Source organism: Cynocephalus volans, chromosome 3 (genome assembly GCF_027409185.1).
Source record: "Cynocephalus volans isolate mCynVol1 chromosome 3, mCynVol1.pri, whole genome shotgun sequence".
In the NCBI taxonomy this organism is placed as follows: Eukaryota; Metazoa; Chordata; class Mammalia; order Dermoptera; family Cynocephalidae; genus Cynocephalus; species Cynocephalus volans.
The window spans coordinates 56,625,194-56,899,434 of record NC_084462.1 but is presented as its reverse complement, the minus strand read 5'-3'; the positions used below and the strand labels follow the sequence as shown (position 1 = coordinate 56,899,434).

Genomic DNA, 274,241 nt, shown 5'->3' with positions numbered 1-274,241 from the left:
AGCCAAAGACAGGTGTGGTGACAGCAAAGCTGCTCTGGGCTGTGTCCCCCATCAGGGCCCTCCGTGAGCACAGAAATCCCCACCACCTGGGTAGGAGATGGGACAACCCCACCAGGGAGTTCTAGCCTACAGTCCATCACTGCCTACCTCTGCAGGTACAGGTAGGCCCAACTCTCCCACCTTCACTATCCCCTCTGGAGGGCACAGGAGAGATTGGAATCTGATTTTCCAGCGGTATACACACCCTCCTGAGGCCCTCACACCCTGGAGAGCTGACAGGTCCTTGCTCACCTCCCGGGGCAGGGAACCCGCTACCTATCAGGAAGAGAACAAACATCAAGAGCCCACTCTGTGCCAAGAACTTCACATAATTTTTTTTTTTTTTTTTTTTTTTTAAAGATGACCGGTAAGGGGATCTTCACCCTTGACTTGGTGTTGTCAGCACCACACTCACCCAGTGAACGAACCGGCCATCCCTATATGGGATCCGAACCCGTGGCCTTGGTGCTATCAGCACCGCACTCTCCTGAGTGAGCCACAAGCCGGCCCCACATAATTCACTTTTAATCCCAATGGCCTGGGAAGCAGGCACATGAAATTAACCTTTTCTGGGCAGAAGCCAGAATTCAGAGAGCTTATGTAACTTGCCTAAATCCACGCAGCTAGGAAGTGGTAGTAAATAGGGTAACACATTTCAGTTTTCCCTGAAGACACCCAGTTTACAAATGTCCTTGTGTGATAATTAACACAGCTCTCTTTCATTCTAAAAAGTGCTCAATTTGGACAATAAATTATGTGGAATTGAGGTCTGTGCTCTCAAGAATCTGTGCTCTTTCCATGGACAATTCACCCTCTCCCAGCCCATTGTTGCATCAAAAGTCTCAGGGGCCACCTGCTATCATCCTGCTACAGTCTCCAGGGACAGAGGCTGCAGAATTATCAGCAAGCACAGCTGAGCTGCAGTTTTTCTCTAGAAGAGGAAGCGGAGGCTGTGGTCCAGGCCCCTCGCTCTTCTTGAGAAACAGCTTCCTCTCCCCATCTTACAGTCTGGAGTTGCTCCAAGCCCTCAAGGCCCGCCCTGTCCTTGGGAGGTTCCCAGAGTCCCAGCTCTGGCTCTTTCTCTAGCTCTGAGCAGCTGCCTGGGTGGGGGAGCAGGCAGCAGCCATGGACCTTACCCAGCCCTGAGCTCCCACCCTGGCAGAAGCCTCTGGGCAGAGAAACAATGGCCTATGGGTCCTCTGTAGTGGCTAGAGTGGGATCCCCAAGGGGCTCCAGCAGCCTCTTCTCCCTCGGCGTAGCTGCCACATCCCCTGCACAGCCTCCTTGCAGCCAGGGTTTGGAACAGCAGCCTGGTGGGGTGCAACAGGGGACCCCAGCCCTGCCCAAACCCTGCGAGGTGCTCCAGTCTGTGAACTCAGTTCCTGGTTGCTGAGTCAGGGCTCAACTTCTGCAGCTGTACAGGGCAGTCCCAAAGCTGCAAGGACTAGCACCTTTGGCCTTCAGAAAACTGCTTTCTGAAAAGCACTCACTCTCCTCTTCTTCCCAACCCCAGAAAGGCTTTCCTCAGCCAGACCCGCATTCCCCGCTGGCAGGAGCAGAAAGAGGGAAGCAGAAAGCCCCACAGTGGTTGGGGTGGGTTGCGGGTCCTGTTCTGGTGACTGCTGGGAAGACAGAGACCAGGACAAGAGGGTAGACAGGAACCGGAACTTGAGTCCGCAGTGCCCCATGTAGGTCGAGGGACCCCCGAGCAGGGCCTGAAGCTGGCTTCCTGCAGCCAGCCAGGTGTGAAGGACAGGGCCTTGTCATCACAGCTCCACTGCATGGTTCCATAACTCCACAGAGGGTTCGGTGACCGTTGGGAGGGTGCCAGGATGGCACTCACAGCCCCTATACTTAGGTCTACTCAGGATGTGGGAGTCACCCCAGAGTGCCTCTGTCCCCTTGGGTCCCAAACAGGGCCCATCACACACGCCACAGGCGTCAGCCTGTCCTGGCTGCATCTACTCAGTCCCTGCCAGGAGCCACCAGGCCTGGTGAAGGGCAGGCCTTGGCCCTCCTCCCAGGCCTGGCGTGGAGCAGAGCACGCAAGTGGGGCAGAACCCAAGCAGTGACCCTTGGCGTGGGAGGCAGGGGTGGTGCACTGGGAACTCCTGACCCAGGGGCTGCTCACTGCGTTTGGGAAGGGTCTGAAGAGCCTCTATTAACAGAGTGTCAAATCCCAGACCGGAAGGACACCGAGAAGCACAGAAACTTATGGCCACAGTCCTGCTCAGCCCCACGCCCTTGGGCCTCTCCCCCCAGGAGGGCCTTGAGCCTGCAATGACTCAGGGAGGCAGGAACCCGGCTAACCTCAAAGACGAGCCTCAGTGTCTGTGGCAGCCTTGGTAAACAGCTGGAGGTTACAGTCAGCACCAGAGAGAAGTCTGCCCCTGCAAGCCCCAGTATAGACACCTCTCCTGCATGGCTCTATGTGCACAAGGTCGGGGACCTGGATGTCCATCTTCACTTTGTGGCCAGCTGAGGGCCAGCACAAAGTCAGCATGACCCTGCCCCTTCCTCAGCAGCCGAGCAGCCTCTCTGAGCCTCAGTGTCTCATCTGCACAATAAACATAACACCTGATCCCTGCCTCTCAAGGCAGTCGTGGGCATACTTTCAGTCAAATATTCTACGAACATTTGTTGGTCAGAGCACAGAGCTCCAAGAATGGCCCTGGCCCTTGGCAAGGTCACAGGCAGTGAGGGAAAGCACCCTTGGAGAAGAAGGAGGACAGAAACAGTGTTGGAGTGTGAGGGGATGGGGGGTGGGGGCAGCGACACTGCTCCAGGGCCTCCCAGGCTGGCTGGGGAGGACGCAGGCATGGGGGAGGGTGCAAGGAGGCTAGAGCACAGAAGGGACACAGAGCCCACCAGCCAGGAGCCCACTTCCTGAGCACATAGCAACCCTTCCCAGCTCAGCCACCCTCCTCACTTTAAGGAGACAAATGCCCTGGGCTGGGTCACCTGCCTGGGTGACCACCAGGGGAGCAAGGCAGGGGCTCCAGCCCAGGGAAAGGGTACTAACAGGGAGGGGGAACCAGGCCCACCTGTAAGACCCCTCACCCCACGGGTCCTGCCATTCCCCCATAGTCCTCAGCTTAGGTCTATACCTTTGTGCCAGATCTGGGTTCTGGCCTGGGGGACCTGGCACACAGCAGGTGCCTAATAATGGATTGTTGCATGGATGGGTAGATGGATGGATGGATGAGTGGGTGAAGGGGGCTGCTGTGAAGGTATCTACCCAGACTACCCTCCTATGGGAGGATAAAATAGGAGGATGGGGACAGGGGCTTCTGGTCCCCTAGACCTCAGATACCTCCAGCCTGACTGGCCATGTCAGGCCTGTGGGGGACAGTGACACAGGTCACGGAAGGCTTCCTCCCTCACCACTTCTGCCGGCTTCACCAAGACAAGTGAAAGTTGCAGTTGGCCTGAGTGTTCACTTAGATTTTCTTTTTTTGTGTGCGTTGATATTTTTGGCTAGTTGGTGTTTTATTTGTTTTTAAATAGCAAGCCAGCTCCCCCATTTATTGATTTGAAGCTCTATGGTGTATCATGTGCTAAGAGTTTTACAATCACCAGCACATGCTGTCAGCTCCCTTTTCTATCCTATGCGTCTGGACTCACTTGCATGTGGGGAAGGCTTTTATGAGGAGCAAGAGGCATGCAGGGATTGGGAGTTTAAAGTCACTGGATCTTACTTGTGCAGGCTTCAACCCAGCTGAGAGGGCAGGGTCCTAGGGCAGTGGTTCTCAAACTTGCTTTAGCACCAGTCACCTGGAGGGCTGGTTAAAACACAGTTTCTGATTCTGCAAGTCTAAGGTGGGGTCTGGGGTCTGCATTTCTGACAAGCTTCCTCATGTTGCTGATGTTGCTAGTCCCAGGGCCATATTTTGGGAACCACTGCCCTCAGGCAGAGGAAAGGATACCAGGGGTCAGTCCTCAGGGTGAATACAAATCTCAGCTGCTGGTAATTTTAGCTTTGTGGCTGTGGGCAAGGCATTCTCTTTTCATCCTGGGTTTCCCATCTGTAAAAATGGGAGTGTGTACCACCTACCTCTACGTGTGAACCCAGTCACCGCCACCTGTGTCCCAGGTGTGGCTCCCCAGGGTGAAAACTTCTCCAACTCTTCATCACCAGGCTGGCTAGCTGGACCCCAGGGCCTGAAACCCCACAGGACAGTTCTGGAGGTCACAAGTCCAAACCGAGTCTCAGTAGGCTAAAATCAAGGTGTTGACTTCCGGTCAAGATGGCGGAATAGATGGTCCCTAGCATCACTCTCTCCCACAAATCAACCAATTTTTAACTATAAAAACATAACATCAAGTGCATATGGAATGGGGAGATGTCCTGCGGGGGAGGCAGAAGCTCCGCGGAGACCACATGCCCTGCGGGGCCGCTGTTGCACGATCCGCAGATAGGCTTCACCGCCTCCACCCGGCTCCATTCCCAGCCCAGCCCAGTGCCCACAGAGTGGGGAGACGTCTGGCAAGGGAGGAGGAGGCTCCGCAGAAACCACACACCCTGTGGGGCCGCCAGTGCGTGATACAGCAGGTAGGCTTCATCGCAGGCACCAGGCTCCATTCCCAGCCTGGCCTAGTGTGGTCAGAGAAGGGAGACGTCCGGCAGGGGAGGCGGGAAATCCACGGGGACCACACTGCTGCCATGCGATCCAGCAGCCTGGCCCAATGCATATGGAGCACAGAGACGTCCAGCAAGGGAGTTAGAAGCTCCATAGAGTCCACACACCCTGTGGGGGGGCCGCCACTGCATGATCCAGCAGCAGGTAGGCGTCACCACCACCACCCAGCTCCATCCCAAGCCCAGCCTAGAGAGCACAGAGCAGGGAGACATCCTGCAGGGGAATGGGAAGCTCTGCAGAGATCACACGTTCTGCAGTGCCTTGGTGCATCCCAGCAGCCCGGGCCAGAGTGCACAGAACAGGGAGAAGTCCAGCACAGGAGGTGGAAGCTCAGCAGAGACCACACACCCTGCAGTACTGCCCCATGATCCAGCAGCCCAGCAGAGTCCAAGCTGACCAGAGAGGTGGCTCCCCAGAGAGGCCCAAGACCCGAGGCAACCACACACGCAAGGCACTAGTGGCCAACTGAGCAGTCACTGAGGTAGCCATACCAAATTGGCAACCACAGCAACATCTTAGTCTGTCGATAGTGTCAAACCTGTGGACTGTGAAACCCCCTGCCACAATGAATAAACATCAAAGAAAAGATACCAGAAATACGAAAAATCAAGAAAGTACACCACCAAAGGATAATAACTCTCAAGCTCAGATCCTATAGAACAAGAAGCCCTTGAAATGACTGACAAGGAATTTTGAGTGATAATTCTAAGGAAACTGAATGAGATACAAGAAAACTCAGCTAGACATCATGATGAAACGAGGAAAAGTATACAGGACCTGAAAGAGGAAATGTACAAGGAAATCAATGCCCTGAAAAAAAATGTAGCAGAACTTGCCGAACTGAAGAAGTTATTCAGCGAAATAAAAAACACAACGGAGAGTTTAACCAGCAGGCTTGCGGAAGTTGAAGAGAGAACCTCTGAACTTGAAGATGGGCTGTTTGAAATAACAAAAGCAGACAAAGGGCCAAGCCCGTGGCGCACTGGGAGAGTGCAGCGCTGGGAGCCCAGTGAAGCTCCCGCCGCGGGTTCGGATCCTATGTAGGACTGGCCAGTGCACTCACTGGCTGAGTGCCGGTCACGAAAAAGACAAAAAAAAAAAAAAAAAAACTTTGGGCCGGGCCGTGGCTCACTCGGGTGAGTGCGGTGCTGATAACACTAAGGCCACGGGTTCGGATCCCATATAGGGATGGCCGGTTCGCTCACTGGGTGAGCGTGGTGCTGACAACACCAAGTCAAGGGTTAAGATCCCCTTACCGGTCATCTTTAAAAAAAAAAAAAAAAGCAGACAAAAAGAAAAGAAAAGAAAGAAAAAGGAATCAAAGGCATTGAAGAAAATCTGAGAGAGATATCAGACAACTTTAAGCGCTCAAATATCTGAGTCATGGGTATTCCAGAAGGGGAGGAAAATGGAGATTCCATTGAAAACATATTCAACAAAATAGTGGCAGAAAACTTCCCAGGTATAGGAAAAATCACAGATCTTCAGATCCAGGAAGCTCAACAATCTCCAAACGTATTCAACCCAAAAGGTCTTCTCCAAGACATGTTATAGTCAAATTGGCAAAACTCAAAGACAAAGAGAGAATCTTAAAAGCTGCAAGAGAGAAGCGTCAAATCACCTATAAGGGAGTCCCAATCAGGCTAACATCAGACTTTTCATCACAAACCCTAAAAGCCAGAAAGGAATGGGATGATATATTCAAAATACTAAAAGACAGAGATTGCCAGCCAAGAATACTCTACCCTGCAAGGCTATCCTTCCGAAATGAATGGCAAATAGTATATTTCTCAGACAAACAAACACTGCAGGAGTTCATCACCACATGACGACCCTTACAAGAAATTCTCAAGGGAGTACTGGGTTTGGTTCCTGAAAAATAACTACCACTGCCATAAAAACCCAAGAAAAATCAAAACCCACTAGTATAATAAAAATGGCACTCATGAAGAGAAAACAAACAAACAAAAAGGCTATCTACAACCTAAGGAACCAACAAACACAGAAAACAAACAATAAATCAGAAAGCAAGGAACAAAAGACACCTAAGACAACCAAACAATAATCAATAAAATGCTAGGAATAAATCAACACCTTTCAATAACAACTCTTAATGTAAAAGGCTTAAATTCCCCAATCAAAAGACACAGACTGGCTGACTGGATTAAAAGGGAGGACCCAACTATATGCTGCCTTCAAGAGACCCACCTCACCCATAAAGACTCATAGACTAAGAGTGAAAGGATGGAAAAGATTTACCATGCAATATCCCATGTATTTTCTCAGACCACAATGGATTAAAACCAGAAATCAATAACAAATGAAATTCTGGAAACTATACAAACACATGGAAATTAAACAGCATTCTACTTAATGACATATGGGTCCAAGAAGAAATCAAGCAGGAAATCAAAAATTTATTGAAACTAATGAAAATAATGATACATCATACCAAAACCTGTGGGATACTGCAAAAGCAGTATTAAGGGGGAAATTTATTGCATTAAATGCTAACCTCAGAAGAATGGAAAGATGGCAAGTGAACAACCTAACACTTCACCTTAAAGAACTAGAAAAGCAAGAACAATCCAAACCTAAAGTTAGCAGACAGAAAGAAATCATTAAGATCAGAGCAGAACTTAATGAAATTGAAACCCAAAAGATGGGCCAGCCCGTGGCTCACTCGGGAGAGTGTGGTGCTGATAACACCAAGGCCACGGGTTCAGATCCTATATAAGGATGGCTGGTTAGCTCACTGGCTGAGCATGGTGCTGACAGCACCAAGCCAAGGGTTGAGATCCCCTTACTGGTCATCTTTAAAAAAAAAAAAAGAAAGAAACCCAAAAAACAATACAAAAGATCAATGAATCAAAAAATTGGTTTTTTGAAAAGATAAATAAAATTGACAAACCATTAGCATGGCTAACAAAAAAAAGAAGAGAGAAGATTCAAATAACAAAAATTAGAAATGAAAAAGGTAATATTACAACTGATTTATCTCAAATACAAGGAATCATTCGAGACTACTATAAACGACTATACACCAACAAATTTGAAAATCTGGAGGAAATGGATAAATTTCTGGACACAAACAAGCTCCCAAAACTGAGCCATGAAGACGTAGAAAATCTGAACAGACCAATAACAATAAAGGAGATTGAAGCTGTTATCAGAAGGCTCCCAACAAAGAAAAGTCCAGGACCAGATGGATTCATAGCAGAATTTTACCAAACATTCAAAGAGGAATTGACACCGATTCTTTACAAACTATTCCAAAAGATTGAAACAGACGCAAGTCTTCCGAACTCTTTCTATGAAGCAAACGTCATTCTGATACCAAAGCCAGGTAAAGATATAACCAAAAAAGAAAACTACAGGCCGATATCCTTGATGAATATAGATGCAAAAATCCTCACTAAAATACTAGCAAACAGAATACAGCAACACATACGTAAAATTATTCATCACAATCAAGTGGGATTCATCCCAGGGATGCAAGGTTGGTTCAACATACACAAATCAATAAATGTGATACACCATATAAATAAAGTCAAACACAAGGACCATATGATCATCTCTATAGATGCTGAAAAAGCATTTGATAAAATTCAACACTCATTCATGACAAAGACCCTCTATAAGTTAGGTATAGAGGGAAAGTATCTCAACATAATTAAAGCCATATATGATAAACCCACTGCCAATATCATCCTGAATGGGCAAAAGCTGAAAGCTTTTCCTTTAAGAACAGGCACTAGACAAGGATGCCCACTCTCACCACTCCTATTCAACATAGTGTTGGAAGTACTAGCCAGAGCAATCAGAGAAGAGAAGGAAATAAAGGGCATCCAGATTGGAAAAGATGAAGTCAAACTGTCCCTGTTTGCAGATGACATGATCCTATATATCAAACAGCCTAAAGCCTCTACAAAAAAACTCTTGGAGTTGATAAGTGATTTCAGCACAGTAGCAGGATACAAAATCAACACACAAAAATCAGTAGCATTTTTATTCTCCAATAGTGAACATGCAGAACGAGAAATCAAGAAAGCCTGCCCATTTACAATAGCCACCAAAAAATAAAATACTTAGGAATTGAGTTAACCAAGGATGTGAAAAATCTCTATAATAACTACAAACCATTGCTGAGAGAAATTAGAGAGGATACAAGAAGATGGAAAGATATCCCATGCTCTTGGATTGGAAGAATCGACATAGTGAAAATGTCCATACTACCCAAAGTGATATACAAATTCAATGCAATCCCCATCAAAATTCCAATGACATTTTTCTCAGAAATGGAAAGAACTATCCAGACTATATGGAATAACAAAAGACCATGCATAGCCAAAGCAACACTGAGCAAAAAAAATAAAGCTGGAGGCATAACACTGCCTGACTTTAAACTATACTACAAAGCTATAATAACCAAAACAGTATGGTACTGGCATAAAAACAGACACACTGATCAATGGAATAGAATAGAGAATCCAGAAATCAACCCACACACCTACAGCCATCTGATCTTTGACAAAGGCACCAAGCCTATACACTGGGGAAGAGACTGCCTCTTTAGCAAATGGTGCTGGGAGAACTGGATATCAATATGCAGGAGAATGAAACTAGACCCATACCTTTCACCATACACTAAAGTCAACTCAAAATGGATTAAAGAATTAAATATACACCCTGAAACAATAAAACTTCTTAAAGAAAACATGGGAGAAACACTTCAGGAAGTAGGACTGGACACAGACTTCATGAATAGGACCCCAAAAGCATGGGCAACTGAAGGAAAAATAAACAAATGGGATTATATCAAACTAAAGAGCTTCTGCACAGCAAAAGAAACAATTAACAGAGTTAAAAGACAACCAACAGAGTGGGAGAAAATATTTGCAAAATATACATCTGACAAAGGATTAATATCCAGAATATACAAGGAACTCAAACAACTTTACAAGAAGAAAACAAGCAACCCAATTAAAAAATGGGCAAAAGAGCTAAGTAGGCATTTCTCTAAGGAAGATATACAAATGGCCAACAGACATATGAAAAAATGCTCAACATCACTCAGCATCCGGGAAATGCAAATCAAAACTACACTGAGATACCATCTAACCCCAGTTAGGATGGCTAAAATCCAAAAGACTCTGAACGACAAATGCTGGCGAGGTTGCAGAGAAAAAGGAACTCTCATACATTGTTGGTGGGACTGCAAAATGGTGCAGCCTCTATGGAAAATGGTATGGAGTTTCCTCAAACAATTGCAGATAGATCTACCATATGACCCAGCTATCCCACTGCTGGGAATATACCCAGAGGAATGGAAATCATCAAGTCGAAGGTATACCTGTTCCCCAGTGTTCATCGCAGCACTCTTTACAATAGCCAAGAGTTGGAACCAGCCCAAATGTCCATCATCGGATGAGTGGATACAGAAAATGTGGTATATCTACACAATGGAATACTACTCAACTATAAAAAAGAATGAAATACTGCCATTTGCAACAACATGGATGGACCTTGAGAGAATTATATTAAGTGAAACAAGTCAGGCACAGAAAGAGAAATACCACATGTTCTCACTTATTGGTGGGAGCTAAAAATAAATAAATTAATTAACACACACACACACACACACACACACACACACACACACACCAAAAAAAAAAAAAAAAACCAGGGGTGGGGGAAGAAGATATAACAACTACAGTTCCTTGAAGTTGATACGACAAGCAAACAGAAAGGACATTGTTGGGTGGGAGGGAGGAGAGAGAAGAGGGAGGGAGGTTTTGGTAATGGGCCACAATAATCAACCACATTGTATATCGACAAAATAAAATTTAAAATAATAATAATAATAATAAAATAAATAAATAAAATTTTTAAAAAAAAAATGGGAGTGTGCAACTCCACAATGTCTATTACCACCATCATCAACATGGGACAAGCCTGTAAAGCAAGGTGGGCTGGGACCCCTCGGAGGATGTTAAGAATGTGGAGCAGAACAGTGGAACAGCCTTGCACAGGGCGGGGGCGGGCTGGTAGCCATTTCAGGAAAGGGACTTGTCTTAGGAGAGAGCCAGGGCTCTAAAGTCCCTCCCAGCACCAAAGTCTATCTTCAAGAGAGGCTCAGAACTTAGAGCCTCAGAACTTAGAGGCTCAGAACTTAGAGGCTCAGCAACAGGGAAGCAAGAAGCAGAAACACCATTCGCAGAAGGCATTTTGCAAAATGTACTGGAGGCAAAGGAAACCTCCTTAAAAACGGTGGAAATGAGCGTAAGCTGACATTTCCCAGGCCTTGCCAGCCTGTGGGGTCAAATGAGGTCACATTACCACCCAAATCTGCCTGAACTCAGAGTTCTGTCTCCCTCTGGGGCCAGGCAAATGCCACTTCATGATACGGTCTGTTGAGGACTCCTAGACAGGGGCCTTTGGCACTAATGTGATGGAATCTTTCTAGAAAAATGGGATTTCTTTCTTTTTTTTTAAAGATGACCAATAAGGGGATCTTAACTCTTGACTTGGTGGTGTCAGCACCACGCTCTCCCAAGTGAGCCGCGGGCCAGCCCTATGTAGGATCCGAACCCACAGCCTTGGTGCTATCAGCACCACACTCTCCCAAGTGAGCCACGGGCCGGCCTGGAAAATGGGATTTCAGTGTTTGCTTACAGCCCACTTTCTTGCCTAGGCCCCCACAGGATCCAGCTGCCTGAGCCAGGAACACACTCAAGTCTCAGAACAGGACAGGGACCAGCCTCTCCTACCAATTTCAAATGGCTCTGGAGTCAGATTGCTGGGGAGTAAAGCCAATTTTACCACTTACTGTGTGACCTTGAGTAGGTTACTTAACTTCTCTGTGCCTCAGAGATATCATAACAGCTTTGGCCTGTGGGACTGACTGTGACGAGGACTAACAAGACAGGGCATGCTCAGCACACAAGGTGGTGCCCAGCACTCACTGAACTTGAGCTGTGGTGATCACCACACAGTATATACCCACATGGTATGTATTTGTTGTTTGTTGTCTACATTTGTGCAGAAGTTGACTGGCAAATAAACTGGAGATAGTTCTCACTCAATGGGTTCAGCCATTCTCAACTTAATCCTTTCATGAAATCACTCTCAAGAAAAGAAGCCTCCTTCAGTCATGGCCACACCCAGCTGTCCAACCATCAGAAGAGTCCAGATTCTGGAATTCTGGAGATTGGCAGAACAGGTAGACAGCATCCCATAACATAGGAGATCTCAATCCAGATTCTAGAAACCTCTGGAAGATCCAGGATGAACGTCAGAGGGTATATAAACCCCTCAATTGTATGTACTATTCTTGTGTACCTGCAGATTTCTGGGAGAGGGACCATGACTTTTATGAAATTGTCAAAGGGGCCAGAGCACCCAAAAGGTTAAGAGACCCTGCCTCAGAGAAGCTCAGAAAGGCTCCAACAAGTGTCCTGGACATTCCCAGGGACACATGGGTCCTCCCTGAGTACAGGATGGTTGCTATAAAGAGATGAGAAACCCATGAATATGGGTGACACGTTCAAGGTCTGTTTGGGAAGCAGCTGGCGGCTGGGCACTGCGCCTCCGGCCCTGGTGCTCTTGTGTCTAGTGGGGTCATAACAGTGGCTGCCACAGGGCTGCTGAGAGCCTGCAACACACAAGCAGGCTTCACTTACCTCCCGCGTGCGGCGAGCACTGCCCAGGCTGCGGCTGCAGCCACGATTCACACACTCCCTCGACACCCAGGGGACCAAGGGAGGGCCACTGTCACCTCCTCCTTTGGTAAGTGCTGTGCAAACAGAAGGCTGGGACTGAACAACAGAGGGGACTCTGGGGACAGGTGGAGGGTGGGAGAGGAGAAAGAGGGAAAATTTAGCAAGGAAAGATCAGAAATGTCCCAGAGAGAAATTAAATCGCAGCTCCATGGTGAACAGTGAGATTCCTTTCCCCTATCTCCTCACAAGAAAAGTCCCATAAAAACATTTGTTACCTGTGGAACAGATCTATTTTGAGCTCAACAGCTCTGTTACTGAGTTCCTGTGCTTACCAAGAGTCTGGCCCTGTTCCAGCCCTTCACATGAGTTAATCCTCACGACAACCATGCAGGGAGGGTCCTATAAGCTTCCCCTTCTCACCCTGAGGCAGCTGAATCACCAGGGCCAAGAAACGAGTGAGGGATGAGCCTGGGATTCTACTCAGGCTGCCTGATATCCACAGGCTGACCCCACCGGGTCACTTCAAGGTGGGCAGGATAAAAACAGAGCAGGCTGCCTCATCCCAACTGCTTTTAAGGGTCCCAGCTGGAGAGTCAAGGTTTGCCACCCAGTCATGGCCCAAATTGCTCTGGCAGCTCCTTCCCCTGGTAGATGAGGCTTCCTCCCAGGAAAGCCTGACTCAACCCCATCTCCAGCCCTAACCCCAGATCTCCCCACTTTTCCAATGCTGCTTCCTCACCGGGATCACTCAACCAGCTGCCTGGCCCAAGGTCATCGCCAGGCCTTCAGCTCCTGCTTGGAGCACTGCTGCCAGGGCGGTGGTTGAGGGGTGGGGACAGGGATGAGAGGAGGTGGGTCACTCCTCCTGGGAGGGCTGGGATTAATAGTGGGCCTCCTGGACTGGACACCCTCCCCTCATTGCCAAGTGCCTCAGGGGAAGGCCACAACCATTGCCTCTGTGAGGCCCAGAAATGGGAATGGAGCTCCTCATGCCATGGACAAAGGCCTTCCTGTTCTCAGCGGTAGGTCACTCTGATCTCAGGCCCCAGATCTGAAATCAGGTTCTTCAAACCTGCCTGTTGCTGACTTGCTGTGTGACCGTGGGCAAGTCACTTCCCCTGTCTGGGCCTCAGAGGCCTCACCAATTGAATGGAGGCTGATGATCAAATTTGCTCCCCACTTGGAAATTCCAAGACTGTCCAGTGCTCAGTGCCACGTGGATTTCCATAAGCAGAGCTACATTCCTTTCATTTGACTAAAATGCCAGCACTCCTGGTAGGTGACTCTGCAGTTTGCCACCCCAGGCCTGCACACTCACATCACCTTGGGTGGGGAGGGAGAGATCCTGCCCAGACCCACAGAATCCATTCACTGGGTGGGCAGGCCCTGGAGACTTGCACTTTGAAGAGGCTGCTGAGGAGGGGAGTTCTGACTTCAGAAGGCAGGGTGAGGGGAGAAGCAAACTCCCTACCCCAGTATCTGACAAAATGAGTAACAATGACAAATTGTTTGCAAAAGGAACAAGCCCACAAACCAAGACAGACAACCTCCAGAGAAAAGGCCTCCAGGGCCCTCTGTGTTTACCATACCTGGGCTGCTTCCAGTGAGGGAATAGGACACACTCCTGGCTGGGCAGAAGGGGCTGGAGGGACGGGGTGTTTAAGGGATGGCAGGAAAGAGAAGACCCGCAGCCAGCAAGGGTGGCCGCAGTGGGGGCACGCTCCCCTCCCCACCTCTGCCTGCTCAGGCTATGGAAAACAACACAGCCCTCAAAACTGTCCTTCCAAGGAGAAGACAGACTGGCTCCTGGTTGCTGGGTGAGAACAAGTAACAGCGAGCGAGATGAAGAGAACTCGCCAGGCGACCCACACGCAACTGCCAGGAAAGGGAAGGAAACAACATGAGGCCCCGGCTGAAAGGCCGAGGATCACGAGCAGCTTCCTGAAACCTGTAGCTTGGTGCTAGAGAAAAGTTGATGAGAAGATGAACTGGCTGTAAAAAGAGCACCAAGACTAACACCAAGGTCAAGGCTTCTGGATCCCTGTACTGGCCAGCCGCAAAAAAAAAAAAGGAGCGCAAAGAAGAGATGACAGCCACGAACCACTAACACCAGGAGATGCCAAGAGCTTGCAAGGGGAGTGGGGGGCCGGCCTGTGGCTCACTCGGGAGAGTGCGGTGCTGATAACACCAAGGCCACGGGTTCGGATCCCATATAGGGATGGCCGGTTAGTTCATTGGCTGAGCGTGGTGCTGACAACACCAAGTCAAGGGTTAAGATCCCCTTACCGGTCATCTTTTAAGAAAAAAAAAAAAAAAAAAAGGGAAGCGGACACAGTGAGGACGAAAACAGCGCCACTGCGCCACTGCGTGTCCCGACACCAAGTTAGGACGTGGTTCACAAGTCTGAAAAGCAAGTGAGTAGCATGGGAGAGAAAGTTGATGTAATTGCAAAGAGTTCAAAGAAAAGGGGCAAATAAAACAATTAGAGAAGAGCTGGCCAGTTAGCTCAGTTGGTTAGTTGTCATAACAAGGTTATAACACGGAGTTCAAGGGTTTGGATCCCTTGTACAGGCCCAGCCGCCAAAGCAAAGCAAGCAAAAGAACCATTAGAGAGACAGTGATCATTATGGAACCCAGATCTTGTAACTGGAGTCCCTGAAGTAGATTATCCAACAGCTAAAACCAAAGAATATTTGGAGAAATTCTCCCTGAAATGGAGGAAAAACCAACTGTACAGATTAAGAGGGCACAGTGACAGCAGGGGAAGGGACCGCGAATGATCAACATCAGAACATACTGGCTGAGTTATGAACTTTAAGGATAAAGAAGAAAACTCTTCAGGGACCCAGGAGAAAAAAAAATCATGTCAACAGCAAGGGGACAAAAAAATCAATCTGGCCTCAAATTTTTCCACAGCAACATTCAATGCCAGAAAATAAGTTGTGTGGAAAAGGGGAGCCCAAGAATATTACACTCAGGGAAGTTGTTCAGATTTACAGAAAACAAGGAAAAGGTCAGAGAAAATAGTACCCATGAGCCCTTCTTGGAAAAAAGACTAAAACTGCTCAGCACTGAAACCTAGCTAACTGTTTAAAAGGATTCATTTTCTTAAAAGTAAAATCATGACTCTCACACCAATATAAAATGAACACGTCAAAATTTTTGTTTAACTCATTAAATAATTAGGGAATCAATAATATGTTACAACGGGTTCAAAAGAAAATTGGAACCACACACCCATATACAGGCAAATAAGGAATGTAGAAATGGATTTACATATATATGCAAAACTGATCAATACCCACCCAGCAACAATCATTGCATTCCACTGGACATAGTTCATTTGCATTTCTATGGACAAGAAAATCATCTGCATTGCTATGTTTTCTACAACTTAGATTTGCTGAAAGATACAGGTACCCTAAAAAAGCAGATAACCCAGAAAGGTGTATTACAGGACATCCTAGTAATATTTGACTAGGGAGAGGGACCCATTTCAAAGTCTTTTTACAATTTTCTCTGATACAACCAAGAGATGACTCAACATGTAAAACTCAGAGACAAAATTGTGGTTTAAAATAAAAAATGGAATGGAATCTATTTAAATAAAGGACTCAGACTAAATACTGGGAGAATTAAGGTTGCAAAACAGAAGAATATAAGTGTTATAAACTTTGATAAAGTAAAAATGTTAGCATCAAAACCAGGAGCTGTTAAAAAAAGAGAAAAAAAAGATTTTTTAAAGAAACAAACAAAAAAGAGAAAAGAAACTCAGGAGCAGAGGTGGGCGAGGGAAGGAGGAGGAAGTGAAGGAAGCAGTCATCTCTCTCGCCCCAAGAAATGACCAGCCCTGCTCAGAGTGAAAATTTTGTTCTTTCCCAAGACTCCAATCTCTTAATGGATTTCATAATCTTTTTTCATTTTTTTAAAATTTTTTTTGTCGTTTTTTCGTGACCGGCACTCAGCCAGTGAGTGCACTGGTCAGTCCTATATAGGATCCGAACCCGCGGCGGGAGCGTTGCCGCGCTCCCAGCGCAGCACTCTACCAAGTGCGCCACGGGCTCGGCCCCATAATCTTTTTTCTTACCCTTAGAGAAATCCATTATGAACTAATATCTCTTGTGGAAAGTAGAAGATTAAGCAATTTTTCTGTTGTTGTTGTTAAACTCAAGTAAAATGAAATACTTTTAGTTTAAAATAGAACGGGTATAGTACAAGTTCATCTTTTAAAATTATTTGGACCCATATTATCTTTCTCTCTACCTGTTACTCTTTTCTTTTTATTTATTTATTTATTTATTTATTTAAAAAGATGACCGGTAAGGGGATCTTAACCCTTGACTTGGTGTTGTCAGCACCACGCTCTCCCAAGTGAGCTAACCGGCCATCCCTATATGGGATCCGAACCTGGGGCCTTGGTGTTATCAGCACCGCACTCTCCCAAGTGAGCCACGGGCTGGCCCTTTTCTTTTTTTTTTATAATTATTTCTTTTTTTCTTTTTCTTTTTTCCTTCTTATCCCCCTTTATTTCTCCAAACTTCTTTGTGTACATGTGACATTCACCAAACATTAACACGCAGTGGTGAGCTGTATTAAGCATCTACTCTGTGCCAGGAAGTTCTAGTTGCTGAGAATACAGAGAACAGAATAGATAAAACTCTTGCCCTCATGAAGCTGGTATTCTAGTGAGAGGAATTTATTTCCTTCTTTGTACTTTTCTGTACTGCTTGTTTTGTTTTGTTGAGAATGAGCAAATGTCATTTTTATGAAAACAATAGCCATCACCTTGTCTCTCACTCACACAAACACACACACACACACACACACTCCCAGAAGATTCTTCTGAATAGCAACATTAAGAATCACTACATTTTAAGCTGCATGCGTCATTGACATTTTAGTGTAAATAAGGTTCTCAGGAAGACAATAGGAGGACCCAGAGTCTCTGGAGGTTCCAGCTACAGATAAGATTCCCTGCCCACGCAGCCGAATTCTGGGAAGAGCTGAAAAGGGAAGCTGATTCCCCAGGGCATTCAGCCCTCTTGGAAGGAAGAACCATCTAGCTGCTGAACTCCTCTTGCCAGACGTGCTTGTCTCAGTCCTGGGATCCTAAGCCCCTGAGGCAGGTCCCCACTCTCCCTGGATGTGCCTGGCCAAGGCTCTCCCTGCCACAGCCGTGCTGAGCTTCCCCCCACCTCCATCACCTCATCAGCCGCCCCCTCCTGAGCGGAGCCCCAACTCCTGCCCCCGTCTATTGCAGCCTGAGCTGCCCTTCCCCACACCACCTGGCCTTTGCACATGCTTTTTCCTCTTCCAGAGCCCCCTTCCTCCGCCCCTTCCTCATCCCCAGGTTCTGAGGCCCCCTCCTCTGGAAGCCTTCCCTGATACACCTCCCATCCACAGGTCAGACCCCTCCTTGCTGCTCCCACAGTCCCCTCCCTCGGCTGTGGCCCTGCATGGCTATTCCTCATCCCAGAGACCCAGAGCCCAGCGGGGCCTCATGCCCAGGAGGCCTCTACCCACTGGGCACCTCAGCCAAGTTCCTGGCCCTCGATGACTCTGTTTCCTCATCTGAAAAAGAGAGACACGTGAAATGTTAGCTATTTTTAGTGTAAGGTTTGTCGAAAGAATGATAATGAGGTATGAGCTTCAAGAGGAGAGAGAGGGGAAAAATGAAAGGGAAGGCTGGCCGGTGAGTCACTCAGTCGGAGCTGGGTGCTGATGATACCAAGTTCAAGGGTTGAGGTTCCCAGGCTGGCCAGCCGCAGAAAAGTAAAGAAAGGAGAAATCATCGAGTCAGTAAGAGAAGAAAAGTGATAAAAAGATTCAATGGAAATAAAAAGCCTAACTTTCCTGGGAAAGCTGAGGGTCTGTGGGGGCCACGGGGCACTGTCAGACACCAGGGAGGATTCTGGACAGGGCTGGGACCCTCCTCCCCAGCCCCCATCTCTCTCAGCTCAGTCCCCCACGAGAGCCTGAGGAAGCATCACCCCACACCGGCTCCCATGGAGGTTCCCCCGCATCCTAGCCTGAGAGCCCGCGCAAGCTCACTGAGCACACACAGCTACAGGGCGAGCCCCCAGCACGCCCCGCCCACTTCTGCAACTGATGAGTGAGCTGAGGTCACCCCCACCCCCAGCAGGGCCAGGTGAATCTCAGGGCAGGTGTGGGTGAGGGTGGAGGCTGTCTCCACGGTGTCGCCTGATGCGTTCTCCTCCCCATCTCAGGGAATAGTGGCATGAACTCTTCCCCTCTGGGGAGCGCTCTGCGGTGAGGGCAGCTCACAACACAGAGCGCTGGAGCCACTGCCCCTCCCCACAGAGCGATCACGGCATCTTCCCGGACCCCTGACCCTGCCAATGGTCTACAACCCACCCAACCCCACCGCACCCCACCTCCACAGCTCCCACTGGGCAAAACTTAAGTCACCTTCACCTTTCTCAAACACCTACTCTGTGTACCAGGTGCTCGTCTCACCCGTGAGGTAGGTAAATTGTCCCCATTTTACAGATGAGGAAACTGAGGCAGAGTGGAGGCCACACATCTGGGACTGGCAGGCACATCTGGCTCTGAAGCTTTCCATCTCCCATTCTCAGTCCTCTGCCCCAGTGCCAGGCAATGGATGAGTGAGGCAAAGCAGGGGCTGCTGAGTCTCTGAGGCACACAGGATGTCCCCAGAAGAGGCATTTATGGCAGCCTCTAGGGGCATGGAATAGGGAAAGTGCACTCATAGTGCAAGAGCTGCCCGCTCCCACATGAGCACACTACGGGGAACCTCAGCACTCTGAATCACCCATACCTCGCTGTTGGACACAGACGTTATTTCTAGTCTTTTGCTAAGATGAGCAGTGCTTCAAAACTACCCTGTCCTACATCCTTTTGTGTGGGTGTAAGTAAGATAAATTCTCTGGGGGCCAGGCTCCAGCAGGTCCCACGGTCAGGACGCTGGGCCTTATGCCAGCTCGGGGCAGTTTCAAAGAAGGCTCCGCACCTAGGACTGACCCAAGCCCACACCAGAGCTAGTGGGTCCCCAAGAGGTGACTTCCCAGTAAGACTGCCCAGGAACCACCAGTGGGCTTTCTTATTGAGAGCTTTTTTTTTCCCTTTGGCATAGGGCAGTGCTGGGCTGCAGCCCTGGGTGCAGAAGGTACAAAGCTGGCCTGGGCCGAGTGTTTGCTATGCAAATCAAAGGAGGAAGCAGAGCTAGGGAGTACAGGTGTTCCTGCTGGCCTCCCTGCCAGGGAAGAAGCTGATTTAGGAGCCCCCACCCAGGCCCTGCAGGGGGCCTGGGGTTGCAGGGAAGGGACAGGCGAATGGGTTCAGCTTGTCCCTCAACTCCACCCCCTGCATTCTGGGAGTCCTCAAGAGTATCTAACGTGATGTGAGTCCCAACAGGTACTGTGACGGGATGACCATTTTCTTCCCCCTCGCCAGTTCTGGCCCCTCAGCTGCAGGGAAGCCTCTGGGCCTCCTCTGGGCCCATAGCCCTTTGGGTGCCTCCTCCCAGCCTCAACCCCTCTGCATTGTATTGTCTCCTTAATGATGAGCCTCATGACAGCAGATGTGTCTGGGTGACCATTGTCATCCCAGCACCCAGCACAGTGACTGGCACATCCTAGATACCCAATGCCCATGTACCAGTGAATGCCCCTGACAGCACCACAACCACAGAGAGCTGGGGCCTCCAGCGACAAAGCAGGGCCTGTCCTTGGGGATGACGAGAAAGGGAGTTCCACCGTTAGCACTCCAGTGGAGGCCCCAGCAACAGAAGGACAAGAGGAAGGAGGAAGAGAAAGGACAGCCTTCCTACCAGAGCCTGAGGCTAACCCAGGCCTCGCACTCTAGGCCAGACTGGAAGAAGCCAAAGCCAGTTTCCTTCAAATGCTGCATATATTCTGAGATAGAGAGTCCAGCTTCTTCTGCTTTTTTCTGAGCATTTCAGGAAATTTCCAGCTAATTGATTTAAGGGCTCTTGTGCCTAGGACTAGCAATTCTAATAAGCATTTGTGGAATCTCCCTGGTTTCCGACACAAGGCTGCGAACATCCCCACTCACCTCTGTTCTTGGTGAGTTTTACCTGTGTTTGTGAGCACGGTGAACTCATTAAACAAAGTGGGCTGTGCCTAGTGCCAGCTCCCTGACCAGTGGGGAACGGCCACTTCAATTGCAATGTCAGAAGATGCAATTAGGGGGGCCGGCCCGTGGCTCACTTGGGAGAGTGCGGTGCTGATAACACCAAGGCCACGGGTTCGGATCCCATGTAGGGATGGCCAGTTTGTTCACTGGGTGAGCGTGGTGCTGACAACACCAAGTCAAGGGTTAAGATCCCCTTACCGGTCATCTTTAAAAAAAAAAAAAAAGAAGAAGATGCAGTTAGGCCTGGCTGGTTAGCTCCGTTGGTTAGAGCGTGGTGCTGATAATGCCAAGGTCGAGGGTTCGATCTCTGTACTGACCAGCCACCCAGAAAAAAGAAAAAAAAAAGATGCAATCAATGGATCCCACCACAGAAAGTGACAGCAATTTGTGAAATCCCATTGCACACGCACATCCACACCTAGCAATTGGTCATTAGCACTTTTTCATTTTCCTCTAGCTTCTTCCACCCTTCATGAGTGGGGACTGGAAAGTCAGTTCATTTCAGCTGCTCTTGATGGCCCACTCCGAAAAGGATCTGGGCCGGGCAACTCGTTGCTCAATGGCTGTGTTGAGGGAATCCGGGCCTTTGTACCCGTGCCCGCTGCCTGGTGAGCCTCTCGTTTTTTTTCCCCCTCGCTATCTGTCAAAAGATCTTTTATTTATTTATTTTTTGGTGGTGGCTGATCTGAACCCTTGACCTTGGTGTTACAACATAGCTCTCTAACCAACTGAGCTAACAGGCCAGCCCTAAAAGATCTTTTAAAAGATATGAGGCAAAATCATGACTGTCATACATAGATTTAGAAAAAAAAGATTTCATTTTACTCCAAATTAACTTAAGGGAACCGTGCAGATTTTATAACCCATTCAAATAGAACCTGAAGAACACACACATAGACTGATCAGGAATACAGAAATGAATGTGCAAACAGAGGCAAAGCTGGGGGGGATGTCAGCCGGCCTTCTGCAGCACAGTTGTAATCTGAAGGTCTACAGACAAGAATGATTTTGCATTGCTATTTGTTACCTACAATTTACAGATCTGTAAAACAGCCTTTCTAGAACAGAATCAGATAATACAAGGGGTGTTCTCTAGAGTCTAGATAACGTATAGTTTTTCACAGGTGTACAAATATCTTCCTACAACCCTGACCACCCAAAGTCCTTCACCTGGCTGACTTAGCCCACACCTCATCCAGGAATCCTTCCCTCACTCCCAGACAGGATTAGCTGCCATCTCTGGGGCTTCCCCAGTCCCTCAAACTTCTGATAACACTGTTCTGTCTCCCCCGTCAGACTTACGAGGTGCTTAAAACAGAAGCTGTGTCTTATCCACCTCTCATTGTGCCTTTGAGAGCTCAAGGGACATAAGTTTGAATGAATGAATGAATAAATGAATGAATGAATAAATGAATGAGAAAACAAAGGAACAATACAGGGCCCTAAAACCAGGGTGGTTGATGGGGTACCCCTATAAGATAGTAAAAAATCCTCAATGCAACAGTTAAAAGTCAGCAGTCCTTCGTGGAAATGTATAGGCTTCAAGATGCATTTTTTTTTCTTAATCTTATGTTCGTTTCTTCAAACTCGGTCTTAATAAGGGCTCCTCAGGCTCAGAGAGTGAACAAGCATGGGATATGCTGGATTAAACACAAACAGGTGGTTTTCGCTTTCTTTCCTTTTAACCACAGGACTTCTGAGAGCCTTTAATATGTTAAAAGTGCCCTGTAAATCTCCCGAAGGAGAATGTAATGTTCTAGTGTTTTCCACATTTATCGGACTATAAAACAATTTTTTTTTAAGTGAAACAGAGGTGAGGGGTCTGGGTAATTCACATTGAGAAACGCCTATTTAATCCATCCTGCCCTGATTTATTGAATAATAAACGGGCTGGCTGATTGGCTTAGTTGGTTAGAGTGTGGTGCTGATAATACCAAGGTCCAGGGTTCGATCCCTGCACCAACCAAACACCAAAAAAAAAAAAAAGACCCATAAACTATTTCTGTATTATTGCCTGGGTCATCAGAATTCTGGTTCCACTGTCATTGCCCCTGTGGCCTTGGGCAAGTTACTTAATGTCTTTGTACCTCAATTTCTTGGTCTATAAAATAGGACTAAAAAGAGAACTCGCTTCAAAGTTCCTGAGAGGATTAAACGAGTTACTGTGAGGAAAACACTCAGCACAGCGCCCAGTACAGTATGTACTCAATAAATGTTAGCCGAGCATTATTTATGAGAGCACTCGCTGCCTTTCGGTGTGTGCCTTTGCATCATCGCTCTTGATTCTCACGACTCAATGAGGCCAGATGAGGAAGACGAGGCAGACGAGGATATTACATTTAGGAGGTGAAGTCACCAGCCCAAGGCCTCGTGGCCAGCAAGTGGCCAGGGTTCTTGGACCAGGTGCAAAGCCCCAAGACAGCAAGCTAGCCAAAGGCTTGGCATGATGTAGCTGCCTAATAAAGAACGGTTTCTCCTACCCCTTCCACCTCCCTCCTTCCTGTCCAGCCGAGAGCTATGCTGGGCCCCAGTCTCAAAGCCACCTCTGGCTGAGGTTATGGTGGGTGGATAGTGCTTCAGGCCAGGGACTCGCAGGTGGATGAACCTGGTCTTTCCCTTCTCTTCCTTGTCCTCTCTACACCTGCACCCCGCCCCTCTGCACATCCCCCTCAGTTTCTGTATTTGGGGATGTGAGAACCCAGGGGTTCCTCCCTTCTTGCTTCTCCTCAGCCATCCTGGAGACATGGCTTGGCTCTCGACACACAGAAGGGGCTTAAAAATGGTTCCTGATTCAAGGAGTGACTGAAGGAAGCCCATGCCTGGGGCTAGAGTGGGCCCGCCAGGCCACCTGCGGCTGCCCACAGGATAAACAAAGGCCCATGCCAGAGCAGAGCTCCACCCCAGGCCTGGCCACAAAAATGCTGCCCCAACTGAAGGCTTGCTCAGAGAAATGACTCAGCTTGAGCGTGCAGATGCAATTTCCACGTTTTATGGACTAAAGGTGTTTTCATAACAGCTGGGGACCATGAGCCAGAGGCGGGCTGTAAACAGAGCAATGATCTGGTCAAAAATGCCCGGGTCTGGGCCCCACCCACAAGAAGGACCTCTGGAACTGTGAGCTTCTCCACAGCGGTGCCTTCTCCATGCCCAGGTGATGCCAAGGTCTCCTTATTTTGCACTGTCAAATAGCACAGGTGCCCAAAATGACATGGAGGCTCCACCAGGCCACCTCCTTAACTGAGGACAGAGGCAGTGGTAGAGGCAGACATGCAGCCTCAGGGTCCTGCCCTGACCTCCCTGTATCCCATAGGGCTGGAAGCCTTCCACGAGCTAGTTTCTTGTGACTAAGAACCTGGGGAGCCCAGTGCTGTGCCAGGCCTCGGGGAGCAGTGCTGCTACACGGCCAGGGATGATGCCCCCCCAGCGACAACATCACACAGACCCAGTGAAACAACTAACCCTGTGAAACAAGGAGGGTCATGCTGAGGACTCAGACATAACAGGCTTTAGGAGGCTGGGCAGCACCACAGCCCACTCACCTCTACCCACCCATTCATTCACTCATTCATTCATTCATTCATTCATTCATGCATCAGCTGCTCTCTAAGTGCCCACCCATCAGCTCTGCCCAGACTTTCCCATCTCAGCAAATGGCACCCACCATCCTACCAGCTACTCAGAACAGAAACCAAGGAGTCATCTTTGACCCTAATTTTTGCTTCACAGTCATGTCCAATCCTTCAGCAAGTCCTATCTGCTTTAACTCCACACACACCCAGCATCAGCCCATTTCCTGGCCACCTCCCGAGGCCAAGCTGCTCACCTTTTGCGTGGACGCTGTAGCAGCTACCAACTGGACCCCTGGCCCTTTGGCCTTGGCATCTAAAACCCATTCTCTCATCAGTGACCTCGTCACAGCATCATTCTGACCATTTCTCCCCTTAAAGTCCTCTAATGGGTCATAGCAGATAAGAAAGCTTTTTAAAGAAATTAAGACAGAACGGCTTTGGCATAAAGAGAAGAAATGGACAGAAAAAGGGCCCAGAGACAGAACTGTGTAAAAATGAGAATTTTCTAGAGAGGTGCCACCAAGCAGTAGGGAAAAGACAAACTCTTTTATAAACGGTGTTGGGACAAGCGGTGATCCATATGGGAAAAGTAAAATTAGATCCTCACCCAACACCACACACACAACTCCAGGTGGATTTAGGACTTACATGTGAATAACAAAATGTTAACACATTTGGAAGAAAATATAGGAGAATATTTTTATGACCCCAGAGTAGCGAATAATTTCCTTTTAAAGTAAACTTTTTGTTTAATTACAGCATGCATAAAGAAAAGTGCACAAGTCATAAGTGTGCAGCTTGATAAAATTTCACAAAGCGAACCCAGCTGTGTAGCCAGCATCCAGATAAACAAACAGGACGTGGCTAGCTGCTCCCAAAGCCCCCTTGATAGGGAAGAATATCTTAGGCACTCAAAACATCAGCCGTAAAGGGAAAGATTGATGAGTCTGATGACACTGACACTTAAATCTTCAACAAAAAATGCCATAAGTAAGATCAACAGATATTGCCACAATACGGACTTGCAATACATATAACTAGCAAGAGATTAGTACCCAGAGTGTGTAAAGGACTTCTGCAAATCAAGAAGAAAGACAGCCAACCCGACAGAAAATTTGGTGTAACTTATGAACAAACCCCTCATAGAAAAAGAAACCCATATGGCCAATAATCATATGAGAAAGAGGCTCTACCACACTGGTATCAGAGAAATGTAAATTAAAACAACAATGAGATATTATGTCTCACCCGTTAAATTAGAAAAAAAAATAAAGCTGACATTACCAAATGTAGACCCCAAATGGGACTCCTTAAACATGGCCTCTGGAGGAGATTGGTAAGGCCACTTATCAGGTTCAAGGTGAGCATACCTGTGATCCGGCACTTGCTCCCCCAGGGATAGACTCTGCAGAAGCTCTCATGTGTGCACCAGCTGGAGGAATTGGGAGCATTACCACCAGGAGATACACAAAATATGATATAGTCACACAATGGAAGATGGCCTGGCAATTAACATAAAGAAAATAAAAGTGAATTCCCAATAAGGTACACTGAGCGGGACATGTGTGCAAGGCAGGACACCAGTGGCTCTGTGAGAGAGGTGGGAGCAAGACCAGTGCCCCTGCGAGGGGAGAGAGCTCCCTCTCCAAGGGGTTGACCCTGGAGAAGTGAGGCACAGGCTATCCCGTGAGCACTGGGGAGGATTTACACAGGAAGAAAAAACCTTTTTTTTTTTTTTTTTTTTTTGTCTCACTCATTTCACAGTGAAAAAGTTAAGCTCCAAAATGGAAAATGAGGGCTGGCCCATGGCCCACTCGGGAGAGTGTGGTGCTGATAACACCAAGGCCACGGGTTCGGATCCCATATAGGGATGGCTGGTTGCTCACTGGGTGAGCGTGGTGCTGACAACACCAAGTCAAGGGTTAAGATCCCCTTACCGGTCATCTTTTTTAAAAAAAATGGAAAATGAGGGTCGGCCCGTGGCTCACTTGGGAGAGTGTGGTGCTGACAACACCTTCCAAACCCTTGACCGTGGTGTTACAAGCACCATGCTCTAACCAACTGGGCTACCTGGCCAGCCCTGTTCTGTGCTCTTTCTGTTGCGCCCCACACCCCCTCCTCCCTGCCCTAAGGCCCCTCCTCACAAAGGCCTGGACTGGTGCAGTACCCTCTGCGTTGGCCTCCCTGCCTCTTGTTTCTCTACTCTGCATATGGCCTCAGAGAGACCAGCACTGTTGCCACACTGCTCCTCTAGTCAGGAGCACCCCTCGGTTCCCCTTAGCTCCCCACAGCTCCCCACTCACTAAGAGTCCAAACTCAGTGGCCTCCTGTTCAAGTGAGTAAAGCAACTATTTAGTAGGCTCACAGATTCTGTGGGTCCAAAATTTGGACAGGGCCCAGGGAGGACAACTTGTCTCTGAGGAGCCTCAGCTGGCATCCTGAAGGCTCCTTCCCTAACATGGCTGGCTACTGATGCCGGCAATGGATCAGCAGAGATCTTGGCTGGGCATCGACTGGAACTTGTACATATGGCCCTGCTGCGTGGTCTGGGCTTCCTCACAACATGGCAAAGGGGTTCAGAGATCGTGCATCCTGAGAGATGCAGAGAGAGAGACCTCATCACCTTTAATCACCTGACCTTGGAGGCCAAACAGCATCACTTTTGCCACATTTTACTCTTCAAGGCAGCCACAAAGGCCTGCCCAATTTCATGGACAAGGGAAACAGACTCCACCTCCTGTGGGGGAGTGACAAGGCACTGGAAGAGCACGTGGGACTGAGAATATTTCTGTGGCCATTTTTATTTATTTATTTTTTTTCAGGCATTCTGCCTTCTCTCCTTTTGTATTTTTTAATCTATTTTATATTATTTTAATGTTTTAAAGAAAATGTGATTTTATTAATATTATTTTTTTACATTCTGTGATGTTGCTGTGGAGCAGTTGGGAGGGAGGGGGAGAGGGGAAAGGGGAAGGAAATGGGATGGAAGAAGGAGGAAAGAGGAGGGGTGGGATGGAGGCCTGTGGCACCCACCTCATTCCCACAGGGGAGACCAGGGGACTTCCAGCAGTGGCTTGATCATTGCCCAGCTGGATGCAGATGTCATGGGGTGTGGCAAAAGCCCTTGCCCCCCACCACCCCAGCTCGGGAACCCGGAGCCCTTCTTGATGTGACTCGGTGGTTGTCGCTGAGGTGGTTGCACATGTCAGCGGGGGTGTGGCCGAGGCCCTCACTCCCCACCACCCCGGGTAGGGAGAGCCTGGGGTGCTTCCTGCGGCTGCTGGATGATCGTTGCTGGGCTGTGTGGCCATTTTTAGACAGTACACACAGGAATGCATTAATACTGGAGTGGGTCCTGGTAGCATCATAGGATGTCTGGGTGTGAATCCTGGTGCCAGTGCTTACCAAGAAAGGGACCTTGGGCAAGTGATTTCACCTCTTTGTGCTTTGCCCCCACCTATAGTAGCTGGGGATGTATTTGGCTGAAGGTAAAATGGCAGCTTCGTTTATCTTATGTGGAAAAGCCCAGATGTGTACAGCTGCTGATACATGTTTGGGAGCTCAGAGACAGGACACATCATCTTTGTCCCTGCTCTCGAAAATCTGCTCACCCAAAGACTTCCCCTTCGTCTCACTGCCCAGAGAAGAGCCACATGACCAGCCTGCCGTGGGCAAGGACAACAAATGGTGCACTAGCTCAGGGTCCTCAACCTGGGAGGACTCACACCTCTAGGGGTGTCTGGAAACGTGTGGGGTCATTTGGAATTGTCACACTGATTGGACATTTAGTGGGAGGAGGCCACTGCATGGAACAGTCAAACATGAAGAATCATCCTACCCAAAATGCCAAGAGCATCCCCCCCATTGCAAAACGCCAAAGCTCTTCCAGCCCCTATAAGTGGAGGCAATAGGGGAGAGAGGGCTGGCTGCGGGATGGCAGCAGCCCTTGTGTCTGCCGCATCTACCTCACGCGGCTGAGCAAGAGCATGTGGAAGTGCTCAGGTCAGTGCCTGGTGCAGGCAAATGTTGGGGTGCCCTGAGATCTGTGGATGACAACATTGTGGCCAAGGTTGGAGAGGGGACACTGCAGAGAATGAACCACTGGGGTGGATGCAGGCGGGGATGCAGAACTTCTCTGCTTGTGCTCTCTGAACTTCTTGCCTCTCTTGGAAGCCTGCCTGGGCCTCTGGGGATGCCCAACGAGTCATGCCACATCCCGCCATCCGTCCCCAACCGGTCCCTGACTCAGCAGCAGACGAAACAGGGCAGGTGAAAGGATGTGGGGGAAATGTCACTGTCATCACTGTAGCTTGTCGTCACGTAACCCTGGCCTAGTTCCCGGCAGGAAGTCAGCTCCTGGGTGGGCGTGGCCTAAGCCACAGCTCTTCCACTTGGCCAGCGAGGTGGCTCTCAGGGCCTCTCCCACTTTCAGGACTGGGGGACAGGAGAGGTCTAGATCTGACCCCCAGGCAAGAGAGAGAAGGTGTCCCCTGACTTGAGGACCTGAGAACCAGATTTTACCATTCCTGAGAGATGGACCTGGCACCACCCTAGCCTGAGGGTCCCCACCCACGGGAGAGACAGGTGAAGGAGTCTTCCCCTGCTCACAGCTGCAGCGCAAATCATAAGCTTTGCTTAACCTCATTTAAAGACAGTGTCTATTGTTGTGTTATTCTGATGATCAGAGCAAATCGTGTTCACTATCAGAAAGTTTGAAAGGCACAAAGAAAATAAAAATCCAGCTTCAAGCCCTTCATGTAGCAACAATCACTCAGCCTATTGGTGTATTTCCTTCCAGCCTTTTTTTCACCGTTTATATGTAAACTTCATGTATGTACTATTTTATATCTATAGGTACTATTTTATAACCAGCTTCTTTTCTTTTAATTCTATATTACAGATCATTTCTTGTTTTTAAACACTATAAACCAAGCAAAACCAACCCTTCATTCTCTCACCCAGTGTCCCCTGACCCTGTCATTGCCTGTGTGAGGGGGAGGGCACACAGGGATCTTAGGACTCGGGGAATGGGCCTTGGGAAGCCAGCGCCTGGCATGGTTACACATGTCTTTTGTTGCCAAGCAGGAGATTCACTGATCTGCCCATCCTGGTCCCCAACCACACTGGGAATCCCCTCCATGAATGGGAGGGGACTCTGACTATCACACACACACACTCACATATACACAAAGGGAGACCACAGAGAACTTGGCAGCAGTGGGAGACTGTTGGGAAATTTCTAGGCTGCTCCTCAGAGAAAGAGCGCACCCTCATTCCCTTTGCCTTCACTATACTCAGTAGACACCAAATTTCTCACCCTCTGAGCTTAGCCAAGGTATTTCAGTTCTAGTGACTACAGAGCCAGTGTGAGGTGGACAGTTTCCCACGGGAAGTTGTGGGTCACAGGCTGGGTTCTCAGAGTTGGAAAAGTTCCCGGGTCATAATCCCAGCTGTCCTCCCCGCGCACCTGCTATGTGCAGGGCACCGTGCCAAGCATTCCACAGAATTATTTCTTCCCTTCTTGTGACATCTCAGCAGGGGAGGCATCGTTATTCCCATTTAATGGATGAAAAAACTGAGGCTGTGCAAAATTAAGCTACAGGTCAACTTCTTCATCGATGGATCGGGAATCTGAGATCAAGAGAGCAGAGAATGACCTGTCTGGAGTGGGGGCCATCCTAAGGCAAGGCTTATCCTGCTGGACCAGGCCAGGCTGCCTCTCTCTCTCTTTTTTAAAAATTTTATTTATTGATTGATTTTTATTTTAAAAGCCTACTCACCTGGTATTCCCAGGTGGTCTCCCATCCAAGTACTAACCAGGCACAACCCTCAGCTTCTGAGATCAGATGAGATCGGGCACACTGAGGGTGTAATGACCATAGACCCAGCTGCCTCTCCTTGAGGACACCGGGGAGTTTGCCCTGGACACAGAACATGGACAGAGACTTTTTTTTTTTAAAAAAAGATGACCGGTAAGGGGATCTTAACCCTTGACTTGGTGTTGTCAGCACCACGCTCTCCCAAGTGAGCTAACCGGCCATCCCTATACAGGGATCTGAACCCGTGGCCTTGGTGTTATCAGGACCACACTCTCCCAAGTGAGCCACCGGCCGGCCCTGGGACAAAGACTTAAAGGGACGTGTTGGGTCAGCAGCCATGTCTCAGGCACCAGGCCTCCCCAGCATCTTCCCACTGCTGCCCAGCTGACTCACAGAGACCAGAATGTCCAAATTTTATAAGGTCATCCCAAGCACCCTGGGACTTCACGCTTTGTTCTTGTTGACATATGGGACTGGAATGCCTTCTTTGGTTGGGCATGAGGGCATGGGGAGGCACACATGCGCTCTGTCTCCTGGATCAACTGTCCAGTCGCAGGTGGCAGTGCCTGGGCCAGAAGTGGGAAGACTAGAGCTCAGACCTGCCTTCCCCTACTAATGCCCCCGGTGACCTTGGACAGGTCTCACTCCCTCCCTGAGTCCCAGGCAATCTTCTCTTCTGTGGAATCCTAACCCTGTGAAGGGCAGGGATGGTGAAGACACATTTTTTTTCCCTCACCCTCAGGGATGGTTCTACTGCCAGCAAAAGCCATTACACTTCACCTTGTGTGTAAATTGTGGTAGATGAGCAGTGACTGTCTGGAACCTTGTGGGGGGAAGAGCTCCACAGCAGTGTGGTGATCGATTAGCAATGTCTGCCATGGGCTAGGACAAAGTGGTGCTATGTGTGCTGTGTATTTGCCATCACTATGACCCCCAAGTGCCCTGACTCAAGTGGATCCTCGAGGAGTTCCCCGAATGCTCCCCATAGGTGAGGTGTCCCAATAACCCATTTCTGTGAAGACTGAGCCCTTGGAGAAATGATGCGGCTGTTGAGAGGGGATTTTGCATTGGTTCTTGCTTCTCAGAGCCACTTCCTGTCCCAGATACTGGCTCCAGTGATGCACCGGGGTTCATCTGTGAGGTCACAATTGCTTTCTTGAAGCTTGCAATTCTGAGGACTCTGCATCACGGAGAGCAGACCTCTCTGGCTGCCTCCTTTCCTGGCATTACCAAAACTCACACCCACTCTTGACCCAGTCAGGGATGATATACAAATTTAGAGCTAGTTGATGTGGCCGCAATGGAAGGTCACCTGACCCTCCCAGGAGTGCATTTTAAAAGCAGAAACATAAGTCTCTATAACAGTGGAATTCCAGATGTTGCAGTAGGGGGATGGGGATACATCCGAGGATACGGGGACTGCCTGACATTCCCCAAATCAACCCGTGCCAGTGAATGTTCATGCTGCCTTCACCCCACCTTTGTCACTGTTTGCTAAACCTGGAGTAGGTCTCTGCTCTATCTCCTCCTGGACAGTCTTGTTTGGCTCCAATAGGTGATTCCACTCCACCCTGTTTCCCAAGCCTTCTGGGTCGCAGGGCTCCCCGCCCGTGCTGAGGGCCAAAGGAAAAGCCCTGTGCTGGAAAAGTCATCAGTGGTCCCAAAACTCCCAGAGAATGACTTGGCAGGGGGGAAGTATTTTGCAGGATCCCAGAATTTTCCTGACAGCCAGAAAATTGGAGGCCCCGTAATCCCACCTCCACGCAGTATGGCTGTTCTTTCCACAACCCTCACCCATGGCTGCTCAGCTCCCACTTGAACGCCTCCAGTGACAGGGAGCTCAGTTGGAAGGGATGGAGGATTTAGATGTCTTTTATTTTATTTTTTTATTTTCTGGATGCTGGCCAGTACAGGGATCCAAACCCTTGACCTTGGTGTTATAAACACTATATTCTACCAATATTTCTTGTTTGAGTTCTTGTGTAGATTCAAGTTTTCTACAATGAAATCATTCTTTTAACAAATATTGAAGGAGCTCCTACTAGGTACCAGGCACTTTTCTAGCCATTGGAGATGCAGCAGTGAGCAAAACAGAAAGAAATCCCCGCCCACCCACGTATACCTGACATTCTAGCATGGGAAGAAAGGCAATAAACAAACAAATGAGAATACAGAGAATGTCCAATGGTGAAAAGTGCTATGAAGAAAAATGAAGCAAGGAAATGGGTAGGGAGGGCTATGTCTGCATTTAACATACTGTAGTCAGCCAAGGTGACATTTGAGAAAAGCCCTGGAAGAGATAAGTATGTTAAGGCTCATGGGTGTCATGGAAGAGAGATCCAGGCAAAGGTACAGCTGGTGCAAAGGCCCTGTGGTAGGAGTACAGTTGGAGAGATGAAGAAATAGCAGAGAGGCCAGTGTGGCTGGAGCAGAATGAGCCCAGTGGTAGACCGTGCGAAATGAAGTGAGGAAAACCAGAGACAGGGCCAATGGTGCTTACTTATGTGTGTCTTTTGAAATGCAAGCAACTAAAATTTTTAAGTAGGAAAGGGTTGGATTCTAGTAGAAGCGCAAACCCAGATGAAAAGATTGGGAATACACAAATCCAATCCAATCATGGTGAGTTAAGTGAAAACCATCCTGTATGATGGGACCACATATCCCAAGTTCTAATAGTGCCTGGCATGTCACTGGAGCCAAAGGGACAGGGCAATTTAGTTTTCACAATCAATTGCATGGGCCTAGGAAAACCGAAAAGAAACTACTATGCGGAGGAAGAAGCTTAACAGAAAGGGGCGGGCTGCCTGGGGCCTGGTGGGGAGGGGGGAAGGATGCCAGTATTCTTAGGCCTGGACCTGAGGAGGGGGGTGGTAAATGGAATGGTGCCATCCCCTGCTGCTCCCAGGGACCCTTGCCAAGAGAGGGGCTTTGGCAACCAGTGGGAGTACCCAGGCACTGGAGCTCGGGCATTTGTTGTGTAAACCTTAGTGTGAGTCAGTCTTCAGGAGCCAAGTTGGTGTTGGGTGTCCTGATCTTTGAAGGCCAAACCCACACTTTGGGGCTGCTATTAAGGAGGGTGGCAGCCAGCTCCCAACAGGACACCAGTGGGTCATCATCTTTGGATTGGAACTATTAATACGTCTGTTGCCCAGGAAGCACATGCAGCCCAGATATGCTCCCTGACTGGGACCCAGACCTCCAGCTCCAGGTCTGCCCGACTGCCCTGCCTCCCTCCTAGAGCTGGAGCTTTGTGGCAGGCTACAACAGGGAATAGGGATAGGCCCAGGACAGGGAATGAACAGGCAGTGACAGGAGAGGAGGTGGGAGATGAAGTGAGCAGGGCAGCAGAGGAAGGGGTGGAAGGCTGCAGGGAGCTATTGGCCACAAAGTCTGTGCTTTCATCTTGAGTACTGCACAGTCTCAGCCCAGGACAGCAGGCCAGGGGTTCTGCAGGAACACACATAAGGAGACCTGACAGAGTGTCATTGTTACAGTCACAGACACAGATCATTATCTCCTAAATGATATTTTTGGCATGTGCATGTTTATTTGCTTTAATACTGGGCAAGAGGAATCAGGGTCACATGGCCAGGCTTGGAGCACTTTTACCCAGGACTCCAGGGAAAGGGTTCCTCGGGAGTCCAGGCCCCAACAGAGACTGTGACCACCACACTCCACTCCCACCCTCTGCCCCAGGCCACATATATGCTGCCTATCCCAGCCCAGCAGGGCATGGCCAAAGTGAGTAATTATGGCAAAGAGCCATATGGCAAAGAGTGAGGTCCCTGTCTCCACCACCAACCCTAGTGGTCCCTGGGCTCACAGGTTCAAATTCTGACTGTACCACTGTAGCTGTGACCTTGAGCAAGTTGTTTAAACCCTCTAAGACTAAATATTCTTATCTGTAAAATGGGTAGTTACTTTTTTTTCTTTTTGGGGGGGCATCTGGTCAGTACAGGGATCTGAACCCTTGACCTTGGTGTTATAACACCACGCTGTACCAACTCAGCTAAGTGGCCAGCCCCTTGGTAGTTACTTTATAGGGCGGTTGGGAGGATTAAATAAGACCCTGCATGTAATGCGTTTAGCATGGTTCCAGCACATAGCAAGTTAGCCATTATGATTATTTTCATGATCATTACTGACGGCATGACCACCTTACAATTTATTGTTGACATAGGATTTCACTGCCCAAGTTTGCATTTGTGTTTATGATTATGTTGGCATCAAGTAGTCCTTTTTAATTGCTGCTGGCTAACAAGAAAAGGACAGAGGCGGATTTAATGTGTAAATGATGCGTTGAAGCCAAATGAAGGCCGAATGATGTAACAGCCCACTATGCAAACAAAAGTATTGCAGTAATTCAAATAGGGAAAAGTGGGGGAGAACTGAGTCATCCCCAGCACATGGCAGCATCATAAGCATGTCACACTCAAAAGAGGACCTGCTCTGATTGGTCAGTCCCATATCGCTGCAAGTAGCAATTTGGTTGCAAGTAGCAATTTAGTTTCAGCCAAACAACATCATTCTTCCTATTAAACTTATATTGTTACTTTGAATTTTACTGGGTTTGTAGTTTTGTTTATATTTATTATGTACATTTCTCTGATGCAGAAGTATTACTATGTTAAAAAACCAATTGCAATATGCTACCTTTTGATAAAAAAAAGGGGGCAAATAAGGATAGAGAGAGAAGAAAAGTTAAAAGAATAGAGAAAGTTAAATGTGTGTGTGTGTATTGCTTCTGCAAAAAGAAACACTGGAAGGATAAATCAGATCCAATAAAAATTGGTACTCAGATTTGAAGGGAGACTGCATAGAAGGGGCAGAGGTAGGAGCAAGATTGCTTTAAGTGTATTTTTCTATATAGTCTTGACCTTTGAATCACGTATTGCCTATTCATTTTGGATTGATGGTTGCATAGGAGCTATACGAAGAAATGTATACCTATCATCACAAAAAATAATTTATGTCAGCATTGGGGAGGGGGTGCAGGAATCTCCCATAAAGGGCATGTGCATGGCTCAAATTAGAGACCTACTGTGATAGCAAGACAGAGACCTGTGGCTTCCCAGGAGAATAATCCTCCTAGAACACTATCTGGAAATTATTCTTTTTCACTAAAAATGAGAAGATCAGGAAGATTGGCCCTGAGAGGACCCTATGAGAGAGAATTCAGCAAGCACAATGAGGTGGCCGTCAAAGGGAGGCCATATAGCCACCATCCCCCATGTGGGTAGGCCACCAGGAGCCCCTTAGAGAGCACTGCCCACTAATGTGCCTGAAATAGGTTCTAGATCCCTTCAGCACACAGGCAAGCACTGGGGCCCAGGGTGGCTGCCACCAGCAAGGCCCCACCAGCCTCAATCACCCTGGTCCATTGCCCCAGCGAGCTGCTCACATATGTTGCATGTCATGATGGGAACAAGTTGGCAAGTCCTGCCCCAGAGGACTGCTGCTGACCTCTGACCCCAGAGGCAAAGGAGGAGGCCACTTGCAAAATGAGTAGAAGGGTACCTCGTGGGCCACCCAAGAACCAGGCCACACCAAAGGCTGCATTGAGCCAGACAGCCATGCAAGGAGACTGGCAGCTCCCCTGCTTTGGAAAAAAATAACCTAACTGCACCAAAAGAAGAGCTGCAGTTAGGGCAGAGAGTCATCCATGAGAGCCTGGATTTAGGCCAATGTAGAAGGGTCACGGAGGCTGGCCGGTTAGCTCAGTTGGTTAGAGTTTGGCTTTGTAACACCAAGGTCAAGGGTTCTTGTAATACCAAGGTCAGGGGTTCAGTTCTCCATGCCGGTCAGCTGAAAAAATTAAACAATAAACATTATAGAGTCTTTATAAGCCGTACAGGAAGCCAGTGTGGGAGGGTCAGAAAAGGTTCCAAGCCTGGTCGTTTAGCTCAGGTGGTTAGAGGACAGCCTTATAACACCAAGGTCATGGGTTCGGATCCCGTTACCAACCAGCTGCCAAAGAAAAAAAAAGCCTCCTAGGCCAGCCAACTGGAAGAGCCCTCCCTTCTCGAAAGGAAGGAGGATGTAATACAATCACAATAACTACTGTAGCTGGCCGGGTGCTGTGCTGAGCACCTTACAGTTGTCACCTTATGAGCTGGGTACTGTTTTTACCCCATTTTTTTTTCTGGTGGTTGGCCAGTAAGGGGACCCTAACCCTTGACCTTGGTGTTATCAGCACCAAACTCTAATCAGCTGAGCTAACTGACCAGCCCCTGTTTTTACCCCATTTTACAGATGAGGAAAATGAGGTCCTGGGAGGTGAAGTAACTTGCCCAGGGGCACTCAAAAGAGTTTCAGAGCTGAATATGAACCCAGGGCTGGGCTGGTCACCAGCACATGGCACTGCCTCCTGACAGTTTGGAAAGGAGGAAGTTCAGTGATTCAGTGGTGCAAATACTATACAAAAATCAACATGTACTACGTGAGAATGCAGGTGAACAAGTCTCGTCCAAGAAAAAAGTCAAATGTGAATCAGAGCTGAGCCTCCCACAATCACGATGCCTGAGAGAATCTGTGTTATTCAGCCATAATTCAGCTCCCTTGTAGAGGCAAACAGCAGAGTAGTTTAAGTGTGTGTGCTTTCATTCTTACTCCCCAGGTTCAAATTCAGGGTCTTCCTCTTCCTGACTCTGAGCAAGCTCTCTAGGCCTCAGTTTCCTAATCTGTGAAATGGGAATAATAATAGCACCTGCCTCAAGGGTCATCATGAGCAATGAATGAGGCAATCATTGTAAAGCATTTAGCACAGTGCCTGACAGGGATGAGCCAATGAGCACTCTCCTTTGTTGCCAAGTCTCCTCCTGCTAAGGACACCAACAGGGGTGTGGTTTAGGGAGAGGTACCTAACGCCCACCTCAGTGGTTGGGTTGTGGGATCTCAGGCCTGGCTATCCCCACCAGCTCTTGTCCTGCAGGGGCCCCACTTCCCAGGATGATGTGTGGTATGTCTCCTGTCCATCCTTCCTAAGCCTGCTCAGGAGCCCACAAACCTATCTCTTGGTTTATGAAAGTCACTCAACTTCCCCAAGCCAGTCTCTCCACGAGTAACAGCAGGAGGGTCACCTGTGTTGCCTCCTGTGTAGGGCTGTTTTAAGTTCCCACTCTCACCCCCTACATTTCTTCTCCCCACAAAGTCAGAGCGGCCTTTACAAAGAGTAAATTAGTAAAATTCTCCAAAAATTGCCCATTGCTCTGAGAACTAAATTTAACATCTGAGCCCAGCCTGCTAAGTGCTCCATGACTGAGCACGTACACACCTCTCATCCCATGTCTTCCCACCCTTACCCTCTCCCATAGTGCTCCAGGAGTGTCTGCTCCCCAAACATGCATGGGCTCCTGCCCCAGGCCCGTGTCCTTGCTATTTCCTCTGCCTGGGGCGCCCTTACTCCAGATCTTCACAACTCTGCCTATTTCTTGAGCCTCAGCTCAAACATCACCTCCTCCCAGAGGACTTCCCTGACCACCTCAGGGAAAGTGGCCCTTCCCTTCTTCCAGGCACTCCCCCATTACCCTCTTTATTATATTTTTTCCAGAGTATTTATGATGATCTGAACTTCTTTTATTAACTGGCTATTCATCTGCATATTGTGTGTCTCCCTCACTATAGGTGGAGCACTGGAGGAGGTCCTGCATGCAGTAGGTGCTCAACCAATAGGTAAAAAATAAATGAATGAAATGCCCAGTGCACAATCAACATCCACAAGAGGTTTTCATTTATTTATTTTTTAAAAGATGACCAGTAAGGGGATCTTAACCCTTGACTTGGTGATGTCAGCACGACGCTCTCTCAAGTGAGCTAATCAGCCATCCCTATACAGGGATCTGAACCCGTGGCCTTGGTGTTATCAGCACCACACTCTCCCAAGTGAGCCACGGGCCAGCCCTCACAAGAGGTTTTTATTTTTTTAATTTTCACATATAACTTATCCCTATCATAACCCCTGTCCTTGCTCTCCTGCCTCGCTCAGAGTGGCTCCTGAGAACCTCGGTGGTGGTGTCCACCCACATCCTTACCATCAGTGAAGGGCCTCTCATTGTTTGCAGCTCAAAGCTCTGCCTCCTGGGCATCCAGGCACCCCTCCCTGCCAAGTGCAGCACCTTGGGCACGAGCCTGTAATGCGCCTGGAACAAACGGACTGCCACATGCTGTTCGACAGGTGTCCCATGCCCCATTGAAGGATAGCATCCGCCCTCCTCCAGGTATTAACTGACTTTTGCCCCAGCAATGTTTGTTTTTAGGGATTAACTTAGTGGAGGAGAATGTAATTTCCAGAATCATCTGTTCCTTTCCTGGCAGCCAGCATGACATTTGTCATTTTATTTTCCCAAGCCCCTGATAATACTGTTTCAGACATGTTGGGGTTTTTTTTGTCTTTTTCGTGACCGGCACTCAGCCAGTGAGTGCACCGGCCATTCCTATATAGGATCCGAACCCGCGGCGGGAGCGTCACCGCACTCCCAGCGCAGCACTCTCCCGAGTGCGCCACGGGCTCGGCCCAGACATGTTGGTTTGATAGCATCATCCAATGGAAAGACTCCAGTGCTTCCCCGAGGACAGGCCCTCACTGACATCACTGAGGGACCTCTGAGCCAACTGTGCTCATTATTCCCTTACCCGCTTTCTTAGGTCAACGTTGTGCCCACGATCATTTTCTTTTTCTCTGTTTTCTTTTTAAGTATACTACAGGGACACTTCATTTATCTAGCATAGTCAAGAAATGGACTACTCCACACTAGTGAATTTTCAAAATAATGCCCTTCAAGCACTACAATTTTTTTCACATATTATTTCAAGCACTCAAACTTTAAACAATTAAATACATTATTTTTATTTTTTTTAAATTTAATGGAGTTCAATTGAGCAAAGAATAATTCATGAATCAGGCAGCCGCCAGAACCAGCGAATGTTCAGAGCAAAATACACTCCCTTAAATACACTTTAAAAACAACTTTATTGAGGTAAAATTGACACGCTATAAACCGCACGTATTTGAAATATACAGCTTTTTAGAGTGCAGTGTTATAACACCAAGGTCAAGGGTTTGGATCCCAGTAGCTGCCCAAAAATAGTAAAAAAAAAAAAAAAAATCCAACTTCGTATGTTTTGATGTATTTTGATGTAGGTACACACCCAGGAAACCATCACCACCATCAAGATAATGAACATATCCATCATCCCCCAAAGTTTCCTCCTACCCCTCTCTGCCCCCATCCCCTAGCAACCACTGAACTGCCTTCTAAATACATATTTAATGCTAAGATGTCTCACCCACTTCCCTACCTTAGTGAACTGAGTATAATCAACATGATCGATCCTTTCCTTGATTCAGCATTGTCATTAACGTTACTGAAAGTGATGTCCTCAGATGTCATTAAGATGTATACAATAGTTCGCCTTGAACACTAAATGGCCCCATTGTTGTCCTGCTATACTGGGTGGTTTGGGGTTTGGGAGTTTTCTCTCTCACTGCCAGCTGTCTCTGTGCACAGTTTCCAGCAGACAGCTCCTGCTGCCTCCAACCCTGGCACATCAACTGTCACCCTGTGACATTCCCATTCCTTGCTCAGGGTCAGTGGTTTTCAACTGAGTGATTTGGTCACCCAAGGGACATTTGGCAATGTCTGGGGATCTTTTTCATTGTGATCATGGGAGTGCGGGTGCTACTACATCTAGTGTTTAGAGACCAGGGATGCAGCTGAACATGCTACAATGCACGAGATGGTCTCCACAACAGAGAATTATCTCACCCAAGATGTCAATAGTGTTGAGGTTGAGAAACACTATTCCAGATGACAAACTGATTGGAAAACAATGAGAAGTTAGGATGATTGGCTGTTTTACTTTTCTGGATCCAGAGGGAGAAGGAGGGGCAGCGGGCTTGTTGAAGCTGCAAGGACCTGGAGGTCACAGAATTAGGAAGATTCTGCTGTCTCCAGTACCTTCTTCCAACTCCACCAGAGGTGATCTCTGGCTTCGTGAGGACAAGCTCTAAGGGACCCAGCTCTGAGGCACCAGAGCCCAGCATTCAGTAGGTGCTCAATGAATGTATGCCAGACTAGATTGCACCCAAAGCATTTATTAGGTGCCTAATTGTGGGTAGCACTGACTTGGCATGGAAGGCAAGGCAGAAAACATGGAGCTGGCCGAAGGAAACCATTAAACCAACAAGTGACTGGGATGTGGAGGAGCCAGGTGGTAAGAGGTAAATGCATACCCACTCCAATAAACAGGAAAATGAGAAGGCTGGCCATTTTGGGACCCAGCTCCAGCGTGACCAGATACGTTACCACCAAGTCACTTTTAGCCTCTAGGTCCTCCCCCCACCCACAGACACCCTGTTTGCCTGTCATATAAAGGAGGTTTTCCCAAAGTGGTTTAGCTAGACTGGAAGGGCCCTGCCCTGTGATGGGCTATGGTCTGACTGTTGCACCAGCAGCCAGTGAGGGAAGCGGCAGCGGTCAGGATGGATCCCAGGTGCTCGGAAGATAGACGGTGAAGTATGGGCATGCGCCATCAATTCTGCACAACTTAAAGGTTTGTTTGATTACGAGAGTTACAGTAGACATTCCTGAAGATGCAGGTAAGCAAAAGGAAGAAAACAGAAAGTTCTCAAATCTCACCCTTTCAGAAAAAACACCAACTAAATCTTGTTATGTGCCCTTCTATGCATGCATGGACGTTGTGCAAACATTTTGATTAAAACCAGGTGTGGGAGCTGCTGCTGATGGCTTTGTCTGAGATGGGGAAGAGGTTTGTGAGAAGGGGACTCCCAGAGTACCCCAGGGGACAATGGCAGTGACTGGGTGGGTTTGAGACTATGGTTACTCTCAGGAGCCTCCTGGATTAGCTCCAAATCCAAGGATAAAGAGAGGCCTGGCTAGCTGGATCTTCCTCCCAGAGCCTTCGGTGAAGGTGGGAACCCATCCTCAGCCCCAGGCCTTAAACATCGGGCCCTGCTCCTCCCGTCCAAGTCAGCCTCCTCACAGCTCCAGGCTTCTGTCACATGCCCCAAGTCCTACTAATTGCTGTGTAAAACTGATAAAGTGAGATCTCAGCGGACTTTGGGCTCCTAACACCCCAAGTCAGGAGACCTGGTTTCCAGGGACAGCTTTGGTTGGGAGAGATAAAGAAAACAATACCTGTTCCTGGGACTTGTTTCAATAAGATAAAGGAAGAAGTCACAAGCTGTGGCAAGAAATTCTTTCCAGCAGTAGAATTGTCATAAAATACAACCTTTTATTTCGGCGGCTGGCAGGTATGGGAATCCGAACCTGTGACCTTGGTGTTGTAAAGCTGCATTCTACCTAACTCAGCTAACTGGCCAGCCCATAAAATACAATCTTATATGAAACCCCAAACTATGAGAGGGACAGAAGTGGAGATTGTCTGGGTGAAGCTAGGACGGGTGCTCACCTGCTCAATCCCCTCCTCATTCCTCCCTCTCAGTGACGCACCTCTGAGCAGCACAGTCCAAAGAATTCTGCCTTATGCCAAAGGCAGGATTGGAGGGACAAGCTGGCCAGGAGAAATTGGGAAATTCCACTGTCTCTGCCTGGGAGGCAGCCATCCGAGCCTAGGCTAACTCCTCCCCTTCCAAAGACCCACTGTAGCTCCCCTGGGGCCAGCCTCCCAGATGGGTGGGGCACCTGAAGCAGCCAGTATTGCTTTCTTCCTGGGTTGACTGTTCTTCTAGGCAAGAGGACGAGTGGGAAGGGCACTGGGGTACTCTGGAGCTAGGAGGGGCGAACCCTGTCCCTATTTCCCCTCAATGGGTTGTCCCTATTTCCCCTCAATAGGGTTCTCTTGCTCACAGCCTGAGGAAGAACCATGACTCACTTCCTGCCTCAGTCTGACTGCAGGAGTATTGTTCTCCCAACTGTGGCTGGCGCCAGTGGGGGCTACCCCAGAGTGGCCCCTCAAGTCTTAGATCCTTGTGGGGGGAAGTCCCCATTCTGGGAGGGAGTCAGCTGGATTCATCTCCCAGCTCAACTTCGAGGGCCCCATATTCTTCCTCATTTTTAGTTTTTGCAGCATTTGTAAGGGTGCCCATTAACTGAATATTTATTTCCATTTTACAGAGAGGTAAATCAAGGCTCTGAGAAATTAAGTAACTTGTCGGAGGTGGCAACAACAAAATGGTGGTACAGGGATTTTGCATTTTTTTGGGTTTTTTTGTTTTTTTAAAGATGACCAGTAAGGCGATCTTAACCCTTGTCTTGGTGTTGTCAGCACCACGCTCAGCCAGTGAGCCAGCCGGCCATCCCTACGGCCTTGGTGTTATCAGCACCGCACTCTCCCGAAGTGAGCCACAGGCTGGCCGTCGTACAGCGATTTGAACCCAATTTGCGGGTTGACTTTTCACATGAGTTTCTTTAGGAATATTATTTAACCTCTCTGGACCTCAGTTTCCTAAGTAAAATGTAGACAGTGACACACACAAAGGAACTTCAAAAAGTTCGTGGAATAATAGAATGAAAAGATAATATGAATATTTCCATGAACTCTTTGAAGTACTCTCCTAAAAGGCACCTAAACGAAAATGTGCTGTGCCCACCTCATGGGATTTGTGGTGAGGATGAAATGAGTTAACACATGGAAAGAGCTTAAAATGGTGCTTACTATTCTTTTTTATCATTATCAGGGAACCTGCGTTAAGGAAGCTTACAGGCTCTTTGTCACAGGATAACGCTGGGCTGCCAGGTTATCTCACAGGGAGTGGGAAGGGATGGGCAGAAGCTGTTCCACGACCTTGGAATAACCCTGCCTGGGAAGCTCTTGGCCACACTTTCCCCCTTTTCTTTCTCATCTCAAGCAGTGTCGGCCTCAGCCAAGTAGCACAGACGTTTTCTAGGGCAGGGACCCAGGGAGGGAGAGACTAGGTTGGTAGATTGCAAGTACCTTGGATTCAGACTCTGCCCAAGTCCCTGGTCTCTGCCATGCTCCGAGGCCTGTTGGTCGTGGGACTTTGGGCAAATTAAACTTTTGTGCGCCTCAGTTGCCTTATCTGTAAAATGGGATTTAAAACGTCAGTTTGAAAGGATTATGTGGATTAAATAATGTACATAAGAAGTTGATAATGTAAAGTGACTGGCCTGGTGCCTGGCACGTGGTTGGTGTAAAAAAAAAAAAGTTAAAAAAATTAAAAGGAAGTGGGCCACCTCACCTGTCTTATACACACAGATGCAAATAAAACCGTGACTCGTCTAACGCAGGCCACGAGGCGGTTTGCCCTGCCGCTGTGAAGTCGACCTCAGAGTGGAGTACCCAGGTGGGCCATCCCAGAGCCTGTAAGCCGGTCATGCCCAAACTCCCGGCTCCGGAGTGGAGAAGTGAGGGGAGGAGAGTTAGCCCCGGAGTGACTCCCCGAACCTTTCCCGTCCCATCTCAAGGATTCCGAGTTCGGGTCTCCGCGGACGTCTGCTCAGGGAGCTCGCGGCGCTCAGAGCCGAGCCCGGGGGCGTGGGCGCGGTCAGCGGGGTCCGGGGACGTGCCGGGTGGCCGCAACGGTTTTGGGATCACCGGCCCCACTTCCTACCTGCTCCTACCGGGAGCTGGAGGTAGCGGGCGCCTGAGAAGGCCGCAGGGCCGCCGCTCAGGGCCCGGCGCGCTGGGGCGCACGGCGCTCGCTCTCCGAACGCGGGCCCGGCGGCCCGGCGGCATGGACAGCGCGGCGGGCCGGGGCCGGCGGCGGCGGCGGCCCGGGGAGCGCGGAGGTGGCGCCGCGAAGGGGAGGGGCGCGGCGGCGGAGGAGGAGGAGCCCGGGTTGCCGCCGCCGCCGCCGCCGCCGCTGACAGCGGCCCGAGTAAACAAGCCGCGCCGCCGCGGCCCGGCCGCTGCCCCCGCCCGCGCCGGAGCCGGAGCCGAGGCCGAGCCCTGCCCTGGTCGCTGGCCCGGCCGAGGCCGCGCCGCCGCGCCTCCCCGCCTCCGCGCCGTGACGCGGCTGCTGGGCGCGGGGACCGCGCCGAGCCCAGGCCCCCGCCGCCGGGCTCTGCGCTCGGCCGAGGGGCGCCCGAGCCGCCGCGGCGCTCGCCTGGAAAAGTTTCCGCGCCCGGGCTCCCCAGGGTAAGCAGCGAGGGCACGGGGCCCGGGGGAGGCAGTGCGCCGGGCCCGGGGGGAGCTGGTCCGGCCGGGCCGCTCTGCCGGAGGAGCGGGCTCCGCGGCCCGGGTGCCCCAGGCGGGGAGAATCAGGGACGCTGGCGCCGGGGCAGCCCTGAACCGGGTCTCGGAGGGCCCGGCTGCCTGCTCGGCTTTGGGAACTGGCTCCGGGGCCGGTCCCTAGGGTGGTGCCGCGGGGAGCAGGAAGGGCGCCCTGCAGCCCACCTGAGTGCGCGGGGCCCGTCTCGGCCCCCGGCTCCGGCCCCTGTCGGTACTTTTCCGCTTGGGGCCAGGGCGAGCCCTCTGACCTCAGGAAACGCCCGCGGGGCCCCTGCTGGGGGAGGGATGGGGAGAGAATTCCGGAGGCGCCGGGCGCTCCCGCCTCCCCGTCGTTCTCGGGGGCCACCGCTGGCTCGCCCACTCCGCGGCCGAGGAGGGCCTGCGCCCCGCCGGGGGAGGGGAGGAGCGGCTGTTCGCGAGGCGAATGGGATTATTCACGGCCGGGGCCTCGCCTCCGTCCGCACACCTGTGCGGCGGGAAGACTCAGGTGGGGGATTCGCAGGCGCTGGCAGGCCGGCTCAGGTAGGTTCCGCAGCTGCCTGCCTCCTGCCAAGGCCTGGGAGAGGCCCATTTGCCCCCGTGGGGTGGCTGGACCGAGGGACGTGCTTGCTTGTCAGACAGGTCTGACGGCAGTCACTTGTCTGGTCAGTACCTGTTTTCCTACCATCCTCCAACCTCTTGCCCCTGGGGGTGCAGACCCTCATCTGGTGAATGTTGGGATTCTCTCTGTTCTGGGAAGTGCGAAGGGAACCCAGGTGATGTGGCCTATGAGGGCTGGGCGGCTGCTGGCTAGGTGTGGACACGGCATAGGAGAGTAGCTGAACCTGGCCTCATGTCAACCACTGCAACCCAAGTTTTACTATTTCCTATGTTGGGCTTCCACGTGAGATTTGATTTTTTTAAAAAGGGATTCTGTGGCTTTTTAAAAAAAGTTTGTAAACCGCTGTTCTAGCAGTTTTTAAACCACCAAGGAAACAAGGGGGCGGGGGAGTGACTTGTTCAAGATCACGCAGCAAATAATAGAGCGGGGACTGGAACTAAGAATTTCCTAGGAGCCTCCCAGTGCCTGTAACAGGACCTGGCTTGGTGTCTCTTTGCTGGAAAGAGAAACCCGATTGGGTTTCGGAGTGGCCCTCCAGTGGCTTGCTCTGTGACGGTGTCCAAGCCAGACCCCCAGGGCCTAGGAAACAACAGCTGGACCTGGGGATAGGTAGGTGCAGCTTGGGTACCCCGGAGTGGCTGTCTGTGTTGACATATTCTGGGGCTGGACAAAAGGGCTTTGCCCAAGAACACAGCCAGGAAGAGCACTCACAGCTCGCTATGGCTACAGCCTGGAGCTGAGTCCCATGTGAGACCGATCACAAGAGGCTAGAAATACAGCAAGCCTCCGGATTTGAGACAAACTGGGACTTCAGAGGGTGAGTCAGAGTCTGGGATGGGGGTGGGGAGGATCCCATTCATTCATTGTTCTCAGCTCTTACTCTTTTGGGGGTATCTTTCCTCCTCCTGAATGCTGAGGCAGAGCTGTTTGTGGGGTTTCAGGGATCTAGAACCCATATCTACTAGTCACCATGACTGGGGACACTGGGCAGAAGGAGGCAGGCCCTCTTTCTTGGGGAATTGTTGGGCTGTGTCTGAAGCCTGCTTTCTTTCCCGGTGCTGCAAGGTAATTAAATAGTTGGTTAATCACTTTTAACGCCAAGCAGCTGCGGCTCCATCCACAGGGTGCCGGAACCTGGGGTAGACCCAGATGAACTCAGCCTTGATTTGGGGCTCAAGCAGGGCTCACAGCACTGTGGTTAGGGGGCTTTGCATGACATCTGGACCCAAGAGGCATCTGTTGGTTGTAGTGGCAAGAATGGGAGAAGAGGCCCTTTTCCTGTATGGTAATGTCCCCAGGGCTCCACGTCCTCCATTAAATGAGGGACTCTGGGTCCCTTCATCCCCTAGAGCTGGGTGTCTAGCTGCTCAGCCATTGCTTCAATTTTCTTCTGGAACCAGCCACCCCGGACATCATGGGGCTGGGGTTCCCAGACCTGCCGTAGAGCCCTGTAGACTCTGCCTATCAGGGGTGTGGAGGAGAGGAGCTGCGTTGTGCATGTCTCTTGCCATCAGCTGTTAGGTTATTTTGGTCTAAACTGAAAATACTCCAGGACTTGTGTGTGGAGTCCCCCAGCCTGCAGGGTGAGACTGCTGCAGCAAGGGAGTCCAGTGTAGCTGAGGGCAGCCCCTGGAGAAGTAAAGGGTTCCCAGTGGCAAGCCTGCCTGCCCAGTTCCCCAGGACCTGTGTGAGCTGGGTACCTTCATTTTGCCGTTCAGCAAAGAGAGGCCTCCTTTGGGGCTGAGCTATGAGAGTTGTTGGGGCATCTGGGGCCCTGTGGGTGCTGCTCAAGAAGCTTGGCAATGAGATGGGATACCCACAGCAGCCTCACTGGGACCTCCCCCAGCTTCTCCTCATCCCAGGGGCTTGGCTTCTGGCTAGTCAGGGGCCCTTTGTGGGGACAGTTATGTGGCCCCAGACAGAGAGGTCCCGCTGTCTGTTTGCTGAAGGAGGAAAAACAACACGCGGACTATTGATTCAGCCTCACCTTGGCGCTCCTGGCTCAGCAGCCAGTGTTTGCCCTGGCTGCCTGGGCTCGGATTACGCAAGGCTGGTGGGCGTGGAGTGAGCAAGGGGGTGGCTGGGGGCCTCCAGGCCCAGGCAGGGCAGGGCTGGGCAGCCCTGGCGTTCCCCAGGAAACAGTAGAAAAAGCCTGGGCCCCTGACTTTGCCGATGGCTGCCATCTCAGCCATAGAGGGAGGTGAAGCCTCTGAGATCCCCCGGGTTTAGAGCATGGACCTCAAAGCCCCATCCAACCTAGGCTCACCCACTCTTCCTCCCAGGGGCTCGGGGTCTCTGCATCTCTGCAGATAACTTCCTATGGCTGAATCTGCTCTGATGAACCAAAAAACTCTAGTGAGTTATGTAGATGCTGTTCATTTAAAAAACTAAAAAGCCAACATTTTATGCCTTTATAATATACCTAGGTATTTGTAAATTTTGAGAATATACAATGATATAAAGAAGAAAGTAACAAGTACTTGTAGTTTTCACCATCTTGAGAGAACCATTGTTAACATTTTAGTGTGTGTCCTTCCAGATTTTGTTTCGGGTTATATATAAATACACACGTATAAATAGTTTTTACAAAACAAAATGGGATCGTGTTCGTGCTGCTTTATAATGCATCTTTTTAACTTAGATTATGGCATTTATTCATTTGTTTTTTCTGTTTGAGTGACTAAAGCCTGGATATTCTCTATCCTACTTCTTGTGTTGAACTTCTCATATTCTTGTGTGGGGATGGGCTTGAGAGGGGGATGCGTGTGTGGGGGTCCATCTGTCCATCTATCTGGCTGACTCTGGGGGGCTGAGTTTCTTCTAGGGAGGACTCGTCTTTTATCCTTCTCCACCAGAGCCCCTTTCAGGCCCAGATTGAGCCGTGGGGTGGGAAGGGTGGCTTGAGTGCCTGGGTTGGGGGGGACTGACTCTCCCCTCTCCTCCCCCTTGTTCCTCTCAGAGCTGGCAGCCTTCATCCTCTTCCCCCAGCCCTGGCTGTCTCGGCCCCATGCCCCCGCCAGTCAGCTCCGGGCCACAGGCAGTGAGGAGGCACGTGGGAGCCAAGGTCCTGTGACCAGGCCAAGGAGACGGAAGCTCCAGGGTCCCAGCCACCTGCCCCCCCCATGGAGCTGAGGCCCTGGTTGCTATGGGTGGTAGCAGCAGCAGGAGCCTTGGTCCTGCTGACAGCTGATGCCCGTGACCAGAAGGTCTTCACCAACACATGGGCTGTGCACATCCCCGGAGGCCTGGCAGTGGCTGATAGTGTGGCACGAAAGCATGGGTTCCTCAACCTAGGCCAGGTAGGTGTTCTTAGCCAGCCTGCTGGCCTAGGCACAGGACATTGCTAGGGGTGGGGCCAGAGAGGGTAGGGATTCTGGCATCGGGGAGCCAGAACTGTTGGGCTTGTCTTCTCAGGGGCATGTAGGTAGTAACAGGCACATTCTGGGTGGGAGCAGAGGCATGTACTGCCTGTGGACTTTTAGCATAGGTCGCTCAGAAGACCAGTTTATCCCAGTGAGGGTGAGTCCCTCTCCGTCCCCTGCATGTTCTTTCTGAGTCCTGGGCAGGGAGCAAATGCCCCCCAGCCCTGCTGTTGTGAGACTTCCCTAGTAGCCGTTGTCTACCCCCATCCCCCTCCTCCCTGGGGACTGACAGATGGAGAGCCCAGCTCTCAGTCTTCCTGCTCTATTGCAGATCTTCGGCGACTATTACCACTTCTGGCATCGAGCAGTGACAAAGCGGTCCCTGTCGCCTCACCGCCCTCGGCACAGACGGCTGCAGAGAGAGCCTCAAGTGAGCGTGGCCCTAGCCCCTCCCACTACCCTCCCTTTCCTGTTCTCAGAGCCCCTCGTGCTTCCTCCCCCTGCTCCACCCACACCACTTTTCTCTCATTTCCTCACAGGTACAGTGGCTGGAGCAGCAGGTGGCAAAGCAACGGACCAAACGGGACCTGTACCAGGAGCCCACAGATCCCAAGTTTCCCCAGCAATGGTACCTGGTATGCTCTTTGAGGCTTAGATCCTCCTCCCCAGCTGCACCCGACCATTCACTGTTTTTGTTTTTTGGCAACTGGCTGGTTCCAGGATCTGAACCAGCTATCTCCTGTGAGGTCCTGGGGATGGATGAGGCTGACTTTGAGGCCTCCTCTTATGCTTTTTCTTTCCTTCTGGTGGGCATTCTTTCACTCGCCCATCCCACTGAGCCTGGGGGTTGCCCTCCCAGAGTTCTTTACATTTCCATGGAGCCCAGACAACCAATAGAGGCATTTCAGAGGCAGGGATGGGCAGAGAAGGAGCTTTTGGGGCAGTGAGAGAGTTCTTCAAGGTACCTCTAACCTCACACCTCACACAACCAACCTTATCTTGTAAGTGATGGTGGTGTGTGTCTCCGCAGTCTGGCATCGCGCAGCGGGACCTGAATGTGAAGGAGGCCTGGGCCCAGGGCTACACAGGGCACGGCATTGTGGTCTCCATTCTGGATGATGGCATTGAGAAGAACCACCCAGACTTGGCAGGCAATTATGTGAGGAGGTGGGGGAGGGAGGCAGTGATCCCCGGTGAGGGGTGTCTAGGGGCCAACCTGTTCTGCCAGTGTAGCCAGGCTGTTGCTGACCACGGCCATGTCCTTCCCAGGATCCTGGGGCCAGTTTTGATGTCAATGACCAGGACCCTGACCCCCAACCTCGGTACACGCAGATGAATGACAACAGGTGAGAAACAGCAGGCCCCTAGCCTCTGTCTCCCTTCTCCTCTCTTCCACCAAGGAGACAGGGCTGAGTGTGGGCGAGACATGCCCCCAACCAAGAGGCTGAAGTCTGTGTCCACAGTCCTGGTCCAGCTGGGCTCAGAGGGTTTGGCCAGAGTGGAGATAGCCATAGGCCCAGTGGAACATGTCCAGGGGAAGGAACTGTGTGCAGCCATGGGACAGTGGTCATGGATAGAGGGGCTGATCCTCTCTGCAGCTCAGGCTGCATTTGCAAAGCTCTGTCCACCCCACTAATGCTCTGCTTTTGGCTCTGGCAGGCATGGCACACGGTGTGCGGGTGAAGTGGCTGCGGTGGCCAACAATGGTGTCTGTGGTGTAGGCGTGGCCTACAATGCCCGCATTGGAGGTGGGTGTGGGCCTTGGCCACGCTGTCTTTGGGAGGGCCCTTCGGGTGGGCTTTTTCTCTGCCCGCTTCACATCTGGCCAATGCCTGCCACTTTCCCACTGTGGATCCTTTTGACCACATGGATATTCCAGAAGTTTCTTAGCAACTCAAAGAGCTGGACCCCCAGGGCTGGTGGCCTGATGGGGTAGGTGTTTCTTAGCAGGAGTCTCCACAAATCTTCATAACCCATCCTGAGCCTTTACATGGCAGACCTAGATTACCAAGCTCCTCTGAGAAGCAGAGACTCTAGTCTAGAATGTGTGTCTGGGGGCAGGAAGTGTCCTCTTTTGTCTTCTCTGTATCTTGACTTTGAAAGACAGAGGCAGACAGATAGTTAGGGGCTCAGGGTTCCCAGCACCAGCCCCTCTCCTACCCTACCCATCCATGAGGTGCAGGGGTGGGTGTGGTCCCAGGGGTGCCCTTGGCAGCTGGACCCATGCACATCCCTCTTCCCACCCTCCTCTGTGGCCAGGAGTGCGCATGCTGGATGGTGAGGTGACAGATGCGGTGGAAGCACGCTCGCTGGGCCTGAATCCCAACCACATCCACATCTACAGTGCCAGCTGGGGCCCCGAGGACGATGGCAAGACAGTGGACGGGCCAGCCCGCCTTGCTGAAGAGGCTTTCTTCCGGGGCGTCAGCCAGGTGAGGCGGGGGGTTCTGGGCCCAGCCTCTGGGGATAAGCTGGGTACTGACTTTTCCATAGCTCCCTTCCTTGTGCTCTTCTGTTTTATTTATTCTTGCATCTAATTTTGATTTTACACAAAGCATGCTTATTAAAACATTAAGGGACAGAAGAAGAGTAAATAAAAATCACCTATAATCCTACCCCTTGGAAATCACCACTGAGCATTTTGGTGGTGGTCCCAGTCTATTTTTTGGTATGTAGAAATATTTGCATACATACCTGATCCACTAGGGATCTCACAGTGGACCTGGGAAGTGGACAGGGGTCCCAGAGAATTAAGCTCCTGCCTTCCCAGTCTCCAGCAGCATCTTCTTGGCAGGCCTCCCAAGGCCTGATCCTGAGTGACCCCAGCCCACTCTGTCCACAGGGCCGAGGGGGGCTGGGTTCCATATTTGTCTGGGCCTCAGGGAACGGGGGCCGGGAACATGACAGCTGCAACTGCGACGGCTACACCAACAGCATCTATACGCTGTCCATCAGCAGCGCCACGCAGTTGGGCAATGTGCCCTGGTACAGCGAGGCCTGCTCATCCACACTGGCCACGACCTACAGCAGTGGCAACCAGAACGAGAAGCAGATTGTGAGTCTTGCCCTAGTTAGGGCTGGGGAAATGGGGCTGCTTGCTGGCTCTGCCCAGGGCCCCCTTTGGGGCCCATCTCCCTCTCATCCCCACATGGCTGGCTGAGAGTGGCTCTGGCATCATGGAATGTGATCTTGGGGGCTTGCTAAAACTCAGGGGCCATGGAGCCCTCTGGGAAGCCCATGTGAAGCACTGACTGTCCCCCAAAACATTCATTGCTAGTAATGATCTCCAGCTTCTAGTTGGACCCCCTTATTCCTTGGGAGACTGAGGGATCAGAAGGGACCAGGCATTGGCCTGTCCACAGCAAGGTAGCAGCAGCTGGGACTGAGGTGTCTTGGCGCTAGTTCATCATACCATCTGTGGTGCCCAGGGCCTGTAGGCAGAAGGCGGGCAGGCAGGTGGCCCCTCTGGCCCCCTCTAGCCCCCTCCACTATCACAGGCCCCAACACAATTGTCCTCCTGGTAGGTGACCACTGACTTGCGGCAGAAATGCACAGAGTCTCACACGGGCACCTCAGCCTCTGCCCCTTTGGCAGCCGGCATCATCGCTCTCACCCTGGAGGCCAAGTAAGTGGGTGGGGGACTGAGGGCCAACCCTGTTTCCACCAGCACTCTCTGTAGGGCAGCCCTTAATCTCCAGCTTCTTTCCAAAAAGATTGAGCCCTGCCCTCTCCCTTCCTTCTTTGCAGTAAGAACCTCACCTGGCGGGACATGCAGCACCTGGTGGTACAGACCTCAAAGCCAGCCCACCTCAATGCTAACGATTGGGCGACCAATGGTGTGGGCCGGAAAGGTGAGAGCAGGGTAGTCCAGTGGGCTGGGCTTAGGGGTAGGTTGGAGGGGAGACTCTGTGCCTCCCAGCTGACTCCACCTTCCCTGCCCCCACAGTGAGCCACTCATATGGCTATGGGCTGTTGGATGCAGGTGCCATGGTGGCCTTGGCCCAGAACTGGACAACAGTGGCCCCCCAGAGGAAGTGCATCATCGACATCCTCACTGAGCCCAAGTGAGAGCTGAACCTGGGCTGGGAGGGGCCAGGTGGGGCCTGAGAGTTGCAGGGGGTGCCTGCTGGTCTCTCTGGGCCAGGTTGACAGACCATCGTGGTGCTCTCTGCACAGGGACATTGGGAAACGGCTAGAGGTGCGGAAGACTGTGACCGCGTGCCTGGGCGAGCCCAACCACATCACCCATCTGGAGCATGCTCAGGCACGGCTCACCCTGTCCTACAATCGCCGTGGTGACCTGGCCATCCACCTAGTCAGCCCCATGGGCACCCGCTCCACCCTGCTGGCTGCCAGGTGCTTGCTCTCTCCTCTGCCCAGTTCCTCCCCTCCCTCACAGCCCATGTGCATTCCCTCACTCACTCAGACACCCCTCACTGTCATCAAACACTACCAACGGGGCACTGTGGGCATTTTGAGAGGGACAGCTTTGTCCTGTTGGACTGGCCCATACTGCAGACATCCCTGGCTTCTACCCTTTTGATGCCATTAGGTGCTGCCTCTTGTGCAGTGCCCTTGCACCTTTTTAGAATCCCTTGTTTGAGAGCACCTGGCCTCCTGGCAAGCAGCTGAGCTAATAGGTATTTTCAGCCCAGCAGGGTTGGTGCTGCATGGGGGGAAGGGTGCATGGTCCATGTGTTTGGGTTAGGTGTCTCCTGGCCTGGAGTCCCCCAAGATCTCAGATGGCTATGTGCAACCCCTCCCCCAGGCCTCACGACTATTCTGCAGATGGATTTAATGACTGGGCTTTCATGACAACCCATTCCTGGGATGAGGACCCCTCTGGCGAGTGGGTCCTGGAGATTGAAAACACCAGCGAAGCCAACAACTATGGTATTGGGGGCGCGTGGGAGGGTGAGGAGGAGAGCTGGCAGGACGTAGGATGCCCGGCATGGTGCCAGTGCCCTCTGACTCTTACCTCCTCACCCACTCTGGAATAGGGACGCTGACCAAGTTCACCCTCGTACTATATGGCACAGCCTCTGAGGGGCTACCCACACCTCCCGAGAGCAGTGGCTGCAAGACCCTCACGTCCAGCCAGGCTTGTGTGGGTCAGTAGTGGGTGCTGTTGGAGTTTGGGAGCCTAAGGCTGGGGGACCCTGGGGCTCCTGGGGCCCTTGGGATGACCACAGTTATAGGGCTGGGGGCTCCTGGGGACTGTGGTGACTATGCTTGTGATGCCATAGTCCTGGGCCTGAGGGTTCATGTGGCACTTTGACCATGGTGTACTCAGCTGACATCCACCCCTCTTCTCTCCCACACTGGCAGTATGTGAGGAAGGCTTCTCCCTGCACCAGAAGAGCTGTGTCCAGCGCTGCCCTCCAGGCTTCGCTCCCCAAGTCCTTGATACACACTATAACACTGAGAATGACGTGGAGACCATCCAGGCCAGCATCTGTACCCCCTGCCACGCCTCATGTGCCACATGTCAGGGGCCAGCCCCCACAGACTGCCTCAGCTGCCCCAGCCACGCCTCCCTGGACCCTGTGGAGCAGACATGCTCCCGGCAAAGCCAGAGCAGCCGCGAGTCCCCACCACAGAAGCCACAACCCCGGCCGCCCCTGGAAGTGGAGACGGAGCCGCGGCCACGGGCAGGGCTGCTGCCCTCGCACCTGCCTGAGGTGGTGGCTGGCCTCAGCTGCGCCTTCATTGTGTTGGTCTTCGTCACTGTCTTCCTGGTCCTGCAGCTGCGCTCGGGCTTCAGCTTCCGGGGGGTGAAGGTGTACACCATGGACCGGGGCCTCATCTCCTACAAGGGGCTGCCCCCTGAAGCCTGGCAGGAGGAGTGTCCGTCCGACTCAGAAGAGGATGAGGGCCGGGGCGAGAGGACCGCCTTTATCAAAGACCAGAGCGCCCTTTGACGAGCCCACTGCCTGCCCCCTCAAGCTGATCCCCTCCTTGGGCACTTTTTAATTCACCAAAGTATTTTTTTATCTTGGGACGGGGCTTGGACCCCAGCTGGGAGTCCAGAGGGTCAGAGACTGCTTCCCACCCACCTTCGGCCCACCTGGCTGCCTAAGGTGGGCCCCAGGACCAGCTGGAGGCCAGGGGAGGGCCTCACCCCACCCAGAGTGCCCCTTCCATGTGGAGAAAGGAGTGAAACCTTTAGGGTAACTTGCCCAGGCCCCAGCCGGAGTTCCTGCCGAGGGAAGCGAGGCAGCCCTTTCTTTTTAGGATTCCTGACCCAGGCTGCAGCTCTTGCCCCTTCCCTGTCCCTCTAAAGCAATAATGGTCCCCATCCAGGCAGCAGGGAGGCTGGCCTAGGAGGTCTTCGAAAGAGGCAGCCACCTCTCCAAGGGCTTTTCCATCCTCAACTCTGTCCCCCATCTCTGATGAGCCTCGGCAGAAGTGATCATAGGAAGGGACCAAGGCAAGGCAGGTGCTTCAGGGTGTACGTGTGCGTGTGCGTGTCCGTGTCCCTTTGCCTGCCTCTGCCCCAGTGCCTCCACCACAGCTGGCTGCCAGGCCGAGTGAGGCTGGTACGGGCCAAGGCTGAAGCCTTGCTGAGCCCCATGCTGGTGTCCTGACCACCCTCCGTTCTGGTCCCCTCCCCTCCCACCAGGGCCCAAGTCCCTGTTTTCTGAGCCCGGGGCTTCCTGGGCTGTTGGCACTCACAGTCCTGGAGCCCCTGGGTGGGTGGTGGGGAGGGACGGTGGCCCAGCCGGCCTCTCCCGCCTCCTACCCAATGCTGCTTTCCCCTGTGGGGATCTCAGGGGCTGTTTGAGGATATATTTTCACTTTGTGATTATTTCACTTTAGATGATTTTTTTTTTTTTTTTTTTGTATTTGTAACGGGGGTAGCAGCTGGACCACCCACCTTCTCATACCTACCGTCCACCCTGCTCTTCCCCTGGCTGCCCTGGCCCTGAGCTGTAAGGGCTGCAGCATGTTGCTGAGGAGTAAGAAGGAGCTCAGCCCCGAGTCCTAAAGTGGCAGGCTAGCCAGGTGGGCTCTAGGAAAGGGGGTCACGGTGGGAGGGGCAGGCTGACATCTGTGTTTGAAATGGGGCTTGTGCCAAGGGCTCATGGGTCACTGGCTCTCTAAGTGCCAGGGGTGGGTGGGGGTGGCACCGAGCCCCTCCAACACTGTGCCCTGGTGGAGAAAGCACTGACCTGTCATGCCCCCCAAACCCCCTCTTCTGATGTGCCTTTTGCACCCCTCCCATTAGGACAATCAGTCCCCTCCCATCCGGGAACCCCCTTTTCTTTCTCTCCCCTAGCCGTTCCTGGTACCCAGCCACCTGCCCAGGGACGACCCCTCCTCTCCCATCTCCCCCACCCTTGTGGCCAGCCCAGCTGGTTTTGTAAGATACTGGGTTGGTGCACAGTGATTTTTTTTTTTTTTTCTTGTAATTTAAACAAGCCCAGCATTGTTGGTTCTATTTAATGGACACGAGATAATGTTAGAGGTTTTAAAGTGATTAAACGTGCAGACTATGCAAACCAGGCCTGGTCTCCACTGTGGTGTTATAGTTCTTCCCAGGACCGCTGACTCCATCCTGTCTGGGGATGGGGTAGGGATTGGGGGCCTACTGCCCTGCCTCCCTGTAGGTGGGGCCTATGTCAGAAGGCCAGAGTCTCCAAGGGGCTCTAGGGCCTCCTGCAGGGATCTGGGGATGGCAGTTGGAAATAAGTCCCAGGAGGATGGGGCAAGTGACCCCTTGGGCCTTAGTTGCTGAGCATATCCATTCCCTAAATACTGGTTTCTAACAGGATGGAGAGTAACTGGGTCTGTGTCCCAGTTATTCAGTGTCTTCCTGGGCTGAAATGACCTGGCCACCAGCGGCAGGGCTGAGGGTTTATGGTGGGGCCTGACTGAACCAAGATGACTTGCTGCGGGGAGCCTGGGTCCCATGTGGGGAACTCCATCATACCCCCCCACTCCCCACCCCCTGCTCCAGGGTTCCCTTGGGACAGGAAGCCCCAGCCTGGGGGTAGAGGTGGGAAAGATACTGTCGGGATCTGTGCCTGAGAAGCAGACCTCTCCTCAGGATATTTACTTGGAAATTTTATTCAAATGGAGGCTGGCGCCTGAGCTCTCCTTGGGGAATCCAGTGGGATGGGGAGGGCCTGGACTAGGCTTCCCCTCGCCCTCTTCTGGGGCTGCCCTGGCCTGGTGCTACCACTGCCAGCCTGCCCGCAGTCCCTGAGCACTCGGGCTTCCCTGGGCCCGACACCCGCCTGGGGCCTCGCCCTGCGCCCACCCTCACCCCCACCCCCACCTCGGCCCTTCCCCGTGTTCCCGGGCGCCGCCGGGCCCTGGGGAGAGCTGGGCGCGGGCTCTGCGCGCGGCCATTCTTCCCCGGCCCCCTCCTCCCTTCCGTTTCCGCGGCCCTGCGGCCGGCTGGAGGCTGCGGCCCAGCGCTGAGCAGGGGGGCCGGCAGGCGTCGGGGGCGCCGGGCAGCTCCCGCCCTCCCCTTCCCCTCCGCGGGCCCGCCCCGGGACCTGGGCCAACTGAAACCGCGGGAGGAGGAAGCACGGAATCAGGAACTGGCCGGGGGTCCGCGCGGGGCCTGAGTCGGTCCACGGCCGCCCCAGGAGCAGCTGCCCTTGCGGGTAACTCCAGCCTCGTGGCCCAGGAGGCTGCGGGCGCGGGGGCTTGGGGTCTGGGGGAGGGCGCCGGGCAGGGGCTGGGGCTGGGCAGGCGTTCGGAGAGCTTGAGACTGGACCGAGTGGGGGTAGGGGCCGCGGAAGGGCGGGGACAGCCACAGTGGCAGGGCCGGGCAGTGGCCGCCTGGGGTTCCAGCCCAGGCAGGCTAGGCCGTGTCGAGGACCCAGGCACACGCTCCCCTGTAACAGATGGTGGGCGAAAGGGTCCGGGGAGGGAAGTTCCAGGCTGGCTCTTGAACCAGGACTGGGAAGGGGAGCCCTGGCAGTAGGGCTTGGCCTTAGGCACAGGAAGCAATGAGGGCCAGTCCCAGGCCAGGCTGCCCTTTTGTACCTATGACTGCATTTCAGCAGGACAGGACCCCACCTCCTGCCTGTCTGCAGATCCTCCAGCCCCTGCAGTGCCCAGCTTCCTTATCCTACCCTTCCATCTCCATCTGCTGCCTTGTCCCCAGTGACGGTCTCTTTGTCCCCAGAACGGCACTATGGGCTTCTCTTCGGAGCTGTGCAGCCCCCAGGGCCACGGGGCAGTGCAACAGATGCAGGAGGCCGAGCTTCGTCTACTGGAGGGCATGAGGAAGTGGATGGCCCAGCGAGTCAAGAGTGACAGAGAATACGCAGGACTGCTTCACCACATGTCCCTGCAGGACAGTGGGGGCCAGAGCCGGGGCCCTGACAGCCCCATCAGCCAGGTGGGCTTCTATGGGACTCCTGTGAGTGCTGGGTACACCTGTCTGCCCCCTTCCTCTTCCAGATTCCTTTAGGGAAGGGTTGGAGATTTGACAGGCCTAGGCTTGGGAGCCATTGTCCCCTAATCCCTGCCTTCCCGTCCTGTGCTGTAGTCCTGGGCCGAGATCACCAGCCAGACAGAGGGTTTGAGCCGGTTGCTGCGGCAGCATGCAGAAGATCTGAACTCAGGGCCCCTGAGCAAGCTGAGCCTGCTGATTCGGGAGCGGCAGCAGCTGCGTAAGGTCTACAGCGAGCAGTGGCAGCAGCTGCAGCAGGAACTGACCAAGGTGGGTGGGCAGCACTGGGGCCTTGTCTGGTCATTTCTGCCTAATTTGGATGCTGGAAGGACTGGTTTTGCACAAGAGCCCCTGGATTCACTGGGGAAGTAGAAGTCCCTGACCACAGGCCTGGCCCCTGGAGGCCTACCACAGCTTCCCCTGCCTGCAGCAGAGCCTCTCTATGCACTGTTTGTGCCTGGGAAAAGAACTAGGAGGGCAAGGGTGAGTGAGGATAGTCATTGCCTAGGAGGAGCTCAGCATCTGTGCTCTGCTTCCCACCCTGCACTGACTGGCTCTGGGGTCTGCGAGACGGTGAGGGGAATGAGGGCCAGTCTGTCTGCCTTTGGCTTAGATAGGCTCCTCCCAGGGCCCCAGAGACATGGTAGCAGTGTGGCCCCCCCCCACGATGGTCAAGGATTCCTGACAGTCAAGGATTCCATCTGTGAAGTCAGCTTGTCTACATTTGAATCCCACCCAGAGCCTCAGTCTAGATACTGTGTGATTGAAGCTGGCTATTTATCTGGGTGCTTCAGTCCCCCATTCAATGGTCAGCCTCTCTGCACCACACCCCTTCCACCAGCACAGAGCCTAGCCTTGCCACGGGCCCACAGCAGCCCCTGGTGGCCAACCTGACTCCATTCCTCTCTTTCCACAGATATTCTTACTCAAGGGTCTGCCCAGTTTTGTAGATAACATTTTACTGCAACACAATCACGGCTGTTTGTTTTCATTGTTTATGGCTACTACAGAGCTACAATGGCAGAGCTGAGTAATCTCAACAGAGACCCCATGGCCTACAAGCCTAAAATATTTAGTGTCTGGCCCTTTAAGAAAAAGACTGATCTAGCTGTGCATTTAGCTCAGGTACAGATGGGGAAACTTCAGAGGAGAGTAATGGAGCTTGCCCAATGTATGCCAATGTATCCCAGCACATAAATAGGAGAACTGAGATGAGAACTGTGGTCTCGGGCTGCCATCTGTTGTTCCTGCCACTAGGAACATAACTTGCAGGACCCTGTGCAAAATGAAAATGTAGAGTTCTTTGTTAAAAAAATTATCAAGAATTTCAGGATGGCAACAATAGAGCAAGAAACCAAGCACAGGGCCCTTCTACATGTAGAGCCCTGTGCGACTGCACAGGCTGCCTGAAACTGGCTCTGCTTGCCACCAGGATACCACTCTCAAGCCAAGGAGGGACAGTTGTAGCCTTCCCAGTCAACCTTTCCGCCTCCCCCAGGGAAACTCAGCACCTCTGACCCTAACCTAAGCAGCCAGAAGTCTCCAGGCCCTTCCTGGAAGATGGGCTTGGATGTGCTGCCTGCCTGGATGGCAAGACGTTTCCAGGGCTTCGTCTCAGACGGGAATCTCCCATGCTCAGGGACCTGCTGCACACTGGCCCTTCCTCTCTCCCAGACCCACAGCCAGGACATTGAGAAGCTGAAGAGCCAGTATCGAGCCCTGGCACGGGACAGTGCCCAGGCCAGGCGCAAGTACCAGGAGGCCAGCAAAGGTTTGTGGCTTCCCTTGCTGGCAGGGAGGGAATCCCAAGCCACTGCTGACCTGTCCACAGGTGCTCAGGGAGTGGGAGCTGCCCAGTCCTCTGTGCTGTCACCTACTCCCCCTCCTTCCCAACCTGGCAGACAAGGACCGCGACAAGGCGAAGGACAAATATGTGCGCAGCCTATGGAAGCTCTATGCCCACCACAACCGCTATGTGCTGGGTGTGCGGGCCGCACAGCTGCATCACCAGCACCACCACCAGCTCCTGCTGCCCAGCCTGCTCCAGTCGCTGCAGGACCTGCACGAGGAGATGGCGCACATCCTGTGAGCCCACAGCCCCGCCTGCCCCATTCCCGCAACAGCCTCAAGCATTGCCACCAGGCCAGGAAAATTCAGTCCTATAAAAGTGCTGGCTATGTGATCACCTGAAAAGGGGACCTGCGCTGAGGACAGGGACCGGTTGACTTATATCCACATTACATTATTCCAGGGCCCCTTATCCCAGGGTTTTATTACATTCAGCGAGCACCATTCTAGGCTCTGGGATACAGCAGACAAAACGTCTGTCCTCAGGGATCTTTCGTGTTAGTGGAGAGAGGAAAGAAAATCAATGAGTAAAATAGACAGCATATTAGAAGTGATAAGAGCCATGGAGAAAAATAAAGCAAGAGAAGGGGACTGGGACTGCTGAGAGGAGAAGAGATTACAGTTTATTTAATAGAGTGGTCTGGGAAAGCCTCTTTGAGAAGGTGATGTCCAAAGAGAGACCTGAGAGAGGTACGGGAGTGAACCATGGAGCTGTCTGGAGAAAGATCATTCCAGAAAGAGAGACAGCAGGTGCACGGGCCCTGAGGTGAGAGTGTCACCTCACAAGCAAGCAAGGAGCCAGTGGAGCTTCTGCAGAGAGAGGGAAGGAGAGAGTCAGATATGAGGCTGGAGAAGGCAGGAGTTGGGGGGCTGCTGGGTGACGGGGTCCAACAGGCCACTGTGGGGACTTTGGCTCTGGGTGAATGAGAAGAGTGACATGATCTTGGGCTGAGCCCGCGGCACACTCGGGAGAGTGCGGCGCTGGGAGCGCAGCGACGCTCCCGCCGTGGGTTCGGATCCTATATAAGAATGGCCGGTGCACTCACTGGCTGAGTACCGGTCACATAAAAGACAAAAAAAAAGAGTGACATGATCTGACTTCTGTTTTAATGAGGTCACTCTGTTATGCTGAGAATAGACTTCAGGGGGCAGGGATAGAGGCAGGGAGGCCAGTTAGGAGACTTGCAGTAATCCAGACCAACGATCTTGGCACTCGGACCAGGGTGGTGGCACTCGGACCAGGGTGGTGGCGGTGGAGGTGAGAAGTGGTCAGGTCCTGAATGTGGAGGTGAGAAGTGGTCAGGTCCTGAATATGCTTTGAAGGTGGAGTTGGTGGGATCTCCTTATGGACTGGATATGGAGTGTGAGATAGAGGATTAAAGGATGACTCCAAGGATTTGGCCTGGAGCACCTGTAAGAGGGAGACACCAATAACTTATGTAGAAAAGGCTGTGGGAGGAAGAGGTTGTGGAGACAAGAATAGGAGTTCAGTTTCCTTTCCTTTTTTTCCTTTTCTTTTGGCAGCTGGCTGGTAAGGGGATCCAAACCCTTGACCTTGGTGTTGTCAGCACCACACTCTAACTAACCAAGTGAGCTTTTCCTCAGCTAGTAGAGTTGGGGTGCCTTTTGAGTATGTGGATGAATATACGAGACTGGAGCTGCTGGGAGTGGGAGATGCAGACATGGAGCCAGCAGCCCATTGATGGCTTATACATTTAGACATTTGAGTCCCAGTTGTTAGGCTGACTGCTCAGGGCAGGGATGACTGTAGCACTTCCTGTATACCAGAAACACTCTGCACATGGGAGCTCATTGGATCTTTATTATGACTCCCAGCTCCCCCACTATACATATCAGGAAATAAAAGGTCAGGAAGGGGTTAAATAATTTGCCTAAGGTAACAGGCCTAGCACATGAGGTGATGTGGGGGATTAACCCCAGCACTGACTCCAAACCCAGTGTCCTCGGCCCAAGCTGCCCAGCCTTACCCAGCCTGAGGCCCCCCACTGACTGTGGGTCCCATCTGGGGAACAGGAAGGAGATCCTGCAGGAATACCTGGAGATCAGTAGTCTGGTGCAGGATGAGATGGTGGCCATTCATCGGGAGATGGCTGCAGCTGCTGCCCGCATCCAGCCCAAGGCTGAGTACCAAGGCTTCCTGCAACAGTATGGGTAAGTCTGTCTTTGCTTCTGCTGGGCACCAGGACTGCTGGCCTAGGCACTGATGGGGCACTGTCCCCCCCCAATAGGTCCGCCCCTGATGTCCCCCCCTGTGTCACCTTTGATGAATCACTGCTTGAGGAGGGTGAACTACTGGAACCCGGGGAGCTGCAGCTGAACGAGTTGACTGTGGAGAGCGTGCAGCACACGTGCGTGGTGGCTTGGCCCCCTGGCCAAGGCAGGGCTCCAGGCAGACCATGGGGGCTTATGTGGGCAGGGCTCAGGAGCAGTGATCAGGCAGCCAGGCTTGCTTGGCCCTGCAGGGATGCCTCTGGGGGCACAGCTCTAACACTGACTTTCTCTCGGGTACAGGCTGACCGTGGTGAGGGATGAACTGACTGTAGCCACTGAGACGGTGTTCAGCCGGCAGGAGGCAGTCACTCAGCTGCAGCGTGAGCTCCAGAATGAGGAGCAGAATACCCACCCCCGGGGGCGGTGAGTGGGCCCCACCTGCAGCAGCCTCCTGGCCTACCCTGCCCTTGACCTGCCTTCCCTCTCTGGTGCCAGTTACAGACCGAGCCCCTCTCTCTCACCCACCTCTCCCCACCTCCTGCCTGCAGGGTGCAGCTGCTGGGCAAGAAGCAGGTGCTGCAAGAGGCGCTTCAGGGGCTAAAGCTAGCACTGTGCAGCCAGGCCAAGCTGCAGGCCCAGCAGGAGCTGCTACAGACCAAGCTGGAGCAGCTGGGCCCTGGTGAGCCCCCGCCCGTGCTGCTTCTGCAGGATGACCGCCACTCCACATCATCCTCGGTGAGCCGCCCCACCCACTGCTGCTGCCTGCCAGCCAGGCCTGCCCATTAGGGCATGCTCCTCATTTTTGCCCTCCCCCTCCCCAAGCCTGGCCACCCGCTGACGTCTGTCCCTGGCCTCAGGAGCCGGAGCGAGAGGGGGGAAGGACGCCCACGCTGGAGATCCTTAAGAGCCACATCTCTGGAATTTTCCGCCCCAAGTTCTCGGTGAGTGGCACCCAGCTTGGGCCCACACCTCTGCCCATCCCTAAGAAGTGGGCCAGGCCAGGGGTCTCAGAGATGCTCTCCCAAAGAGGCCCCCCATCATGGGGTTTGGATTTAGTCACTGGGGATGCCTTAGAGAGGAGGCTCTGCCCAGGATGTCCCTCTCTTCCTTGGGATTCTAGGCTGCAGATGTTCCCAGACCCTGCCACCCCTGAGCCCTCTTCCTCTCCACTACCCCTGTGTGCTGCAGGGACCAGCAGCCTTCGTTACCCCATGGCTTTCCCTGCTCTGAGAGTGGCTAGGGGCCTGAAGCCTGGAGGAAAAGGCACCACTTGGTTTGGGGTCAGCCAGCCTGGGCTTCCCATCTCAGCTCTGCCTGTCCCGGGGCCTGCAATGGCTCTCCATGCCACTCAAGTGGTTGTGAGGACTGAGCATATGGGGGTGGTGGGAGACCCCTGGCTGGCCCATTGGCCTTCCCCAGTGAGCTGGCTGAATGACCCGTCCTCACCCCTCTCCTGCCCCTGCCCCTTCCTAGCTCCCCCCACCACTGCAGCTTGTTCCTGAGATACAAAAGCCCCTACATGAGCAGCTGTGGTACCATGGGGCCATCCCACGGGCAGAGGTGGCTGAGCTGCTGATGCATTCCGGAGACTTCTTGGTGCGAGAGAGCCAGGGCAAGCAGGAGTACGTGCTGTCAGTGCTGTGGGACGGCCTGCCACGCCACTTCATCATCCAGTCCATGGATGTGAGTGGGGTGGGCCCCGAGCTTCCCAGGCCTTACTCCGCCCCTTCCTGCCCCTCCCCAAGTGGAATGATGTGCAGCTATGTCTGAGACGCCTCTCTAGCAGGGCTGCAAGGAGCCACAGAGACCACCCAGTCCCTGCAATGAAATAGAGGCTTCAGTGTGTGTCCTCTTTTAAGAAAAGGGGCAGCAGAGTTGTGCACCATCAGATGGTGCCTTTTTTGTAGGTCTCTCTGCCCCTCATCCTGGAAAGACCCCTTCTCCCCTGCTGCTCTTCCTCTCCTCTCCCAGGGCTCGGGCCCCCTCAGCAGTGGAGGCTGTTGACCCCTGGTCCCCTTGCCCCACAGAACCTGTACCGATTGGAAGGGGATGGCTTTCCAAGCATCCCCTTGCTCATCGACCACCTGCTGTGCTCCCAGCAGCCCCTCACCAAGAAGAGCGGTATTGTCCTGCACAGGGCGGTGCCCAAGGTGAGCCTGCCCAGCCCAGCCCCAGCCGCCTGGGGCAGGGCTTGAGGAATGTGGGTCAAGCCCACTTAGGATCAGAGCAAGAAGGGCCTTCCAGGTCCCCATTCTACATCTAGGATGTGAAATGACCAGCCTCCCTCTAGGTTTGGAATGTCAAAGACCCTCCCACTCCAGGGGCCGTACTTGCTGGGCTGATGCTCACCCAGTCGGGGTAGCCACCTGGTCCCCAAAGTCATCTGAGTGTGATCCTGATATAGTCTAACCCCATTTGACAGACCCAACACACAAGCTCCAAGAAACAAAAGTCATAGTGGGAGAGAAGTTCAGCCCTTCACAGGGCCTACCACCCCTTCTCTGCACTGACTTCTCACCCCCAACTCCTCCTCTTTCCCAGGACAAGTGGGCATTAAACCATGAGGACCTGGTGCTGGGAGAGCAGATTGGACGGGTGAGTGGGCCTCCTCCGAGCTGTGGCTCTGCCCACCTCCTCTCACCTGCTCTTTCCCTCCTCTCCCGACTCCAGCCCACACCCCAAGTGACACTCAGGCCCACCCTCCAGAGACCTGTTCAGCCTCCCTGCCTCAGTCTGATTTCCAGCTTATACCCCTGAGCCCCTGCCCAGCCACCAGCATGCACTGTCCTCCAGGAAACGGGAGAGTTCTACAGCAAAAACTCCCTAGAAGATGACTCTGCTGCTGGCACCCCCACCTCAGCTCCCACTACTCCCACCCCTGCCCCATCAGGGGACTCTTCTGTGTGGGCAGGGAGACACTCTTAATGTGAGCTACGAAATACCTGCTTAGGAAAGAAGTCACTTTCCTAAAAATCGGAATGCTTTTCAAACCAAAGGGAAAGTAATTTTTGGATTTTGTCAGCACCACGCTCAGCCAGTGAGCAAACCGGCCATCCCTATATAGGATCCGAACCCGTGGCCTTGGTGTTATCAGCACCGCACTCTACCGAGTGAGCCACAGGCCGGCCTGATTTTTGGATTTTGCAAGTCACTTCTCTCAATGAACGTGGCACGTTGGAGGTAACTTTCCTTCCCTACACCATGGGTACTCTCTTGGTTCCCCAAATAGGGGGCAAACTCCTGGAGGGCCAGGGTGAGCAAGTCTGAGCCTGGGAGCTGAGTGAAGAGTGGGGGCATAAGGAGGGCTGTCCCCTGGGTGGAGAAGAGGTAGTGGTATGGGGAAGCCTTTGGTAGTAAGAGCCCAAGACCGTTTCAGGGGAACTTTGGTGAAGTGTTCAGTGGACGCCTGCGAGCTGACAACACCCTGGTGGCAGTGAAATCTTGTCGAGAGACGCTCCCACCTGACCTCAAGGCCAAGTTTCTACAGGAAGCAAGGTGCGTGATAAAATCATGATCGCCATTGTTTCCACATACAAAGCGGTTCCTCTGTGCATGGCACAGCGTAAAGTGCTTGACTTTTGGGGTGCTGTTTAATCCTCGAGACAACCCCATGATTAGCACCACCCCCTCCCACCCATAGTGCTGAGGAGTAGAGGCTGCGAGGGACCTACCCAAGGTCACTCATATGGGGCTGCTGGCCTCCAAGACCAAGTTCTCTCTTGTGGCCCTTCTCCCATCCTCACTGGGGTTCCCTGGAGGGAGGTGGGAGGCAGGCCCAGGCCATGTAGAGCCTAAACAGCAGCACCCTCCAGGATCCTGAAGCAGTACAGCCACCCCAACATCGTGCGTCTCATTGGCGTCTGCACCCAGAAACAGCCCATCTACATCGTCATGGAGCTTGTGCAGGGTGAGCAGAGGGTGCTGATCTCCAGGGGTCGGGAACTCAGCCTGGCCAGGAGGCGCCCCATCACCCCGCCCCTGCAGGAGGCTCAATGGGGCTCCCCCCACCTCCAGGGGGCGACTTCCTGACCTTCCTTCGGACAGAGGGAGCGCGCCTGCGCGTTAAGACTCTGCTGCAGATGGTGGGGGATGCAGCTGCTGGCATGGAGTACTTGGAGAGCAAGTGTTGCATCCACCGGTGAGCGGAGGCACAGGCCCTGACAACCCCTGGGCAAAGTTGGGAGGTGCTGTCACCCCTAGGCTCCCTGACCATCAGGCTCCTCATAGACCAGGAGTGCCCGGGACAAGGAGCAGCTTTTGTTCATGGCTTTGTCTAGAGTGCTTGGCCCAGGTTGGGCAGGGGGCATTGGCCACATGAGCCCCCTGCCATGCTTCACCCAGGGACCTGGCTGCTCGGAACTGTCTGGTGACTGAGAAGAACGTCTTGAAGATCAGCGACTTTGGGATGTCCCGAGAGGAGGCTGATGGGATCTACGCAGCCTCAGGGGGCCTCAGACAAGTCCCTGTGAAGTGGACTGCACCTGAGGCCCTTAACTACGGTACCTGGTCCTTGTCCACCCTGGGCTGCAGGGCCAGAGGCTGGGTGTGGCTCCTGCCCCCTGCCTCACTCTGCCCCAGGAACATGGACAGCCCACTCACTGCCTCACCTCCTCTGCAGGCCGCTACTCCTCTGAGAGCGATGTGTGGAGCTTTGGCATCTTGCTCTGGGAGACCTTCAGCCTGGGGGCCTCCCCCTATCCCAACCTCAGCAATCAGCAAACTCGGGAGTTCGTGGAAAAGGGTAAGGCCATCCTGCGGCATGATAGCAGCCTCAGGGCTAAGCCTCTTCCCAGTGCTCCAGCTGGACTCTTCTTCCTCCCATAACCTCCCAACCTTCCCTCTGGGGCAGCGTAGAACTAATCTTGTACCTACCACTGAGTGAGCTCCTGTTATGTGCTAGGCCACGCATTTTTTCGTTTTTCCTTCATATCATGTGAGGTAGGGGTTAAAATGTCCCTTCTACAGATGGAAAAACTGAGGTTCCCACGTGGGGGGATTGGGATTAGAAGTCAGGCCTCCTGTGTCCTTGGGTTCCTTGATCAAGAAGAGTGGCTCCTCAGGAACAGTGTATCTTGAGCAACTCTCATTGCTCACTGTGCGACCCCAGGCTGCCAAGGCCCTCACACTCTGTCCTCACACCTGGTGTGCTGTACCTGTCCTCGCAGGGGGCCGCCTGCCCTGCCCAGAGCTGTGCCCTGACGCTGTGTTCAGGCTCATGGAGCAGTGCTGGGCCTATGAGCCTGGGCAGCGGCCCAGCTTCAGCACCATCTACCAGGAGCTGCAGAGCATCCGAAAGCGGCATCGGTGAGGCTAGGGCTCTCTTCTCAAGCCAGTGGCCTCTGCCGGAAAAAGGGTACCTCCTCAACAGCTCCAGTTAACACCATCAGACAGCTCTTCACAGTCCTGGACCCCAGCCACCAGCATCCGGGCTGCCAGCAGGCTGCAGTTCCACGTCCGCTCTGCAGCCCTGCTCCTGCCAGGGCTTCCTCTTGCAGGCAGAAATAATAAAATGAGTTGTGCCTATGGAATGCTCTTGGCATGTGTGCTCCTCTGGGGGGCAGGTTTTAGAAGGCATGCATGGCCTGTACAGGGGCTGTGGGGAAGGAGGACAGGTAGGATTCATGGGCTGAGCTGACATGATTTGGTAGCAGTTGGACGTGAGACACAGGAAGAGGAGAAAGATCAGGGTGATATTCAGGCTTTGACCAGATGGCAGTGTCATTCCCTGAAACAGGATCACAAGAAAAGGAGCATCACTGCAGGGAGAAGGAGAGTTTAGAGATGTTCATTTGAGGGGCCTGTGGAGAGAAAAATGTGGGCAGGTAAGTCTGGAAGCCCAGATAGAGGTAATGACTGGCGATAGAGGTGTAAAAGTCATTGGCTTATAAATGTTGGAGGTAGCTGATAACTATGGATGTGTAGATTAGTCACAAAATTCAGGAGGAGACAAGAAGAGAGTCAGGGAAAGTTAGAGTTTCACTCCAAGGAGACTGATGTGGCTAAAGAGGAAGAAAATGCTTTCCAAGGAGTTCATCTCTTAAGACAAGTTTACTGAGCGATGGGGTGACAGATTGGGGAACCCTCAACTCCTCCCCTAATTCCCACTGAAATCTGTAAAGTCATCTGAAACATTTCCAGCCGCCAACAGCGAAGGTCAAGAAGATTGGGACATGGTGCTGATAACACCAAGGTCAAGGGTTCTAATCTCCATACTGGCCAGCCGCAAGGAAAAAAAAAAAAGGTAGGGAAGTACAACAAACTGAAAAATAGAAACTGGGAAAGATTTATATGTAATAGAAAAGAACAAAGCAATAAGAACCTTGAAGTAAAATGGCCATCCCTCGAGAAATTTCAGGAAATGGTTGACATCTATTTTCAAAAAGATAAAAGCCCTATAACTTGTTTAAACAAGAGGAAATCAAGTTGGAGTGTGATTAAATATAATACTAAAAAGTGAAGCCATATCTCCAGTGGAAGTGGTAGAAAACAGAACTGGAGAATTTCTGCTTTTGAGTAGGATGTGGGGCTCTCGAGTCCACCACTCCCTTTGCAATTGCTAGGAAAAAAACAGATGAGACAAACATAATCTTATTTTTAAAGAGAATGGAGAGTGGTAGAAGAAATAAGGACTAGATGAACTAAAATTTCAAGGAGAAAAGGGCCCTTCCAAGGTGAGCTAGTGATAAGCTGCTATTTTCTGAGGCATTTGCTGATTTGGGACATTGCTGAGGATCAGACTTGGCCTAAGTCTGATACCCTATGGGGAAAAGAGAAACGAACAGGTTTTGGTGGTTGCAGGGACTGTGCTATAGGTTGGGAAATAGAGTAGCCCGAAATGCAGAGTACATTTTCCCCATGGAACATTTGCTGAATTCTGAGGCAGTGCAGGGACTGGGAAGAGGCTGGCCTGGAAAGGCAAGTCCCACAGTCTTCATAGTGTTTAGAGAGAGGAGGCCTGGAACAAATAGCTGGTCTCTGCCTGCCCTCAAGATATTTGTCAGAGTTTGAACCTGTGTGAGTTGGGAGGCTAAAGAGCTAAACTTAAAATTTCAGAAGAGCAGAACTTAAGAGCTGAGAGAGACAGCAACTGGTCAGACTTTCAATCCGAAATCGGAGAGGGCCACTCGTAAGGGACAGGGATAATCCAGAGGACAACTGAGTCTTATCAGAACTATAACTGGGGCTGGCCTGTGGCTCACTCGGGAGAGTGTGGTGCTAATAACACCAAGGCCACGGGTTCGGATCCCATATAGGGATGGCTGGTTCGCTCACTGGGTGAGCATGGTGCTGACAACACCAAGTCAAGGGTTAAGATCCCCTTACCAGTCATCTTTTATTAAAAAAAAAAAAAAAAAAAGAACTATAACTCTGCCCCAACCCCACTCAGTACTTGATTCCATCAAGGTGACAAGCTCCTTTAGGAATTCTTTATGGAAAGGGGGAAAATAACATAATGAAGCCCCTACCTCTTTTTTATCCCCAATATGTGAAATTCAATTAAAAATCATAAAGCATGCAAAAATAAAAAGGAAGACAAATGGGGCCAATATACAAGAGAAAAAATAATAGAAGCAGACCCACAGATGATCCAGAAGTTGAAGTTGGCACACAAGGATTTTAAAATAACTATGATGAGGGGGCTGGCCAGTTAGCACACTTGGGGTCCCTCTTCCTGGCTTCAGTTGAGTGCAGGGCTTTCCACGTGGTCCCCTTCTGCCCTTAGAATGCCATAAAATTGCTTGATTGTAGTTTGTTTTTTTTTTTTAAAGATGACCGGTAAGGGGATCTCAACCCTTGATTTGGTGTTGTCAGCACCACGCTCAGCCAGTGAGCGAACCGGCCATCCCTATATAGGGATCTGAACCCGCAGCCTTGGTGTTATCAGCACTGCACTCTCCCGAGTGAGCCACAGGCCGGCCCTACGGCTTGAGTGTAGTTTAGACTTGGCTTCTCAGTCACAGAGAGACCTGCCACCATGCTTCCTATCAACTCATCCCTCCAGTTCAGTGTTGTTCTGTGGAACTAGGGACACAGAAGCTGACACCGTGCTGGTCTTACTTTTGCTATCTTTGTAAGTAATGAGCTGTCTAGATCAATTTGGGCTTGCTGTCTCCTAACTCACTGAGGCTGTGGAAGTGTAGCAGGCCCACCTCGTGGCTGCAGCAGCAATCCTTGTGGCCCTGTTAGCCACCACGCTGTGCCTAGGGACTGGTGACCACTTGACAGAAGGGAATCTTTTGGGGAGAAGGGAATGTTCTATCTTTTGATCTGGATGGTGGTTATACTTGTGTATACATTTATCAAAACTCATGAAACTGTACACTTAAGATTTGTACCACATACTGTGTTATACCTCAATTAAAAAAAAAAAAAATCCACCAGAGAACAAACAAGAGCTCTTGAAAATTAAGATTATGTCCAAATTGAATTCAATAGAGGGCCGGCCCATGGCTCACTCGGGAGAGTGCGGTGCTGATAACCAAGGCCACAGGTTCGGATCCCTATATCTATATAGGGATGGCCGGTGCACTCACTGGGTGAGTGTGGTGCTGACAACACCAAGTCAAAGGTTAAGATCCCCTTACCGGTCATCTTTTAAAAAAAACAAACAAACAAAAAAACAAATTGAATTCAGTAGAAGGGGTGGAAAATAAGTCTCCCAGAACAAAGGGCAAAACATGAAAATAGAGGACAATGAACCCATTCTAGGACTAACACCTTGGTAACAGGCATTCCAGTTAATAAACAAACCTAGAAAAATGTTTCAGATTCTGATAAAAGAAATGGGAATTAAATAATGAGATGGCATTTTATATCCAACCAAAAGATTGTTTAAGCAATATTCAACAGTTTGTTTTTGACAATGTAAACTGGTACAATCCTTTTGGAGAGCAATAGATGCCAAGTAGGATTAGTCATACCAGTTCTTATCTTTTGCTCAGGTGACCTCACTGCTGCAAATTCATCCTAAGATAATGTCTTAGTCCTTTTGGGCAGTTATAACAAAATATCGTAAAGTGGGTGGCTCATAAACAACAGAAATTTGTTGGCTGGGAAGACCAAGATTTGTGTCTGGTGAGGGCCCACTTTCTGATTCATAGAGGGCACCTTCCAGCTGTGTCCTCACATGGTATAAGGAGCTGGCTAGCTCTCTGGGGCCTCTTTTATAAAGGCACTAATCCCCTTCACAAGGGTTCCACCCTCATGATCTAACTAATACCAGAGGAGAAGGTCTGGGAGGCCCAATGGCCTGCCTCAACCCACCCCCTCCTCTACCAGGTTCTTGACTCTGCCACAGGAAAGAATTCAAGAGCAGAGGCACAGTAGAAAGTGAAAACAGGTTTAATGTAAAGAATAAGAAATACAGAATTCACAGGGAAAGTGTGGCTTAGCTCCAGAGACTGAGCAGCAGCCACAGCAAGTTTAATAGAAAAGGAAGAAACACACACCTCACACATAAAGTGTAGACTTGTTTTAGAATGAGCAGCAGCCTGCTAAAGGCAAGTTTAACACAGAAATTAAGATATACACACACCTTGTAGGTGAAATGAGGGCTGGCTCTGGGAGAATGAGCAACAACCCCATCATCTCTATGGATTCAACTTTTTTGGGGGGGCAGCTGGCCCCAACAGGGAAGCAAACCCTTGACCCTGGTGTTACAGGGTGGTGCTCTAACCAGCTGAGCTAACCAGCCAGACCTGGATTCAACTTTTATAGTTTTGGCTATCTACACATATTCATACTAGATAATGAATATTTAACTGAGCGGTGGTTACAGGTTATGTAAGCTAGTCTTAGTTGGTGGTCTCTTTTAGAGTATGATCATTGGTCAAATTCCATACAAAGATAAACTCCTTTTTACTGAGCATGCTCGGCCACAGAAACTATACAAGTCAGCTTCTGTGATCTCAATCTCTATGTGTTCCTACCGAAAATAGGTGCTACAGGCCACCTTAGCTCAGGACTCAGAGATGTGGCTTGAGTCCTATGGGAGTGGTTTGAGACCCAGGAGAGCGGCCTGAAACCCGATCCCGGGGGTACTGAGCACCTCCTATCTCATAATCGCCTCCCAAAGGCCGCACCTCCTAATACCTCACCTTGGTGGTTAGGATTTAAACATATGAATGGCGGGGGGGGGGGGGGGGGGGACACAAACATTCAGACCATATCAAGTAATAATTTAAAAAAGAAAAATGTGAACCTCATGGAGATGTTCTTTGCAGTATGTCTCATTATGCTGCAAAATTATAAGCAACCTAGATGCCCAGTAAAGGAACAACTAAGTATGCTATGTCATATTCAGTAGGTGGCCGGACACATAAAGCAAGCACGGAAAGGGATCTTGATTACTGCACTGTGCCAACAGCAAGCAGCACCCCTTTGCCTGAGAAGCGTAAATAAATAAAATCAAGACTACCTAGAGCAGAACGCGGGCCGCGGAAAAAGCACTCCACTGTCCGGCTGGTGAAATGCAGGAGGAATGTTTCTACCAGTGTCTGATCAATTGCTTACTCTAGCTAGTAAGATTCAGAAATTATACAGTCGCGCGCCGCTCCTCGAGGTTCCGCAGCGCGCCGAGGCCGGGCCGGGCTGCGGCTGCGCACTGCGGACCCGCCGCCGGAGCTCGGGGTCCACGGAGGGGACGGCGGGGGCGGCGCAGGCAGCGGGGCCCACCAGCCTGCGGCGGGCCGAGCGGCCGGCTCAGCGGGACGCACGCAAGCGGCTGTTGGGGTCGGGGCGGGCCGGCAGGCGGGGCCGGGCGGCGCGGGTGTCCCCGCCCCGCACGCTGTTCGGCCCGGCGGCCGCGCGCGGGGCGGGAGCAGCGGAGCGCGCCGGCGGCCTTGGCCCTGGCGGGAGCGAGGCTGCGGCGCGCGGAACCGGGGCTACGGGTGGCCGGGCGGCCGCCTTCGCCTGCGTCGCTGCCTGCGCGCGGGCCGCCGCCCCCGGGGATGTGAGGAGGGGCGGTCGCTCGGCCGGCGGGGGCTCGGAGCGGCGCGGAGGCCGGCAGCAGACGGTAACGGGTCGGCAGGCGCGGGGGAGGGCTCCGGCTGCCGCGGCCGGGCTTGGGCGGCAGGAGCCCGAGCTGCGCCGCGGAGTCGGAGGGGGCCCGAAGCCCGGACTCGGGCCGGGCCGCTGTCGTTGGGGTGGCCGGGGCCCGCAAGAGCCAGGGAGAGCCGGAAGGGGCCTGGGCCGGCGGGCGGGCGGGCGGCCGGAGACCTGGTGGCAGGTGCCTGCCCTCCTGTGACCCCACTCTCTCTCTCCAGCTCCACCCACCTTGGTCTGGACCCGGGCTCCGAGGGCTAAAAATATTGCCCGAAGGCTCCTGCACGGAATCACATCGCGCTAAGTAGGGCAAAACGCAGAGGCGACAGAGCTCCTTAGCCTCAGGGCCCGCAGAACGGACTCCGGAGTGTGGTCCCGCCCCCGCTCGGCTCAGCCGCTAGCGTCCTTCCTCCTCCCAGCAGGCAAGTGGGGGCCCGCGGGCCCCACAACTGAGCAGCTGTGCCCAACCTCTTTCTACCCAGGGGACCTTCAGCATCACTGTTGGCTTCCCAGGGGTCCCGTAAGTGCTCTATAAGCCGCTGCTGAAAGTTTCCCACTGCAGGAATCGGTACTAACAGGGAGCACACATTAGAAACATAAACGTCTTCTTTAAAAAGAAATCCATTGTGTTTCTTAGCGGATCTGTGCCAAACACTGTTCCTGGTGTCAGTCTCTTTGGGCTCTGGCTGTACCTTTATTTTATTTTTTGGCGGCTGATTGGTATGGGGATCCAAACCGACCTTGGTGTTATCAGCACCATGCTCAACCTCTACCAAGTGACCTAACTGGCCCTTGGCTATACCTTTAAGTAAAACAAGATAGAGACCAGTTTAATCATCTGAAACTAGAAGTACATGGCCAAGGGGCCTGGAGATGTGTCTCTTGTAAGCAGGCCCAATGGGAAACTGGTTGTAATCAGTTGTGTGGTGAACTCTAGAGTCAGAGCTGGGACTCTGTTACCCTGGACCAGCGTCAGCAGGGGAGAGCATCATCTAGGGGCAAAACTGCTGCCAGGACCAGGCAGGACCAGCCCCAGATTGTGCTACTTACTTGTACTTTCTGAGTCTCAACCAAGACACTAAAATCAAAGTTGAGTCAGGATCCACAGCTAGTTTTGGGATTTGGACTTAGAAGCTTGCTTTTTATTGGAGTCAGGCAAATAGGTGTTCCTTGGGAATGGCCCTTGGGAACTCACTGGGGCATTTGGTGGAAAGACCACCAAAGGAAGCTTATATGGTGTCCCTTCTGCCAGGTGCATTTGGAGGCCAGTATGAAGCTGAAAAAGCAGGTGACAGTGTGTGGGGCTGCTATCTTCTGTGTGGCAGTCTTCTCGCTCTACCTCATGCTGGACCGAGTGCAGCATGATCCCACCCGACACCAGAATGGTGGGAACTTCCCCCGGGTGAGTCACACCTGGTTGCCAATCTCTCAAGTCATCTGGGCTCAGGTTTTGCCTTAGCTGGAGAGTCATGCCAGCCCAGGACAGGAATATTCCTTCTCAACACACAGGTTTTCTAGAAACCCAAAGCTAAAAAACAGTGGTGACAAAAAGTAGGAAGAAAAGCTGGCAGTGTGTGTTGCCATTCTGTCCTCCTGAATTCTTGGCAGACATTGCTAATTGATTGCAGCATTCTTTCCCACTAAACCCCAGCATAGTCCTTCCCAGTGCTCCAGACAGGAAACTCCAATTGTTGAGAATAGGCACATGAGGAGAAATCTTTGCTATCTGTGAGCTAGAGAGTGATGGTACACCCACCCGGAGTGGATTGCAGTCCTCAGCAGTGATGTGCATATCTCTTATCTGATCAGAGCCATTTGTCCCCTGAGGCTTATGGTCTGGCCTCAGCTGAGGAAGGGAGGATTATAGTCAGGCTTCAGGTGGTGGCTCCCAAGTAGAGACCCTCCCTGTGGCATAAGGAGCTGTGGGTGATTCCTTTCTGTTTTTTTGGCAGAGCCAAATTTCTGTGCTGCAGAACCGCATTGAGCAGCTGGAACAGCTGTTGGAGGAGAACCATGAGATTATCAGTCACATCAAGGACTCTGTGCTGGAGCTGACAGCCAATGCAGAGGGCCCGCCTGCCCTGCTGCCCTACTACACGGTCAACGGCTCCTGGGTGGTGCCACCGGAGCCCCGGCCCAGCTTCTTTTCCATCTCCCCTCAGGACTGCCAGTTTGCTTTGGGGGGCCAGGGCCAAAAGCCAGAGCTGCAGGTAAGAGTCAGAACTGGCAGGGACCTGTGGTGGCCATGGATGGGCCACTGAGCTGCTTTCCTGCCTGGCAGATGCTAACTGTATCAGAGGAATTGCCGTTTGACAATGTGGATGGCGGTGTGTGGAGGCAAGGCTTCGACATCTCCTACAGCCCACACGACTGGGATGCTGAGGACCTGCAGGTGTTTGTGGTGCCTCACTCTCACAACGACCCAGGTGAGGGCCCGGCAGCCCTGGGAGCTGGGATGTGGAGTTAGTTTTCTGATGGCAAACATAAGGGAGGGACAGTTGAAGAAGATGAGGGCATCCTCAGGGGACCCTATGTTGGCTCCCCAGGCTGGATCAAGACCTTTGACAAGTACTACACAGAGCAGACCCAACACATCCTCAACAGCATGGTGTCCAAGCTGCAGGAGGACCCCCGGCGGCGCTTCCTCTGGGCAGAAGTCTCTTTCTTTGCCAAGTGGTGGGACAACATCAATGCCCAAAAGAGAGCGGCAGTCCGAAGGCCAGTGCCAATCAGGGAGGTGTGGGAGGGCCACCATCTGAGCCCTAGGCTCGGTGCGCAGGTCTCGCCTTAAGCTGTGGGTGCCATGGTAGCAGGGAGAGGCCCAGGAAATCATGGCAGAGATGAGGAGTGATGGTAGAGTGGCTGAGAATGAGAAGGCTAGAACCGGTGTGAGGGTGTTAGGAGAAAGGGAAGGTTAATGAGCGTGAGTGAAGAGAAAGCCTGGGCCTTCCTCCTGGAATCACAGATGGAGGGCCTGAGATAAGAAGGGCCAGGCCAGCATGGAGGTTAGCTGGAGGGAAAGGAGGGTGAATGTTCTCTTGGTTCACCTTGGTTTGGAGAACTGGTTCAGTGTGGCCAGTGCACACAGGCCCTGGCATCATCTGGTTGGCAGAACTGAGCAAGGAGTCCCCACTCCATGCTGAGTGTGAGTCCTCAACCACAGGCTGGTGGGTAACGGGCAGCTGGAGATTGCGACAGGAGGCTGGGTAATGCCAGATGAGGCCAACTCCCACTACTTTGCATTGATTGACCAGCTCATCGAGGGACACCAGTGGCTAGAGAGAAACCTTGGTAAGTTTAGCCCAGGAGTTGGGGGTCTGCCCCCATAGCTGGGCCTGGAGTGCTATGGTAGGGTGCTATGAGGCACAGGTATTGGTGGGTGTGGTTCCTTTCTAAGCTAATCCCACCAGTGTGGGCCTGGTATGATGGCATCTGTCCACTGCCTGCCAAGGTAGGAGCTGGGGCCCAACACCTGGGAGGCCAAGGCCTGAGTTGCTCAGGGCCTCTGGCTTCCATGCCCTGCCCAGGTGCAACTCCGCGCTCTGGCTGGGCGGTGGACCCCTTTGGACACAGCTCCACCATGCCTTACCTGCTGCGCCGTGCCAACCTGACCAGCATGCTGATTCAGAGGGTGCACTATGCCATCAAGAAGCACTTTGCTGCCACCCACAGCCTGGAGTTCATGTGGAGGCAGACATGGGGTAAGGCCTGGTAGGGTAGAGGGGGTCCCAGCAGCGTAGTCTTCACTGGGGAAGAGCAAGGACATCAGAAATAAGACTCCCACTGTCCCTCAGAGCAGGCCTATAGGCCCTGGTGCAGACCACCAGAAGTACTCAGTCCTTCAGGGTAGGGGAGGAGTGCATTGACTTCTGGCCTCTGTGGGGTTTGCTGTCCATCCTGAGGGCTTGAGCGTGCCCTGCGTGCACCTTCCCTGAAGGAGCTGTGGACTCTGGAGCCCACCCCCCACCACCCTGCCTCCTGGCCTGCACGTCCTCTACAGCCTTAAGTCCAGTTAGAGCCTCTCTGTCCATCAGGACTGCCTTTCACCTGAGCAGAGCCTTGCCCTCCTAATGTTCCTGTGACCAGCTCCAGAGGCTGCCTGCTGGTAGCCGACCACGTGGTGTATCTTCTCCAGACTCAGACTCCAGCACAGACATCTTCTGCCACATGATGCCCTTCTACAGCTATGATGTCCCCCATACCTGTGGCCCGGACCCCAAGATCTGCTGCCAGTTTGATTTCAAACGCCTGCCCGGTGGGCGCATCAACTGCCCTTGGAAGGTGCCACCACGGGCCATCACAGAGGCCAACGTAGCAGAGAGGTATCTGCCTCCAGCCCTGGGCTGGATGTGGTCAGGACAACTGGCCTCTGGTCTGGGCCCTGCCACGTGGAGGCTGCACGGTGCCAGCCACGTCCAGAAAGTGCAGGGTGGCTCAGGTGGTGAGTTCGGGCCTGCAGCAGCTGCAGTGGTAGCTCCTACCAAGTCTCCCTGAAAAACTGGAATGGTATTCGGAACCACCTTCCCCAGAATGCTTTTATTTTCCCAAATGAGTGTGTTTTCCAGTATCCTACAAACGGCCACAGCCAGTTGACGGACTCAGAGGTGAATGGTTCTCAAATTAGGTATAGTTCCTTACAGACTTGGGGCTAATGTGCCTTCGTTTAACTCAGGTTTTCTCACTTGGCTGTAAGTCAACTACCCTCCTCAATTTCCAGAGAACCTGGACTCCCCGTCAGATCCACATTTCTCCAGCCTCTAAGAAAACAGACTTGTTCCCTTTGAGAGAATCTTAGGGATCCCTAGAGATGTCACTCTTGCTGAAATCAGTCCCCTGGGGAAGTGCTGGTTAAGAGAGACCTAAACAGTGATTTAGACAGAATCTTAAGAATGTAACAGGTTGAACTGGTTTTCATGTTGCAGTGGTCTGATTTCCATGATCTCTGGGAGGTGGAACATGTGACCAAAAGGGAAAGAAAGTGGTCTTTTGTTTTCAGAAATCTAGATGCTGATTCTAGGCAAGAATCTAGGGCTGTGAAGGCATGATTTTTCTTAAAGCAGTAGCTGCGATCAGTGATGCTAGCCTAGGTTTACAGAGAACAGCTTCATTTTCTTCTTTGAAAGGCTTACTAGACTGATAAATTAGGAAAAAGTGGTGTTTGAGGAGACGTCTTGAGAGCAAAATAGAAAAGTACAGGCTGGACCAACACAGTTAAGTAGATTAGTGGCTATTTGAACTGTGATACCCAAAACATGCCAATTAACAGGTTAGTCTAAAAACAAGAAGGAGTGGGTCTTTATTTCCTTATGAAGGCTACTGTATCACATAAAACATATTAAATATATTTTTATGCTAAAAAGATAAAACAGGAAGGGACTTCTAATGATGTGCCACAGGGCTCTATTTTTCTGTTGATTTTACCAATGTGGATGAAAAAGAAAATAACAGATGTTATATATAGTTCCTGCCATGTCAGGCACTATTCTCAGTGCTTAACAAATACTAATTCATCCAATTCATTTTAATTCTCATAACATTAGGGTATGTGCTAAGGTATCCTCCTTTTACTAGAAACTAAGGCCCAGAGAGGTTAAGTCATTTGCCAGATGTCACTCAGCTAGTATATATGGAGCTGGTGTTGGCATAATCTGGCTTCAGGGTTCAGGCTCATCATTCCCAGTGCCATGCTGCGTTGCTAACCAATGAGCAAAATGAAGCCAGGGTGTCAGAACCAGGATCTCAAAAGATCTCAACAGGTTGGGATGTGGATCAAATCTAACCAGATAAGATTTATTAGAAGTATAGGGTTCCACCCTTAGCTTCAGGAAACAGAATATGCAAGTTCAGGATGAAGAGAAAAGACCTTACAGAGCCACATAGGTGGCAAGCATGCTCACTGACAAGTGCACCGTGGAGTGACTGGGAGCTGCTGCACACACCTGCATAAACTCACGCCACTCTTGCCAAGGGCTGTGATCCTGTCTCCCTTTGTCGGTTGGCCCACCCTGGACTCCTATTTCCAGGGCTGGGCCCTGACTCTGAGGGACACTGGCCAGAGAACTGCAAATGAGCAGATTCTAAACTATTATATTTAGAAACAAATAGGTTACGTTTAGACCAAATAGAAGGAGAGAGAAAGCACAGAGAATGTGAGCAAATCTTTGGTATATCTGAAGGATGATCTTGGGGAAGCAGGGCTGTAAATGTATGATTTATTCTGTATAATGTCAGAGTACAGGAGTGGGGTCAGGGAACCGAAGCTATCAATCGCAACCTGGCATAAGGAAGAACTTCCTGGTTATCAGAACACTGGGTTTCTCGGGGACTGGGTTTCCTGTCCCAGGAGGTGTCCACCCACAGGCCAAAGGACTCTTGGTGAGGTGTCACAGAGGGGTGGCTCTGCTTAGCCATCTTTTAACACTGAGGCTTCATGTTGGGCCCATGTCCTTTCCTGCCCCAGGGCAGCCCTGCTCCTGGACCAGTACCGGAAGAAGTCCCGGCTGTTCAGAAGCAATGTCCTCTTGGTGCCGCTCGGTGATGACTTCCGATATGACAAGCCCCAGGAGTGGGATGCCCAGTTCTTTAACTACCAGCGGCTCTTTGACTACTTCAGCAGCAGGCCTGACCTCCACGTGCAGGTGTGCTGGGGTGTTTAGCCGGGGAGGGGTCTGCGGTCTCGTGCTGGGGGGCCTCCATGGTGCTGCAGCCTGCCCCTCCTGTGGGATCTGAGCTCCTGGTTACCAGCTCCCATGCCGAATTCGTCCCCAACTCTTGGGTAGGGTTCCCCTTTTATGTCAGAATTCACTTGCAGGCCCTTCAGCCTTGTGTTAGGTCCAGGAGGGTAGAATGTACAATAACTGAGGCAGGGTTCTGCCCCTACCCCCAGCTGCAGCATTGATGGTCACAATTTCCAGGAGGCTCTGGAACTGATGGGAACGGGTTTTTGGGGTTCCCACAGGCCCAGTTTGGCACCCTCTCTGACTATTTTGATGCTCTGTACAAGAGGACAGGAGTGGAACCAGGCGCCCAGCCTCCAGGGTTTCCTGTGCTGAGTGGGGATTTCTTCTCCTATGCGGACCGGGAGGACCATTACTGGACAGGCTATTATACTTCCCGGCCTTTCTACAAGAGCTTAGACCGAGTCCTGGAAGCCCACCTGCGGTGAGATCTGGCTCCCCTTCCAGGCTGGAGGGAGTAGAGTCAGCCTTTGGGGTTTGAAGAGGGGCTGGATTGGCTCAGAAGGGAAGAGACGGGCACGGAGGCCAAGGCAGGTAGAGAAGTGGGGGAAGGAAGAGGACTTGGGCTTGTGGAGTGTGGGTGGGACCCTGGGGAGTGTCCACCTGGGCAGCCGGCTGACTTCTCTCTCTGGGCAGGGGGGCGGAGATTCTGTATAGCCTGGCTGCAGCCCACGCTCGCCACTCTGGACTGGCCGGCCAGTACCCACTCTCTGACTTCGCCCTTCTGACAGAAGCTCGGCGCACACTGGGGCTCTTCCAGCACCACGACGCCATCACCGGCACTGCCAAGGAGGCAGTGGTGGTGGACTACGGGGTCAGGTGGGAGCCTTTGTCTCTCTCCGGTCAGCTCCAAAGCACCCCTGCTACTGTTCCAAAGGAAGGCTGTGCTGGGTAGTCAGTGGGCAGGTCCACCAAGGGCTCCCTATGTCATCTTCTCCCTGTTCCCTCTCCTGCTCCACCCACAGGCTTCTGCGCTCCCTTGTCAACCTGAAGCAAGTCATCATTAATGCAGCTCACTATGTGGTGCTGGGGGACAAGGAGACCTACCACTTTGACCCTGAGGCACCCTTCCTCGAAATGGTGAGCCCCACTCCTGGATCTGCTTGGTGGGACCCACAGGTGTGTGCAGGTCCCACCCCAAGAGCTGCTTTGTGAGGGTGTTTCTCCTCTTTTTCCTTCCCCATCCTGGGGTGAGAGTTCTGTACCCCATAATGGTTCTTCCCTTCCTACCCACTTAATTCCAGGATGACACCCGCGTAAGTCACGATGCCCTGCCAGAGCGCACAGTGATCCAGCTGGATTCCTCACCCAGGTGAGCCAGACCTGGCCAGGTGCAGAGAGGCTCCCACCCCACACTTGCTGAACCACCACAGGGCTCTTGCGCTGACTGCTGTTCCTGCTTCCACTGCAGCAGCCTCCTGGGTCAGCCCACCTTCTACCTACAGGTTTGTGGTGCTGTTCAACCCTCTGGAACAGGAACGGCTAAGCATGGTGTCTCTGCTGGTCAACTCACCCCGGGTGCGTGTCCTTTCAGAGGAGGGTCAGCCGGTGGCTGTGCAGATCAGCACACACTGGAGCTCTGCCACCAACATGGTCCCTGATGTCTACCAGGTGAGCGGGGAGCATGGCCCTCTGCCCATCATTGTCCTCTCCCCAGGGCTGCACTCTACCCAGCCACCTGCTTGTCGCCCTGCTTACTCCTCAGGTTGGGGACAGGTGTCTTGGGGAGAGGGGTTGCCTGGTGGAAATTCTCTCTTGGGATTTGAGTCTGTCCTTGAAAAGAAGGTGAAGGTTGATATGGTAATAATAATAGTAAAAGTAACAGTTATAATGTCCCATCATTCATTCATTCAACAAATACTTATTGAAAGCTTAATGTGTGGTTACCACTTCATAGTTTTTCAAGTATCATTTGAGACCCATAACATCTGACGGAGAAGAAGGGGCACATTATATGCCTCCACTTTCAGAGGAGGGACTTGCTCAGGCTCCCTGTTAGTACTCAAATGCCCTGGGACCGGAATCCCAGGCCTGCATCTGGGACTGATGACTGTGTTGTGGCCTGGGGTTCCTTACCCCTCCTGTGCCTGCAGGTGTCTGTGCCTGTCCGCCTGCCGGCCCTGGGCCTGGGCCTGCTGCAGCTGCAGCTGGGCCTGGATGGGCACCGCACGCTGCCCTCCTCCGTGCGCGTCTACCTGCACGGCCGCCAACTGGCCGTCAGCAGGCACGAAGCTTTCCCTCTCCGTGTCATTGACTCTGGTGCCAGCGACTTCACCGTCAGCAACCGCTACATACAGGCCTGGTTCTCAGGCCTTACTGGGCTCCTCAAGGTAAAGGGCTAGGGGTGGCGGGAAGGGTCAGGGACTGGAGGGCATGCATGTTAGTGGCGTGCATAGCTGCCTCCCGACTGACGGTGGACCTGGGTGTGGGCCATCCTGGCTCTGAGCTGATGGCAGGGGGAAGCTGGGTTTAGCTCCTGGGGAAGTTAGTCCGTGCCCTCCCAGGGGGCAGGCCTGACATGCTGGTGTGGGGCCAGGGGTCAGGGCTGTGTTTTTTGGCAGAGCATCCGAAGGGTGGATGAGGAGCAGGAGCAGCGGGTGGACATGGAGTTTCTCGTCTACGGCACCCGTACGTCCAAAGACAAGAGTGGAGCCTACCTCTTCCTGCCTGATGGCGAGGCCCAGGTAACGATGCCCTCAAGACACCTCAAAAAACCTGGCCGGTCCTGGGAGGCCTTGTTGACAGGGAGGGCTGAGGAGGGGCATGTGCCTTGCTCGAGGCCATTGCTGCCTGCTCGACAGCCTTGCCTTTACTGCCTCTAGGAGGTAGGCTGGGCTGGGCAACTCCAGCTGGGGGCTTGTGTCCAGCTCAGCCCAAGGGTATCAGTTCAGAAGCCTGCTGGGAACAAGTACTTCTCTTGCCCATACCTGAGCTGGCACCTTCCTGCTTCGCTCTCTGTGCTGTGGGTTCAGCGGCCATTTGCTCTTTCACCAGCCCTATGTTGCCAAGGAGCCCCCTGTGCTGCGTGTCACTGAAGGCCCTTTCTTCTCAGAGGTGGTTGCGTACTACGAGCATGTTCACCAGGTGACCCGGCTGTATAATCTGCCAGGTGAGCAGATGAGGTGTGGCCTCCATGGCTGTGACATGCTTTCCCTCCTGCCCCTTCTCTGATTATACATCTATCCCCAACAAATGTATCACTTGAGACGGGGTTGTTTAATTCTCTTGGAGAAAAGGTCATCTGAAAATACCCTGGGAATTGCCTGGGAGGTTGGGCACAGCCTCTCCCCAACTCAGCTCTTACTCCTCCTGGCCCAGTCTCTCAGGCTGCGGCTCATCTCACACCTCTTGATGCTCCCCACTTTGTCCCTGTGCCCAGGGGTGGAGGGGCTGTCTCTGGACGTGTCATCCCTGGTGGACATTCGGGACTATGTCAACAAGGAGCTGGCCCTGCGCATCCACACAGACATTGACAGCCAGGGCACCTTCTTCACAGACCTCAATGGCTTTCAGGTGATTCCTGGGGCCGGGGCCCTGGAGATCTCGTGGAGCAGAACTTGGACTGTGCCCTTGCCTCCGTCACAGGCACTGGGGAGAGGTCTGCCCTGATGGAGAGAGGAATCAGAGGCAAGAGTGACCAGGGACTTTTCAGACTGGGGGCCAGGTGGTGCCCAGGTGTGCTCGATCTGCTGGCCTTGTCCCCACAGGTGCAGCCCCGGCGGTATCTTAAGAAACTGCCCCTGCAGGCCAACTTCTACCCCATGCCAGTCATGGCCTACATCCAGGATGCCCAGAAGCGCCTCACACTGCACACTGCCCAGGCCCTGGGCGTCTCCAGCCTCGGAGATGGTGAGTGGGGAACAGGAGCTCTGCAGAGGGTAGGGTACGATCCAAGAAGCAGCAGCCCAGCCCTACCCTTAAGCTTTCTCTACCCCATTGGCCTCCCTCGCCTCTTGCCCGTCTTGGAGAAGGAGTGGACCATTCACAGCTCCTGTCAGTCACACCCAGGCATAGGAGGAAGGCAGGTACTGCTGTCACCCTCTGCCGTGGAGGCAGCTGGGGGGTGGGAGGGGGTGTCCTATTGGGTCCCCTCAAGGAGCATCAAGGCACTGAATGTTGATTCTCAACTGAGGTGTGCAACCCCCTTCTTCTGGCCAGGGATGAGAGTAGGGACAGTTTGAAAGGCACACTCAGTGTTATAATTAAATATTTAGGAAAGGAAAAAAATAAATATTGTTTTCTTACTAATGGTCATTAAAAGAGAAGATGACATTCTTAACAGTCAAAATAAGGGCATGAGGAGTACTGGTTTGGCATCAGACCTGGCCAGCTGGTCAAGCTCCAGGTGGCTCTCATATCCTCAGGGCAAAATGAACAGTTAGAACTTGGTGGCCTCTGAGCCCTTGAGGTCTTCCATCTGTGGGACAGAGCCTCTGGGAAGGGCTGAGCCCAGTGTGGGGGGTCAAGGACATGCGTGTGGCTGGGGCGAGGGTGGCAGCCTGACTCCCTGCAGGGAGGAGTGTGGCTGTGCTGCCTCTCTGCCAGCAGCAGCCTAGGGGTCCATCTGCCTACTGAGTCCTCACTGCAGCCCAGGGTTCCTGATTATTTTCCTCTGCTCCTCTGGGATATGGTGTGTTAGAAATTATTGTTTTCTAGGCTGGCCAGATAGCTGAGTTTGTTAGAGCACAGTGTTGATGACAACAAGGTCAAGGGTTCGGATCCCTGTACCGGCCAGCTGTCCAAAAAAAAAGAACAGAAATGGTTGTTTTCCATACAAGGGATCCATTTCAGGGTTTAGGAATATCTTTCTGTGATTGCTCAGAGTAACAAGACTGAGAACTACAGAAGTCAGGGTAAGGGCTGGGGAGGTGAAGAGGGGAGGATGGTGGGAGAAGCCGTGTGGAAGAAGTTGGTGTGGGCTCCCTCGAGATCCTGTGAAAAATCAGGTGCTGGGAGAAACTCATTCCGACATGTCAGCATTGCAGTGAGCCCCTTCCCCAAGTGTATTCTATAAAAGAAAGCAAAGGTGGTCATCCGCCCTCTCTTCCCCAGGACAGCCCCAGATGACACCTAATTTGAGACTCTGCCTGATTTGCCATCTGGCTTTCCTGTCCACAGCCCCGCATCTGACAGATGAGGCGGTCAGAGCTGGAGTCTGGCCTGCTGGGGCTCCCTGGACACCCTGCGTAGAACAAAGGCAGGAGAGCAAGTGTTTTAGTCACACCAAAATCTGCCCAACCTGAGAAAACCTTCCCCAGATTTGGGAATCTGCAGTGACACTACAGATGGCTGTTGGTTTCAGTTATTTGTTTGCTTGTTTGTTTGGTTTTATGTAGCCAGTCCTGTCTGGGCCCATGGGCCAGTTGCCACTCCTAAGTCAGACACAGAGCATGGGTGGTTACTGCTGGGGTCATCCTGCCCCTTCCTGGGCCTCTTGTTTCCTCATCTGTGGAGAGCACGGGACCAGCCCTCCCCTGAGCTCCTGGCCAGCCCTAGCGTTCCATGACGTCTTTCTCTCCTGCGTGACTCAGCTTCTTGTCTCTCTCACTGGGCTTTTCCCTCAGGGCCCGTGGTTGGGATTCTTCTGCCAAATGTCAGTACCTGCTCGGGAACGGGGTGGCAGGCCAGGGGCTCACAGTTTACTTCCCCAGGTCAGCTGGAGGTGATCTTGGACCGGCGGCTAATGCAGGATGACAACCGGGGCCTAGGCCAAGGCCTCAAGGACAACAAGAGAACCTGCAACCGCTTCCGCCTCCTGTTAGAACGGCGAACCCTGGGCAGTGAGGTAAAGTCTGGGCCAGCTGCCCAGGGAGCCAGGTCAAGCTAGTCTCTGGGGTGGCCCTGGGAGATCCAGCCTAAGGCTCAAGGAGCGTAGCTGGAGGTGGGCAAGGGAGAGAGAGTAGGCCTCTGTTCCTGGGGTGGGGGTGGCAGTCTGTGTGTTGCTGATCCATCTTGTGCAGCCTCGCACCCCTTCTCCCAGCAGCACCCTGTCACCTGTGCCCCCGATGCTCACCTCCCATCTTCCTCTCTGCTGCCCTCCTCTGCCCTCCCCTGGCCCCAGTGTTTTCTCACCCTTTACCCAGCCTGTTCGTCTGATGGCTTTGTTTGCCCCCACCAGCCTGGCTTTTTCTCCAAACTGGAAGCCTTGTTTAGGGGCTTGATCTTTCCCAGCAGCAGGAGAAGTAACCTAGAAGTAAGGGTCAGCGGTGGGAGTGGTGAACTAGCATGAGCAAGCTGTAACTGCAGTCGGAGCTGGCAATGACAGAGCCTGCCACTAGTTCCTGTGTCTGCTCAGTCACTCATTCATCAAATACACACTGAGAACCTTCTATGCTGTAAGGACTGAGAGGGGCATAAACACATACAATGCTGGCTCTACTAGGGATTTACTCGTGAGTGGGGGTGGGGGAGAAGCTATGTGTGTAACAATACAAGGTAGAAGATAGATATGTCCCACTGGTCACAAGGAGCAAAATACCATGGTGGGCTAAGGAGATCCAGGACACCTTCCTGGAGGAGGTGTCATTTAAGCTCAGCTTTGGTGAATGGGGGTATGATTTAAACACATGAACCAGGGCACAGGGTGGGAGGGAGGCAGGAAAGACAGCATGAGGGGGAAATAGCAGTGAGTTCATTCAGACTAGAGCTGTGCTGTCTGGTATGGTAGCCACTAGCCACATGTGGCTATTTAAGTTAATAAAAGCTAAATAAGATAAATTCAATTTTTTATTCATACTGGCCACATTTCAGGTACTCAGTGGTCAGAAGTGGCCAGTGGCTGCTGCATCAGACAGTGTGGATATAGCGTATTTCCATTATGGCAGAAAGCTCTGTTGGCCAGTGCTGGGCTAGAAAACAGTGGGGGGAGGTCGGAGCAGACTGCAGAGGGCCTTGGATGCCAGGCTAAAGCATCTAGACTTTATCTAGGAGGCGAGTGAAGGATTTGAGCAGGAGGGGGACACTGCAGGAACTCTGCCCTCAGCCTGTCATTCTGAAAGCAGGGAGCAGGGTGGGTCTGTGGGAAAGGAGGCTAGCCGCAGAAGTGAGTTAGAAGGGTGGTTAAGCAGGACGTGTCAATGGCTTGAACGAAGCCATGGATGGAAGTTGGGGGTGGATGTGAGGACACTGCAGAGGTGGGATGGAACAAGAAAGGGAGGGATTCTGTGCAGTTGGAAGGAGGGTGGAGCTAGGGACAAATCCAGAACACAGGGAAGCAGCAGCTTTGGAGGAGAGTTCTGCTTAGGCCTGCAAGTGTGACATCCAGGGGAGCCGTCTGCAGAGGAGTCCTCAGTCAGCAGAGCTGCAGGAACCACCAGGCCTGAGAGTCAGGTTGGCACTGTGGATGTGGTATCACACCGGAAACCACAGGGGAACTTGGAGCACTTTCTCCATCAGAGGCCCTTCCTCCATGGTGAAGCCTACGTGTGTCTGTCTTCCATTCTCCCTGCACTGAGGACCTCTCTGTGTAGTGGGAGATGTTGCTGATGGGAGTTTGTTGCTCATGATGAGTGTTATGGAAACAAAAAACCAGAAAGTGGAGAAGAAATGGCCTAGTGGAATCACCCTTTCTGAGTTGGAGGGATGGGAAGTGGCCACACTTGAAGAGTTGGAGGCACAGTGCATGTACCCAAGCACCCCCTTGTGTCCAGACACACCAGGAATTCCGGCTCTCTGTAGAGGAACTGACCTGGGTGTGCTTTTATCCTACCTCATCCTCGCCCTGGCTCCTCTCCCTCACCCCCACCTTGGTCTAATCTTGCAGGTCCAAGATGGCCACTCTACCAGCTACCCATCCCTCTTGAGCCACCTGACCTCCATGTACCTGAATACCCCGGTGCTCACCCTGCCTGTAGCCAAGAGGCAGCTCCCAGGCCCTGGTTTGCGTTCATTTCGTCCTCTGGCTTCCTCACTGCCCTGTGACTTCCACCTGCTCAACCTGCGTACGCTTCAGGCTGAGGTGAGTGCCCCACTCAGCTCAGCAGCTCCGGGACCACACTCTGGCCCTACCTTACCCACTCTCCTCCATGTCCCGGTGCTGCCACTGGGCAGAGGTCCTGCTGCTTCTCTGAGCCCCGAAGGGCCATGCACCCTCCACTGCCCTTTGTCTGTCTGTCATCCAGGAGGATACCTCACCCTCAGCAGAGACCGCACTCATCCTACACCGCAAGGGTTTTGACTGTGGCCTTGAGGCCAAGAACCTGGGCTTCAATTGCACCACAAGCCAAGGCAGGGTGAGCGGGGCCCAGGTGTGGGAGGAGGAGCCCCCATGAGAGGTGGGCGGGGAGAAGGAGTACCTGGGAATGGCAGGAGCCAGAGTTTGGTGAGACTGGACTGAGGTTGGGCAGCAGGATGGGAAAAGAAAGTGTCACTCTAGGCTTTCTGGAGAAAAGGGGGGAAGCTGTTCCCGTGTTTTTGAAGCTACCCAAGCCTGGCAGGAGCAAGTTCTAGACAAAGAATATAGCTTGAGAACTTGTTTCCTGAGTGGGGACTTCTATCAAGCAAAGTGGGAAACACCAGAAATAAAAAACCAAAAGCCATCATGCTCTTCCTTTGTGAGCTCTATTCATTGTTTCAGCTGGCACTGATAAATGCCCCCATGTGCCAGATCCTTTGCTGGGCTCTAGTGATTCAGAAGTGAACCAAGACATGGTCTCTGTCCTCAAAGAGCTTGCAACTCAGTGAAACAGTTCCCACCCTGAGATCTGTGGACAGGCTTTGTACAAATCTCAGTGAGCCCCTGAGATTGGACACAAACTCATGTGTATGCAGGCATGTTGCTGAGAGAAGCCATAGCTTCTGTCAGATTCTTAAAGAGGGTAACAAGTTGTATAGACAGAGAGCCATATTATTTAGTGCACCGGCACCCAGCACAACCCTGCGCCTTCTGTCCTCTCCACAGGTAGCCCTGGGGAGCGTTTTTCATGGCCTGGATGTGGGGTTCCTGCAGCCAACCTCCTTGACATTACTGTACCCTCTGGCCTCACCCTCCAACAGCACTGACATCTATTTGGAGCCCATGGAGATTGCCACCTTTCGCCTCCGCTTGGGTTAGGGCTTCTTGTGGCCTGAAGAGAAAGTTTGTCCAGAGACTGCCTCTTAACGTTAAGATCGGGTTGGACAAGCCACACTGGGTACCCCATCCCAATCTGCCTCTCAGAACTGTGACAGACTGGGCTCTGCCATCATTTCCTGTTTATTGCAGCTTCTGTGTTCGGGGGATACCCACAAGCCCAGTGGTGGGTAGATAGGGCAGACGCCAGTGAGATCAGGGAAAGAAGGCTCTTGGTTGAGTGGGGAGCACCAGACTCTGCTTTCGTTTGCAAGTGGCTGCCCAGCTGGGCAAGGCTCCAGCACCCATCCTTTTCCCAAAATGGGATATAGGAAAAGCAAGGGCAGATAGCAGAGGTAAGGGAGGCCAAATGGGTAACAGCTTAGCCTCAGGGTCACTGCAGGCAAGAGCTGGTTCTAGGGGAACCCTGTGGTTATGTACAGACTACATGTCCTGCTGTGAAGAGCAGGATCAGAGTGAGTCTGGGAGGACAGGGATGGGGACCCCGAGTTAGTGCTGGGGTGGAAGAGTGAAAGAATCCCTATTTTGCCTGAGGCTAAAGGCCTCACTTTCTGTAATGGCTCCACTCCAGGTGCCACCTGGCTTGCACTCTCAGGCTAGGGGCTGCAGGGCGGCAGGAAGGACTTGCTAGAGACTGTCATGGCCAGAGGTTATAGGATACTTCAGGTACCAAAAACCCCACCTCAAACTGGGCACTTGGCTTATGTGTTGATTTGTGGGGTGGTGGCAGGGGTGTGGGGGGTCCTCTACCCTACCTGACTCCTCTTTGGTCCCCATACTCTGTACACTACTGTTCCCAAAAGCTACTTCCTATCATGGGGGCGCGGGGGGGGATCCTGGCAAAATTCCTTTCCCTGGAAAGAAAGTGAGGCCTCCAAGACCCCATGTGCTTGGGCAACTTGAGAAGGCTTTCAGCATCATGCCTAGCAGTCAGGCCTTGAAGCTTCACCTTTGGTCCATCCTTCTACAGAAGTATTCAGTTCCTGGCACAGGGGACTAGGGATATGTAGACTAAATTAGGAGGCAGTATGGCTGCTTATGGGCTTTCATTTCAACTTTGGCTAATAGAGAAAAATTTATGATAGTTTCTATAGATGCTGAAAAGATATTCAGTAAAATTTAAAACCCATCCCTTATTAAAACTCTTAGTAAGTTACAACTAGAAAGAAATATTCTGATCTAGCTGAAGGGTCTGTATCAGAAGTCAATAGTTAATGGCGTTCTAAACAGTCAGACACCACAGGCATTCCCATGACAGTCAGAAACTAGCCAAGGGCGTGCTGTTATTTAGCAAGGTCCTGGCACTATTAACCCGTGCAAAAAGGCAGATGAGGGAGCTAAGGAAGAATTACAGTTGTTATTTGTAGACAATAAAACTGCCTGCCTGTAAAATCTAAGAGGATCAACTGGAGACCTCTTAAGAGTATTCTGTAAGTTGATTCAGCAATACACATCATGCTCCTGAAAAGATTTTGGTTCTCCCCAAATCAGCCCATAAATCCAATGTAATTCCAGTGAGATTGGGTACTTTTTGGAAGTTTACAGGTTCTAAAGTACATGTGGAAGGGTAAATGTGAGAATACTAAGACAGTTCTGAAAGGCGACAGTTAGTTGGGGTGGTGTGCTGAGAGGGGAAGGCGCTTGCTTGTCCTACCAGATTTCCCAAAGGAGTTGCAGGCTTCCATGAATTCCATCAGTGTGATCCTGAGTGGGTCAGACAGATGGCTGGGACAAGATGGAGAGTCCAGAAACAGACCCAGATATACAGAAATTTAGTATCTGATAGAAGAGTATTTTAAGTGGGGGAGAAGATGGGTTATTTAATAAATAGCACTTTGAGACAACTAGCTATCTATGAAAGTAAGAGTTTTAGTTCTACCTCAGTTTCCACAACAATTAGTTCCAGGGGTGGGGGGGGAAACAAACCATAACACTACAAAGTTACTCAAAGTATTTTTTTATACCTCTGGTGTGGCAGGGTCTTTTCTAAACATAACATGAAACGTAAAAAACAGAATAAGGGAAAAGGTAAACAGATTTTACCACAAAAAATATTGAAAGTTTCTGTATGATGGAAAACATCAAGGTTAAAACAAAAATGACAGATACAGGAGAAAATATTTGCAGCACATTAAAAAAAAATCAGTGAGTACAACTACTTTAGGAGAAAAGCTTGTTTTGGAGTCCTTAGAGAGTGTCACTGGGGCCTACCAAGCAGCTACCTAAAGACTCAAGTGACGGGGCTGAGTTCTTCCAGGTCATTTAGAGTTGTTGCCTTCAGCATCAGGCCACAACACATGGGATCCTGTCTGTATCACAGTGGAAGAAATAAGATTATGAATGGGAAGTGCTTAGCATAGTATCTGGTATATATAAGAGCTCCACAAATAAGAGTTATAATTATGTTAGTAAAGGATGCTAAGCAATTACGTTATAGCAGGTGTTATTTGCTAGTATAATATAATTTGTAATCAACTGATAGGGGAGAACTTGTGAACCCCTAGGAAATTAGCAGAATAAAGGATATTATCTTTGGAGATCTTAGATTGGCAGTGAAGTTATTTGACAGGAACTATAATGTTTAGTCCTATACACTAGCCTTTTAAAACGGCTTAAGTCAGCATTTCTCAAGGTGTGTTCCAGAATCACCAGAATTGCTGGTTGAAGGTACAGGTTTGTGGCCTGTCCTGATGGGCTTTTTCAGCCCAGATGCTGCAATGCAGATGTGGGGCAGAGCCACAGCTGCCCTGAGACTGACGTGTAATAGGAGCAAGAAACAAAGGCTTGTGTGCATAGGGGACACAACCTTTGAACCAATCTCTGGGAGTAGGGACCAAGGAACTTGCATTTTTAACAAGGTCCCAAGTGATTCTTGTGCTAACATAATTTGGAGATGGGCCTACTATTTTAAGGCAAGCAGCAAACCTTTTACCATGTAGCCCTGGCACTGAAGCCTCAGTTCTGAGGGTTACAGTAAAAACTGGATCTAGGACATGACACAGAAGCAACTTCAACCACTGGAAATGAATAGAATCCTATTCCTCCAGGCAATCCATCTACTTAGAACCATCCAGTTTCCATGAAGAAGGAAAAGCTATATATGGCGTGTTGGAACCATGGTGAGAAAGGCAGAGTCAGGCAAACTATTTAAGAGCTGGGTTTGCCTATTCAGGGTGAGCCAGGCCCAGACAGTATTCTTTTTTTTTTTTTTTTTTTGTCTTTTTCGTGACCGGTACTCAGGCAGTGAGTGCACCGGCCATTCCTATATGGGATCCGAACCCGCGGCGGGAGCGTCGCCGCACTCCCAGCGCTGCACTCTCCCAAGTGCGCCACGGGCTTGGCCCCCAGATAGTATTCTGATGTGGCTCGCCTGGGGAGGGGAGAAGGGGTAGGTAGAACCGTGAACATCTATGCGGAGAGCGACATCTTTCATTTAACCTGAACTTGACCTGCTTACCTTGCTCTCTGTCCCTGTGGTTAGTAAAAAGGCACTTGGGGGGCCGGCCCGTGGCTCACTTGGGAGAGTGTGGTGCTGATAACGCCAAGGCCACGGGTTCGGATCCCTATGTAGGGATGGCCGGTTAGCTTACTTGGGAGAGCGTGGTGCTGACAACACCAAGTCAAGGGTTAAGATTGCCCCTTACCGGTCATCTTTTTAAAAAATAAATAATTAAAATAAAAAGGCACTTGTGCACTCAGAGGGGAAATCAGCCTTGGGTGGTGGAAATGAGACTATCCAGATAGAGATCTCTGAACAAAATCTGTGTTTTTCCCTAACAAAAATTCATACAAAGGGGCTGACTGGTTAACTCAGTTGTTTAGAGCATAGTGTTATAACACCAAGGTCAAGGATTTGGATCCTCATACTGGCCAGCCGCCAAAAAAAAAGAATGCATTCAATGGACAAACACTTCAAGGGGCAGCTCTCATGGTGAGAAGAGATGATAGGAGACCAGATCCTTCATAGCAAACCTCAATTTTACTTAGGGTCAGTGGGAAATAAATTCAGATCATAACAGTTGCTACGACCAACTGGGTCTACAAAGAGTCTCCATCCATTTTGGCTCCTGACTTTGGACCTCTAATTGAGAATAAACTTGAACTGGAAGTGAACTCTGTGTAATTAGGTAGTCCAGGCACAGGAAGCCCAAGTGGGGTTGGAGATGAGGACTCCTTGGCATTAGGAATAGTGACAAGGTCAAGGATTTGAGACATAGCATTGGGTATGGAGGCCTTGAGAGGGCCCTTCAGTGGAGGAGGAAACACTGGCTGTTCCCTGTAAGAATGCCTAGTGCTATGTTTTGAATATTTGTTTCCCTCCAAATTTCATGTTGGAATTTAATCTCCAGTATAATAGAATTAAGAGGTGGGGTCTTTAGGAGGTGATTAGGTCATGGGAACATCTCCCTTGTGAATAGGATTAAGCCCCTTATAAAAAAGGCTTCATGCACCATCTGTACTTTCTTTGCCCACAAACACTGGAAGATGCAGCAACCAGGCACCATCTTGGAAGCAGACAGCAGTCCTCACAAGACACCAAACCTGCCAGCACCTTGATCTTGGACTTCCAAGCCTCCAAAACTGTGAGAAATTAAATTTCTGTTCTTTATAAATTACCCAGTCTCAGGCGTTCTGTTATAGCAGCACGAATGGACTAAGGCACCTAGGAACTTGCATTTTATAGTCCTTTTTTGTTTGTTTGTTTTTGGTGGCTGGCGGGTACAGGGATCAAACCCTGGATATTGGTGTTATCAATACCACATTCTAACCAGCTGAGCTAACCAGCCAGCCTAGGACTTACATTTTAACTAGAATAGCAAGCACATCCATAATCCTGCCCTCTCAACTCCTAATGCCTAAGAATACTAAATAAAATATTTAAGATGTGAAAACAGTCCTACTGAAAAGGACATCTTCTTTGGTCAAGAATGGCGAGAACAGCTACAGCCATGAGCAGAGGCTGAGGCTATGCAGCTTAGGAGAAGTAGAGACCTGTTCAGGACAGTAGGTCCTGGGACTTCAAAGTCCATATGGGACAGGTAACCAGGAATAACCTAGGAATGTCGGGGGGACCAGAATCAGTCTCTCGGAGTGAGAAGCACAGTCAGGACAAACACAGGCTGCAAACAAAAACAAGATGAAATACAGGCAACCTAAAACAATACTTGAAAAAATACTAGGGTACTTCATAAAGTTCGTAGAAAAAAGAATTAGAAGATAATACAGACCTTTCCATGAACTTTTTGAAGTACCCTCATATATGTGTGTAATTATCAAAGGGCTAAAGGAAGATTCTCATACCTGCAATGAGAACATGACCAAGAAGAGGCAGATAAGATTTCTTAAATTAGACATCCTGGAAATACAAAAATACAATTACTGAAATATTCTCTCTGTATGTGATAAACACTAGATGTAGATATAAAAACTTAATGGGTTTGGAAAACAGAAATGAGGAATCATCCAGAACACCACAGAGATAAAAGGAAAATAAAAAAGTGAAGCTAAGAAATGTAGGATAGACTGAGAAACTTTGACATAATATTTAATAGTAGTTTTAGGAGAGACTAGTGAGAATAAGGAAGAGGAAACAAAGATAATGGGTGGATTTTTCGGAATTGAAGAAAGAAAGGTGGTTCCTCAAAAAATTTAAATAGAATTGCCATATGATCCAGCAATTCCACCTCTGGGTATATACCCAAAAGAATTGAGAGCAGGGACTCAAAGAGATAAGTGTACACCCATGTTCACAGTAGCATTATTCACAATAGCCAAAAGGTGGAAGCAACAGAAGAGTCCACTCATGGATGAATGGATAAACAGATTGTGGGATATACATTCAGTGGAATATTATTCAGCCTTAAAAAGGACAAAAACTCCAACACATGGTACAACATGGATGAACCTTGAGGACATTAAGCTAAATGAAATAAACCAATCATAGGGCCGGCCTGTGGCTCACTTGGAAGAGTGTGGTGCTGATAGCACCAAGGCCACGGGTTCGGATCCCTATATAGGGATGGCTGGTTGGCTCACTGGGTGAGCGTGGTGCTGACAACACCAAGTCAAGGGTTAAGATCCCCTTACCGGTCATCTTTAAAAGAAAAAGAAAAAGAAATAAACCAATCACAAAAGGACAAATACTGTATGATTTCCACTTATATGAGGTACCTTGTATAGTCAGAATCATAGTAAGTAAAATAGTGATTACCAAGGGCTGGGGGGAGAGGAGAAAGGGGAGTTATTGTTTAATGTATACATTGTGAGTTTTGCAAGAGGAAAAAGGTTCTGGTAATGAATAGTGGCAGTGGTTGTACAACGTGAATATACCCAATGCCACTTAACTATGTTTAAAAGTGGTTAAAATGCTAAATTTTGTTATGTATATTTTACCACAGCTTGAACTTCTTTTCTAAAAAAAACAAATTCTATATATTTACAAAAATCTAAATATTTACAAAAGTATAAAAATTGACTAGAAATAGATTCCTCACATTAATGATAATGTTAATACTGTGGAAGGGGGCATTGAAAAATGGCCATGAGGATCAAAGGATTTTATCTTTAACGTTTATGTATTTTATAAAAAGATTTTTTTTTTTTTTTAAAGATGACCGGTAAGGGGATCTTAACCTTTGGCTTGGTGTTGTCAGCACCACACTCAGCCAGTGAGCTAACCGGCCATCTCTATATAGGATCCGAATCTATGGCCTTGGTGTTATCAGCACCGCACTCTCCCAAGTGAGCCACGGGCCGGCCTATTTTATAAAAAAATTTGATGCACATATGACAAAAGGATAAATTCTGAGTGGGAAGATTGATGTTTGTTATATTAATCTCTATACCTTTTGTGGGGGGAGTAGGTGGCAGGCTGGTATGAGGAATCCGAACTCTTGACTTTGGTGTTATAACACCACGCTCTAAACAACTGAGCTAACTGGCCAGCCATAATCTCTATACCTTTTTTTTTTTTTTTTTTAAAGACCGGTAAGGGGATCTTAACCCTTGACTTGGTGTTGTCAGCACCACACTCTACCAAGTGAGCTAACCGGCCATCCCTATGCAGGATCCAACCCCACGGCCTTGGTGTTAGCACCACACTCTCCCAAGTGAGCCACGGGCCAGCCCAGTAATCTCTATACCTTTATGTAAGTATAGAGATGTAATTTTTAGGGCTGGCCGGTTAGCTCACTTGGTTAGAGTGTGGTGCTAGTTAACACCAAGGTCAAGGATTTGGATCCCCATACTGGCCACTGCAAAAAAAAAAAAAAAAAAAACAAAAAAATGAAATGTAATTTTTAAAAATTATCAGAAAAAATAATAAATGCAGTTACAGTATTTTTTTAAAAAAGACAGTGAGGGAATGAGGGAGATCAGGAAGGAGGGAAAAAGAAAACCTGGAAATCTGGCAGATAGTTTTCTCTCACTTCTAAAATAACAATTGTAATAAAATAACAATTGTTAACAACAGTCAAGTGCTGGCTGGTTAGCTCAGTTGGTTAGAGCACCATGCTGATAACACCAAGGCCAAGGGATCAGATCCTTGTGCTGGCCAGCTGCCAAAATGGACAAAAGGAAAGTACGTACTATATTGGTTCTCATGGAAAAAGTTATCTAGAGAGACCTCAGACTCATCATCCAGATCCACTAGCCACATTACACCTGATCTTTACTATGTCCAATGATTGGAGTCGACCTCAATTGTTGTCACTCTTCTCCAGTTAAAAAATCTCAGTAGTGGGGCAAAAAGAGAGAGGGAGCCAAGAGACCCGAATTCTGGTCCTCCTTCTTTCACTGTTGATCTATTCAACCCGTAACATGTCTTTTCACCTCTCCGAGCTTCACATTTCTTCTCTGGAAAATGAGAATAATCCCTACTCTGCCTGTCTCATCAGATTGTTATAAACAGCAGATGAGGGAACATGTGAGAAGGTTTTGTGAAACATCAAGCACGTGTGACAATCTATCTTTGCAGTATTAAGGTACAGAGGGGTTCAATGTTTGTTAAACGTCATAAAACTTTAAATTTTAATTTTAAAACTTAAAGCCGCTTAAAAACTGCAGATTTATTTTAAAACTTTGGTAAATATATTTTTTTTAAGTGTAAGGAAGAAAGTAAAAAAATCCTGTAATCCCACTGCTGTAAAACTACTTAAAAATTTTTTTAAACCAAAATTCTCTAAAATGTACCATGCCCTAGTCTGCCTTAAGAGGACCACTCTAAGCCTTGTTCGTCCGTTGATCTGGGACCGTCCTGAAACTCGTTTTCTTTTGAAGTCAGCCTTTTTGTTGTCCTCCTCCTTTTGCGCAGAGCCTACACTGGGGACTTCATTTGGGGAAATAACCATCGCGTACAACACGAAATAGCCGTCCACCTAACAATTTCTTCGTCCCCCAAGTGATCGCTTTTGAAGTCTGCTTAAGTAGCCTCAGCTTCTCTGGAGCGACCAAAAAGCCATCACCAGATGACCATACGGGGTGGATGCAGAACCAAATTCCATCGCCTTCCCCAGACCCCGCCCACCGCCCGCCTCCACGGGCGGGGCCGCCCAGGCCACTTCCGGGAGAGCCCGGAAGTACCTGTCGCTTAGCAACCGAAGGAACCCCAAAATGATGAGGCCGAGGAGGGACTAGGAATCACCGAGTTTCCTCTGCGGTTTGGGGTATGGGGGGACCGTAGTCCCCTACTGGGGTCTCTCCCGTGCCCAGCAAGGGTTGCCAGCCAGCGGGTGGCATTCCTTTCCAATACATGTCATCCCTAACAACTTTACCGGGAAAGCTACCGTTTCTTGAGTATCTATGTGCCAGGCTCCATTAGGCACATCACATAATCTAACCTTGATAAACGCAACTCATCTCACTGATAAGGAAGCCAGTCTCGGAGGGGTTGAGGCCCTTAAACTGAGAGACCTTATTCAGGGAGCACCCTGCCCTGCCGAATGGCAGGTATCCAGATTACCTACCGGTCCCCCATTCGGAAGGCTGGAGAGGGAGGGGCAGCAACTTAAATCTTTAACCAAAATGCATTATTTTCCATAATGACTTATAAACTAGTGATTATACAAGCACAAGTCCCTGAGGGGCCAGAGATCCCACCATACAAAATAGCAAACAGACTCAAAACTTCGGAAAGGCAGTGAGTGTATTAGGAATGAATGGGGTACATCTGATTCCCACATTCAGGGTGGGAGACCTTCAGAGTGAGAAAACACAAGTGTTGGGCCGGCCCGTGGCTCACTCGGTAGAGTGCGGTGCTGATAACACCAAGGCCCCGGGTTCGGTTCCCATATACGGATGGCCGGTTCGCTCACTGGCTGAGTGTGGTGCTGACAACACCAAGTCAAGGGTTAAGATCCCCTTACCGGTCATCTTTAAAAAAAGAAAGAAAAGAAAACACAAGTGTTTTTGGCCTCCAACATCTGGGCAAAGTGAAGGAGGGAGGCACTGAAAAGCTGGAGTATGATTACTGTCTGGCCTGGGCAGGCTGGAGTCTGCGCCACAGGATGGCTCCAAGCGCCGCTCAGAGTGTCAGCCCCCGCTCCTTGAAGAGCTGCTTTAGAGCCTCTTCCAGTTGCCGGTTTGTTCCCTGAAGCCCCTTCACCACCTGCGCTGCCCACTCAAAGTATTCCTGGACTCGATATTCTGACCATCCTGCAGAAGAGTGGACAGAAACCTGCTCATGTGATGTCAAGGACAGCATTGTCTTTTGCCATTTCCTGGAGGGCTTGGTGCAGGGCCATGAGATGAGTTCCTAATGGAATGATGTCCGAAAACTTCCCCTTGGTCCAGCTATTGTATTTTTACCTTATGAAAGAAGATCAGAGTGGTCTAGTAGGATTAGTTTGGGGAACTAACAAGAACGCCCAGGCTTTTGTCAGGGGAACCGACCAACCTGTGTTTTCAGAAGGTGGATATCCCTCTCCTTTCCCTCAGAGCCAGTGGGGGAGCGTACCCTCTGGGGTGCAGCGATTCAGGTCTCTCAGATTGTACAGCTTGTCCGCCAGCTTCACCAGTTTGGCCCCGGGACTACTGTGGGGCGCGTGCTCCACCTGTAACCGCTTTCTTTCCAGCTTGGGCAGAGTCTTGTCATCTGTCACCTCCTCCACCAGGCACCGCACCTGTGCCCCAAAGTGTAGCTCCACCTCATCCAAGGTGGTGTCTGTGTCCTCCACCGTGTCATGGAGTAGGGCCGCCTGGGGACAGGCTCCTACTCAGCTTTGTGATGCCAGCCAAAGGGTGCCCATTGCTGAATGGGGTCCTGATCCGCCCCCCACCCCCAGCCTCCTGGCAGAGAAGGGGGAAGTTACCTGTAGAACCACAATGTCAGTGATTCCAGCCTCATGGGTCAAGATCCGCGCCACACCTGACGGGGGCAGACAAGGAAGTCAGACCGGAGGGAGCCCCAAGGCGGCATGTTGTGGGTTTTGGAGAGCCAGATGTGGCCCGTCAGTAGCTGGATGACCTTGGGCAAGTCCCTTAGCTTCTTCGGGTGTCAACCGTACAAAGGGAATAATCATGCCTCCCGCCCCGGGTTGTTGTGAGGTTTAAACTGGCACAAAGCTTGGTACAAAGTAGGTGCTGAATGAGGTGCGCGCCCTCCGCGTTCCCTTCCCAGTCCCCACCCCGGCCGGCGTGCCCACCGATGGGGTGGTTGATGTAGGGGGTTCCTTCGGGGTCCTTCCGCCGCTGCTGTCTATGCTTGCGAGCCGCGAAGTCAGCAGCCTCCAGCAGCTGCGCCGCCTCGGAGCCCATCGCTTGGGTGGGGGGGGTGACTGCAGTCAGGGGAGCCCGGACGGAGAGTCTACAGCGTCCCCTGGCGTCGTGGAGGTCCGAGGATTGTGGAGTCTGATTCCAACCAGCTACAACTGGGCCTGGCCCAGACGGATTCCTCTGGGGTCCACATTCTGGGCACAGAGAGCAACTGGTGTGGGAAGCTGCCTTCAGCATCGCGGCCCCTGGTTCAGTGTGCTCTGCTGGGGGCACAAGAAGAACCATAGTCTGGCTCTCTGGGAGTCCGCAGAGAAAGGGAGAAGATAGACAAGAAATAAAGCAGTAGCCTTATAGTATGCCGAGTCCAGGGCTGGAAGGCATAGGGGAACTATGGGACCATGGAGAAAGGGCTATTTACCTAGCCTCAGAGTCACAGACAGCTTCTCCCAGGAGGGGCTCTTCCTCACCCTCGGAGAAAGACAATCTTCAACCTGTCAATGCTCTGAAAATTCTCAAAGCGCTCCAAAAAGTTCTCCCAGGGTTCAGATCCCCTTGCCTGCTAGCCACAAAAAAAAAAAAAAAAATTGTTCTCCCTACAGACATGGGCTGGGTTGCTATGGGCACGGGAGCCTCACCTTTGGGCCCAGGAGATCCTAGGGGCTGACCTTCTGGAAAATTGGAACCTACACTGGGAGTGCTGCCTAACTGATTCAGCTTTAGGCTCCCAGGCAGCAGTGATGTTTCTGCAGGAACTGTCTTTGTTCTCAGTGCTGGGATGAAACATGCATTGCTTTCTTGTGCCATAAGGACTCCTGCTTCAGTCCCCAGGCACCTGCCGTGGGCTCCTGGGGTGATGAGTGTTGCCACTGCTGTTCTGGGAGCATGATGTTGTCAAGCCTGGGTAGGCACCAGAATAACACTTAACTCGGCTGGCTAGTGGTGTTGGGCCTTCTGGAGAAACTCCCTGTCTTACGGATGGCAGCTATGAGGGATGAAGGGTAAGAGAGACCTGGAGATTCCCAAAGAGCTACCCTGTGAGATGGGGTTGACTAGCTGAGGCTCAGGGAGAAAGTTAACGAAAGGACTCACCCTTGGTTTTCAGCTAGTCTTGGTGGTTGTCACATTGCAGAGGTTAGGAAGGGAAGCTCTGCATGCTGGAACTGAAGTCTCTGGGCTATGAAACGGAATGGTCAGAATTCCCAGGGCTTCTAAAGCAGCCTGCAATTTGGAGAGTTGAGTAGAGAGAAACATATTTGGCTCTAAATGCCTGTCTGTTCTTCAGACAAATGGCTCAACTTCTCTCCCATTCTGTCCTCTAGTACTCTGAGCCTTTTCCCCTTCAGCTCAAAAAACCTTAGGCAGGGCCTATATTTTCCAACAGGAGGTACAAACTCAGTCACTTTCATCTCTTTCTAGAAGACTGTGGTAGAGGGCCGACCCCATGACTCACTCGGGAGAGTGCGGCACCCTCGCCGCGGGTTCGGATCCTATATAGGGATGGCCGGTGCGCTCACTGGCTGAGCGCGGTGCGGGCGACACCAAGCCAAGGGTTGCGATCACCTTACCGGTCACAAAAAAGGACAAGAAAAAAAAAAAAAACCTGTTTTAGAGAAGCTTCAAGTTTGTGTTAATTGGTGCCTGAGGGCCGTGGGGCTTTGATTTTTATTTCTTTATTGTCTGCAGCCATGGCTTAGAAAGAGAGACGCTGGGGTTCCTAGGACCAGGGCTGAGGTGGAAGTGACCTCTCATGGGCTTCCAGAGAAGGAGGCGGGGCCCCTTGCTGACAGGCCTGTCCGTGGGGCTACTGCTAATCTTCAGCTGGGTGGCCCTTGCCCAGCCGACCTCTCTCTCAGGTACAACACCTCCCTAGCACCCACCCTTGCAGGTGGCTATTTCGGGGAGCTTGTGGAGGGAAGGAATGGAGCTTGCCTTTCTGGTAGGGGCTGATCTCTTTTACTCTACGGGCGGAATGGATGGTGGGCACCCCGGTCCTGTTTGCCTCCAGCCCCCTTGCCTCTTTCTTCAGCATTGGCCCACCACCCCCACTTGTGCCGGTCCACCCAGGATGCCGATGGCCGTCACTACCTTGGTTTCTTCTGTCCTCGGCTCTCTGATACTCCGGAGGAAGCCTACTGCTGCCACCTGCAAGCTGCAGGGGGCTTCTGCTGCAGCCGGGCCGAATTTGAGGCCTTATACCAAGTCAACCTGTCCGCTCTCCCGCCCCCGCCCATCTTCAGGTGAGAACTCCAGCCCCAAAGCCACTGGAACACTGTCAGGGTGTTCCAGTATCTGGGGCTCTGTTCCTAAATTTTGGGTGGGAGGTTTGTGGTTTACAGACTAGCGGAGGGACAGACAGCAAAGAAAAAATCACGTAAATCAGGATTACAAACAATTCTGTGAAGGGAAAGTCAGGGGGCTAAAGGAAAAGTTCAGGGGTAACAGGGAGCCATTGTATGTGTTGTGAGGTGGAGGGGGTGGGGGCGGTGTCAAGACAAAATCTTATAGTCCGTGGATTACACACATTATGATGGAGTTTTTAATCCTGAATTGTCCATGGACGGCTTCGGGGTACCTGTGAACCCATAATTTGTATGCAAATATGTGTGTAAGCATGTCTGCATTTATACGAAGAGGGGGTCCCAAGCTTTCTTAGGACCCGCAGGGGATTTGTAACCCGCAGACTGTAGCAGCGAGAGCGCGGCTGGGGCCAGCATCTTCATACTCTCTTCTCTCCCACAGGGGCCCGGGCCCGCTCCTAGCGGTGGGCCTCTACAGCTTGCTGCTCGTAGCCCTGATAACCGCAGACCTCGTGCACTTCTGCTGCGGTCGTGGCAGGGGTCGGGGCCGGAGCGAGAGCAGCTGCAGGCCTCCCTCTCGGTCCTCCGCCGCGCGCCCCCTGCAGGTCTCGGTGGGAACAGACTAAGCGCGCCCGGGGATCTTCCGCTCTGCGGCCCGGAGCTAAGAGCCCCGCCCCTGCAGGGGCGTGGTCTCTCCTTGGCTCAGCCTCTACCCTCTCGCAGTCTCGACGCAAGACTGGGGCGGGGCAGTTCACAGCCGCTTCCCAAACCTAGCCCCTCCCCGTCCCCGAGACGGCGCCTGCGCGGGCACAGGACGTCTGGTTCGTGATGACTGTGAGTGGTCGAGGAACCCAGAGCCCCGGCCCGTCGCCCCCGGGGTGCAGGCCCATCCCTGCGCGCCATCACCTTTCGCACCACCTGCTCTGACTACTCCCCGGCTTCCTTCTCCCCTAGTCTTGCCCTCCACGGGACTCGCCCCCAACCTCTACTCTCCTCTCCCCGTTGCTCCCTGGCTCTGCCCTGAGCCCACCCCCGAAGTTTCCACCCCCTTTATCTCCACAGGCCAGCTCAGTGGAGCAGCTGCGGAAGGAGGGCAACGAGTTGTTCAAATGCGGAGACTACGAGGGCGCCCTGACGGCCTACACCCAGGCCTTGGGTCTGGGCGCGACGCCCCAGGACCAGGCCATTCTGCACCGGAATCGGGCCGCCTGCCACCTCAAGCTGGTGAGGGAACTGGACTGCTCTTCCCCTTGCCTGCTCGGGCGCCGGTTTGCCCATCTCGGCTGCTGCTCGGGTCTGTGCTGGGCATTCACTTTCCCGGGCCATCCAGCTTTCCAGATGTCTTTTGGGCCTCAGGATAGTGGGGGATTGAGTGCTTTTGGAGAACAAGAGTACCCTTTTCGCCCGGTTAGTGTCCCGAAAGGGAGATGACCATTCTCTCAAGCTCTGTTCTTTGTCTTATAGGAAAATTACGACAAAGCAGAAACAGAGGCATCCAAAGGTAGTGGAATGTGGGCCCTCCTGTGGAGCTGTGGGGCTTCTTTTGGGGCAAGGACTCTGAGGCTACCGCACCATCCCCTTCTTTTTCTCCTTTGACTCCTGAAACACATCTGCCTTCTTTCTTTCCCACTTCCTCGGGCATTTCCTTTTCTGCAGCTACCCTCACCTTTTCTGAGGCTGAAGTACGAAGCCCTACATATGTCCCCACCTTCTTCTGGCCCTCGAGATCTTCCCCTACTGCTCTTGCCTGGAGATGGTGGCCTTATGGGTGCTGACAGAGCTCCTGTTTGTGCTCAGCCATTGAAAAGGATGGTGGGGATGTCAAAGCACTTTACCGGCGGAGCCAAGCCCTAGAGAAGCTGGGCCACCTCGACCAAGCTGTCCTTGACCTGCAGAGATGTGTGAGCCTGGAGCCCAAGAACAAAGTTTTCCAGGAGGCCCTGCGGAACATTGGGAGTCAGATTCAGGAGAAGGTACGTGAGTGACCGAGAGAGATTGAGGCATTGGCTGGTGGTAAAGGAATCTGAGTCAAGAGTGTAGACACAATTCTCCCAGGAGGAGACACTGATGGCAAATGAGCACATAGAATGATACTCAACCTTGCCAATGGTTAGGGAAAAGCAAATTAAAATAGCAGCATGGTACTTTTTTTTCCCCCTTGTTCATCTGTTTGGCAAACATTTAAAAATTTATACACTTTGGGAGGAGAGAGTAAGAAACTTAAGTGTGAGGTTGGGGGCACATGGACTCTCATGACTGCTGGAGGGGATATAAATTGGTACAGCTCCTTTGGAGAGTACTTTAGCATGTCTATAAAATTTTAAATGAGTATATCCTCTGACCCAACATATTTACTTCTTGCTGTTTCCCCTAAAGAAACCTCGCCCATGTGCACAAGTAAGCATGTGTATGTTTATTTCAGCCTTGTTTATAGTAAGGAAAACCTGGAACTCTCCTAAATACCCAGCGATAGGGGAATGGCTAAATAAACTGCGATCCTTACTACAGACTCCTATGTTGTAGTTGCTGAGAATAGTTCGATACACATGTATTGCCATGGAAAGCTCTCTGATTCTTGTTGAATGAAAAAAGCAAAATATACAATAACACATGTAGAGTAATACCATTTATGTTAAAACAATCCACCACATACACACCCAGAACAATATTGTGTTTTTTGTGTGGGTACACTTGCAGACATAAATACAAAGAAAAATATCTTAAGATATACATGAAAATTATAACATTGTGACCCCTGAGAAAAGGAATGGGATTGAGAGCGCTTTCCAAATGAGACTTTGCTTCATCTATTAATATATTTTTAATAAAGAGACATTGTTTGTATAATACATATATTTTTATTTTTATTTTTTTGGTGGCTGGCCAGTAAAGGGATCCAAACCCTTGACATTGGTGTTACAGCCCTGCTCTCTAACCAACTGAACTAACGGGCCAACCAAATACATATATTTTTAAGTTAATTTAAGAAAGAATCTAAAGACCATGATGAGCTATAACCAAGCCTGAATTAACCAGATAATTTGGCGTTAAAATGCTGACACAGTAGAAGCAATTATCACGACAGCAAACACTTTACTGAAAGGTTGAGACCAGGGAAAGCAAATAGTTTTCCTATCAGTGCCAGCTCTCTTTGATTGGTAGCAGCTGCCTAAAGCCCAGTGTTGAGAAGGATTAAGAAGCAGATTGCCTGGGCTTAGCAGAGGGAAACGTGCTGTGACTGATTAGTCGTGTCTGCCATGGATGCAAGAGGGGAAGGGGGAAGTGGTATGCACGCTAGGCTTGTGCCAACATCCATGCCCAGGACCCTGGAGCAGGGGGAGCTGGCCTAGGATGATCTTACCCATTTGGATTATTTTTAAAGCTGTCAAAAATAATTCTAGTGCTAAAGGAAGTGTTAGCAACTACCTCCCAACCTGCCAGCTCCCTTACAGGAGGTATAAATGTCAAGTTCAGTGCCATGGGTGGCATGCTCATGCTGCCATGACATAGATGGCACCACTGGGAGTGCGTTGCCTTGTGGCTAACAGGATGCCTCCCCTTCCAAAAGGCACTGCCTTCAGCATCAGCATTGCCCCTGGTACCCAAGCAAGAAGTAGATCAGAGAGGAAAACAGCCACAGGAAGTTTAGGAGGAGCTGCCAGGCAAGTCTCTTCCTGCCCAAGGTAGCTTGGTGCTAGCCCTGGGCCCAGACATCTTCACTGTGACTCCCAGAGTCAGAAGCCAGGCCCTGGGAGGAGCTGGAGAGAACAAACAGGGAATGTGATGGCTGTGGCCAAGAGAGGTGATTTCATCCATGCTTCATTGTTTTGTCATAGGTGCGATACATGTCTTCCACGGATGCCAAAGTGGAACAGATGTTTCAGATACTGTTGGACCCAGAAGAGAAAGGCACTGAGAAAAAGCAAAAGGTATAGGCCTTGGACTGAACCAGTGGGGGCTGAATTTCCTCTAGAGCTGCCCATCCATAACATCCTCCCCATCCACTGATGTTGGCCCTAGATGCCCCTGCTGGCCTGGTCTGCTGCATAGTGCTCCTCATGGGGCTTGGACAGGAGCTCTGAGGGCTTGGGGCCTTAGTGTGAACAAAGGAAAGGGAACTAGTGTTCACAGAGTGCTTAGTTGGCCAAGCCCTGTGCCAGGAGCAGGTGTTCAGAGGTGACTGAGGCACTATTCAGCCTCTGCTGGGGACTCAGGACCCCATTTACTCTTATCATCAACCCTGAGAGCAGACTCTTCCCTCTACTTACAGAGGAGGAGGCTGACGTTCAGAGAGGGTAACTTGATGGCCAAGGTCACTCAGCTGCTAAGTGGAAGCTGTAAGGTCCAGAGCTCAAAGCCTCTGCTTGCCCTGTCCTGTGTGCAGTGTCAAAGTTATGATGTGCTTCCTTTGACACAGGCTTCTCAGAACCTGGTGGTGCTGGCCCGGGAGGATGCTGGAGCTGAGAAGATTTTCCGGAGCAATGGGGTTCAGCTCTTGCAACGCCTGTTGGACACGGGAGAGACTGACCTCATGCTGGCAGCTCTGCGTACGCTGGTTGGCATTTGCTCTGAGCACCAGTCACGGGTAGGTGGAGCAGAGGGTCTAGTTACTGCTTCAGTCTGTTCTTCTGTCCATCCGTCTATCCATCCATCCATCCATCTACCTTCCATCCATCCTTTCACCCCTCATCTTATTCCAAAAAAAATTTAAGGTAGAGTACAAGGAGACATACAACAAGAGAGGAAAAATTAAAATGGCACAAAAAAGACCAACATGAGGGCCGACCCGTGGCTCACTTGGGAGAGTGTGGTGCTGATAACACCAAGGCCCCGGGTTCGGATCCCATATACGGATGGCCGGTTCGCTCACTGGCTGAGCGTGGTGCTGACAACACCAAGTCAAGGGTTAAGATCCCCTTACCGGTCATCTTTTAAAAAAAAAAAAAAAAAAAAAAAAAGACCAACATGAGATGAGCTCCTGCTTTGAGTGGACTTGTAAGTGTGAGCCCAGGCTTTCCTGCAGCCAGCTCACAAAGACACACCTGGTCTCTTACTCATTCGGTATCCATGTGGTAAAAGTAAGCCTGTTACCCAGAAAAGGGCACTGGTCCTTGCTCTAAAGATCATGCTGACATTTCCTCTGGAGGGGGGTCCTCACAGTGAGTGAGGTGGTCAGTGATGTCACCCACAGCATCTTTATCATTGAGACAGTGACCTGATATGTCAGGCTTGACCCTGACATGATTCTCAGCATGGACTCTGGTGTCCCAACCTGAACAGTTCAGCAAGAACAGTTCTGCTCCTGGGCCAGTGTGGTGAAGTTCATGCCCTCAGCTCTTGCCTGAGCTGGCTTGATCTAGGGGACAAGGACTTAACCATTGGTTGCTTTTAGAGGAGCCCACAATTCCTAAATCTGGGGTGGAACTGTGAAATATTCAAGGAAATCTCGTTAGGCCAAGCTTGGGCTATATTTCTGGGTCTCCCACAGCAAAAGAATGGTATAACCATGTGAATTCTGTCACCTCCTTCAGCCTTTCAGCCCATCCCAGTGTGAAATGTGATAGACCCAAGTGGACCTTTTAGGGTTCTTGAGCTTAAAAATCGGGTGGAGAGGCTTTGCAGGCCCTTTCCATGCATGTCCACATCACCAGGGTGTGGACAGAACCTCAGGGTTGGGATTGGGGAGGAACTAGGTATCCTTCGGCCTGGTGGTCAGGTAGCTTTGTCAAGGTTTATGTGTCTCCTTTGCGGAGAGACATGAATTGAAGCAGCTGCTCCCAGAGCCACGTACTCGTTCTTTTCCGATTGGAGCCAAGGAGAGGAGAGGTAGAGGAGTTCCTCTGGAGTGCTTTCTTTAGGAAGCCTTCCCAACAAAATTATCCTGCATTACCCTGGGTCACACCATCAGACTGGCCCGTTTTGTCTTCACTTGGAGCTGGTCCTTCCACCCAAATGTTTTCTCACCTTCTAGTCACACTCTCCAAGTCATAGTTAGGGATCTCTTTGGCTGCCCTTCACCAACCAGAGGCTTCTGTCCACCTCTTTCCCACCCCAGACAGTGGCAACTCTGAGTGTGCTGGGAACTCGGAGAGTGGTCTCCATCCTGGGCGTGGAACACCAGGATGTGTCCCTGGCTGCCTGCCACCTGCTGCAGGTTATGTTTGATGCCCTCAAGGAAGGTGTCAAGAAAGGCTTCCGAGGCAAAGAAGGAGCCATCATTGTGGGTGAGTAGAAGCAGGTCTGTGGTCCTTTGGATGTTGCTGTCGTAGAGAGGATGGGGCTAAACCAGCCCTGCCAGTTCTTTTGAGAACAGAGTTGAAGCTGCAGGTTATTCAGGAATATGGCTTGGTGACAGTATTTTATTCTAGATTCTAAGCAGCCATGGTGCCTGAGGGGAAGCCTGCAGCCAGCCCAGAGTCACCCGTCCCTGTATCTTGCTGGCTTGTTGGGGGAAGTTCAAGGGTCAGACAGGCTGGGCCACTGTAGACCCACTAATATCTTCTCATTGCCAGATCCTGCCCGGGAGCTGAAGGTCCTCATCAGTAACCTCCTGGAGCTACTGACTGAGGTGGGGGTCTCTGGTCAAGGCCGAGACAATGCCCTGACCCTCCTGATTAAAGTGGTGCCCCGGAAGTCTCCTAAGGACCCCAGCAACAGCCTCACCCTCTGGGTCATTGACCAAGGTACATGATACAGTTTATAAAAACTTGCTTGGGTGGCTGAGGCCTGCTTATCCCCGGAAGTGATAACAAAAGTGGCAATTATACCAGCTATGTGCCTGGTATATACCACAGTGTACCCTGTGGCCTGCGTGGTACCCTTAGGGAACTCAAAGGTAGCCCCTTCAGTGTGCATGTGTGCACATGCACATACATGGAGCAGGACTGCAGCAGGTTAACAGAGAGACTGGACTGGCTTTCTGTATCTGAAGTTTTTAACATTTAAAATTTTTTTTTTTTTTTTGGCCGCTGAATTTTTAGTAAGCATGTATTGTTCCTATATTCAGAGAAAAAATAATTAAAGTTTAATATATCAGTTCACACTTCTCTTTTCCCCTAAAATACAAATAAGAAAAGCTTTGCAAAGGCCCTGCATGAGCCCATGTGCTAGGTCCTTCCACACATCTTAACTTCTTTGGTTATTACAATGATCTCATGAAGTGTGGGTGTTATTTTTCCCTTAGTTGTACAGATGAGGAACCTCAAAGCCCCAGAGCATTCGGCCAACACAGGCCTCACTTCTGAGGTCTTTCCCTGACACCACAGCTGCCTCCATAGGTAGCAGGTCAGCCAGGCAGGTTCTCTGAGCTGCTGTGGATGCAGTTGTCTGTAAACTTCTTGTCTAGGAGGGAGGTGGTCCTGCTTTTCTGTGCTTCTCCCAGGAAGCCTCTTCCCTTTACCTGTAGGGGTTGGACCTACTGTTCTACTGCCTAAGTTGAGTGTCTTTTCAGGTCTGAAAAAGATTCTGGAGGTGGGGGGCTCCTTGCAAGACCCTCCTGGGGAGCTCACAGTGACAGCAAACAGCCGAATGAGTGCCTCCATTCTCCTCAGCAAGCTCTTTGATGACCTGAAGTGTGATGCTGAGAGGGAGAATTTCCACCGACTCTGTGAAAACTACATCAAGTAAGGGAGTCTGTCCCGTCTCCTGCTGCCAGGGGTTCCAACAACAAAGTTCTGACTCCCTGAGGAGGGACAGAATGAAAGGTTTCCAGCAGGGAGAGCAGCATCGGGGAGGACTATCAGGGCCTAGCCCAAGTGGGCCCACAGTCACTTCTTGTTCCAAGGTGACCTCACCAGGGAGGTTTTTTCTCATATCGATTTTCCAGTAATGCAGCAAATGTTATCAAGCGCGTACTGTTTACTGAGCACTTGCTATGTAACTGTCCCAACACAGAAGTGAAACGCGACAATCCTTTCCCTTAAGGAGCTTACAGCTGCCGGGGGGAGACTGATGCTAAATTATGAAATAAACAGGATGATTTCAGATCTTAATAAGTATAGGAAAAGCAACAACAGGTTGGTATGAGTGAGAGTAACCTATGGTAGATGGTACATCATCAGGGAAGGCTCACATGAGAGAAAATTTGTGATTATTTCCTGGGAGGAAATATCTTGAGTCTTCCCATTAGCAGCTTTTCTTGCTGTTTCTGCCCAAGTAGTGTAGGCGTCTGGCCAGTGCAGGCAAAGGGAGGGAAGGAGACTCCCTTTATGTTGGCCTTAGTGTGACAACTGTCACCCTGTGTTCCTCAGGAGCTGGTTTGAGGGCCAAGGGCTGGCCGGGAAGCTACGGGCCATCCAGACGGTATCCTGCCTCCTGCAGGGCCCATGTGACGCTGGAAACCGGGCCTTGGAGCTGAGTGGTGTCATGGAGAGTGTGATTGCTCTATGTGCCTCTGAGCAGGAGGAGGAGCAGCTGGTGGCTGTGGAGGCTCTGATCCACGCAGCCGGCAAGGCCAAGCGGGCTTCATTCATCACTGCCAATGGCGTCTCACTGCTGAAGGACCTGTACAAGCGTAGTGAGAAGGACAGTATCCGCATCCGGGCACTGGTGGTGAGACGGGTGGGCCTGGGATGGGCAAGCAGGCAGCCAAGCAGGGGTACTGGCCCAGCTGGTGTCTCAGGGTGAGGCCCCAGCACACTCTAGATGAAAATTTAAGGCCTTGTGGGGACCAGAGGCATGGGCCAGGTTCCTTCCACCACAGGGTTTATGGTCAAGTGAGAGAGATGAGCCAGGTACAGAGAGGACTCCTGGGAATGCAGGGCAGCACATGCTATCCCCTTCCTCGTCAGAAGGGCTGTGTGGAAAGGCTGGGCCTGCAGGAGTCATGCAGTGTCCCTAGGAGCTGGCGGTGTGGGGACTGTCTAGCCCTCCGCAAGTCTGTTGCAGTCGTGCATCTTGTGGAAGCTGGTCTTCCTGCTTGAGGTACTTAGTTCTGGATTTCTCCATCCCATAAGGATGTCCTCTCCCCACACATGTCTTAGCTCCACTTGCAGAGAGCTTTTTTTTTTGACAAGGAAAGAAGCAGAGCAGTTCCCAGTGTAGATTGGGAAGGATTGGGGCCCAGGACAGTGTAGTGGCCAATGTGTCAGTTTCTACCAGACGCTATGTTATGTGGCCCTCCCAACAGCTGATTTTGCTGCTAAATGTTCTAGGTGGTGGCCTGGTGGGGGAGGGTGCTGATTCGTGTGCGTGGCCTCCAGAGAGCTGTGGCAACGTGCCAGGGAGGGAGCCCGTGCCAGATGTGAGGGAGCCCAGCTCCTGCCTCCATCCTCAGAGGCCAGACAGCTGCTCTTGCCCTTTTTCCAGGGACTCTGTAAGCTTGGCTCTGCTGGAGGGACTGACTTTAGCATGAAGCAGTTTGCTGAAGGCTCCACTCTCAAACTGGCCAAGCAGTGTCGAAAGTGAGTTGTTTGGTGTTGCTGTGGCCCCCCACCTCTCGGCTAGATGTCAAGAGATGAGGGTCTGGGTGGGGCTAGGGCCTCCTCACTGCCCTACTCTGTGACTCAGGCAGGGGCTACTCTCCCCCTGGCAGAGTAGCTGGACCCTAGCACATGAAACTGCTTCTGTATGTTGAGGGGATGCCCAAGCCCCTGGCTTTTCCTCCTTGGTCCTAGTGTGCTCTTTTCCATCATGCCAGTTCTAATGGTTGTCCACTACCATGCATGTCCCCAGGTGGCTGTGCAATGACCAGATCAACGTGGGCACTCGGCGCTGGGCAGTCGAGGGCCTGGCTTACCTCACCTTCGATGCTGATGTGAAGGAAGAGTTTGTGGAGGATGGGGCTGCTTTGAAGGCTCTGTTCCAGCTCAGCAGGGTAGCTCCATGGGTCCCTGCTATCAACCTGGGGGTGCTGTCTAGGATTAGAGCTTCCAGTCTTTCTTGGCAGGTCATGGCCAATGGCTCTTGTGACCTCTGGAAGGGCTGGTAGCCGAGTGGCTGTTCTGTGTGGCATGGGCATGCACCAGCAGTGTCAGGAAGGATGATCTCTTTGGAGGAGTTGGGGAGGTCAAGTTTGTAATCTTCCAAAGTCTGGGGCCAGGTTCATTCTGGTGCCCAAGTGGTCCTGCTGAGGGTAGAACTGGGGGCCTGGGCAGCATTTATCCCAGTGCTGCTGTGTCCCTGGGCTGGCCAATTGAATGCCCTCTGCTCCTGGCAGTCTGAGGAGAGGTCGGTGCTCTTTGCGGTGTCCTCGGCACTGGTGAACTGCACCAACAGCTATGACTATGAGGAGCCCGACCCCAAGATGGTGGAGTTGGCCAAGTATGCCAAGCAGCATGTTCCTGAGCAGCACCCTAAGGTGAGGGGGCCACTGGAAGGGGCTGGGGTTTCCCCATCATTGGGACCCATTGACCTGGGGCATCCACAGCAGAACAGTCTTCTGTCTAAGCTGGTTTCTTTCCCTTGTTTTAGATGTTTGTTTCCATATGCATCAATTTCTGCTGTGAGAAGGGTACCCCTTTCCCTATCTAGTCAGCTGAGGCCCCTTTCCTAAGCTGCCTCCTTCCGCAGGACAGACCAAGTTTCGTGCGGGCTCGGGTGAAAAAGCTGCTGGCGGCGGGGGTGGTGTCAGCCATGACGTGCATGGTGAAGAGTGAGAGCCCTGTGCTGACCAATTCCTGCAGAGAGCTGCTCTCCAGGTGGGGTTGCTGATGTGACTCTAGAGGGAGCAGGTCCTGGTACTGTGGGTCTCTTGGAGTGAGGGAGCCAGCTGCTCTGCTGCCTTCCTTTGCTGAGCCTGGAAGTGGAGTGTAGTGGCTACCTGCCAGCACCCCAGACCTCCCCCATCCACCCGCCCACCACCACCTTCTCCCTGCAGGGTCTTCCTGGCTTTGGTGGAAGAGGTAGAGGACCGCGGCACTGTAGTTGCTCAGGGAGGGGGCAAGGTAAGCTGGTTCACAGACTCCTAACTGAGGGCCAAGACATGAGCCTATAAAACGTGACTCATTGGCTGCCACGCCAGAGATTGCTGTTAGATGTGGGATGGAAAAACATTATTAATTACCAGTAGGAATGTCTCCTTGTCTCATTTACCTCCATGGCCCCAGCACCCAGCACTGTCCATGTCTAGCCCTTAAGAAGTGTTTCAGGAAGTGTTTGGGTAGCTTCATGAGGGGCCTCAGAGAGGTGGTGAGGGTCTGAGCAAGCCTGGGGAGAGAAGAAGGGTGAGGATGGCACAGTGAGGGCCTCAGGGCCCGATGGTTTGTCCTTGCACTCCTGGGCACCTCCTATTCACTAATGTGCTTGTTCCTATAGGCTCTGCTTCCGCTGGCCCTGGAAGGCACTGATGTGGGACAGACAAAGGCAGCCCAGGCTCTTGCCAAGCTCACCATCACCTCCAACCCAGAGATGACCTTTCCTGGCGAGCGGGTATGTGTCTTCCTGCCCCAGCCCTGGCCTCTCTGCCCCTTCAGTGGGCTCTGATGGCCTCTGGCCTGGGCTGTGGCTCCTCCTTGAGACCAACAGGAAGTGGCAACTTTGCTAAGCCCTGGGCTAGGAGGGCAGCCTTAGAAACCAGCACTCTGTCCAGGGCTGGACTCCTCCCTGCTAGTTGGTGGGGTTGGTGGGCGCTGCGGTGAGTAGCCCTGACAGGTGGGGCGCATATTGCAGATCTATGAGGTGGTCCGGCCCCTTGTCTCCCTGTTGCACCTCAACTGCTCAGGCCTGCAGAACTTCGAGGCACTCATGGCCCTAACGAACCTGGCAGGGATCAGTGAGAGGCTCCGGTAAGGTCTCTTGGGATGTGGGGCCTGGGCTGGGCATCAGGATTCGGATTATCCCCAGCAAAGCATTTTACAGTTTGGAAAACACTCCTCGGTCATTGACTTATTTTAGCCTCACAGTGACTCCTCTGCATGATACAGATGAGGAGATAGACCAAGAGAGGCAGCAAGGCACTGGGCGATAACATTGCAGGCTCTGGAGTCTGACTAGCTGGGTTCAAATCCTGACTTCTCTAGTTGCTAATGTGTAACCTCAAGCAAGTTACTTCACCACTCTGCCTCAATTTCCTCCTCTGTGAAATGGGATGGTTATAGTACCTACCTCATGGAGTAGTGGTGAGAAGAATTACACGAGAAAATACATGCAAAAGTACTTCATACATAGGTGCCTGGCCCCTAGCAATGTGCCCAATCAATAATGTATTAGCCATTAATACTAATTGTGACCTTGAGCTTATTACTCACTACTCAGCCACAGTTTCCTCTCCTACAAAATAGTAATGATAATCACACCTGCACCTTCATCGTAGGGTTGTGATGAGGATTAAGTAATATAATCCAAGTGCCTGGTCAGGGTAAATGCTCAAATGTTAGGTGTTAGCTTCACCATCATCCCCAGCCTGGTCTCCTAACTCCTACTTTTGAGTATTAACCTTGGTTAGAAGGCTAGAAACGCCTGCATTTCATACCTGGTTCAGGAGGGTCTTTGGTCATTGCCAAGCGTAATCCTCAGCCCCAGACTCAATTGCGTGGGGAGGTGGGGGCAGGGATGGGTGGATGTAGCAGCTCTGATGATGCTGACTCTTCCACCTCTGGGCGTGTAGGCAGAAGATCCTGAAAGAGAAGGCTGTGCCCATGATTGAGGGCTACATGTTTGAGGAGCATGATATGATCCGCCGGGCAGCCACGGAGTGCATGTGCAACTTGGCCATGAGCAAGGAGGTGAGGGTTGGTTCAGGTGGTCACGACATGCAGAGAGATGCGGAGGTACCTGTCCTGGCTGGCCTTTGCACCCAGTTGACTCGGCCCATTCCCCCCATTTGGCACAGGTGCAAGACCTCTTTGAAGCCCAGGGCAATGACCGGCTGAAGCTGCTGGTGCTTTACAGCGGAGAGGATGATGAGCTACTACGGCGGGCAGCTGCAGGGGGCTTAGCCATGCTGACCTCCATGCGGCCCTCGCTCTGCAGCCGAATCCCCCAAGTGGTCAGTGTCTTCTTGGTGGGGGAGGAGGGTCAACCAGGAACTCTTAGCATAGTGGCAGTTGGTGGGGGATGTCCTAGGGGATGTGGGTGTGTTTCCTGTCAAGGTTGAGCCTGTTGCTTGGTGGTCACACCTGCTCTGTTTCCTGCAGACCACACATTGGCTGGAAATACTGCAGGCCCTGCTTCTGAGCCCCAACCAGGAGCTGCAGCACCGGGGTGCTGTGGTGGTATTAAACATGGTAGAGGCCTCGAGGGATATCACCAGCACCCTGATGGAGAGCGAGGTGCTGGAAATCCTGTCAGTCCTGGCTAAGGGCGAGGAGAGCCCCGTCACAAGAGCTGCTACAGCCTGCCTGGGGAAGGCTATGGAATATGGGCTTATTCAGCGCAACCAGGACAGAGAGTGAGGGTCTGCTACTGGGCCCAAGGCTCACGCACATGCTACCCATTGCAGCACGGGGAGCAAGGACAGAAGCAGCTTGGGCTGGTGGCAGCTGGGATGCACTCTTTCCCCTCCTCCCCAACTGTCTAATGTCCTCTGTTCTGCATCAGAGGCCACATTCAGTCACATAGCTCTGCTCCGCGAGCACTGCCTCTAGCCTCACTCAGAGGGGCCCTTTTTTTGTACTACTGTGGACAGCTGGGAGTGGGGATGCATCCCAACTCAGCCTATGGATTTTGGGGCATCAGGAAGGGCGCATCAGTGGCCTCACCAGCTGTGAGCATCACCTAATAGCAGGCCTGCCCCTGACCCTCTAATAAAAGTGTGTGGAACTTGTGTGTGCCCTGTCCCTGGGCAAGGAGGGCTGCAGTGCGAATTTCTGGAGCAGGAGCTGGGCATGCGGAGATTTACAGCAGCAGCAGGGTCACCTCTATGAAAAGAATCCAATGGGTTCCCCATCCTGGGGCCCACTGAATTGCTGATTAATCCTGTTGGAGGTACAAAGGGTAAGCTTAGGAAGCTAATAAAAAAAAAACCCTCCAGTTTCGTGGAAATTGATGGTTCTAGGGTACAAAATCCTAATGCTGGCCCTTTAGTACTTTTGTCTCTATATTCTGAGTTCTTGGAGACCCCCATTCAGGCAGTACTCGGGATTTGGGGCTGGTGTCTCATTTGCTTCCCTCCCGGGAAAAACTGAGCCCTCCTGTAGCCGAGCATGGTCAGGGAAGGGGGAGGCCGGTCGGACTTCCCACCTGCCGGAGGCGGGTCATCGCGAGCCGGTTTCTGGCTGAAAGCCAATCCCAGCTTGAAGCTCATTGGCTCGACAGAAGTAAGTGACGGGTCCTGAGCCAATCAGTGGGAGGTTGAAGCCATCGAGGAGTCTAGTACGGCTGCTTCCTGTTTGGGCCTCAGTCCGCGCGTGCCCTGTAGAGAGCTGACTCCGTCCCAGACTGGGGGTTCGAGGAGTCCGCGCGTGTCGGGGGCTGCTCCTGACCAACCCTTTAGTTTCAGTCTTCGTGAGTGTTCCCTGAGTGGTTCTAATCCGAGCTCCGCGGCCCCGCGGGTACCTCCGGGCTCTGCCTTGGGCCCACGTCCTCTGGAGGTCTCGACCGTTTTACAGGCGGCTCGCGGCGGCCGGGCGTAGGTCTCTGGACCGGCTCGATAGAGTTGAGACCCGCGAGGCTGCCGCTCTGAGGAGAGCACCGCAGTGCTGCCGCCGCGCCCGAGCGCCGACGTCACCGCCCCCGCCGGCCATTGGCCGCCTCGCTCGCGCTTGGCCCTTCAAACGCTTTGTCCGTGGCCGCTGACAACGACTGCTGGGCGGGCTCCTATTCCGGAGGGAGTCGCTCTGCTCCCCCACGTTTCCTCCGAGACTGCCCACCGTAAGAACCTGCCTGAGGGGGTGGAGGGCACAGGTCAAGATCAAGGTCAGAGGCCCCCTTGGGCTGGGAGTGGACACGGAAGGGGTCGCAGGAGAGACCCAAGATTAGAGGCTTGAGAATGCCTATGAAACTGATCAAGTCGAACGTGCCCTTCGGAAGGCGGCGTTGCTGTTGTCGCCACCAGACTGAGTGTCTGTCTCCCCGTTTAAGCGTGAGCCCCTTGGGAGAAGACAGCTGTCCTTCGCGCTGGGCCACAGAAAGGGCTCAATAAACACTTGTTGGTCGAATAAATGACTAGATGAGGTCCAGTTGGAATTGCGTCTATATATAGGTCCCTGAAAACCCAAAAGACGTCCAGTGGTCATTTTTGTCCACTCAAGTGCTGTATTTAATAAGTTAATGCTGTTTTTATTGTGGTATGTGCCAGCACCGAACCCTTTATTTACATTTATAACAAACAATTCTACTAGGTAGGTACAAACAGCACCCACTCCCCCCAAACCCACTCTCCTTTGTAAAACTGAAGAAAGGGAATTGGATTTAGATTAATTGTCAAGGGCACAAGGCACTGCTAGCTGCAGAGGCAGACGTGAACCCTGGAGCTGTTGGTAACCTGTAATGGGTGCTGCCTCCCAAACGCTCTTCTGCTTTGCACTGTCTGGTGAGACTTGAGTTCAACCCTCTGCCCCTCTCTGTCCTAGCTGTGTGATTGTGTAAGGGTTACTTTCTGGGAGTCTCTTTTGTGAGATGGGGCAATTTGCGGTCTCACGATTACATGGGATAAAGTGCCTGACGCTAGGAAGTTGGTGCTGGAGGGGGTCCTAAGATCCTAGTCCAGCGTCTAAAGGAGAGGCCACTTGAACTGAGTCAAAAGGGAGGACAGGGAAAGTGCCTAACTCGACAGTTCAGAATCTCCGTAAATCTGGCAGGACTTTAGCCAAGGCTGCCACTCAGCGAACGTTTGTGGAATGGACGTCTTCTGCCTCTGTGGTTAAGAGGGTGGTATTTTTCCCATTTTACAGATAAGGCAGCCACAACCCTGGAAAGCCAGAGACTTGCCGGTGTTCCCCAAGAGGTTGATCTGCAAGAATCTCCTCCGGCTCTAGCCCTAAGCCTCGGTCGCGAGGCCCACTCCCGCCAGGTGGCGCTGCCGGGGTATGGCCGCGGAGCAGCACGGGGCCTGGTTCGGCTTCGGTTTCTGCGGCTTCGGGCAGGAGCTGGGCTCCGGGCGCGGGCACCGGCACCAGGTGCACAGCCCCGAGCCGCTGCGGGCGGGCGTCGACATCTGCCACGTGAGCGCGAGCTGGAGCTACACCTCCTTCCTGACCCGTGAGCGCCCCTACCCCATCCCAATTCCAGTCCCGCCCCTGGGTACGCCTCCTTCCACCATGCTGGCTACCCCAGTGTAGCTCTCCCATTCCGGCCCTTACCTAGAACACCCCTCATGCTCCATTCTGGCCACTTTGCCCCTGTCTAGCCACCCCCTCCTCCATTCCGGTCCTCGGTACGTGTCCTACCCCCTCCCCGTCCGTTCTGTCTGCCCCGGCAGGTGGAGGCCGCGTAGAGCTGTCCGGCTCCGCGAGCGGTGCGGCGGGCGGCTGCAGGGACGCGTGGGCCTCGGAGGGGCTCCTCGTGGTGCTGAGCGCCCAGCCGGGCCCCGGGCAGGGGTCCGGGGCGGTACTCCAGGCCTGGGCGCCCGACTCGGCGATGCGTGGGGAGCCCCTCTGGGCCAAGAATGTGTTGATGCAGCCCGAGAGAGAAGACGAACCGGGCGGTGAGGCCCTGGCTGGGACGCTGCCGCTGCTGCCCTGCGCCCACGCCTACGTGGGCCCACGGCCGCCTTTCTACCGGCCTCTGGCCCCCGAGCTGCGGGCGCGCCGGCTGGAGCTGGGCACTGAGCACGCGTTGCTGCTGGGGGCAGAGGGCCAGGTGTTCTCCTGGGGCGGAGGCAGGTGAGTGGGGGGCGTGGCCAGGCGAGGGCCAGCTGAGCATGATTAGGGGAAGCAAACAGAGGTAGACCCCTTAATGTGACTGTAGCTAAGGTCTCTCTTTCTTAGGCATGGACAGTTGGGCCACGGGACTCTGGTGTCAGAACGGGAGCCAAGGCTGTTAGAGGCGTTGCAGGGCCTACCTATGGCTGAGGTGGCCGCAGGTGGCTGGCACTCTGTGTGTGTGAGTGGTAAGTGACCTAGTGCTTATCCAAACAGGCTCATGATCTTCCTCTTCCAGTTTTGGTAGGTGGCCTAGCCAGGCCTCCTTCCAAACTCATCCCACATCAATCAGCTCAGTCACTTTTGACTCCTAATTGCCTCTCAGATTTAGCCCCCTCTGCTTCCACCATCACTCATTCACATCTGGGCTGTTGAAGTTGTTTCCTATCTTCTCTCTGTTACTGGTCTCACTACCCTTCCCATCCATCTGCCACTGCCTGGGCTGTCTTCCTAAAATAGTCACAAGAAAGCATGAAGAAGTGAGGGGGCAGCCCAACCAAGGAGAATGGAGAAGTAAGGCTGCAGTTGCCTAGGTGGCCATGATGTATGGCACAGAGTGGACGCAGGATGATGGTGGAGTGTGACCCTGTGGTGGTGCCAAAGCTGGAGACCTAGGGGCATTGAGGAGTTTCACTTTGGATATGTGAGTCCAGCACCCTGGCAGGTGGTCCAGGTGCAGCTGTATATCCTAGGCTGTTGGGGTGGGGCTAGGGACAGGTGATCCTTGTCTGTGTCTAGGATTCTCAGTCTGGCTGCTACTTAGATCATCAGGAGCTTTAACAACTAGCAATGCCTTCACTGTACCCTGTATTCTCATGTAATGGGCCTGGGTTGGCAACCAGGCTCAAGAACCTGTGGGCTGCAGGGAAGAGAACAGAGGGCTGGAAACAGACCAATGGGAAGTCTCACACTTAAGGTCCAGAAGGAATGTGAGACCTTAAGTTTGTTGGAGAGGTTGAAGCATGGATGCATCAAACCAGAATTCCTAGTTTCACATCATCACTCTGTCCCTGAGACCTTGGGCCTGCTACTTCTCTGTGCCTCAGTTTCTTATGAATAAGATGGGGATATTGTCATATAACTCCCTGTAGGGCTGTTGTGAAAATTAAATAATTATATTTGAAAGCTCATAAAACACCAGCACAGATTGAGTACTTTTTAAAATTAGCTACTGTTGTTAGTGAATTTTTTGCATTAAGGCCGTCGTTCCAACCAAAAAACCATAAGGTTGTGGGCAGCAAGGAAAGTGAAAGCTTCCAAAACTGAAAATCTTCAACAGGACCAGTGCCAGGTGGAGTTGAAAAAGGGGCATAGGCCAGCTCAGTGGAATTCCATGGATACTGGGGGGGGTGGGGGGGGCAGGTGGAAGGACACAACAACTTAGCAACATAAAGAATGAAAATGGAAGGGCCAGCCCATGGCTCACTCGGGAGAGTGCAGTGCTAACACCAAGGCCATGGGTTCGGGTCCCTACATAGGGATGGCTGGTTAGCTCACTGGGAGAGCGTGGTGCTGACACAAGTCAAGGGTTAAGATCCCCTTACTGGTCATCTTTAAAAAAAAAAAAAAAAAAAAGAATGAAAAGGGAGAGGAAGGTCCAGCAAGGTATTTAGTTTAAAGAACGAGTGACCTGAAAACAATGAGGACGCAGGGAACCTAAAACAAGGAAGCTGTGGGGGCCTTAGGGAAGCACCTTTGCCTGGAATGCTACTTGGGCAGGGCAGGCTCTAGTTGTCCCCAGGAGATGGTAGGAGGGGCAGGGGAGTTTAGATGGATAAGGGGAATTCACAGTGTTTAATGGGTCCCCTTTTCTCTTTCAGAGACTGGGGATATTTATATCTGGGGCTGGAATGAATCAGGGCAGCTGGCCCTGCCCACCAGGACCCTGGCAGAGGATGGGAAGATAGTCACAGGGGAAGGTGAGGGTCAATGTGATTTCCACAGCCTTCTCCCCACAGGATGTTGTCGTCATTCCTGACTCCTGGCTGTATGCTGGCCTGAGAGCTGAAGTGCTCAGAAGGAGCACATGACATCCTTGTCACCCCAGGACATTCCACAGGATTCTGACCCCGTTATAGGAGGGAACATTGGCAAGGCTGATGCCAGTCTTGGGACTATACACCCCACAAGCCTATCAACTCCAGCAGTTCTGGTAGAATGAAGGGGTTGGGAGCACCAGCTTTGGAGCTAGAGAATAATGAATGTGTTTCATGGAGCTGTTGTAGTAATAAGTTAATTATGAATAAGGTTTAGTTTGATGCTCAGTGTTAACCATCATTATAATCATTCTAATTTTTTTCTTTCTTTCTTTTTTTTTTTTTCTCATCATTATAATCATTCTAAAGCCACAGGACTGAATGAAAGTGGTTCTGAAGTGAAGAGAACAGTCGGGAATGAGGATGGAGCCCCCGCCCCTTTCATAGCTGTCCAGCCCTTCCCAGCTTTACTGGATCTCCCCCTGGGCTCAGATGCTGTCAAGGCCAGCTGTGGATCCCGGCACACAGCTGTGGTAACACGTGAGTGGGGCTGGGTGGGCTGGTGCAGGATGGAGCAAGAAGGCGCTCCACCCTGATCTGTAGCTGGTGGCTGCAGAAAGGGTGGGGACAACTTAACACTATTTTAAGGATCATTGATGTACATTGAATAGCTGCCTCACTCCACGAATAGAGCCCCAACCCCCACGTGGCTTTATCAGTAGCTCCCCAGCCTGGTTTTTCCCTCTGAAGGGAGGCTAATGTTCCCCATTCTCTATGCATGGGTGCAGACACATTCCTCACCAGCCTCTTCTGAAAGCAGGGCTTATCCAGGCCAACGTCTAAGACTTCTGGACTCGGTAGCTTTGAGACATAGGCCAGTCAGTTGACATACAGGAAGGTAAACTTCTTTCTCAGTCTGGATCCTTTACACCAGATGTGATTAGACAGTTGTTAGAGAGAGAATATGTTGTCCTATGCCAAGCAGATCTCATGAGGATTGTAATGTGCTAGCTATGGTTGTGCCAGGCCAGGCTAGGCAAATGCCTTGCCAAAGAGTAGGAGTGACAGCTATTTACTGTCCTTTTGGTTGCAGGAACAGGGGAGCTCTATACCTGGGGCTGGGGTAAGTAAAAGGATTGTTTGTTTTTTTGGTTTTTTTTAAAAAGATAACTGGTAAGGGGATTTAACCCTTGACTTGGTGTTGTCAGCACCATGCTCAGCCAGTGAGCTAACTGGTCATCTCTATATAGGGATCCGAACCCATGGCCTTGGTTTTATCAGCACCACACTCTCCCAAGTGAGCCATGGGCCGGCCCAAAAGGATTGTTTTTGTCACCCTTAAACCAAGGGGAGGAAAGACCTGGGAGTACAGGGCAGGTAACAAAGCCATAAGGACTTGTGGAAGCAGGGGCCTTGGCTGGATCACTGGGAGGACTGGAACTGAAAAGCTGTGGGCTCCCACCTGGGGTCAGAATAGATCTAGGCACACTCAGAAGAGGGTTCGAGACCAGACAGGAGAGAAATAAGGCGTGATGTCAGTACTACCCATCTACCTTTCTGAATGACTGTCTGTCTTAGGGGAGTATTTAGCCAACATTTCCAAAACATCTTTTTTTGTTATTATTCTGGCTCTGGGTAGGAAAAAAAAATAAATGGAAGTCTCTGCCCTGAGCCCCTTGGCTATGGTAGCAGGGAAGCCTAGGGGAGCATCTTGCCTGGAGTGGCTGGTTGCTGCTGGCCTCCTGGGCACCTGCCCCCTCCCCCACCCCAGGTTTGCCTGGTCCTTGAGGCTTCATGGCTGTGGGTCTCCTGGAGTCACAGAGCAGACCTGGCAGGGTGGTGGGCATAATCCCAGCACTGTAGTCAGTGGGCTGTGTTCCTTCCTGGAGGGACGAAGCAGCAAGGCACAGTTGGAGAGGATGGCAAAGGCTAAATATTCCCCTTAGGTAAATATGGACAGCTTGGACACAAGGACACCACCAGCTTGGATCAGCCCTGCCGTGTGGAATACTTTGTAGATAAACAACTCCATGTAAAGGCTGTCACCTGTGGGCCCTGGAACACCTATGTGTATGCTGTGGAAAAAGGGAACAGCTGATGTGTTATGTTTCTCTCTATATATTTTTTTACATTATGAAATATATAGAAAAGTACCTAAAACAAATGTGCACTATATGAAAATTTATAAAGCTCACACTTATGAAATTCCCATTCAGATCAAGGAAAACCACTGTCAGCACCCCAAAGTTGCTCCCCATCAGTCCTGTCCCTTCACCTTGGAACAGGGTCCTTAATTTGTCTGCACTTTAGAAACACCTGGATAGCATTGAAAACTGTAGAGAATTCATAAAGCAAATGTACTTCACAGGGCCTGGTTTTCCAAAGCCTTGCAGTTTCAAATACTGACCTTGCAAAGGACAGGAAATTTTCCTCAGGTTATAAAGTCTCTGGAGTAAGATAAAGAATTCTATCGCTTCTCGGCCTTTTGGCTAAGATCAAGTGAAGATAAAGAATTCTGACACAGCAAGGTTGCTGGCTCAAAGACCAGACTGGTTACTGATTGATATGTGAAGTTACTGGGAAGCTGCTGGCCAGAGGGAGAAGGAATGTTTGCTAAGATCAAGCTTTTGTTAATGGATCACTTATTGCCTTTAATGGAATGTCATCTGACTTGTTTCACTGAAAGTTACCAGCCTATATTGTTAAACTGTAACCCCACCTCTGTCTCTTCCTGTAACTTCCTGGGCTGGAGAATAAATGCAGGAAGAGATCCCCAATTCGGGGTTAATTTCCCAAGGAAGGAATGCCTCTTGCTTGACGATTCCGGGGAAGTTAACCACTTTGTGGCTTCTCACTGCTCAGAAGAGATGGGCTTTGAGTAATCTTTTGTGGCTCCGTCACCCAGGGGAAGTGGGGTGACAAATCCGTGGGAGGCAAAGCAACAGAAAACTCTGCCCAAGGCCAGTATTTCCGACCTCTGGATGTGGTGCCTAGACAATTGGTAGATTTTAAAGCTCCTCCCACACCCCCAGGTGATTCTGATATACAGCCAAGATCGTGAACCACTAATGTGAAAGAAAGTGAATTCATCATTCACTTTCTGTTTTCATTTAGAACTTGACAACCTGTGTATCCATCCGTATTCGATAGTTTATTTTGTCTGCTTTTGAACACTAGGTAAATAGAATCGTTCTGTGTTTATTCTTTTTTGTGTCTTGTTTTTTCCTTCAGCATTGTACGATGCATCCATATTGTGTCCTGGAGTTCATTCATTTTTATGTTTTATGGTATTCCATTGTGTGAATATACTTCGTTATATATTCTTTTGTTTATGGTCATTTTTACTGTTTCTAATTTTTGGTCATTACACACAATACTCAGTGACCATCCTGTGCACATGTGCACAAGTTCTTCCATAGAACATTCAGAGTAGAATTGGTAGGTCAAGTGATGCTTTTAACTTTGCTATATGACTATATAGTCCCACCGGGAGTGTTGGGTTTACTGTGGCTCAAACAAAGGTGGATGCATGCTTGTTTTAATTAGCATTTCCCTAAATACTAATGAGGTTGAGTAGCTTTTGTTTACTGGTCATTGGGAGTTTTTTGGTTGTGAAGTACCTATTCAAGTTTTCTGTATGTTTTAGTGATTTGTCTTCTTTATATATTTTAGATACAAGTGCTTTGATAGTTATATATCCTCTGCTATGTTGTAGATGTTTTTTTCAGTCTCTTTTGGTATTATCAGTTTTTAAGTTATGCAGTGCTTACTGTGTCAGGTAATGCTCAAGGTACTTTATAAATATCAACTTATTTTGATGAACATAAGTTCTTAATGTAGTCAAGTTTATCAGTATTTTCCTTTAAGATGAGTTTATATGTGTCTGATTTAAGAAATTTTTCCTGACCATGGGGTCCTTAAGATAACTTTTTCTTTTTTGTTGTGATAAAAAATACTGAACATGAAATTTACCATTTTAAACATTTTTAAGTATATAGGTTAGTGACATTATATACACTCACATTGTTGTGCAACTATCACAACTATCCATATCCAGAACTTTTTCATCATTCCATACTAAAACTTTGTACCTGTTAAACACTTAACTCCCCATAACCCCTTATTCCCCAGCCATTGGCAATCACCATTTTACCTTCTGTCTTTGAATTTGACTACACTAGTTACCTCATATATGTGGAATCATACAGTATTTGTCTGTTTGTGACTGGCTTATTTCCTTAGCATAGTGTTCTCAAGGTTCATCCATGTTGTAGCATGTATCAGAATTTCCTTCCTTTTAAAGGCTGATTAATATTCCATTGTATGTGTATACCACATTTTGTTTAGCCATATCCACTGATGGATGCTGAGGTGTTTCCACCTTTTGGCTATTGTAAATAATGCTGTTATGATGAGTGTACAAATATCTTGTTGAGTCCCTGCTTTCAGTTCTTTTGGGTATGTAACCAAAAGTGGAATTGCTGGGTCATATGGTAATTCTTTTTATTTTTGAGGAGCCCCCATACTGTTTTCAGAAGAGGCTGCATCATTTTACATTACCACAGTAGTGCACAAGGGTTTCAGTTTCTCCACATCCACTCAACATTTGTTTTCTGCTTTTTTTTTTTTAATACTATCTGTATTAGTCTATTTCTGTTGCTTATAACAGAATACCTGAAACTGTGGAATTTATAAGAAATGAAATTTATTTCTTACACTTTTGGAGACTGGGAAGTCCAAAGTCCAGGGAACACATCTGGTGAGGGCCTTTTTCAGTGGGTGATAACTCTGTAGTGATGCAGGGTATCACATTGTAAGGATGGGCTGAGAGAGTGAGGCAAGATTCTCACTTGCTCTCCTTATAAAACCATCATATCCACACCCATGACCACCCATTCAACCATCAGTGGTTAATCCATTCATAAGAGTACAGTCCTCACAATCACCTTTAAAGACGCCACCTTTAATTAGCATGATAAGATTTCCACCCTCTTACCACTGTTACAATGGAGATTAAGTTTCCAATCCAGGAACTTTTGGGGGACACATTAAATCCATAGCACTGTCCTGATGGACATGAAGTGGTACTTCATTGTGGTTTTGATTTGCATTTCTCTAACGATTAGTGATGTTGAGCATCTTTTCATGTGCTTTTTGGCCATTTGTATATCATCTTTGGAGAAATGTTTATTCAAGTCCTTTGCCCATTTTTGAATTGTTTGTCTTGTTCTTGAGTTCTAGGAATTCCCTGAATATTCTAGTTTTTAATCCTTTATTAGATATGATTTGCAAATGTTTTCTCCCATTCTGTGGGTTGTCTACTCTGTTAATAGTTTTTTTCTTGTCTTTTTCTTCTTTTAATAGCTTTTTAATACATAAAGCATTTTTTGTTTTAATGAAGTTCTATTTGTCTATTTTTTCATTTGTTTCCTATGCTTTTGTTGTCATATACAAAAAACCATTGCCAAATCTAGTGTCATGAAGCTTTTGCCATTTTCTTCTGAGTTTTATAGTTTTAGTTCTTGCATTTAGATCTTTGATACATTTTGAGTTAATTTTTGTATATGGTGTTAAGGGTCCAACTTCATTCTTTTGCATGTGGTTATCTAGTTTTCCCAGCAGCATTTGTTAAAAAGACAGTTCTGGGCTGGCCAGTTAGCTCAGTTGGTTAGAGCACAGCCTTGTAACACCAAAGTCATGTGTTCAGATCCCAGTACCAGCCAACTGAAAAAAAAAACAACAACCAAAAAAAACCCCAGTTCTTTTCCCACTGAATAGTCTTGGCACCCTTGTCTTCAAAAATCATTTGATCATGTGAGTGTTTAATCTCTGGGCTCTCTAGTCTATCCCATTGGTCTGTATGTCTATGTGCCAGTACCACACTGTTTTGATTACTGTAGCTTTGTACTGAATTTTGAAACAAGTTAGTATGAGTCTTCCAACATTGTTTTTTCAAGATTGTTTTTGTTATTTGGGGTCCTTTGAGATTCCATATGAATTTTAGGATGGACTTTTTTGTATTTCTGAAAAAACATCTTTAGGATTTTGGTAGGGATTACATTGAATCTGTAGATCACTTTGGGTAGTACTGACATCTTAACAATATTGTTCTCCAATCCATGAACATAGGATGTTGCCATGGCTTGAATGTTTGTGTCCTCCCAAGCACATGTTGAAATTCAGTCCCCAAAGTGGCAGTACTGAGAAGTGGAGCCTTTAGGAAGTGATTGGATCATAAGAGCCTGCCGTCATGATAATGAATAAATGGGTTAATGAGTTATCAGGGAGTAGATTGGAAGCTTTATAAGAGGAGGAAGAAACAATGTGAACACTCTTGTTCCCTCTCCATGTAATGCTTTGCATCACTTCAGGACTCTGCAGAGTCCCCACCAAGAAGGTGGTTCTCACCAGATGTACCCCTTTAACCTTGGACTTCCTAGTCTCCAAAACTGTAAGAAATAGATTTCTTTATAAATTACTCAGTTTCAGATATTTTATTATAGGCAACAGAAAACTAAGATATCTTCCATTCATTTACATTGTCTTTAATTTCTTTCACCACTGGAAAAGTTTTCAGTTTACAAGTGTTGCACTTCCTTGGTTAATTCCTAAGTATTTTATTCCTTTGGATGCTATTATAAGTGGAATTATGTTTCTTTTGTATTTTTGGTTTTGGTGGCTTGGCAGTATGGGGATCTGAACCCTTGACCATGGTGTTATCAGTACCACACTCTCCAAGTGAGCTAACCAGCCAGTCCTGGAATTGTGTTTCTAATTTCCTTTTCAGGTTGCTTATTATTTTTGTATAGAAACAGTTATTTCTATGTTGATTTTTGGACCCTGCTAACTTTGCTGGATTCAATTATTCTAACAGTTTAGAGGGGTTTTTTGGTGGAATCTAAGGGTTTTTTACATATGAAATCTTGTCATGTTCAAGCAGAAATTTTAGTTCTGTCCAATTTAAATGCTTATTTCATTTTCTTGCTTAATTGCTTTGGCTAGAACTTCAAATACTATGGTGAATGAATAGCAGTGCTGAAAGCAGGCATCTTTGACTTCTTGATCTGAGGAAAAACTCCGTCTTTTGAGTTTGCTGTGGACTTCTACTATATGGATTTTATTGTGTTGGGGTTGTTTCCTTCTATTCCTAGCTTGCTGATTGTTTTTTTCATGAAATGGTGTCGAATTCTGTCATGCTTTTTATTCATCATTTGAGATAATCATATGGTTCATTTCCTTCATTCTGTTAATGTGGTGTATTACACTGATTGATTTTTGTATGCTGAATTGTTCTTGCATTCCAGCAATATTTCCCACTTGGTTATGGAATATATAATCTTTTTTAATATGCTGACAAATTTGGTTTGCTAGTATTTTGTTGAGGAGTTTGGGTCAATGTTTATAAGTGACACCAGTCCATAGTATTCTTTCTTGTATTCTTTGACTTTGGGTTTTTTTGGGGGGTCGGGGTGGGGAGTTGACTTGTTTGGGGATCTGAACCCTTGACCTTGGTGTTATGACACTGTGCTCTTAATTAATTGAGCTAACTGGCCAGCCCCTGTCTGACTTTGTTATTAGGATAATGCTGGCTTCACAGAATGACTTAGCAAGGTTGCAGGATACAAGGTCAATATACACACTGGCCAGTTAGCTCTGTTGGTTAGTGTGTGGTGTTATAACACCATGGTCAAGGGTTCAGATCCCCATACCAGCCAGCAGCTAAAACAAAACAAAAAATCAGTATACAAAATCCATTGTATTTCTGTATGCAGGCAGCAATCATAAATTGTAATTCAAAAAATACCACTTACAATAGCATCAATAAATATGAAATATTTAGGGATAAATCTTGCAAAGATGTAAAAGATATGTACATGTGACCTGCAAAATACTGCTGAGAGAAATTAAAGAAAACGTAAATAAGTGGAGAGATATTCCTTCTTCATGGGTTGTCATGTCAGTTCTCCCCTAATTGATCTATAGATTTAATGCACTCCACATAAAAATCCTAGTAGGCTTTTTGTAGAAATTGACAAACATTGAACTGGAAATGCAACAGGCAAAATAACTTTTAAAAGGACAGAGACGGAGAGCTAACACAACTTGATTTCAAGAATTATTGTCAAACTACAGTAATTAAGACAGTGTTGTACTGGCATAAGGATAGACAAATGGATCAGTGGAACAGAAAAGAGTCCAGCAATAAACCCGCACATATATGGACAACTAATTTTTGACAAAGGTATAAAAGCAATGCAATGGAGAAAGGATAGCCTCTTCAACAAATAGTGCGAGACAAATGGATATCTGTATGCAAAAAGAATGAACTTTAAGTCATACTTTGTGCCAAACAGATATGGATACATATATACAGAGCTAAGATGGATCATAGACATAAACGTAAGATGTAAAACTTGAAACTTTTAGGAGAAAACCTTTACGATTTTGGGTTAGGCAAAGATTTCGTAGCTAGAACAACAAAAACTCAATCTAAAGAACAACAAATGAATTTCATAAAATTCAAACTTCTCCTTTACAAAAGACACTTAAAAGAACAAAAGGACAAGACACAGAATGGGAGAAAATCTTTGCAAAGCATATTTGTCTTAGTCCATTTGTGCTGCTATAACAGAATACCAGACTGGGTAATTTATAAGGAACAGAAATTTATTTTCTCACAGTTCTAGAGGATGGAAAGTCCAAGATCATGGCACCAGCAGCTTCATTTGTCTGGTGACGGCTGCTCTCTGCTTCAAAGATGGTGCCTTGATGCTGCATCCTCTGGAGAGGAAGAATACTACGTTCTCACGTGGTAGAAGGCGAAAGGACAAAAAAAGGAGAAATGCTGTGCGAAGCCTCTTTTATAAGGACCTTAGTCCCATCCATGAGGGAAGAGCCCTCCTAGCCTAATCAACTCTTAAAGACCACATCTCTTAATGCTATCATACTAAAAACACACAAATTTTAGAGGGGACACATTCAAACCATAGCACAGTTGTATCTAGGATATACAGAGAATTCTCAAAACTCAACAGTAAGAACACAACCCAATTTTTTAAATGGGCAAAAATGGTGAATAAGCATGTCACCAAAGATAGAAGGATGGCAAGTAAGAATATGAAAAAGTGATCAATGTCATTAGTCATTAGGGAAGTGCAAATTAAAACCACAATGAGATACTTCATACCCAATAGAATGGTTAAAATTATAAAGACTGACCATACCAAATGTTGGAAAAGATGTGGAGAAACTGGAACTTTCATACGTTACTGGTGAGAATATAAAATGGAACAACCATTTTGGAAAAAGATTTGTCAGTTTTTAAAAAGTTATACGTCTACCATAGATATAATTCAGCTGTTCCACTCCTAGGTATTTACCCAAAAGAAAAAGAAAATATATATCCATACAGACTTGTATATGAATGTTTACAGCAGCTTTATTTTTAATAGCCAAAAATTAGAAAAAAACCTAATGTGAATAAACATAACAGGTGAATAAACATACCTTGGTATACTATTCATCAATAAAAGGGAATGAAGTGTGGATACAAGCAACAATATGGATGAATCTCAAAACAGTGAAAGAGCTAGACCAAACAAGTATATATGGCATAATTCTACTTATAAGAAACTACAGAAAATGCAAATGAATCTATAGTGATAGAAAGTGGATCAGTGGTTGCTCATAGGGGTGAGGATGGGATGGGGAATTAGAAAATGGCAGGAGGAAACTTGGGGGTGATGGATATGTTCAGTAACTTGATTGTGCTCATGGTTTCACAAGTGTACAATATGCAGAATTTATCAAAGTGAGCATTTAAAATAAGTGCAGTTTATTTTATATCAATTATACCTCAATAAAGCTGTTAAAAAGTTAGGCATCCTCACCCTATGAAAGCTATTCCTATTCATGTTACAAATGACAACACAAAAAGTTTCCCAATGTTACCTCAGCTTCTCTCTACATCAGGAGGTAGACTTTTTATTTCTCTCAGAACTCTTTTTTTTTTTTTTGGCGGCTAGTGAGTAAGGGGATCCAAACCCTTGAGCTTGGCATTATCAGCACCATGCTCTAACCAAGTGATACTTTTTTCTGAGAATAAGAGATATTAATTTAGAAATGCACAAAAGATTATAAAAACCACACTCCTGATTGAAAATTTATTTTGGCGGCTGGCCTGTACTGGGATCCAAACCCTTGATCAATTAAAAATTTTTTGCATGTCCTATTAGTCTTTTCTGTTTTCTACAGACCAAACCAACCAAAAAATTGATTAGAGAAAAAATGAAAACAGACACCACAATATACCTTTTTTAAATGTAAATATACACATTTTAATTTATTTTTAAGGATATATTTTAAAAACAGGACATGCATATGTAGGACTAAACAGCATGGCTGACACTTATAGACCAATCCTGCACTGGTAAGCTTTTGAGAACCATTTAATGTGTTGACAGGAGGACTGGTACAGGCAAACAGAGTAAGAATAAATAGTAGTGCTTTGGGAAGAGCAGTAGTGATCGATAGGGTAGGTAAAGAAGGACCCTCATCGTGGATGTTATAGCAGGAACAACTTCCCAGTAGTGACGTGCAAAGTTCCAGATCTCCACGACAGAAATGGCCCAACCCATCCAACAGCCTTTCAACTTAACTTGGCTGGCAATTGCAGGGGGTAGAAGAACTCAGGCATAGTGGGCATTGGGGGGCTGGACCCAGGGAAAAACTGAAGAAATAGACTTCAGACAAGCATGTGTTTATACACACATATTCCCACAGAGCATTGCACTATATAACAGAACTGTACACAATTTAACAAAGGAGCTCCCAGCCTCTCTGTCACCTCTTTGGCAATAGATCAGGCCATCTCAACTTCTAACCCACAAAGACATCCTCATTAGGAGGGCTGTCCTGTGTGGTAGGGACAGGTCTTTAGTTGAGAGCAAATCTATCATAGCTACAGCATTAATTGAACATCCCTAAACAAAAATGTTAATTGCTAATTACACATATACAAGCCAAAATTACTTCACGTCCCATACCCTAAGGATGGGCATGGTCAATTGTTTTCCCACATCATGGTGAAATAAAACAAACCCTTGATCATGCTTCAACAAGCTGGATTAAGGGGTAGAGAAAGAAATTACGCCCCATATGCTAAAATTTGCATTTACTTCTATAATCTAAGTTTTAATGTATTTCTTGAGTCAAAATAAAACCCAGTCTGCAAGGACCCACTAAACCTGTGATGGACTTTGATCTGTCACACTCATTCTTGTCTTTAAGTTAGGCCCTTGGTAGCAGAACCTGTCCAGGGTTTCAAGCACACCTAAACTGAAGAAAATCTAAAGCCACCCCATATAATTAGGTTCCAGTCTAGGCATGGGAAGCCACAGCTGGTTGACTGATCAGAGTTTCTCAGGACTGGATGTTGGTTGAATTGAGGATTCGGGAAGTAGCATCAGATTTGGAAGCCTTTGAAAGTTCTTGCTGTTGAAAAATAAATAACATCAGTGGCAGTACTGCGCCTATCATGCATGCCCTCCCTTCTAAGCATAGTTAAATGTCAGCAGAAGGCCCTCTGAGGGCAGTTTATCTGCTACAGAGGTCCCTAGCCCAGCTCGGCTGTGTTAGGAACAAAAGGTGAGAAACTCAGCACCATTCTGTTAGTCACAGACCACATGCATGTACACACATGCCCCTTTCCTCAGCCTGTCCATTCAATTAAAACCTCGCAGAAGAGAAATCCCTTCTGTTTCACAAAGCTACTCTCAGAGATGTTAAGTAAGTAGGCAACGAGCTTTAGACTTGAGCCCTTTATAAAACAAAAGGGCCAGACCATATATCTACCAATCCCTGGGGCGGAGGGCCTTGTAACCTGCTGGTGATTTGATCTCATGCTGGAGCACATGGTATAGAATCAGAAGAAAAAGCATGAATGACCATTGAGAAAGATATTAGAAGAGGTTAGTTTATAGGATTTGGTGCTGCCAGGTGGAGTCTACCAGCCATAGCAACCAAAACCAGATGATCCTCCTCAGGACTAGCCAGAGATAAATAAGTACATTTAATCCCCAAATGGATGAAATGTGCCATGGCTGAGCAAGCAAAAAAAGAGAAAGCTGGACCCTCTGTCCAGCAATCAGCTAGCCAGAGAGACACACACCCACTTCTACGGGTAGAACCACCACCAGTCATGTAATTTGGATGAAGTGCCAGAATATGTAGTGTCAATGCTTAAAACTAGCTACAGCCTTAGGCAACTGTCCCATTCTCCATCCCTGCAGAAACAAGAGGAGGCAGGCTAGGCTTTAACTCAATATCCTCCCAGGGGTGAGGGACAGCCTCACATCTTACTAGTAAGATATTGAGGGAAGAGAAAACACACATTGTTAGGTAAAAAGCATTGCAGTTAAGTGTTAGCAAACACAGAGTAGGATACTAGAAGGTGAAGAGCATTCTGGAAAAGTTACTTTCTTCCAGTGCTTCATACATGCTTTAGCAGGTCAATATGGTAGAAAAAGGTGAGGACAGAAAGTTGGAGATTCAGCCCTGAGGAGTTAGTAAGGCATATACTCCAGGAAATAATCAGCACACAGGCCAAGAACCTCACTATAGGCAGCACACAGCTGGGGCTCCCCTCCCAACGTGATGGGGCCTCTATTCTTTCCAGCACATTGCAGGCCTTTGATGTTACAATTGGGGAGGGTGAAAGTTTTCTGTTATGAAAAACATAACTTAAAAAACTGCCTGACTTTAGGCAGGGCTGAGAATCCAATTCAAGTCTGAACAAGTTTTCTTATTAATCAGCAGGTTAGTCAATCTGTTGGGAATGTAAACCAGATATTTATTTGTGAAGTTCATGATAGGAATTCCTGCTTCCTTTGTGAAAAAGGTTCTATGATAATATAGCTGAGATTATTGGTTAGTGTAGCCCTGTGCCCAGATGGGAATGAAGCCAGCAGATGACAGATCAGTTTGGGAAAGGGACATGGGACATGCAGGGGTTGCCATACCGACCTGAAGCCCAATAGTGGAGCTGTTAGAGAGGGATGGATCCTTCTAAGAACAAAGAATTAAGACAATTACCAAGAACTCCACCAAGAGAGCACCGAGGAAGTGATTAAAGGGGTCACCTCCTGCAGCCAGGGAATGGTCAGTCTTAATCAGAAGGATCCAGGTTAAATGTCTAGTTGCTGCTGCCAACTTCCTTCTCATATATCCCCCTTAAACTGCTCCCACCCCCACCATGGTCAAGGCAGGAAAGGGATTCTCAGCCTGTAAGGAAACTGCCCTACCTACTATCCTGGGAACCCTTGGGAAGATACCCACTCTGCCCCAACTGTGTGCTCCCCAGAGACTGGTAGATATTAGAAAAGGTGAATTACCGCAAACTCAGAATAGGTGCTGGCAACAGAATTAATGCTGAAGTTGCGCTGGAGGGGGGCCAAGTCGGGGTACCCACCGCTCAGGAAGCTGCCATTGAGCTCCAGGTTCTCCTTGTTGGCTCCATGCCTACCAGCACGGGGCGTTTTTTTCCCTGAACAAGTGGAAGTAATAACTGGCTGCAGAAAAAGAAAAGATACATCCATTTATCATCCTTATAAATAATACACACACACAAAAAACCCCAATGGTCAAGGGATGATACCATCTTTATATTATTCGTGTTTATAATCCTATACTTATGTTTTAAAAAATATATGAATTTTTAATGACTTACAGAACACCTGTGTTTAACACAGCTGTAAAGTATTTGAAAGACTGAACATATTTTAGCACACACTTCCCACCTCCCTTCTTCTGAGCACTCTCTAGTGACCTACCGTCACTGCGTTGGAACCCATGTGCAGGGTGACCAGATGAAGACTGGGCTTGGAACTGAGCCTCTAGAAACTGCCACTTGACCTTCAGTTTGTCAGGCACATCCCAGTGCTTCCTATGGTACCAGTGGGGCTCAGAGTGGCTATTCTCATTTTTCTCTCATTAGTTTTTTGACATTTATTTATTTATTTATTGGCAGTTGGCCAGTATGGGTTCCGAACCCATGACCTTGGTGTTATAAGGCTGCACTCTAGCCAACTGCATGCTAACCAGCTGAGCTAAATGGCCAGCCCCTTGACCATTATTAATGATTATGCTAGCTTATATCTGTCAACTCTCAGCATCTTGATGACAACTGAATCCAGGGATCTTAGAAACTAGAACAAGTAGATGGGGCCTCTAGGTAAACAGGCTAGGGCAGTGTGTGGGGATGTGCTTGTACACAGAACATACTAACCTTGCTGCCAGAAGGAGGAAGTCGAGACACAGGGGAGCGGTAGATTGTCCCACCGAAGACAGGCCGAATGCTACTATTGGCTGTAGCATTGGATATGGTGGTAGTGTTCAGCTAAGTAGAATAGATAGATTATTGATGTGAAATAACATCCTCGGCATTCCTAGCCTATTTCTGCCCTACAGAGAAAGGAGTATGGGAAGCAATCCAGGAAAGATGGGTTTACGTGGTAAAGAACCTGCTGTGTCCAATATTGCATAACTTTTTTTTTTTTTTTTTTTTTGACCGGTAAGGGGATTGCAACCCTCGGCACAGTGTGATCTGCACCACACTCAGCCAGTGAGCGCACCAGCCATCCCTATCTATATAGGATCCAAACCCGCAGCCTCAGCGCTACCAGCGCCGCACTCTCCTGAGTGAGCCACGGGGCCGGCCCAATATTGTATAACTTTAAGGCAATCCATGAAATGTTTTCAGAGCCAGAAGATGGAACTATAAAACGGTTCAGCCACTTGCGGCAGAAGACACTGGTCATACGACCCAGCCATATGATACCACTCCTAGGTATCTACCAAAAAGATATGAAAGCATATATCCATACAAAGATTTATACATAAATGTTTCAAGCAGCTTTATATGTAATAGTCAAAAGCTAGAAACAACCAAATATCCATCAACAGGTGAATGGACAAGCAAATTGTGGTATATTCATACCATGGAATACTGCTCAACAATAAAAAGGCTTTTTTTTTTTTTTTTAAAGATGACCGGTAAGGGGATCTTAACCCTTGACTTGGTGTCAGCACCATGCTCACCCAGTGAGCTAACCGGCCATCCCTATGTGGGATCCGAACCCATGGCCTTGGTGTTATCAGCACTGCACTCTCCTGAGTGAGCCACAGGGCCGGCCCTAAAAAGGCTACTGATACATGCAGCAACATGTGTGAATCTCAAAAAATTATGCTAAATGAAAGAGGCTACCAGACAAAAAAGAATATATACTGTATGATTCTATTTATATAAAGTGTTAGAATATGCAAACTAATCTTTAGTGACAGAGTAAATCCCTGGCTGCTAGGGGTTGAGGGAGAACGGGGCAGGAGAGGAGGAAGGTAATACAAAGCTGCACTAGGAAACTTTGGGAGCCATGGATATGTTCTTTATCTTGATCGTAGTGATGGTTTCACGGTGTATGTTAAAACTATCAAAGTATGCACTTTAAATGTTATATGCTAAGATACTCAAGCTGTGACATTTTAAAGATGACCAGTAAGGGGATCTTAACCCTTGACTTGGTGTTGTCAGCACCACGCTCACCCAATGAGCTAACTGGCCATCCCTATATGGGATCCAAACCCGGGGCCTTGGTGTTATCAGTACCACACTCTCCCGAGTGAGCCACGGGCTGGCCTGTGGACATATTTTTTTTTTTTTTTTAATTTTATTTTGTCGATATACATTGTGGCTGATTATTGCTCCCCGACATTTTTTTTTTTTTTTTTTTAAAAAGATGACCGGTAAGGGGATCTTAACCCTTGACTTGGTGTTGTTAGCACCACGCTCACCCAGTGAGCAAACCGGCCATCCCTATATGGGATCTGAACCCGCGGCCTCGGCGCTCCCAGCGCCACACTCTCCCGAGTGAGCCACGGGCTCAGCCCCCGACATATTTTTTTTAATAAAAAAATTTGGCCCTAGTCACTGAGCCACTGCTGAGAACTCAGCAGCCTCCCCCACTCACTCCCCATTGCTCCCCAACGCTCTGCACCAACCCCCCCGCCTTCCGCAGGCCATTTTCACTGTGGAAATGTAATCATATCTTATATGTCCGTTATCCAGAACCTCCATTCTTTTGACCCCTTTGCTGATGATGCAAGTAAGGATGATGACCTGCTTCCTGTTGGCACTGAGGATTATATCCATATAAGAATTCAACAGAGAATGGCAGGAAGATCCATACTACTGTCCAAGGGATCACTGATGACTATGATAAAAAGAAACTAGTGAAGGCATTTAAGAATAAATTTTGGGCTGGCCCCGTGGCTCACTCGGGAGAGTACGGTGCTGACAGCACTGAGGCCATGGGTTCAGATCCTATATAGGGATGGCCAGTGCACTCACTGGCTGAGTGTGGTGCAGACAACACCGAGCCAAGGGTTGTGATCCCCTTACCGGTCAAAAAAAAAGAATAAATTTGCCTGCAATGGTCCTGTAACTGAGCATCCAGAATACGGAGAAGTAATTTAGCTACACAACAACCAGCACAAGAACATATGCTGGTTCCTCCTAGAGGCTGGACAGGCCAAGGACCATCAGCTGAAGGTCCATGGGTTTTAAGTGTTTGTGACTCACTGAAGCTTAAGTAAGGATTTTCCTTGCAATGAGCAGAATTTCCCTTCTGTCCCTTGTCACAAGTTTAAAACCTCACAGCTTGTATAATATAACCATTTAGGATCTGCTTTTAACTTGGACTAATATAACTCCTTCATGCAATAAATTGAAAAGAGCCATTTAAAAAAAAAAAAAAAAAAATTCTAGGTGGATTAAAAGCCTTAAATGGAAAAGCAACAACTATTCACCAGAGAAGTCAAACTAGGAACTACTGCAACACAGGAGAATATCTGTGTCACCTGAGGTTATGCATGGATGGATTTCTTAAAAGGCACAAGAAGGGGCCGAGCCCGTGGCGCACTCGGTAGAGTGCTGCACTTGGGAGCGCTGCGACGCTCCCGCCGCGGGTTCGGATCCTACATAGGAATGACCAGTGCACTCACTGGCTGAGTGCCGGTCACGAAAAAGACAAAAAAAAAAAAAAAAAAAAAAAAAAAAAAAAAAAAAAAAAAGGCACAAGAAGTATAAGCCATAAAGAAAAAGGACTGAAAAAAAAGTTTACTATATTAAAAGTAAGAACTTTCTGTTCATCAGCAAAACACCATAAAGAGGAAAATGACAAGCCACACAAGACAAACACAAACACTGGGAAAGGCTATTCTAACACAGGTGACAAAAGAATCACATCCAGAAAATAAAGATTCCTATAAAATTTGTAAGAAAGAGACAAATACCCCAACAGAAAAATCTTTTCTGAGAAAAGAAAAAAATCCAAAAGGCCAGTAAACATGATAAAAGGCTCAATTTCATTAGTAATTGGGGAAATGTAAACTAAAACCATGAAACATTAATTTATACCCATCAGATGGGCAAAAATAGGAAAGTCTGAAAATTTCACGTGTTGGTAAGTATTAAGCCTCCATAACACTTAGGCACTACCAGTGGAAGCATAAACTGTTATAATTGTGTTGGTATCATAGACCGAATGATTAGTGCTATCAAGACTGTAGAAGTATTTGAATATATCACTCTTGAAGACTGTCTCATTTATCTTTATATTCTCAGCACATAGCACAGAGGTTCTCAAACTTTGTTATAATGTATGTTTCTTAAAGTTTACCATATTTTTATAATAAAAAATTAACTAATAAATAATAGGGAAATAATATCAATAATATCAAATAATAGGGAATTTAATAAATGACAGTATTATCTAAAGAAATACAATATATAGTTAATGAAGAGTATATATTTGAAGACAGCTTGATGGTATGAAAAAAAAAAAACATAACCAATATCAAGTAGAGAAAAGGGTAGTAATCAAAATTATATAATGTGATCTCTATTTTGTAAAAATACATTATTTTAAGAGACTTTGGGGGGCGGGACAGCTGGCTGGTACAGTAATCCAACCCCTTTACCTTGGTGCTATAAAGCTGTACTCTAACCAACTGAACTAACCAGACAGCCCTTAAGAGACATTTTTAAAAAGCAGGAAAAACACCAATTCTCAGTGATTCTCTTGGAGTTAAATTAAAGGTGACTTTTAAAACATTTTATATGTTATAAACTGTGAATTAGGGAAGGAGAAGGAAAATAATGTTCTACTTTATTTATCAAAAAGAAAAAAGTATTCCCTGACTTCCGGCTCTAGAGATTAACAAGTATTATATCACCAGAATGTTGGCAATTATCAGCCCCTCAGAGTTTAATGAAGTGACTCCACTACTGGCACGCATCAAAGCTGGCCACTCCTTGAATGTTGCTACTCAGGATGAAACTGCAGTCTTCCATTCACTCTCAAATAGACTCAACCGGAGAAGACAGAAAAACTCTTTTCCATCTCTGCAGAACAGCAGGCAAGAGATTCACAAGCCTAATGTTTACCTTGCGCACTTTGCCCGGCGTGGTGGGTGCCAGTCCTCGCCGCTTATTGGGTGTTCTGGGAGCACTGCCATAGAGCATCTCTGTCTCTGTCTGCTTCTTGTTCTTGAGTTGCTGTGTAAAAGTCAAAAGTAACAGCGATAAATCCCAGTAAGAGAACATGTCTGGGAAGGGAACAGAAGCAGGGCCAGAAATCTAGTGCCAAGACTCTGCAGCCAGAGATAAAAAGCACTGCATAGGCTACGTGTTCTTCAACAAACCCTGATCCCTGGCAGAGTCTGGTCTGTTCAAACTACTATCTTCCTCTTTTACCAATCTATAGTCACACTCACTCTTTCCTGCTTGGCTCTCTCTTTCTCCAAACGATGCATCTCCCATTGTTCTGTCACATACTCCATGAATTTCTGCCCATTCACCACAAATGCCTTTGAATGTTCCTCTTCCCACATTTCAATCCGTGCCTTCAACTCCTCTTCCAGCTGAGACCAGAACAAGGACATGTTAATTATTTCAAGTCTTTGGTATGAAGCCCAAAGGAGATGATTCTCCTAAAGAATGACTTCTCCCCTCTGCAGAGCATCGTTAGCCTAACTTCAGGTAGCTAGACCCATGTGGGACGGGTCAGAGTGACCAGAAGTCAAAGTCTAGGGATGGTTCATTCACAATATACATGCAGGTAGAAAAAGGCAAGAACTCTAGTTCTGACCACTAAGGTTTTGGTGCCTAAAGCTGGAGGCAGCACCAGGGAAGATCAGCAACATTAAATAGGCAGTGTACATTAAGAGCAGGACTATCTGGGTTTCAATATGGAATCTACCTCTTACTGGCTTTGAAAAGGTGGGCAAATTACTTAACTTCTCAGTACCTTGGTTTCCTCATCTGTAAAAATGGAAATAAAATAATACCAACCTCATAGGGATATTGTGAGGATTATATGAATTAATAAATGAAAACATTTTCTGACACAAGTGCTAATTATTATTATTACTATTATTAAAATAGAAAATAAGTAAGTTATGGGGTGAATTGTGTTCTCTCAAAATCCATATGTTGAATTCCTAACCCCAGTAACTCAGAATGTGACTATATTTGGAGATGTGGTCTTTTAGAGGTAATTAAGTTAAAATAAGATCATTAGCATGAGCCTTCTTCCAATATGAATGGTTGTGATCAGGACATAGGCACACACGGAGGGAAGACCATGTGAAGACACAGGGAGAAAGGCAGCAATCAACACGCCAAAGAAAGAGGCCTGAGAAGAAACCACCCTGACAATAACACCTTGACCTCAGACTCCTGGCTTCCAGAATAGTGAGAAAATAAATTTCTGTTGTTTAAGCCACACAATCTATGGTACTTTATTATGGTAGTGCAAGCAAACTAATAGACGTTGATATTCAGTTGCTTACACTGAAAGCTCAACAAATACTTATTATTCTTGCCTAAGCTTTGGAAGAGAAGACAATTTTGAGGCAAAATAATACAAAGCAAAGGACATTCAAAAAGTGAGATATTTTGTAACCAAGCACCATAAACTGTTAGCAGCAATATTACCTTAGGGAGTGTCTTCTGGAGCTTGGCTCGTTGCTTTTCTTCTTTTAGAAGATTCCCTCCCCGGTTTGTAAATCGACTTGGATCCGAAGCTTTTCTCTGTAAAAAATACATTTTAGAGTAAAATCTAGGCCAGTCAGACCAATAACTTCTCCTAAGATTCCTTGCTCTCATAAATTGATATAATTAACCAACTGAGTTAGCTGGCCAGCTCCCACTTTTGGCATATTGAGATAGAATACAGCTTAAACACGCACAGTTAAGAGAATTATAGATATTCCATTTTTTTTTTTTTTTTAACTAAATTAACCCTCACAAAATGGCCAAGTTAAAAATGTGACATGCTAAAGCTTCTCATTTTTGTTTTTATTTTATAACATATACAGTATATCAGAACAGTAATGGGTACATAATTTTTAATTATAAATTAGGTGTATATACTGAAAAAGAAGGATAGATAATCAGAGAAGTTCAGAACACATCCTTCACAATTTGGAGGCCAAACCTGTGAAGAAACTCTATTTCCTTTCCAGACTGCTTGATTTGTGACAGCCTATAAACAATAACTAGAAAGGACAGTAATTCATTTCTAAATTTTTCTTAAACACTGGCATGTCAACAAGGGTTGTTGCATTAGCTCTTTATTCATGTTTACTCTTCCTCTTTCTTGCTTTCAACAAGAAATAAAGAATAACTGAGGACTAGGACACCTGTTCTTTAACAGCTGTAAGACCTCACACAGTTCTCTCCATTCCTGCCTATAAACTTGAAGGAACTGAACTAAAGATTCTCTTAAAGCCCTTTCGAGCTCTAACAGGGCCAGCACGGATGAGGGTCTCCTTAAATTTTATGCCCTAGGTACTTCAATAGCCTCATCCTAATCCCAGCCCCGAGCTCTAATAGGCTCTGAAGGAACCTGTCTGTGCCAAGTCTATCAGAAGAAAAAGAATTCAGAGTAAATAAATGCACCCTAGCACCCAGGCAATTTTCCAAGAAAATAGCAAAAGTTGGAAGGTAGAGAATGTTAGTTGTCTGCCTCAACACCCATTCTTCTCTCCTTCCTTAGTAAAAGAACCAGAATCTGTCTGAGGCGGCTGGCGTGGCATCTAAGCAGAGGTGCTGTGAAGAGAGCCTGGGAAGAGCCCTTAAAGGTGTGGAGGTGCAATGCCTTCTTTGTTCTTTCCTCCACCGTATTGCCTGAAATGTGGCCATTAGGATGGGGGCTCTAGCAGCCATCTTGGCGATGAGGATGAGGTACACCCCTCAGTGGTGGGGGAGTCCTGATCTGGGTAGAATCGTGGGGCCCTGCTCACTGTTTAGAACCGCCTTGCCTCCCCTGCACTGCCCACTTCTGGACTTACTTCATGCAACAAACTTCTACCTTTTCTTAAGCTATTAATTTTGTGTTTTTTTCTCTTAAATTCCCCTGCACATTAGCTTAACAAATACAGAGGGTTAGCAGTAATTCAGAGAGAATTAATGATAAAGACAGAGTATCAAAAGCCTGGTTAAAAAAAAACAAAGGAGAGTAGTAGACTCTATATACAGGGCATTTTTTTTTTTTTTTTTTTTAGCAGCTGGCCGGTATGGGGATCTGAACCCTTGACCTTGGTGTTATAATATCATATTCTAACCAACTGATCTAACCAGGCAGCCCAGAGCATACTTTCTTAACACTTCATTTTACTCTAGAGAAAACAAAAACAGGCAAAAACTAGAGCAGTACTTCAAACTCTAAGAAAAGCCTCCAGCTATCTTCCCACTTCTGGACACCTTCAAAGAGTTCCTTGTGAACTTCATAGTATTTTCTTAACTGCACAATCTCGGCATCATGGAGCTGGAGCAGATCTTCTGTATAGTCCTCTGCAAAATATGACCCAGGAGTTAAAAAAAATTTCTGTAGTATTTAGTATCCCGATTTTCTAATCCCCCATTTCCCTAAAATGGAAATACACTTTTCTTCCTTATAACAAAATGATACAGGAATAAGTATGTATATTGTGCTAACAGAAGCCAGGTTTGTTGGGCTGGCTGGTTAGCTCAGTTGGTTGGAGCACGGTGTTGTAACACCAAGGTCAAGGGTTCAGATCCCCGTATGTGCCAGCCACCAAAAAAAAAAACCAAACAAACAACAACAACAAAAAAACAAAGCCAGGTTTGTCACGATCAGCCCAGGGGAACTATAATTAACATTCTAAAAATCTGTGCCATCTCTTGCCTTATCTTTGGTTTCTTTCATATTCTTCCTTTCTACCATGCCTAGCCAGTAGAGGGTCGGGTCACAGAAAATGTCCAAAAACATTTGTTGAACTTAGTTAGGACAGCTTCATGTTTATATTCAGTTCAAGTCAAACTAGAATTCCACTGGGCTCTAGGAATGAGACTAATCTGGGCACAAACATAGGCTCTGGCATTTTCCTGCTACTTTAGTGTTTTCACTTTTCTTTTTTTTTTTTTTTCAAAAGATGACCAGTAAGGGGATCTTAACCCTTGGCTTGGTGTTGTCAGCACCATGCTCTCCAAAGTGAGCAAACTGGCTATACCTATATATGGGATCCGAACCCGTGGCCTTGGTGTTATTAGCACCACACTCTCCCAAGTGAGCCATGAGCCGGTCCTAGTGTTTTCACTCTTGACATGAGGATTCAGTGAAATGATATTCAGGGTTTGAAACTGCACGTGGCATAGAGTAAGCACCTGATAAACTTGAGCTTCAGAGCTGGAGGATACTGTGACAAATTGCTTCAGAAAGCAAGAGAACCCATATTTCCCAATGGCATTTGCAAATGCTTATTTGTACAGGAATGGCAATTTGTCTGACTGTCTTGAAAAGGTACTACTTCCTGGTGAATGTCTAGGCACATAAAAAACCTGTGAGCAGGCCTCATGAAGATCATTGCTTCTGTTACTAACCAGAATAGTAAGGAGCAAATGCTTGTCTCTGCTCCTGGCTGTAAAAACACTGGTCCCAGTACTGAGTCAGCTCGATTCGAATTGCTTCAATCACTTTCTTCATATTTTGCATTTTCAGTTCTTCCAACCGATCCACTTCTAACTGCAGCTAAAAGAAAAAGACCCATTAAAGGTGGCTGTCATACTTTTATATTCACTTGGGTTTGCAAAAGTTTCTCTTTTTAATAAAACTACAACTCAAAAGTTATAGAAGTAAATCAACGTTCTTTATAACAATGATGTTATATGAGCAAGAAATCTAAAGAACACACACAAAAGATAGATAACCAGGCTGGCCGGTTAGCTCAGTCGGTTACAGCGTGGTTTTATAACACAAAGGTCAAGGATTCAGATCCCCATCCCAGCCAGCCCCAAATAAAGAAAGGAAAGACAGAAAAAATTATTGTTTTTAAAAGAAGATGGCCAGGCTACTGCCATCCTTTTCTGACGCTTGTCTTAAAAATAGGCTGGCCTAAGGCAGAAGCTGGAAAGGACATCAGATTGGACACAGAAATGCTTGTAGAAGACTGCTTACCCAGCACCCCCCTGGGATTCTTACCGCATTTTTGACCTTGGCCTTTGACCCAGTCATAACCGTGGCCACAGCTTCTCTCTCTTCTGCAGGTATTTGCAACCTGTCCCACAGCTCTCGAATTTGAGCACGCAGCCCCTCACACACTGCTTCATTTTGTGATTTTTGCATTTCCAGCTATCGCAAGGAAAGCCAGTGGTTATTCATAGCAAAGCAGCAGCACAGAGAAGGCTAGCCCTCTGGCCTCCCACAAAGAAATGTCTGGATCCACATGAAGAGGAAGCACTTTTAAGATATTTTGAAAAGGTTTGTTATCACGCCTTCCGAACCAATGCTGTAAGGCCGTCACTGTGGTAGTATCTCAGACACCAAGAATTACAATTCAAATTTTGAATTAAAAAAATTTTTTTTCAGTTAAACACTAGGCTAATTAAAATGATTAGTATTATTTCATCCAAAATCTTAATTTCATATTCTCAAAGCTACATATAAATTAAATTTGTTAAAAATAAAAAAATATCAAAGTTGTGCATCATATATTACTATCCCTATGCTACCTCATTCTCTTAATTTACATCAGCTCTTTATTTAAGACTGAAGAAAAAAACTCAAGTTTTTTCAAACTGCAGTGTATTATGGAGATGCCAGGCTAAAATTTGAGAAGAAATTACCTGCCGTAGCAACTTTTGTAGTGTTGCAATATTCTCCAAAGATAAACAAAAGGCATCTTCATCTTCACACACCACATCTTTTTCAAAGCTTGTGTCTGGGGTGTGATCTAATTCTTCCATACACAGTATGATTTGTCTCTTTATGTTGACAAACTCCTCACGCCTAGATGCCTATAAAACAAAGCAAATACAAGATACCTAAGAGGAAACCCAAACTGACTTACTGACTTTTAGGAAGTATGAATGCAGGCGGTATACCTTTGTTTCCCTCAAAGTTGCCACGTGTTGTCTGAACTGGTTCAGCTCTTCTAAGCTGGGAACTGAGGCGCTGTCAATGTCATAGTGGGGCATGCAAAGAATTTCACACAGTTCTTGATCTTGTTCTTGAAGTAGCTTCAGTTCCTGTTTTCTCTCCTTCTTCTGTTTTCTCATCAATTCCACCTGAGTGCGCAAATCTTTTTCTAGTTGCAAGATAGTTGTCTCTCCTTCTTCCTGTGTAAGACAACGCACCTTTGTTATAAGGTTCCAAGTGAATTCCTTCAAAGGAACAGAAGGACAATAGAAGAGGGCTAGCATGACAGACTTTTAGCTAAACTTACAATAAGTCAACTCATGGCCAACAGAATATGGCACAAAGGTCTCCTATGGAAGGTCTCCGACAAGAAAAGTGAAGAGGTACCAGAGCACTTTTTCTTTGCCCCCAATTTTAAAAATTGTAGTAAAATACACATAACATAAAAATTACCATCTCAACCATTAAGTATACAGTTCAGTGGTATTAAGTACAGTCATATTACTGTGCAGCCATCACACCATCCATCTCCAAAATTCATTTCATCTTGCAAAACTGAAACTCTATACTCATTTAACATAAGTCCCCAAATTTCCTTTTCCTCAGACCCTGGCAACCACCTTTCTACTTCCTGTCTCTCTGAATCGGAATATACTAGTTACCAGGGCTCTTTTGCAAGAGGTATAAATTGGTTGGAAAGCTTGCTTTGGGTTAGCTGTAAGGTGGTATGTCTAGCTCATATCTAATTGCATATCCTGATAATCCTACGAACATCACCTTACCAATAAAAACCAATTTAGTAGATCCTGCTCTACTCTTAACCAATGAACAGAGGAAAAAAGTGGCAGTTATATGTCATACAAATGTACATAATTTCAAAAATAAATAAATAAATGTACATAATGTCATTTAACACTGGTATAGGAACTGTCGTGGAACTTAAGGGAGATGTACCACTATATACCCAACTTCTCACACAATTTCACATTGAAATTTTTTTTAAAAAGGACTAAAGAAAGAGAAACTTAATATCTAAGATCAATTATACTATGTCATTTATGTTGATTCCAGGAAACTCCACTAACATGGTCTGTCTGACTGCTCTTGGCTGCCAGGTATGAACTATTCAAGTCTCTGATACAGCAAGGATGATCAAGACCGCAGTACAGCAGCCTCTCAGCTACAAACACAGATAATCATGGCATGTTCTGAACTGAATATGTGCTCCTGATACTCCAACTTTTGAGGCATTTCTTCTGAAGCAGCCATTTTAGCTGGTTCAATGGTATGCAACTTTTAGGTACGAAAAAACCACAAAGGTTGGTTCTTTGGTAACATTCTCTTGTATCACTAGTTACTTTTGCTTCCTAGGTACCTCTTTTCATTTTCTTTCCGAGAAAGAACAGTGCAGCACCATCTATGCCTACCTTTTCCTCAAAGTTTATAAAAAAAATTAATATGCCCTACAAAACAAAACTACAGCAAGAAGCACGTACTAGCTGCTTCACCTCTCCATAGGGCAACACTCTCCATATGTGGAAATTAGTCTGCCAGAACTAATTAACTAGGGAGCACCATTTCCCCTACTTCTCATGTCTAACACCATCCCTATAAGAAAACCCTCCCTCTGCAGTCCCAAGTCAATGCTCCTTCCTAAATCTTAGACACAAGCTGGATCCCTGAGACCCTACGACGGGCTGTTGTGGACCTGAAATGGCTCAACATGTAACTCGCTGCACAGGGTGTTCAGCTCTTTTTGACAGATGGATATGCTTTTGATGAGCCTCTCCTTCAGGCTTTCCTCTTCAGCAATCATCATATCCAGGAGTTCCTACAAGAGAGAAAACAGTAAGTTTGGGGCCATGGGGGAAAAAACCCCAACATTATCACCAAAACCCTCATCATTTTTAAATTTCAAGAAAGAACTTAAAAACAAACAAACAGAAGGGCTGGCTGGTTAGCTCAATTGGTTAGAGCGCCACCTTGTAATGTCAAGATCAAGGGTTCGGATCCTTTACAAAAACCAAAAAACAAGAAGAGCCTGTGATATCCTAGTGCTGGTGATCAGATGTCACTTCTGTATGCTATCTCACTCAGGTGAAACACCAACATCCTTACCCCCACCCCACTGCAAAGAGACCAGTACTACTCAAATTCACCTTGATATGCTTCTTTACAACCTCGGTTCTTTGTAACCGCTGGTCTTCTGGAATCCCAATTAATTCCCATATTTCTCGAAGATGATTTAGGGCTTTCTGGAGACATACTATGGACTCCTCCGCCAGCACCTCACTGAAATCAAGCAAAAAAGAAGCCTGTTACATCAGTTACTGCCTCCAGACTAAAAGCAATATTTTCAGGAACTAAACAGATTAGTTTCTTGGTGGCCTCCAGACTAAAACTAATGGAAAACAAGAATTCAGCTTAATTCACCTTTAACCACTCCCCTTCGCTTCTTCCCCCAAATGCCACATCACTAACAAAGCAAAATTTAATATCACATTACAGTGTGGAAATTCAATCTTCTGAATAATACTCAGAATCTGGACTTTCATCAATGATTCTACCCATGGGAATATAATACAGAATGATAAGTGCTTTTATTAAAGAAAAACCAAGGGCCAGCCTGTGGCTCACTTGGGAGAGTGTGGTGCTGATAACACCAAGGCCACGGGCTAGGATCCCTACATAGGGATGGCCGGTTAGCTCACTTGTGAGAGCGTGGTGCTGACAACACCAAGTCAAGGGTTGAGATCCCCTTACCAGTCATCTTTTAAAAAAATAAATAAATAAAAAACCAGAAATGTCAGTAAAATAAACTCACACACACACACACACACACACAAAAATGAACTAACACAGGAGCTTACTGATAAGAAGCTCCTAGGAAATAGCTGGCAACTTACTACTTTTTGTTGTATTCTTAAGTTATAACTAGTAACCCAAAGAATGGCTAAAATTAAAAAGACAACATCTGTTGGTGAGGATGTATGTAGCAAAGCTAGAACTTTTATACACTGCCAGTATGGTGTGTAAATTGGTACAACCACTTTAAAAACTGTTGGCAGTATCTACTAAAGTTGAACCCAGCAGTTCCACTTCTACCTATGTATCTAGCAGAAATGCATATATGTTCACCAAAGACACATATAAGAATAGTCACAGGAGACTACTCATGGAAGTAGAAACAGCCTAGATGTTCATCAAGAGAATGGATAAATAGTACATTCCCACAATTGAATAATACAGCAGCAAAAATGAACAAATAGCACACAACATTGTTAAACCTAAAACATTATGTTGAGCTATGCTTTTTTGTTTGTCTTCTTCGTGACTGGCACTCAGCCAGTGAGTGCACCGGCCATTCCTATATAGGATCCGAACCCGTGGCAGGAGCATCGCTGCGCTTCCAGCGCCGCACTCTCTCGAGTGCACCACGAGCTCGGCCCTATGTTGAGCTATGTTAAGTGAAAGAAGTCAAACACAAAACACTACATACTGTATGGTTCCATTTTATGTCTTTTCTAGAATTAGAAAAGATAAAACTATAGTGAAAGAAAGCAAATTAGTTGCCTGGAATCAGGGAAGAGGATCAACTGCAAAAGGGCACAAAAACTTTTGGGGGTTATGCAAGGTTATGGAATGGTTCTAGGCCTTGATGGTGATCATATAACTGGTACACGTAAAATGAGTCAGTTTTACTGTATGCAAATCATACTTCAAATCTTAAGAAAAGGAGAGGTAAAAGAAACCAAAAAAAAAAAAAAAAAAAAAAAAGCACACATTAGGCTGAGCAAGAGAAGCCAGACAACCCAGCATGTATCACTGTGATTTCATTGATATAAAACTCTAACAGAGGCAAAACTAACCTATGCTTTCAGAAGTTGGGATAGTGGTACCCTTTGCCCTGGGGAGGTGTGACTGGGAGAAGACACAAGGAGGACTTCTGGGGTGCTGCGTACACAGGTGCATTGACTGTGAAAATCCATTGAGTGTACACTTGATTTGGGCACATTTCTGCATGTACGTTATTTTTCAATTACAAAAAAATTATTTATTTATTTATTTTTCTTTTTCGTGACCGGTAAGGGGATCGCAACCCTTGGCTTGGGGTCGCCTGCACCGCGCTCAGCCAGTGAGCGCACCGGCCGTCCCTATATAGGATCCAAACCTGCGGCGGGAGCGTCGCTGCTCTCCCAGCGCCACACTCTCCCAAGTGAGCCACGGGGTTGGCCCCAATTACAAAAAATTTAACCAAAAAAAAGTTATTGTTTATCTGAAATACAAATTTAACTGGCATCCTGTATTTTATCTTTTAAATTACAACATTAGTCTGCTTTACATAACATTTAAAAAAACAGATTTTCTCCCTTTACTTAGGTACAGCAGGATAACAAAGACTGCTCTGGCACCAGAGAAACTACAATCTGCGTGAGATCTGTTACCAGTCAGCCGAAAGTCCTGGAACAAGTCACTTAATGCTCTTGACGTGCTATCCACAAATGAAAGAGCTAGAGGCTCTTCTTGGCCAGCTTTCAGTCTCAGAACATTCAGTGGTTCTATGAGTCACCAGCCTAGATTTCCAACATCAGTTTCTCTATGGATTCTAATACATTCACATCTAAAACATTTCTCTAGCCATGATGAAATCCCAGTTTAAAGTTTGCCTCTCCTTGGGCCGGCCCATGGCTCACTCGGAAGAGTGTGGTGCTGATAACACCAAGGCCACAGGTTCGGATCCCATATAGGGATGGCCGGTTAGCTCACTGGGTGAGTGTGGTGCTATCAACCCCAAGTCAAGGGTTAAGATCCCCTTACCAGTCATCTTAAAAAAAAAAAAAAAAAAAAGGTTGCCTGTCCTTGTTGAAGAAATTTTTGCACAAGTACCAGTTGCCTATATACCAGATGGCCAATTTCAATACCCAGGTATTAACTAGTGTTTAAAAGAATTTTCTCCAGTAGTTTTAGAAATGTAAACAGATAATTAAGGAATTTATGTAACATAATCCCAATTAAGTAAAGTCCAACTAAAGTTTCCCCAGGCAAATACTCCCTTTGCACTTCACTTTGAAGACTAAAGAATGCACAAGTCAAAATCCTAATATGAGCATTTTATTTAAAACAACAACAACCACCAATTTAAGATCTAATCTGTGGTCAATATTCAATCCAAATGCAAAACCCTGGTGTTGGGACAGACCAGCCTGGGGCACTGCTCTAAGGGACACTACTTCAGTGAGTACCCCAGTCTCACAGTCTCACGGTCTGACGGTCTGACTGGCCTACCCCCTCCTAGCCAATCTCCACATGATAGCTAGGTTTTCATGAGTATAAAATCCATCTGGGCCCTGCTTAACTACTTCCCCCTCAAAGCCTTCCCTCTGCCCTTAGGAAACAGTTCAACTACCTTCTTAGGAAAGGCCTTCTAAAATCTCCAGGTTTGTCTCTTAATCTTTCTCACCAGTCACTCCCTGAGACTCCAGCCAACTGAACTTTCTGAGCATTCTTTTACTGAACCATGTGTAGCAATCATTTTCTGATGCTGCCTTGCTTTTGCACTTTTGGTTCCTTCCACTTGCTACTACCTCCGTTGGAGAGCTGTGGACTTGTCACTCACTCACTATCACCACCCCGACCCCCACAGTAGATCATAAACTCAAGGGCAGAGACCATCACATCTTATCCATCTTCATTTTACCAGACCCTAATGCATAGCAGTTGTTCAGTAAATGTAAAATACATTTTTTACATTCATTTGGCAGGCCTTGAATTCCTGCCAAATGTTACCTATGCTCCTAACTTTCGGCTACTGTCAGAGTTTATGCGCTATAGGTGTAAGAACCCAAATGCCCCAAGGGATCACACCCTGATCACATAAGTCCTTCTCGGCCACACCCCATCATGGCGCTGGTTGTCCTCTAAGTAGGGATTGTATTTTAAGCCAATCAGCCTTCCCTAGAAGCCCTATATATGTGTGTGTGTGCCACCTAATAAACGAGCCCTCTCCGGTGGATCGTCAACTGGTGTCGACTCGTCCTTTCAATAGGCAAGACTGCCTAGCTCTCTGTAACACATCCAGAAGGAAAAGTGATGTTTTTCTGAACAATAAAAAAGCAGCATAATGGGTGCGAGGAAAATAGAGTAGTTTAGTCAGGCCCCCTCACCTTAGGTCCTCAGTTCGGGTTAGGTGTGGTGCAGCACACTCTTTGTAAACAAGTTGTGTGGAGTGGAGTTATGTGCGCATGCACAGCCCTGTATTTTTAGCTTGTTGCTATTCTTTTGTGTTCTTAGGTGTGTGAAGCAGGGCTCTGAACTGCTGGTTGGCAGAGCTCGTGTCTAAAAATAGAGCATGTTTACTTTGTGCGCAGCTGCTCAGTTTTTTCTTTGGACTTTGCCAGCATCCGCTCAGTTTCTCCTTAGACTACCTAACTCTTAGACGTGTGTGCTGAATAAAGCTTATTATTTCTTTACCCATGACTCCAAGGACCTTTTCCTGTTACATCGCTCATAGACCTGCATGTGAAGGGTTTGTGAATGGGCTCCAGGGGTCTGTGAGCTCCAGCCCTAGCTCTACAATGGGCAAAGAATCTGAACAGACATTTCTTCAGAGAAGACACAAAATGGCCAATAAATACATGAAAAAGATGCTCAATAACATTAGTCATCAGAGAAATGCAAGCCAAGACCATAATGAGATAGTACTTTTTTTTTTTTTGACCGGTAAGGGGATCACAACCCTTGGCTCAGTGTTGTCTGCACAATGCTCAGCCAGTGAGCGCACCGGCCCTCCCTATATAGGATCTGAACCCACAATCTTGGTACTAACAGCACCGCACTTTCCTGAGTGAGCCACAGGGTAGGCCCCATAATGAGACAGTACTTTACAGCCATGAGGATGGCTATAATCAAAAAGACAGATGATAACAAGTATTGGTGAGAATACTGGAGAAATCAGAACCCCATACACTGCTTGTGGGAATGCCCCCATCTGTGCAGCCATTTTGGAAAATAGGCAGTTCCTTGAACAGTTAAATATAGTTAATACAACCCACTAATACCCAAGAGAGGTAAAAACGTTCATACAAAAACTTGTACAGGAATGTTTATAGCAGCATTATTTATAATAGCCAAAAAGTGAAAACCACACAAATGGCCATCAGCTAATGAATGGGTAGATAAAATGGAGTATATAGCCATACAATGGAATATTATGGCAATAAACCTTGAAAATATTATGCTAAGTCAAAGAAGCAATTCTCAAAAGACCACAGAGTTATGATTCCATTTATATGAAATATCCAGAATAGACAAAAAGACAGATTAGCAGTTGCCTGGGGAAGAGGGGAAGGGAGGGAGCACGGACCATGAGGCAAAAAGGAGAGATGATTGCCAATGGGATTTTGGAGGGATGATGAAATGTTCTAACACTGCGGTGATGATCGCCCAACTCTGAATATTCGAAAAAAATCACCGATTGTACTTTTTTTTTTTTTTTAAAGATGACCCGTAAGGGGATCTTAACCTTTGACTTGGTGTTGTCAGCACCACGCTCTCCCAAGTGAGCCAAAGGCCAGCCCTCTGATTGTACATTTTAAGTAGGTGAATTATATGGTATGTGGATTATATCTCAAAGCTGTTATTAAAAACATCTGGCATATAATCTGAAATCGTTTTGATTTGTGATTCAATTAAAAAACTTAGAAATGTTTACTCATTAATTTAGTCAAATAAATTACTTTTACAAAACAAAATGACATGAGATTGGGACATACATTTGTCGATCTCAAATCCTGTTAAAACTAAGGCAGATATCTCCACAGCAGAGTTGTGCAGAGGGGCCACTAACTAAAAGTAAGGTTCACACAATTTGTTAAAGAAAAAGTTAACTATCCCTTGGAGTTTATCATATATAACAAATTTTATTTGGCCTGTTGGAAGTGGGTGTTTGGAATTACCACATATTCTAGTTAGAGACAGGTCCCGTGAGAGTAAAATTTTCAAAGATTTAAAAACTAACATTTTCCACTCTTCCCAACATTCAAATGTACTGAACTTCATTCTCATATCATCCTTGACACTTCTTTCCTCTACTCCTGCCACAAGCATTATCTTCAAAAGACAACCAGAATCTCACTTCTCTCCACCTCTGCTGCTGCCACTACCACCCTGGTCCCGATGTCTTGTCTGTACTGCAATGCTCCCTCTTGCCTGGCCTCCCTGATTCTGTACTGGCCTCCTTAAGTTTGTCAAAACCCTCCAAAGACTTTCCATCTCACTCGGAAGAAATGCCTCTCCCTCTCTAAAGGCCTAAGGGAGCCCCATTCCATCTCATATCCATTACTTTCTGACCTCAGTGCTCATTCTACTCCAGCCACAGCGGCCTCCTTGCTCTTTTTTGGAGCATACCAGGTACTGTCTCACCTAAGGGTATTTGTACTTGCTGTTCCCTCTACCTAGCTAGGTCTCTCTTACAGCAAACATTGCATGGTTTGGCCCCTTATTCTTTGCTCAAAGATCACCTTTCTCAGGGAGGCCTTTCCTGACCAATGTCTTTAAAACTGCAACTCCCCCTTCCTACACCTTCAGTACTCCTTATCCCCTTTCTCTGCTTCTCTCCATTGACACTCATCACCATTTCATATGAGTCTAAAATTTACTTATTTGGGCTGGCCAGTTAGCTCAGTTGGTTAGAGCTCAGTGTTATAACACCAAGGTCAAGGGTTCAGATCCTTGCATCCGCTGGCTGCTTAAAAAAATTTTTTTTTTACTTATTTATTACCTGTCTCTTGCTATTAGAATATAATAAACTTGATGAGGGCAGGGATGTCAGTTTTGTTCACTGCTGTATCCCCAACACTTAGAATGGTACCTTGTATACAACAAACACTCAAGGAGTATTTCGGAATGAATAACTTGACATTTCAAAAAAGTTGTAGGATCTTAAGATGCCTCAGAGTAATCACTGTGAACAATAATTATCATGGTACAATTATACACTGCCTTGGTAAATGGTTTCAGGTAATTCCCTAAAAGGAGCAAATCTGATATTCTTTTCTTAGAATACATCACTGAAAAACTAAGGGTGCATACAATACCACCCAAAGACACAAAGGTTGTAAAAAGAGCCAATTTTTCCAGTCTCTTCAACATAAGTGACTGGACTGGAAAAGATTGCATATGGTCCTCTAAAACGATTTCCTTCCTTAGGCAGCCTTCACCAGTCCTCCGGATCCACTGCCCCATTTTTCCTAGATAGCCCTTCAGAGAAGGAGCTTTGTTAATCTCCTGTACAACTTGTTTGAGGAATCACTAACCATAGTTAATTCAGTTACCAATCTGATAACCACTATGTTTGAGGACTATTTTTCACAGTCCTTTCTAAATATGAATACTTAAAATCTCGATTACCCAAAAATCAGGTTTTGGTTGGTAGAGTGATCCTAGTTGCTGTTTTAAAGTCTAGTTAGATCGGTCAGCCTGGAACCAAAGTTAGTAGAAAACTTTTTCTCTCCCTTCATTTACTCTCTGGAAAGCAGAAAAAGCCTGAACAATCCATAAGCTCTTAATGGCCTTTGAATGAGAGTTTCCTGTAAATGTCATTTAAAGTTTTACTAGTCCTCAGAATACATCATTAGCTTAAACCAACCGCAGCTTAAATATACTTCCTTTAGATAATAAGGATATTTGTAATCCACAAACATACTGAGATTTGTTTTTTCCAATGGTACCAATGATTTGCATTCAATTCCCATTCCTCGGAGGGCAAGCATTTGAAAAAGACTGATCAGAATTAGTAATCGTGAAATGAGAAATCTTACAAAGACTTAGAGCAATCGGTTTGAACAGTAACTACAAATTTAATACTGAATCATCACAATACTTTACCCACTACTTTCAGAAAATATTTACATTTGTATAGCTTTTAACACAAAAGTCCTATGCACTGATATTATTTTAGAAGAAGACTGACATTTACCATCTTGCGCTAAGTCACAAGGCTGTTAAGTGACAGTGTCACAAGTCTGGTCCCGATTTCAAGTCGGACACCCCTCCCCAGCACTGCCTGGGAAGTTGTTGAAGTGACAGGATCCATAATTGGAGTTTCTTACTTTGCAAGAAAACCAAGCCATCTTCCTGATTCAAGTAAGACATTAATACCACAGGCCAGATACAAAGAAAACAAAGATAATAAACGTCACGACTTTACTTTCAGAGAAATAAGAAGACACGACCTTTAAAGGCTCAGGACTTAGACTTCTGGCCAAGATGGTGGAATAGACAGTCCCCAGCGTCACTCTCTCTCACAAATCAACGAATTTACAACTATAAAAATGTAACATCAGCCAAGCTGGGGCCACTGGAGCTCAGGTGAAGAGGAGGAGAGACCTATGGAACTCATGAAGGCAGGAGAAACCGCGAAGAAAGAAAAAACTGCTCTCACCGTTTAGGGCCATAGCTGCTTTAATGCTGGAGCACATGGAGCAGGAGCCAGCAGAAGCCACAGCTGTGCCCTTTAGATGGAATTACTTGGACGCGGAAGGAGAGAAGAAGGCATTGGCAACCCCCAGGACAGCAAGGGGTTCCCGTGGACCCACGCAGGAATGAGGAGTCAGAACAGCTGAAAAAGCGGAGACACTCAGAGTCCAGTGAGTCATCACAAGGGACCTATGCAGGGCCCGTCCCATGGGAAGTGTTTGGAGCACGGGCGGTGGGGGAGACAGGGCCACCGGGAGAACACTGGGACACAGCAAGGACCACTCAGAGGAGACTGGTTAGGAATGCAGAGTTGCATGGGGTGCAGTTTGATGAAAAAACTCAGGCCTGGATCAGTTTCTACACACCCCAGGTGCACCGAGTATCGGGAGAGCCGGAAGTACCTATAAGGTCAACCATTAAACCCTGAGCTGCACAAAAAGGCTTCCCTAGGGAAACAGCAGCAAAGCAGCAATTTACCTCAACAACACAGCTCAAGTACTGGTTCCCACAGGAAGTCCCCCTGTTTTAGAAGCAAACAAAGGACAAAAACTTAGTTCCAGCCCAGGCACACCATGAATGCCTTGGGGTCCACCAGGGGACATGAGGCATGGAGCCAAGGACTGGACCCCACTCCCACATACAGACACACCACCAATGCCTAGGAGCCCACCCAGGGACCCGGGGCTGGCAGCCAGGGACTGGAACCCCTTCCCACAACCAGGCATGCTGTGACAGTGACTCAGGGCCCCACCTGAGGGCCTAAGGCATGGAGAAGGGGACCGGACCTCCCTCCCACAACCAGGCACACCAAACCAGCACTTCGGGGTCCGCCCAAGGACCCGAGGCATGGAGAAGGGGACTGGAACCCCTCCCACAACCAGGCACACCGTGCTAGTGCCTTGGGACCCACTCGGCGACCCAGGGCATGGAACTGGGGATCAGACACTCTCCACAACCAGGCACACTGCCAGCATCACAGAGCAGGCCAAAAACATTTCTTCCATGTAGGTGGCCCTCCATAGCTACCACGATAACCATGGCTGCCACAAAGGCAGCTAGATGCCACAACCACCACGCAGATGGCCCGCCAGCCACTGGACTGAGTTGACACAAGGAGTGTCACCAGCAGAGATAAAGATAGGAGGAGGATGTCTGTCTCCACAGAGCCCATTTCATAGTCATGGAAGAGACATCTGCTCTATGATAGTATTGGGGGACCCGATCACGCCTCTCAGCACTGGACAGATCATTTTGGCAGCAAATCAACAGAGTAACCATTACTCTTTCAGAGGGAGAGAAGAAATCTAGGGTGATTAGAGGGGGCAGGGGGAGAGGAAGGAGGACGGGGCAGGATTAGACAAGGGGCATAAAGAATAATTACAATTTGTAACAATATATATGCTAGTAATATTGATTTGATCGACATATCTCAATGTTGAAACTCAAAAATATGAGGGCCGGCCAGTGGCTCACCCGGGAGAGTGCGGTGCTGATAACACCAAGGCACGGGTCGGATCCTATATAGGGATGGCCGGTTGCTCATTGGCTGAGCGGTGCTGACACCACCAAGTCAAAGGTTAAGTTCCCCTTACCGGTCATCTTTATATAGGAAAAAAGAAAAGAAAAGAAAAGAAACCCAAAAATATGTATAATCAATTTTGATTCAATAAAAATTAAAATAAAGAAATAAAATAAAGGCTCAGGACTTAGAACGAGCCATCTGTCCTGAGACGCCCCGGGCGGGGAGGGTGGGGCTCCCGGGCGATCCCGGCGTCAGCGCAGACCGCCAAGCACGGAGGCCGCTCCGGACCCACGGTCCTCTCCCACCCCGCAGCGTCCCGGCACCAGCACCCGGCGCCGGGCCCTGCGGCGACTCGCGGCTGCTGGGGAAAGCGCGACAGGCCTCACCTCACCCCGCCCGGGCCCTAAGCCGTACACCGGCCCCTCGCTTTCCGGCCCTGCCCGGCAGCGCCGAGACCCCGGGCGGAGGCCGGCTGCGCCCCGGCCTCACTCGGCGCGGGCTAAAAGAGACGCCCTAGCCCGGGCCGACGGGGGCCTCCCGGACCTCGCACCGGCCACACAACCGGGACAGGCGTCGCTCCCTCCTGCGTCCCTCCACTCCACCGCAACCGCACCTTCTCCTCATGGCGGACGCTCCAAGCAGTCGGGCGCCGAAACCCCGCGACCTACTCCACGCGGGCCCGAGCACGGGAACCACCCGCGAACACCGGAGATCTCGCTCCTGGCGGCCGCACCGCCAGCCGTTGGGCCCCGCGGAATTTCAAACCAAGCCCCTAAGCGAAGCAGCCCCGCGGTTGGTGCCCCGTCCCGTCGCTCCTCGCGAAGCCCCGCCCTCGCCCCGCCCCTCGGCGACAGGCCGTGAGTGCGAGTCGGGTCGCCCCGCCGGGGCTCGGTCGGGGACTCGCGAGCTGGACGTGGGAAGCGCTCGAGCGCCGGAGAGGGCTGGCGTCACTGTCTGCGCGTGCGCTGGGCCACGCCTGGGCGTGGCTCACTTTCCTCCCTTCGCAGCAGCTTGAAGGGATGTCTCTCCCAGCCAAAACGTCATCGGAGCCCCACCCAACCCCGCGCAGTTTTGATTCGAAGTGCGCCCTGCGGCCCAGAGGCCACGGTCGTCAGGCCTCTTCGAACCGCTCACTGCCCAGAGCCGCTGGGGGCGTAGGAGCCGTGGTTAATAGGAAAGCCTAGCTCCTTAATTCCTCACCCATCCAGGTGATCTTTAGTGGGAATCTTCCCCAGATGAAGGAAACCATACACGAAAGGGAAAGGGAAGGACCATTGAATCCTGCTCACAGGCCTGGTACCTGAGAAGGAAAGTAGCACAGAAAAATCAAAGGAATGCGAGGTCTGCTAAACTTATCAGGCCCGGAGAGAGATGAACATGAGGCTTCAATGACATCTCTCTCACCCTTTTCCAGGATAACTGCTAAAAAGTACATTCTAGTAGCAGTTTCCAAATTAGCTGGCACCACCTGCTGGTATAGATTACCCAAATATTATCACTAATTATACAATGAGGCCCTCCTTTTTGTTGCAATGTTCTTGGGATTTGTGACGCAAAGAGCAATGTATAGCCAATTAGTAGCTCATGTTTTTGGTGAACCAATGTAAATAAAGATATAAAAAAACAAAATCTGTTTGCAGCTGCTGCCATGTAGGGCATATATCCAAGGCAACTTGTATGTGTTTCCGGGGTTGCAGTCTTCAATCCTGGCCCAGATAAACTTTTTGATTGATACATTTGTACCTGTTTAAACTTTTAGGTCGACGTACCTTTCTACACAACTTATCCCATTAAATCTTCACAACAATCCTATTAGGTAAGTATTATCGCCGTTGTACAAAGGTGGAAACTCAAAAAGATTTGAGTGACTTGCCCAAGTCACACAACTGGAATAAATAGAGATCATCTGGACATGGTTTTCTTTCAAATTACATGAGTTTATACAATTGTTATTTGGGCTGGCCGGTTAGCTCACTTGCTGATATCACCAAGGTCAAGGGTTCAGATGCTTGTGCTGGCCAGCCATGCACACACACAAAAAAAACCCCAAATTGACATGAGAATACTTCTGTATCTTCCTTTTCTAACTGAACATATGTTACATCCCTAAATGCTTACATGTCATCACTTTTTTTTTTCCCCCAAAAGATGACCGGTAAGGGGATCTTAACCCTTGACTTGGTGTTGTCAGCACCATGCTCTCGCAAGTGAGCTAACTGGCCATCCCTACATAGGGATCCGAACCCTTGGCCTTGGTGTTATCAGCACCACACTCTACCAAGTGAGCCATAGGCTGGCCCTCATCACTTTTTTTTAATGATTCACGGTTACATAATACCCTGGTGTGTCGATATCTCATAATTCAACTATTTTGCTATTGATATTTAGATTATAATTTTTAAGATAACTTTGGGCTGAATATATTCATACATAAATCTTTGCATCTTACATTATTTCTTACAGCTGATTCTTGGATGTGCAATTACTGAATGCTTCCTTTCCAGAGAGGTTGTATTTATCAATTTGCCCTAACCATCGAGCCTCACCAGAAAAGTACCTTCTGTTGTTACCCTGAGAGTGCTGAATACTACTGCACCTTTGCTTGTCTCATAGGTTTAAAAATGGTATTTCCTTCTTTCTTTCACACTTGTTTGATTATAACTGAAATTGCACATTTTTCATGTGTTTAGTAGCCAACTGTAACTTGTATGAATTCTCTTTTTGCCTTTTCCCTAAAAGTAGAGGACGCTTGTTTGCTTCACCTTCAGAACCATGTTTTTCTTACTTTCAGAAAAACTTCATTGGTCCTTTTGCTGTCCTTTAACTTGTTAGCAGTGTGCCAAACATTCACACCACTAATACAGATGCTCCTCGACTTAGGATGGGGCTACCTCCTCATAAACCCACTCTAAGTTAAATTTACTTGCATTCTTTGTTGATTAACTTTAGAATTTCTCAGAAAGCTTCCAAAATTTGTAATCTTCAAATATGTTCCCAGGGCCAGCATTGTTAAGTATCCAGAGGTAAGGCAGTTTTGTTATCATGTTGTTTACACTGTAGCTCTGAAGCTAACAGAGTCACTGAACTATTGAAGATATACATTCATAGCATATACTCAGTGTGTGAAACTGTGTAATATGTGTGTATGACCCCATTAAGGGGTCATATTATATTTCTACTGGACAGTGTTGTTCTAGAATATAAGTGCAATGCACTGCCACTATTTATTTACTTGTCCACAGAATCTTTTGTGTGTGTGTATGTGTGTGTGTGTATGTGCCTGGCCATTACAGGGATCCAAACCCTTGACCTTGGTGCTGCAAGGTGGCACTCTAACCAACTGAGCTAACCAGACAGCCCATAGAATCTTTTTCTGATGCCACATATTCTTTCTGTGAACTGAAGCCCTGTCAGCTGTGTCTTTGATCTTGCACACTAGATTGACGTAACACTATCAAAACTCTAGCTAGATACTTGAGACATGCCTCTTCCTTGGAATATGTTTGATATACCATTATCATTCTTCTATGGAAAGAATACTTTTGATAATCCAGTAACTCAAGCTTTAATTTTCTTTCTTCCATTTGGTAAGTGGCAGCACTGTGGAGTGGGGAAGACAGAGGAACAGTCTTGCAAACACCCAGGCAAGAGACAATAAAAACCTGTGTGTGTTGTGGGGATGGTGAGGACGGAATGAACTGGAGGCATTTAGAAATAAAAACCAATTGGACAGGGGGACCAACTGAATGTGGGGGATAAAAAGAAAAAAATCTGAGGTCAAGGATACAGTTTCTTCCATGAATTAAACGTGGGTAGTTGATAATGTCAATTAAGGGAATACAGGAAAAAGAACAGATTTAGAGATTCAGAGTGGGGACAAGAGGTTCAATGTACGCATGTATTTTAGACATGTTGAGTTTGAGTGCCTGTGGAATGACCAGGTAGGAAACACTAGTGTGAAGCTCAGGAGTGAGGTGAAAGCTTGAGAACTGGAAGTAGATAACAACAACAAAGGACAGAGAGAGGAGAGATGTTAACAAATGGGATAGGCAGAGAGAAGTAATCAAAGGAGACAGAAGTACAACCTAGGAGACTGTTGGAGGACAAAAAAGAATATCGTGGAAGGTGAATAAGAGAATTTTAAGAAGGAAAGGGTGGCCATCAGTGAGATCAAGTTAGAAGAGGTTTAAAAAGAGAACACTAATATATGTGGTTATAGTTCATAAGGTGGTTTTTTTTTTTGGTGGCTGGCTGGTATGGGGATCTGAACCCTTGACCTTGGTGTTATCAACACCATGCTCTAATCAACTGAGCTAACCAGCCAGCCCCTACATTTCATAATTTTTAAAAGGTAAAGAGAGAATGAGGCCACTGCCATCAGCAATGAGAAGGGCACTGGTGACCTTTATAAGAGCACTGTTTGCTGATGCCCGAAATGGCTCTAACAGGGGACACAATCTTTCATTCTGCAATAAGAAACAAAAAGCTTAATATTAAAATGCCTCCTTAAATTAAAACAACAATAACAAACTTGTTTTCTCTAAAGTGTAATGAATTGCAAAATTTTAGAACTGGGGGCTGGCTGGTTAGCGCAGTTGGTTAGAGAACAGCTTTATAACACCAAGGTCATGGGTTTGGACCCCCGTACCGGCCAGCCACCAAAAAAAAATAATTGGAGAGGTGCTTGCTGATCATCTAATCCAACTTATGGTTGAGGAAACTCTGGTACAGAGCAGTTTAGTGACTTTTCCAAGGAAGACCCAGACCAGGCCCAGAGCTAGTACAGAGTCCAGGCCACAAAGTATCAGAAGCCCCTATGGGAAGCCCCACTGAGCTTTCACTGATAAAGATAGAAGTGCATGTCGAAAACTACAAGGATATCACATTTGAGAGTACAGGCTTTATTTACAATGACATTCAAACAGGATTTAGCAAAGGATACCTCTTCCCCCTCTTATCTTAGCAGCATGGGCTGTACTTCATAAACAAAAAAGAAATATCCTGGGAGCAGGAAGTGAACTCTCTCCTCAAATATGTTCTCTAAATCCCAACTAAGTTCCATGCTCCGCAGCTCTTAGTGGGGTAGTTGGTGGACACTTTGCTAGCAGCTGGGTGCCAAACACCTGCATCACATTGGAGAATGTGTCCAGGGAAGTTTAGCATTGGCCAGGAAAACATCAGGCTTTCACCTCACTCATGGCCTCCATAAGGCGAGCACTATTTGTGACTGCTGTCGTCAGAAAAATGAACCTGTATCCTAAAGAGTCAAAAGGAGAAGCATAAGTGACTAAGAGCAGATCTTGGGCCCCCAACAGTAACCACATCGAACCCCTTCAGTTCCACAGTTCCTGCTGGATCAGAGCACCAGTTTACAGACACAGAGACATCAGTACCATGCTTTTGGGTACCACAACTTGCTAAGCCTGGTGCAGCTGGGCTTCCTACTATAGCAGCCCACAGCAAGGCTATGGCAAGTGGTACCCAGAGGTCAGGAGAAAAGCGTTCTTGTGCAGGGTGCTTTGGCCCCCAGATCCCATGCAGGCCTGTTCTCGCCTTTCTGTTCTCTCTTACCTTTCTCTCTGCCCAGGAACCGGAGGGCTGAGATCTCAGAGAATGTGCAACCACCCAAGAACACCACCAAAATAAGGCGTAGGGACTCGCTGGAAGCCTTGTCTTCCTTGATCATGTCTGTGAGGATCAGACCAGACTCAACTCGTCACTGACATGCTAGTCCTGGGTGATGCGTCCAGCCCACCTCCCGGTGCTACCCTGCCCCACTTGTCAATGCCACATACCTGTAAATGCAAACTCGCTGCAGTTGAGCAGCCGCACCACCTCATCAAGGCCCTGCCAGCTTCGCCGCTCCAGCACCTGCGAAAGCATAAGCACTGGATTCAAGTCCACAGACAGTATTAGGCTTAGGAAAGGAAGGGTACAGACTGTCACGTTTCTTGATACTTACTCAAGTAGTAAGAAGTTGGGCTAGGTCAGGGACCAAGAGCAAGCCAAGAGTGAAATGTGAATGGGAGCAAGAGTGACCTGTTCTCACCTGCTCAATGATTCGGCAGCTCAGGGGCACATAAGCACCACTGAAGACATAAGCCATGTCTCGGGGCACTTTCAGATCATACTCGCCATCCACACGTGGAATCTAGAGGGCAAAGGGTATGTCAGGCAACTGACAACTAAGCTCTCTAATCCTTTAAAGAGTCAGATAAACATGGCATATCCCAAAGAACAGTTCTTGTATCAACTAAGGAGAACCAGAAATCTGAGAAAAAGCAATCCATAATCAAAAATGACAGTTTCTGTTCTGTACTTGCTGATTCTCTGGAATGAGTTCCCATGCTCCCTGGGAAGGTGCTAGAGGGACAGGTTCTCCTTTCCCAGCCCATCAGTAACATGAGACATGTCGGTCACTGAAGCAGCACTTAAGAGTATTCTCTGGCATTGGCAGGTGCTTGTTTCGTGTTTATTAAATGAATGAATCTTTGTGTCTTGTCTCATTATTAAATTAAGCTCATATTATAAGGCTACCTACCAAATGAAAGGATCTTTATAAAACAAAACTGTGGTTTTTACAGATTCAAAGTACCCCACAAAGGACTGAACCCATGGCCTCCCCTATCCAGCCCTGTTCACATACCAAATTCAGCTTTCTGCTAATGGCACGAAAATTGCTCCTCTTGGCCAGAGAACTGAAGGCATCGGTAATCTTTCCTGGGGAAGAAATCTGTGCTAGGTTTCAACTAAGGTCTACAGATTCATGATGCTGCCACAGGTAACACCATTTAGGACATGACCAATCACATCCAAAGACCACCCTTGAAGCTGTTTACCTATAATCCCCTGAAACTGATAAGACACTCCCCACCCACAGTCCTCCTCCTCCTATGGGGTACCAGCTCTCTACTAAAAACAACCTACAGGGTGACCCTAGTTTATTGGTTAAGGTTGTGGGCTTTGGAGTCAAACTGACCTAACTTTGAACAACTCTGCACTAGTCACTTAACCTCTCTAAGTTTCAATTTCTTCACTTGTAAAATAGGGATAAAAACTTACCTTTTAGAGTCTTTGTCAGAATCAAATGAGAAACTATCTAAAGGGCTTAGCACATGGTAAGTGTTCAATAAATGGAAACTGCTCTTACTGACAGTAAGGAATCACATCCTCCTTCCCCAGCTCATTCTCTCCCCTCCCAGTGTGCTCTGCCTGTTGAGAGAAAAGGGACAACAGTGGGGGGCAGGGGGATGGGGTCACCTGTGCTCCCTGCTCACCTGCAGCCTTGTCGGTTACCAGCTTGCTCACTTTACTCTCCACTGCTGTGAGGGTGTCCCCTGGGGCCTGCTCTGTTAGGAGCCCAGCTCGTCGCAGGTTGGAGAAGGTTAGCAGGTGCTCAGGGCCATAGCTCTAAAGAAAACGCAATTCAGCTATTTACCGAGCATCCGCCAAGGGTCTACTAGCCCTAGTAGGTAATAGGTGAGGGACAGGACTATGCAGTCTCTGCCCTGAAGGAACTCACACTTTGCTGCATGAAAGATTTTCACATTAGAAATAACCAAACACCAAACAAGAATAAAAAGTAGCATGAAAGTATTAACAAACAGAGAAAGCTATGGATGTTAAGGATTGTGGAGAAGACAACATGGATGAAGACTTGATACCAAGACCCAAGAAAGACCAGGAAAGAAAGCTGAATCAATGTTTCACAAGGTGCTAAAATGAGGGAGATTCCCAGGGGTAAGAACTCATCTGTGGGTTTAACAGCTGAATTGTTTAAACTCTCTGGGCACTGGCTGTCAACCAGGAGGGATATGGGTGAAAAGGGCAGTGGGCAGAGTGGTGGGCTGAGAGGTGCCTGCTTCCCCCTAGAACCTCTAAGAGGGAGGCTAGAATGAACATAGGATGGTGATGGGGACAGCAAAGGTGCCATTTCTTCTTTTCCCTCTTTCAGAAATACCCACCGACTGCCATCCACCAAGTTTCCTCAAGAATACATTCTGTAGGCCTTACCTGCAGATACTGTGTTTTCAGAGATCGGTAATCCTTGGGGATCAAACCTGAGGGTGAGGAAAATAAGATGGGTGCATATAAAGAGGCCAGCTGAGGTGCCCTAAAAGGCACCGCCAAACCAACCAAGTAACCAACACCTTCACCAGGAGGAAGGAGTCAGTAAATGATGTTAACCTTAGTATATAGTTGATTCTAAACTGACTCCTAAATTTAAGTTTGTTTATTGAAAGATAAAGCCTGGGTCTGAGAGTTCCCAGGAAGAGCTCTGAACCACAAAGGTGCTGAAGAAGGGACACTGGAACTAATGCTAATCGTGGTCAGGGATAGGGAGGACATGGCAGGAGAAGGGACTTGTGCATTTCTTTCTGGCTAAGGGGCGGTTCTACTTGGAACTGCTTTACAGCTACTGAGAAATAGGAAAAGTGTTGAAATGAGTTCCAGAAGTGCTGTCTTAAATGTTGTTTCCACAGAGGTAAGAATAAATGGGCTTCCAACCACAATAAAGGAGATTTAGAATAAGCAAAACACTTCTTTGGGTAGAAAGCAACCTTAAAGAATATTCACCAACTGGATGACTTCAATAGTAAAAACAAGTTGCCATAGAAGGTTGCAGAATCTGGACTTTTAGAAATGTTTATGAAATTAGTTGGCTATCCCTTTCTCCTAGAGTGTATCTTTTTTTTTTTAATGAAACATTATTAATTATACATATTTGTGGGATACAGAATTGAATATCAATACCTGTATACAATACATGATGATCAAATCAGGGTAATTAATATATTCACCTTTACAAAACGTAACCTGGAATGCATCTTTAACATGAAACCTTGCTGAAGGTAGGAGGTCAGATGGAATGATGAGAGAAATGCCACTTGGCTCTACACCTCTGCAGTCCTAAGATATGATAGGCCAATTCTAGGGTGGCCTGAACACACACACATACACACACACACTCTCTCTCTCTCTCTCTCTCTCTCTCCTGGAAAGATCGTATTATCTTTTAATTATATTTTTCCAAGAATCTGGGCCGGCCTGTGGCTCACTTGGGAGAGTGCAGTGCTGATAACACCAAGGCCATGGGTTCGGATCCTATATAGGGATGGCCGGTTTGCTCACTGGCTGAGAGTGGTGCTGACCACACCAAGTCCAGGGTTAAGATCCCCTTACCGGTCATCTTTTTAAAGAAAAAAAAGACCAAGAATTTTTTTTTTTTTTTGGTGCTTTCTCTGAGGTTTTTTCCAAGAGTTTTTTGAAGTACCCTGGTCTTAGTCTTTGCTTTTCAAAATCACTTTTTCTGTCCCTAAGGCATAGTTGCTCAATCTGGCATTTTATCGTAGGTCTTTTGGGCTCACCATTCTCAGTGATGGACAAAAGGCACATGAGGCGAAGGCTTTCTATAGGTGACACCTGCACAGGAAGAAAGAGTCAAGGAGAAGTTCTTCTATTCCTTCTACTTGAGGTCGACCCCACCTCTAGACACCCTTCCCAGCCTCCCCACCCTCCACCTGCTCACCTGCCGGTCTATGTGCTCTTCAATGTAGCTGGTGCTCTCCCGGATGTTGAATCCCTCTAGCAGTGCTGTGAGTAATCAGAGAAGAGCCTGTTACTGGGGAGCAGCTCAGCTGCTGCCATCCATGCTAACAGGCATCTGTCTCCCCATCTCTTTCTCCATCCTTGGGGTGGGTTAACAGACCCCCAGGACTTCTAGCAGGAACCAGCATTCCACACAGCCGGTGTCAGCTGGAAAGAGCCAAAGAGCATCTTTTACGGGTGGCACAGGCATTGGGAACCAGGGAAGTAAAAGCACGAGATGTAGCCTAGGCTGCTGCCATTACCATGCTCAGTCTTGATTAGCTCCTGGAAATCCTGCTTGGTTTTCTTCTTCATGATGGATTCACATGCCCCAATATCTGTAAATTGGATACAAAGCTGATATATTCCTGGTTCTACCAGGATGTCCTTTTATTGTCCAGAAGAATAAAAACCTCTTAAGGCAAAATCCAGAAGTACTTCTTCCCACTTTAGACCAAAAAAAGACCATTATTTGCCAGATGAACAGAGATCTCCTCTTTGTAGGCAACGGTCCTCGGTAGCATCCCCCCGGAGGGAAGCAGAATCAGTTCCCCTCACACCCCTCAAGCTGACACCTACGGAGACTCAGCAGGCGGTGCTCCTGTTTCAGTCCCTTGAGCTCCTGGGACACGAAGTTCTTCATCTGCTTGATGTCCATGCCTCTCCGGCGCTGTGGGGAAGTCCCCATAAGGTCAGCGCCCCCAGCCCTGACCTCAGACATGAGAAACCACTACCGTCCCTCAGTTGCCACCACTCATGAGAAGACAAGGGGCCTATTATTACATTAGAAGGGGAGGCAAAGGGCAGCAGCCTTGGGAAGCCACTGGGGAAACAAAACGAAGTACCAGGGCTTAGAGCCTCACATCATACTGGGCCTGCAAGTTCCGGGCTTTCTGGCTCAAGAAGCCAAAGACATTGGAGAAGTGCTCATTACGAATCTCATTAAACACCTGTGAGGGGAACAAGACAGGAACAACTTACTATGTCAGAACAATAACTCATTCCTTCCTACCTCATCACTATAATGACAGTACAGGAGGAGTGTGCAGCTGTTCTAGTAGAAGTGCAAAGTGAGCCGAGCTGGTGTCAGTAAGCCAACGTCAAGAACCTGGTATGTGCTCCAGGCTATGCTCTAACTGTGGAGCTCTAACTATGCTCTAACTGTGCTCTAACCATCTCTCCTGTGGAATCAGCCTGCCCTCCCAGAGCTGGGGCCTAGAACCCAGTGTAAGCAGTGGCCCCGGATAAACCCACTGCTGCTGCCCACACTCTCACCTTGTCCTCAGCATTGAGTAGCACCTTCAGGCTCTTGTCACAGGATGTGACTTCTGGGCCAAAGTCGACACTCCCTTTGAGAGCAGAAGGGACAGCTATTAGGATCTCCAATGAGGCTTTCTCCTACCCTTTCCTGAAATGCTAGTAAAGATCCCCCAAACTAATTGGGAGCCAGCAGTTCACTCAGAGTCCAGGTCTCTCCCACAAGCCCTGCCCCACTGTGGAAGGCACCAGAGGCCGACGTCCACTTCCATCTTACCGAGATGCAGAGGACCACGGCACTTACCACACTTGATGCGGAAGGTGTCGTCTACCAGGCCCTCGTAAACCACTTGGGAGCAGAGTGCCGTCACAAAGTCCATGTCTGAAACCGAGATCACTGACCATGAAGGTTCTCCCTGACCCAGCCTTCTATCCAGTTTGCTCAATATCGGCTCAAGTACTTCCCATAGGGCCCCAGTACCCATGCTCCCAGTCAACATTGGGATTCACAGCCCTAACTTTAGGATCCTAATGCTGCCACCACACTTTCCATATTCTTGTCTTTTAGCGTCCAAAGATGAGGGAAGTGCTAGACATAATTTACCTCTGTCCAAGAGAAAGATGTGTCCAATCTCTGGCCTTCGGCCCTTGGTTTCACCATCTTCCTCCTCCTCCAGTTTCCTCCACAACTCATATGACATCTGCCAAGGCCCAAGACACTCTCAATCTGGTGTCCAGGTCCCTACTGCAGCCCCATACCTACAGAAGCCAACCCCTTCCATGTGCTACTTCTCCTTGCCCCAGGAAGGGAGCTAATGATGAACAATATGAACCTTTTCTATTCCAATCGGTCCCTATCTCTCCCTACCCCTCCCCACATCAGTATTACCCTGCCCCCCCAAAAAAATAAAAAGAGATTTAGGAATGCTACCCTGGAGGCCCTGGCTCTTGCCTCTCTGTTAGCCACACAAGCTCTCCTCTCTGAGGAACTATTCTGTAACAATAGAAGCAAGGTAAAGATAGAGCTCACATCACAGATGCCCGTGGATAGTCCTAGGTAGGCATAAAACAGAGGAAACGGGATATAAGGACAACAGTACTCTTACCTTGGCACATCTGCCAATTCCATAGCAGTTGAGAAAAGGTCCATAGAGAGTGCTGAGAAGGTGTAAGGCCTGAGCCACAGTGTTGATCCAACGCTGATCTCCTTCCTACCAGGACCATGTGGGCCACAAAGATACAGCTCAGCCCAACAGGCCACCTGGAGAGTGGCTAGCCCTAGAAGCCCTGGAGCAGGATGGCAGGGTCTGGGGAATGCTCAAAAGAGTACATTCTGATTGGCCCTGAAGGAAGTCCTGTAGCCCTCAATCACCAAATCACTATACTTGTAATAAACTATGAGTTGGACAAAGGTTAAATCAATATTTTTAGCCCACCGGACCCCATGTTCAACCCCATCCCTCAACACCAAGACTCAAGGGGCCTGCCTTTACCAGGAAGTAGTCCCTGAAAAATTCTGGCAGTTCCATGCTCAGCAGATCCACATCAAGAGGCAGCAAAGAGAAGGCCCATTCATCGCAGCTCACATCTGTGGGGACAGAGAGCATCAGCCTCCCTGCAGAAGGTGCTCGGCTCCATGTCAAGAGGAAAGGAGTGCCACAGTCATGCAACAAATACTTGAGTGCCTGCCACACGTCAGGTACTTCATTTAGCACTAGAGATTCAAAGAACAAGACACAGTCTTTGCCCTTAAGGAGCTTGCAGACTGCTAATAAAAGGAGACATGTAGACAGCATACTGTAATACAATGTGATAAGTGGTGCATTTTTTACTAAAGTTCTGACCAAAAGTACTAAGAAAAAATTGATTCACTCATTTGTTTTTTTTTTTTTTTGTCTTTGTCGTGACCGGCACTCAGCCAGTGAGTGCACCGGCCAGTCCTATATAGGATCCGAACCTGCGGCGGGAGCGCCGTACTCTCCCGAGTGCGCCACGGGCTTGGCCCAGATTCACTCATTTGTTATTCAACAAATATTTACTGAAAGCTGCCTACATGCAGGACTATGCCAAGCACTAGGGAAACAGCGGTGAGCAAAATTAACACACTCCCAATCTTCTGCAGTTTATGATCTAGTGAGGGAGTGACCAAATTATGACACAAGCTATTTAATTACAGTCGTGCTCCAAAGAAGTAAAACAGCAAGCCATGAGCACAAATATTGGGGGTATAGGAAAGACTTCCCTAAAGAAGTGACATTTAAGCTTAGAATATGAGTAAGATTTGGGCAGGCAAAAAGTTGTAGGGTGAACCTTCTAGGCAGCAGGAAAAGCATGTGCAAAGTCTCTATGGCTGGAGGGCAGTGAGTCAGGAGAAAGGAGCAGCACATAATGAGGCTAGAGGGACAGGAAGAGGCCTGATTGTACAAGACATAGAGGCATGTTGAGGATTCAGGGCTTTATACTGAGCCGCTGCAGGGTTTTCAGCAGGGAGTACTGTGGTCAGGTTTGGGTTCCATGGAGAATGGAGTGAGGAATATACAGAAGAAGAGGAGTCCAATTTTTCCTTGTGGGAGTCTTGGAGGTGAGAATAGATTAGTTGGTCATCTCCAACTATAAGCCCTGGCATCCCTTTAGTGTTTTAATCTGGGGTCCTACTCCCATTCCATTCTCGGGAACCCCTCCTCCTGCTAAACCAACAAGACTAAGACTAGGAAAAGAAGGAGCTGGAGGTAGAAGGCAATGATTTCTTTCTTCCACATGTTCTCTCTCCCTTTCCATTCACACTCATCTCCTCTCACCTCCATAGATTCCCTCTTCCTCAAGCACCATCTCACATGCATAAAACTGAAAAAGAAAAGGAAGTTGATTAGTAACCACCTTGTTCTCTGTTCTTTCCATTTCTCTGTTCTTTCCATTCCTCTATGGCCACTGATGAGGAAAATAATTACTGAACCCAGTGAAAACAGAGAAGAGAACCCAGACTCTTATATCTAGAAAGGACCACTGGAATCATCTAGCCCAACACTCCATTTCATTTTCATCCACTTTACTTATGTATTAAGTCAATTGATTATCTCCTTGAGAGATTGGAAAAGCTTTACAAAGGAGAAGGTATTTCAGCTGTCTTTGAAGGGTAAATCATGCAGGAAAAGGATGAAATATTTGGAAGTAGGGAGGAAGAACGCTGAGGACACTCACATCTGATAATGATGATGACACTAATAATTGCTAATGCATATGAAGAACTTAACATGTACTAGGCACTGTTGTTATTGTTTTACAAGGATCACCTGTCTTCATCCTCACAAGAACTCTCTGTGGTGTAGATTAATGCTATTATTATTAGTGCTCCTTATTTTACTCTTATGCAAAAGAATCTTATTCATCCCTCATTCATTTCCACCAATAAAACTGAAATGTACAGGCCTGCTTTTAACTTTTAATGTTAACTAATGGAATTCTAGAGCCCAATCTTCATAATAAAGGGAGTTTCAGGAAAAGATAGAGATGCCCCTCTTCCCTACAGCTACTGAGCGAGAGATCTTCCTGTGACATAGAATTAGGTCAAAAAATTTGATTAAACAGGGTGGTAAATGGAGAACATTCATAAAATACCAATTTTGTTTTTCTGTGTAATATGGAGACTTGTAGAATTATTCAAAACTGTTACCAACTTGTTCTATTCCCCGCTAATAAAAATCTATCCTTGAAATAATTTGAAAAAAAGGGTTTTGTAAGAGTCCAAAAACTAGAAATTATTGCCACGGCTCCTTTAATAACATTTAAAAGTAACCTATAAGTCTGATGCTTGTCTTAATAATTTCTTGCCCTGGTAATAAGGTTACGCTTCATATATGTGAATTCCTAAACAAGATAAATATTTGTAAGATTGTGCTATCAATCTTCAAATGACCTTCAGAGGAAGATAACTGGCTCTTTCCTCTTATTCCTTTTACATGATGAGAAAACAACATAAGCCTATGATTCCACTAGTTCTCTTATTTTAACAGGGACTGAAAGTCATCTCATTTAAGTTAAAAGCTGTCAACTTTTAACTTTTAAATGGAGTATTATCAACTCCATTTTCCAAATGAGAAAACTGAGACACAGAGTAGGTAAGTACCTTACCCAAGATCATACAAGTAGTAGGTGCTAAAGCAAGGATTCACACCCAGACAGCCTGGCTTCAGTCTTTAGTCTTAGCTCCTGCTTCTAATTTCTCTAGAATTTTCTTACAAAAATTGAAAAGGAATAAATCCCTGTCCTTTCAATTTTAGTTTCTACCTGTTCTAAGTGTGGCATGCACTACTTGGTGTAGCTCTGTGGGCATCCAGCTGGCAACATAAAGGCCTCGAATGTCATCCTTTCCAATCACTGAGATTGAGGGTACATGGGGCTGATGTGGCGGTGAGAGGAGAGCTCAATGGAATCAAGAGAACTAGCTACCATGATGGGTCTCCAGATACTGCCATTATTGAGGTAAAGATGCGAGAGACCTAGCCTAGCCTGCCTACGCTGACTCACTGTCTCGAGTATGGGCTTCAGGCGCCACAGCCGCTCAAAGCTGCGGTGGAGTGAAATGGTGTTTAATATTCCTTTCCTGTGTAAGGAAAGGTTTTTCCATGTCCGGTGGTATGGTTCTAGCAATCCAGCGGCAGCCCAGCCACATCCTTTGGATGAGCACATAGAAGGTAGGGGGAGTCATAATTTATTGTATTTCTTATTAAAGGGACAAAGGGAGAAAGTCAATGAGTACTGGCCAGCCGCACCAAAAAAAAAAAAAAAAAAAAGTCAGTGAAAAGCCATAACATAAAGCACCACTCCTAGACAGGAATTTCTGTTAGGAGGGACACATAGGAGGTTCTACTTCCACAGTGTGAAGCTTTTCATTTAAAGAAATCTATGTAGAAGCCACCTCTCACAATTCCACAATACTTTTATTTGGGGCAGTTTGATGACAGACCCTCTGCTAAACAATCAAGGCTACATTAATGAAAAGACAGTGACAGGTATCTGGTTCAGTCACGTATAACCTGTTTTAAGGGAGATAGCACTGCTGGGCCCTCACCCCTGCCCAGTCCTCGGTCCTGTTCTATCTTATCCTGTTCCTGCCAGATCCTAACTCACCTTCTGAGGGCTGAAGATCACTTTGTATTTTCGAGTTCGGCCAGCCAATTTGTCAGCATTGACAAGACCTACAGAGAGAAGAAGGAATGGAGCCCAGCAAGCCATGAGCCATCTGTTAGACTAGAAGCAAGGAAGTAGATATCTTCTATAAATGGTATGGCCAACTCCAACAATTCTTTTCTTATTAAAGGGTCCTTATGGCCAAGGCCCTGAGATCTTGCCCACCCTTTCCCAGGTCTTTGTTACACTTAGTACCATGGCACACTCACTGGCAATGTATCGCATATTCTTGATGCGCGGTCTAACTAAGAAGCACAGCCTATAGAGAGAAAAAAAATACACTGAAGAAAAATCATGAAGGATCTTAGAAGAAACTGAAGCAATACCAACTCTTTCACCATTTGCCCTTCTCGACAGGCCCTACAGGTCCCATCATAGCCAGAGCTATGCCAGTTCTCTCAGCCTACCAGATACCAACCACAGAAGACATCTCTCAACACAACAGGTACACTGTGAGGAGCTGGGTGCATTTTTTTTTTTTTTTTTTGTCTTTTTTTGTGACCGGTAAGCGGATTGCAACCCTTGGTGACACCCGCACTGCGCTCAGCACACCGGCCATCCCTATATAGGATCTGAACCCATGGCGGGAGCATTGCTGCGCTCCCAGCGCCGCACTCTCCCGAGTGCGCCACGGGGTCGGCCCAGAGCTGGGTGCATTTATTGGCCCTGTGGTGAACCAGGAGTTCCTGGTCTCAAATAATTTATAATCCAGTGGGCAAAAGAAGATGCATATATGTATGGAGTATATTAACATTAAAGTGATAAAAAACAATACTCCATAAATATACACAATTTTTATTTGTCAATTAAAAATAAAATAAGGGGCTGGCTGGTTAGCTCAGTTGGTTAGAGCATGATGTTGATAACACCAAGGTCAAGGGTTTGGATCCCCTTACCAGCCAGCTGCCCCCCCCAAAAAAAACAGTAATAATAATAAAATAAAATAAAACTTTAAAAAATAAAGTTAAAATTTAGAAAAATATAACACCAAAGTCAAGGGTTCAGATCCCCTCACCAGCGAGCCACCAAAAAAACTAAAACTAAAAATAAATTAAAAATACATGAAAGTAATAGAAAATAATGTTTTTCAAACTCGGGTCCATAAATGTATCCTCCATAGATGCACTTTCCATGTATCCAGGAGAATATTTTCTTCTCAGGGAAAGTATACATTACTTAAGTTTGAGGAATATTTTTTTTAAAAAACACAAAAAACAGGCAGTATATGCCAAGTAAACAGGACAAATGCAGAATGCCACTGAAATCCAGAGGGAAAAAAAATTACCCTGGTCTGGAGGGCATCAGAGAGCTTCATGGAGGGGCGGGGCGGGGCTCTGAAGGGCACGTGCTCTTTACAGGAACAGTGAGGACAGTTGAGAATTCCAGGCAGGGTGAAGGGGGAGCTGGCTGGTTAGGTCAATCGGTTAGAGCTCGATCTTATAACACCAAGATCAAGGGTTCAGTTCCCCATACTGGCACCAAAAAAACCAAAACCAAAACAACAACAACAACAACAAAAAAAACCACAAAAGGGTGAAGGCACAATGCACAGACTGGGAAGCATGTTGAAGCACGTGTCAATAGAGGCTTGAAGGGACACATGAGAGAAAAGGCTGGAAAGGCAGTGTGTGAGGCCACACTGCAGACTGCATTGGAATCCTATGCTGAGCAATTTGGACTATATTCAGTAAGTGATGGGAGGCCTTGAAGGTTCTTGAGAAGAGCGTGATGAAAATAACATTGAAAGATTAATCAATCTGGTTAGAGACAGCAATATGGATCAGGGAGGGAAGAAGACAAAGGTGTGAGAAACTGCAGAAAGGAAGACAAATTAAGAAGCTAAAGGAATAACCTAAGCATTAAATTGCAGAAGTTCAGGGAGGTGAACCATATCACAAAGACCAGTGCCAGATCTCAGCCAAGGACAAATCAAGGCAAATGTGCCCCTAGGGGACCTCCTCCAGCTTAGAGGTAAGACAGACTCTCCCACACACTCACTGTTCATTGGAGCTGAGGGCTGGCTTGTTCTCCACCTTGTACAGCTTGTCTACTTCATGTTGCTACCAAGAGAATCCAACAAGACAATGGACATAAGAGTACTTGAAAAGCACAAAGCATGATACAAAGACAGGGGCTTCTTAAGGGCCTCCTATTTACGCTAATTCTAGGACTCAAACTGATCCCCTGACAACCATCCCACTGAACCTTCCTCGAACTGTCAATAGAAAAACCAAACATAAAGTAATACAAAAACAATACAAACAACAGCATTAATCCTCCTCTGTCCACTCAATTCAGCTACCTTATATTTACCCTATAGGGATAGTCACTTCAGTAATTTGTATTGTTCATCAAAAGAAAAACTGTTCAAAGAGGAAAGGGGGCATGACCCTGCTTCCTGGGAAAACGGACAGTACCTTCAGGATGGAGACATTGGCAATTCGATCCAAAGGGCTCATGAGATCTGCCTCAATGAACAAATCCTTTTTTCCCGGAAGCTGAAGGAGACACAGTATATTGGGTCACTCATAGGTCACACAAGCTCCCACAGCTGAGAATTCATCCAGCCAACCATGTAATAAAAACAGTCTCTGAGTTGGAAGGGTGCTAGACATCATCCAGCCTGGCACCTTATTTATTATCTGTATCCACAGTTGACATTTCTCTGTATATTCACCTATTTTGCCTTCTCATTTTCTGTACTAGTGGAAAGATATTCCACCTTCTTTTTCAGGTTAATTCCTTGGCACTCAACCTTCCAGTTTGTCTGTGACCTTGGTCTACATTGTTGCTCCCCTTCTCCACTACCTCCTCCATTCTGCCTCCCAACAACCCCCGGTCTCCTGATGAACAAAGTCAGACACAACAAAACCCTACCTTGAATCCTGCAGCCCCCTCAACTAACTGCTAAATATCTTTTCAAATAGCACTTTTCTTGTGATTATAAAAATAACTCATGTTCAGTGCGGAAACTTAGAAAACCCAGGACCGTTGTCATCCTATCACCTTTCCACTCATCCACATCACAATCCCTGTCATCTGACTCCTGTATCATCACTCCTGGAAGTTTCCTCTCAAATAGGCCTCAACAATTGGATAGGGTATTGCAGCCATAGATTAAGAGGGCAATCCAGCAAAGGCCAGGGAAAGTGCACAGGCTGAGTGGAAAGGGCAGAACAAGCAATTCAGCTGGCCTGATGCATAAGGTAGGGCAGCAGTTCTAAACTGGGGACAATTTTGGCCCCCAAGAAACATTTGGCAATGTCCAGACACATGTCTGGTTGTCTGACACAGGGTGGGGGGTGTTACCAGTATCTAGTGTGTAGAATCTGACAATTGTGGATAAAATGGATTGGAGACATGAGGCACTGGAGGCAGGGAGTCCACTTAGGGAGTTAATGCAACAGTCCAAGCAGCCTCAGCATGTGGCAATGAATAAGAACCTGATTTAGGCTGGTGGTGGCGTGAACAAAAATAGGTTAAGATTCAGATCCCCGTACCAGCCAGCCACCAGAAAAAAAGAAAAATAGGTTAACAGATATATGGAATATGTAATATAATTTTTAAAAAGTTGAAAGAAATTAACGGTGCTTATATCTGATGGTAGAACTGTGATTTTTTTAATACTTTCCTTTATTTTCTACATTTTGTATAATGTGCAAGTGTTATTTTATAATCATTATAAATAAGTCATGTGTGAGGAAGTATCCACAAGACTCTGCAGCTGGTTAAATATGAAGGGGAAGAAGAGTTAAAGATGATTCTAATGTTTCAAGCATGAATAGTGGTACCCATTAACAAGAATTAAGTTGCAAGTTAGTTTGGAGAGGATATTATTACATGGAGATCCACTTTGGCCATGTCGAGTCACCCTTGTGGGCTCCTCTTCCTCACCTACAACCTATTTACAAGTTTCTATCCTTGGTCTCATCTACTCTCTTTAACGTTGAACTCACCTGAACTAGTGGCCTTAACTAGCACCTCTTTCCAATTCCTTAGACATTTGTTGAGTGTCTTTTATGTGCAAGTCACTGTACTAGCACTACATGGCACATAAAAGAGAAATAAAATATGGTCCCAGATCCCTGAGGTTCTCTGAGGTTCTCCCAAGTCTCCATCTTCATCCCAGCCCTTTGGATGGAACTGCAGCTCTACATTTGTACCTGCTGGATACTAAAAGCTGCATTTCCTACTAGCATCTTAATTTACCACCCCCCGCCCCCAGTGAAATCAATTCCCCCCACCAAACCTGCTACTCTTTCTAATTCTTTTTGTATTTCCATTCAATGTTCATACAACAAATATTTATTAAGCATGTGCTATGTGCTTGACTCTAAGCTAGATACTAATTGAGTACATAGCGTTGAACAAAACAGACAGGTTCCTTCTCTTCAAGGACCTTCCAATCAAATGAGGAATATGGACATTAAACAAATAACTAAGTAATTAAACAAGTAATCCATTACAATCATAGTAGAAGCATTATTCCCCTAATAAACCAGGTTAAAAACCTCAACAGCTGGCTGGTTAGCTCAGTTGGCTATAGTGCAGCCTTGTAACACCAAAGTCAAGGGATGTGGCCAGCCACCAAAAAATCTCAGATTTGCTTCTCCCTCAACTTTTACAACCAACCAATAAGTCGTTGGGTGTCCTTTCACCATGACTTAAAAATCCATCGCTTCCCTTCATTTCCACTGCCACCAATTTTGTGTGGTCTTTATTGCTTCAGTGTGATCTATGGTCTCCTAACTGGCTTTCTCATTGCCCATTTACTCCACCCCACACATCGCTATTAGAATCATCATCAAGTATTGCTTCATGCCACAAACAGAAAAAACAAAATCTTCGGTGGCTGCCTAATGCCTACTGTGTAACTTCTGATGGCTTTCTTCCCTGTGCATGCCTTGTCCTTCTCTGGTTCCTCAACTTTGCTCCTTCTAGTCCATCTGCCCGTAGCATGCTCTCTCATCTCCAAAGAAAATATGTTTATTCTTCAGACTCCATCTCCTTGAAACTCCTAGATAACCCCAACTAAAAATAATTGCTTATTCGAACTCAGGCACCCTAACTATCGCTCATTTACCATCTGATACCCTGTATGTAGTAATTTGTGTTTCATACGGCTCCTACTAGAGTGTAAGACCCCTAATAGCAGAGATGTCTTAACCATCTTTGCATCCCCAGTGATATCTGGCACTAGTGGTGTCTCCCTTGCCTCTATGGGAAAAAGTGATTTCCATTAACTCTCTGTCCAGGTCCCAAGCAGCTCTTACTACTTGGATTTCCTCGCTGAATGCTCCATTTTGGACCTGTCACGGAAGCTCCAAGGACAATACCAAAAGCCAAGAACAAGATCAAAGGAACTCAGCAAGAAAAAAATATACTTCCAATGAGTGCTAAACTGTTGATGCAGTAAAGGCGCCAAGCGTAGCGGGCACCGACCTGCTCCAGCAGATAGATGAGCTGGTCTCGAGCCAGTCTCTTGAGCATGGAGAAGTCAGGCAGCTCAGGAGCGTCCAGCCGATGGGGAAAAGCCATGGCAGCGGTCGCCTGGGCCTCGGGGTGTAAGAAGGGGGAACGCCCTCCGCCCTGAGAAGGTCGGCAGCAGCCCAGGCTAAGAGCAATGTGGGCTATTCTGGACTCCTAGCGCCCCCTGAGGGGCCCTCGCTCCCCAGCCCCACTCAAGGAATGAATGGCCACTTCCCAGCCAGACAGCCGCAGCCTCGGGGGGGCCCTCGTCTCAGGCCTGCAGCCACCGTATCCCGCGACCTGTCTTTCCTTGATCTACTCTGCCCGTCAGCAAGATTTGGGTCTAGACCCGCAGAGATCCGCGGCGTGGAGGGAAAATCCCGCCTCCTGCCAGAGACAAGTGACTTCCTAGGCCTCCCGGAAGTCCCCTTCGCTCTACGAGCGCTTTGCGTACAGGGAAGGGGACGGCGTCCTGAAAGGGACATTTGAAAACCGGAGGCAACGAGATGATTTGCCAGTTTCATTCCTGGCCTGAGGAGAGTTCTCCTCGGATAAAATGATTATACCTTAAACTAATTTTAAGGGTACACCCAAGTCTCTTGACTCAGTAAGTGTTGAGCACTTGCTTGATTTTCAAGAACTTCGTAAAATGGGCGAAACCAGCTCAGAGTGTGGAGGGCACTGATCACAAGGGTCTTAGCAGTCGGTCAAGTCTACTTTATAAATGTAGCCATGAGCAAAGCCATCGGGCTTCACAGTGTCGGGAGGCGAGGCGCGTAGAAACGGGGGTGAGTGGGGTGGAGGGAAGAGGAGTGCATTAGGATTCGGTGGAAGCTAAGTCCTGCCAGCTGTGACCTTCGGATATCGGAGTTTTGATTCATTAATGCCCGTCTTGGGAAAATGGAGAAATAAATTGTGTCATTCATACAATAAAAGTAACCGAATAAAAGAAGCCAAATACGAGAGTACATCTGTATGATGCCATTTATATAAGGTTCTATAACAGGAAAAACTAATCTATGGTGAAAAAATTTTTCAGAAAAGTGATTGATTTGGGGGATGGGAACTGACTGGGAAGAGAAATGAGGGAACTTTCAGGATCTATGGTAATGATCTGTATCTACCTTGTTTTTTTTTTTTTTTTTTTTTAAAAAAAAGCTTATGGAGGGCCGGCCTGTGGCTCACTTGGGAGAGCGTGGTGCTGACACCAAGTCAAGGGTTATGATCCCCTCACCGGTCATCTTTAAAAAAAAAAAGCTCATGGAGATATAATGGATGGAACAGGCTGGCAATACCTGAACTCTCTTATCAATCATAACATCATATGCTTTCCTGGAGAGATGCATAGGAGATATATAGGGCATCACCCATTGCCAAAAATGGAAACTAATCAAGGCTAAAAATCTAACTACCAGTTTATAGTATATATAGAGATTAGCAGGAACATTAGTAGGATGTTAACACATTATAGGGATGAAATCAACCATATCCAAAATGTGGGAAATATGGGACAAATGACCTGTCTTCTTCAAAAAATAAATGGCAATAGGAAAAATGTAAGAGAGGAAACCGGTTTAGAATAAGAGACTTAAGGGACATATCAACAAAATGTAATGTTGAAATGTGTGGACCTTGTTTTAGTAATAATTCAAAGAAATTAACTGTAAAAGTCATTTAAGAAACAATCAGGGCTGGCCGGTTAGCTCAGTTGTTTAGAGCGTCAGATCCCTGTACTGGCCAGCTGCAAAAAAAAAAAAAAAAAAGAAAAGAAAAGAAACAATCAGAGACCACTATAAGGATGTTAGCTGATATTAAGGAATTACTAAAACGGGCCGAGCCCGTGGCGCACTTGGTAGAGTGCTGCGCTGGGAGCGCGGCGACGCTCCCGCCGCGGGTTCGGATCCTATATAGGACTGACCGGTGCACTCACTGGCTGAGTGCCGGTCACGAAAAAACGACAAAAAAAAAAAAGGAATTACTAAAACTTATTAAGTATAATAGTGACTTGTATATCTACCTTAAAAAGGAGTCCTTATCTCTTTGAGATACATACTGAAGTACTTACAGATGAAATAATGTGATATCGGATTTGCTTTAAGATAATGTAGGGGGAGATGTGGGGCAAGTACATGGGTAATACATGAAAAAAGGTTGGTCATTTGTTCATTGTTAAAGCTGGATGATGGGGGGGCCGGCCCGTGGCTCACTCGGGAGAGTGCGGTGCTGATAACACCAAGGCCCCGGGTTCGGATCCCATATACGGATGGCAGGTTCGCTCACTGGTTGAGCGTGGTGCTGACAACACCAAGTCAAGGGTTAAGATCCCCTTACCGGTCATCTTAAAAAAAAAAAAAAAAAGCTGGATGATGGGTACACAGGGGTTCGATGCATTATAATATTGTCTCTACCTTTCTGTTTGAAAAGTTCTAGAACACAAAGTTAAGCAAAAAACAAAAAACAGGGCTGACCCACGGTTCACTTGGAGAGTGTGGTGCTGATAACACCAAGGCCATGGGTTCAGATCCTTATATAGGGATGGCCAGTTCGCTTTCGCTCACTTGGGAGAGCATGGTGCTGACACGACCAAGTCGAAGGTTAAGATCCCCTTACCGTCATTTTTAAAAACAAAAAACCCCCCAAAAAACCCTGGACTTCAAGAACTCATCCAGTATCTTATGCTGAGCCTATATCCCCCTAACTCCTTCCCCCTTAGTTAGATCAAATCTCGGCTACACTGAGAGGTGAATGCTACCCTGAGATGGTAGATTTCACTCTCCCTACCTCTTAAATCAGATGAGTGAAGCATATACCTTCCAGGATGCAGGGACCTAAGTCCCTTCTGTTGTACACTTTGCCAGCCTCTTGAGCTTGGCCCCAAGGCTGCTTTGAGTTGCCCATACCACTTGCAGCCATTCTCTCTCCAGCTTGGGCAACACCTTGTCATCTGTTGCCTCTTCTACCAGACACTGCACCTGTGCTCTAAAGTGCAGTTCCATCTCACCAGTGCAGTGTTGATGTTCTTCATCATGAAACACAACTGCCTAGGAACAGGGACCTATGGAGTCCTATGACCCCAGCTGGATGAGTCCCCCATCCCACATTCCAGCCTCCCAGCCTGGGCTCAGGGGCAGTTTCCTGCAACAACTGAAGTGCCAGTGGGTTAGGATCTGCAACACATTGACAGGACAGAGCAGAAACAGGTCGGCCTGGAGGATACTTATGTGCCTTGACTGAGGTCTGGATGGGTAGGCTGGCGAAGGTAAAAGGCAGGGCTTTCTACCATCATGGACTGGCTGACTAGTATGAGGTTTCACAACCATTTCTTCATTCACTCAACTAGTACTGAGATCTATCATATTAGGATCTGAGACTACAGTAATGAACAGGTAGGTCTCCTAACCTCATGGTGTCTACATCCTAAAAGGGGTAAGATGGATGACAAACAATACAGTAGTAATTTCAGACAATGAAAAACATTGAAGTGTGTGGTGATAGTGAGAACATGAAGGGAACTGCTTTAGATGGGGTGATTAGGGAAAGCCTAAGGAAGTGACGTCTGATTTGAGACCTGAATGATAGGGAGACAGACACGTGAAATCTAGGGGGAAGAACAAATAAGTGCAAAAGCCTTAGATAGGACTACTACAGGAATGGAAAAGGCTGCAGACTGGCATTTGCCAGGATGGAAAAAAAGTTGATTTTGTCACCAGCTTTTACTATAAACTACATGGCAGTGAAAGCAAGGGCAATATCTGCCCACTGCTTATTACCAGTATCTGGATTCTAGAACTTTGATTGGCATGTGATGGGCTTTGTTGATTATACTGACGAAAAAATGCTCAGGTAGGGGCCAACCCGTGGCTCACTGGGGAGAGTGCGGTGCTGATAACACCAAGGCCACGGGTTCGGATCCTATATAGGGATGGCCGGTTAACTCACTGGTTGAGCGTGGTGCGGACAACACCAAGCCAAGGGTTAAGATCCCCTTATTGGTCATCTTTTTTTTTTTTTGACCAGCAAGGGGATCACAACCTTTGGCTTGGTGTCGTCTGGACCACGCTCAGCCAGTGAGTGCACTGGCCGTCCCCATACAGGATCCGAACCCACGGCCTTGGCGCTACCAGCACCGCACTCTCCCGAGTGAGCCACGGGGCTGGCCCTACCGGTCATCTTTAAAAAAAAAAAAAAAAAAAAGAATGCTCAAGTTGACGGTAATCAATACTATTGTAATTGCTATTAATGACAATTGAGACATGGCTGAAAATTGTCATTGGATTCCTGTTGCTTGCATATCTCTATTTATAACCAGAGATTCTGGTTATAATCATTTCTAAAAGAATCAGTAAATTAACAAAAATTATGTCAGCCAGCACCATATTCCTGGAGTTTTATAAGCCAGGCCATCTTTATTATTATTATTTTTTTATTTTTATTTTTTAAAAGATGACCGGTAAAGGGCTCTTAACCCTTGACTTGGTGTTGTCAGCACCACGCTCACCCAGTGAGCTAACCGGCCATCCCTATATGGGATCCGAACCCGTGGCCTTGGTGTTATCAGCACCACACTCTCCCGAGTGAGCCACAGGCCGGCCCCTACCGGTCATCTTTAAAAAAAAAAAAAAAAAAAAAATCTGGCATAAACTGTACAATTAGATAGAATTCAAGCTTTAGAATGTGGCTGGAGATTATCTGGAGGCCCCTAAATCCTTTGCCTTTAAATTTTCTGCCAAATTCCCACTCCCCAATATCTTTCAAATCCCTAGCAACTAAGAGAAAGACATCCAGTTTTTGGTTGTCAAAACCCCTCACTGAGCAAGGTGCTCTGCACAGAGCACTTTGTCGGGGATTCCTCTGGTTCCATCTGGCCAGTACAGGAATCTGAACCTTGACTTTGCTGTTACCTCCCAATGTTTAATGACAAGGAATCCTTCCCCTTCTGCCTTTTCCCTTCTCTCTCTCCAAGTTTCAAAGGTAAACAACCCTCCTACCCCAGAAAGCACCAAGCAACACAGACTGCTACATTTCACTTTATTTTGCACATAAGAAAACAACCAATTGACTAAGCAGTTCCAGAACTGTTAGTGTTCATTGACCAAGAAGAGAAGGGGTCAGAAGGCAAACTTTTCTTTTCCTTCCAAACATATATTGCAAGTATCACAGAAACTCCTAACAACACAAACAAGACAGGCTGGTTTTCAACACAGTGAGCATAAACAAGAACAGTGAGTACTGAAGATCTACAGGGGTCAGATTGGGAGCAGTACTCCAGGAAGTTTGGATCTATGCAAGCAGCTCTTTCCTCCCACTATCCAGGATCATCACTTCCTCCTACTCCAAGGTGGCTAATCCACATGCAGAAACCCAGGCAGCTCCAAATATACTTGCTCAGCTGTTTCACATGGCTTCCCTATAGCCAGGCCTGGCTCAAATTCTGTACAGAAAGTTCCCATTGCTGTCAAAGAACTCCCGCCCCCTCTGTACTACTTTGCTGCTGAAGTTCTGGTCACCTGGCTCCTCTAACTTCAACTCTTCCAGCTTTTTCTCACTTGGCAATCCATCACTGTCAGTTCTTCTGGTGCCCTCACAATCACTGGTGGGGTACTTGGTCACCTCTCTTTGATGACGTAGGGCTGCAGCAACAGGCACAGAACTCTCCTTCTCCAGGCCTTTGACTCCTTTATTCCTTCCCTTCTGTCTCCTTGTTGTATTTGTATTGTGAGTGTTCGACTTTATCACTTTCAAAGCTGTGCTGTGACTCTGGCCTTTGGATGAGGCTTCATCCCCTGGCATCAGCAAAGAGCCAGATACAGAGTGGCCTGCAGAGAGCAGCTTAAAGGTATCTCCAGAGCCCTGGAGGTGCCGGAGCGAGTGGGCAAGCCCAGCTTTCTTAAGGACTTTTTGATCCTGCTTCAGTTTCTGCTCCAATGTGGGTACAAACTTGCTTTTTAAAACTCTTCGAATCACATCGGTGCTGACATCAAAGCCTTCAGCCAACTTGGGAACTGACCAGGACTCTGGGAATTCCTTATGTAAATACCTAGGGGAAAAAGAAGCAGGTTATGAAGTTGTGAAGAAGTCTCTATCAAAATACCTAACTTATAACACTAATGATAAGTGAAAAGAAAGAGGTTTAGAAAACTGCAAATATAGACACTATATCTTGTGCCAGCTAAATGGCTGTGCTTCATTCCTGTGTGCCAACAGTAATAACTCTCGGTCAGCGCACTTCATTTCACATGAGCTGAACTCTTCCTACTGCCATCTAATACCCATGTTAGATAATGGGGATGCAAGAGGACTGATCTTTCCTTCAAAGAGCATATTGTGGTGGTGGAGACATGTATATTACCATACAATGACACTATGGTAAATGTTACAGCAGAAGATGCCCTGGCAGCACCCAGGAAGGAGACCCAGGGACAGGCAATCACAATACTTACACCCTGGCCCAGCAAATGCTTCAAGAAGTCCAAGCTATAGCTGGTCTGAAAGGATGAAAAGGCGTAATAAGCTGGCAGAGGGGAGGAGAGATGGAGAGATCAAAGGTATTGATGGTAGAGTAAGCAGCATGTATTTCATAAACCACCTTTGTTGGATATAGCTCAACTGACAAGCGGGCAAGAACAAGATCATGTCATGCTTAGAAGTCTGGAGTTTATCCTAAGACAACAGCAAGACAAGGAAGGATTTTAAGCAGTGGAATGCCACAGGTAAAATTTAATTTTGAAGCTCAACCTAATGGTAGCTTTTCAGTGGCAAAAGTGTAGGCACAAAGACTGTACAAAAAGTTGTTACAGTAATCCAGGCAGTCTGAACTGAGACGATGACAGCAGAGGAGGGAAGAAAGCTTAGAAATATTTTAGGAAGGTCCAATGGTAGAACTTGTAAGGGACTAAATATTGGGGGAGGAAGTATTAAGACCAAGATTCAGGATTTTAGCTTGGGTGATTGGTAGGTTATAGGGAAAATGGGAACAGAATTAAGTTGTCAGAGAACAATGATGAATTCTATTTTGTACATGTTGAGTTTGAGGAACTGTGTGATATCCAAAACAGAGATGTCTAGGGGCTGGCTGGTTAGCTCAGCTGGTTAAAGGGTAGTGTTATAATACCAAGGTCAAGGGTTCAGATGCCCTTACCAGCCATCCATCCACCAGGGGGGAAAAAAAAGGACGCAAAACAGATGTTCTAGTGCACAGATGAATATATGGCTCTAGAGTTCAGAAGAAAAATATGGACTGGAGATGATAGATTTGAAAGCTGTAAGCCAATAGTAGGGGTGACTTAAGTCATGTGAGTGGCTAGCATTAGGCAAGCAAATATGCAGAATTACCTAAAATGACTGAGGACACAATTCTTTTTTTTTTTTTTTTTTTTTCCCGTGACCGGCGCTCAGCCAGGGAGTGCACCGGTCATTCCTATATAGGATCCGAACCCGCGGCGGGAGCGCTGCTAGCGCAGCACGCTACCGAGTGCGCCACGGGCTCAGCCCTGAGGACACAATTCTAAAACACAGAAATATTTAAGATACAGGAGGTAGAAGAAGAGCCCAGGAAAGAGACTGAGAAAAGCAGTCCTAGAAACAGAAGGAAAATCAGAAGGGAACAGTAAGTACCCTTGGAGTCAAGGGAGAAGAGAATTTCAAGAAAGCAGTTTACAAGGTCGAATGCTGCAGAGATGTTCAGGAGGCTAAAGACTACAGTGTCAGTTGAACCTAGCACTGAGGAAGTCACTAATGAATTTAAGGAAAGCTGTTTTATTACAGAGGTGGAAAAACAAACAAACAAACATCAAACAAGGAACAAAAGGATGAGGGAGGGTTTTAAGTTGACAGTCGGAGGTCCTTGAGTAAGTAGGTAGGGGTATGACCTAAAGCACACAGAAGATTGGTCCTAAACAAGTGAAAGGCTACTATCTTCCCTGAGATGTGAATAGAGTGTAAGTTTGGAAATAGAAGATAAAAGAGGAAGACCAGGAAGCTAAAAGGGTTCTTGCTTAATGGCCTGTTTTTTCTTTGAAGTACTCTTTACTGACCACAAAAGAGGAAACGATAGAAAGCTGGAAGGTTTAAAAAAGCTGTTGTTTAAGGCAAGAGAGAGCTGACTGTGGACCCTGGAGAGAAATGCTACAGGCTCCAAAAATCTTGAGCAACTCTACAGAATCCCCTTTATTTTAAGTCTCAATTCCAGAGTCATACTGATGGATGTGGAAAATGGTACATAACCTATACAGAGCTACTTAGTAATATTTATCAAAATGCACAGAAAAAATTTCCTAATGCAAATAAATTTCTTTTGGGTCGACCCCGTGGCGCACTCGGGAGAGTGCGGCACTGGGAGCGCAGTGACGCTCCCGCCGCGGGTTCCAATCCTATATAGGAATGGCCGGTGCACTCACTGGCTGAGTGCCGGTCACGAAAAAGACAAATAAATAAATAAATAAATAAATAAATTTCTTTTGACCCAGCAACCCTACTTCTGGAAATGTACGTAACAGGTACTCCTTGCAGATATGTGGAATGACGTGTATACAAAGTTATTCAGTGGAGCACTATTTGTGAGCAAAACAATGGAAACAACTTAAGTGCCCATCATAAAAGATGGGTAAAATGGGTAAAATAAACTAGTTTACTATATAGGTATAAAAAAAACTGAGTAGCTCTCTCTTCTGAAGTGAAAAGAAAAGTATAGAACGGTATTTATAGTATGCTACAATTTGTGATTCAGGAGTTGAAAATAAAAATCTATATCAATATTTGTTTGTATTTGCATTAGAAAACCTGGAAAAAGACACAAAAACTATTAAAAATAATATCCAGGGCCGGCCCGTGGCTCACTTGGGAGAGCGTGGAGCTGACAGCACCAAGTCAAGGGTTAAGATCCCCTTACTGGTCATCTTTAAAAAAAAAAAAAATAATAATAATAATAATAATAGTAATTTCCATAGAAGAGTGGGTGGGACAAGTAATTCTCAACGTGTATACCACGTTATAGTGTTATGATTTTAAACTGTATGTAATATATTACCTTTCCAAAACAAAAAACTTAAGATTTAAAGATTTTCTATGCTATAGATCCTCTCTTCAGAAAAATGAACATAACCGTGGAAGCCCCATCCCCTGACCTTAGTTTGAGGTGGTCATTATCTAGGTTCAATGCTGTGATATCTACAATTGACTATTCAAAAATTTCAGTAAGTACGACGCTGACCATCTAGCTCAGGTGGTTAGAGCAGAGTCTTGTAACACCAAGGTCACGGGTTCGGAACCCCTTACCGGCCAGCGGCAAAAGAAGAAAAGAAAAAAAATTAGGGCCGGGCCCGTGGCTCACTCGGGAGAGTGCGGCGCTACAGAGCCGAGGCCGCGGGTTCGGACCCTATATAGGGATGTCCCGTGCGCTCACTGGCTGCGCGTGGTGCGGACCACACCGTGCCGAGGGTTGCGATTCCCTTACCGGTCAAGGAAAAAAAAAAAAATTAAAAACGAACCAATTGGGCCGAGCCCGTGGCGCACTTGGTAGAGTGCTGCGCTGGGAGCGGGTTCGGATCCTATATAGGACTGACCGGTGCACTCACTGGCTGAGTGCCGGTCACGAAAAAACGACAAAAAAAAACCAACAACAAAAAAAAACGAACCAATTGTGTCATGAGGTTATAAACTATTAAATCTAGTTGTCGGGTTCATGCACATTCGCTATATCACTCTACTTTTCCAGTATCCCTCGCTTCTCACCACAGCAAACGCAAGCAAGGTACTCTTGAGTCTTACCGGATCTGCTCCATGGCTTCCCACGTCAGGGTCCTGGGCGGGGCACCTGGCGCCTCCATTTGTCTCCGAATTTTCTGGAATTGGATCGCTCTTTTCTGTCGTTTCAGGATGCTGGGAGAGAGAACCAATGGCAGAAGCCTTGCGTAGAAGCAAGATGGGTGTCTGGAGAGCCTCAGGCTAAATCAAGGAGCGCCTAGCCCTCTTTGTTCGCAAGGGCAACCGGGCCATGTCTGCCAGCTCAGGGCTGCTCTGTACACCACCCCAGAAATCTAACACCTAGAACAATAACTGCCCGTAAGCGTGCCGAACTCTCTAAACGGGTGATGAAATACGTCTCTAGTGAAGGGACTTTGGTCCCGAGGGAGCTGAACACCTACCCCTGCGCCCCTGACAACGGGTAGGAAACAAGGGCCGCCGCGGATGCAGCGGCAGGACGCCCGGCGCTGAGGGGCGCGGCCTGGAACGCCCGGGCACGAGGCCCTGCTTCAGGCTGAGGGCCCGGGAAGGAGCCGGTACCTCTCCACTTCCTGCAGCTCCCGCTCCTCCGGCTCCCAGTCGGAATCGGGGTCCGGCTCGCGGCCGACAGGGCCCGGGCCCGCCACCCCCCGGGTCGCGAACCCACAGCGAGTGACGGCAGCGCGGACGCGCCCGCCCAGAAAGAAGCTCAGGGTAACCGCCATGTCGACGCAAACAAGCCCTCAGCAGCCCGCGACGCGGTAGCACCGGAAGCGGGGCCCGGGCCCGGAAGTGGGGGGCCGGCCGGAGGCGGGCTTGATCGCGAGTCTTCCGGCTTCAAGGGGCAGACGGGGAGATTTGCGCTTGAACTGCTTCGTGTCTCACCCTTCCAGCCTGAGTGTGGAAAGGGCTTCCCTGAAACGCGGGGGCCGAAATGAGATACAGGACGCGCCTGGAAAACGGCATAAACTTTAATAAAAAGATGGATTCATTGCCAAGAGCCGCCCTTCCTCCCCACAGGCGGCCCAGGCCTGCCTGTCACCGCCACCCTCTGCGGTCTTCTTGACGGCGACAGCCCCGTGCCTTAGGCACCTGGCTCCACTGGGAAAGGGACTCCTTGTCGCCGGGGTGACTCCAGCCCCGGGCCGTACCCAGGGTTCAGACCCACCAACTAACGATAAACCCAGGCTAAGGCTTGACAAGCGGAGATGAGTACATGGCCGGCCTTGGCTTATCTTCATATTGTAGTCTTTACCGATCCCAAGATAATCTTAAGGTGCTGAGGAATTCCTGGCGTCTTTGTGTTTTGCCTTATGCAAGCAGGGTTCCTGGCCAGGGCTTTTCAAACCGGAACGTGGTGGCAGTCTTAAATTTAGCAAAGATTAAAGGCTTTTTACCCCTTTGGAAACCTGAGGGGGTTTTCCAGGAGAGACAGGGCTGGGCTTCCCTCCTGCTTTTACCTGTGCTGGCTGATGTTGAAGAGTGCACTGGAAGGCTGCAGCACGGGTGCAGAGGCACGGCAGATGGTGAGATCACGGGCCTTGGCTGCTCTGTGTTCAGAGTTTACCATGGAGGGCAAGATGCATTCGGTCCATGAGTCATTTGCTACTCTTTCTGGTTGCAGAAGATAGTCCTGCTTTGGGGTTAAAGTGGGTGGCACTGATCCTGCCAGGGCTCGGTTTATGGCTTCTAGCCTTCTGCTGGCTTGGCCTTCTGCAGTGGAAACATGGATCCCCCGAGTTTTTACTCACAGAAGATATTTGCTCACCTCTTTACCAACTGTGGCCCAATTACCAACACAGAGGAATAGCATCCCATGTTTCCCTCTAGCGTCATTACCACACTGTATTGTGATTAGTGTGTTTACTTGTGCATTTCCCTGTTACCTTCGTTGACTGCTGGGACTGTATATCTAACATTTCTATCACCAGGGTCTAGTACATAGAAGGAAGTAAATAAATGGGTCCACTACCTCCCCCATTCCCACACTGCCAGAAGTGCCATATTATATTTTGGGAGCATCCAGCTGTAATATTTGCTAGTGGGAATTTACATAGGTCAAAGTGACCAAAGCTAGTTTTGTATACTTACGGGTAGGGAGCCTGACTCTGGCACTGGAAAAATAGCGCCTCCCAGATTTCTTCATTAACAATGAACAGGGGCCGATGGCTGCTGGGTCTCCTATCCGATTGAAGTTCTTGGGCTGCAGATGGCACTGGGAATGATGTGGATTTGCGACATTCATGCTTGACAGTGGCCCTAAGATCCTGGGGATCAATTCATGGGGCCGAACTGGATGCAGAAAATGAGGAGGGCCCTGTTCTGTGGCAGCCCCTCTCAGGAACACCAATGGGACCAGACTCATAGACTGCAGTTCTTGACTGCCCAGCCCGTCCTGGTGAAATCTAGGCTAGAGGAGAAGAGCAGCCCCTTACCACATTTCTTGTGAGGCTGGGTGGAGTGTTGGAAGAAATAGGTAACTGGAAAAATCTCTTCTAGGCCATAGCTACTATTTAACTAGTTATTCCTTTGGGGTTCAACAAAAAAGAGGACCCAACAGGTTTGCTATGAGCCCAGGGAATAGTGAATGCAGCAGTTGTTTTCTTGGCCCAAGACAGTTTACTTATCTCCCATTAGAGCCAGGGCACTCACAGTGCTAGGGAGAAAATTACACAGAAGCCAATGATGGTGGTGGCCTTGCTATTTGTCAGTCATGAATTTTGGTTTACTGTGACACAAGGATATAGAGAGCTAGTCTCTTGAAAGTGAGAAGGGTGGGAGTTTCACTTTGCTGGATGTCATTGCCTAAAACAAGGGAGCTTGGGAACAGATGCAAAAGGAACCAACAGACCCTCTCCCAAGGCCCAGCATACTCTGCTTTCCCAGGCTCCACTGACAGATACCATCACATAAGCCTCCTTTGGTATGACCACCACCATGTGCTGGTACCACAGCCCTTGTTCCCTTGTTCTGTGGGAGGCCTCATAGGGACCCTCACCCGACACTCATGAAGTTTTTTCTGGCCCCGGTGGCTGGGGTGCAGCATGTGGGTGAGCTGCTCTACAATACCCAGGCTTCGGATGAGATTCTCCCTTTGTAGCAGGGCCTTCATCCGCTCTAGCTCTTCCTCTTCCACAATTTCTTGAGGCTGCATGGTGTCCAGGTATACTGGCAGTGGCTACAAGGTACACAAGAGATGAATGCAGGATCTCCAAGGATGAGTCCCAAACCATCTGCAAGGATGGCTGCAGGGCTCCTGCCTACTCTACATCCATCCTTTCCCCAATCCTTGTGTAAGGTTCCCTTTGCTGTCCATTCTCTCACCTCGTGTTCCAAATGGTCAGATTCAACTTATTAATTAGGAACTCATCTCTCTGTTGTTCAAGGGGAGATTCCCTTCTCTAGTAGTCCCAACCAATTTTCCCACAGAAGGATAAGCGCCACAAATCCCGACACCTCTTTCTCCCTGTTCCGATTCCTGTAAGCCAAGTGGGTGGAAAGGCTCCGGAGATGTGCCCTGAATCGGCTCTTCTCCCCAGCTGATTCACCCTGGTTCCGGTCCTTGTTTTCCTTTCGCCTCTTAGTGCCTGAGGTCTCCTGCTGTTCCTGCTTTAGGCGGATCTCTTCCAGCTGCTGCCTGAGAAGACACAGCAGCTTCAGACACTGGAGAAATTGTTTTGGACAGAATGGGGTGAGGGAAAATGGGGAGGAGGAAATTATGCAGTGTTCTTGGAACTGATGAGAGAGGAATAAGGGGGAAGATGGAAAACCTACTAAACGGAAAGGGTTATTAAAAGTGGAATAGAATTTGGGGCCGGCCAGTGGCTCACTCGGGAGAGTGTGGTACTGATAACACCAAGGCCACGGGTTCGGATCCTATATAGGGATGGCCGGTTAGCTCAGGTGCCGACAACACCAAGTCAAGGGTTAAGATCCCCTTACCGGTCATCTTTTATTTTTTTTAAAAAAAAAAGTGTAATAGAATTTATAGCCCCATTCCTCTTTCCTTAAGTGTCTCACTTCCTCTCCAGCTGGGGAGCAATTTAGCTTCAGGATCTCCCCTACTCAAGCTACAGAAGACAAGTGGCAAAGTACCTGGCACACTCCTCTCTGGCCTTGGAAGCAGCTGTCTCCTGGAAAAGGGAGCCATTGTGCTTGAAGAAGGGTGCATACTTCTCTGTGTCAGACCCAGGGTATATCCTCCGGTATCCCCCCAGGTGGGAATCCTCATATCGTTCCTGGTCCAGCATTGCTGCATGGGATGACTCAATTTGTTCTCGCCTGTGGAAACCAAGCTCAGGGTGAGTCACAGGAGGGCTGTGAGAATGTTTAGGAGGAAAAGGAACACTGGCTAAGGCTTTGAGAACCTCCTCCTGGCTTCTAGGTCTCCCTGTTGGGAAAGCTGCCAAGCCCATCTTTGGCCAGTCCCATATGTGTGTAGCCATAAAGATAGGCTTTACTTACAGAAATCTGATTTTTGTCTTAAGTGCTGGGGGCTCCACTTGTAAGCTAGCACTCCAAGTTATTACAGTCTTTTAGGTTTCTCATTTTAAGAGTAATACATGTTCATTACAGAAAAAAGAGCAAAAAGAGGATTAAAACTGCCTAAAATCTTACTATGCAATTAGCATATTGGTTATGAGCATGGACTCTAGGGCAGGACCTCCTGAGTATTTTGGGGTTTTTTTTTAGCAGCTGGCATTTGATACAGGGATCTGAACCCATGACCATGGTGTTATAAAGCTATATTTGAACCAACTGAGCTAACCAGCCAGCCCTGGACTGCCTAACTTTGAATCCTGGTTTTGCCACTCACTAGCTGTTTCTTTCTTTCTTTCTTTGAAAGTGGGATCATATAACAATATTTTTAACTTGCTGCCTAGTATTCTAGTGTATGATTGTACTTTTATTTAGTCCAGTAGTTTTTAACCATTTTTCCCCACTGAAAGACATGATTCATAACACACAGGTACACAGTCCATTCTCATGGGAATACCCAGAGTATTTGCAGTTACACTTCCCCAGTCATCATACAAACATTTGAGTGCTTCCTATGTATTAGTCTAAGGCTATGATGGGGAATTGAATACACACTGTCCATGCATATTGGAATGCATGTGGAGAAGAGTAAAGTTACTATAGGAATAACCTTAAATCTACTCAAATACAGCTTTATATATCATTAACAAATTATAATTTTAGTGTCAGTAACCAATTACCATGTTTGTAGCCCATTTTACAATACAAGCAACAATGGGTGACCAACACTGATCTAAACAATTCCCTATTATTGAATGACTAAACTGTTTTCTGTATTTCATTATTGCAAAGTTTCATAGGAACTGGTTTGTAGAGGAGCTTTGTTAAAAAACAAACCAGCTAGTCAAACCACATAAAGCTCCTTATGTGCTAATATGAAAATAACTTGAAAATACATTGCTGAGCAGGTGCAGAGTTAGTGAAATTTATGCCACTGTCTGAGTAGACCCACGGCCTTGGTGTTATCAGCACCACACTCTCCCGAGTGAGCCACGGGCTGGCCCTGGAGAGAAACATTTTGAATAAATACAATGCGTATATGTGCATTACATGCTTGTGAAAGTATACACATGATACTAAAAAACATTGATTGGGGGGCTGGCCAGCTAGCTCAGTTGGTTAGAGCATGGTGTTGATAACGTCATGGTCCACGGTTTGGTCCCTATACTGGCCAGCTGCAAAACAAAAAACAAAAAGATACTGTCTCCCAGAAGGAAAAATGGGTAGTTGGAGGAGAAGGGTAGGAGAAAGACTGTTCGCTATATCTTTGGAATTTTGAACATATTATCTCTGATATGTGATGTGTTATCTAAGAAAAAAGTAGTTTTTAATAGCTAATCAGCCCTAGGCTGCCTTCTCCTTGTAGAGGACTTTTACTCTCAGGAAAGTAACTACAAAGAAGACAAGTTACACAACTAAACATGTGTCAGATACATGGTGCACCTGGCTTCTCGTGGCTGTTGGTGGCATTGGAAAAGCCGCTGTTTGACTCGCCGCTTGTCCTCCTCCAACACCTTCCTTTTGTCACAGCCCTGGAGGTTGACGAGGGTCATGGCATCACAGAGAAGTGCATCTTTCACCTCTCGATCGAGGTGTGAGTCCGTTGTGAAGCTTGGAGAATGGTTTACCTGCCAGGGGGAGTCATTATCCACCCTCTTCTTAAACCACCTGAGGAGGTGGTGATCTCTTGCAGGCCTAACCAGAGGGCTTAGGGGAGACATCCCCCTCCCATGGCCTCAGCCAAGGAGACTAGATGCTCTGGCTTCCACAGCCATAGGACTTACTGTAGAGATTCCTCCAGTTCACAGGCTACTGAGGCAAAACAGACAGCCTGATTCTATAGCGATAGTGTCCTTAAAGGCAAGGCTTACATTAGGAACACTAGGGATCCCAAACCTGGATCCCTATGTTAGGGGCCAGAAACCACCAAGAGTTGACTCAGCAGGTCAAAAGGGTAGGAATCTTATGCCTTCTGCTGGTTCCCACTCATCCCACAGTTTCCACATCCCCTATTCTCTGCTCCACCATCTAAATATACTATCCCATGTGTCCTGTTCAAGGAAGCCTCTGAACCTTGGTTTTGCAAAGCCCAGGAGATAATCCTCACCTCCAGCAGCCAGGGTTTCAGCTTGTGGTCCAGCAAGATGTCAAAACCAAGGATCTCAAAACAGGCACATGTACCTCCACTCAGATATTGGGGAAAACAGGTTCGGTAGTTGTGGCGAAGAACAGAATGGGCTGAGATGATAGTTTTGATGATGATGTCCTCGATGTCCCCCCACAGCTCCTGGGGGTCATAGTTGTGCTCTCGCAGCCAGGTGTTGAGTGTCGACAGCTTCCTGTGAGGCCCAGTGCTCAGAGGAAGATCAATTCCTGTGCCAGTGGGACTTGGCCACAGGCAGGAAACTCCCTAACACTAACCCTAATTCTGTGCCTGGGTCCTTGTGCTTTAAAGGGCTGCTGGCAGCTTGGAGCAGGGATTAGTTATCAGGGTGAGGTTTGGGACTGCACTTAGAGCTCAGGCACAAGACAAGGGTCTCTAAAGGCTGACTTTTCCTGGGCAATTAGCCCCTCAAGAGCCGGCTTGGTTTCATGGGTTATTGAGACTTTGGGGCTAAGGGGCAGAAGGAAGCTGAAGGACCCAGAGTGGGGAGTACCTCTTACTACCCACGGCATCATCCCGGACAAAATTCTCATTGTGTTTGTTGATAGCATAGTTGGTCAGGTGCATACAGACATTATCCTGTGAAGACAGTGTTCCTGTGGTCTCACACTATTTCCATGCAGCCCTCCTCTCCAGCCCTTCTCTGCCTTTTCATTGCCCACCCTCCCCAGGATTGCTTGTCTCCTGTCCCTCTTCACTAGAGGAATGTCCTTCTGTAAGATCCTGGGGAAAAGGGTGTGCTGGGCTCCTCAGGTGAAGACCTCTTCTCAGTCACCACCCACCAAATGCTCTCCTCACAGCCAGGTGCTGCGACTCTCACTGGCTTCACTCCTTGTTCTTGCTGACGATGACAAACCTCTCTACCTGGTTTCTCTGTACAACCTCAGCACTCATGGTAGAGGAAGAGAAGAGGGTGCTGCCCTGCCCCCTTACCAGGTTGCTATGGCTGGGCTCCACGTAGGGCATGGTGGCAAAGCGAGCCAGGCCCTCCCCATACATGAAGATCCGAAGAGGGTCACAGGATGTGATCAGGACGTAGATTCGCATGTCAAACTTGAAGCCATCAATAAGGAAGGGCTGAGAGTGTGCAAACCCATGAGGGAATAATAATAACACTTGTGAAGTGCTTACTATGTGCCACATACGGTTGTAAGTGCTTCAAATACATAACAACTCATTTCATTTTCACAATAACCATATAAAGTAGTTACTATTATTATTCTCAGTTAAAATGAGGAAATGGAGGCACAGGAAGGTTAAGAAACTTGCCCAAGGTCACAGGTCTAGGAAGTAGAAAAGCTGAGATTCAAACCCGGGCAGGCTGGTTCTGAACCATGGCCCCACAATGCCTCCAAGGTAACGGGGGTAGCAGATAGGGTAGGAGGCTAAAACCAGCTTCTTCCCTGGCTTTGGGAGAGGGGCCTGGTGGTCCTGAGGCTTCCTTCACCTTGGAGATATATTGCTGGCAGATCATATGCTCTCCTGGCTTGATCTCCCGGGGATTGCGGGTTATGAAGATGCCACGTCCCTGACAGCCACTGTCTGGCTTACAGATATAAGTGCGGGTTTTCCGCTGCCGACCATAGGACTGGAAGTCCCCATAGCTGTGTACAGAGAGGGGCTCATCAGAAGGTTTCTGTGCATCATGGCTGTCCCAGGGCCCTGTGGAGCTCTTCCTCCTCTCTAGTCCATGCTCTTCTTGGAGCACTCAGTCTCAGACCCACTTTTCTTTGACCAGATGAAACTTTCTCATTTCACTTCGATCCCTCTGAGGCTTTCCTAGGTCACAAGACCAAAGTCTGGAGGGAATCCAGAGGGGGACCCCTTTCCTCCTCCCAGTGTCTCAGCATGGGGAGCCTGGATCACTCACTCTGTGGGGAGGCACCAGGTGCGGGGGAAGATGTTGTACTCGGTAGGATAGAGTTTCTGCATGCGGTTGAGGTTCCGAGCCAGCAGATCTTTGCGGCAGATTTCTGTCATGCCAGGAAAGTGGTTGATTTTCTGAAACACAGCCAGGTGGTTATACTGCAGCCCCTCACCCTCCTCCTATAAGTGCATCCCAGGAAGCAGAGGAGGAGGATTGGGAAGGCTAAGGAAGAAGTCACAGTGGAAGTAAGCACTATACCTAGCACCCCAAGGGTGAAAATAGGAAGATTCCCTAAGGCAGGTGAGAAGCCCCTCCGTGGCCCCTACCCAACACACATCTACACCAAGGTCAGGAAATGAGGGACACTGAGAAGGGGAGGATGCTAGCCAGGACTTCTAGCCACATTCAAAGATCCTTTAGACCACCAGGACTAGTCCTATAAGAACAATTGATGCATGACAGCACAAAGCAAATAATAAGAAAACATTACCCAAAAGACCCAAAAGAGAAAAGGAAACTAAGAACCAGCCCCCAGGGAATGCACTGCCAGGGCCCCAAGTGAGGGTATGACATTGTCGTGGTTCCTGCTGGACCCCAGCTACTGTGCCCTGCAGTGCAGGAGGCAGCATCGCATCGTGTGAAGGCTGGGTACTCTCTCACTGGCTTTCCCAATCACTAGTTGTGTGAACTTAGTATTTCTGAGCCTCAGTGTCCCCTTCTCAACAAAGGCATCTGCCATTCAGAGCTGTTTTTGAGGATTTAATGAGGTTAACAATGTAAAGCACTTCACACAGTGCCTGATGTGTAGTAAACCCTCAATAAATGCTACTAATTATTGTTATCCTCACCTTACAGCTGCTTCCTGCATGCCTGCCCCTTCTTTGAAGCTTCTCGAGCACTTCTAGAACTAACTTTCTCTTTTGGGCTCCTCTCTCAAGACTAGTTGTAGGTTATAGTCTCCTCAACTCCTTCCTGGCTTCTCCCCCAAATCAGCCTACATATCCCTTTTAATTACTTTATTGCTAATTACTACAAAGACCCAATGAGCAGATAATAAAAATACCATGAAGCAGTTACGTTCTTCTTATGGACCCTGGTCCACCTTTTCTTTCTTTCTTCCTGCAAGGCGGGACCTCACACTGTCTCTTAATGGATTTGTGACACTAAGCTAAGCTGCTTAGAAGCCTGGATCATTCAATTGGTCTTGTTGTTAGCTCTGCATCTGCCCCACAGTCTTCTGCCTAAAATGGGTTCACCTGCCGTGGATGGGGCCAGCTAGACACACATACCACCAGGCAAAGAGCAAATAATGAGATAGGATGTACCCACCAGACATTTCCTTCAGTTAATGGGACTCTAGAGACCCAAAAGGAGAATATTTCCTTTGGAGCAGAAGACGCTAGGTATGGCCTTTCCTGTCTGCACAGGGGTATAGCAACAAAGAGTGGCAGCCTTGGGTGCCTGGGCAAGGGGATGGGAGTAATCACTCTGGGGCCTCAGCCCCTTTATGATCTTAGGCCAGGACATTACTACCTGGAACCTCTTCATGTCCATGACTCGTTCCAGTGAGACAGAGCAGTCCGTCCAGTACACAGTCCACTCTTCATCCTCCCCCACCTCCTTCAGGCCACACATTTGGGCTGCCCGACGCACTGCAAAGACAGGTCCATGGTACCAGCCTGGGCACCAGCAACAAGTCCTGGAACTGTAGCCGGGTCCGTTAAGGAACAGACCTGATCAAAGAGTGGGTTGAAGAGGGTAGTTCTTTTCTCAGCTCTGCAGTTTAGTTACCATGTGGCAATCCCAAGTTCATGAGGCTATCAGGGACTTTCCAAATATGTGGCAGAGAAAACTACAGCTTGGCTCTCTGCTCCTGTTAGTCCTATTTCTCAATCAGAATTGTTTCTGGCTGGCACAGCTGACCCTAGCTAGGGGTCACACTGGCACCTCAAACTCTGGGTGACCCCCTGCATAGATGCCAGTGGGGATAAGAGAGGGAGAAGGAGATGGCTGACCCAGCTGATGATTTTTTTAAAAAATTGCTGAAGCCCCTTCATAACTTCCTTGAAAAAACTGTTTTAACCTTGTCTCTTCTCTGGTAAAATCTGGGAAGGGGAGGGTAATGGTGGACTCTTCACCATTTTTTTCCTTGTTAGCTAACTGTGGAGATACCCTCCCTACCACTGAGACTAACTGAAACAGCGATGTCTCAGCTGCCAGTAGCTGAGCCAGGGAACACCCAGGAAGCTCAGTTAGGTTATAGGCCAGACTAAAAAGATGCAGGGTCAGGGAGCCTGGAAGGAGAAGCATCCCCAGAGTAACAGCAACAGCTGTAGGTGCCCCCTTGTGCACAACTGTGTAAGTGACGAGCCACGTGCTTACCACTTTCATACTTGCAGTTGGTCAGGTTGATGGCCAGGGGTCTGGAATGGAGGAATAGCAGAAATCAGGCACAGTAGGAGGGAAGGACAGACCATGGGCTGCCATGCACCCAGATGAAGAGTCACCCAACACATTCACAATTCATTTTCTCTAGAAGCCACTTAAAGGAAAGACTAGGATGATACAAAGATGATGAAATTTGAAACTGAGCCAGCCCAAAAGGCTGTAAATTTTGTTTTTGTTGTGACAAAAGGTTAATGATGTTCCAGCATTTCCTCTCTTCTTTTTCAGGATAAAGGGAAGACCTTAGATCCCAGCCCCCCAAATACTAAAGGGAGGCCAGGGGGTAGCCACTGAAGCCGGGCTGGTGAGGGGGTCCAGGAAATAGTTACCTGCGTTTCCGCCTTCTCTTTCTCCTCCCAACTTCTAAGTCAGCTGTGTCAGTTGGGGCTATGATTTTCTTTGGAGTTTTCTTGGCTACAATGGATAATGGAACTCCATTCTCAAATGCCTTGTAGGCAGCCTTAGAGAGTGTCTGCTGAGAATGGTTAGAAGGGATGGTAACTTCCTCTTTAACACACTCCTCAGATTCCTCTTCCTCAACATAGTCTTCCTCTGATTCACTGGTCTTACAAGTATTCAGCTCCATCTCTTAGATTCTGAGGGTAGGGAGGCTGGAATTAAAGATATATCAGACCTCCCTCCAGGCCCCGGAAGGCCTGCAAGAATCCACCCAAAGGACTTTCATGGTGTTACAAGGGAATGCTGCTACCCCTTCAGAACAGAACAATCCCACTGCAGAATGGGATGTTTCCAAGTAGGTAGTGGGGGCGTGGGATGCTGGTGAAATGTGGATTCCCTGACGACAAGCTCATATCATCCAGGATCACATTGGATTGTACAACACACTGGGATGCATGCAGGAGTTGTTACAGAGCTGGCAGGGGCCATGACCACAGCTTTTTTCTTCCTGAATGGGAAGGGGGCTGGCTAGGAGCGCTGCGGGGACCTTCGCTTTAAAAACAGCTGAAGATCAAATGTCCCCTAGTCCGGCCCTTCCCTGTCCCAGTACTCAGTTTCCCCGTGTGTACACACTGGGGCCAGGCACCGGATGGCTAAGACCCCTTCGGACTCTGACGGCGGAGGGACAGCCCACGGGGGACACTGCCCACCCGAGGTTCCGAGGAGAGCTATGAGGCTGCTGGGTCCGCCCCTAGCGGCCTGAGTTTGGACTCGGCTGGTCGGTCGCTCATGTCCGCCCTTCACCCCGTTCCTGCTCTTCCTGGGCGCTGCTGGGCGTCCGGGACCGCGTCCTCTTTCCACAGGACTGGCTGTCCCCGCCGATCGCGAGAGGGAGCCCGCTCCCCGCCGCGGTTTACTCCTAGCTCCAAGCTCCCGGCGGCGGCGGCGCCCCCTTTAGCAAGCCAGCCGCCGCCGCCGCCGTTGCCATGGACACGACGGCGGCCCCCATCCGAGAAGCGTTCTGGGGGCGGGGCCTTCCCGGGAACCACACCCATCTGGGGGCCGGCTGAGGCCATCTTGGGCGGGGCCGACAACGTTTGCCTTCTGGGCCGGCGTGGGGAGCTCCGCAGAGCCCGCGGTCCTCGAGGCCGGATTCCTCCGGTGCATCATGGGACATGTAGTCCTCCCGCTTTCACGCCAGTTCGCACCACCCTTCCATCCTTCCATGAACCCGCGGGTCAAGCCCGGAATTTGGCCAAGCATGTGTTCAGGACAAATAGCTGCTTGCCTTTCTTCAGATTTTCAGTGACCATGCTGTGAGCAGTTTCTTTACTCGAGAGGGACAGGCGTTATTAGGACACATACCTTCCAAGGCTTTCACCTCGGTGAGCTGAGAGCTCCATTAATTTAGGAATAACAAAACCGCCTTACCACAGTGCTCCTTCACTGTCGCCTCCTCTTCCTGACATGCACCCACTTTGTCTGATTTCTGCTTATCACCCCAACCAAACTCAGCCCACTTGTCATCCCAAGATTATCCTGTATAGGTAAATTCAGAGAACACTTTAAAATTCTCCTTCCTTTAAAGACATGGACATTTTCTTTTTTATTTTTTTAAAGATGACCGGTAAGGGGATCTTAACCCTTGACTGGATGTTGTCAGCACCATGCTCAGCCAGTGAGCGAACCGGCCATCCCTACACAGGATCCGAACCCGTGGCCTTGGTGTTATCAGCACCACACTCTCCCGAGTGAGCCACCGGCCAGCCCCAAAACATGGACATTTTCTAATTCACATACTTCTTGATCTTTGTTCAGCATATAATACTTTCATATGAAATGCTCTGGAATCCCTTGGTTTCCGGGACACTCATATTTCTCATTCTGACATTTAGTGTTCCAGGGACTGTTCCAGGGCCTGAACCATCATCATGTCTTGCCTGAATCGCTACCTACCATTCAGCAAAGTCTTAATTGGATTCCCTGATTCTATTCTTCACTCTGTCCATTCTCCCCACCTCAAGTATTCTTCCTAAAATGCAAATCTGTTACTCAGCAAACTTCAAAGTTTCCCATTAGGTCTAGTCCAAACCCCCTTAGCATATGAGGCCCTGTATGAGGAAGCATATGAGGAAGCAAAGAGATGGAGAGGCCTTGGGCTGGATCAGTACTTCCTACAATGCTCAGGGCCCAGGGTTCTGAGAGATCCCATATGTGTTCCATACTGAAAGTTTCAGTCCAAATCCCCTTCTTAAAGATTCACAAAGCATATAAAAGGCTGAGAAGTAGCATCATGAAGAAAACCCATTTAATTTTTTCCCCCCATTTTCATGGAAAAACTTATTTGGGCCTGGAAAGGCTTTCCTATGAAAATCAGTCTTAGGGAGACATTGGGAAAATACTCATATTTGGCTCATCACCATGGACACAAAATCCACTTTGCTTTAATGGTCATCTGCACTCCCTTCAGAGAGCAAGCAAGCAAAATAAAGTGTTACTGAAGCTTGGATATGCAAAAGCTTGCAGAAAGAGGCACTAAGCTAAAATTACAGCAATTTGCCAAAAACATGAGGGTGGCCAAAAACTTCTGAGAGAATGTTAAGCTATTTTTCTTTTAAAATGGGCTATGGGTGCATATTCTGCTTTATCCCAATAAGACTTTGTAACATCTTCTGCGATATGAAACCTCTGACTAAAACTGTATATTAAAGCTTTGTACAGGCCTGGGCATAAGGAGCCAACTATGGGAAGGACTAAGCCAGCGCCCAGGTCCAGGCTCACACACTGGGAGACAGAGGAGCCAAAACCCCTGCTGGGAGAGCCCTCTCAGCCAGAAGCTGGCACCCACCTCTATGAGTCCCCTTGTTCCCTACCCGGTAAGCCAGGGCTCTTGTTTCCTCAGGATGTCCAGGGCAGGTGTGCTGGCAATGATCTTCTCTGTGAAAGCCAGACCCAGGACCTCTTTTACTTCTGCTGTACAACAATCACGGGAGCACAAAGGAAAATGGGATTTTTACACCCAAGTACTCTCTTACAATAGCACCTATTGACTGGTTTTCTGGAACCAATGGAAATCGCCAGAATAACAAGGCAGGACAAAGTGATGAGATAAAAAAAAAAAAATTTCTCAGATTGACTCAGATGCAGGTGAAGTAAGAACTTAGCTCTGGACTTTATGAGAAGCCTACATCATGAGGAGCTTGTGAAGTGCCTGGGAAAGAACCTGGGAGGGCTGGCTGAGGCTCAGGGGCCGTGAACTGTTAAGGATAGCACTGCCAGTCATGGGAGCCGCTGACTGGAGAGGCAGTCACAAGTATACATTGCCCCAGCTCAGCTTCCAGATGTGCCTGTGCCCCAGTCCCGACGCCAGCTATCAGACTTTGGACAAATTACTAAATCTGTCGGCCTCCATGTTTCATTTGTTACCCGCACCTGTAAAATTGTGAGAACACCTTCTTTTCACATGAGATGATGAATGTGAAGAACACTCAGTGATGGGGGCTGGAGGAAAATTCAAGGTGGCCAGGGAGGTGAAGAAGTAGGGCATCTGGATAGAGCAGGGCCAAATGTGAGGGAGGGAAGAAGAAATAAAAATCAGTGGTAGGCAAAAGGAGAATAAGGATGGAGGTAAGAACAGAGGAAGTGGCAGCTCGATGCTGGGGTGCATGAACAATCACTTGGTTAACACTATATCAAAGGAAGAGAAAAGTCCATATACAGTTAGGAGTGTGTAACTCTCGCACACACTCCCTTTTTAACAATAGGTTTGACATCCCTGGGGCTTATCCAAGGAGAAAGGTGAGAAGAAGCAAAGACATCCATGAGAGCTCATTCATTAGGTTTATTCTGAGGTTTCTCCCCTTTAAAGAGACCATTTATCAGTTCTTTCTTCATCCCTCCTCTTAGACTGAGATGGGTGAGAAGGCAGTCATGAAAATAAATGCCCAAGTGACCACGATGAACAGCGCTCTGGAAAGCAACTCAGATCAGCTAGAAAAGAAATACCTCCGGAAAAATTACTGCTCTTCCTGGGACATCAGGGCCACCAGTGCTGCCTGTACCTCTTCTGCCTGAGCTGGGGGCAGCAGAGAATCCTGAATGAGGGTCACAGCAGCCACCTCTGTCAGGCTGCTGAAGCCCTGGGATGTTTTGACAGGGAGGTGCCCGGCCAGCTCGCAGAGAGCAACATTGAAAGCATCACCTTCCTTTATCCCAAAGCAGGACTTCCGGGCCCACAGAATTACTCGGACCCCTGTGAGGGCTGAGGAAAGTGATGTCTTTCCAGGTGGAGCTCCCCGGGTCACAAACAAATTATGTGCAATATCATGGTCAGTCAGATAGTCAGTGGCCCAACACACCCTGCTTATCAAGGCTTCCAATTCAGGGCCTGGCCCACTAGTGTAAAAGAGGAAGCCAGGAGCAGGGAGAGCCTGGAGCAGATGCAAATGGCCCCCAGGATCCAGGGGCTCACTTGGCGCCCCCTCCACAGGCAGTCTGTGGGCCAGGTAATAGCCATGCAGGTGGAGGTGGTTCACTGAGGCCAATCCACCCAGGCTGTTGAAGCCGACACGGAAGCCCGGGTGTAAACTCAGCAGCACAGCCTCAATCCCAGCCCGCAGCACCCCTGGCAGCAGGCGCTGGGGAAGCCCACGGGCAGGCTCCGGCACCAGCAGCACGTGGCCCCACTCCAGGGGGCTGACATTGATCACCACGAAGATGTCCTCTTGCTGGAGAGCACTGGGGAGATCAGGCTCCCGGAGCAAACGGAAGAGGATTTCTGCCTGCCGGATCTTGTTGAAGTTAAACTGTTCAGGGTCAAATGCCTGCCTCACGCTCTTGATATTCTGGGGGCACCTCCTCTGCATACCACGCTCCACATTTAGTTGAGCCACAAAACCCACAGCACCAGGGAGGGTTTGGGTCTGCAGCTCTCGCAGGCGGTAGCGAAACAGCCCCAGCTCCATCCGCTGAGCCCAGGCAGAGCAGAGCGCAGAGTCGAAGCGAGACAGTGGCAGGGCGTCCAGGAGGCCACGCTCATTTCTTGGCCACTGAATCCCTTTGGTCACAAGTTCCTTCTGCCCATAGACAAAGTCAGGAATGCCTTGCCCTTCCCAGTCCTCGTTGTTTGGAGGTAGCAAATAGGAAGTTTCATTGGAATCAGGTGGAATAGCCATGAAACTGACCTGAAACGATCCTAAGAGATGAAAAGCACAATGATAGCAACCCACTTCCAGAGATTTTTATTTTCAAATAGTTTTTACTTTTTCTTCTGATTAGAAAAGCAATATATGCCTTTGGCAAAATATTTAGGAAACAGAATTTTATCACATGCAATTGAGCTTATGTTTCTGCTGAATTAAAAACACATATTGACTATCTTTTCTTTGTAAAAGTTATGTATATTGATTGTGTAAACTTTTTTTATTTTTTAAATTTATTTACTTATTTATTTTTTTAAAAAATGACCAGTATGGGAATCTTAACCCTTGACTTGGTGTTGTCAGCACCACACTCTCTCTCAAGTGAGCCACGGGCTGGCCCTGAGTAAACTGTTTTAATGGAGAAAAAAATAAAGATAAAATACAACCCTTGTTCCAATGCCCAGGGAAAAATCACAATTTACACTTAGCCTCATGATTATATATAGATAGACCTTTTTTTTAAACAAAACATCTTCAACTGTGTACATATAGGTTGTAAGCTTCTTTTAGTTTTTGTTGGCTGGCTACTATGTGAATCCCAACTCTTGACCTTGATGCTATAAGGCTGTAAATAGTTTCATCCTATTATATACAATGTTGCAATGAACACCTGTTCATTCATTTTTGTAAAGGTTTTTATTTTCCTTTAAAATAAAATCCCAGGAGACCACTGGGTCAGAGTATGTCCATGGCTCAGGTTTTTGATACACATTTTGTCAAACTGCCCTCCAGAAAACTGTACCAGTGTTCCAGTGTAGGAAAGTGCCCAGGGTTTCAAAGATGACCATTTCTTTTGTGGGAACAGCTTTTCCACTGTTCTGTGGTAATTCCAAATGGCCACACATAGAACCTTTTGGGTGAGGATGGCCCAGTGTGTGCATATCTGCCCAGGGCCAAACCTTCCAGTGAGAAATCATTCATTCATGCTCAATGCCCAACTCATGCCCACTCCTGATGTTCTGGGGGCACTTCTTCTGTACATCTTGCTCCAAGTTCAACTGAGCCACAAAACCCAAGTATCCATGAAGTAACTACTGAGTATGAGGGAATGAGGACATAGTGGCAAAAAAAGGCAAACAAGGTCCCTATCCTTATGGAATTTATGTTCTTGTGGTGGAGTCACACAATAAGCAAGAATAAACATGGTAACTACCCATGGTGATAGCACTTTGTGGGAAACAAACAAGTGATACAACAGAGGGTCACTAAGATGTCCTATTTCAATAAGAAGGCAAGGCAGGACTCTCTGAGATGACAGCTGAGCTAAGAAGGATGAGAAAAAGCCAGTAATGAGGAGCTGAGGAAAGTGTGTTCTTGGTAGTGGAAACTGCAAGTCTGAAGCACTGAGTGCTATGTCTGTTCAATGAGCAGAATGGAGGCCAGTGCTCCTGGAGCATGGCAGACGACGGTCAGAGGGTCTGGGATGAGGCTAGAGAGTTGCCTTATGCATTATGGTCACAGGCCCTAAGCAGAAAAATAGTCTGATATTTCATAAACATTTTTCTAACTGCTGTGTGGAAATGGGTTGTGGGGAACAAAGGGGAAACAGAGAGATCATTTAGGTGGCCATTCTGGTGGGCCATGTGAGAGATGAGGGTGACTGGGTGGCAGGGATGGCAATAGACACAGAGAGGAGCTGGGGATTTAGGTCGCGTTTTGAAGACCAAGCCTATAGGGCCTGCTGACATGTTGGCTATGGGGACGAAGGGAAAGAGAAGCACTGGGAATGACATGGCTTCAGGAACAAGGTAGATTGAGGTGGCATTTACAGAGATGGAGAAGCTGGGAGGTGAAGTGGGAAGAGGCTGACTGAAGGAGGGGAAAGCAAGAGTTCAATTTTGATTATTAGGTTTGAGAAGCAGCCAGGGCTTCCAAGAAGAGAAGTGATGTAGGCAGCCGGACAGTCAAGCCTGGAGGTCAAGGGTAAGGTCTGGGCTAGATACAAATTTGGAAGTCAACAATAACATTTAAAGGCAGGGACTAGGACCAAGAACTCAGGACCAAGATGACACCAAATGGCTAAAAATATGAATAAAGACATATCAATCAACAGAATCAACAGAAAGTGGGTATTGTCATATTAATAGTAAATTTTAAGTTCCTTTTACTTAAGAATAAAGAAGAACACTTTATAGTGACAAATCAATAGTGACCACGTAACAGGATCGGACACTTAGGAGACAAGATAGGAACCTTTATAGGAAAACCAAGAGGAAGGAACACTGGCTGCATATCTATCTTGTGCCATGGTAGTGTACTTTCCACATCCACTCAGTGAACCTCACAAGCCTTCGAGGTGGTATCATCATCTCGAAAGAATGGAAAGAGATTAGGCTTTGGAAGGCAACAAGTTGTTTAAATTCTAGCTCTACCTTTCACCAGGTATGTGACCTTGAACCCCCAGAATAAAGTCCATTTCCATACTGTGGCCTCTGGCCTCTGAGGGCTTAGCTGGGCCTCCCTCTTTTGCCTCATCTCATACATCTTTCCCCCTTGCCCACTCTACACTCTTACTAAGCTTGTTCCTGCTCAGGGCCTTGGTGCCTTCTGTTCTTTTGTCCTAAAATATCCTTCTCCCAGATTTCCTTCACAAGACTGACTCCTTCATGTCTCAGTTCCTATGTGTAAAGGTATGTAAGCGGGGAAAAACAGAAAACTGAGTGAGAGTGGGAAAAACACACACTGTCTTTCCTCTGCTCTCAGCACAATCATCAACAAAGATGACCGACTTCTGTGACCAAATGTGTGGGGATTTCTCCCCACTGGCTAGCCAGCCAGCAGTCCTTCAACAGACACCAACAGGGTGTCCTCTAATTCAATTCCGACACTATCTGCCTGGAGATAGCTCAGATCCCACAGTGAGAGGACTCAGTCCCCAAGAATGCCTCCCACTTCAGAAGCCAGTTGAAAGTCCAGGCCTCTGGAACTTCTGACCAACCAGCTAGAAACTGAAGTCCCCACACCCCCACCCCATTAGTTTGCTGGAGCAGCTCACAGAACTCGGGGAAACATGTACTTACATTTACCTGTATGTTAAAAAGGATATTACAAAGGATACAGATGAAGGATGCATAGAGTGTGGTAGAGAAGAAGGGGCGCTGAGCTTCCATGCCCTCCCTGGGTGCACCACCCTCCAGGAACCTCCATATGTCCAGCTATCCAGAAGCTCCTCGAACCTTGTGCTCTTGGGCTTTTATGGAAGCTTCATTATGTAAGCATGAATGACATAAGGATAATGACGCCTGTTTGTTCAGGTTCGTCTTGACCTCTCTGTGCAGCATTCGTTCCTCTCAGGCTTCCTCCAGGGCTTGGCAGGGCTCCTCCTGAAATGAGGGTCTTATGACCTACAATCAGCTAAGGTAGGTCAGAGAATTTCCTGTCAGAGATTTCCCAGAAAAAGGAGCAGGTGAAAGGAGGACAGGAGAAGGTCAGACTAGCATGAGCCAGGAATGTGGACAAAAACAATATGTAAATATCATAATGTTACAATATGTCATTGCCTTAGAGAAACCCGTGTGGCCATCCTATCTAATGTCCCAAGGAAAACAGGAAGAAAGAAATAATATTACAATCAGGAAAAAAATGTCTTGGAAAACATGAAAAAACTGGAATTAACTCACAAAACCAAGAGCTGGTACTTTGACAAAAACACCTGATCAATAAACAAACCTCTGAAAAATCTAACCAAGAAACAAAATAATTTCACAAGCAGCACTGGACACTATTTTTAAAAGTATGTTAGTACTCAGTTTTATCACTGTATCAAGAATTGATCAGGTGCAGGAAGGACAATATGTTGACCAGATTCACCAAGGATTGCCAGACAATTCACAATACCTATTTAATAATTTACAAGGAGCAATATGCCAAATGTCACAAAATGTTCTTGTTGGCTGGTCACTATAGACTCTCCTCTGTACAAAATCTACCAGGAAGTAAAATGATAATCGGAAGGTTGTTAGTGAAGAAGGGTTCAGAGCCATGTGAGGTGGCTGGAGATCGAGGTCACAGCTGGTCACCACGGCACAAAGCTGAAACCCATATCTTCACCATGAAGAGATTCTGATTACCATGCAGCCCAGGTATTAGCCTTGGCTGGCCAGCGCTCCCTCTCCTCGGTCTAATACAGGAGATATAGTAATAGCTTCTTGCTCTTTGCCTACCCTTCTACTAACAGAAGGCCAACTCTTTCCTGGACAAGAAAGAGCCTACTATCAAGAGAATAATGATTAGGTTGGCACAGGTCTACACCCCAGGCACTTTGATTGGCTTTGGTATTCCCATAGCTCTGCAGCCTCCGCTTCATGGAGTGGAATATTTCTACAACAGTGGGACTCACAGGTTGATGTAGTGAGTCATTTATTTATTTATTTTTATTTTTATTTTTTTAAAAGATGACCGGTAAGGGGATCTTAACCCTTGACTTGGTGTTGTCAGCACCATGCTCTCCCAAGCGAGCAATCGGCCATCCCTATATAGGGATTCAAACCCATGGCCCTGGTGTTATCAGCACCACACTCTCCCAAGTGAGCCATGGGCCAGCCCATGATGTAGTGAGTCATTTAGAGTCACTCTCAGATGATCATCTTATTATCGAGTGCTGGGAAAACTACACTAAGCAAGCATGTACTGAACAACAATCACTTATCAGGTTCTAGGGATCATGGTCCTCCACAGCTCCTCATAGGGCTTGCAGGCTACTGGAGAAACAGACATAAACCCAATCGTCACTCAAGAAACATAAATTGTAAACAAGATACAAGCTGTCAAGGAGAAGCACTGGGTACTCTTCGCGTGTGGATTCCTAATCTAGTCTAGGGAGTCAGGAAAAGCTTTCTTATGGATAATACAGAAGAGAAACTGAGAGTCCATAGTGGCTGAAACACAGAGAACCAACAGGAAAGGGCAGAGAGAGAGAAGGAAATGTGGTTATAGAGGGCCAGGATTTGGATTTTTAACCATTTAGTGATTTTAAACTGAGACTGACAGGCTCAGGTTTAGACTTTACAAAGGTCAGCAAGTAGAATGAATGGGAAGGATCAAGAACTAATCCCATCTCCCTTTCCTTCCTCACCTTGTGGAGTAATATAGGTTCATTTATTCACGTGTGCACAGGATAAATATTTACTGAGAGATAAATATTTACTGTGCAAAGCATTATCCTAGGGGTTGAAAGAGGAAAAAGCCTTGGTCCCTACAGCACAGAGTACACAGTCTGCGGGTGGGGTGGGGTGGGGTCACAGGAGAGCATGTAAGCTGGAATGATGAAAACAGCAGTCGGAGCCTTGAAAAGAGCCTTGGACCAGACCAACTTTCTAAATGCCCGAGCCTGGACAAGTCACTGAAACCCTCTGGACGTATGTATTTCCACGTTTGTAAATTGGGAACCTACCTTGCCGGGCTGTTGCAAGAATCGAAGACAACTATGAACAGTGCTTGACATCCTCAGTAAACAGCATCAACATGTAACAAGGTTACGGTTACTTCTGGAAGAGGTGCCATGGGGGCTGCAACACGTGCGGTGCCCGATGATGATAACATCCGGAAAAGCCCTCTCTGGGCAGATGGGAAGCCGACTACCTCCGGCCACTCAGCGAGCCTCGAGGTTTCCCGAATATCCCGGCTCGATGGATTTCCTAGATGCATGCCCCTTACCGGACCCCACCTAGGGCTGCCGCCACCGCCGCCACCATCTGCTGCAGATGAGGCGGATACACCGCGCGACTTCCTCCGCAACAGCTACCAGGACCATAGGGAGGTCGCGACCTCCTCGACGCTTGCGCAGCCTGCACGCACACGCACGGCGTGACCCGCCCTGCCCACTCCGGAGGCGGGGCCGTGAGGCCTGGGCCCCGCCCCGGGCCCCGCCCCCAGCTCGCCTGGGACAGCCCGGAGCGGGAAGCTGGCTGGCTAAACCCGGCTGGGAGCGCCTGGGCGCTTTAAGGAGGGGGCGGGCCCAGGAGCTTTGGCCCCAGGAGCGGTTGCCGGGGACGGGGCGGTGACGCGGTCCGAAGGCGGAAGTGAGAAAGTTGCCGGCGTCCCGAGGCGAGTTGGTAGAGCTGTGCGCGCGGCGCGGCGATGGGGAGCTCGGGCAGTCGCTTGTCTAAGGAGCTGCTAGCCGAGTACCAGGTGCGCGGGTCGCCAGTCCCCGGGGAGCTCGCGTGCGGGCCTGCGCGCGGGAACGGGTTCCCGGAGCGGGCGGAGGCGGCGGCCTCAGGGCGCCCCGCTAACCCGGTCTCTGGCTTTACCTTCCAGGATTTGACGTTCCTGACCAAGCAGGAGATCCTCCTGTGAGTGCTTCTTCGAACCTTATCTTCGACCTCGGAATCCTCTAGAGACAACTTGAGGGGTGGGGGGGACACTATCTTACTGATGGGCAAACTGAGGCCCTCCCGGTGGGAGGGGCAGGGGTTTGCCTGAGGTCAGCAGCGGAGCTGGAACTAGAGGCCAGGAGTCCAAACCCCGGGCCGCGCCCTCCTCCCGGCACATACTCCCCGCCCGCGTCCGGGGCCCCAACTTCACACCGCAGAGCCACCTCGCAGATTCCAGGAAAAGTTGGGCGCTCTTTGACCCTGCCCTTCGCTGGCTTCTGCACTACCGAACTTCCTGCCCCAGTCCAGCAGGGGCTGCTGTGGCACTAGGCCGACTCTGCCTACTGGCAAAAGAAGAAAAGCCTTGGGAAGCCTGGCTCCTCCCAACTTTACCTGCACAGTAACCATTAACGCTTATCAAAGCACTCTCCATGTGCCAGGAACTGTGCTGAGTTGCCTACATTACCTAATTTAATCTTCAGGAGGGAGGTACAGGACAATGAAACAGGTTCAGAGACCACACTCCGAGTAAATGGATTTGAATTTGGGCTGGAACCCTGTTTCCTAGCTGTGTGCCAGCTTTATGCGGCCAGGACACTTGAGGGAGGAGATTCCTGGGCTTCCCTTGGCAAAGATAATTCCTGTGGGAAGGAGGTGGAGGCTGAGGAGGAGGATAGTTCCAGATAGCTGATAAAAAGAGGGAGGCTTTGAGGAGCAGATCCTGGAGTGAAAGTGAGAGTGAGGTTTTGATTTTGCTCTTATCTCCCGGTTCTTCAGAGCCAATTTCTGGCTTCTTCCCCAACTTCTCCATCCCTTGGGGATCTCTAGAATGAGTGCCCCGTACAGTGCCTGGCACACAGTAGGCCCTCAGTAAATACCCATTGCAAGAATGGACTCCCACTGTACTCTTTCTTGTGATATGTCTCCCTTTGACTTACTGTTGTCTGATGACTCGGAAGTTCAATGTATGTGACTTAGCTCCTCACCTGGTTTATAAGGAGTGGAGGTGTAATACACATAGAGAGACTGATTGCTTGAGAGTGTCAGCAAGTTCCCCTCTCTCTGCCAGAGCGCACAGGCGGTTTTGTGAGCTGCTTCCCCAGGAGCATCGGAGCATGGAGGAATCACTGCAGGCACAAGTGTCCTTCGAGCAGATCCTCAGCCTTCCAGAGCTCAAGGTGCAAGCCCTCCACCCCCTCCACACCGACTCCCTCTGCTAGACTCCCTAACTCTTCTTGCCACTTGCTTTGAGATCATGGGGTCATCGGTCTCCATTCTGGTCTTTTCTCTGCTTAGTCCTGATTTCCTGGGGGCAAAGTCTTTACCAAAATCACCCAGTAGAATTATCTAGAATGGTACTTTTCAAATTGGGATACTAGGGCATATTCTTGGGAATTTCAAAGAAGTTTTGTCCTTTAAGAGTAGTCGAAGGGCCAGCCCGTGGCTCACTTGGGAGAATGTGGTGCTGATAACACCAAGGCCACGGGTTCGGATCCCTATATAGGGATGGCTGGTTAGCTCACTTGGGAGAGCGTGGTGCTGACAACACCAAGTCAAGGGTTTAAGATCCCCTTACCAGTCATCTTTAAAAAAAAAAAAAAAAAGAGTAGTTGAGTTACTTTATTAAAGTTTGAGAAATCCTATTTCAAACGCTGATTGCCACTCCATAGGGCTGCTGTGAAAACTTCTATGCAAAGGGCCCAGCCCAATGTCTGTAATACGATAGTTGTTCAGTTAAATGTTTGTGTTTTAAAATAGCCAGCCCATCTTCCTCCCTTTGCATAGAATGCCTTCCTCTTCCCACTCTGCTCGCACTTATGTTGTATATGATTGGCCTTTGGGTGAAACACTGACTCCCAGGAAGCCACCCCTGGCCCTTCCCAAGCTGGGTCAGTTTGCCTTCCTGTGACCTCAAGGTCTTCCATGCTGGCCCAAGGCACTGGTTGTTCTCCCCCATAAGCCTGAGCTCCATGGTGCTGTTTCTGTAACCTGGTCCCTCAAGTTTCTGGTAGGGTTTGATAAGTGTGGCCCCAGGCTGTGTCCTGTGGCATTCACAGAAGACTGTCCTGCCTAGACAAACCCCTTCAAGGAGCGAATCTGCAGGGTCTTCTCTACATCTCCAACCAGAGACAGCCTGAGCTTCGAGGACTTCCTGGACCTCCTCAGTGTGTTTAGTGACACAGCAACCCCAGACATCAAGTCCCACTATGCCTTCCGCATCTTCGGTAAGGACCAGGAGGAGCCTAGTGGAACACCACCCCTTTCCCCATGGGCTTTGTGGCAGCACTGCTTAGGGAATGGGGGCCATTGTGAAACCTTGGAGCTCTTCCTGACCATGCCCATTTCGGCTTCCTGTGTCTGCTTTCTAGACTTTGATGATGATGGAACTTTGAACAGAGAAGACCTGAGCCGGCTCGTGAACTGCCTCACAGGAGAGGGCGAGGACACCCGGCTCAGTGCTGCAGAAATGAAGCAGCTCATTGACAATGTGAGCAGCTGGCAGGCTTGGGCCTAGCTTGCCAGCTGGGCCTGGGAGCAGGAGGGAAGGGCTGGGGCTCTGGCCTGAAGCTCTCCCTTTTCCAGATCCTGGAAGAGTCCGACATTGATAGGGATGGGACGATCAATCTCTCTGAATTCCAGCACGTCATCTCCCGTTCACCGGACTTTGCCAGGTATGACAGTGGTCCCCCTGCATTCTGGGTACCTACAAGTCCCCATCTGCTTCATCTGGGTCTGGGACTTTATTCTGGAGGTGGTGCTGGGGTGAGAGAAAGCCCCTCGCTTCCTGATTGTCTCAGGTAACTCTTCTTCCAGAAGGGTGTGACATACATGGGACACAGCCCATTCCAAGGAAGGGTCTTTGGGGAGAGGTGGGTTAGTTTGGGCTTAGTCTCTACCCTCCTCTTCCAACAGAAAATCCAACCCCTTCTTTTCTCGTTCAGCTCCTTTAAGATTGTCCTGTGACAGCGCCACAGCATGTGTCCCAGCACCCTGTCCAAGAACTTTTCCACTACTGAGCTGTGGCCAAGGTTAAGCCTGTGTTGCCTGGGCCAGCCAGGCTGGCCCAGCCTGGAGCTGGCACTGTGCAGTCTGGCCCCAGGTAGGGGAGGGGAGCGCCCTCCTTGTCAGGGCCTCTTCCCTTCTCACCGCCATTGTCATCGCTGTTTGTGTTTCTACTAATCATTAATAAACATTTAGAAGTTTTGTTTGTTTGTAACACTAGAAACACTGGTATGAGGAAGGATTGAACTTCTAGGAGCCTTCAGTCATGCTAGGAATAAGCACCATCTAAAGAAGGGGCCAGTGGGAAGTCAAACCACACGCCCACGCCGCCCACCCCCGGGTCAGTGTGTGAGGGATGGAACACTCCCATATCCTGATTGTGGTGCTGGTTACATGAATTTCTACACGTTAAAACGCAAAGAACCATACACCAAAAGAAAAAAAGTCAATTTTACTGTGTAATCATTTGAGAAATTTTTAAATAGTTAAGGAAAAAAAAGGCCCTGTCCCCTGTGTCCCCACCTCTGCTGAACTGAACCAGGGATGCAGAGTAAAGTGGCTGAGGTAAACCAAATGAATCCCTCGCCCCTGCCCATCAGTGGGTTAAACTCCCCACCTAAGAGCCACGCTCCACTGTGAGATGTCGTCAGCCAGGGTAGGCTGACTGGCTCACTGGTCCCTGTGAAGAGGAGGCTCAGAACTCCCCCAGAACTCAGAACGAGACCAACCTGAAAAAGCAGCAGCCCTTTAAGAGGAAGGGCCATGATTAAACAATAACTGTTCAGATTTTATTTTTAAAAAAATTAAAGTGCATCTTATTAAAAAAAATATAAAACCCATATAAATTCAGGGCCCCTGTGCTGGAGACATTGTCACTATCCCTTAAAGTAGAGACAGGCAAGGTGTGACGGGTGAATTGGGGACTGGGAAGAAGACAGGGTACAGTTTGTTTCCTGTGTCTGTGTTCGAATATGGGGCTAGGGTGGATGTGGTAGAAGGGGACACTCAGGTTTTTTCAGGATGGAATGGAGGAAGGCAGGTATCAGTCTCTTCCTTGTATTCCAAGGGAAAGGTGTATATTGTCATTAACTCTTCTGGGCTCACGCCGTCCTCTCATGTGGCCACAGCCTGATACAGGCTGGAAAGGTCCAGGAGTTGGGTCTGAGCTCAGGGCCAGGTGGGGACTGGAGTGCCAGCCTGGCCCTCTGGTCCCTGAGGTTGTAGGATGATGGCGGCAACAACTAGATCCTTGGCTGGCTGGCTGGCAAGGCAGCACCTGCGGAGCCCAAGCTGGCCCCTGGTTCTGCAGTGAGAAAGGGCAGCTTGTGGCAGTAGGGTAAGGCAGAAGGTGGAAGAGGCCAGTTGGTGAAGGATTTCCAACTCTGTCTCAACCATTTTTTTTTTTTTTTTTTTTTGTCTTTTTCGTGACCGGCCACACCGCGCTCAGCCAGTGAGCACACCAGCCATCCTTATATAGGATCCGAACCCGTGGCGGGAGCACTGCTGCGCTCCCAGCGCCGCACTCTCCCGAGTGCGCCATGGCGTCGGCCCTCAAACAACCATTTTGGATGAGTCTCCAACACCCCCGGGGGCCAGGAGGCTGTGAACTGGAGTGGCCACGTGCGTGCCATTGCGTGTTGTCTCTCTCCCTCTCTGTCTGGTTTCACATTTTCTATTGTTTCTTAAACAAAGGGCTCAGTTTACATCAGGAGCATTGTTCTGCCCACTGGGCAGGCCCCGTCTTCAGGCAGGACCTTCAGGGCCATGGCTGTCTGGTTTGTGGGGCCTCACTACTTGGCTGAAGAGCAGTAGGCCAGCTGGCCCCAAAGCTCCTGAGGGCTAGGCACCGGGGCTGTGTTCCAGGAGAAGTGGAGGTGTAGCCACCCCCTCTGAGCATTCATGGCTCCTGAAGCCAGGGTGGCCTCCTCTAGTAGTCAGCTCTCATACCACAGAGTCACGAATCTCAGAGCCCAGGCGGACCCGCGGCCGGGGACACACTGGGGACACCTCCACAAAGCTGTCTTGGATGCTAAGTGGCCTCTTCTCTGACTCGGTGAAGACCCGGGGCTTGGGAGAGCTATCTGACAGCGTCTGGTAGCCTCGGTGGTCGAGTGGGGAGGTAGGAGGGCCTACACCATTCAGCGGCCGGATCTCAGGCGGCAGCACCACAGGGCGGGTCTTGGGGTGCACACTAGCACACTCTCCCTGCTTCAGGAAGACTTTCATGCCGTCCCGGTGCCGGTAGAGGAAGAATAAAACCAGAAGCACCACAGCGAGCACAAAGAGGATGCACATCACCAGGAACTCGTTCCAGTAGGACTTGTCCACACCCCAGCTGGCTTTGGCACCAGCTGGCGCACTCACACCTGACGTGATGACAGGCATGCTGCCGACCCCGTTTGTTCGGTCCGCCGCCCTGTCGTCCATCACCTCTGGGCAGTAGCTGGCCACCAGCTGCTGGAAGCCCTCCTCTAGCGACCAGCACTGGAACACCCCCAGCCCCTGCTGGCTGCCCACCAGCAGTAGGTCTCCAGTGGGCAACACACGGCAGGAGGCCGAGGCATTGACAGGGGACCCGTTGTGCAGCCAGAGCCGGGTCGCCAGGTTGGAGAGGAGAGGGCAGGCCAAGGTGTTCACTGTGTTGGGCTGGAACTGGACTTGCTCACATGGCTTCTCGCCTGCGGGCAAAAGAGGCATGGGGTGTGGGGGGCTGCGCTCTTGGGGCCCTGACGGGCAACTGGGACTCCTAGGACTGTCTGAGTCTCACTTTCTGGGGCCCTGCATGCAGGGCTGGAGGGATGTGCATGTGAGAAAAGGCATTTACACGCCTAAGAAGCCTTCCAAGCAGACTTGGCCCCCACTTCTCTCCTCCACCCTTTGAGGGGGCACCTTACCTGTTGGTACAATAGACTGGGGCCTGTCCCAGGAAGTGTTGCAGAGATCCTTGGTATTGGCTCCCTCGATGTCCTGGATCCATGGCCTGGGGAACAGAGAAAAGTCTAGGATAGGCCAGGAAGCCCTGTGAGCCCATGTTCCCTCACGGCTCAATACAGACTCAGCCTGGGTAAGGGATCTAGCACTCAGAGACCGCCAGGCCCAAATGACAGACTGCCCTGAGCTGATTCCCCACCCCCACAGGCTTTGAATCAGCATTATTTCAAATGAAAATTACTATACTATTTCCCTTAATTAGAAAAGCAGTATGTACCCTCAGAAAAAGTCTGGAAGAACAGCTGGATCTGTAAGTATGTATATATCTCTTTTTTAGAAATGCACATGCATTCATTTATTTAATAAAAAATAATGAAGAAGTAATTACTGATGCACTCAGAAAATGGAAAACTCAAGCAAGCACAAAGGATAAAAACACTGCAAAAATTACATATCATCTACCATCCAGCGATCATGACAGTTAACATTTCTAGTGTGTCCTCCAGGTATATGTATATATGCTCATGCTTGGTTGTTTGAAATACAAAACTGACATCAGTTATGTCCATCCACATATGAAGCAAGAACACTACAAATGGGACAGATCTCATTTTTTAGAATACATGGATTTTCGTTTAATTTACACATGTAGAAAAATCTGAGAGGGTAATATATCAAAATCTCACTGTGATTCTCTCTAGGTGGTGGGATTAGGCTTAGGTTGTTTGTTTGCTGGCAGTTGGCCAGTAAGGGGAGGGGTAGTTTTTATTTTGTTCATGCTCATCCCTATTTTCTAAATGAACATTTTACAATCCAAATAGCTTATTCTGAAACCAATTTTTAATGGGTTTGTTAAAGGACCGTTTGTAGCCCTTATTATTACTAAAACACATTCACAAGCCAATCCACATTCTCCTGCAAGGCTTTTCATAGCTGTGACATTTCATACTTTATCAAATTATGTCCCTGCTTTACAGATAGGTAGGAAAGACAAACATATAAACTTACTGTCAGAACTACAACATTTTTCAGAGTAAGCAAGAAAGCTAACTAATAATTATGTTGAGACAATGGAGGTGAATGAGGCCATTTAGTGATCCTGTAGAGGGCCTAGGCAAGGTGTTCTGAGGCCCAGTGCGCAGGGATGGATGAGGGGGAAGGGGGCCTTTGGGCGCTCTCACCTGGAGGCCAGCTCAGGCTGGTAGAGGCTGATATGCTGGCAGCTGGAGCCACTCCATGCACAGTAGGGGTCCCGGGCAAGGAGACAGTCCCCACAGCTGTGGTACAGGCTGCAGTTGGCCACAGGCACCTGGACTACACCCGAGTATGAGGCAGCATACAGCAGCCCCTGCACAGCCAGACATGGCGGATGAGAGAGGGCATGGTAACGAGGGCCATCACCCATGCCACACCTGGCTCACATGCCCACCAGACCACCCCAAGGGGCTTCCATCATGTTCCTGGCATCCCCACTTTCTGAGAGCCTGTGCCATGAACCTGGATCCCGTATCTTTCCATCTTGCTGGGGCTAGGGAAGACAAGCTGGGTGGGGGCTGCTTAGTGATACTGGAGGGGCACCCCCCCAAGCACACAATGCCCAGACTCCTCCTTTGCCTGCTTACCCTGTGGGTGTCCAGAAGCAGATTTTGCACAGGCTGTTCTGGTGAGAAGATCTGGAGCTCCTCGATGATGTGCACCCTGGAGCCTACGTCCACCGCCTTGTGTAGCCGGCCATCACCTGGAGCATAGACAGGACTCAGGCCCTGCAGGGAGCGCACCGCCCATGACCACCAGCCATACCCTCTCCCCCAAGCCTGCCATGCTGCAGGCTCTCACCTGTGCCCAGGAAGAGGACATCGTAGGTATGGTGAAGGCCAGGGACGTGGTGTACAGCCACACGCTGGTAGCGGGCCTGGGGCTGAAGCAGCAGCAGGTGGCTGCGGACCTGCCCATCCATCAGGAAGTGGTCCTTGAGGAAGTTCAGCACTCGGTCTGGGAGCTGCAGGGACGAGTTGATCTTCCTTTCCCGGGCACTGTTGGTGATGCACTGAAGGAGAAGGCAGCAGCGTCAGGCTGCAACACTGGAGGGTGCAGGCAGGATGGGGCCCTGCCTCCCCAGGGAACACAGCCGTATTGGCCCCACCTCGGGAGCCACAGCTCATCTCTCGCAGTTTTGCAGAGGGCCAATGTGCCGGTTTGAAGGCCAAGTGCAAAGCCCAGGGTGTGGAGAAACCAAGGGCATGCAGAGTTTCTTTGCTGTGCCTCCTCCCTGAACCCCTCTCCTCACCATCACATGCACACACGGCCTCAAGGGCCATGAACACACTTCCTGCTCCTCCAGCCTCCCTTCACCAGCACTCAGGGAGCCCTGGATGAGCAGAGTCTTGTGCAACGGCAAGAGCTGGCTGCAGTTAATTCCCGCACTTGCCTGGGGCCTCCTGATTCTCTCTGCTCGAGGGTTTTTCTGCACCAGGGTGGAGTGGCCCTCAACCAATGAGGCACAGGAGTTGGTGACAACTACTCTGGTGGGACAATTTTATTTTTTTCCCACCCACATATCTCCAGTGGGACAATTCTGAGACATACTCCATACCGGCTCAGGGGGCCCAGCGGTCTGAGCTCCAGCTGCCCACAGTGCTAAAGGCCAAATGACACACGCTGTTCTGGCTCTCCTCCCTCCCTCTCACCTTTCTACTCCCCCACACTGCTTCCTGGGATCACCTCCCAAATAAACTATTGGCATTCCTATCTTTGTCTCAAGGTTGGTTTTAGGGGGAGCCCGTTAGACTGGAAGAAAAGAAGAAAGGACTATTTCCCTATGGCCTGGTCATTTGGTCACTTGTAATTAAATAAGGAGCTCACAGCTAAGGCAGGGTAGGACTCAGCGAAGGGACGATTACTATAGTGTGCAGTCAGCGGCCTGATGGGGGCACACCTGCCTGGCTTGAGACAGGATTGAAGGCATTCTGACATTCATAGTCACATCTAACCCACTAAGACAAGAAGGCCTGGGCTTATGTCCCCAATTTAAAGATGAGAAAACAGATTCAGAGAAGCCAAGTGATTTGTCTGAGGCTAGGCAGCCTTGGTCCCAGCACCCACTCTAGGTTCAGGGAGCTAGTACCCACCGCTCCAGGCCGAGGCGTGGGCACCAGCTGGGTCACAGTGTACCACTGCTGTGTCTCACGGTTCACCTCCTTGTAGAGGCCGTCAAAGACCTTCTGCACATCTTTCATAGTGAAGACACAGACAGCAGAGCCCTCTGTAGTGCCCCTGTGCCTGCAAGGGAATCAGCTGCATTAATCTAGGAGCCCTGGGGGTTCAGGATGAGGCTAGCTGGGCCCAAAGGGAGGCTCCCGGGCTCAGTCCCAGACACCCTTCACCCTCCCAACCCCAGCTAGGTCCTTGGGGCCCTACCACTGGGAAGTGAAGACCCCGTAGAAAAGCGTGTTGCGCCAGTCCTGGGGGCTGGGGCTGAGCGTGAAGACGTCCTGCAGCACGTTGAATGGGAAGCCGTCGTCGGGCCGGGAGCACAGCAGCTGGGCCTTAAGAAAGGACGTCCAGCGCTGCTGCAGCACCCGTTCACCACCCTCATCACCCTGGAGGAAGAATGAGGGACAAGCTGGGCTTAGGCACAAGCCGGGGCCATGGGGTGGAGGCATGATATCTCCTCGCTGTCCCCTCCCCAGCAGTAGCTGAGACAGACACTGGGAATGAAGGGCAAATGAAAGTCAGGACTGAGTTCCACCTAAAATCCAGAAAACTTGGAGACAGCGTACATGAGCCATCACAAGAGTCCTTTCTGACTGCAGATTACAAAGAAACAAGGATGAATGGGAGCCTACGTAAATATGGAAAGGTGTCCATGATTTACTGCTGAGCAAACTAGGATGCCAAAGGATACAGCAAAACTCGTATCTGTAAATAAGTTAATAATATAAATACACATATAGTTACACATACGCAAAAAAAAGATCAGCAAGGAACATTCTAAAATGTTAACAGAAGTCCCTTCTTGTGGTGGGGAGGTGGGATTATAACAGCAATAATTCACAATGAGTCACTGCCTACCACAATGCTAAGAGCTTTACATGGATTAATTAATCCACGTAACGTCTCTGAGGTCAGTGGTGGTGGTGTTCCCATTTAACAGACGAGTAAACTGTTCAACCAAGAGCATGAGGGACTTGCCCCAGATCCTAGATCCCATGATGAGCAGGCTCTGAACCTGAGCAGTCTGCCTCCCAAGTCTGTGCTCTTAAGAATGATGCTACACTGCCTCTTTATCTTGTGATTTTTGTGTATACTTCTCAATATTTTCCAATATTCTTAAGTAAGAAAAAAAACAATATATGAGATATTTTAATGTAAAAGGAGAAAGAGAAAAGCGTAGCCTTCAGCGTCTGGGGAGTGGTCACACTGAGAGCCCATCCCCCTCACCTTGCAGATGCGTGCAATGCGGGACACAATGGTATTCTCAAAGAACTCAAACTCCTGTCCAGTCTCACTGAAGAAAAAGTAGATCTTGTCATCGTCACCTTGCAAGCTGCCCAGGCTTTCCGGAACATAGGCTGAGGCAACAAAGGCTGGGTCTGTAGGGTCCAGTGGGGAGTGCGGAGTCAGCCCAGAAACCCTGGAGACAGGCCCTGCTGGGGGAGACTGCCCCCTCACACAGACACCCATGATTGCCCACTGGGTGGGTGGCAGGAGGACTTCACCTTGTAGCCAGTTGAGGGAGCTCTCAGTCTTGGTAGGGCGGAGGCTTTGGCTCCGGGAGATGGCCGGGTCATTGCCCTGGAAACTGCTGACTGTTCCAGTGTAGAGCTCACCATCTGCCAAGAAAACATTCCCATGAGAATGGCCCCTTCTCTCTACTCAGGTCCCAGAGTGACCCCAGCACTACCCATCTTGCCTACAGTGGGCAGAGAAGGAAGCAGGACTTGGAAAAGCCAAATCCAAGGGCAACCCATGGTCACTTTGCACCCCTAGCCATCAGCATGGCATGGACCCACCAGCTCAGACATGGGACTCATCCTGCCCAGAGCCAGCCCTGTGCACCTGCTGCTCCTGCATGGAGCTTCGATGTGCCCATCCTGCCCCCAAAACTCACCAACCACCAGGGCTGTGGATTTGAAATTGGGGTCAAAGGGACAACGGCCCTTGCCATCTTCCAGGAGGACATTCCCCACTTTATCTTGTGCCAGAGTGAAGTTCTCCACATTCTGCAAGGAGCAGAAAGGCAGACTGAGGGGCATGTCAGGTAATGAGACGTGGGCTTGGAGGCAACTCTGCAAGCAGGTGCAGTGCGTGGGACAGGAGGGGGTAGGTGTCAGACAGGCTGTCCTCACCCCTGTACCTAGGGTAGAGAGCTACACCATCTCATAGTATCTGATGCAGCAGGCACCATTGGTCCTTTTTTGGCAGATGGAAGATGAGGCTTAGAAAGTTATGTAGATCAGGAAGGGGCAGCAACAGGACTCATTCTGTGTCCTTCACCGCCCCCGACCAAAGGAAAGTTTGCCAATCACAAAACTAGCTGAGCCTCAAGGTGCCCAGGGATGTCTAACTCCAAAGCTGGTGCTTCAATCCATGGCCTCAAATGCCACCCTCTGCTAGGGTGTGCACAGGGTAGGAACGAAACGGGGAGATGAGATGAGAGAGATGAGAGAGAGAACCAAGATGAGATGAGAGAACCAAGCAAGAGCAAGGGAGAGAAGCGGGAGGAAGCACAAGAGAGCGGCAAGTCGAAGGTAGGGCAGGGTCTTTGTGTGTGGGTGATTGCATGCAGCCTTGTCCTTCCCCCTGCAGGGAGACCCCGGCTGTCGGGGTGGGGATGGGTGCCAAGGTGGTAGACCTCAGAGCCCACTGCTACCTAGAAGTCTCCCCTTGGGCCCTGATCTTCACCAGGGGTTGGTGCTAAAGAACAGCTCCCTGGGGAGAAAGAGGGGCAGTTCCCAGGCCAGCCCCAGGGTAGAGGAGGGGCACTTACAATGTAGGTGCACATAGGGCTGAAGGCGGCTGTGCCGCAGGTGTACAGGTGGCTGCTGTTGAGTGGCAGGAGGATCTTGATGTAGTTCTGACAGTCGCGCTGAGGGGAAGGAAGGCGAGAAAGTCAGGCCTGGGCACAAGCATGCTACCAGAGGGCACCGCCAAGCCCTCCCCTCCAGACTCAAGGCTAGGCCTGGGAGCGGAGCACTCAAGTCTGGGAACAAATGAGAATCCAGGAGCTTCCTAGGGCAGAGCAGGCAGTGACCACAGAGTGCACTCTACAGGGCACCTTGGGGCTCAGCTAGCTTTGTGACTGGCAAACTTTCCTTCAGTCAGGGGGTTAAGGGTACAGAATCCCACCTTATGGGCTGCCTTGGCCCCTGAGGGTCCTCTTCTAAAACTCAGTGAAAACCAGAGTTCCCTCCCAACCAATCTGGTGAGAAAGCCACAGCCAGAGCAGGAGGAAACACTCAGTCCTGAACCCTGAACCTCAGAGTCATGTATTACCTCCACAAGGGGTTTAATGCATCTCTAACAGAGCTTCTGACCATTCCCCAAAAACTTGCTCCTCCTGAGATTCTTCCACTCTCATTAGTGGCAACTCCACCTTTTCAGTTGTTGAGGCCATAAACCTTGTGGGCAGCCTTGGCTCCTTTTGCTTCTCATAGCCCACAGCTTTCTATCAGGAAATGCTGGTGGCTCCATCTTCAGCCCATCCAGAATCCGACCATTTCTTGCTCCCTTTACTGATACCATCTGTAGTAGATTTAATTATGCCCCCCCAAAACTCCCTGAAGCTTGAATTGTGTGCCCCAAGATTTATGTATTAGAAACTTAGTCCCCACTGTGACTGTTAAGAGGGTGGGAAGTCCTATTATGGTAATCGAAAGGTGGAGCCTTGAAGAGGTGATTGGATTGTAGGACCATGCAGTAGTGAAAAGATTAAAAATAGTGGTCAGGGGCATGGTTCTGAGGGCTTTAAAAGAAGAGGAGAGTCTATCTCTCTTTCTCTCTGCTTCCATCATCTTACAATGTGAGACCCCTGGGTCAGTGTCACCACCACTGGGTGGACTTTGGACTTCCCAGCCTCAGAAACTGTAAGCAATAAATTTTGTTTTCTTATAAATTACCCAGTTCCAAGTATTTTGTTATAAGCTACAAAAATGGAGTAATACAGGAAATTGGTACCAGAAGTGGAGTGTTGCTTATAACAAGTACTTGAAAATGTGGATGCAGCTTTGGAACTGGGTGTTAGGCATAGGTTGGAGGAGTTTGGAGAACTCAGAAAACAAAAAGACGAGGGAAAGTTTGAAATGTCTCAGAGACTGGTTACATGGTGGCGAGCAGAATGCTGACAGAAATATGGACTGTAAAGACCATTCTAAGGAGGTCTCAGATAGAAATAAGAAGGAGTTTTTCGGAAACTGGGGTAAATATCTCCCTTGCTGTGAACTAGCAAGGAACTTGGCTGCATTTGGTCCATGCCCTAGGACACTGTGGAAGTTGGAACTTAGCAGTTGTGTACCAGAGTACTCAGCAGAAGAAATTTCTAAGCAGCAAAGCATTAAGGAAGCTGCAGGGCTACTTGTAACAGCCTATGCTGAGTTATGGCAGCAAAGGCATGACATAAAGCCAGAATTTAAAAGGAAAGCAGAGTGTAAAGATTTGGAAATTTTACAGCCTGACCATGTGGTGGAGAAGCAGAGAGCATTTTCAGAAGAAAAATTCAATGGTACTAAGATTAGTACAAAGGAAAGGGATTATCAAGAGAAGGAGAAAAAGTCTCTGAAGGCACTGCAGAAGCCTCTGGAGCCAACCTTTCCATTACAGGCCCAAAGACCTAGGGAGACAAAATAGTCCTGGGGAACAGGCCTGACGCACCCTCCATGGGCTTGCTGCCCAGGGCCACCTTGAGAAGCTGCTTCCAGCACCAGCACCCTAGCTGCTTTGGCTGCTCCAGCTGTAGGTAAATTGGCCCCAGGTGTGACAGGACGTGTAGCTTTGGAAAATACTAGCTAGCGGCCTTGGCAGCATCCATGTGGTGTTAGGTCTGCAGGCTCGTGGAATGCTAGAGCTGTAGAGGCTTGGGAGCCTCCACCCCAATTTCAGATGATGTATGGAAAAGGCTGGGGGCCCAGGAAGAGATCTGTTGCAGGGGCAGAGTCACCTCAGACAACCTTTGCTAGAGCAACGCCGAGTGGAAACGTGCAGTCAGAGTTGCAGCAGAGAAACCCCATCAGTGCCATGTCTAGTGGAGCCATGAGAGCAGAACCACCATGGAGACCCCAGACCTGTGGAGCTACTACCTGTGTATAGCACCAGCCTGTGAGAGCTAAAGCATCACCTGAGACCAGGAAAGCCATAGAGGCAGAGCTGCCCAAGGACTTGGGGACCCAACCCCTCCACCAGCGTGCAGAGGACGTTGAACATGGAGTCAAATTACAAGATTCATCAGCTTTGAGATTTAATGTCTGCCCTGCTGGATTTTGGATTTGTCTGGGACCTGTTTCTCCTTTCTTTTGGCCTATCGCTCCCTTTTGGAATGGGAATATGTACCCTATGTTTGTCCCACCATTGTATCTTGGAGGTAGATAACTTGTATTGATTTCACAGATGGGACTTTGAACTTCGGACTCCTGAGTTGAAACAAGTTAAGACTTTGGGGATGAAATTAATGTACTTGCGTGTGAAAGGGACATGAGTTTTGGGGGGCCAGGGGTGGAATGTAGTGGATTCAGTTATGTTCCCCCCAAACTCCCTGAAGCTTGAATTGTGTGCCCCAAGTTTTACATATTAAAAACTTAGCCCCCACGGTGACTGTTAAGAGGGCGGGAAATCCTATTATAGTGACAAAAGGTGGAGCCTTGAAGAAGTGATTGGATTGTAGAACTGTGCCATAGTGAATGGATTAAAAACGGTGGTCAGGGGTGTGATTCTGAGGGCTTTAAAAGAAGAGGGGGATCTGTCTTTCTCTCTCTCTGCTCCCATCATCTTGCAATGTGAGACCCCTGAGTCACTGTCACCACCACCAGATGGACTTTGGGCTTCCCAGCCTCAGAAACTGTAAGCAATAAATTTTGTTTTCTTCTAAATTACCCAGTTCCAAGTATTTTGCTATAAGCTACAAAAACGGAGTAATACACCACCCCAGTCTGAGCCACCACTATCTCTTTCCCCTCACTGGTCTCCTTCCTTCTCTCCTACTTCCTGGAGGCTACATTCTACCACAGTGGTCGGAGTGACCCTTTTAAAACACAGGTGAGACCATGTCACTTCTCTGCTCAGCCCTCCACTGGCTCCCAAATATCCTACTCAGAGTGAAATCCAAAGTACTGTTCCTTCTCCAGGTATCCCATGGTCAACTACTTTACCTCCTAATCTTGGCTCAAATGTCACTTTTTATGAAGTGTAACCTGGCCACCTTTTTTTTTCTTAACTACTTTTTTTTTTTTTTTAAAAGATGACCGGTAAGGGGATCTTAACCCTTGACTTGGTGTTGTCAGCACCACGCTCAGCCAGTGAGCGAACTGACCATCCCTATACAGGATCCGAACCCATGGCCTTGGTGTTATCAGCACCACACTCTCCCGAGTGAGCCACGGGCCGGCCCCTTAACTACCTTTTAAACTAAGTGACTTTTTCCTTTTTTTTTCCCTCCACAATTTTATCTCCAGTGCCTAAAAATACATGACCACAGAGCAAGTGCTTAATAAATGGTGAATAAAGAGATGGTGAGTCAGGGGCAGTCAGGACTTGAACTTGTATCTTGACCCCAAGTCCTATGCTCTTTTGCCTTTGTCTTAACCACCACCTGCTGTACTCAGGGGCCTCTGGGAATGTGGGGAAGTCCTCCAGGAGAACCCAAGGTTGGACTAGACCTCACCCAATGGTTTGGTCAAAACCAAATCAGAATCAGTCAGACCTGCTACATCAGGGCCCATCTGCGGAGGGCCACAACTCCCACCCCACCCAGTGACTGCATGTGCTGGAAGTTGACACTTATTTGGCACTTACTATGTGCCAGGTGCCTCATACCTATTAGCTCATTGAATCCTCACAGTAAGCCCTGTGAGACTGGCATCATTATCCCCACTTTACAGGTTCATACACTAAGGCTCAGAGAGATGAATCTACTTGTCCAAGGTCATAGAGATAATAAGTACAGGGCTGGGATTCAAGCCCAGGTCTGGCCATTACAGAAGGCTATGCCCTTCTACCACGCCTGGCTATATCTGCGCCCACCTCCTGCCTCTGTCCTGGGCCCAGGTCCACCACCCTCCATCACTCCTTCAGCCCAGGTTGCCTCCACTACTGGCTCACCTGCGGGTCCTTGCCCTTGAAGCTGCACTGCTGTTTCCTCTCTGCATCTGCACTCCACAGCAGCTGGGGAATGACAAAGAGAAAGGTGAATGTGTAAGGGGAATGGAGGACTTGCTGAGCCTCCCTCCTTCCATGTCTGCATCATCCTCAGACCCAAAAGGTCAAGCTTCCTGTCCATCTTCCCTCTGCCACCCTCTGCCCAGTGTAGCCAGCCCTGGGCAACATCTCTCACCTCCTGGTACTCCCCTCCTGGCAGGAAGCTGAGGTTAGTATTGAGTGCAAAGAGGGCCTCTCGGGCACCCACATACAGAGTCTTGCCATCACTGCTCAGCAGAAGGGCTGTGTAGTTGGAGATATTTTCAGCTTCAAATCTGAGGAATGGCCGCTCTTCAGAGCCTGGGGAGAGGAAGATGGACATTACTTGGGGGCCATCCCTTCCACGAGAAACTTCTTACCTCTAGAAACCTCTAGAATAGGCCACATTAATCACAAATAGCTCAACAAGGGAGTGGGTGGCAAGGGGCTGGGGGCAGGGGGTCAGGCTTAAAGGGGAGCAGCACTCTTGAACTCTCAAACATTATATAAGAAACAAATGCACAGAGATGTATGCTTCTTTCAGGAGCAAAGAACCTTAATTATAGCACCATTCACATTAATGAAAAATTGGAAACCTGTAAGTCCAACCATAGGGTACTAGGTGAGAATAAAAGATACTCCATTTAATTAACTACTATGCAGCTGGTAAAAATGATGTCATATTAGAAATTCCAGAAAAACAAGCAAACAAAGCTGTATAAGAAAGGGATGGTCAAAATATAAAGCAAACTAAAATATAAAGTGATAGTTTTTGAGCACATTAACAGAATATAAGAAAGGAACGTACATTTAACACTCTCCTTTGAGTGCCATGAAACCCAAAGAGAAGGAAATATAAGTGCAGCCCATTCCTCAGCCCTGCAGTGACCATGATTTACGCTGGCAGAGTAATGCAAATGCTAGGCACTGGTCTCACCTTTGAGCATCACCCCTGCACTCATGGAAGACTGACGGTTATTAAACAGAAGAGAATGTTACCAACCTTGACCTCCAAAACTTGAACATACAACAGACAGATACCACGATGAGGTAGGGTGGTTGTTAAGTAAGAATGGAGACTATTATCTTGACCTGAGAGTGAAGACGGTCACAAGATGCTGTCAATGACTAATGGAATAAGAAATCGAGAGGGGGCCGAGCCCGTGGCGCACTCGGGAGAGTGCGGCGCTGGGAGCGCAGTGACGCTCCCGCCACAGGTTCGGATCCTATATGGGAATGGCCGGTGCACTCACTGGCTGAGTGCCGGTCACGAAAAAAGACAAATAAATAAATAAATAAATAAAAATAAAAATGTGCATTAAAAAAAAAAAAAAAAGAAAGAAAGAAATCGAGAGGTTTAAGTGTATTATTTTAAATTGCAAAGGTAACCAATAGAAAGGAATTTAAATATAGTGGCAAAATATGTTGAGAGGAGGTGGAGAAGGGTGATGTAAGTGATGGAAAACCTTATTTTTCTCAGCAGCAAGTAAGGAAGTCAGATAAGCCAAGAAATAGTGCTATAAGCATTTCACTTAGAGATATGGAGGAAACCACAGTTGAACAAAAAACCCTAAATGATTAAAAGTTGCCTCTTTTAACCAGGCCTAGAGCCAAGGAAAACTGAGACAATTCTTGCTTTTTACAATAAGCCCTTCTACACTTTAAAAAAAAAAAAATTATGTGCATGTATCCTTGATATAAATTTTAAATATCTTTCATTGTTGCAGAATACATAATAAGTAAAAGATACTAATTATCTACCACTAAGTGAAAATGAAGGTTATAAAATAGTATATATGGTCGGATTCTATTTTTTTGTGGAAAAATATAAGCACAGGAATAAAAAAATCCATACGAATGTATCACAAAATGCAGAAAAGTGGGATCCCTGATAGGATTATAGGTATTTTTTCTTTCCTTTCCACATTTATCATTTTTGGATTCTATAATAAGCAGGTTATATTTGTGTAATGTGGAAGATATAAATTAGAGAGAAGAAAAAAAGAAATAAACTCACCCACCTATCCACCAGGGTACTGTTTATGCTTTGAGTAACAAATGGGTTTGGCAAGAAATTATTTTTAAAATTCTAAGCAGCTGATGAGAACAGAAAAACAAGCAAAAAAGCAGCCACCCTGATGGACCCAGGCAGATCCCAGCTGATCAGTGGTTTATGACACACAAACAAACACAGTCTCATGAAGCTGAGGAAGCGGCAAGTGCAACATGCCAGCAAAGCAGTCACGAAGACGACTTCGTAGGTATTTATGCATCGAGTGTTTTTACACACCCCCAGCCTGGTTCCAAAAGGGTGAGGAATACAAAGAAAAGAAAGTAGTGAAATATAAACATTAAAATCAGGAGCAGAGAAAAAAACAAATCTGAGGAAAACATCTAAACCAGAAAGGAAGGACAGATTCACATAGGAGGTCATGGGGTCCTCATACAGCTACCAGAGATGGGCTGTACATTCAGCGCTGAGCCTCTCAGTGGCCTAAGAGAAACAGGACACGAAGTTACTTTGTCCTCAATGTCCCAGAGGAGGAACACATACCAGTCTTTCCAGGGAAGCACAGCTTTTTACCTGGCAGCTAATGCTGACGTGAGCCCTCAGGTGGGGCTTCCTAGCACACCTGTTGAGATATGGGATGGATAGCATATTGCCAGTCAGCGGGATGACAGGGGTCCCAAGGCTGCTAGTCATAATGTCTCCTGGTGAGGGAAGGTGCTGACACAAGGGGACCAGTGCAGGAGTTTATGTGAATATATGTGGCTCTGCAGCTGGGAGTCGTGTCACACGCTGGAACCAGAGTTAGAAGTGGGACTACACTGAGAATTCACAGAGAAAAGTCCTGTTTAAGGCCCAGAGCCCAAACTCTGCTATTGAAATCATATAGGACAGCTGTAGTCCAGAGACCTTTTTAAACTAGTAAGAGACTCTCCTTTAACACTAGTTAAAGTCCAGAACCCCACTGGACTTCTGCCTCAGATTCCCAACCCCTTACCACTCCCCATCAGTATTCTATGCATTGGGAGGCCCAAGGAAAGTTCCCGGCACTGACCCCCCACTGCTCCTAGACCAGAAATTTCCCCAACACATTGGGGCCCAATCACGTTGCTTGCATTTTATGTGCAAATGATGAGTCCCATGAACAAGCAGCCTGACCTTCTTGTGCTCTGCTCCTGGTAAGAACCACCACCCCAAGGAGCCCTTTCCCCTTGGCCACTATAGGTCCACTCCCCCTGGGAAGGTGCTGTGCTAACCATGTTGCAGATGCTAATTCCCTGCATCTCCACCACAATCCTGTGAGGTAGGTACTGTTGTTATCTCTAGTTTACAAATGAGGAAATCAAAGCTCAGAGAGTTTAAGCAACTTATGCAGAGCCCCGCAGCAAAAAAGGAGCTGGGGTAGAAGGCCGGCCTAGGAAGGTTCCTTCCTGAGCCCATGGTCTGCGAAGCGTAGGATGCAGCAAAATCACCTGGAAGATATAAACTGCAGACCCAGGGCCTGCCCCCCTAAATTCTGCTGCTGCTGGTCTGGGATGGGGCCTGAGAATGTGCAATTTTACCAGCTCCCAGGTAATTCTGGAGTAGGTGGTCTAAGGCCACACTCTGAGAAGCATCAAGCGGGCCCTTCTATAGGGCAGTGCAGACATCATCTCACTGAGCGGCAGCTTCCTCATACATCTCAGGGGGACAGTGAAAAATAAGTAAAAAAAACTCACTGGAGGTTCATGAGGAGTCAGTGAAACCAGGGCTGATAACTACTGTGGTCCCTCCTTATCTTTTGCACCCCTCCACAAAGTTTTCTGAAGGCAAGGGCTGGCTCACATTTGCTAATGCTTATCTGCCTTCAGAGGAGAGGCGTTTCCACCTGGGTGGGTCCCGTAAGTCTAGGCAGGAGGCCGCCCTTGGAATCTGTCCAGTTACAGAAATGCCGAGAGTCAGAGATAAGCCCAAGTCCCAGGTGGCAGCTCGACTCCACTTCGGCCTGGTAGAGGCGTGGAAACCTGCCAAGGGTCCCACAGACACAGCACAGCCAGACTGGAGGGGAAGCCTGGGCAGCAGCCAGTCCCTGGCCCAGCCAGGCCTCCAAACGAGCCAGCTACTTGAGAACCCCCCACATCTCCTCCAGCCCCATCGGGAGCACAGTAAATGAAAGGACAAAGGGGCAGAACGTGGAATGTGCCTTGGAAAAGCAGGTGAAGGGCCCCTAATACCAAGCATTCCCATTCTGGGGACTCTCCTCCATCCTTGCCCTCATCCCTCTGCCCTAAGCCTCAGACTCAAAGCCCTGGTGTGCTGATGGCCCCGGCCCCATGATCCTCTTTGCCCTTGTGGACCTCACCAGGGCTGGTTCAAGTGGGGCTGGCTTCCCAATGGGCAGGATCAACAAGACAGAGGTCAAAAGTGCAGACTGGAGTCAGAGACCTGGGTTCAAATTGAGCCTCTGCCATTTAGCTAGCTGTGTGCCACCAGGACAAGCCAATTAAACTCTTAACGCCTCACTTTCCTTATCTGTAAAATGGGGACAATAACAGCACTTTGCCTCATAGGGTTGTTATGAGAAGAAAACAGATTACGTATATAAATAATAATATACATAATAACCCTCATTTACTGAGAGCTTTACCCAAAACAACTTTGCACACGTTATCCCAGGGCTGGCATGGTGTCTGGCACAGGATCAACACTCAATGAGTGGCTCAAAAACAAAATCCAAAAGCCCTGCAGGAAAATCCAGCCCAGTGAGAGCTGCCAGAGGGGCAGGGCTGCTTGGGTGAGCTAGGCCTCCCTCATCTGAGAGGTTAAAGAGCTCAGCCTGGGCAATTCTACCTAGGCCTACACCTGGTCACATGAGAGTCATATGGCCAGAGCAGAGAGCATCAACTTAGAAACCAGGATGTGTGTGCTACAGGCATGCGCTGTGTAGGTGAGTTCGTCTGTGCTCAGTGGTATTCTGAGAGGTGTTCCTGCCCAAGTGCCCAGGTACCTGGGGTCACCTCTAGAGCGACAGAGTGACTGCACAGACGTGTGTGTGGGGCGCTGCCTGAGCTTGCCCGTGTGTGTGTGTATATGTCTGTGCGCACCATCCCGCAGGGCTTGTCCATGCTTGTGTGTGCACTCCTGGGTGCCCTTTGTGCAGAGGTGACTTGGAGGGGCTTGCCTCTGCATTTTGCTCCCTGTGAGGGCTGGTACACCTCAGGGTCCATCTTAGGCTTTATGTTGTTCTCTGTTGTGGCTCCAGTGCCAGAGAGAGTGTCTCGCCCAGTCTCCTGGGCCCCTGTGCTGTTCAGACATCCTCCAAATCCATCTACCCAGTGGGTTAGTCCAGTACCAAGAAAGCTGGGCCTGCTTGAAGCTGCGGCCGGTTTTCCCAGTCGGAATGAAACCTCTCCATCTACCCTGGGCAGGCCTAAGCTGGCAGCTTCTCCAGGGCCAGTGCTCCCCACTATGCAGTCCACCCTCCAAGAAGGCAGAATGGGGGCTGGTCTGGGGCTGACCCAGGACAAAGCCTCCTCAGAGGGGGCATGTTGGGTTGGGCATGTCAGAGCCACCTGCAGGGTGCCACTCCCCACCTCAAGGGTGTGGGGCTCTCGGCAGGAAGTGATGTGGGAACAACTCAGCCCCCAGCCCCATCTAGAGTTTCTCCCCTTCTGTGACTCAGCCGGAAGCTTGGAGCTCTCTGGGGTGAGACAGGAATAGGGCTCAGCACCATCCCCACCCCGGGCAGTCCCCACCCGAGGCCAGCCAGTGAGCTGTGGCAGTGCCGTGACTCAGAGCCCCACCCCACCTTTCTCTCCACGGAGCAGATAGACGCTGACCTGGCCCTAACATCATGCCCTCCACAGGCCCCAGCAGGATTAGGCCAGAAAACACCAGCTTCCCTGTGGAGCTGGAGCAGGGAAGGGGCCTTCAGTGGGGAGAGGGCCGCCAGCTGCTCCTCCTGCCCCCAGAAAGGGGCCTGGGCCAGGACAAGTTCCTGGACAGCCTCCTGAAAGGCTCTGTTGGAGCACTTCCTCCCCTGGGATGTCATGCCAAGTCACCAGAACCTTGGACCCACTTGTACCGCAGGAGCACCACCTCCACAGCAGAAGCGCTGACTGGACAGCAGTCAGCAGCAAACTAGGGCACAGCTCTCAAACTGGATGCACTTCCTTCCCTGCATGCCGCCCAGTGCTGGGTCAGGGCAGCCACCTTGCCCCAGGCTGGAGGAGAGTGGAGGAATGGGACAAACTCCACCATCATCAGGCCAGTGCCAGGGCAGAGACCCAACCACAAAAGGGTCACTCTAGGTAGGAGGGGGTACTGTGTGCCCAAAGTCCTCCCCGTGGACTGAAGTGACCAAGAAAGAACCAAGAAGGGCAAGGGAACCCAGGCTGGAAGCATTTGTGTGCCTTGGGTGGGCATACCCCAGAAAGCTCAGCTGACTGCTGCTACGCCTCAAGCGAGCAGGCCAAGAGCTCCTGCCAGAATCCCCAGGCGGCCCTAGCTGGTGTCGCCACGCTGCACACACTGCGGCCATCACCCGGGGAGCCTGACGTCCACTGCCCAGTCCACGGGGCCCACTTGGACCACAGGCAGCTCTTCGTCCCTCTGCTCAGGGGCTGCCTGTTCCCTAACAACCCCTCTCTCCTGAGGCCTTTGCCCTAGGATCCCCTTTCTCCCCTCACAGACATCCCCACTTTTTCTGAGGAAATTGGGGCCAGACATCAACAACCTCAACTTCCTGCCCCAATCTCCTCAGAGACCAAATCCTATGCCATCAACTCTACCTCTCGGAAGGCAGTTTTTCCCTTCAATATTCACCCCAAATTTTTTGCGCCTCCCTTCCCCACTTAGACAAACTCCTGAAGAGCAGAGCCGCACCGTGCCATGTCCACTCCTCACCTCTCACTCACTCCTTGACAAGGCCCAGGGATCACCTCACGGCTGTGATCCCAGATGCTGACCACGCCGCCTTGTTGAAGGCCCCTGTCTTCTAGGTGTCTATGTGCCAACAGTCTCAAGGACCACCTCGTGTCTCCCTCACACTCCTTCTGGGCCTCCATCCCTCAAAGAGCTACTTTAGCACTTACTAAGCCCTTTAAATGGATAAGTCATATCAGCCTCTCAAGGTTGCTGCGAGGTAGGATCTATCATCTCCATTTTTCAGGTGAGAGTTACCCAGGAAGGAAGAATGGTGCATTGGGATTTGAACCTGGGCAGCCTGGCTTGAGTCTGCTACTAACCCCCATCCAGCCTCTCGGGGCTTGGCTCTCGAACGGTCTGCTTCTCTGGGATCTGCTCCTGGCCCTGCTCTTCTTATTCTGTGCAAACCCCTGGGTCACACATTCATGCCCACTTCAATGATGCAGATGCTAGTGACCAAGTGTCTTCATTCAAGTGTAGCTCTTCCTCCAACACACCAGACCCAACTGTGCAGGAGACCTTTGTGGACAGCCCCTACTACTGCCACCTTCCCCTCTCACTCCTTGGCTTGGGATCTTGTGTCCCTGTGTGGCACCACTCTCCTGGGTGCCATATTTTCCTCCTCCTTCTCCCATGGACATCCAATCTATAATCACATCCTGCCAATTTTCCCTCCTCAATATCTTACAAATCCATTTCACTCACCATCCCCACTACCAGAGTCCTCAGCCAGGCTACCACCCTCTCTCCCAAGCCACTGCAGTGGCCTCCCAAAGGGCCTGTCCCTTAAGACCAGCTGTAGTGCTGCAGCCAGAGGGCTCTCTGGGAACCATCACTGTCCCATATAAAACTTTCAATGGAGACCCATTATCCAAGCTCCTAACTCACCAGTCCTTACCACACACTCACTCCCATTTCATCTGAGTGACACAGAACTACAACTCAGAGCCCACTTCTCATTTGTAGTCTTTGCTCAGGCAAGTCTCTTCTGCCTGGAAAGGCTTTCCTTTTAACTAACTCATACTCATCCTCTAAGATTCAGATCGGTTTTACCTGCTCCAGGAGGACTTCCTGAATCTCCAGCTGGGCAAGGGCCCTTCTCTGTGTGTCCATCATTTTCTTTTCATGCCTCTCGCAGTGCACTGGTGACAAGGATGATGATGATGATGATGGGCTTTCTGTCCCTGTCTCTTCCACCAAGCTGGGAGCGCCATGAGGATCAAGACCATGCCTTATTCATATCTCCCTGTTGTGGACTGAATTATGTGCCCCCAAAACTCCCTGAAGCTTGAGTTGTGTTCCCCAAGTTTTATAAATTAGGAACAGCCCCCACTGTGACTGTTAAGAGGGTGGGAAATCCTATTATGTTAATTAAAGGGGGAGCCTTGAAGAAGTGACTGGATTGTAGGACCATGCAGAAGTGAATTGATTAAAAATGGTGGTCAGGGGTGTGGTTCTGAGGGCTTTGAAAAAAGAGAGAGGAGAGTCTCTCTCTGCTTCCACCATCTTGCAATGTGAGACCCCTGGGTAACTGTCACCACCACCAGATGGACTTTGGACTTCTTAGCCTCAGAAAATGTAAGCAATAACTTTCATTTTCTTTATAAATTACCTAGTTCCATGTATTTTGTTGTAAGCAACAAAAACGGACTAATACACTCCCATATTTGGATCACCTGGTCAGGTGAGTTCCAAGGAGTTGTTCCATACACACTTGTTGATTGAAAGAATGAATAACAGAATCCCCCAATTCAGGGTGCTCTGGTCCATGAAGAGGCCCCAGATTCAAAGGGGGCAGTATGGAGGTCCTGAAGCTTCATGCTCACAAGAGTGTGTGTGAGAAGCACTGCCTCCACTCTGCCTTCCCCAGACCACTGAATGCTCAGTCTTTGAATACCAGGTTCACAGATAGAAGTGTGACATCTGAAAGTGCTGCAGGGAGACGGGAAACAAGCCTCAGAGAGTGGAAAGAGCACTGGGGAGTCACAAGACCTGTGCGTGAATCCTGACCTTATCACTGAACAGCCCTGGGCAAGCCACCTGCCCTCTCTGAGGGAGGCCTTGCAGCACTGCTGGGAAGACTAAAAAAACATAGTATGTGGAAGTGCTGGCTCTGCACAGATCAGGAGATCAGGGGTCACCAACAATCAGGGTGGCCCTAACCATGTCCCCCCACTCCTGCTATTGCCTTCCTTTCTCCCCACCTTTGCTCTAGACCTTCTGCACATGCAAGATGGTCAACATGCTTTCCCTGGGTAAATGCCCAGACCCCAGCCACCTCAGAAGCCCACGCCTGCACGGAAAGAAGGGTTCAGCCACCTGGAGGCAGGAGCCCCTTCTGAAGAAGTGGCTGCTGCTTAGTCCCAGATACTTGCTGCTATGTGGAATAAGGCCCAGCCTTGCCAGATATTCAGAAAAGTGGAAACCTGAATTTTTACATAAAATTTCCTAAGTTTTAAATATCAGTGACTAATTAAAAATGTTCTAAAGGGGCTGGCCCGTGGCTCACTCGGGAGAGTACGGTGCTGATAACTCTAAGGCCACGAGTTTGGATCCCATATAGGGATGGCCGGTTAACTCAATGGGTGAGCATGGTGCTGACAACACCAAGTCAAGGGTTAAGATCCCTTTACTGGTCATCTTTATTTTTATTTATTTATTTATTTTAAAAGATGACCGGTAAGGGGATCTTAACCCTTGACTTGGTGTTGTCAGCACCACGCTCACCCAGTGAGCAACTGGCCATCCCTATATGGGATCCAAACCCGTGGCCTTGGTGTTATCAGCACCGCACTCTCCCGAGTGAGCCACGGGCCGGCCCTTACTGGTCATCTTTAAAAAAAAATAAATAAATAAAATAAAAATAAAAATGTTCTAAAACACTTGGACACCAAACAAAATACATCTCCAGGCTGGCCCTGGCCCACTGCCCCCCACTGTGCAAATCTCTGTCTGAGACATTTGCTCCCAGGCTCCTGTGCACCACATTCCTGGCAAGTCTGCTATGGCCATGCCACCGGGGCCTCCGCTGGATCCCTTGCTCTGTCCAGGGAATAACCTCAACAGATTTCTTTACCAGATGAAAATATATAACCTATCAATTATTCAAGGGCTAAGCTGGGTCATTCTGCTGCTTTTGTACAATTCACAGGTGAAGCAGGAGGCAGCTGTTCTAATAAAAAGAATGTGGTTCCTGAGTCAGATCTGTGACCCAAACCTTGGTCCCAAACTTTCTAGCTGTGTGAACCTGAAAACATGAGTTGGCTTCTCTGAGCTTCAGTTTCCTCATCTGTATGAGATAAAACAATCCACCTCCATATCCAAGAGTAGTGCCCAGTACATAGTAGGTGCTCCACCATGGGCATTTTCTGCCCTCTTCTTCTTCTCGCACCTCTCCTGGAGGAGAAGCAAGAAGAGCCCCAAAAAGAGGAAGCGAGTTGGTTAATTTGACCCCTCTTTAGGAGTATGGTAAAACAAGGGCTTCTGTCTCCTACCTACCACCCTACTGAAATCTCCTTGCTGCAGACCCCTCCCTCCTCTGAAGCCTGCTAGGCTATGGGATGGGCTTCCAGATGGACCCAAGAGTGCAGAACACAGAACAGGTCAGATCACAGGCTGGGGAGGCAGAACTCTATGACTTGGGCAAAACACTTCACCTCTGTGACCCTCAGCTACCCTATCTGTAAGATAAGACAACTAAAAGCCTGGTACCCACAGTAGCTCTATACCTGTTACCTTACCTTCTACCTTCCGGGCACTGAATGCTGGAACACCAGCTGTGCCACCTAAGGGGTAAAGGGCTGGTTCCTACCCTGTGGCAGAGATGGTCACATAAGAGTGATGGCTAAGGAATGACCAGGGAGACCCCACAGGGGTAGGAGCAGAGGAAAAGCTTTTGGCCTGGGGAATGGCAAGAGATGGAGTGGGGCCCTTAGGGGACCTCAGGTATCTATTCCAAGATGGCTACCTCTGGGTAAGCCATTCTCTACCCTGGACACAGGAGTACTCCCAGGACAGGGAGGTCGGAATGCAAAGAGAAGGGACAGGGAAGGCCAGCTGGGGAAAAGCAGCTGGAGAACACAGTCCAGGGGAGCAGACACCCCAAAAAGCTAATGTGAGGGAGGACAGGCAGGCCTGGATCACAGGAGTCTCAGGTTTTGTTGCTCCTCTTCCTCCTGACCCTCAGGGATGGCCACAGCAGCGACCTCTGGAGCCCTGTGACAGCCTGAGCATCCATGGGGTGGGGTGAGGGCATAGGCCCTAAGAAGGGGTAAAGGAAGGAGTGATTGATGATATGACCCAAGTCCAACCTTTTCTTCAGGCCCTGTGCCATCCTCTGTTGCCCTTGCCTGGAGGATGCACAGGCTGGTATATTCAGATGTGCCCCAAAAGTTGTGTAAGCTTACAGCTTTCCTGGGATGGCACACAGGCATTTCAACATCAGCTAAATGTAGGTTATGCAGAGGGCAGAGGAGAATCAGCAAAGGACAGGGAGGGAGGAGTGCAGTCCAGCCCCAAGCAGAGGAAGATCTTGGGGCAAAGGACGATTTTCCAAGGGCTGAACCAGGAGCCCTTGAAAAACGGCTTACATTAAGCAGCACCACTGGGAATGACCTCCAATCAGCCCTCAGGGGGCTTGCTTTGTCTTCTCCGTGGGGGCAGGCGAAGGGCAGGTCTGCACTACTCTATTCCCTGTGCATGGGGCAGCCCTGGCCTGGCACCTAGCAGAGGGCCAGCATACAGCCAGTGCTCAGGCAGTATATCCCAAACTGATGCAACTAACCTTCCCGAACAAGGCCGGCAAGGAACTTCTAGCAGAGCAGAAGCTACCTTTTACTGGGGATGTAGCACGTGCCAGGCATCATGCCAAACACTTTACATACATTATTTCATGTAATCCTCTCAGAACCCTGAGATGGGTCCTGCTATTATTCCTATCTTGCCAATGTGAAAACAGGCTTGCAGAAGGCTGGGAGCTTGCCCCAGATTGTGCATTTAGTTAGGGTGGCAAGCTAGTTTCCAAAGCTGGGCTCTTAGCATCCACAGTTAGAACTCTTTCTGCTCAGCTCTGAAGAGCCACAAAGCTGCCAGCCCACAGGACAGAACTGAAGAAAGGCTCATGTCGGACTGAGGCCACATCACAGAGGGAGGCCAGAAACCAGTGGGGAGAAGACTCAAACAAGCGGCCAGCATCAGGGCTTCTCAGGGCAATCTTGACCCTGGGAGCCTGCTCTGGGGTCAGAGGACAAGCAGCTGATTTGTGTCAAATGCCCCATTCTCTTGGCTCAATTGGGTTTTGTTGACTGCAGTTTGCAGGCCTACAGATTTATTTACAATCTGGTTCAGAAACACTGTGTCCAGAGCTTTCCAGCCAGGCGCTTCTGGGGCAGGGGGAAATTAATAACTCCCTTTAATTGACCAAATAAGGGAACCCAGTAAGACTGTGGTGAGCCATGGGAGCAGGTTTGTTTTGTTTCTTCCCACATGGCCAGGCTGGGAGGCACTGGGCTCCACAGCTCCCATACCCAGGGCCACTGTCCCCACTCAGCATCACTCCTGCTCCTGACTGAGACCCTCATCCTGGAATGCCACAGGGCAGTTTCCAATGCAAAAGAACCCAAATTCCACACACTTCTTTGAAGCATTCCTTTCACAGAGACTTCCAGATATCTTGGAGCTGCCAGTGACTGTCCCCCAGTCCTCCTCCCCCTACTGGCCACTGGATGAGACCACTGTGGGGTCCCCATCCTGAGGGTCCCAGGAATGTGCAGCTTATCAACAGTAATGAGGGCTCCGTGAAGAACCCCAGATGCAAATTAAACAGGACATTACTTCAAGGGATTTTTCTTTTTTTGGAGGTGGGGGGGCGGGTAGCACGCTGGTTTGGGAATCCAAACCCTTGACCTCGGTGTTATGAACACTGCACTCTAACCAACTGAGCTAACCAGCCAGTCCCCAGGATTTTGTTTTAAACCACGGACATACCCCACTGACCCTACGCATCCAGGTCCTTGGGGCTCTTTGGTGGGAAAGGGGCTTGATGAGCGAATGGCAGGAAAGGGGTCTCCAGTTTCATGCCTCTCTCTCTAAGAGGCAAGTTAAGGGAGGGACCCAGCGTCCTATAGTCACCATGGACCTGCCCAGGATGGGCAGGCTGCCAGGAACATCTAACAAGCCCCCAGGGATGAGGCAGTAAACCATCTCAGGCCACGCGCAGAGGGTGAGCCTGTTCAGTCACCAAGGCATTCCCCTCTGGGACTCCCAGCCAGCCCAAGGACCTGCATGTAGATGGGGGTGAGGAGGCGGATGTCAAGGACCAGGAGGAAGCCCAAGAAGGGAGCACTTGGGGGAGTAGTGGCAGCGTGGTCAACAGTGGCTATGTGCACATGAGTTCAGGTGACCCAGGCACTGCTAAACTACTTCTAGGGCTTTGGTGGGACTGGAAAAAACGGTCTCCTCTGGGCAGACCCAGCCCCAAGAACACAGCAGAAGGGTTCTTTTTCTTTAGGATTCCCAGCTTGGAGAACAGAGAGTGGACTGCATTTCAGGCCCTCTTAACCCCTCAGCTGGCACCTGTGTAGTGTGAAAAATGCATGCCCACCTGCGGCAGCCCTGACAGATGAACCTGAGTGAATTGGGCTGGGGCTGCTGGCTGGTGCATGACAGAAGCCTGTACTCTGGCCTGCGAATGGTCACAAATTTGTGAAAATTGTCCAGGTCCTGGAGCTGCAAGGAATAAAACCAAATGTTCTAGCTGCTCTTGGGAAGCAGAGCTTCTCATTCCCCCTCAAAGCTCCCCAATTCTGCATTCTAGTCATCCTGGGAGTGGCCCCATCCAGTTCCAGAGCTGGATACAAGACCTACTGCGATTGACATGGCCCTGTGAGCTAGCCCAGCTTTCCCAGGACTGTAAGTGGAGCCCATCGGAGCATCTGTTCCCATCTCACCTTGCCTTCTCCCAAAGCTGAGAGGGCCTAACAGAAAAAGCAAGGCAGAAGGCCTGGGTCCAGACACACCTGTTCATCATCACTTCACAAGCTGGAACACCCAAGGGGCTGCAGTCCAACTAACAGCCCAGCACTGCCCCCATGCCAGGCAGAATCACCTGGCTCTGTGCTGGATGTGCAGGAATGAAGTTGGAGCTTAATGCATAACAAGAATGAGAGCTAACATTTATTGAGTGGTTTCTGTACCAAGCCCTGTCCTAAGGACTTTTCAAACATGCACTGATTTAATAATCCTCACAATCTTGAGGTAGGTGCTATTATTATCTCTATTTACAGATGAGGGAATCAAGGCCCAGAAGTTAAATAGCTTGCTCAAGGTCACATGGCTATTAAGTGGCTAAGGCAGGATTTGAATCCTGCCCATCTACAATGTTTCAGATAGAGGTTCAGATAGAGTTACTTGGCTACTAAGGCCCTGCCTTAATTTAAATGCTGATTCTACTCTTTCCTTTTGTAAATAGGATGCTTTTGGGATGGGGATGCTATAAAGAGAAGGAAGTCTGGTACAGTTTCAGTCTAATTTATACAGGCCTTATTCTAATTCATACAATGTGGCAACCAGCAAGTTAAAGGGCTTGGAAAAACAACATCTGTTGGACACATATTTTATGCTCAAATAATACACATAGTTTCATTAAATCCCTAAGATAGCCTTGCAAGGTACCTATGACTGTGTCCATTTTGAAGACTGGGAAACTGGGGTGCAGGGAACAAAAGGTACTTACTTGACCAGTAGTAGAAATGGGCTTGGAATCCAGGTCCCTCTGATTCCAAAGCCTGAGGGCCCCAGGCAAAGTTGGTGAAGCAACCAAATGAAAGGGAATAAGGAGAGGAAAGAGAGGAGGGCTGAAAAGGAAGGTGGCCACAGAAGCAGATGTGAGCACCAAGAAAAGAACCCGGCCAACAAAGATGGTACTCCCAGGGCACTCTAAGGAGGGGTCGCTTCCAGGACTTGGGAATGTCGGCGCCCAGAGGTGCCCGCATCCCGGTCTGGTCGCTTCCAGGGTCTGAGGGTCCCTCCACGTCGAGGCTGGGGGCTGCGTCGGCCAGCCAGGGATGGGGGTGCGGGGAGGGAGGATCCGGCGCCCGCCCCCCCAGCGGCTCGCGGCATTGCTTCGACTTGCTGGCAATACCAGAACCTATAAGGACTGCGAGCACGGGCCCCCCTCCACCCCGCGGCGGCACCGCGGCCGGCTCTGGTCAGCATCAAAGACAAGCAGATGGGCAGGCGGACCGGCGGGTGGCCAGCACAGAGGGCCCCCTCCACCGCCGAAAGTGTACCCTCCCAAGGGGACTGAGCGAGAGACCCCCTCGATCCCCCGGAAAAAAACGCAAGAAAGGGGCCCGAGGCCCCACAGCTCCCCTCCTCTCTCCCTCCCTCCCCGCAGCGCTTTGAAAATAGGTGTCCTAATGGACCCCACGCCTCCAACAGGCCCCCTCTCCCTCCTTTGTCACGGCCACCTCCGCACGAGGCACCTCCCCAGCTCGCCCCTCGCGGGGTGGCTCCAGCACTCACCCAGCGGCAGGCTGATCCGGGGGCTGAGCGCCCGTGCCGGGGGCGGCGGCAGCAGCAGCACCAGCAGGAGCAACAGTGGCGACCGGGGCGGCAGCGCGCCCAGCGGGCCGGCCGGCCGGCTACCCCGACCCATCGCGGAGCGCCCAACTCGGACAGCGGCGCCGACGGCGTCCTCCGGCTCCTGCTCAGGTGGCTCAACTTGACTCGCGGACGACGGCCCCGCCCCACAGTCCGGTCCCACCGAGTGGCTCCGCGGGCCTCCGCCTCCGGACCTGAGGGGTGGGCAACGGGGTCACGTGGGCTGCCGCGAACGCAGGCCCTCCGGCCCCGGCACCGCGGTCCTCCCGCCCAGCCTGCGTCCCACCGCCTCGGCTTGGACCCAGCTCGCCCTCCAGCGCCGGAGGGAGTGGCCCGAGGAGGAAGTCGGGCGGCTAGTCCTGCCTCTCCCTGCTGCGCTCCTTGCCCGACCCGCCCCTTCCCCCTTCCCGGCTGCTGGAAGCACGAGGGGCGCCAGCTGGGTGCACCCAGCTCGGGACGCCGGGAGAGGGCCACGCCCGGGGATCAATAGCCGCCGAGGCCACTGGAGCGCGGGTACGCGGACAAAAGCAGAGGCCCCCCTTGCCCGCACCCACCTCTCAGGCCCTCCCACCGCCGCCGAGGCCCCTTACGTCGCCTGTTGGACCCTCTGTAGCGCGATGGTTTGGGAACACGCGTGCCTCCCTCCACTATGCTCCTCGGGAAGGTCGGGCTTGGTCTCCTACCTTTGTGTGTCCCCTCCCCCCCTGCTCCTGGCACACACTTATCTGACCAAATGAACTCTGTCGGGCTAGTGCTGACGCGGGGCTGGTTGCTTGGAGTCTAATATCTCCACAGGTCAATCCACCGCGGGTCATGGCTGGGCGTTCTCTACAGGCTCAGCACTTAGTCTAAGTACCCTGCGGGGTCGTCCATGCTTAGAATTCTGCCCACGCTGAGCCGAACACGCGAAGCCCTCATGAAGGCAAGATTAGCTTAAGTGGGATAATAGGATTTAATGTACTGCCAAGCAGGTGCGACCTCCACAACCGCATGTGGCCAGGCAAGGAAAACTGTGCCCTAAGGCTGGACTGGAATCCCCGAGGCACCCAGCCCCCAATACTCCTGGCTCCCAACATCTCCACAGGTGGAGCTCAGGGGATTCTTTTTTTTTATTTTTTATTTTTTTTGTCTTTTTGTGACTGGCCGCACCGTGCTCAGCCAGTGAGGGCACCGGCTTATATAGGATCCGAACCCGCGGCGGGAGCACTGCTGCGCTCCCAGCGCTGCATTCTCCCGAGTGCGCCACGGGGGTCGGCCCGAGACCAGGGGATTCTAATTGCAGACTGGACCCTTTAGTGGGTTCTGAAATCAATTTATTTATTTATTTATTTATTATTATCTTTTTAAAGATGACCGGTAAGGGGATCTCAACACTTGGCTTGGTGTTGTCAGCACCACGCTCAGCCAGTGAGCCAACCGGCCATCCCTATATAGAATCCGAACCCATGGCCTTGGTGTTATCAGCACCACACTCTCCCGAGTCAGCCATGGGCCGGCCCTGAAATCAGTTTAGTAGATCCCCATCAGCATTTTTAAAAAAAGAAGAAAAATATCAAAGTGCAATGATCTCAGAAAGGATAAGTAAGCTTTGGAAAACCTGTTTCAACTTTTCCTACGTGTGCATAGGATTACAGTAAAATGCAATTCCTCCTGTAGTTAGAGTCAGTCGTCTGCTAGTCATTTCCATGGCAGTGAAGACTGTTTCTCCAGGAATTCGCTGCAATCAGCCTCCTCAAAGCCACCTCCTTTTGCTCCACCCCCAGGGGCTGTCAGAGGGTGGGCACAGCACCCACATGGTCCCAGGTTTCCTCTCTTGCAGCCCAGCTTCCTCACACTCCAGGATTTCTGTACCTCCACCACCCTGACACCCTTCTATGGACATAGCAGCACCCATTTTACAGGGGCTTCTAGCACTGAGCACAGAATTCCATATGGGATGTGGGCAGTACCAAGCTCCTGTAGTTCTACCATTGCCCAGGTCTTGGATGCTTTGCCTCTATTAATGGGATTAATCCATCGATAGCCAATGATGCCCAAGTTTCTATCTGCACCCCACACCTCTATCCTGAACTCTAAATGGTCTCAACTTTTGTACTTGTCTGTCTGACATAAACCTAACATACCCCAAACCAAGTTCCCAATCTCTCCCCGCTTCTTCTCCAAAATGTGCTCCATCTACAGCCATCCCTATCTCATTTAATGGCAATTCCATCTTAGGCTGCTCAGGCTAAAAACCTTAACTCTTCTCTTTTCTCTTACTCCTCACATCCAATCCACAAGCAAATCCATAATCTGACCACATACCATCTCCCTGGGTCCCAAGCACCACTCTCTTGCTCCTGGTTACTGCAAGGACCTCCTAACTGGTCTCTCTGCTTCCTCTCTTGCTCCCCTAAAATCTATTCTCAACACAGCAGCCAGTCTTCAAAAATGAAAAGTCAGGACATGGGTCTCCTCTGCTCAGAACCCTTCCGTGGTTCCTTGTCTCACTGAGATCAAAAGCCAAAGACCTTTCTTACAACGGTCTGCAAGGCCCTGTGTCATCCCTCACCACCACTGCTACTGCTACTGCTGCTGCTGCCGCCACCACCACTGCCACCACTCTCCCCTCACTGATGCACACCGGGGGGATGAAAGGGAAAATACAAGGTAATCCTGGGACATTTTGTTTGGCCACAAAGCAAAGAAGTGATCAAAGACTAATGGGGTCATGTCAAGAGGACATAGGAACCAATTTGATGACCAATTTGAGCATCAAAAGGCATAATTAAGTAATGGATTCTAATGCATCAAATCAAAAAACAATCCATTAGTCCACAGCAAAACTCAGAGAGAAAGAGAGAGAAGGGGTGGAAAAGACACTCTTCTTTACAGAAAAATGCTGGCTGATAAATGTAGAAGAAATTATAAAATTAGAAAATCTAGATTCAAGCAAGGATCATCAATGGATGTGAAACCACTGGATGGAAGATTGTTAGAAAACTATATATTAAAACAAGGTCTCAAAGTCTGTCCCATGAATGACTTACTAATTACTAAAGGGAAAATGTACCTCTCAGGGAGAGATCTGGTGACCACGTTCTTAACCAAGTGGTCAAAAGTAGCATCATAAGCAATGGGACTAGCTGAAATAATTTACCTCCTTATATGATGGAATAAGAGGTACACAACATCACCAATCCTTGTAGCATTTCCTAAAGTGTTTAACCCAGATTTAGCAATGAGGACATAATCAGACACCTCTAGCATGAGGAACATTCTACAAGACAACTAGCCAGGACTCTTCGAAAAAGTCAATCTGGAGCTGGCCAGTTAGCTCAGTAGGTTAGAGTGTAGCCTTATAACACCAAAGTAATGGGTTCGGATCCCTGTGCCAGCCAGCTGCCAAAAAAAAAAAAAAAAAAAAAAAATCAATATGGTGAAAGGCAAAAAAAGACAGGGGGGCTATTTTAGGTTAAGAGACTAAAAAGACACGTGACTGTGGCAAAATTTTAACAATTGGTAAATAAAGTAAAGAGTTATGGGTGTTTTTGTACCAATCTTTCAGTTCTTCATTTGGGGCAAAAGAGTGGGTGAGATAGAGCCAAAATCAGAACCCACCGGCATGCCACTAGAGACCTCCCTCAGGGTTAAAACTGATCAATATCCTTTGTAGGTTGAGTAACTAGTTGTTGTGTTCAGCCCACATTTCTCCATATAATCCATAAGAATATTATAGAAAAAACTGCAAAAAATATTGTTGAAATCAAAGTAGTAGCTACAGAATTTCCTTTTTCTGTCTTCTGCTTACCGCAGAACAGAACCTAATGTGTGGCCACATGTTCAACTAGAATTTGTGGAGTGCCTGAATCTCTGCATCAGGTAGCCTCTTAAATAGCAGTGAGGCTGGCAACACATGGACTGTCTGATGCTGTGCTCATCCCATAGGAGAGGAGGCAGGAGCCGATGCAGCCTTGCTTGGTGGATAATTATATCCTGCTCACGGTGCTCAAATGCTTCCAGTATGTCTTATGCCAACTGGGCAGCAAGTCCCTTGAAGGCGTGACAGCTCTTCCCAACCCCCACTGCGTAGCTTGGCACTCCAAGAGGAACCCTCAGGGCTAACAAAATGAGGGTCCCAAGTGTTGGCCTGGAGAAGAGCCTTCCAATCCGTGACCCCAGCATGGCACCCGTCTTTGCGGACTCAACTGCCTTCATTTAGCATGCCAATTTGTTCACCCCAGAATGGAAAATACAGAACAATGACCAACAGAGAAAGATCTCATGTGAGCTGACTTTTTGTGGGCTAAAGAGTTGTTCCCCATTCAGATCCTCATACCAGCCAGCCACCAAAAAAAAAAAAAGTGTGGTTCCCCAGCCAATGATTTGTCTCCTGTTCCCCTCTGCCACTATTGGATGTAGGCATGTCTTTCTGGGCCAGAATGTCAGTGTTTATAAAGAGCTCAGGGGGCAGCTTGGAAAAGGAATACAAGAAGAGAGACAAGAAAAGCAAGGTTTCCTCTTTACCCCCTGCCAGCAAGAAGAAGTCATCATCAAGTCTGGCCCCCTTTCTCCATCCACTCACACGCCCTTGCTCTTCCTCTCATTCTGCCCCTTCTCCCTGCTCTCTCTGAGGTTCTCTCTCTCTCCTGACCCACACATATACACACAAGAAGGACACAAGCCCCAAAATGAGAGGTAAAATATGCATAGGAACACATTATGAAGAGGCCAAACAAAATTCCTCTGTGGCAAGAGATGTCAGGCTAGTGGGCACATGCCTTGCAGGCAGACGAGGAATCTTTAGGGATGATGGGAATATTCTATTTCTTGATCTGGATGTTGGTTTTCCAAGTGTATACAAATGTCAAAATGTATTGAGCTGTACATCTTAAGATCTCTGCGTTTTACTGTATGTAAATTTATACCTTATACCTGTTATCATGGAAAAAAAGAAAAAGAGGCCAAAAGGGATAAAAACCACACCTATAGGATCAAGTGAAAGAATAAAAAAATGAGAGGAACTATAGGAGAAGCAAAGAGAAAGAAGAGAAAATAAGAAAAGCTACAAGAGAAAGAGAAAATAAAGAGAAGCATGGCTAAAAATATAAAGCAAATGAACACGAGCCTGCTACCTCTCTACCATGCTCAGCACAAAGGGAAGAGGCAGGGAACACAGGCACAGGGCAAGTGCTAGCATCCAGGCCACCTTCAGCCTCTCAAGCGATCAATACTCATTGATCATCCACAGGTACAGCCCCTGCCCAGATGCAGGCAGACCATGTCCTTGGGCAGGGATGGCCCCTGCAGGTGGCCCCTAGCTAGGCTTGCCCACTCTAATTCCCACCCAGGGGAATCTGGCTTTCCAGCTCCCACAATTCTACTCTGGGAGTCATTGCTTTGTTTGCAGGCAATGGGGGAGGGGCCTCCTGCCAAGCCCAGTGGAGCTTGAACCCAAAGGTCCCATCCACCCTCTCCTGGGGTAGCACTTGAGCTCCTCCTCCATGTTCCCGGGTGCTGACTGGCAGGCTGCCCAGCAAGGCCTTGCAGACATGCACTGGCTGCAGCCCAGCTCCGCAGGCCTTGGCCCCCTGCCACCATCCCCTTGTAGCCAGGAGCCCTCCTCTAATCCAACCTGCAGCTGCAGCTCCCCACACTGCCCTGGCAGGGCACGCTGCTGGTATCTCCTCCCCAGAGGCTGGGCAGCAGCTCAGCTGCAGCAGCAGTACAGTTTGATGAGGAAGCGACACGAGCTGGCACACCCTGCGTGTGCTTTTAAATCAGCCAATGGCTGCCAAGTCCTGGGGGCTGGGTGCTTCCTTGGGGCAGTACCCTCTGCAGCAGAGGGCATCCACCCAGGGGCAGCACTAATGCTGCCTTCAAACTTCATGGGCAGCTTTTAACTAGGATCTGGCAATAAATGTAAATAAATGGCCTCATCTCTGTTCCCCAAACCATATTCTCTTCCACTGGTCCCTTGTTTCTTGCTCTTGTAGGTGGTAGAATCCAGTGGGTGAGCACACAGGGTCTTATATCAGAAAAATTTGGCACCATCTGTGATTCTGTGGACCTTAAGGAAACCACACAATCTCTCTGAACGTCAGTTTCCTCATCTGAGGTGGGAATACTAACACCATGTTATGGGGTGGTTAGGAGAAATGATGAGCTAGGACATATAAAGCAATTGGCAACACAGGCATGTAGCGAACTCTCCATGTTGTTAACATTATCAGTTTCCCTCCCCTATCTGAAAGCTGCCCCACGCCACGACAACTTTTACCCATCTTATGCCCATCCCTGAGGACCCCCTTCTGGGCTCTCCCTGCAGGTTCAGCTGCCTCCTGCTGAGGCTGGAACTGTTGCCTTCTGCTGAAGCTGCAACTCTCACAGGGAGAAGGAACCGGCCCACCCAGTCTAAGCCCCAGGTGTGCCTGCTGTGGCGAGGAGTCCGCCACCCAGCACCACCCCCACTGGGGCCTGTTAGGACCTGAGCTGGCCACACCCTGGGAGGGGATCCCCCTGCCCTACAGGGCTGTGGTGCAACCAGCAGGGCTTAACCTGTCCCTGCCCTGACAGGGTAGGACATGAAGTTGCCACTGTCACTCCCCTGCCCTCCCCATCATGAGTTCAGGAGGCACTGTCTGCCTGTGCCTTCAGGCCTGGAGGGGACTAGGGAGCCTGAGTAACTGGCCTGGCTGATGTGGGGCACCCATCACGCAGAAGGGGCACAGTGATACTCAGCGACTCTCTTTCCTGCTCTCAAACCACTGCAGCCACTCACAGGTGGGAGGCAGGTGTTCTAGGCCAGGTTAGGATGGGGAGCAAGAAGGGTCAGGGTCTAGGAGGGAGAGTCTCAGCCTCCAGTTTGGCTTATGAGACCCAATTCCTAAGATGCCAAGCAGTCAGGAATCTATTTCTCCATTTGCCATTGAGTTCTTTCCCCTTAATTCCCACCCAGAGCCTCAGACCTCTGGCCATTGCCTTATGAAAGGAAAGAAGACCCAGGCCAGGACCCTCCCTCCACCTCAGGGAAACAGCCTTCCCTCCCAGAGACCCAAGGCTCTCCGCTCAGCCTGTTCCCTGCCAAGTAGGAGGGGCTCTCTGACCCTGGAGTTTCCTACTTGCCTCAAGTCAGCTGGTGGCTACCACTCTTGCTCCTAGACAGAGCCTTGCTCTTGGTCCTGATGCTGAGCCCAGAGAGTGGGTGGGGACATGTGTGCCCATGAGGGCAGTGGGGATGGACAGGTGGGTCACCATTGAGCTCGTATGACTACAAAGACTGTACTATCACCCTGGTTTGCCAGGGTAGAGGTTCAGAGGAATGTACCTCCTGTGGTGGTGTGCCCACTTGCCACCCGAAAGCAATGGCATCAAGAGACAACAGTCACAGAAACCTGTTGGACACCCTGCCAGGAGCTCCAGAGCTCACAAGGTTCTGAATGGGTGACTTGGCCCTAGCAGAGGAGAGGGCTCTAGGGGTCTGACCCACCCAGCCACATGGCTTATCTCCAGTTCTCCCACCTTGTGGTTTCCACAAACCCCTTGGAAGAGAGCGGACGCAACTTGCTCCTCCCAGCTGCCTGTTCTATGAATGCCTTAGTCCTTTCACTACAGCCTGTGAGCAGTGGAGCAGAGAAGGAGCCCCTTAACCCCAAGTGTGGGCTTTAGGGAGCTGTGAACTCCAAGAATGATATACCATTTCTGGAGAGAGGGAATCAGAGGTTTAATCTGATTTCAAGAAGATCCTTGCTACCAGCTGCCCCCAAAAAGGTGGAGAAAACTTAAAATGCATTAGTCTTGCAGACACAAGGAACTTTCAAAATTAGCTTTTATCAGGTAAAAAGAAATTATACCTCACTTTGGAATAGTTATATATATATATACCCTTGACATGAAATATATGGCAAACCTCTTTCAACCTAAATCAAAGTTGACACTATTTTTTTTTTTTTTTGGTGTCTGGCCAGAATGGGGATCTGAACCCCTGACTGCGGTGTTACAACACTGCACTCTAACCAACTGAGCTATCCAGCCAGCCCCAAAAGTTGACATTTATATGGCTAATATTTATTGAGCACTTACTATAAGTGAGGCACTGTGCTGAGGTTTTTACATTCAGCCATTTATTTAATTCTCACAACAGAGTGAGACAGACGTTATTATATCCCTACTTCATAGATGAGAAACTGGAGCACAGAGAGGTTCAGGCACTTGTTCAGGTTACACAAGTACTAAGTCAGGAGTAGGACCAGAACCCAGATCTGCTGAGTCCAGAACCCACATGGACCCTCTACCTATAGCCAGAATTTCAAGCAGGTTTTGTCTCAAGTTACAGTCATCCTCCTCTTCTGGTAATTCGTTTAGCTGCTGTCCTTCCTTCCTTCCTTCCCCTCCCTGCCCTCCCTCCCTTCTCCGTATGTTCAACCCCCCCACCTTCTTTTTCCTTCCTTCCCTCACTCCCTCTTTCCTCTTCTTCCTCCTCCCTCATTCTTTCTCTCCCTCTCACCTTCCCTCCCTTCCTTCATTCATTCAACAATGTTTCTTGTGCACGTGCTGTCTTCTAAGAATTGGGGAAGTTGAAGGAAATTGACATGGCTGCTGCCTTCACAGAGCTTAGATTTTATCAGGATCCCTTAAACTCTTCTTTCTGGAGTATAACCATCCTCAGCCACATTTCTTTAGACACTTTCACTCACTCATTCCTTTGCCTCCAACAAAGGTAGTGGCCAGGGTCAACCTGGCAGAACTCCAGGAGTGCCCCCAGGCTGCGCAAGGTAGAACCCTGCTGTTTTCAACTGCTTTCCGGAGTTGCTCCTCTGGGTTCCCTCTGTACTCTGCTCAGATTTCCATTAAGGCACTCATTATGCTATAGTGAAATACTCCTTTACACATCCTATCTCTCTCTTCCCATCTCTTTTGCAAGCTCCCTGAGTGCAGCGGCCAGGCCTGCCTAATGCAGGTTTTTAATCTCCAGCCCCAGGGCAGAGCTTGGAAATAGCAGCTACCCAGTAAATGTTGACTAAATGAATAAATGAGTTTTCTGCTCTAGCTGCCTATCTCAAATCATTTCCAAATGATTCATTCAAGTGTTCCTCCCTGGATCTTTTTTCTCACTTTCCTCTTATCCGTTTCAAAGGAAAAGGCACCACACTTCCCTGCTTTAGGGCAGCCAAAGGGTTTTCTTGCTTATACAGCTCCAGTCTCAGCAGCTTTGTTGGCTTCAGAAGAGACGACGGTATTTTGGAGAGTGGCTTAATGCTTGGCTCCTGGGGATTTATTTTGGGCAATACTATCAGATACAACATTAAAGCAAGAGTCCCAAGGCCAAGACCCTTGCACGAGGGAGACAGGCTCTCTCAGCTCTCCCCAAGGCAAGAACCTCCATTCCCCATCTTTAATTCACCTGGTGCCAATGTCCCCATCCTTAGATCACCTGTAACCAGCAGCTTGAGCTCCCGGTACAAGGAGACATATCCCAGATTTTCCTGAGCTTCAGAAAGAATAATCACCAGGGCCGAGCCCGTGGCGCACTCCGGAGAGTGCAGCGCTGGGAGCGCCGCGACGCTCCCACCGCGGGTTCGGATCCTATATAGGAATGGCCGGTGCACAGTGCCGGTCACGAAAAAGACAAAAAAAAAAAAAAAAAAAAAAGAAAGAAAGAATAATCACCAAAAGAAATAGCCACTGCCTGGGAGTTAGGAGACTGAGTTCAAATGCTGACCTTCCCACCAACACACTCACTGTGTCATCTTGGGAAGTAATTTAATCTCTCTGGGTCCAGTTTCCCCTATGAAAATGAGTGGGTGGGGCAAGGTGACTTCTAAATCTCTTCTAGTTCTAAAGCATCTATGGAAAAAATACTTTTTTTTTCATTGTATGCTTCCCAAGTCCTTATGGCACTTGACCCTTGCAAGAATCCTGTGATTCTTAACTCAAATAGCATACTCACATTACAGATGAGAAAACGTGAGCAAAGGTTTAACGACCTTCTCTAGGTGCCCCAGGGCTCCTCAGCCTTTCTGTTAGATCAGAACGGCTATGGAGAGACCACAATAGAAACCTCATTCCCAGGACCCCAACTTCCTTCCCCTCCTAGCCCCTATATCCACCTTGTTGCTTAGAGAGAAGAAAGAAGCCATGAAAAGGGGCCTAACTCAGAGGTCATACCCACGACCATTGTGAGGAGGGGTCCAGGCCTTATCTGAATTCCAAATGACTTCCCTCCCGGGCCAGCATTCCTGGTTTGGGAGTAAGGAGTGGTGGAGGAGTGTTGTGAGACACTGGTAAAAGGATCCGGTGCAGAGGCCCCCGGTGGCCATGGGAACGTGGGCCCAGCCTCCTGCGCTGCCATGGCAACAGTTTCCCCCAGTGGCAGGCGCCGGTGCCCATCAGAGCGTGCAGGTGGCGCCCTCTCGGGAGAGGGGCCGGCCGGGAGGGGCGGGTGGGGGCGGCGGCGGCTGCTCAGCGGCCTGGGCCTCCTCCGCCACCCCCTGGCCGCTCCTCCCACCCCGCCCAGCCCCGCGCCTACCTGGAGTGAGTCACGACCTGCGCACCCACGGCGGGGCCACCTCTGCCCTGCGGCACGGCCCCTCCTCCAGCAGCGCCCACAGGCTCGTCCCCGCTGCCAGGCCGGCCCGACGCCGTCCCCGGGGATCCGCAGCGTCCCACGTCTACCCTGGGTCCTGCGCGCGTCCCCGGAAATGCTGGGCCGCGGCCAAGCCCCGCCCCGCCCCGCCCCGCCCGTGTTTACGGGAAGTGTCCGGATGCGCCCTCCGGGGCGCCCCCGCTGCCCGCAGTCCCCCCACCGCTACCACCCGCCTCTGGGCGTTTATGGCAACTCTGGCCTCGATGCTGCCCCCCGTCTGGGCCTAACCACCCCCCTCACTATAGATCTGCGGCCCAGATCTAGGCCGCGGGGTCCGTGGGGCTGCGCCCTTCCTGACCTTGGGAGTCTCGGCCTCGCTGGACCGGGGCCGCAGGGAGCGGTCTCACTAGCCGGAGTCTGGGCTGGCCAGAGTTGAAATCCTAGATCCTCTACCGCCTACCCGGCTGTGTTACCTAGACCGAGTTCCTTAACCTCTCTGAGCCTCGAGTTCTTTCTCTACAAAGTGAGCATCAGAACAGTAGGGACCTCCCAGGGTTGTGGTGAGAAATGCAATGGCGGAGGCACACACCTGGCACATGGGCAACTCTGAGTTATGGTAGCATTGTTTACAGCAGAAGGTAAGCCAGAGGAGCTCAGAGCCACCCTCCGAAAACCACCCACGTCTCCACGCACTGTAAGCGCTGCTCACTGCGTCCCTTAACCTGCACTGGGCAGGTGCACTGGGAGATAAACCAAGAGAAAGGAAGAGATAGGTTTATTAATATCTTGCATTTATCAAGTGACCTTGGCCCGTCCTTCTCCAGCCCCAGCGCCCTGGTTCTCCTAACTTCCAGGAAAGCAACAGCAGCTTTCAGGGCGGTTCCTAAAACAACCAGTTCTGGGCGTGTAAGTGGCAGAGTTGGCCAGAGCTGGCTGGTCGAGGGGCTGAAGGAACAAGGGGCCAGGCTAGGCCTAAGCGCACAGTGTGCCCTGCTGCCTGTCTAGGCGGAGCTGCCGGACTCCTCCAGATAGCACCTCCAGAAAATGAAAAAGGAGGTTATTTTGTTGCCTATCTACAAAAGTTAAAACATATTTACTACAGGAAAGTTGGAAAACACAGAAAAACACAATGAAAAATAATACAACCTATAATGTCACCTTACCCAGAGGTCACCAGTGTTAATATGTTTTAAAACTTTTTAAAAATTGAGATATAATTTACATGTAGTAAAGTGCACAAATCTTAGGTCTACTGATGTTAATATTTTGGTGAATGTCCTCCTCTTTTCATGTATGCATGGTTACACATTCACGTCTTTTAGAAAAAGGATTATTAGGTACATACTCTTTTGTAACATTTCCCTAGCACAGCAATATACCACATTTTTCTATAACATGAAAATTATTTCTAATTGTTCATTATCTTAAGTAATGTTAGAGAAGCATCCCGGTCAATACACATTTCCACACTTCCTCAGTTATCTCCTTTTGCCCCTTGTGTTTTTCCTTCCTCCCCACAAGTCATCCAATTAATAGTAAAACATACTGTTTATAACTAAGGTAGTAAGTATACTTGTGCAAGTGGCTTTAAAAATCCTCCCATCGTTTTGTTAGCTCTGCCTTCTAAACAGTGCTGGAAGTGGGCGTACACTGCTTGCTAAGGGATTCCGAAGGCACAGCTAAATTAGGGGTCTTGCCTAAGGTCACCCAGCCACTGGAGGCAGGGTGCAGGAGGCTATGCTAAAAATCAGCACTTCCAGGTGCTCAGTACCCAGAACACCTTGTGAGCATCAGCTGCTCAGAAAAGCACCTGGAATCTAGGCCTCCTCCATGGGGTCTCAGAGCTCCAGAAGGTTTCAGCTACTGTGACCCATTTGGTCCCTAGATCAGCCCAGAGCCCTCAGGAGAAGAAGGCTCCCACAGCCTCCTCCCCCTCCATCCTCTGTCCCCTCTTCCTTCAACATTCCTCCAGCCTTCTACAGAATAAAGGGGAAAATCTTTAATATCATTGACAAAGGGCCTATCTTTACTGTTATTGATCCCCCCTCTGCCCCCCGCCCCCTCCCCTTCCTCTCTTCGGGACCTCAGGTGCAGAGAGGTCTGAGTTAATACCTTTTCAGCTCACAGCACATTATCGTTTGATCTGCACAGGGACCCTTGATTAATGTAGCTGTTTATTTCCTCTTATCCTCATTCTTCCTCCCACTCCCTCCTCCCATAGGCTACCACCTTTGTTCTTATGTGTTTTTGTAAAATGTGTATTGTGGGATTGTATATGCATATTTTAAAAAAAATCTTATTTTTGAAATAATTATAGATTCACAGCAAGTTGCAAAAATAGTACATAGTGTCCCCCGCACTCTACACCACCTTCCCCCAATGGTCACCTTCTATAATTGTGGTAAAATAGGAAAAACAAGAAATTGATATTGGTACAATACTGTTAAATAGACTACACACCTTATCATTGTTTTCACATGCACTTGTATGTATGTATGTATGTATGTGTGTGTGTGTATGTGTGTGTGTGTATATTTATACATATATATGGATATTTGGGTTGATTCCAGTTTTTGGCTATTGTAAATGAAGCTGCTGTGAACATTTGTGTACAGGTTTTTATATGAATGTGAGTTTTCTTTTCTCCAGGATATATACCCCAAGAATGCCATTGCTGGGTTTTATGGTAAGTGCATGTTTAGTTTTATAAGAAATCAATATGCTATTTTCTAGCATGGCTTTACATTTCCACCAAGAATGTGTGAGGGACCCACTTTCTCCACATCTTTGCCAGCATCTCCTGTCATCACTGTTTTTTATTGTAGCCATTCTAATAGGTGTATAGTGATATCTCATGATTTTATTTTGTATTTCCCTGATGGCCAACGATGTTGAACATCTTTTCATGTGCTTATTTGCCATCCATATCTCCTCTTTGATGATGTCTGTTCATGTCTTTGGCACATGTTCTAACTGGATTGTTTTGTATTTTTAATTTTCATAAATGGCATTTTGTTTGGGCCGGCCCGTGGCTCACTCGGGAGAGTGCGGTGCTGATAACACCAAGGCCCCGGGTTCGGATCCCATATATGGATGGCCGGTTCGCTCACTGGCTGAGTGTGGTGCTGACAACACCAAATCAAGGGTTAAGATCCCCTTACCGGTCATCTTTAAAAAAAAAAAAAAAAAAATGGCATTTTGTTATATGCTTCATTTTGTCTTAGTTTTTATTCTGCAGACCCATGAATGCTTCTCTGGGTTCATCTAATTGATGGCTTCTAGCTGCTGAGGGTACTCCACAGTGTGTATCCTACACATTTTATCCATCTATGCCTCCGGGAACAGACACCCGAATTGCCTTCAACTTCCCACCCCCTTAAATAACTCTGAAGTGAATATCTAGCTTAGGGGCCCAGGTGAGAATGTTTGAGATTATTTGCAGGAGATGGATTGCTGGATCACATGCTGCTCTGTCCATACACCCACCAGCCATGAATCCCAGCACCCTGCCAACTCCTGGTATTATACAACTAATTTTTTTCAATCTAACTGATATAAAGTTATAACAATTTTTTAAGTCAACTTTATATAATTTATAAACAGTAATATTAACACATTTCATATGCACATTTTGACAAATTTTGACAAATGTATACTACTGTAAACACAACCTTAATCAAGATATAAAACATTTCCATCACGCCAAAAAGTTCCCTGTGCCCTTTGCCATCATTCTGCCCTCTCTGCCCCTTACAACTACTAATCTGATATCTATCACTGTATGAATTAGTTCTGCCTGTTCTAGAACTTCATAGAAATGAAATCTTGCAATATGTACTCCTTTGTATCTGGCTTCATTCACCATGCATGTTTTTGAGAATCATTATCAATGGATCATTCCTTTTATCTTTAAATAGTGTTCACTGTATAAATATCAGTTTGTTTCACTTATTGAAGGATATTTGGGTTGTTTCCAGTGTGGGGAGTTTGAGGCTACTGTGACTAAAACCGGTATCCATTGTTTTAATTTGCATTTTTCTGATGTCTAATACATCTTAACATCTCCTCGTATGTTCATTTTTTTGTTTTTGTGTTTGTTTTGGTGGCCGGCCGGTATGGGGATCCAAATCCTTGACCTTGGTGTTATAGCAGCGAGTCTCTCCTGATATGTTTATCAGCTTTTAAATTTCCCCTTCTTTTTTTTTTTTTTTTTTTTTTTTTTGTCTTTTTCGTGACTGGCACTCAGCCAGTGAGTGCACCGGCCATTCTTATATAGGATCCGAACCCGCGGCGGGAGCATCGCTGCGCTCCCAGCGCTGCACTCTCCCGAGTGCGCCACGGGCTCGGCCCTAAATTTCCCCTTCTATAAATCACCTATTTATATTGTCCACTTTTCCCGCATTTGAGTCCTGTTTTTTTCTTATTGATTTGTAGAAGTTTCTAATATATTGTAAATCTAGATATTATTCTTTTGTGGGCTTTAGATGTCATAAATATATTCCCCCAATTTTGTCATTTCTCTGTCAGCTTTGTCAATGTATCCATCCTTGGGCAGAAATTTTTAATTCTGATGAATCAAACTGATTGAAAATTTTTTAAAATTATGGTTTGTGCTTTTGAAATTTTAAGAAGTTCATCCATATTCTGAGGTCACAAAGATATTATGCAATATTTTACACTATTATAAAATGTATTATATTGTTAAAAAAGTACTTCATAGTTTTCTGAACACAGTTAGGTCTTATTCCATATGGAATCCACTTTTCCACATGATGATAAGGTAAGGAAGGATTCAGTTTTATCTTTCTCCGTAAAGTGAACCACTTTTCCCAATACCATATTCCAGCAGTTCTCAAACTCAGGTATGTATCAGAATCCCCTGAAAGCTGCTTAAAGCAATAGATTGCTGGGCCCCACCCATAGATTGGGTAGGTCTGAAGTGGGTCCCCCAAGTTTGCATATCTAATAAGTTCCCAGGTAATGAGGTGAAGCCATTGCTGCTGGCAGGGAAAGAAACACACTTATCTGCTGCAGCTGTGTACCAAAAACCTTTCACCCTGCTGACTTTTTTCCCCACCTCACTGGCATCTCCAGAACACCCCATACTTCCTTGCTTCTGCTCCATCCGCACCCTCTTCTGCCTTCCCCTGGCCTCCCAGGACCTGCAGCTCCAACCACACATTTTATGATCACATCCCTGCCCCTCCCAAACCATCACTCTTCCATCTGCTGGTAAAAACCCTGAGGTTGTCCACCCACCTCCAGCCACTCCCCTGTAGACACTAGAGACTTGGCACACGGCTCCCAGTCCTCCTCTCCATCTAAAGCTCCTATCATCGTCTTGGGTGACTTAAGTGTCCACGTGGAAGACAAGTCCCACTCTGGTTTCTTACACTTCCAGTGACCTCCCCCATCCCACTTCAACCACCACTCCCATTTTATCACCAGTAACAGCTCCACCACTAAGATCCCAAATTCAGGCATCCCTCTCTCTACTCCTGATCTCTTTTCCGTACAGCTTTCTGGTTTAACACCCTCCCTCTGGCCCTCTTTGGATCTCAGCAGCACCTTCAGGTCACTGACCACTTTACCTTCTCCCACCCATCAGCCTTTCCCTTTCCCCTTTCCTTCCTTACCAACTTCGAGTCACCATTCCAACAACCTTGTTCCTCGATTCCCTAACCTCCCTTGCTGCTGATTTCACTATATGAGAGCTCTGAATGAGCTCTGTGACCCACCTTCTCTGGACCTATTCCTCAGCAGTGGCTGGAGAGAGTCACTCGGGGTGAAGGTTCCACTGCAAATCCAGGTCCCTAGCCTCAGATGGGCCCTCTACACTGCCCAGTTATCATCTTCACTTCTCTGGTCACCTCTGTGTACTGCTCCCTACACCCACTCCCTCAATCTTTCTCCCATCTCCCCAAGTTTCCAATACCTTCCCTTCATTCGCATGCAAAACAGAAGCCATCAAGATGGGGTCTCCCGGGCTGGGGCCGGGCCCGTGGCTCACTCGGGAGAGTGCGGTGCAAATGACACCAAGGCCCCGGGTTCGGATCCCATATACGGATGGCCGGTTCGCTCACTGGGTGAGAGTGGTGCTGACAACACCAAGTCAAGGGTTAAGATCCCCTTACCGGTCATCTTTAAAAAAAAAAAAAAAAAAAAAGGAGGGGGTCTCCCTTGTTGAGAGAGAACCAGGCTACTTTCATGAAAAGGTTGGTGGACCTGGGAGGGATGGATGGATAGATAGGAGGTTACAAAAAATGCAGTTGTTTTATTGTTTATTTTATTTATTTATTTATTTTTAAAAGATGACTGGTAAGGGGATCTTAACCCTTGACTTGGTGGTGTCAGCACCACGTTCTCCCAAGTGAGCCATGGGCCGGCCCTAAAATGCAGTTGTTTTAAATGTTTAGACACAGTGCTTTTTGACACTAACACACACAAATACAATGCCTGTAAGGTACAAATACAGTAATATCCAGAGTCTGGATATTATAAATCTGGGTAGATAAATCTGGGCTGGCTGGTTAGCTCACTTGGGAGAGTGTGGTGCTGATAACACCAAGGTCAAAGGTTTAGATCCCCTTCCTGGCCAGTGGCCAAAAAGAGAAAAGAAAGAAGAAAAGAAAAGAAAACAAAGTCTAAATCTGAGGCCCTTTCTGGATCTCAACCCAACTACAAGGCCCTCTTTGGCACCTGATAAGCCCTGTCCACTTCCAAACCATAACTCTTCCCCTTCTAGCCTCCTTTCCACCAAAGTAGTGGTTCTCCACGCTGGCTGCACATTGGAATCTCTTGGGGGAGCTGGCTGTGCCTGCAGATCATCTCAATCAGATTCTCGGGGGGGGGGGGGGGCGGGAGGGGCGGGCAGGCATCAGTATTTCTTTAAGTTTTGCAGGTGATTCCAGCCTGTAGCAAAAACTGCCTTTCCTCCTGTCTATCCCTCCACTGTACCATATCTCCCATTCTCTCCCTCTTAAATGTTTTTCTCCTAAAGGCTTTTAAACACGATCAAGTCTGTCCCACCTAAAAAAAAATTGCATACACACCCAAATATCCCTTGACATTCTGCTCCAAGCTCCTTCCCACCCCAGGGCTCTTACTAGAACGCTCTCCTCCAGTTTCAAGGTGCACCCAGACTAGTAACTCCCAGTTCTACCCTTTGCATTGCTTCTCAAACCCTAGTATGAATGCCGATCTAGGAGATCTTGTTATAATAGAGATGTAGGTCTGAATTCTGAATTTAACAAACTTCAGTATGATGCAGAGTTTGCACTGGATCTTTAAGCAGCAAAACTTTAAATCTCTGCCCAAAGGGATCTTCAGAAGAGCATCTCCTGACCTTCCTAAATTAAACTCAACCTTCATAACACTTAACGCTGTTATCTGATATTTGTGCTTGTGATTATTCTATCACAGTTTCCTCCCCCATAAAATGAGTGTTTCATGAGGGCATGGAACATGTCTACCTGGATTTGCTGGCCATTATGTAGCCAGCATCTAGCACTGTGCCTCCTCCCCCGTCCCCAGTAGAGTCTCTTTAGGTGGAGCTGCCCCCTTTTGTCCTCCTTTTAAGCCCCTCTTCCCCCTCCGACCCTTCCATCCCATTCCCCGCCCCCACAATCTTCTGCCCCAGAGATAGAGGATCTGAGAAAACTACGCAGGAGGTCCCTGGGTTAGATGTCTCTTTCAGGCCCCCAGTTAACAAAACAGGCCAAACAAATCTTTCTAGTTCCTTGGAAACTGTTTTTTTTATTGTTGTTAAGGGTCCTGTGGTAAGGGTTAAACCATTTACAGAAAGCAAGGAACCTCCCTCAGGCCCTCCCTGACAACTCTTGAGATGCTCGGCAAAAGGTCAGATGTTTCCAGAATCTCAACAGACAGCCTGTGTCTGTTTAAATGGAAAGACAACGAGTTCCCGGCAGGCAGCCAGCCCTCGTGGGCAGTTCTTGTATGGTTCTGCAGGCACCTGGCCAGATGCCCGGCCGAAGAGCACCCCCACCCTCACCCTCTTGATGGCCTGTGGGCAGGCTAGAGTTCTTTGAACCCCAGCCTGCAGTCCTGCCTGCCAGGGGAAGGCTGGCATCTGACAAACGGGCACATACAACAATTGTTTGGGTGTTCTGATGCACAGGAACGATGGTGGGGAGGGAGGCAACTTTCTGTGGACACTGAATATTTTCAGCTGGAAGGGACTGTATTCTGACCCTGTAATTTTAGAGACAAGGTTCAGAGAAGGGTAACTCTGGTGTGGTGTAGACAATCTGGACCCAGAATCAGGAAATCTGGGTTCAAAATCGAGCTCTGGCACCATAAACTGTGGGACATTGGGCACGATGTGAGTCCTTTCTGTGCATCTGTGTCTACCTGTAAAAAGTGGATACAAATAATACCTGCTGTCTCATGTGGCGTGCCCAAGGTGACACACAGCACAAACGAAGTTTTTCTGACTCAGCCCTGGGCACAGTCCCCTCTGTGAGCAGATTACATTTAGCATCGCTAGAAAATAAGAAACAAGAAGTGGCTGAAGACACATTTAAACAATCTTTGTCTTTTATTAATTAATCACGTTCTTTGTAGAAAAATTGGAAAATTCAGATAAGCACGAAGAAAAATTATATTCCTATCCCCTGGAGTTAATAACTGCTCATGTTCTGGTGTTTATCCTTTCATGTTTTCAAAGTATATATTTATATGCTTTTTCAACAGTGAATCATAGGATACACATGCTTTTACGTACACACTGCTCTTTTTGTTTCTATTTAACATTTCAATGGACAATTTATATCCTTTCATGTCTACGTATACTTACATAAAGCACTCTATAGTTTGTTTAATTCCCTATAGCTAGATATTTAGGTCGTTTTCAGTATTTCATTATTATGAGCAATAAAAACTCACGTGTATTCATTCTGATTATTTTCTGAGGACAAATTCTTCTACATGCACTGTTGGATCAAAGGGTCTGTATATTTTTAAGACTTCTGATACAGGGGGTGCAGAGTGCTGAGACCCAGGGCTAAAGCTGGGAGACTGAAAAAAATGCAGACCACTGGGGCACTATTTATTTCTCTGGCTCGGAACTGCTGCTGTACCAGGGGTCTAATCAGGCCTGTGTCTGCCTCCTTCCTAAGTAGGCCAGAGAACTCATCTAAACAGTCTTCCTACAGCAGCTCCCCACTCCAGGTGGCCAGATGAGAGTTCCAGACCAGTGTTGTCACCGGGTCTTGACACAGCAGCCAAGTTTATTGGTGCTGGAGCCACCACAGTCGGTGTGGCTGGTTTGTGGGCCAGCATTGGAATGGACTTTGGCAGCTTGATCATTGGCTATGACAGAGCCCGTCTCTCAAGCAGCAGCCCTTCTCCTATGCCATTCTGGGCTTTGCCATTTCTGAGGCCATGGGGCTTTTTTGTTGGACAGTCACCTTCCTCATCTTCTTTACCATGTGAGGCTCCATGGGGGTCACCCACCCATCCCTGCTGCTTTGTCTCCATTCCTGGTGCTGGAGTGTGCTTAGCTTTACCATTAAACACAATGTTTCTCTGGGGAAAAAAAAAAAGAAAAGGCTTCTGATACATACTACCAGATTGTCCTCTAGCAATGTCGTGAAAATTGTTTCTTAAAAACATATTTCTATATGAAGACTGGTCCTTCTTTACCTTCTACAGGACACTCAGCCTTGAGAAGACAGAGGGTGGGAAGCAGGAGGGCCCAGATGGGTGGAATGGGAGCTGATTAGTGGACACAGAGCAGTTGCTTTTGTACTGACCCACCGCTCCATCTGACCAGGCATTAAGATGCCATTTAGATAAGACCTGGCCATTACAACGTCCCTTTCTCCCATCCCACATCACAACGGGGGCTATGGGATACAAGAAAAACCGGTCCAGATATTGACCTGGAAAATGCTGATACATGGATGGAGAGGGCATATTTGTTTGGTTGCATATTTCTTTGTATGCCTTACCTCCAACCCTCAAACAATCATCCTCAAGCACCCTTTATTTCCTAGTTGACATTTCTAGTACAACTTTTCTTAGTAGCTGTATATTAAGGGCTTCATTTATACCCTTATATTTAATCCCCCCATGCACCCAGGAAACAGGTACAATAAGAAAACTGAGTTTTGGAAAGATCAAGGAACTTGTCCAAGGGGACACAGCTGGTAATAACCTATTTGGAATTCAAACCTAGGTCTGGGGCTGGCTGGGTAGCTCAGTTGGTTAGAGCATGGTGCTGATTACACCAAGATCCAGGGTTCAATCCCTGTACTGGCCAGTCGCACACATACAAAACACACACACACCCACAAACCCTAGGTCTGACTACAAAATCTTATTATATTTAAAAATTATTGTAAAACTACTATGTATATCAACGCGAACAGAAAGGCCTGGAAGGATACAGCAGTAACCTGTTAACTCCCTTCCAGGGAGGACGGAGGTTTGGGATGGGGTAGTAGATATTACCAAGGCTTTCCAGCTTTCTTCTCTTTCTAAGTCCTGGGGAGGTTTATACTGTCACACTCACTTGAAGTTAGGTGTAGGCTTGTGACTTGCTTTGGCCAATGAAATGTGAAGGCAAGTGACAAGTGTCCCTTCCAGGAGAGGCATTTAAGAGCCAGAGCTGGTTCTCACGCTTCCTTCCCCTAGGACAGTGAACCCGAAGCCTCACATTGATGGTGGTGCTACAATGACTACGGTGCTGAATACAAAGAGCTGAGACCCTGCAAGCCATGATAGGAAAAAAGCATGGACAAAAAATAAATCTTTGTTGTTTAAGCCACTGAGATTTTGAGAGATGTTTGTTACTGCAGCATAACCTAGCCTGTCCTGACTGATACAAGTAGTGATGGCAGAGTTTCATGTCTTATGCTAACCTTTCTGTATTTTTCATCTTTTTATAATGAGAAAATATTCCTTTATAATTTTTGAAATAAGAGTAATAATAGACATTCACACAAATGGGAAAATAACATACAACTGCTCTGCAACTTCCATCTGACTCTTAAAACTGACCATTTTCTATATCACTTGACATAGATCTACTTCAGTTCTTAAATGACTGCACTGTATTCTATCTCTGTATATATCACAATGTATTATTATGGACCACTGTTGATAGACATGTAGGTTTCTCCTGGTCATTCACAAAACACATGGTCTAGGGGCCGGCCGGTGGCTCACTTGGGAGAGTGTGGTGCTGAGAACACCAAGGCCCCGGGTTTGGATCCGATATAGGGATGGCCGGTTAGCTCACTGGTTGAGCATGGTGCTGACAACACCAAGTCAAGGGTTAAGATCACCTTACCGGTCATCTTTTAAAAAAATAAAAAACAAAAAAACCCACATGGTCTAAGGTAGACTGTTGCAACATTATGGAAAAGGAAGTACTGATTTTTTTATGTTTATTTATTTATTAATATTATTATTTTTTTTTTACATTCTAAGGTGTTGTGAAGCAGTTGGGGGAGGGGGAGAGGGGAAGGGGACAGGAAATAGGGTGGGAGAAGGAGGAAGGGGGGTCATGGTTGAGACCCATGGCACCCGCCTCATTCCTGCAGGGGAGGGAGACCAGGGGGCTTCCAGCAGTGGCTTGGTCATTGATGGGCTCGATGCAGATGTCAACGGGGTGTGGCTGAAGCCCTCAGTCCCCCACCACCCCAGCTTGGGAGACTGGGAAGCTAGTAAGTATTAGTTTTTATTTTCTCTCTTTTGGCTCATCTTTGGCAGTTCACAGCCCAGTCTTAGCACTCAGGAGGGCTGTGCACACCTCCTGTGGATGGATGAACAAGCCAAGCGTGCCGGCATCCTTCCCAGGATACACGGATGAGGAGGCTTGTAAGTGCCTGCATATGTGCATGCGTGAAGGTTGGGGGTCGGGCTGGAAGAGCAAGGCAGGGAAGCAGGTACACACGCAACCCTGGGCTGATTGACCCTGACTCATAGGTTCAGGCAGATAAGTTAATGGCCTGGAAACTCCAGAGCTCTGAATGAGTTCTGACTCACTGACAATTAACAAGTCATTTCACTTTTTGATTTTCTTCCAGAGCCACTGCACAATCTTTGGGAAGGGCCTGTGACATTAATCATTAGTATCTTTTTTTTTTTTTTTAAAGGTGACCAGTAAGGGGATCTTAACCCTTGACTTTGTGTTGTCAGCACCACGCTCTCCCAAATGAGCTACCCGGCCATCCCTATATGGGATCCGAACCCATGGCCTTGGTTTTATCAGCACCGCACTCTCCCGAATGAGCCACGGGCCGGCCCCGGGACATTAGTATCTTAAGAAAGATGAGAATTGTTTAAAGAGAGTACCAGGAGAATTATAATTTTTTTGCCTCTACTTAGTCTACTTTTGTCTACTTAGTTCTTATTACCTTAATATTTTGAATGACCTCCAAGTAGAGGGTCTATGAGTGGCTGACACGGATTCCACCTGCAGAACATCCCAGAGCAATTTGACTGACATTAGTCACATGTATCAGGACCTCTTCCCATTCCTTTATTTCTTTTCAGTGACTTTGTTCAATTCCTTTTCAAAATAAAAATAGCTTTTTTTTCTGATTATAAAGGAAATGCTTACTCACTGTAAAATAAAATTTTAGGCAATATTAAAAAGTATAAAGAAGAGAGTGAAAAATCACCCGCAAGACTATCCTCAGAGATGCCAGTATGGGCATTTTGGAGAACACCCTTCCAGACTTTTGGCCAGCTGCCAAAAAAAAAGAGAAAAAATGAAAAAAAAAAAAAAAAAAAACCCTCTGTCTTCCATGCAGCTGGAAGTAAATTCACAGGCAGATTAAGCGTGGTGGGAAGAACACCCTGGTTGGCATCAGACCAGCTGAGTTCTACACCCGCCTTTGCCATTTTCCTGTGTGGGCAAATCTCTTCACCTCTCTGAACCTCATCTGCAGTTGAATATTTGTGAAACTGGATGTGAAGTACTGCGTGCTTTGTAGAGTACTAGGTACTATGTACTACATAGAGGCATTACTGTGATTCCACGGCAGAAGAATAGGGAAGAAACTGGGAATTTCTCAGCTCAGGAAGAGGGCAAGAATTTTAGAGTTTCCCTGGATGAGACTTAAAGGTAACACATATATCCAAGAGGCCTAGAAAATATTAGAGTAGGAAAGAACCTCAGAGATCAGAGTCCTACCCCCTCATGCAGTAATTCTAAATATCTATATGTCTGTAACATGACCTGGGGGATTGGTGGGGGGGAAAAAAGACAATGCAAACATATGTTAGATATGTGGATTTTCTCTTTTAAGGCATTTCTAGGTCTGGCTTGGGGTCCTGGAAAGAGCTTCCTAAGTCTCAGATTCTATTCCCAGTTTGCACCTAATGAGGCACGTAGCTGCAGGCAAGTTCCTTAAGCCTCTGGGCACCTCTGTAGTTTTTTCATCTACAAAATGGGGTTTATGATCCTGCCCTACGTGTCTCACAGTTATTGTGAGGCACATATGAGACCCCCCACGTGCAAGTGGTTTGGAAATCTACAGGGTTTACACCTGCAAAGCTAGTTCAACACAGCTCCAGTCCTCGGCTCCAGAACAGAGAGAAATAGTGGGAACACACAACTGAGACCCCCGTTCAAATGTGGGTCATACCGGGTGGGAGACTTACAGGGAGTCCCTGTGTGCCTACTGTACCAGGCATTGCTTCGGGCACTGAGAGATAGTGGAAGAAAAGACAGACGAGGTCCCTGTCCTCATGGAGCTTAGATTCTGGTGGAGGGAGGCAGACAATAACAAGGGAGACAAATAAAACCAAGATCATTTCAGAGAGGGCTGTGATCTGAGTGAAATGAAGCAGGATGGTGTTGGTAGAGAGAGACAAGGCGGGGTTGTCACCTTTAGAGGGTGACCGAAGAATGCTTCTCCAATGAGGTGACAGCTAAGAACAAGGCCTGAGTGACAAGGACAGCCATGGGAAGACCTGGGGCACAAAGTGTTCCAGGATAGGGGACTGCAAGTCCAAAAGCCCCAGGGCGGGAGGAACAAACTCCTGTTCAAGACACATAAAGAAGGCTGGTGGCTGGGAGCTCTAGCAGGAGAGGGCAGGCAGGGAGCGGGCCAGGGCTTGTGGCAGGTTTTAAGGAGAGGCAGACATGATCTAGTTTGTGTTATACCAGTCTCCGCTGGGTTTGAAGTTTCATCTACTGCAGGCCATGTTGGGGGCACCAGAGAATTCAAAGGACTTGATCTGAGACAGCACAACCTCCTGAACCTCATACTAGGAAAACTGAGCCACAGAGACAGAGCCAGCTTGCCTAAAGTCACACTGCTTCTCCATTCTTGGGCTGACATTCAAGCCGAGGTCTCTATCCCCAAGGCAACCCCCATAGGGGAAGCCAGGAGGGGGTTCACTGAGGCCATTAGAGCTGGAAGGAGGGACCCAAACAGGTCCCTTCCAGCACCTTGGGGCTTCCTGCTTCAGCCAGTGAGACCCCAGCACTGGGCTCCAGAAAGGAAGTGAATGCATTGCCCAGCTAGGCCTGTCCTGTGTCGCCAGGCCCAGCCCTCAACTGGCAGGGGCTGGGAGGAGGGATCAGCGCCATGAGCCCAGCCAGCCAAGAGCAACCTGATCGAGCAGGAAACTGGCCTCCTGCCAGACAAAGCATCGAGGGAGCACCTGGAGCCTTTGTTCCCTTTCTTCCTGTTGCAAACTTTCCCAGGCACCTGCGCCAGGCCTCAGGAGCACCTGGGCCAGGAAGGGACTCCCACGGGATCTGTTTCTCCTGCAACAGGGAGTGGCCAACACGTGACCCTGAGGGCGGTCTCGTGATAGAGTAATAACAATAACAACAACAGCATCCACTTATTGAGCTCTTGCTCTGTGCCAGGTGTATCGTTTTATTTAACCCTCACAACAAAACCATGAGGCACTACTAAAACCAACACCATTTTACAGATTAGGAAATGCAGTCACGAAGGTAAAGTGACCTGTCCAGGGCCACACAGTATAGGGAAGTGAAAATACTGTGGGTTTTGGAATCAACAAATCCCAGCCTTGCTTGCCTCTGTGACCTTAGGCAGGACATTTAAATTTCACCGAGCTTGTCATGTGATTCTGTCCTCAAGACAGCTGTGCAGATTATATGATTTGACATAAGCAAAGCCTCTGGTGCATGGATCTCGAGCCACACATGGTCTTGCTACTTGGGCATGTTACCACCACTGAGCTTCAGTTCCCTCAAGTAAAAAGGTAAAATAATATTTCCTGGGCCGGCCCGTGGCTCACTCGGGAGAGTGCGGTGCTGATAACACCAAGGCCCCGGGTTCGGATCCCATATACGGATGGCCTGTTCGCTCACTGGCTGAGCGTGGTGCTGACAACACCAAGTCAAGGGTTAAGATCCCCTTACCGGTCATCTTTTAAAAATAAAAAAAAAAAAAATATATATATATATATATTTCCTAATAGAGTTGTTGAAAGCCTGAGGCTCTCCTGACAGAAATGCCTCTTCTTTTGGAATGACCACACTGTTAAGACCATCCAAGGAAGATGACATTTTACAAAATTGCCCTCTTTCCTTTCTACAAAAATAAACAAAGAAACACAAATAGAAAAACCAGTCTTAAAGCAATTCCCCATTTGAGACAAAAAGCTGGTATTAGTCACACTGCTGGGCTTAGGAGATTTTCTCAGAAGGAAAACCAGAAGCGACAGCTCAAGTCATAACATGGCTAGCAGGAGTCTCTCTAGTTCCACACCCTAAGACAAGACAAATGACCCACTCATAGCAATGACAAAAGGCCAAGAGGGACGGTTGTAGGCTTCTGTAAAGGCTAAGGAACATCCACCAGGAATTTTAGTCACAAAAATAAAACAAACAAAAACGCTTTTCCAATAATTCAGCCAACATTTATCAAGTTCTTGTTATCAGCAAAGGCACTATGGGCATGAATGTTCCCTAACCTCGACAACAGGGCATAAACATGAAAACATAAGCACCACGTATACATCTGTGTGGTGACCCTAGCTCTTCCCAGTGGCCCTGTCCACTTCTCTCATCCACCTTTTGGGGATCAACTGCTCCTATCTAGGCCGGCCCGTGGCTCACTTGGTAGAGTGCGGTGCTGATAACACCAAGGCCACGGGTTCGGATCCTATATAGGGATGGCCGGTTTGCTCACTGGCTGAGCATGGTGCTGACAACACCAAGCCAAGGGTTGAGATCCCCTTACCGGTCATCTTTTAAAAAAACAACAACAACAACAACAAAAAAAAAACTGCTCCTATCTAGTCCAACTCTGCCATTCAGGTAGGGGCTGCCAATCATCCTACATCATTGACTCTGGCCACAGTGATTGGTTTAAGAGAAGGGTGTGTGATCCAGAAAAGCCAGACCTGCCAGAGCTTTAACCTGAATTTTAAATTTGGAGCTGGAGGGAAAAATCCTATTTTTCTCAGATTGCTGAGCTGGAAGGATGTGAATCCAGACCGGCTAACAACCATTTTCTGGGTAGAGAAAGCCTGTTTGCGGTAGCAAGGGATGAAAACATCGAAGCCAGTACAAGTGGTAGTGTGTCCTGACATTATACTCCCAGGTCCCTGTCGTCCCTACTGCCCAATCCATGGTGTGGTTCAATGAGCCAATAAATTCTTTTCTGTCCCTGGCAACTCAAGAGCCCCGACTAACCCAACCACCTGGTAGAGTAGTGGTAATAAACCAACAGTGCAGTAGGAGAGATGTCATGTGCAGGACTTGATGATTTGGCAAGTGAAAGTTTTGAGCAATCCAGGCTGTGAAGTCAGAGACAGACGAGATCACCTCATTCGTTTAGTCAATAAATATTTATTGAACTCCTGCTTGTGCCAGGCACGGTATTAGTCACTCAGGATAGAACAGTGAACAAGAAGGACGAGGTCCCTTTTCTTACTTTGGAGTAATCAGAAGAGACTTCCTAGAGCTGGTGAGGCTTGAGGAGGTCACTGAAGGACGGTAGACGCTGGCCCGGCAGTCAGGGACAGGAAGAATTTTCCACAAAGGGGAAGGAATGAATAAAGATATGGAGGCATTAAGACTGCAGAGTCCATGAAGGTACAATGTCTTGTATCTCCATAGTACCCAGCTACACTAGGCACTCAACAAGTCTTTACTGTGTGTCTGAATAAGTGAATGAATGAATGAATGAAATAACGTATAAGTCATTTGGGGCAAGAGCAAGTCATTCAGCCGGGCTGGAGTAGAGTTATTTGTAGAGAAGGTCATGCTGAGGAAGCGAGATTGAAGCCAGACCGCAGAGGACCTCGCTAAAAAGCCTGAACTTTGCCTTGGCCACACTACACAGTCCAAATTCTGGCAGGGCTAGGAGCGGCCAGCTGGGCAGAGTGGCTCCCACAGGTCCCGCGTGGCCCCATCTCTGTTGTGGTTGCCACGCCCACACTCTCTCACCCGCCAGCCAAGCTCCGCCCAGCACCCTAAACAGCACCACAGCCACCCGAGGTCATGCCCCAGACACCACCCGCCCCGCTGGCTCCTGGGCGAGGCTGCCAGCGCAGCACTCCTGCCCAGCATGTAATTTAAACATGACCTCCTCCCCAGACTGACCGCTCATGGCCTCCGCACCCCGGAATACACTCCTCCAATACGAAAACAGGTCTGGAGTCTAGAAGACGAGAAGAGGTCTGGAATCTGCTGGAACCCCTGCACCTTGGCTAGAGAAACGTCCCTCCTAGCTCTGCTAGGCTGAGGCTGGGCACGGCTGGACTCGCCATGGTTGGCTCCTCAGTCCAGGACTAAGGAGATCACGCCCCCTCGTGGCCGGGAGCCGCCCAACACCTTGGCCTTCCCAGAGACCGAGAATTTGCACTTTTACTTTTTCTTTCTTTCTTTCTTTCTTTCTTTCCCTCCCTCCCTCCCTCCCTCCCTCCCTCCCTTCCTTCCTTCCTTCCTTCCTAGAAAATACATTTCTGAAAAACTAAGAACACAAATAAATCATTTAAATTACACAAATTGATATCTCAAGGAATCTCATAGTGAAGACTTGGAAAATGCTGTTTTAGATTTTCCAACGCCGAAGCAAATTTTTCTGACTCGAATTTGTCTTAGCACTTATCTGCTAAGTCAGGAGGATGTGCTGTCTGAGAGTGGTTATTTTAGTTATTTGCCAGCTCTCTGAAGAGTCTTCCCAGGTAAATATGTTCCATGAGGTTATGGAACGTGCCTTCCGCTTTTTTTTTTTTGTCATTCTAACAACCCTATCAGGGTAAATAGACGTCTCATCTGTTAAATGAACTGTAAAAGCAAAGAGCTCCTCTCTCCACATTCCTCAGCTTTGAGAACTCAGCTTTTCACCTATATAGTGTTTGTTTACAATGGGGGCAAACCTCCCAGTGTCTGTGATGTTAACTCATTTACAAGCATTTTTGTCTATGTTAGGTAATGCCCTGTATTCGGTGCTAGTTGTTATTGGTGGTACAGTGATTGTGGAGGAGGAGGAAGAGGAGGAGATGACAATTCAAAAACACTAGAAGGCAGATCCTGATCTCAGGGCCTCTGTCCACCTTAGACACAACACACACATATGACACAACCTGCAAACAATTATGAAACAACCACAGAGCACAAACTAAACATACATGTGCTGAGAGCCGTCGTCAGAGTGGGAGTAAGACTGATGGCAGGACACTTGCTAAAAACATGGTTGGACAGGAGTCTGGAAGAATGCCAGGCCCACAGACTGAGGCCCTCTGGGGGCTGGATTGATGTCATAGTGGAAGCCATCATCTACGCATCTTTGGAGATAGAACAATTATGCCCCCCAAAGCACCACATCTGACCTGGCACCTACTCTCACTGTTCTCCCCTTGCAAGGACTCCATACTTCTCCCCACCTTCTTGCTCCCACTGTTTATCTGCCACACATGGTCAAATATAATCCCCTGCCAGGTCTACCTGGCCTGCTTGTATACCTCTTCCTGCCCCTAGCAGACCTAGGGCTGCACCTAAGGGCATCAGGGTATACCAGGCCAGCACAGCCACAGCGAGGTTCTACTGCTGATGCCCTCGTCCTGCCCCTGCCTCCATATTCAAAGGCAGCAAACCAGGTCCTTTGGATCTCCAGAGCCACGAGGGCTCCCAACCTCAGAAGCCAGCTATGCTCATTCTCTGCAGAGAACACTTGGGTGGGGCTAGTGTGGGCCCTACACACAGACAGAGCTGCAGCCAACTGCAGGTGGCAGCTGTCCTCACTGATTGTGACTGCCCTGGAAGTTTGTCCCAGTCACTAGGTTCAGTGTAGAGGGGATAGATTACAAATGCTGTACATGAAGCCATGTAGCTTGAGGACAGGAGCCAACTGTTTTTAATTACATCTCTCTCAGGTCGGGAAGATCATTAGTAAGGAATGTTGCATGCGGGGGATGAAGGGATGCCGTTGGGCCTGTCCATTCTTCATTAGTAATTTTTCAAAAGACAAACAGAATGCCAACTTATTCATTTACAATCGGGTATGCAATTGCCCCACAATTTGGAAATACTCAGGAACTAGAAAGTTGCACAGTGAATAAGAAACTCAACTAAAGACAATCAGATGGACCAAATAGCTGAAGACATCAGGTCAAGAATGCCCAAGGCAGCCCAGGTACCACGCCAAGTTCCAACTCCTTAGAATCATCTCTACATCTGGATTCTACCAGGACTTTTCACCACTCAGGATGCAGCTCCCTCCCAGGACCACAAGGATTGAATATGACCCTGGGCAGCTGCCCACCCACTGCTTTTGAAATGGCTTGTGGCCCATTCTCTGGGAGGGATTCTGCTGTCAGCAATGATCTCAGCTTTTGGACTTGTACCTGTTTGGGTTTGGCTAGCCACTGGATGACCTGTTCAGATGCTGTAATCTGGCTTCTGGACAGAACAACTTTGCTCCTGGGCTCCTGGGCAAGGGCATCATTTGGATATTTTTAGTTCTAGAAATCCTGCTCAAACTGGCTTAATCAGTAAGGACATTTATCATGTCATTTAATAGGAAGTCTCTGGGAGGGTGGGCTCCAGGTCATGAGCCAAGGTATGGCATCTCAATGAGGACCCAAAGATCCCAGCTCTCTCCCTACATGGGGAGTTGTGCCAATCTGCCCTTTAAGCATGCGAGCATCTGCTGCCTCACAGCCTTTCCGACAGAACGTGTTGTCAAACATTTGGATTTTTACCAATCTGATAGGTAAAAAATTGTATCACAGTGCTTTGAGCATTTTTCCATATGCTTAAGGGCTCCTTGGTTTTCCTTCTATGTGAATTTTGTCTTCACATGCTTTGCCCACCTTCTCTTTGGGTTGTTGGTCTTGGATGCAGGTTCTTTCCAGCCCTCTGTGCTAGCCTTTTCAGTGCTTGCTTCCTGCTCAGGCTGGAACTAAGGTGGTGGCAGCAGCTCCAGACATTGAGATGTCCAGAGTTTAGGAGTGTCTCTTTCTGTTTGTAGCTAACCTGGTTCTAGTTCCCCATTTCCTTCTCCCTTTCCTTTTTTAGAGAGAAGAGCTAAAAACTCACTTTCCCAGCCTGCCTTGCAGCTAGGAGTGACCATGTGACACAGTCCTGCCCACTGAGATGTAAGAGGAAGAGTGTTATGGGATTTCTGGGAAAGCTTTTGTGTTTTGTCCTAGAAAAGGGACAGGTGTCACAACAGGTGTGGTGGCATAGTCCCTTTCTTCCTGTCATCATTTGGAGAGAATAGCTGGAGTGACAGTCACAGAGATGCTGATCCTAGTATTATTTCAGCCACCAAACCAATGCCAGGATCTACCTACCTCCAGATTATTGTATTGAGAATATTAAATATCTTTACTCTTTTTTTTTTTTTTTTTTTAAAAGATGACCGGTAAGGGGATCTTAACCCTTGACTTGGTGTTGTCAGCACCACGCTCACCCAGTGAGCAACCGGCCATCCCTATGTGGGATCCGAACCCGTGGCCTTGGTGTTATCAGCACCACACTCTCCCGAGTGAGCCACAGGCCGGCCCATGATAAACATATTTCTAACTGATAGCCTGTGGCTTTCTCTGAGGAGGGAGAAAACTTTTTCCAGAAGTAACTGTTCCCCCCTCCCTGGACTTCTCAAAGATAATGGT

General features: G+C 48.7%; 14 protein-coding genes and 3 pseudogenes across 26 annotated transcripts; 9 read left to right on the top strand and 8 right to left on the bottom strand.

The window, feature by feature from the left end:
* Positions 1-29,874: 29,874 nt before the first annotated feature.
* On the bottom strand, positions 29,875-29,989 carry LOC134374429 (5S ribosomal RNA; annotated as a pseudogene).
* A 13,150-nt stretch (positions 29,990-43,139) lies between these two features.
* Positions 43,140-55,549, top strand: FURIN (furin, paired basic amino acid cleaving enzyme). 3 transcript variants are annotated; one of them, XM_063090532.1, is made up of 16 exons: positions 43,140-43,209; positions 47,657-47,996; positions 48,391-48,489; positions 48,599-48,694; positions 49,090-49,218; positions 49,329-49,405; positions 49,719-49,807; positions 50,319-50,491; positions 50,902-51,114; positions 51,584-51,684; positions 51,807-51,910; positions 52,006-52,123; positions 52,236-52,415; positions 52,828-52,952; positions 53,060-53,170; positions 53,388-55,549. In XM_063090532.1, exons 2-16 carry the CDS (start codon positions 47,820-47,822, stop codon positions 53,978-53,980), a joined length of 2,385 nt encoding a protein of 794 aa, XP_062946602.1. In that variant the 5' UTR covers positions 43,140-43,209; positions 47,657-47,819; the 3' UTR covers positions 53,981-55,549. The 3 variants fall into 3 exon arrangements, with proteins under 3 accessions (XP_062946602.1, XP_062946603.1, XP_062946601.1); XM_063090533.1 differs by lacking the exon at positions 43,140-43,209 and adding an exon at positions 43,898-44,003 and having other exon boundaries at positions 52,042-52,123; XM_063090531.1 differs by lacking the exon at positions 43,140-43,209 and adding an exon at positions 43,898-44,003.
* A 916-nt stretch (positions 55,550-56,465) lies between these two features.
* FES (FES proto-oncogene, tyrosine kinase) lies at positions 56,466-67,063 on the top strand. The gene is made up of 19 exons (XM_063089601.1): positions 56,466-56,674; positions 57,202-57,417; positions 57,568-57,741; positions 59,146-59,242; positions 59,373-59,556; positions 61,354-61,491; positions 61,569-61,688; positions 61,852-61,974; positions 62,100-62,286; positions 62,409-62,492; positions 63,025-63,234; positions 63,579-63,701; positions 64,093-64,146; positions 64,928-65,046; positions 65,364-65,458; positions 65,566-65,689; positions 65,893-66,050; positions 66,170-66,292; positions 66,717-67,063. The coding sequence occupies exons 2-19, from the start codon at positions 57,211-57,213 to the stop codon at positions 66,857-66,859; spliced, it is 2,463 nt and encodes an 820-aa protein (XP_062945671.1). The 5' UTR covers positions 56,466-56,674; positions 57,202-57,210; the 3' UTR covers positions 66,860-67,063.
* A 5,336-nt stretch (positions 67,064-72,399) lies between these two features.
* Positions 72,400-90,938, top strand: MAN2A2 (mannosidase alpha class 2A member 2). Of its 2 annotated transcripts, none has more exons than XM_063088904.1 (24): positions 72,400-72,565; positions 72,816-73,016; positions 73,847-73,996; positions 74,547-74,804; positions 74,876-75,020; positions 75,141-75,312; positions 75,758-75,885; positions 76,122-76,295; positions 76,730-76,916; positions 79,055-79,232; positions 79,553-79,755; positions 79,968-80,150; positions 80,297-80,411; positions 80,576-80,643; positions 80,777-80,942; positions 81,425-81,661; positions 81,893-82,015; positions 82,326-82,440; positions 82,711-82,844; positions 83,039-83,180; positions 84,983-85,116; positions 87,094-87,288; positions 87,452-87,562; positions 88,231-90,938. In XM_063088904.1, the coding sequence occupies exons 3-24, from the start codon at positions 73,865-73,867 to the stop codon at positions 88,381-88,383; spliced, it is 3,453 nt and encodes a 1,150-aa protein (XP_062944974.1). In that variant the 5' UTR covers positions 72,400-72,565; positions 72,816-73,016; positions 73,847-73,864; the 3' UTR covers positions 88,384-90,938. The 2 variants fall into 2 exon arrangements, with proteins under 2 accessions (XP_062944974.1, XP_062944973.1); XM_063088903.1 differs by having other exon boundaries at positions 80,297-80,450.
* A 6,601-nt stretch (positions 90,939-97,539) lies between these two features.
* On the bottom strand, positions 97,540-99,160 carry HDDC3 (HD domain containing 3). 3 transcript variants are annotated; one of them, XM_063091189.1, is made up of 4 exons: positions 99,042-99,160; positions 98,709-98,764; positions 98,354-98,594; positions 97,540-98,052 (listed from the first exon to the last, which is right to left on the bottom strand). In XM_063091189.1, exons 1-4 carry the CDS (start codon positions 99,151-99,153, stop codon positions 97,922-97,924), a joined length of 540 nt encoding a protein of 179 aa, XP_062947259.1. In that variant the 5' UTR covers positions 99,154-99,160; the 3' UTR covers positions 97,540-97,921. The 3 variants fall into 3 exon arrangements, with proteins under 3 accessions (XP_062947259.1, XP_062947260.1, XP_062947261.1); XM_063091190.1 differs by having other exon boundaries at positions 98,354-98,519; XM_063091191.1 differs by having other exon boundaries at positions 97,970-98,052; positions 98,294-98,594.
* Positions 99,161-100,838: 1,678 nt separating this feature from the next.
* Positions 100,839-102,035, top strand: LOC134372110 (protein shisa-like-1). The gene is made up of 3 exons (XM_063089289.1): positions 100,839-100,964; positions 101,138-101,348; positions 101,851-102,035. The coding sequence occupies exons 1-3, from the start codon at positions 100,859-100,861 to the stop codon at positions 102,032-102,034; spliced, it is 501 nt and encodes a 166-aa protein (XP_062945359.1). The 5' UTR covers positions 100,839-100,858; the 3' UTR covers position 102,035.
* A 34-nt stretch (positions 102,036-102,069) lies between these two features.
* UNC45A (unc-45 myosin chaperone A) lies at positions 102,070-115,110 on the top strand. Its single transcript, XM_063089288.1, has 20 exons — positions 102,070-102,242; positions 102,471-102,632; positions 102,873-102,909; positions 103,206-103,381; positions 105,245-105,337; positions 105,826-105,993; positions 107,464-107,632; positions 107,921-108,091; positions 108,859-109,030; positions 109,658-109,958; positions 110,715-110,809; positions 111,081-111,222; positions 111,565-111,705; positions 111,918-112,045; positions 112,225-112,291; positions 112,662-112,775; positions 113,016-113,131; positions 113,953-114,070; positions 114,178-114,333; positions 114,482-115,110. Exons 1-20 carry the CDS (start codon positions 102,237-102,239, stop codon positions 114,737-114,739), a joined length of 2,790 nt encoding a protein of 929 aa, XP_062945358.1. The 5' UTR covers positions 102,070-102,236; the 3' UTR covers positions 114,740-115,110.
* Positions 115,111-115,731: 621 nt separating this feature from the next.
* RCCD1 (RCC1 domain containing 1) lies at positions 115,732-123,257 on the top strand. Of its 3 annotated transcripts, none has more exons than XM_063090976.1 (8): positions 115,732-116,156; positions 117,179-117,485; positions 117,706-118,108; positions 118,214-118,335; positions 119,968-120,066; positions 120,499-120,663; positions 121,217-121,246; positions 122,070-123,257. In XM_063090976.1, exons 2-8 carry the CDS (start codon positions 117,314-117,316, stop codon positions 122,219-122,221), a joined length of 1,143 nt encoding a protein of 380 aa, XP_062947046.1. In that variant the 5' UTR covers positions 115,732-116,156; positions 117,179-117,313; the 3' UTR covers positions 122,222-123,257. The 3 variants fall into 3 exon arrangements, with proteins under 3 accessions (XP_062947046.1, XP_062947045.1, XP_062947047.1); XM_063090975.1 differs by having other exon boundaries at positions 120,493-120,663; XM_063090977.1 differs by lacking the exon at positions 119,968-120,066 and having other exon boundaries at positions 120,493-120,663.
* Positions 123,258-130,484: 7,227 nt separating this feature from the next.
* Positions 130,485-157,514, bottom strand: PRC1 (protein regulator of cytokinesis 1). Of its 4 annotated transcripts, XM_063089421.1 has the most exons (15): positions 157,229-157,514; positions 146,777-146,909; positions 146,326-146,448; positions 144,584-144,817; positions 144,326-144,496; positions 143,682-143,831; positions 143,084-143,231; positions 141,897-142,033; positions 140,174-140,269; positions 138,952-139,098; positions 138,623-138,733; positions 134,408-134,518; positions 133,515-133,691; positions 133,147-133,188; positions 130,485-131,616 (listed from the first exon to the last, which is right to left on the bottom strand). In XM_063089421.1, exons 1-15 carry the CDS (start codon positions 157,237-157,239, stop codon positions 131,545-131,547), a joined length of 1,863 nt encoding a protein of 620 aa, XP_062945491.1. In that variant the 5' UTR covers positions 157,240-157,514; the 3' UTR covers positions 130,485-131,544. The 4 variants fall into 4 exon arrangements, with proteins under 4 accessions (XP_062945491.1, XP_062945492.1, XP_062945493.1 ...); XM_063089422.1 differs by lacking the exon at positions 133,147-133,188; XM_063089423.1 differs by lacking the exon at positions 133,147-133,188 and having other exon boundaries at positions 133,592-133,691.
* On the top strand, positions 136,229-136,741 carry LOC134373901 (eukaryotic translation initiation factor 1-like; annotated as a pseudogene).
* Positions 157,515-161,495: 3,981 nt separating the features above from the next.
* On the bottom strand, positions 161,496-178,520 carry VPS33B (VPS33B late endosome and lysosome associated). Of its 2 annotated transcripts, none has more exons than XM_063089322.1 (23): positions 178,090-178,520; positions 175,065-175,145; positions 174,646-174,707; positions 172,857-172,906; positions 172,588-172,655; positions 170,259-170,304; positions 168,954-169,048; positions 168,567-168,671; positions 168,065-168,161; positions 167,765-167,842; positions 167,479-167,552; positions 167,067-167,153; positions 166,783-166,873; positions 166,467-166,541; positions 166,145-166,209; positions 165,984-166,038; positions 164,629-164,675; positions 163,893-164,025; positions 163,262-163,335; positions 162,665-162,766; positions 162,411-162,486; positions 162,187-162,303; positions 161,496-161,872 (listed from the first exon to the last, which is right to left on the bottom strand). In XM_063089322.1, the coding sequence occupies exons 1-23, from the start codon at positions 178,183-178,185 to the stop codon at positions 161,793-161,795; spliced, it is 1,854 nt and encodes a 617-aa protein (XP_062945392.1). In that variant the 5' UTR covers positions 178,186-178,520; the 3' UTR covers positions 161,496-161,792. The 2 variants fall into 2 exon arrangements, with proteins under 2 accessions (XP_062945392.1, XP_062945394.1); XM_063089324.1 differs by having other exon boundaries at positions 178,417-178,520.
* A 4,607-nt stretch (positions 178,521-183,127) lies between these two features.
* Positions 183,128-188,613, bottom strand: NGRN (neugrin, neurite outgrowth associated). Its single transcript, XM_063090631.1, has 3 exons — positions 188,398-188,613; positions 187,882-187,992; positions 183,128-184,153 (listed from the first exon to the last, which is right to left on the bottom strand). Exons 1-3 carry the CDS (start codon positions 188,559-188,561, stop codon positions 183,541-183,543), a joined length of 888 nt encoding a protein of 295 aa, XP_062946701.1. The 5' UTR covers positions 188,562-188,613; the 3' UTR covers positions 183,128-183,540.
* Positions 188,614-189,292: 679 nt separating this feature from the next.
* Positions 189,293-199,437, bottom strand: TTLL13 (tubulin tyrosine ligase like 13). Its single transcript, XM_063091951.1, has 14 exons — positions 199,181-199,437; positions 198,789-198,829; positions 197,940-198,058; positions 196,410-196,540; positions 195,987-196,143; positions 195,473-195,616; positions 195,033-195,118; positions 194,483-194,714; positions 193,819-194,003; positions 191,932-192,117; positions 191,293-191,473; positions 190,835-191,014; positions 189,928-190,039; positions 189,293-189,549 (listed from the first exon to the last, which is right to left on the bottom strand). Exons 1-14 carry the CDS (start codon positions 199,435-199,437, stop codon positions 189,293-189,295), a joined length of 2,268 nt encoding a protein of 755 aa, XP_062948021.1.
* A 3,678-nt stretch (positions 199,438-203,115) lies between these two features.
* Positions 203,116-210,215, bottom strand: GDPGP1 (GDP-D-glucose phosphorylase 1). Its single transcript, XM_063091553.1, has 2 exons — positions 209,844-210,215; positions 203,116-204,444 (listed from the first exon to the last, which is right to left on the bottom strand). Exon 2 carries the CDS (start codon positions 204,422-204,424, stop codon positions 203,267-203,269), a length of 1,158 nt encoding a protein of 385 aa, XP_062947623.1. The 5' UTR covers positions 204,425-204,444; positions 209,844-210,215; the 3' UTR covers positions 203,116-203,266.
* Positions 210,216-210,388: 173 nt separating this feature from the next.
* CIB1 (calcium and integrin binding 1) lies at positions 210,389-213,966 on the top strand. The gene is made up of 7 exons (XM_063091231.1): positions 210,389-210,580; positions 210,707-210,741; positions 211,832-211,940; positions 212,837-212,987; positions 213,132-213,250; positions 213,346-213,434; positions 213,705-213,966. Exons 1-7 carry the CDS (start codon positions 210,530-210,532, stop codon positions 213,724-213,726), a joined length of 576 nt encoding a protein of 191 aa, XP_062947301.1. The 5' UTR covers positions 210,389-210,529; the 3' UTR covers positions 213,727-213,966.
* Positions 213,967-215,253: 1,287 nt separating this feature from the next.
* Positions 215,254-253,180, bottom strand: SEMA4B (semaphorin 4B). Of its 2 annotated transcripts, XM_063090304.1 has the most exons (15): positions 253,101-253,180; positions 242,516-242,787; positions 227,237-227,400; positions 227,005-227,067; positions 222,686-222,784; positions 221,807-221,918; positions 221,415-221,528; positions 221,137-221,288; positions 220,114-220,295; positions 219,825-219,975; positions 218,533-218,743; positions 218,319-218,434; positions 217,878-218,044; positions 216,660-216,745; positions 215,254-216,443 (listed from the first exon to the last, which is right to left on the bottom strand). In XM_063090304.1, exons 2-15 carry the CDS (start codon positions 242,646-242,648, stop codon positions 215,707-215,709), a joined length of 2,487 nt encoding a protein of 828 aa, XP_062946374.1. In that variant the 5' UTR covers positions 242,649-242,787; positions 253,101-253,180; the 3' UTR covers positions 215,254-215,706. The 2 variants fall into 2 exon arrangements, with proteins under 2 accessions (XP_062946374.1, XP_062946375.1); XM_063090305.1 differs by lacking the exons at positions 220,114-220,295; positions 242,516-242,787; positions 253,101-253,180 and having other exon boundaries at positions 227,237-227,374.
* A 9,022-nt stretch (positions 253,181-262,202) lies between these two features.
* On the top strand, positions 262,203-262,610 carry LOC134373828 (ATP synthase F(0) complex subunit C1, mitochondrial-like; annotated as a pseudogene).
* Positions 262,611-274,241: the final 11,631 nt, after the last annotated feature.

Bases quoted from the DNA above. Each gene is read 5' to 3' on its own strand.
- FURIN (XM_063090532.1), top strand. From the start codon at position 47,820: ATGGAGCTGAGGCCCTGGTTGCTATGGGTGGTAGCAGCAGCAGGAGCC. The intron at 49,808-50,318 runs GTGGGTGTGGGC...CTCTGTGGCCAG, and splicing joins CTACAATGCCCGCATTGGAG to GAGTGCGCATGCTGGATGGT. The intron at 52,124-52,235 runs GTGAGAGCTGAA...CTCTCTGCACAG, and splicing joins GACATCCTCACTGAGCCCAA to GGACATTGGGAAACGGCTAG.
- FES (XM_063089601.1), top strand. From the start codon at position 57,211: ATGGGCTTCTCTTCGGAGCTGTGCAGCCCCCAGGGCCACGGGGCAGTG. The intron at 63,235-63,578 runs GTGAGTGGGGTG...CTTGCCCCACAG, and splicing joins TCATCATCCAGTCCATGGAT to AACCTGTACCGATTGGAAGG. The intron at 66,051-66,169 runs GTACCTGGTCCT...CCTCCTCTGCAG, and splicing joins ACCTGAGGCCCTTAACTACG to GCCGCTACTCCTCTGAGAGC.
- MAN2A2 (XM_063088903.1), top strand. From the start codon at position 73,865: ATGAAGCTGAAAAAGCAGGTGACAGTGTGTGGGGCTGCTATCTTCTGT. The intron at 75,021-75,140 runs GTGAGGGCCCGG...TTGGCTCCCCAG, and splicing joins TCACTCTCACAACGACCCAG to GCTGGATCAAGACCTTTGAC. The intron at 80,644-80,776 runs GTGAGCCAGACC...TTCTACCTACAG, and splicing joins CAGCTGGATTCCTCACCCAG to GTTTGTGGTGCTGTTCAACC.
- HDDC3 (XM_063091189.1), bottom strand. From the start codon at position 99,153: ATGGGCTCCGAGGCGGCGCAGCTGCTGGAGGCTGCTGACTTCGCGGCT. The intron at 98,595-98,708 runs GTAACTTCCCCC...GCCTGTCCCCAG, and splicing joins CTGACATTGTGGTTCTACAG to GCGGCCCTACTCCATGACAC. The intron at 98,053-98,353 runs GTACGCTCCCCC...ACTCTTCTGCAG, and splicing joins GAATCGCTGCACCCCAGAGG to GATGGTCAGAATATCGAGTC.
- LOC134372110 (XM_063089289.1), top strand. From the start codon at position 100,859: ATGGGCTTCCAGAGAAGGAGGCGGGGCCCCTTGCTGACAGGCCTGTCC. The intron at 100,965-101,137 runs GTACAACACCTC...CTCTTTCTTCAG, and splicing joins CCAGCCGACCTCTCTCTCAG to CATTGGCCCACCACCCCCAC. The intron at 101,349-101,850 runs GTGAGAACTCCA...TCTCTCCCACAG, and splicing joins CCGCCCCCGCCCATCTTCAG to GGGCCCGGGCCCGCTCCTAG.
- UNC45A (XM_063089288.1), top strand. The intron at 105,338-105,825 runs GTATAGGCCTTG...CCTTTGACACAG, and splicing joins GCACTGAGAAAAAGCAAAAG to GCTTCTCAGAACCTGGTGGT. The intron at 110,810-111,080 runs GTGAGTTGTTTG...GCATGTCCCCAG, and splicing joins CTGGCCAAGCAGTGTCGAAA to GTGGCTGTGCAATGACCAGA.
- RCCD1 (XM_063090975.1), top strand. From the start codon at position 117,314: ATGGCCGCGGAGCAGCACGGGGCCTGGTTCGGCTTCGGTTTCTGCGGC. The intron at 117,486-117,705 runs GTGAGCGCCCCT...CTGCCCCGGCAG, and splicing joins CTACACCTCCTTCCTGACCC to GTGGAGGCCGCGTAGAGCTG. The intron at 120,067-120,492 runs GTGAGGGTCAAT...ATCATTCTAAAG, and splicing joins GAAGATAGTCACAGGGGAAG to CCACAGGACTGAATGAAAGT.
- PRC1 (XM_063089421.1), bottom strand. The intron at 144,497-144,583 runs GTATACCGCCTG...TTTGTTTTATAG, and splicing joins CAACTTTGAGGGAAACAAAG to GCATCTAGGCGTGAGGAGTT. The intron at 143,232-143,681 runs GTAAGAATCCCA...TTTTTCTTTTAG, and splicing joins AGGCCAAGGTCAAAAATGCG to CTGCAGTTAGAAGTGGATCG.
- VPS33B (XM_063089322.1), bottom strand. From the start codon at position 178,185: ATGGCTTTTCCCCATCGGCTGGACGCTCCTGAGCTGCCTGACTTCTCC. The intron at 163,336-163,892 runs GTGAGCAGGGAG...TTTCTTCCCCAG, and splicing joins GGTAACCGACAAGGCTGCAG to GAAAGATTACCGATGCCTTC. The intron at 162,487-162,664 runs GTGAGAACAGGT...ATGCTTTCGCAG, and splicing joins GCTGCCGAATCATTGAGCAG to GTGCTGGAGCGGCGAAGCTG.
- NGRN (XM_063090631.1), bottom strand. From the start codon at position 188,561: ATGGCGGTTACCCTGAGCTTCTTTCTGGGCGGGCGCGTCCGCGCTGCC. The intron at 187,993-188,397 runs GTACCGGCTCCT...TCTCTCTCCCAG, and splicing joins GAGCTGCAGGAAGTGGAGAG to CATCCTGAAACGACAGAAAA. The intron at 184,154-187,881 runs GTAAGACTCAAG...TTTTTCCCCTAG, and splicing joins GAAGCCATGGAGCAGATCCG to GTATTTACATAAGGAATTCC.
- TTLL13 (XM_063091951.1), bottom strand. From the start codon at position 199,437: ATGGAGCTGAATACTTGTAAGACCAGTGAATCAGAGGAAGACTATGTT. The intron at 198,830-199,180 runs GTAACTATTTCC...CCTCCATTCCAG, and splicing joins AAGAGAAGGCGGAAACGCAG to ACCCCTGGCCATCAACCTGA. The intron at 195,119-195,472 runs GTAAGGGGGCAG...CTGTCTTCACAG, and splicing joins AGCCCAGCCATAGCAACCTG to GATAATGTCTGTATGCACCT.
- GDPGP1 (XM_063091553.1), bottom strand. From the start codon at position 204,424: ATGGCTATTCCACCTGATTCCAATGAAACTTCCTATTTGCTACCTCCA.
- CIB1 (XM_063091231.1), top strand. From the start codon at position 210,530: ATGGGGAGCTCGGGCAGTCGCTTGTCTAAGGAGCTGCTAGCCGAGTAC. The intron at 210,581-210,706 runs GTGCGCGGGTCG...TTTACCTTCCAG, and splicing joins AGCTGCTAGCCGAGTACCAG to GATTTGACGTTCCTGACCAA. The intron at 211,941-212,836 runs GTGCAAGCCCTC...TGTCCTGCCTAG, and splicing joins TCAGCCTTCCAGAGCTCAAG to ACAAACCCCTTCAAGGAGCG.
- SEMA4B (XM_063090304.1), bottom strand. From the start codon at position 242,648: ATGGGTCGGGGTAGCCGGCCGGCCGGCCCGCTGGGCGCGCTGCCGCCC. The intron at 222,785-227,004 runs GTGAGCCAGTAG...CCTTCCCCTCAG, and splicing joins TCAAGGGCAAGGACCCGCAG to CGCGACTGTCAGAACTACAT. The intron at 216,746-217,877 runs GTGAGAGCGCCC...TCTGTTCCCCAG, and splicing joins CAGCCTGAGCTGGCCTCCAG to GCCATGGATCCAGGACATCG.